The sequence below is a fragment of the Camarhynchus parvulus genome, chromosome 12 (genome assembly GCF_901933205.1).
Source record: "Camarhynchus parvulus chromosome 12, STF_HiC, whole genome shotgun sequence".
NCBI lineage: Eukaryota > Metazoa > Chordata > Aves > Passeriformes > Thraupidae > Camarhynchus > Camarhynchus parvulus.
This window is the reverse complement of record NC_044582.1, coordinates 15,373,623-15,639,277: the sequence shown is the minus strand read 5'-3', so window position 1 is coordinate 15,639,277 and position 265,655 is coordinate 15,373,623. Positions and strand designations below refer to the sequence as shown.

Here is a 265,655-nt window from a genome sequence, read left to right as displayed (position 1 = left end):
GAAATTTAAGTCTCAGATTATTATGCAGCTGCCAAACTCCAAGCAATGACTTAATAGCAAGTGTAATTACTTTAATGAATCAGATACAACAAATTGGATAATGCCCTGAAGAATGTTCTTTTGAGCCCACATTGGCAGATGGCTGGGACGGCTCGACAGAGGAGTAGGCTTGCTAACAGTGCTTTGGGGATAAAAAAAAAAAGAGGCAACCAACAAACAATTAAAAACAACTTAGAATAAACCCACTGCTAGCTACATTTACAGCCTGAGCCTCTGTGGGTTAGGGGGTGTTGCTGAGGAGCTGTGTTTTCACAAGTGAGGAATCACTCCATGATTTGATGAAGGCAGTAAACAGCAGGACTCATCTCTTTGCAATGATTTTGTTTCTATTTTTCCAGGTGTAAAAATGAGATATTCTTTTCTGCTGTTCAAAATGTACAGCTTATGAGCCTTCAGCTCCGCTTTAATTATAGCACTAGTTCTAAAGAGCAAAGATCTCTTATTCAAATACATATCTCAGGCAATGCTGCTTCACTTGAGTTACCACAGCTTCAGCAGGAGCTGTGTGTGCAGCTCCCAGGGAGAAAGGAATTTGGTTTACTTCTCATCAGACCATGAATCTTTTGTTTCTGTCTTGCAGCCTCTGTGCAATGTAAAGTTTTATCTGGTGCTCAGATCGAGGCAATTTCTCATTGCACCTGGGCTAGCTGGGACCTTGACACTGCTTTGCTGAGTCATACAAAGCATTCTATTCATAATAGAAGTCATCTGTGTTTATAATATCATTTTAGAGTTCATCTTTCAGGGTGAAAGAACAATACTTCCACTGTGCTTAAGCAGGATACTAATCCGTAAGCATGCCCCAATATTGTGCCAATATTGCAATTAAATTGCTATAAAGAAAATTAAATTAACCCCAAAATACACAACAGGTAAAATTTAAGATTGAGTGACTATTGTGTTGCTGCAGGGTTCAGATTTCTATAGTTACTCTCTATAGCTGGAATTCTGTACAGCTCTGTTGATTGCTTTCCAGTTATGAATGTCACACTGCTTTAGGGAGGTGAGCAAGAACAATTATCCAGTTTAGCAGTGAAAAACAAAACACGGAAGGGTCACTTGTCAAACATCAAATCAGTGGCAGAACATGAACGTCAATCTAGTGTTCACATCATGGGCATAACCCTACTAAGACTCTTACTAGGAAGTATTTCTGTAGGACAATGGCCTAGAAGCAAGTCCCAAACACTCCCTAGGAGGTGAAGTCAGGTTTCATTAGGGATAGCCTTGTATTCAGATCTTGGGCTTACAGGGAATGCTCAGCTTGGTTTTCTATTGCTTGAAAGCAAGTCCTTGCCAAATCCTTTCCAGAGCTGGAAATTAACCCAGCAATAAAGGCAGTCTCAGTGTTTATGTGACACTTCTGTCTCATTTTTCACCCAAACTAACACAACTCCCTCAAAGGCCACGAGCACTTGTGTCTGGGCTCCCCAGTGCCATGTAGACACTGGGTCAGCATTGTTCAGATATTCTTCAAATATGGATCTAATTTTGCTAAAGTCATTAAAATGTGTTCAGCTTATTGGGCAAATTCTCCTTTTCAGAGTGGATTCTCATCAAGGCTGAGAAAGCAGCACAAAGATTTGGGAGACTGAAGGACTTTGGTTGTGCAGCTCCTGAGAAAGATTTATCAGGAAACACAGCTCTCTCTCTTTCTGAACCAACATTTCCTGTGATTTCAGCAATGCTTTTCAGATACCATGGGGTACAAAATTTAATGTGCAGCAAGCACATCGAGCAGAGCTGCCACTTCTCTCCCCCCCATTACTCTTTGCAATTCCCTTATTTGTAACATACTCACTTAGAATTCTCATCATTTGTATTTTTCTTCTTATTCTAGCCTACAAGTACCATTTAAAATGATTCTCCCATCAGTAATGTTACTCCAATCACAGTCTGGGGATCTCTAGTTGACAGCAGGGAGCAACAACATAGATTGATATCTCTATAAGTAGGCAAAAAATTGACACACAACTCAGCAGAGTTCCCAGTTTGCAAGAATTCCCCCGCATCAACTATTTGTGCATTCATGTGAAGAGGAAAGGAAGCAGTCAATGCTGCTATTCAAAATAAAAAATAAGCAGACATGTGATTTAATGTTGAAGAAAGTTCCCAGACTTTTGCATTCATACTCTGCATTGTACACTGTGAAATTCGTGAAGAGAATGCAATTTACCCCTGCAGACTAAAAGACAAGAAGTTGTTATCATTCTTTATCTCCCTACAAGGAAGAAGACTTGGTAAAAGCTTTCAGTATTGAGTATGAAAGAAAGGGGGCATTTAAGTGAGAGCTTCCAGTAGCCATGGAGAGATTCTGTAGAGTCTCACAGGAACATCCCTGTCCCATTTCTTTGCTCCACCAAGCACATATAATGCCAGTTAAAATCTCCCATCTCCAATATCTCTTTTCTTGTCCCAGTTCCTTTTTCTCCAGCCACACTGGGACCCCCAGCCTGTCACCCATCTCTTTCCTTCTCCAGCTGCCATCCCATCTCTCTGCCCAGGCAAGACACATTTTCCTGCTTTTGGACTTCAGCTCTCTCTACCTCCCAGTGATACCCACACACTTTTATTTAATCACAGTTTCTGCCTACCCTGAGTGCTGTTTGAGCCTTTTCTCCAATAAGGTGCAGTTTTCACCCTTTCTGCTTTTAAATCAAGGGTTTCCTTTTCCCCACTCAGGAAAACAAATCGAACAATCTCCTCTCAGCTCCCTACAGATGGGACCTCAGAAGTGTAACAGACAGGAAATCCTGCTTCCATTCAGGGTGGAAAATGCCTGAGAGGGATGAAACTCATGGACATTTTACTGCTGCTTTGCTGTGCATATACTACATAGAGTTTTGCAAAGAATTATCATTTCGCCAGATTGTCACAAGAGCAGGACATGACATATCTCTGACATACATGAAAACCAGCAGCCACATACAGCAAAATAATTTTTCCAAGCTTTGTAAGTTTTCAGGCAGGGCTTTGCTAGACAGCCAGAAACAACCAGATGTTTTGAGAAGGAATCCAAAAAATCGTTTTATGAGGGAAAACAACAGGCCAGCTACCCCATGTCTCAGCAGGACAGCCCTGCTCTCCACAGCCTGCCCCACACAAGATGCTATTGCCAGGTCTAATAATTTCCCTGCAAAATTTGCATTTGCTTATCTTAGAAAAAAGTTTAGAGTTCTCAGATTGAAAATGGGCCCCCTTGTTACATGAATACACCAGGAGAAATAAGGAGAGTTTATATCTTAAAATGTAGTTTCTAAGAATGTGTCATCAGTTTGGAACAAAGTCTGAAACCCCGTCAGTCCCAGGGTGGTTTTATCAGCAGAACTGAAGGAGATTAATTCTGCAGCTGGGGCTCCCGAATGAATTATGTTACTCTAATGAATCATTCACTGATTCCTAGTCCTCCCTTTCTTCATCTCTGCCATATTTGGATAGGTAACAGAAGAATTCAAGGGGGAACTGGACAATCTCTCTTGTTCAATATCCTTGTTTTGATTTTCACATGTTCCTCTTTCCAGATGCTAACTCATGACACTGGTTAGCAACAGCAGTGGTGGCACAAACAGAAGCTGGAAGAGCAATGTCATTCTGACTTGGCTTTAGGGCGAAAAAAAAAAAAAGCCTAGACTGGGATTAAGTCATTCCCTTTGGTTCTTCATCAAAAGAATTGCCTTCATGATTTCCACGCCAGAGACTGAGCCTGGTGCTCGAGGCAGATGTTCCTGGGTTCAAACAGAGGGTGTGGGGGGGTCACAGCTGCCTCTGCAGAGACAAATGGTCAGTCCTGCATGGTTTGGGGAGGTATTCAGGGACAAGACTTGCAGGATGGAGAGGACAGTCTGGGGACTCGTGCCTTCCGTCCCTGACCTGGAGAGCAGGATCTGACCAGCTCTGAGCTGGGCTTCCAGCCAGTTACACCCAGTCAACTCGGAAGTGGTGACTGTGCATTTGCAAGGGGAGAAGCAGAGGTTGGCCTTTTCTTTGAATGAAAGCTGAGGTTCTCCTGGGCTAGAACAGCTCTAAGAACTACTGCCTTGAGAATGACAAATCCAAGGCCAAGAACAGGGTCAGAAGAGCTGGCAGCAGGCTGCGTGTCATCAATTACTCCTGGGGACCAGTTTTTCCTCCAGTGGGAAATCATTTGAGTCTTGCTTCTCAAGGCTCATCCTGCTGAGCTCTTGTGAACAAGGAAGGGGGCAGAAGCAGCCAGAGCTGGACCCCAGCAGCTATCCCAGACACAGACACAGCCATGGACAGGCTGGCAGCAAGGGCTGGAAACTCAGTAAACCTCTGTGGAATAAAGTTTGTGAGGCCAAACCTCATGTGGCCAACAGGCATTGCAAATCCAGTTAATTAAACTGGTGCAAAGGCCAGAGCAGACGTAGATAAACCAGGTTAAACTCTCACTTATGCTGATTTAATGTAATTCAGTACAGCATCAGTGGTAGTTAAACTGATTAGAGAGTTAACTGGTTTAAATGCATTTGCCCTAAGTACTGGCACTGGTTTAACTGGACTGCTTTAAAGTGAAAAGCAAACTGTAGACCTCTGCCAAACTTCCCCTGTTGTATTTAAACCAGTACAACCTGTAGAGACATGTGAGAAGCTGCTTTTAACCAGGAGCAAAGAGCACTGAGAACAGGGGACTTGGCCCAGCAGCCCTGGTCTCTGGTGCCTTATTCTCCTCAGCTTTCCTGAGAAACGGAGCCATCTTCACATCAACAACACTCAGGTCTAAATTTGCTTCCCAAAAATCCTATTATAAAAGGTGAGACTAAAATCACAGCCCGTTTTTAAAATACACAGTCTCATCAATTTAGAGGGAAGGTGTTTGTTTCCTTTCCCACTGTCTAATAATAGTTTTGAATGGAAAAAAAAGTAAAGATTTTTCAGTGAAAACTTTCTCAGGCTTTCTGTTTCTATACAATCCCATGAATGATTCCTGTGCTTTATGTGTCTTTTGAGATATTTCATTACAAGCACTATCTGAAGAGAACAAGACTTTTTTAACATTAGAAATATGAATATTGGTAGTCACAATGAGATCAAATACCAAGATTTTCACATTTCTGCTTTCCAAGAGGCCTTTACACACACATCATGAAACATAAACCCTCCTCAAATGTCTTCAATTACTCACTCACCTGAAATCAGAATATCAAATATTATTCTAATTAATACTAAAATATTCTCCACCTGAAGTCAGAATCATTTTTTTCCCTCATCTACTATATTTCTACATTTCTATGTCACCACCTAAAGAGTTTGTCTTCAAACAAAAATTAAGCAGCAAGAGAATAACAAATCCAAAGCAAAATAAAAAAGTCCTCAGTACATAAAGCCTGCTGAGACTTGTGGGGTTTTTGAAGCAGAGGATTTAAAGGATAAAGGCCAATTTGCTGAATTTTTTGTGCTACTTTTCATCCTCTTGGATGTACAAAAAGCATGCCTTCAGCTAGCAAGACAGTGAGGCAAGTATTTTAAATCCATATTATACAGAGGTAATTGGCAGCATCAAGGGCCAAAACTATGGATAGTTGAGATCAAAACTGCCCATATATATAAAAAAAAAGCTTCCCAAAACTCTTCTTGAGTGATCATAAAATGCTTTGCTCAGAATGTGTGCCTACTTCAGATCCCCACAGGGATGTAATACTTTTTTTCCCTTATTGTCTCAGCAGGCTGCCATTTGATCTGAACAGGCTTTGTGAGGCCATGCCATTGCCTCCATCCACCTGGAAAGGATAATTTGCCAGAGGATTCTTTTTTCTTTAACGAGGCTTCATAAAGGAAAGGGCAGTTAAAGGCCTGTGAGCCCAACCCAACATGCTGAATGTGAATCCATGTCCCGCTTGTGAAGAAAGGCCACTCAGCCACAAAGAAGGGATGTCCCTTCTCTTAGTGCAAATCCAGGGAGGAGTTTAAATGTTTACTTCAAGAAGCAAAAAAAAGAGGCAGCTTGCCCAGTAAAATGCCTTTGTGGTTTTGGCCCTCTGTTTGCATCCCTCCATCAACTGTTCCCCCTTAGTTCTGTGTTCATCCAACACTCACATTCCCATCAGCGCCAGCCTGTGAGGAGGATGGGGAAAATGCTCTGGGAGGAGCATCAGTGTCCCCAAACACACATCCCAGCCATGTGCAGTGCATGGCCCCAGCAGTGCAGTTTGAACCACCCACTGCTTCTTTTCATTTTGCCAGGCCTTTGGGAAGCACCAATGCTCCTTTCTGTATGGGGAGAGCTGATATAGAATAGCAGAGCCTGGACCAAACTGTACAGAGCTCAGTGACTCCATGAGCAGACACAGGGCTCAGCCTTCCACAGCCTGCCAATGATGCAGTGCCTGAGAGCTGGGTGCTCAAACTGCTTCAGATGGCCTCAATTATCTGGCAGAGCAGCTTCCATGGATATGGCTGAAGTGAGCTGACTGCTCTCCAAGGAGCTGGTCAGTCACAAAGCCACACCTGGAACTGATGTTGTCTGCTTCCCAGCAGTTAGTGCCATTACTGGGGTAAAATGAAGTAGAAAGCACACTGTACAGCTCTAGGGGAATGGAGGAAACTCTCTAGTGATATCCATGGAAAGTCACTGCACAGCAGGCCTTGAGGAGAAGTTATTGCAGCACAAAGGCCTTGCTCAGCAGCCAGTCAAGGGTTGAGTCTAGAGTAGCCAAAGTTACCTGAAATCCACCTTCTCTTGCTCATCTGGGCTGCCCTTGCTACAGACCTGGTTGCCTGTGGCATCCAAGCAGTGCAGAGCAGCCTTGAGTATCCAGGAACCTCACACCCCTATCTGCACCCACTAATTAGTCTGATTGTTGTCAGAACCTCCGGAAATCTTTTACATTTCAATAAAGGCAAAGAGGAGGCTCCATGTTGTGGCTCACAGATGCTCTGATACACACCAGTGGGAGTTCCTGTATCAGTTAGGCCTGATCCCTATCATGGGAGAGGTGTTTCTGAAGCAGATTGTTCTGTCTGGAGCTGATAAAGCCTATCTCACTTAATTTTCCCCAGCAGTGGCTGGATTTACTGGATATGAGGTGTATTGGGGGCTACAAGCACAGGAGGATCAGAGCACCTGGAGAAGATGCTGTCCAAGCCCAGGAACTCAAGTCCTGCTTCTTATAAAGAGCTAAATTTTGCCCTGTTCATGCCAGGTGATTACAAGGCACCTCAATACCTGTCTAGCCTTTCATGGAAAATCATCTTCCTCCCCATAAAGAAGGGTTTTTAACCAGCTGCATTTTCCATCCACTGCAAGTGCAAAAAACACCACTCAAGCCACTGCGATGTCCTTGCTGAGGACAGCCTTGGTGGATTTTACTGATATATAATCAAATACGTGGTTGAAACCAACTCTCATGACCCCCCTCCAGAGCAATGCACCCAAGGTCAGATATCACCTCTGGAATAAGGGTTTCTTTGGGAAAAGATGCTTCTGTTTGAGGCATGAAAGCCCTCAGGTCTCTACTACCAGACAAACCATGGAGCAAGAAGGACACACTCCCCTGTCCCTGCCCTGGTGTGAGCATCAGAAAGTCAGGGCTGCTGAATGCTGTTGCGACAGGCCAAGGAAAGGCCACCTATTGGTGACACTAACTTGTCTCAGGCAGAAAATACATACATTATTTATCATTTCTACACATTATTAGCAGAAGCAGCGCAAGGTGCAGTCACTGGCACTTTCCTGTATCCTAAGTGTTCATCAACCTTTCCTTGATGTTAGCAAGTCTATTAATAAAGTGTTGCAGGCAATCAGAACTGCTCCACCAGCCTGGGAGGGGGAGTGTTGGTGACACTGTGTTCCAGCTGAAAGTCATGTAAAATCCTCTATACCTTTTTCTGAAAGACACCATCATCAGCAGCAAATGTAAATGTGCAATCACAGCACCTTGTAATTAATGGGAAGTCACAGGCCCTGTTAGCACTGCAGCTCCTCTTCCACTGCTGGTGAGTGAGCAGGATTCTTGCGCAGCTTGGGCATCACCAGTAAAATTCAACACATCCAAATGTAATGAAACAAGATGTCACCATGTGCTGACCTTCCCAGGTGTGCTGTGTCCCCTTCCCAGGTTTGCTGTGTGGCTCAGCTGAAGCCACCCTGTCCCTCAGCTCCCTGGGTGATAGAGAGGGCTCTGCCCTGGACCTCAGCAGCAGGGTGATGCCTTTGCTGACTGCAGACACATCTGAAACCCCACGTCAGCACTCTGGGGAGATGCTGTCTGAGCTCATTGCAGTGTTAATACTGGAAAGATCATGTAGGCCTCATTAAGAAATAGTTTTATTCTTGAGTCTGTCTTGTTTTTTAAAGCACCCAGGAGACAACAGAACCACCACATTTCCTCTTACACTCAATTTTCTGATCGGGGCCCTGGAGTACTTACTGCCAGATGTTGCCCTGTTCTCATACAATGCATGTGACACAGGCATCGATGCCAGCAGCTACGTTTGCCTGTGATATCAGTGCACACAGCAGCCAGGAGAACATTCTGGGGCAGCTAACAGGGCCATACATGCAAGATCATATATTTTAGATACAGTGTTTTGGTCCTAAAGATGCCTTGCCTAAACCACCAAACATCAAGCTGCCTCTGCTCAGCATCACACCACCCCCATGTTTATTCTTTGTCATCATTCTTGCCCATGCATCATGCTGTTGGTGACACCTAGGTGTATTATTTTAAGTGAAAAACTAAGTGTGGAAAACAACAAATATCTATTTCATTTATCCAAATTCTGGCCAGGATTTCTATAAGATTTTCTAGAAAATTGCATTATTATTGTGAAGAGAGAAGTATGTTAATGCCGTGCCATTGCATATATTTACGGTTTCTCCTACACTCAGCGTGAAGAAATAATTCACCACAAGAAATGACATCCTGTTCCCATTCCAGCTTTGCCCACATCCTCAGATTTCCATGCAGCTGCAGCACAAGAGATCAGAAACAAGAGACACCCAGAGGACAAGAAGTGCTTCACCTGCTGACAGGTCTGGGTGTGCACCCATAGCTTCCCATGCTCCTGACTCGTTTGGTTGTCCCTTCCTTTGCTATGTCAATAAAGCCAAGGAAAAACCCACCTGAAAAACACTTCAGCAGCACAACCAGCTGCTGTCTGGCTTTAGACCCACCAAAAGCTTGCAGGGAGCCTTCCAGTGCCAAACCAGAACACAGCAGCAAAGGAAATACGAGGAGTCTTCAAAGACTCTCATCTGGGAGACAAAAGGATCTCCTGGTGTGATGTCAATGGGTTGAAGATGCTAAGCAAAGAGCTGGTCCTAAGACCTCACTGTGCTCCCTTGGTCAGAGAAAACCCTGTGTCTCTTCTCTGCTAGAAAGAGGACATGAAAAATGAGAAGGAAGCAGAGGGGAATTCCAGAGAACTGAGTCGGGGAGCAGAGAAAAAACTGTTGCATGTCTGGCATGCACCTGACTGACATTTCACTCTTAAAAATGCTCCCAGTAGATAAATTCAGATAAAGGGGCAGAAGTCTTATGATTCAAACACGTGTTGAATAAGAAACCACATAAATGAAAATATCAAGGATTCACTGACTGATGAAGCAATGGGCTCTATTCTGTAAACATATTTTCAAAGGAAAATCATGTGCCTTGTGTAAAAAAAAAGTTACTTTCTTTTGGCAAAGCCCTATGAAAGTTCAGTGAGCCACATCCAGTTACTCTCAGTGGGATCTGAAGCTTGCTTTGGGCTGCTTTAATATCTTAAGGATCTATTTATTCTAGCAATGTTGTCATATTCTGTCCATGGAGTGTCACCTTGTGACACAGCAGGACACCAGGGGCTCCTGGGCAGAATTGTGGGGTGGCTGGACCATGTGCCACCAGGGAAGCTCTGAATCTGGGTCCTGCTGGCTCTGAGCTGCAGTCAGAAAGTCAGGCAGGAAAGTCCTTCCAAACACTTGCTCACTCACCAAAATTAGGTCACTAAGGGGGAAGAGATGTCCCTGAAGACTGTAACAGTGAGAAACTTCCTACGTGAATTACGTGGGACTGGCAGCCTCTACGAATGCCACTCAAAGCACCCTCCCACCTCCAGGAGTCTATGGAGAGGGCATAGGCAATGGGATTTTTCCATTCTCTGAACAAGGTTTTTCCTTTCGCCCATTCCCAGCTCCTCTGAAACGCTTCAGAGTGGGATTTATTGAAATACCTGTGGACTGAGAGCCAGAGGAGCCCAAAATCTGTGGTGTTGGGATGTGCCTCGAGTTGAGAGCTGCCATACTTGGCAGCCCAACATCTCTGCCCTGGAGGCCATGGAGGTGCATGGATCATTCTGCACAATGGGTCCAAGATGTCAAGCAACTCTTTTGTGATGGCTTTTCTACACAGTCAACACAGGAAGCTACAAATACACTCCTTAGAATCATCCATAAAGTGGCAAAACTAAGCACTGCAACGTGCTTGACAACTTTTGCCAACTTCAAGCTGGTTGCCATGCTCTGAGCTGCCAGTATGGGCACTCTAAAGCAGGAATTCAGGTACCATGAGGTCTATAAACCCTATTTTTTACGCACATTGCTTCTCCTAGCTTCTAAGCTCAGTCAACGGAACCCAGAAAAAGACAGGAAAGAAATCAGTTCAGAATAGAGGAGAAGAAACCTTCCCAACTAAAATCACTGAAAAGCCTTTGTTTTCTGGCTCTGCAGAAATGCCAACACAACCTTGAGGGCACTTATCTGGAATTTGGCATTAGTGTGCATGCATTCCTGGAGCTGCAAACCAGAGGCCCCTGAAGAGCTGTGTACACCCCATCACACACGTACAGCTGTTTACTCATGTTGAGTACTGGTGCCTGCCATGAGTAGTCCTGTTGTAACCAGTGACTGCTTCCTCAGAGTGGTACTGCTGAGCATGAATACGAGCACCATGGCTTGAGAGAGGGTGAAGGTGTGCAATGAAAGCTGGTTGACATCACTGAGAGCAACCAGCTTGTTCTCGCTGTGGGGCTAATGAGGATATCCCAGTCACTCTCAGGACACCATTTTATTCTTGTTCAAGGACACCACTCTCCTTGAAGGGTCTTAAAACCCATGGGAGGCTTCCTGCAGCAAGGACCATCACTCCACAATCTGCATGTACAGACATTTTAAACCTCTTTTCCCTACAGGTGTAATCCCAAACAGTCCAAAACACAGAGGCACTGGAGCACATCAGCTGACTAAAATCAAAAGTGCTGTATCTCAACCATCTGTTAAAAAATGTGGGACCATTGACTCATTAGTTTCATCTAACTCTACCAGCACAATAAAAAACCACATGCCTTCTGGAGAACAATATCAACATGTGTGGGAGGCTATCATCTCTGCAACACAGGGTGGGATGTTGTAGTTAAGAACAACTCTCTGAACTCTGTCAGGTCAGAGCTGCAGTAGATTGGCAGCATTGCCACAGCTTTATTGGGGTCTGGATCAGTCTCTTCCCTGGAAATGGGATTTGGGTCCTCTCTTTGACTGGGGATCTGGTGGTACAAAGCCAGGTGGGAGTTTGTCTGCTTTTACCACTCTGTTTTAGAGCAGTTCTTAAGCAATTCATTTTCAAGCTGAAATTACTCAAAACTAGCAGAAAGAAGATGTAAGCAGCAACCTCTCCCACCCCCCTGTTGGGCTGTCCCTGTCTCATCTGGCAAGTCCCGATTATCTGGGATTGCAGTAATTCTGGAGGATTACTCACAGGCCGACCACAGCCACTTGCAACAACTTTTCCAGACAAGGAGGAGTGAAAGCTGGTGAATATGAGTTTAGCAGAGTGTGCCTCAGTTCAGGGGAGCTGCTGAAGAAAACATAAATAATGAGGGAAATCAGCCCTCGGCCGAGTTCAACCTTTGCAAGTTGAAGTCTCCTGCTCATGAGCTCACCATGCTCTGTTGAGCAAGTGGAGGGGAAACATTTTCTCTCTCCAGCGTGACTTGAAGAAAGGAAGTTGTGTGGGCAGAGGCACTGAGGTGACTCTAAATACAGTGATGGCTCCTTCCCAGGCACTCAGGCTTGGGAGCAATTGCTTTCTTCCACTTGGGGAAATTTCAGTGGCAAGATGTATGGAGGGAAATATTCAATACCTCCTGCTCTGGAGACATTTATTTCTACAGCCAATTATGACTCCAGCCATGAAGTTTTTATTGCTACCTCTCATGCAGATTATTTATTGTAACTTCCTTTTTTGAGTAGGCTGTTTATTTTTAAGCAAGTGCTGTTACATTTTTCACTAGATTACTAATAGCCACGTGCTCTGGCTGCTGAAGCTGAATAAGCTGATGTAACTGTAGGTCAGGATCTTAGATCCTTCCTTAGCCTGTCCCCAAAATAAATATAGAGCATGAACTTGGGGCTTTCTCTAAGAGGCCTGTGCACCTTCCACTTGGAGGATAAGGTAGAGCCCTGCTTCCAGCACAGCCATCAGGGGTGGGATGTGATGGGTGGGACTGAGATTGAAGTAGAACTTTTACCTACCATCAACAGGGCTTTGCAAAGTACAGGGTTAAGGCAAAACTTGGCATTTAACATTAATTTTGTGCTAGCCTCTTATTTATGATGCAGCTCTTTAAGCTAACAGTAATTTAGGAAATTCTCATCCCAGCTTTGGACTCTGCTTTCCAAAGCCCCAGCAGAAGGCTGACTGCACTCTAGCTCAGGCAGTGGCACGATATTTTGGTGAGCATCCAGGCACTCTCCTGGTATTGGGGTGCTTTGGGGGTTCCTTGGTGTCACACAAGACCATCTCAAAACCCCTCCTCACCAATGCCCTCCACCCACCAGAATTTTTTATCCTGCCGGGAGTTTCTGACACAATTTTTGGGTTTTGCTGGGGTTTTTTTTGTTTTGTTTGTGTGTCTAGAAATGAGGAAATAAAATTGCTCTGTGTTTCCTGAACATGCCTTCCTCTCATGAGAGGAGCTTACTGGAAACACACATTCCTGGATAGGCCAAACAGCCCTGGGCTGCCCTTGCTGGGTGCAGAACAAGCCTTGCTGGAAAACAGATGCAACAGCCAGGCTGTTTGGGGTGTCTCCTTACACTCCTCTGTGCTTTGCTCTTGGGCATTGAGCAAGATGGAGCAAGGCCAAGGGCCCCAGAGCATCCCCAGCCTCAGAGTCAGACATCCTGCCATGCCCAGGGGAGCTCCTCAAAATCCTTCATCTGCTCATCAGTCTGACAAGGACCTGGTATTGGGCACCTCCACTCCTCCCAGAGACAAGATTTCAAGGACACAATATAGAGCTACAAGCAGTTTTTAGGTTATTCATGTTTACAGGTCCCTGAGGTAAAATGCCCCTGTTCAACACTATTTCCACAGTATCTCCAGTTGCTGAGATCAACTCAAGATGTGCCACCCACATTTTCAGGTGATTGCTGCATCTGTCTGGCACCTCCTATACGTCTGTTGAAAAATAAATTTGTTCTCTACTGTTCCGAGTGAAGATTTACTGGGATGAGTACACTCTGAATTACCCTGCAGCTGAAGTTTTGGGATGGGCTTCGAAACCAATATGCTTTGGATCAAGCCTTCAGCACATTGCTCAATTTTCCATTCTTTGCAGGAAAACAGTTTACCAATTATAGGGTGGAAAAGGGCAGCAGAGAGGTTTCCAAACAGCTCTCACAGCAGTGTCAGTCCTCTCATTTAATGACCTCACCAAGTGCCACTACTGTCCCAAAACTGCTGCGTCCTATAGCTCTCAGATACAGAGGTCACAGCTCAACTTCCTCCTTTTCTGCGATTAAATCAGAGGTTTTGACCAACTTCTATAATTAGGGAAGGCTTACTTCCCCTGACTCCTTTCCATCTGAAATGCCTCAAAGGCTCTGTGCAAACTTGACATTTCTTATTTTAGCAAGGCAGGTTTACATCGGGGTTCGTGTTTCTCTTGGAGCACCAGCTGAGCCCATTGCTGTTCACTGGGCAACTTCAGCCCAATGTTTGTGCGATTTGCAGCGCGGTCTGCAGTCAGCATCGGAGCCCTGAAATCCACATTTAATTCCCACTCCTGCCGTTCTGGCCGTCTGCAGCAGATGGTGCTGCTGACTCGCCGGGAGCCAGCATTGCCACCATCCTGCCCGGAGATCCAGTCCTGCTGGGGAAAGGGCCCAGAGCACACCCTTCCCACCCTTCTCTGTGCTTGTCACCCTCCAAAGGCTGTCCAGCACTTGCTACACCCTTACCAGTCTCCAACTAGAAAGCAGGCTGGGCACAGGTAAGTTTTAGGATAAGTCAATGAAAACAGGTGCAACCTTTTATTTGCTGATGTGTATAATCAGTTTTGGGAGTGAAAAAGAATTCTTACACAGATATAAGTACACCTAGGATCTCACCCTAAATAAAAGAATTACTTTTGTTCTAACTACAATTCCCAGTCAGAGATTTTGCCCAAAATTCATTAGGGCACCCCCTTTCTCCCCAGTGAAAGCAGGGATTGAGGTCTTTCAGGAATGCTGCAAGAGAAGCTCATTTTCTGTTTGACACTTCCTGAGCTGAAGCCCTGTCCCTTAGGAGGGGATGGGCTGGGTATCCATAATGTCCTGGTTTGGGCTGGGAGAGAGTTAATGCTCCTCAAAGTAATTGGTACAGTGCTGTGTTTTGGATTTAGGGTGAGAACAACATTGGTAACACACTAAGCATTGGTTTAGTGTTTAGGTTTCAGATGAGCAGGGCTGACACAGTGTCAGGGACTTTTCAGCTTCCCGTGCTTTGCCAGTGAGCAGGAACACAAAGAGCAGGGGGCAGCTGACTCAAAGAGTCCAAAGGGATGCTTCACACCAGACAATGTCACACTCAGGACACAAACTAGGAGCCACAGATCACTGCTCAGCAATGGGCTGGGTATTGGCCAGTGGGTGGTGAGCAACTGTAGTTTGAGTGATTGAATTTTATTCCTCTCTCTCCTTTTCATTACTATTATTATTAGAAATATTATTAATATTATTGGCCTGCTCCATCACCCCAAGATCAGACCATGTCCTGGGGCAGCTGCAGCCTCCACACAGTTGACAATAGCTTATTTTTCCAAGCTCAAACAGAAATACCCAAAGTGGCTCTATGATTTTTCACCAAATCAATATCTGAGAGCATGAATTCCTCACCACATAAAGCAACATATCAGCTCTAAATAATAAATGAGGTAGAAGTGTACAGCTGGTTTAGAAAGACCAAAGAGACCAAGCATTACATCATTTCCTGTCTGTTGCTAAATTCATAAAAAGCCTTACCTTACAACCAATCAGCAAATCCCACTTTTCTGTGGTGTAACTCCAGACTCAGGATGGCTGTCTCATGTCCTCAGAGATCTGCAGGAAATATATGAAATATGTTCTTTTAAACTAGCCAGCTTCAGTACTCCAGCAACCAAGTCTCACCCCAGCCTGGTCCCCTCCTCCAAACTCTCTGGCACAAGGTTAATTTGGGCAATGTAATTATATGTGTGTATATATGTATAATCACCATCACATATGGCATCATCTGGTGACACAACACAGCATAGCTGAGGCATCTCTGCCACCCCACCAGCACCAAACTGCATCTTACAGGCTATATCTGTTCCCTGGAAATCTGGATAACTTAGGAACCGTATTTCTGAGCTCCTGCCTCTCTGCCGAGGGTGTGCTGCCCCAAAAGAGCAGGGGATGGGCAGTAGATACAGAAATGCTGTGCCTGGTCCAGCTGATAGAAGCTGGGCCAGATCTGTAGGGTTTCCCAGCAGCCTGCTGGGAAAACTTGAGGGTGAAATAATTCAATGGCCCCAAGCTGCTGTCCTGGCAGCTGGGGTGGGGAGGGAAATATCCCCCAAAGCCACTCTTCAGCCATCCTTTCCTTCTAGAACTGAAGATGCTGTTTTCACATATCGACTCTGAAATACGGAGGAGCCACAGGCAGGAAAAGTAACTGTGAGGCCTCTGTGAGTGTTATTTGAGAGCAGTGAGTTCAATATTTAAAGCATCCCTGGCTGCAGGTGCAGCACACTGCAGTTATCAACATTTCCCATGTTAGACAGAGAGCTGGTGCTGACCCCAAGGCTTAAATTAGTAACAAGATTACTCAGAGAAAAGTAATGTTCTGAAAACCTTTATGGGACAAGGAAATATGCCAAAAGTAAGCTTGGCCAGTGTACTTAATAGATAGAAACCAAATTGTTTCTTTTTGAGAACTTAATTAAATTTCCCATGAATTCATTTGTAATAACAGTAATAAGCACCATATATGGAATTCTTCAATGAGCCCTTAGCAAGGTAATTTCCTGAATGTAGCTTATATCTTTGTAATGTTCAAAGCCATCTAGGCTCTAAAGTACAGCTGGTGTGCATTATTCCATCCTGAGTAGGAGGGCGTGGATGGAATGGGCAAAATAAATTACTTTGGTGCTTTGACACCGAGTTTTATTGCCTGTAGAATGATGCTGGATCATATTCAGAGAAGCATCAAGCAGAGAGTTATCATGATTTCTCTTTCTGCTTAACAAAGAAGCTTTGGGGAGGGCAGTGCACATGCCTTGCACACTCCAACACTCTCCTTCGGGGCTCCCTGGCCCTCAGCCAGGGCAAAGCCGCCTGAAATCAAACAGGACAAGCTGGAAGCTCTCCTGGGCTCTACAGCCTTTCTGCTAAGTCACAAGAGAGGGAAGTCAGAAGGGGAAGAGCCTTCTTCCCATCAAGGGAGTCACACACCCAATTTACAACCCCACCTCTTCTTGGGCCTTTTTCTGTGCTTCACGTGCACAAACATGGTAAAAGATCATAAGCTAAGCGTCAAAGGAGAAAAGGTCATTGCTGACCAAGGCTGATGGCTGAGAGCAAGTCTCCTTCTTTAATCCTGAGGATAGAAGGAGCTTTCACCACCAGCTCCATGTGTGTGCTCTCAGAGCCCAAGTGCTAATTACAGCAGCTGTAATTAAAACTTGGCCAAGATTTCTAAAATCTTAACCTCCCTACCATTGATTTTGGACGGCATTTGGTGAATATTCCAGTCCTAAGAGAGGTAGGGTACGTCACAGTACAGACACCAGGGGGTATCTTGGGACACAAAGCTGAGAACAAGTGGGTGCCAACAGCCATGGCACAGCAGGGATGCAGCTGCTCTTTGGAAGTACCACAGGAATGCTGGGGAGGAGCAAGAGGAGGGCCCAGAGAAGAAAATCCCAGAATGGACATAAGCTGGGGAAGGTGCTGGTGTTCCCCCTCCCAGCTCAGGCAGGGCAGGGCACTGTAGCTAACACAGAAACAGAGCTCCTGCTCAGAGCCCACAGCAGCTCAGGGATAAAACAAAACACACTTAAGTCATTGGACTCATGCTCATAGATTTCAACGAGCTCCAAGTGTCAAGAAATCCTTCCAGGGACTAATCCTGTGCTCAACAATGCCAGCTACCAGAGTTCCCACACCTCAGAAGAAAGTGATGTTATATTTTCCATCATTAATATATAACAACAAACCCTCTGCTCGCTGGGAAGCTTCCTAAGCTCCCACAACAGTGGGAGTGACTCGGCTCAACAGCTACAGGCCTGGCAGCACAGCCACTTCATCCATAATCTCCTTTGCACAGCTAAGCCAACACTCCTCATGTGGTAACACAGCTGCCCCACGGGTTGACTTACAGGTCAAAAGGGGGATCCCAGCTGGAGCTTCTCTCTTCCTCCTGACTCATCTGCTCCTCCTGAGGAGCAAGGCAGGATGCTGAGACCTCCAGGGGTGTTTATGCTACAGGAAACTGCAGCTCTGCAGTGAACCCCTCCCAAGCACTGTCAGACAGCCCAGGGAGAGCTCTGCCCCCTCCTGCCTGCCTAAATACCCTGCCAGGGAGAACACTCAGCTTCTTCTCATTAACTCTATCATCATTCCAATAGATGTAATATGTCCCAGCTTTCCAGAGATATCATGGCCTTGATTATCCCACCTGCTCCAGCAGTATTATTCTGCTCTGAGAAGCCCAGGGAGAGCCCTGTGATGATGGTGTGGATCTACTGCATCCCAATATCCTCCTCACTTCACTGGCAGTTTTGCTCTTCGTGTGAATTTTGTTATAATTTTACGAGTTTTATTGCTGCCCTACTCTTTCATGGACATTTACTCAAGAGTCTTTAAAGTTTCCTTTACCTACAGGCAACGTGCCCACAGTGATCACCCCTGGTTTTACTTGACACCTGCACTGGGGTCAGAGCAGCCAAGGGTCTTACCAGTGCCAGGTTCAGAGCAGAGTGGGATTCACTGAGGTTCATCAGCAAATGTAAATGACTGGCAAACTCAGTGTAAAGAATTCCCCGATGGAACAAGAGCCTCGAGCCCTGTCCTTGTGTCAGGGAAAAGCCCTGTTGGTCCTTGCTCCATCTTCCTCATCCTCCACAGCTCCCGGCCCGTCCCTGTCCTGCTGGGATGTCCTGTGTGTCCTCTGGGTGATCTCCTGACTTTCAGTGGTCAGGGAGAGCTGAGCAGACCCACTGCCTGTCTCACATTCCTCTCATTCATCCAAGCCCCATATCCATCAGACCTCCTGACACCTTTGGCAAGCCCTTCTCAAACACAAACCACCTCAAGGCCTCCTTGCTGAAGCATTTCCATGTTTCCTAGATCATCTAGGTAAAGCTGGGGGAGATCTTCCACACTGGGAAGCTCTGCTCTGGACTGGTTTCTTTCATCCCTCCCTGCACATTCCCAAGGAGTGGCAGCTGAAAAGAGCCAGCCTTGAGAGAGCTGCCCTTGCTCCAGGGACAATATTCTGTTACACTGAGCACATCCAGGCTCTGAAGAGAAATAATTCATGGATTATTGCTTTGCTTTTTTAAGCAAGAAAGAGCCAATAAATGCATGACGTTTAATGGTCAAGAAAATGACCTAAACAAAATTGCTGTAGGATATTGTGGAAGCCCAACCTCCTCGTGCCCATTTGTTCTTAGAAAGCAGCGCACTGAACTGAGCAACCACAAAATGAGCAGGAGCTGAGCAAAGACTCTGTGCAAAAGGGACCCTTTGCATTTGACATGCTCTGTCAGATTGAATTTTAATTACAGCTCCCCTCTGGAGCTGGCACAGGAGGGGAATGCTAATGACAAAGGGAGAGGGAAGGGAGCAGCAGTGGCAAACACCAGCCCTGCACTTCATAAGGTACCTGATGGCAAGGAGAGGCAGCCTGGATGTAGACAAGTATAAATCCTGATGGTTTGTTTTCCCATTTAGGTTCTACTATTTTGGCCCAAGTGTGGGCTACTGCTTGGACTAAAACTCATTTAAGTATTAATTTAATGTATTAAACCATTGCAAGGTGCAGCCTGTTTGTGACAAGATTGAAGGAAATCAGGTTTAGTTGAACAAATACAACCTCAGATCACTCTCCCAATGATCAGCAAGCCATCACTTATGAATTATTATAATCTAGTGACACTACTTGCTGAGTGCTGTGTCTCTCAGGATCCTGGCTTTTGAGTTTTTATAGAAACACCTTTGGCAAATATCACTTGAAAAATGTGTCACCATAGTGGGTCTGTAGCTCCAGTAATTCTGGCCATGGTCATGTGCAGGCTCCTTGCATGGAATCAACATTATACACACACTCAGTGCTCTAAAACAACCACAGGCAGCATCAGCAACATCCCTCCTGTTCTCTGCCTGGAGAGAGGAAACCCCTCAATCACATGGGGATCACTGAATGTGTGACAAGTATTAGCTCACAGAATATTTGGGATGCTGACACATATCTCAGCAAAACCTGATCAGGACATGGGCTCCATGTAAAGATTCAGCTAAGGACAGAGTCGATTTGGAGCACAAAACCCACTTCCAAAAGCTGTATATAGATATTTAGAGGCTACTCAGGATATTACAACTCCTTGAGGTCTAGCTGCAGTCAGGGATACCCTATCCAGCTGGGCATTTCAGATCTCTTCTTGCTTCTTCCTTAAAAAAAAAAAAGAAAGAAACAAAATTTATATTTCTCAAAATGGTCAAAGCACTTCTTTATTTTATTTTATTTTATTGCATTGCATTGCATTGCATTGCATTGCATTGCATTGCATTGCATTGCATTTTTAAAATTAATTTATTTTATTTTATTTTATTTTATTTTATTTTATTTTATTTTATTTTATTTTTTCCTGCTATTCAAACAGCAGCCAGCTATCACAGAAATGCAAAGTCTGCTTCTCAGAGTGAATGGCTGATCTACATAGATTGTGTGACAATCATAAAATCCTTAGGGATCAGAACAAAGGCTTTCACAAGCTTTTGTTGTAAGAGCTCGATCTATTCCTGAGGGGAAATTCTGTGTTCTGTTGCTGTCTGCTTGCACAATAGAAAGATGTTTTCCCTGCATTATTGGGGTTAGTAATGCAATGTTTGCTATTCCATCACTGGATGCTCCTGCCAAAAGAATTTGTATTACCTCTCATGCTACTGATAACGTGGAGTTGCTTGAGAAAAACTAATTCACCCAGAGGAATAAATCAGGCAGGAATTTCATAAAATTAAAATACCATTTAAAGCTACAAATTACCTGTGACCTGCAAGATTTGTTGCTGTGCTCCGTTCTTAGTTTCTATAGTTTATTTTCTATAGTTTTTATCATTTATTCCCACCTTACTTTTCTGTCTCTCCATTATCCTATTCTGCAAGTAATAATTAATTCATTTAGGATTTCCCAGTGGATAAAAGTGGCTGGTTTATGCCATCCAGCAGTGATACAAGATAAGGTAGGATCTGTACCTTCTACATTGCAGCAACATTTTTAACCACAGCCAGAGCTTCCTTCACTTTGGCATCAAAGGTACAAAATCATTTCTTCAGTAACATTTCTTTTTGCTTTTGCCAGAACAAGATGATCCCAACAAAAGAGAAACAGAGGAATGAGCAGCCTTATTCCTGAAGCGTCTAGGAATTCAGGGTGGACAACTAAATCACTTATTCACCCTAAAATCTTATAATTTCTACATTTCTTTCACAAAAATGCTCAGTTATAATGTATTGCAAGATTAGGGGGTTATGGTTTGCCTGAGAAAGTCTAATACAATCTGAGGGGTTGATCCAGTCCTTAAATACATTAGCAGACAGGTTTCACAGAGCAAGAAGAAGGTTGGGTTTTTTTTTAAGTAATAAATCATTTATTTCTCCTTCACTTACATTTTGGAGGATGGTTTTCAACACTCTGCTATGAAAGTAGAAGAGCTCCTGGTGTAGTTCAAAGTGTGGCTGCATTGATGTAAAGGCCTCTGGGCCAGCTGGGAATGTCTCTGCATTACAGGAGTAATTTTCAAAGAGATTTTAAGCAAAGAATACTCATCCTCCTGGATATTTTTATACAGATATGTGCCATATTAATGTCTATTTACTTTCCCCAAGCTGCACACTCAGCAGTGTGGCCCCAGGCCAGCCCCTGGCTCCAGGCAGGCTGAGACACTCTGGCTCACACCAGGATTTCACGAGAACTCTGCTCCTCCCAGGTGACCCAGGGAGGGAGGAAGCCCCAGTGGATGGAGCCACATCCCCTCAAAATGGCAAAGTCACAAAAGGGGAACTCTCCAGCTGGGTCTGATGCTATTTTCTCCTCCTGTATTTCAAGTATATCTGAGCAGGATGGGGGCTGAGCATCCACCAGCCATCAGTGGAAGAGGGAAAATCAGCCTTTAAGTCAGCACAATTCCCATCAGGCAAACTCCTAATTCTCCCCTAATTGAGCCTGGCAGCTGAAGCTGGATGAAAACCACGTTGTGTTCCATCCAGCCTTTCAAGGGGTCTCTGCTAAATCAGAAAGAAGTACTTTAATCTGTGCTAGGAGAGATTTTAAACACAAAACTGTGCCTGGAAAGTCAAATCCTTTATGCATCCCTCAGGCACATGAAAAGATCTCCCCCAGCAGAGCAGGGGAGAGCTGAAATCTCCTATAGCAACTGGCCACTAGCAACAGGAACAAACAGTCTCTTGTCCCATTATTTCAACTTTCTGCATTATTCTGTGAGAATAATTCCCAAAACCTAAATAAACCCAAGCAGAGATGGTGGGAGGCTGATGGTGCACCAGGTTCAGATTCTGCATCCTGCAGGATTCAAGTCAGAGGCAGAGATCATGGGTTTGGTGCCTCAGTTTCCCTTCCCCCCAAGAGGAACAGCTTTGTTTCCCTTCTCACTCCCACATGGGATGCCAAAGTCCAGGAAAGTGGATGAGCCAGAGGGCCCCACACGAGTCAAAATTATTGCTTGTACATATTTGTGCTGCATTTGCAAGAAATCCTCTTGGCTTAAGCAGGAATAAAAAGTTGGACGGATATTTCCTGGCATCTTGAGCAAATGGACTTAATATTCCAGTTGTTTTTTATGTTTTGAAATTAAAAAAAAAAAAAAAAGATTGTTTCCACTAAAAGGGGCTGACCAAGGCAGGCAGCTTCCCAAGATGAGGATTTTTTGAGCATTATGTGAGAGATAACAGAGGTCCTGCTGCACTGGAGCTGGTGCTGGAGACCTGTGTGAACACAAAGCAGATGAGCATTTCTGCAGCCAGGAATGGCCAACTCCTCTCAGTCCACACCTTCCTGAGGATTTCCAGTGAGGGGAATTATCATTTAAAGTTCACATATTAAAGCAAAAACCTCCCCCTACCCTCAAACCTTCTCCATTTAGTGCATTTTTCCTCCTGTTTGGATTTTCTGCTTGGGTTTTTCCCCCTGGTGCTGCTTAGAGCAGAGAGGATCCATGTTCCTGTGCTCCCACCCTCCTTCTGGCCAAGGAGGAGGCTTGAAAATCCTCACAAAGCGCTCAAAAAAATTTATTGCTTTTGTGCAATAAAAATATTACAGCAGGAGCAGATAACCTTTTTCCTTGGTGCACATCACACACCACCTCTGGCAACATCATGAGCTGCTGCTTGCAGTGCAGGTTTCCTCTACAAGAATAATGGAATTCTGCCACTCAGTGCCTGGAGGGGAATGGACTGTCCTCCTTAATAGAAATTAGATCTGTGCAGCCCTTGAAACACCTGGCTTGGTTTGCACTCAAATGCCACCAATATATTCACATTTAATTGGGTAACTGTCAACACAACTGTCAAAATGGCTTGCTATGAGAAACAAGGGCAATTTACTTAAAAATTAACTACTCAATTGGTTTTCATTTAAAAAGCAATGCTCTGACTCCAGTGACAAGCTTGCTCATTTTTCATCAGTGTTTTATGCAGGATCCCACCACACGTTACCATTTTCTCTCCCCACAGCAAAGCCCAGGGAACAAAAAGTGCTCTTCTATGCCAGCCTTTTGTAAGTCAGACTTGTGCAAAACACAGAAAGCCAGAATAATGTAGATGTGATAAATAATGCATGGCCAAAGTGATCATACATAATCTGTGGGGCTGGGAGCTGTGCAGCTCTTCACTGTGCTCCTCTGTTTTTGGCGGTTTCCTTTGACGAGGTTAAAAATAATCTTGTAGTCCCAAAATATACATTTCCTTCCCATCAATTCCTCCTCCTGTGCTCTCAGTGGGTGCTGAGGGCTGGCTGTGAGTGTGGATCCATTTATTCTGCTCTCAGGAGAAAAGCAGGATGCTGACAGCCCCAGCCCTGCTGAAGGCCATGGGATGCACAGCCAGGCCATGGGATGGCTTTGATCCCGCACCCAACACACTCAGCCACCTTCATGCAGCTCGTGATCTGACCCCAGGATGGCCTTGCAGGCCAGAGAATACAATATCCCACTAAAACCATGCTTTTGGGGCTGAAGGGTGAGGGATGCAACGTTTGGGTATCTGGATAATGGAATCCTACTGTTAAGAAAGAGCAAGCATGGGGAAGGAGCCCATAGGCTTTTCTTGGGGGAAGCAGAGGGAGTGGGAAATAGTATTTTGAAATGAAAAGTGAAAATTGTTTCAACTAAAACAATTCAATTTGAAAATCCAGCTGCAGGAAGCCTAATGAAAAATCCAAGTTCACAGGAGAGTGAAGCCAGGTGGTGTTCAGGCTACATCAGGCTTATCACAGCGTTTTAGAATCAAATACTTTGATTTTTTTTTTTTTTTGCACAAATATTATGGAGAAATGTCTGTGTGGTTTTTTGCTGTACCATCTGGTGCAGCCCAAGAGGATTCTTTGAGGTGATGGAGCTGAAGACAACAGGCTAACACACACCTTTTTCCTACAGTGCTGTTCAAAAGCAGAGCCCCAAATACACCAACCGCTTGCCCCAGCAGCCTTGTTGTTCTCAAAAAACAATTTAAGCACATTATAGCCTCATCAGTGCCTTCTGAGATAGGCCCCATCTTTCTCTATGTAATACATCAGAGCAGAAAACAATTATAATAGAGAATCTAACACATGCTGTCACAGCTGGAGGCCAAGCTGTGCCTCACACGTGAGGTCTATTGCTAAGCTTTCTTAGGATGCACAACTTGATATGTAAAAAAACATGTTAACATATTGGGGGAAAGGAAAAAAAAAGTCAGTGCTCTTCCTCGAGGATGAAAAGAAAAAATGCACAGAGTGCAGAAAAAAATTACTTCAAGCAAGTGACCTGACCTCAGAAGAATTCAGGTACTTGTGTTTGAAAACACAGGAGGAAATCTGATCAAAAGAAGAATGGGATTATTGTAATTTGATGGTAACCTGAAGGCTGGCCCCAGCCCATCTCTGTCTGAAGCCAGTGCAGAGCTGGCAGTTTCATCAAGGCAGTGACAGCTCCATGAATTCCAGGGAAGGGCTGGTAGCCAGGGCTGGGCTGGAGCTGAGGAGAGGCACAGGTCTGAGCTGGAAGGTGCTCCTGGGACAGGCACAGGGCACACAGCACTGCCTGCTCCAGCTGCTCCTTTGCCTCCTTTGCCTGTTTATCAGCACTCCACCACTCGATCAGAACAGGCTCTCAGCCCCAGGCATCGAAGGAGCCAAGCTCCCAGCCGGGGCTGCTGTGGGAAGGAGGGAACCTTCCTGTGGCTGCCTCATGGAATTCCTGTCACTGCTGCTCAGCTCACCAAGAAAATTGGACCAGGCTTGTTTTACCAAATCCAGTTCAAGGTTAAATGCTGCACTGACTGCAGTCCCATGTGCATCTCCCACATTTTCATCTGGAGGGATGCTGGACCAAGGCACCTGCCAGTGAAACCCCCTCAGTGCTGGCTGGGACTGGCTCTTGTCCACTCCTGTGTGAAGTTGCTCTCAGTGGCTTCTCAACACAGCTACAAGGAGATCACACCAGGACAACACACTGTTCTGTAAGAAAGGAGAATAATGAATACATGAAATAAAAAGACCCTTTATTTCATCACAAATAACTATTTGTTTATTTCATTAAAATATTCATAAATAAATATTTTAAAGTAAATAAAATTCATAAATACATATTTATTTATTTTATTCCAAATAACTATTTCCCACAACTGATTACATTCGTTTTGACCCTTACATAAAACAGGGCTCCTAACCTTCAGTTTGCTTAAAATAAAGAGATAGGCAAGAAAAAAAGTTGAAGAAGACAGCAAAATTGATATTTTGACTATGATGAAATCAGGTTTTGAGAAAATATCCCTGAAGAGTGCTGAGAGAAAAGCATTGCATTATTTTGATCAAAAGGAAAAAAGATTCTGGAGTCCAGGACCATTTACAACTTAGTGTTGGAACTCAGACATGTTTTTAACGACACCTTTTTCAAAGCAGCCCATTGATTTATGGTTTTGAATAAACTAAGAGCTAAGACCTGAATTTCAGGTAAGATTTTACAGTCTTAAATCAGCAAAACCAATAAAGCAGTGACCAGACCATTCTCCCTGCTCTGATTACCTGCTCTGAGACACATCTGTAGCACTTACCTGGCCTGCAGTGATGCCTTCAGAATGAATGTGTGGAAAGGATTTGAAGGATTATTTGGAGTTCAGTGTTATGTACAAACTGAGGCCAGGAAATGCAGATAAATCATAGAGAAAACAATGACGTTCCTTCAGGAGTGTTCCTATCACTCATTCTTTGATTTAATTATTTGCCTGATTCCAGAACACAACCCAGAAACCACTTCTGATGTGAGCTGTTCCCTAAGCAGCAGGAATTGGGCATGATTTTGATGTATTGATTAAACTGCCACTGAATGATTTGAGATGAAGATTGAATACACTGAAGGTAATAAGATATGATTGAAGCTGAGCCCTTCCATGGATTAGAAAGGACAGCTTTTTCTGCCACACTGCTCCCGTTTATCAGAACAGCAATAATGTTTATTACTTTAAGAGTTACAGCTGGCTGGTTAGATTTAGACAAAACTGGAGCTACATAGGCTCAGCAAACCCCTTTACTCTGAGACATTTAAAGCTGCTGGGCAAGGCAAAGTGTATGAAAACTGCAAGAAAGAAAATCAGCTACTGAGATAACTCTGAAACTGCAGACACCAGGTCCTTTCTTCACCAGATAATCCCACACTGGGGTACACGTCCCTCAGATTCACCTGCCAGTCCTTCAGTCTCATCTGCCACCTTTGCACCCATGCACAGGGAGCATCTTCACAGCATTGGACAGAGAAGTCCCAGTTCCCTCAAAACTTGCATTTCCAAGGGCCAGAGAGGGATGGAGCCCTATAGAGGGCCAGAGACGGGTGGAGGTTTGTGTCTCTAAAGTATCTGACAGTTAATATTTACAGAAAGAGTCATGAGCTGCAAGCAAGGCTCATTTTTTTCCTCTGAAAATGTGAGGGGAGTTATCTGAGAATATGCTGGGTTTAAATTTCCTGTGCTCTTTTTCTTCCTCCTGTGAAGTCTTCCTGACAGCCTTACCTCTCTGATTTCAGCAGATCCCCACAACCCCAATTCTGAGCACTCCTTCAACTAATTACACAGCTCCTCTCTCAATAATGTAATCTCCTTTAATAATTTATGAAATATGTTTGAGTCATCAGACCAAAGAGGTCATACAAAGATAGCGACTGTGAAATGGAAAATGTGTTGCTCAGTTGCTTAATGAATTGCAGATGCATGCTCATAACTTGGAAAAACTCAAGTACATCACATTTTGGGGGACACTAAAGCCTTGAAGTGGATTATGGATTTATGACCATGAGCAAAGCTACAGCATAAAAAAATATTGTCATTACCTAAATATGCAAATATTCCAAGTATTCAGTATGCAAGAGGAAATGTCTGCTCTTACAAGCTATTTGCAAACTAATGAAAATGAACTTTTCTGCATTATATGATCATGGAGCATGTAAAGAGTAATTTGTACTTCAATGGGGGTACTGTGGATTTCTGATCTCAGGGTCTGTTTTATCAGCCCTGCCAGGGCTCAGCAGCCCTGTGTGATTTGCAGAGCCCATGTTTAGTCCCACCCCGAGCTGTGCTGCCCCTGGCAAAGAGATAAATGAATATATGAAGATTTCTGGAGGAAGGCTGCATTTTTAGTCAGTCCCAAGGGAATTTTAAAGGTAGCATTCCCTTCCCTAGCTGAACTGTCTGCATTGATGAGCTGTCCCTATTTTGTAGCTGGTCTGCAGGGTAAAGCTGTGGCTTTGAAGTCTGTCTGTCCCTGAGGATGCTGAACACACACCTTGTGTGTCTGTGCTGTCCAGCACGGCCAGCCAAGGACAGGGGTGTGAACCAGGAGGTTCTCAGCTTGTTCAGCTCCAGCCACACACCCTTGTTAGCCGTGCCAGGTGATCAGGCAGCAAATCTGGCTTCATCACAGTCCTGTTCTGCCCACTGGAGAGTGAAGGGAAAAGCATGGCCCCCGTGCTGGGATTTGAGGATGAGCAGTTCCATGGAGGGCTGAACCTGCTGGGTGCCCTCCCAGGGACAGAGCTTCCATCCCTCTGGATGAACAAGCCTTTAAGGACACCAACTTCACATTATGGAGCATCAAAACTAAACCACATCTGTGTTACAGGGCTGTGATTTGTTTAAATTTCTCACCAAAGCATTACACCATCAAAGTCACAAACACAGAAAGCCCCATCTGCCGAGGCACTTGGGTGTGTGGAAGGGAGACAGCCACCAACAGGCTCAGGTGGTCACTGATAAACCATCCTTGACTTTTGGGGAGAAATCACAGGTTTTCCCCTGTGTTACTCTTTGCCACAAGCAAAACCCACTCCCTGTTTGCACCAGTGAAGGAATTTCTGCCTCTTAAACCTGCGCAGGGACCTAACAGAGAAAACACAAGAAGGGCAGCACAGGTTTGTGCCATCTTCACCAGCTTTGGTGTCCACAAAAACCACAGTGGCCTGTGCTGGGGACGAGCATCCTGGCAGGAGCAGCTCTGCCCTGTAAGACAGAGGCTGGATCATTTGGGATGAGCATTTGCCACGCACCCACAGACCCCACTCAGAGCTCCTCAGAGCTCCCCAGGCAATGCTGTCTGGCTCCCCAGCTGTTAATTACTCAGTCTACTGTTAATTAGCTGTCTGCAGCCGGTCCTGTGACAGCCTGGGAGCCTCTCCCCATGGGCTTTGTTCCCCAGCTCCCCCTCCCCAGCTCGCAGCCAGAACATTTCATTTTAGTCACGGTGCCAGAGGCCAGGCCCCGCAGGACCTTTGAAATTAAACGCTGCATGAAGTACAGTGTGGAGAAGAGGGAGGAGAAAGGGGCAATTTCAGCTCCTCAAGCATGCAAGTCGAGAGCTTTTGTGATGCCTCTCAAAGTATTTTTTTTCAACCAGCCACAAATCATGTCCTTGGCTGTCCAAGGGAACCTGTCTCTATGATGGAAATTTCCACACTTGCCTTGCTTTCTCTCTTTCCCTTTATTGCTGTTTTGCTGCTTTCACAACATTGTAAACAATTGAACTTTTACAGAAAGAAAGGGGTTTTTTTGGTTGCAGAAAAAGAAATTCATCCCTGATTTGGTAAGTTTAGAAACACAACATCCAGAGTAAAATCTCTTCTTGATATTTGCAGTTACCGGGAAGCAAAAGTTCTTCAGTCAAAGACTTGGTGATTGAAGACTCATCACATGCTTTTCAGTAAAAGAGGTTCATCACAGGACACATTTCCTAGAGGCATTAAGTCTGAATTATATTTCTTTTGTTAGGATATTAAACAAAAATAAGTGGTTTGGAATTTCAGCTAACAGCTGTGAAATAGTCTGAGAAAAAAAAAATACACAGGAATAATTTATTCATCCCTTTCCACCTGCAAATTGCCTGACAACAGGTTGAGTTCTTACCCAAATGTAATGGTGATTGTTAAAACATTACAAAATTATTTTCACAAATGTTTCTGGCTTGGTAATTTCCTGGTGACCCAGTCACTGTAGACATTTGACATTTGAAATTCAAATTCCAAGCCCTTCTGAGGGGATTCACAGATGGCAGGAGCAGAGCTGTGCTCCGCTGGCTGAGCACACCTCGTGTTCCTGCTGCAGTTGTCCTGATGGAACCCTAACCATTCCAAAGGAATCCAGCTGATGCTGCAGGCATGTACACTGCTGTCCCTCCCCAAATTGGGCACTTCTGCTCCTAAATGATTCTACATTTTATGACTTTTGTTCCTATGAAGCCTAAAGGAACTCCTTTTACAATAACTTTTCTTTTGCCCTCTCCCAGATTTTCCATCAGTGCCTCTTAAAGCAAAGCAGGTCCACAGTGATTCTTGTGCCCTCCACACGCCAGAGCTCCTTGTCCCCTGTCTGACAAAGATACTGAATGTACCTGCTTCCCCATGTGTGTAGGCTGGAGTCTTTAGGTGTGTGTACAGTCTGTGTCAGGTTCAGAAACTCACTGATCCAAATGTGTGGTGTTTGGACGGCTGGGAATTGCAGGGGCAATCCCTGCCCCATGAGAAATGGCACAGAGAGGATTTTTAGGGCTCCTCTGGATGAGAAACAACAGCATACCCAAACATCCTGCTTCCCTTTGCATTGTAGGGGCAGAAGATCTTTTAGCCAGCTCCTAAATCACCACTTTTGAGGCAGCCCAAAGGCTGCTGATGCACCCTGAGGTGCTGTGTGGGGGTCCCAGTTGTTGGGTTTCTCTGGGTCTGGATTGAAGGCACTTGAGACAGTAATTAATGTTTGGACTCAAGTGTTTATTATTTCTTATCTGTAGAACAGTCTCACTGCTGTGAGTTCAGCAGCTTTTCATTAGAAGGCACAAAATGGCCAACAATCTCTTGTTACAAGGTCTTTTAAGACTAAACTATCCAATTAGGAACTGACACCTGGATTATTTTCCTTTTTAACCCAATAAGTGACCCCAAAGAGCTGCAATGGGGACTTTTCTGCCCAATTACAAAATGCCCCCCAATCCCATGGAGAAGGAGGAAGAAGAAGCATGAAGAAGAAACCCAGGACAACACCCTGTGCCCTCCATCTTGCTTCCATCCACAGCACACTAAAAATCCCAAAACCTCAATTTCTCACCAAGTGATACACCCACACTGCTCTCTATAATCTATTTCACACTTTTGTGGATTCCAGTCTATCTTGAAGTTCTGGAAACTTTCTCCATGAATGAGGGTCACAGTCAGGGCTCCCCTGGGATCAGGGCACCCCAGAGCAGACAGAGGAATATTCCCAGTGCCCTTGGTTTCCAGAGTGCTGTGTTAGCAGCCACAGCCTCCCAGGAGCTGGGTCACGAGCAGGGGGACCTTGGCGGGCTGCAGAGGTGACCTGGCAGTGAATCAGAGACATTCCCTGGTGACAAACGTGAGGATGTAAAACACCTTTACTGTCTGCAGAGCCAAGTGAGAGGGGAGAGCAGGGACTCATATCTCTGCAGCTGTGTGCTAAATGAATTACAGGAGAGAGTGAGGGAATAACACTGGAATTAAAAGGCTTTAAGATAAGATGGAAAGTGGCAGCTGAGCCAGGAAGGCAGGATGGAAGTGGAAGGGTGTTTACATCAGCCAGCAAAGCTTGGGGGATGCTGAGAGCAGGAGGGCTCCTCAATGCCATGAAAAACTGCTCTGTGGAGGAAAGATAGCAGCACAGCAGAGGCCATACTGGGGGGAATGCTTTCCAAGGAGGTGTGGGAAGAAACACAGAGATGTTTCTCTGTTATAAGGTAACCTAACTCCAATGCTTTTAGTGGAGTTGTGCTGTAAGATTCAGCCTGCTGCCACTGGGCTGGTGCCAGTGCTGGTGCAGGAGGAGGGAGATGCTGCAGCTCAGTTCCCAGCACAGGCAGGGACACCAGCAGCTTTGGTCTGACTAGTTTGGCTCAAACTTTGGAAGGTATGGAAATACCAACCTGCTTCAATCTCAGTAATGCATGGAATTATTAGCACAGCTGGATGGCACAAGTGTCCTGGCAGCTCCCTCAGCAGGCATTGAGGGTGCCTGGCCTGCCTGACATCCGCCCCAGAGACGATTTAAATAAGTTAATGGATTGAACTGGATTGGGCTGATCCCTTTATATCGGCATTGTGGGCCATCAGCTGTCAACAAAGGAAAATCTTAACAACGTATTTAAGGTGCTTTGATTTTGTGGGTAGAGCTGGCAACAGCACTAAGAAAACACCTTCTGTCACAAAATTAGAAAATTGTGCCCCAGGAAACAAAATGCTCAAAGGCCATAACAACCATTCCAACCCCTCAAATAAATAAGTGCTAAGCCCAAACTGGAGAGGTTGTAATGGTTGTTTGCACTTAGCACTTATTTATTTCAGGAGTGAGGGGAGAGGCGAGAGGTAAGAGGGCAAAACTAATGAGAAAAGGGTATTGCATGGGTTAATCTTGCAGGGAGGGGCAAGGGGATGGTAGAGGAGATGCCCAGTCCTGGCAGGAATTGAGAGTGGACATCCCCTGGGACCAGGGGTTAAGGCAGGAGCGGGTGCAGGGACCTGCACTGACATCTGAACACAGCATGAAAAATCACCTCTTGCAGAACCGCTTGGCAAGGGGCTGGGGGAGCTCAGCTGTGCGAGCCAATGTGAGCTCCATCAGTCTGTAAGAAATGGAGAGATAAATCCACACAATAAAACACGGTGCAGAAAACCTGGGGGCTCCTGGGGCATCGGATCATTTGGCATTCTGGGCTCTGCTGGCACTCCTGGAGCCACTGAGGGTGTGCAATACAAGCAGCTGTGGGGAGTGGCTGGGAATGGGAAATCCTGAATGACCAGATGAATATATCCCACATTAAACCTTTCTATGTTGCCTGAAATGAGGCGAGTTTTCCCTGCATGGAATTATTTACAGCACTGCTGTGCCATTTGACAGCATTGTTTCCGCTCTGCTGGTCCCTGTCAGAATGCCCCAGGAGCATCTGAAACATAAAAACAAGGAGCACCCTCATCTCCCAGCAAACACAGACAGAGCTGGCCTGTGGTAGGACAGGAAATTAAAAAATTCACTTTGTCATCTTCCAAGTGTGACACGACCTCTGCATCATGGGAAGAAATCTACCCCATAAGGTTAAATCACTGCTTATCTACTTAATGTCAATCAGACATTAAGCAGATTGACTGGGAGAGTCGATTTATTTATTTTTAAATGAGAACCCAAACAACTTAATACTCCTTCTTGACTTAATCTGCTGGTGGGCTGGGTATCCAATTTATTGTGTTTGTTTGTTTATGCCTCTCTTGGTCTGTTGGTTCCTGTGGGAGAGGATGTTCTGTAACTGGGCATGGATGAAACCCACCCAGAGATTACCCTTGCTCTGTAGCCCTCTGCATTGGCTGCCCTGATTTTAGCAGCAATTTTTAAACACAGGCTCCTGTGGATTATCCCCTTGCTCTGGTGAATACAAATCAAGTTGCAGTTAAGATCAAGATACAACAATTTCCATATCTGGAGAGTGAACAATTATTAATGGGAAAGAAGTAGCCAAGTGGCACACAGGTGAAGAACACTGGATTTGGGAACCTTTTATAGAAAGCAGGAAATGTAGGTCTAAGATGGCATGAACTAAACACAACCCAACCTGTTCTGATGCTTTCACATGAAATTGTCCTTTTCTAAACTGTAACATGTTAAGTACACCTAAGAATTAAAGCTGATTTAATACAACTGTAGCCCTGAAATGAAGGACAGTGAGTCACCACCTCCCTTTTAGTCCTTTGATCCAGGTGCCTTCCACGCTGGGTGCAGATAAAGGAGGTTAAAGTGGAAGCAGCAAAGAACTGATGACAATTTAATTGCTGTGGTGATTACCAGGTGGTAATTAAAGGCTTGCTGCTGTGAGATCCTGTGTACCTTCTCAGACAAATTTTCTACTGATAGCAGATAAAGTTTTCTGAATTTGCAGGGTGGGATTTACAAAATTTACAATTTGCAGGTGTAGGAGCCCAGGTAACTCAAGTTTTAATGAGGCAGATGCTTGTGGATAATTTCTGGATGCCCTGACATGTTGCGGTCTAATCACAGATTTTGTTTGTTTACACGGTATAAGGTGTACAGGTGTAAATGCAGACATAAAAATCTATCAAAACCAGTCTTCTGTGCTAACTTGCACAAGCCAGAAAACAACAAAACCTTCCCTCTGGCTTTATGCGCTGTTCTCAATTGCAAGAAGAGAAGAAAAGAAGGCTGACTGACTCAAGTGGCCTCACTGTGATGCCTCCCAGCTCTGTGAAGCACTTGCAGTGCCCTCAAGTCAGAGGTTAAGAATCAGAGCTGACTTTAAGGTTTTTGCCTGATGCAGTCTCCTGCCCTTCCCATACACAGACACCTTCTGTATTGTCTAAATCCTCCCTGCCAAGCACTTTTCTGACCTCTTCTATCAACCTGCTGGACCTGGGTATGCCTACACTATCATGAAGCGGAGATGAGTATGTACAGAAAGTGCAGACTTTATTCCTGCTGTGGAAGGCTTCAAAATCCCCTTAGGAAGTGATACAGAACTGGTTTAAAGGGTCTCTGGCAGGGCTCTGATCAGCCTTAACCTCCCTGAGCAGCCCCACCCAGCGCTCCACCCATCCCCATGGGCCAGGAGCCCATTTAAGCTCAGCCGGGGGTGTTCAGGTTTCCTCTTCAGTCATGTTGGAGGAGCACAGCTGTGCCTGGAGTCTGCCACAGGGAGCCAGCTCCCTGTTTGACCATGGTTCCAAATCCTCTGTGAATCTGCTGCCTGAGCTCTGGTTGTGGCCCTGCCTTGCTCAGGTACCCGAGGGCAGAGCCCTGGCTGCTCCTGCTCCTGTGGTGTAATGCTCTGCACCAGCCTCAGGGACCTGCTGGCCCTCTCTGCTCCCTGATGTTCTCTCTGCCAAAGGTAAGACCACCTGTACCATGTTCTTCCACGGCACCGCTTTCCTAGTTTATTCTTTAGCCTCTGTAGAGTGTTTTTGCCACCACTGCAGTGCAGAAATGAAATTTTGACTGTGTCTTCCTGATGCAGTGTCTGGAGACATCAAGGAGCTCAGCTTCTTTGGCAAGCCTTGGTTTTTTGTTGAGGTTGTGTGAGTTACATGGGTGGGATTTGATTCAGAGGGTAAACATGCTACTGAAGTGTGATTATGGGAGATTTACCATGGTTTTTTTGGGTTTGTTTGGTTTTTTTGGGGGGGTTATGGGAGCTTTACCATAGTAATTTTTACTGGGTTTTTTTGGGGAGTTATGGGAGCTTTACCATAGTCATTTTTACTGGTGTTTTTTTTGTTTTGGGGGGTGTTATGGGAGCTTTACTATAGTCATTTTTACTGGTTTGGTGGGGTTTTTTGTTATTTATGGGTGCTTTACCATAGTCATTTTTACTAGGGTTTTTTTAGGGCTGTAGGAGCTTTACCATAGTCATTTTTACTGGGGGTTTTTCTTGGTTTATGGGAGCTTTACTACAGTAATTTTACTGGGGTTTTTTGGCATTATGGGAGCTTTACCATAGTAATTTTTACTCGGTTTTTTTACACTTTATGTATGGCTTTGTCTTCATGGAGCTACACGACAGAGCCAGAGGATCACAGCTGAGCTGCATGATGGCCATGTCTGTGGGCTCTGTCCCTTGATAGGTGGAGAGGCTGAGACTGTGTGTGAGTGTAATTGTATAGCTCACTCATTCACCAGAAGTCATTTCAGAGTAGCCCTGAAGAGCACTCTGGAGGCTGGGAGAGCTGATGGAAGGTCAGCAAGTTCATTTTCAATGGGTCACAGTCTGAGCTAGGTTGCATTACTGAAGAGACAGAGCGAATCTCATGGGCTCAGTGTCATTATTTCTCCTTGACACCACCATAACAAAACCCTTTGGAGCAGTTTCAGCTCTTATGATCAAATAAACAGGATCCAACAAGCAGGACTCTGTTTGTCAGAATTATGTCCATTGACCTCTGGTAATATTTTTAGCTGGTTAAATGCCTCTAGTGTTAGGCTGTTCTCCATCTTAATGTGTCTTCCTAGACTGGCTGGTGGAAAGGCAAAACAAAAGCCCTCACATAAACCCTCCATGTAGCCATCAAGATGTGTCTGACACCCAGCAGAGTGGCTGTGCTTCTGGTTTTTTATTTTATTTTATGGCTGGCAAACGTGCCTGGAGATACAAGTTCAAATGTCCCTTCTGTAGAAGCCTTAAGCTCTGTCTCTGATATATGAAAGCCAAAATAAGGGTAAAACAATTCTTTTCTTGAAGCATCAGGAAAAAAACCTGACAGCACTTCCCTGGTGATCAAACAAAACCACAGGACAATAAAGTGGTGGAGAACAGGGCTGTGCACATTTAAACATTCTGTAGGAAGAGAAGTTGAGGTGAAATGAGGGCATAAACAGCATTTTGGAAGCATCCTTTCTGCCCTGCATCCCAGAACCAGCTCTGGGCCTGTGTGTGGTGGCTGTCCCTGCATCCTGCCCATCCTGGAGAGCTGAGCCCCAGCACAGCAGTGCTTCAGGACTGATGAAGAGCCCACCAGACCCTCCTTTATGAGCCTCCTCTGCTGCTGTAGCCCATGCGGAGGGTGACTGGTATTTGGGTCTCAGGTGATGTTCACAATATGAAGCTTAGCAAGGACTGAAAAGGAAACTAAGTGAAGTCCTGGAGGTGTTTTGGGCTGGAGACACACAGAGGGGATCTGTGTGGGAGGATGGATTTGTGAGGAGGAGTGGGACTCAGGGAGTGCAGCTTTTTGGCTCCTCAGACTGTTCCCCTTTCTTAGCCCTGGCTATTTCCATTTATAAAAAATATGGGAAGCTGCTAATACTAATGTATAATGTTAGTAATGTGCTTCTGGGTCTCCTGAGGAAAAAATGAGTAGTGCTTTTTTTTTTTTAAATACATGGTGATGTCTCTAGATCCCCTTGGCACTAGACGGCCAGATTTTAAACTGTTTGGATATGGAATGAATTGGGAATTGTTTTTAAATTTTTAAAGGATTCTTTAAAAAGTTTTTTTAAAGATTTTTTCCCAGATTTTTTAAAAAAACTAATGAATACTTCAAATCATTCTGAATGCACAAGTTTATCAGTGTAAAATCTTTCTACCATTTAGAAATAAATACACAGAGCTGCAGAGGAATGCTCAGCAGCAGAATCTCAGAAACTGCTGGATGGATGGGAGTGCAGGGTGGCTGGACTGAAGGGCTGTAAGGAGCCACTTTGTGTTTCTTTCCCTTTGGTAACCTGCCTTTAATTCTTTGGGAACTGGAATAGGTTTGCTGAATAATGAAGTGGGAGAAATGCAAGAAAAGCCCAGCAGATTGTGCTGTCAGCCACCAGAAAAAGCACCATTTCTGTCAGAACAGTTTTAGTGATGACAGGAGCAGCACCCATGACTCCAGTGAGGGTATTACTGCTGAACATGGGATGGAGGTCTCTGAGAGCATGTGTAGGACCTGGCTGTGTTTCTTGTCCTTTTCCCCTGCTGAACTGCCTTTCCTTGAGAAGCACTGGAGAAATTAGGAGCCTAGAAATCTAAACTTTGGAAAAATATTTGTCTCTTTCTGCGGAGCTTGTCTGCAGTGTCTGAGCTCAGCTCAATTCTGTGCGTAGGAGACAGGATCTCATTTGCAATACAAACAGACAAAATGGGGAGATGGAACAGGTTATGGAGAGCTCAAAGAATGGAGGTGCAGGGTGATGGCGTGGGTAAAGCTCAGGCTCAGTTAATTTCTATAGAATCACAGAAAGGTTTGGTTGGAATGGAGCTGAAAGATCCACTCATTCCCCCACCTGCCCTGGGCAGGGACACCTTTCTCGAGACCAGGATGCTCAGAGCTCCATCCAGCCTGCTCTTGACATTTTAGGTCCTTAATTTTAGACCCTTAAAGTTGGGTAGAGGCCAGAAAAGACCATCACCAGTCTCTCTGTAACATGGGAGACTAAAACTGGCAGTGGGACCTCGGGTGTGTCAGACTTGCCGGAGAGAGCAAATTACCAGGACTAATGGTGTTTACAGTCATTACCAATTCTAATTGCCTTTATAGTATTTGAGAAGAATATCTGTGAACAGAGCCACATTTAAATGAAAAAGAAGGATTGTGCAGCAGTATTTAAGAGGTTTACTGTTGGACATAATTAATTAAACATGTAATAGGGTTGCTAATGTATTTAATACCTTAGAATGACATCAATGTACCTAAATTTAAGGCAAAGGATAACTCAAAAATTAATTTAATATATTGAATTTATAATAATTTAATATATGTGAGTTTGACCAAGGAGTTTTTTAAAGCACCAAAAGGAAACAATCAGGAAAATGTGGTTAATTATTGTGGACAATACACAAAAACCTACACCTGAAAACAGAGCAGGAGTTGTATAATGGTGCAGACATAGAGGAAGACACTTCAGCTGTGCCAGGCTCTGTAAACCTGGCTGGTGCAAATATCAGGAGTGCACTGGTGCCCCAGTGAAGGCTGAGATTAAGCATCTCACAAATGTGTTTGCTGAATTTGGACCTTGGACTTGAATCAGGACATCTGAAGTTGGCTTTACAAAGAGCTTCTCAGGACTTGGAGCTGCTGGTGTATTTTTATAACACCACTTTGTGTGCTTTGGCAGTTAAGGTAAATGACATCATTTTACTCTATCTTTCTGCATTTTGTTTACCTCATTTCCTGTTCCAAAAATACACAAATTTGACTACTCCGTGATACGAATCTGAAAACAGAGAAAAGCCAGCAACCCCTTGTCTCCTACAATGTTCACTTAAACCACATCACACCCCACAAACAGATTCTGCTTGCAGAAGGTCGTGATGAGGAACAGACCCAAGGATATTTTGGAGAGGCAGAGGAAATCCCCTCCCATCCTTCCTGCTTTCCTTTAATCTCCTTTTGTTCTGGAGGGAGGGTTTGCTCAGGAGTGACCAGGCTGTCATCCTCACTGAGCTCTGTACAGCCACCTGAAGCTCTGGCTCCAGTCCTGGGGGCAGACCAATGGGAAAGTGAAATGTGTAAAACTAACACTTCACTGACCAGCTCAGCAGACCTGTTCTGAAAGGCAGGGTGGAAAAAACCTTATAACTGGAAAAATGTCTTTGATTAGGGCATCCAAATTTTTAATTAGGTTTGAACAGCTTTTAGTATCTTCACATTCTGGTTTAGGTTTGTAATACAGCAGGTGGCTTGTGGCATTCCTGGAGCTCCTGTGAGGTGGCTGTGGGAATTTGGAGTTGAGCACAGTCTACCTTGAATTGTTTCTAACATGTTTTGTGCCCAAACTGTAAAGGTTTATGAATGTATTTGAAATGCCACCACTTGGATCCCATATCCCATCCAAGCTGTTTGCTCTCATCCTCTTCTGGAGGTTTGTGCTCCACCTCAGCACAGCTCCAGCACATGAGTGCTCATCTTGGTGTTATAAAATCAGCCAGCTTAGCTCTGAAATCAGCAATAAAAGCATTTGGAGCTAAGCAGGATGATTTTGTCTGCGAGTATATTCTGCTTTTTCAGTTGGGCTGCAAAGAGGGGCCTCCAGTCATGGCAAGTGGTTTATTGCTGGAGTGATTATCATCTTCTTCCAGCTCCAGAGGAACCTGAAAGATTATTTTTGGTGTCAGCAAACAGTAATTCTTCCTCCTACATCCTCCAAAAACTGGGTACCTGCTGGTTGAATGTTGGCTGTGCAGAGGCCATGAAATACAGCAAGTTTGTGCCTCACCATTCCTCGAGTGATTCCTCACTTTAGGATCTGTGTATGTCAGTGCCAGGCTACATAAACAGCTTGTCTTTACTTTTTTGTCTCCCAGAAGAATGCTGTGATGGGTTGGACTAGCTGTTCATTTAGCCTGGCATTGCACTGTTCATCCTAAATAATAAATGATACCCACTCTGGCAGTTTGTACAGATTAGCAGCAGTGGAGGATCTCAGCAGAGAGGCAAAGTACCTTTTAAAACATTCATATTCCTTCCTTGCTGTAAAGGGATTCTGGAAAGAGGTATGGGCAGAGCTGGCTCTGCCTTTCACATAAGGAAGGTAGCATGAATTCAGCCATTTTTCCCAATCTGACTCATGTCCACAGCCTTTAGAGATTTACTTAGGGAGTTGATATCCAAAAAAAAAATGTTTCAGGGCTAGGAATGCAGGGATTCTGTTTCAGACTGCAAACCCTCAGGAAACAGACACATACATGTGTTGACTAATTGTGCTGCACAGCATCCAGTCTCTGGAGTTTTGAACTCTGTAAATAGCTGTTGGACAAGGAAGGCAAAAAGGACTTTGTTGCTGAGTCTTACTTTGAGTTCTGCTCCCCATTACGGACCAGAAGTGGAATTTCTCACCAGACCTGAGGCATCTGTTGTGAGCTGTGGTCTGAGCTGGCTGGGTTGAGAGTAGAAGAAATTCTCTGTGCCTTGCTGTGAGACCCCAGGAAAACCCCATCTTCAGGTTTCTCTCTCTCAGTCCTTCATGTCTCTCCTCTCTGCTCCTGAGGGCAAGAGCTGTTGTGGGTTTGTCAGACACCTCCCACAGTGAGATCTTGGTGTGGGTTGGTGTCTCAGGGTCAAGTGCAAAGCCAGCAGAGGTCACTCAGCTGGAGAATTTTGCCCTGCATTCCTTCATCAATCACACTGGAAGGTCTCCTCTGCTGTTGAGCACTGCTATCACTCATTTTCTGCAGGTACTTTGTTCAGGTGCTGCAGCAGTATTTTCTACAAGCTCTTGATTTTATTATAATGCAGCTATAAACCAGATAAAGAGCGTTTATTTCAGCCACTATAAATATTGGCTGACCTTTTCTGCTCAGAGGAAGCTTGCTCCTCTGCCTCTAGATTTTGATTTAGGATTATTTGTGGAGGGCAAATGGATGCATACATCACATCAAAATATCTGTCAGTGTAATTTCCCCTAATGAAGTATTAGATGCAGGAAGGAGGGGATGGCTGAGGTAGTGGGCAGTGATTTCTTGTGATATAGAACAATCTTTTTAGGGATATTGCATAGTAGTTTTTCATCTTCTGCAGTACAGAGCCCACTGGGAGTTGGTGGTTGATGGTAGCTGGAAATCAGATAGAGATGAGACTACTGATACAGAGGTATACATAGCTAAAATAATCTGTTTGGTATTTCTAGGGAGAAGATAAACTTTCTATCACATGAATGTGCAGGAAACTTGTAGTAAAACAGACAGAAGGGAGCTGCAATGTGCAGAAAATACAGGAGAAAGCTGTCTGTGGTGATATACAGTACCTGATGACCTAAAGCTGTTCTTGCATTGCTCTTGCCTTATGCCGGTTTGGAGCAGAAGAGCCAAACGTTGTCACCTTCCTGGCAGTGAGAAACACCTGGGATCACTTCTCAGTGCCCAAACCACAACCCCAGGGGAGCTTAAGGGGAGGAAACCCCCAGAAAAGTCAGCAGCAAAACCCAGGCATTGGGGCCCTGGGGTGCTGGCAGTGATGAGGGAGGGAGAGGCAAGAGAACGAGCATCATTAGCATGATTGATGCAGAGGGTAGCAGCAGAGCACGGAGAGATCATTGCTGTAAAATGGCATGGGGGAGACACAGCCAGGGAATGCTGTGCCGTGGAGATGGAGATGAATGCAAAATACCTTCGAGAGTCAAGCTGTGTTTATTGCTCTGCTTTCAGAAAAGCACCAGGTAGTCTGGCACTGCAGTCTGTAGATGTGATAAATAGGAAGACCCTGTGTTTCTGGGCTAATAACAATTATTTGATATAATTCGATTGCCATGAAAAAAAAATTCTCGTTTTCCTAGGAGGCTATTGTAAGCCTCTTAATTTTGGTCAAATGAATGAACAAAGACTTGTGTGATTTCTCCAAGAACAGTAGAATACTCATTCATTGCAAAATGTTAGAGTGAATTTCTTTGCTACACAAGTGCTGTTTTAGCTGCAGTGATTTGTTTTGTGGCATATACAGAACTCGCTGTGCTGCTGTTTATTGCAAACGGCGAGCCTGGTTTATAGCACGGCTTGCCAGCACCTCCAGTCGATCCGACACCCCCCAAACAATAGCCAGGCTGCGATTCATTACTTTAGGCAGCTCATTTCCATATGGTAATTAGGAGCCCGTTTGTAACATACCAGCATGGGTATTCCTGAACTCATCTTATTGTTCTGCTTCACATCGCGAGGATGACAAAGGCTCCTTACGAGCAGAGGTAGCCGCGTTTAGGCAAATCCAGCCCTTTAGCACTGCCCTGGAGAAACCACCATCCATCACCTCGGAGGACATGACACACGGCTTGTGTCGGTATTGTGGCTTGCGGCTGGGAGCACAACAAAGGCAGGGGAGGATCCACGGCGGCTCGGGGGGAGCTTTCCCAGGGAATTGCCGCTGCTGACCACTCGTGTTTGCGGCGAGCGGGGCTGCACCATCCCTCCCCGTGCGGGCTCCTGCTGAAGTTGAGGACCGGGATGCTCTAACTTGTGTCCCCTCTGCTGTCCCCTGCGCTGGGCGGAGGCGGCTGCGGCGCTCCGAGGGGTGAGAGCGGGGGGCACAGGGCCACCCGGCGGGCGGGCAGCGCTGCCCTGCCCGGGGCGGAGCTGCCCCTGCCCTGCCCTGCCCGGGGGGCAGCGGGGCCGGCGCTAAGCCCTGCCCCGCCGGGCGGGCGCTGCGGGTGGATGCGCGGGCAGCGGCGGCGGGGCCGGGCTGGGCTCGGCCGGCAGCCCCCGCCCGGGCTGCCCGCAGCGAGGAGCCCCCGCCAAGGTAAGGCCGGGAAGGGCGGTGCAGGAATACCCATGCAGGAATACCCATGCCGGCATTGTTCTCCGAGCGGGATGCGGGTCCGGCGGGGAGGGATGGATGGATGGATGGATGGGGAGCGATGTGTCAGGGTCTCAGCATCCCCGTGCGGACCGCCCGGTTCAAGTTCGGGCTCTGGAGGAGCTCGGCACCGCCAGGGAAAGCCAAGCCCGAGTCTCTAGGGGAGGGTGGAATTCCCCACAGGATGCTGTGATGGGCTGAGAATCGCCGAGGGGAGCTGCTCTCGCTGAGGCGATGACCGGCGCTTGGCTGTGGGGGCTGAGAGCATCCCCAGCCTCTCTCACTGTGCCAGGCAGCACAGACACAGCGGTCTGGACATCTGCCCCTTCATTGCTCTGGAGAAAGGAGTCGAGCGGCGCCGGGCTCAGCACAGGGTCCGCCAGGGATGCGGGCAGGCAGTCGGACAGAAATCGCTGCCTGCGGGACGAGGAAGCCTTTCCTCTGCCTTTGTCACACTTGTTTCCCTGCCCGGCTTGGCCTCGCGTTCTCCCTCTTGCCCAGAACAGCCCCTTTCCCAGTATTGTTCTCCGTGTGCTTCCTCTCGCCTCCTTCTTCCGCCCGCGGGTTCTCTGCAGACCCGATACCCTGACAGGCATCTTCCCTCTCCCCTACGGCATTTAAAGTCCAGATCTACCTACTTTGAGAAAATTATCTTTTTTTTTTTCCTTGAGTGTTTAAATTTGACTTGCATTCCATGGATTTGAGCTAAATTGAAATTAACTCCCCTTAGGTCCTGCTGCATAACAAGGATGAGATTTCTGGCTGCCTGGCACTTGATATCAGTTTCAATTATACTGAGCACTGTGTGCTTTCAGGACTGGGCTTTCTAACCTATCATTGCTGTGATATAGAATAAGGTAATACTTTACCTCTGACCTCACTGCTGCCTTTTTTTATATAGATGGGACTAGGTGGGTCCTTAGCTAAATGAGCACAGCCCTGCTGAATGCAGCTGAAAACTGGAAATGTTGAACACATCACTCTTGGAAACAAGTTTGAGAGTGCCAGGGGGTGAGATGCAGGGAGAGAGCAGGTTAGGAGCTTGTTAGAACAGCATATCCAACAGGGTCCAGCCCTCACCTTCTGTGCTGTGCTGGTTTTCAGGCACAGATCCATAGGAAAGTATTTGTGTCTCTGCTGGAGCAGGGCAGAGCACAGCTGCTGCCAGGGGGGCTGTTGATTTTTCCTTTAGGGGATTGTGTTCTTTAAGCACTGCCTTTATTTAGAGTTTTGCCTAATGGGAAGCAAAGAGCAGCTGAGCTCATTCTTGTAACTTTTGCTGGACTCCCAATAGCTGCAGAGAAGTAGTGAAGGCTTTAATCAATTTTTACTTGGCTATAACTTGGGAAATCTTTGAGCAGCCTCAGGGGCACTGGCTGGAGAGCTGGGGAGGACTGCAGTGCTTTAGTTATGCCTGCCTCATACAGAGGTAGGAAGATATGTTTAGAAAAATGTATGTATTTTCATTTTTTAAAAATTACTTTCTTGGAGCTGCCCCTTTTCCTCCTTTTGAAGAGCTTATTTGCAGAAGTTACCAGCGCTTGCCTTGGAAAGATTTATCTTTCCTGCCACAGCATGGACTTCAAGGATTGGTCTGTTTTACAGGGAGATTCATCTTGCTGATTCCCTTGGACTTGCATGGGTGCAGCCACATCAAACTTGATCCTTTTAGTTTGATTCTGCTGTACTGAGCATGTGAAAACCTTTGTTAAGAGTTTGCTTCTCAGCCCATTAGAAAGATGCATGTCATAGTCCAAAGAAGTTGTACAGAAACCTTTCCATGTGTTAACAAGCCCTGGCATTCCATAATCATGAAAACACGACAGGAGTGAACGGATTACTGAGGTCTGAGATGCAGGTGACCATTTTTCCTGTGGTTTCCTGTGGGAATGCTGGGGTTGTGCTCTCTGAAGCTGGGTGTTTTCTGGGCAGTGAGATGAAATTGCTGTAGAGATCCCCAGAGTAAAGGTTGTAAATGCATCTCAGCTACAGAAATCTAGAGGGCTCTTTCCCAGGCTTTGTGCTACAACATAAAAAACCAGAACTCCACACACCACCTATGACTGATTTTTCAATGTGTGTTATCTGGCTCAGTCTTGTGACCGTGTGGAAGTGAAGTGTGGTGTGAGGAGACTCCTGTGAGTGTGGCTTTGTCACCACTGTGGGACTCTGCTGATGTGGCCATGGCTGGGCATTCTTGGTTTAGGCAATTCTGCTCGTAGTTTCTGGTAATTAAAGCAACAGAAGGTAAAAAAGGAGGCCCACTGCAGGGCTCACATGATTCTGAAAAGGCTCTTGCATATTTTCTGTTTCCTATTTTCTTCCTCCAATGCTTCTTAGCATTGAGTGAATGGCAGGGAGGAGGGAGGGAAGGACCTGGATAAATGGAGTATTCTGGGATCCATGAACTCTGTTCGTGCCTGTTGCACCTTCCCAGGGAAGTGGTGGGCCAATGTGTCAAATCCATTTGCAAGCAGTAGTGTAAATTAAAGCTGGGGGATAAGCAGGTTAGAAGGTTAATGAGATGTCTGAACTTAATTGATTTTCCATACAAATTGGCTATAATGTCTTTTGTTTGCTTTTTTTCCCCTCCCAGGATGCTGTGTTACAGCAGTTACAGGAATATGAAGAGTAGCAAAAAGGGAGGGGGGAGTCGTGGCTGTTTGGAAACCAAGGAAACCTTGGTTGTACTCCCCAGAGTGGGCTGATGTGTGATTTTGGGCACAGGAAGGTGGCTCTGAATTAGCACCCTGCACTCCTGTGTCTTCTGGGATTGGGCACCATGGGCTTGGTGATCACTGAGCCTTGCACAGCAGAGTGCCCTGGCTGAGGGGCAGAGCTGCTCAATCCCAGGGCTCAGAGAACACTTGTATTTAGATATGGTGTTGCACAGGCCAGCCTGGGAAAACCAGTAGGAGAGGAGTTATGATTTGTGTTAAATGATTCCTGGAGCCATAATTCGTGTTAAATGATTTCTGGGTCCTGAGGTTGTCAGGTGGCATCTCCAGGAGGGTGGCACCACTTTCTATAAGCCTGGCCTGGCTGTGATATCCAGAGGAACAAAGCTGAAGGGGATGTTGACTTTATTCATCTGACTTAACAATGAGATCATGCTCAGGCCACTAATTTTTGGACTTTTCTGTGTAGATTTTCATTCCTATTTGAGTTAGTGGTTGGAGCCAGTCCAGTTCCATGGGTGAGAGGGGCTGAGATCCTTCCTGCTCCCTTGGCTCCTGGACAGGGCGGGTGCTGCCCAGAGCCCCCTGCACTCTGTGCTGGTTTCAGGGACAGGTCCAGCTCAGGAGCAGCACCAGGCTCTGTCTGAGGTCTGAGCTGGGTGGCACAGCCAGCCCAGAGGAGTGGCTCACCAGGACAGGAGCCAGCTTTGGTCACCCCTTCCAGGGGTGCCATGGACAAGGAAAGGCATTGTGTGTTTTGTTGTGTGACAATACAATTCACAGCTCTTCTTGAGTTTGTTTGCTGTGAGAACCATGTGGTTAAATCACATTTCAGACCTTTTCCTCTTGGATTATATACCAAAACATAACGAATAAAATAGCAAATTCTCTAAGGGGCTAATACTGTGTTTTGACTCCTGTTGTGTTTATTTCAAACTGGATTATCACAGTGGAACAGTTTTAGTGCTTAACGTGGAAACTGATTGCAGAGTGACTGTGAAGAGTTGCCTGCAGACAGCAGCTTTCAAAAAACAGCTGTATTTTGATTTAAGGGTTTCTGAGCAGCTGAGGACAGCTGCAGAGCACACCCCACTGCAAGGGAGATAAAGGAAGATCAAGGTTTTTAGACCACCATATCATCACTAGGAGGATTCCTGATGGGAGGCTTGGGCTTGGCACCTTGACATTTGTAATCAGGCTTCAGATAAACCAGCACATGCCATATGCTGCAAGATTGGGCAATACTTAAAACTATTTGCTGAGAATGACTCAGTCAAGAGTGGAGGGCAGGAAATAGGTCACTGGACATCCTTTACATCCTTATCTTGTGTATGTCACCAGTAGTGACAATGTGTGACAGTGCTTGCTTGTAGGAACAACTCCTTGGCCAGTTTGGAGCTGCATATCTTATTTTTTGAACAGGCTGAGCAATTTGCCTCCAATGTAATGTTGAAAACCCAGGGGCAAAGCTGCTATTGTTTGGTTGCAGCCATTTCAAAGCACTAAGCTTTCTTCTTGCCCCAAGTCATAATGCATCAGCAATGGTTAACAGTTCTGTGCTTAAATGATATAGGTTAGAGAAAGGAGGGATTTTTGTTTTCTTTGGCTATTTAAAGCAACACACCAAACATTTAAACCATAATTCCTTCAGAATTCTAGTAATTTTTGAAAAACATAGAGTGCGCATTGAATACATGCAAACTGTAATTTGGGTCCTTTGTTTTCTGTGTAGACTATTTACAGGGCAGTGTCAGGAAAGGAAATTCTTTCATGTGATGGCCTCTTTGCTGAGAGCCTAAACTCTCAGTAGGTCAGCTGTCTGTAGAGCTGACAAGAACTACAGATTCTCTGCAGTTGTCAAAACTTCAGTGCAGGAGAAGGGGGATGCTGAAAGGGTAGAAGAAAATACAGTTCTACTGGGGTTATCTGTCAATTTAACAAGCTATTATAGAAACTATTGTCCCAGAGTGTTTGCCAAGATGCCCCAGAATCAAATGTATGAAGGCCTGAACCAGCCAGGTCCTTCATTCCTCTGCTAGGACAGGAGTGATCACTGCTACACTCCTCAAGTTTGAAGTTGAACTTTTTCAGACCCTTTAAGTATGTGTTGGGGTGGTGTGGTGGAGTTATTGAGCCAAAATAATAATTTCAGCTGTTACTTGTTGGCCTTGGAGAATGCAGGTGATCAATTACTGCAGTTCTTGATCAGCAGTGATCAGTCCCAGTGGTCACAGCCGGGGCAGGCTCTGCTGTGTGGCCGTGCCTTCCGTGGGAGATGGGCATGTAAAACCCTTTAATATATGTAAGAAATGTAGCCCTACAGTTTTTCTCATGCTAATGTCTGAGCTATCTTTAGTTCCTTTGAAAGAGAGTTCCATAGGCTGGTTAATCTCCCTGTATATAAATCTCTTTCATACAATTAATCCTTTATTTTTTTCAGATCCCAGTGTAGCGGAGAGATGGTTTAGAAACAAATCCATTTACCTTGTGTTGCATTGGAAACAAACCCAGTGTACTTGAGAGCAGAAACAAAGCACCTACACAGACACATTTTTCTGCATGGTCTTGGTTATTATTGCTGTGTGGTGTCAGAATAAAAGATCTCATAGAACATTTCTGTCTGCAAAGAACTTCCCAAAAAAGAGATTGCTTTCAGGGCTTTCAGTCCTGAAAATTCCTATGGAGAATCAAGAAACAAAAAGAGCAAAATTGACAAAATCTTCACCCTCATGAAGTGAATGGAAATCTTAAAACCAGAATTTGGCCTGGAGTTTTAAAGAAGTACCTCACTGGAATACTATATTTAATGTGCTTTTGGAGATATGAAATTGCAGTTTTACTGAAATACCATTTGCCAGGTGTTCCAGCTTTATGAATAAATGATCTGGCTGATTTCCCCCCCTCTTTGAAGTGAAGGATAAGATTAAGAAACAGATGCCTGGAATATCCAATTATTTTTAACTAGTATGTTAAACAGATCAGCAGAAGTTGGACATCCCTTCTCTTCTTTCCCAGCCAGTCCTAGAAGCACTTGGAGAGGCATTAGAAGTATTTGGGGACAGAGACCACTTTGTCTAGTTTAGAAAGAAGCCTGAAAGTAATAAAAATATTCAGTGGATATTTTTGGGGGGGTGTTTTCACTGTAGTCAGCCTGTCTTGGCCCTGAGGATGCGACACACAACACAAGAGCAGGAGTTGTTGCTTTGTAGTCAGAACCTGTGGGATAATTTTGCCTGGTCATGCTCATTGCACTCTGTGCTTGGGTTCAATGTAAGGGTGATAGCTATCGTGGGTGGATGCTTTGGAACAGAAGGAAAACTCAGGTTGGAACGATGGAGAAGGGTCTAGACAAACAGGAGGAAAGGAGAGGAGAGCAGCTGGGTGTAGCATTCACATTCTCTGAAAAAATCCCTTTGTCCAGGATTTTTCTCCTGGGAAGCTGAGAAGCCTCAGAGAAAAGGAAAACCATTCTTATTTCATTTGCTTCTCCTGTGTTGTGCTCCTTTGGATTGTTTACAGATGGTTTACCCACAGGTGATTGTTTCCTTGGTTTCTGGTGTGAATTGTTTTGACTCATTAGCCAACTGGGGCCAAGCTGTGTCAAGACTGGAAAAAGTCATGAGTTTTCATTATTATCTTTTTAGCACTGAGTAAGTATCTTGTCTGTATTTCTTTAGTACAGTTTAGTATAATATTCTTTAATACAATATAGTATTATAAAGTAATAAATTAGCCTTCTGAGAACATGGGGTCAGGTACATCATTCCTGCCTTTGTTGGGGCATTTCCCTGCAAATACAGTAGCCAGGCAGAGTCATTGTTATGGACTGGGCATGGCACAGAAGGAGGCTGCCCTCCGAAATGCAGCCTTGGGCTGAGACCACAGCACGCTGAGGGGTTTTGTGTGACAGAATTCCTCTGGAGGCCTTGCACTGCTGGATGTGTAGGTTATGGGAACACAGGTCCTGCATCCGTCTCCACAGTCCTGCTTGGATGTTATGGAAAGCAGATGAACACATCTGGTAGCTGTTGTGCAAGGGGCTGGGTCCAACCAGGGAAGAAAGCCGTTCTTGTAAAGTGTCTTATATCTCAAAAGAGGGGGAGAAAAAAGTAGGGGTGTGCATGTTTAAGATTAAACATTGACATGCTCTATCATGGTGTTTGTTTCTGAAGGTGATAATGATGGAAAAATGTGTGTCTGGAGTTTAGGAGAATCTCCAGGCTGTCTCTAGTGCATGGAGAGTGCTTCCTACTTTCTTCTCACACTTTATCCCTACTCTGTCTTAGTTTAGACTTCTGCTCCTCGTTTAGAAAACAAACTGCAAACCCCTCTGGATTGCAGATCCAGCAATTTAAGCATATTTAACTCCCCAGACACCGAGTTCCCTCTTGTGCATAATACCAAGGAAGTGTCTTTGTTTGCAGGAATGCTGCCTGACAGCAGGGCCTGGCTAAAAGCAAATTTTAAATGACCAAAATCTTAATAAACTCTCTCAGTAACATGACTACACCACACAGGATAGCTGCACATGGAGCAGAACTGAGAAGCGTGGGAACTGGGATGTGCTGCAGTAGGAATCCTTCTAATGGGGACCATATTCCTCAATTTTATGGTAAAATAGACCAAGTGTTTCAAATTGCTTGTTTCTCCTCCACTGTCAAAAAAGCTTAGCAGAGAGCTCACAGAATCTAACATTTTAGCAGCTCAAACACAACTGGCATTGATTGTAAGCATCCTTGTTAGTGGGTTGGAGAGATGTGTATGTATTGTGTAGCTAATGCAGATTCTGAATGCCTGGACTTGGTTCATCCTCCTTGCTTCCAAAAAAAATTTTTTTAAACCAAGGCAACAGAATTTCTTCTAACTTTGCTGTTGTATCAAACACCTTGAAAATCAGTTGCATCTTTTTCTGACTTAATGGTCTGTACTGTTGTGCAGAAGAGAAAGTTTGGAGAAGTAACATTTCCTAAACCCCTCTCCAGCCCCACCTGATTTTCTTACATGGGAGGCAGAAATGGGAAGCTCCAAGGAGGTGTCTGCTTGGCAGCCTTGAGGCTGATGCATTATCTGGCACAGAGTTATGTGCTTATCTGTCAGTATTTCCCAGTGCTGACCATGTGAGCCTGCCTCTCTTGGCAGCAGCAGAACTCCTTTGCTGTGTTTTTGCCTTCACTGCACTCACAAGAAAATCACTGTGAGTATCTGCTGGAAATGAGAGAGGAGTCATCTAATGATGGGTTTCCATGAATCACAGGGTGAAATGAAGTTGAGGTGTAATTATGTTGTGCTAGTTTGGGGCATTCAGGAGACACCAGGAAACTTGGGCAGCTGTTCCTGTAGGTAATGGCATGAACCTGATAAACTGAACAAGCCTTGACTCTGGTGTGTTTATGCCTTAGATGATCCCTGATTGTCACTGGGGAAGGAGAGGACACCATGGTCTTCTTCGAGTCAGCCTGACAGTGCAGGGAGGGAGGAGAGGAGGGTGTGCATGCTGGGAGTTACTGGGATGATAGAAGAGCTTGCTTCTCCTGTGCAACCCTTGCTCTCACCTTTAAGAGTTTTAGTGATCACTACTTTAGTACCACACTCAGGAGTGTTGGTGCTGGATGCACTAGGAGTGATCTTTAGGGACAGAGATTTCTTGATTGTCCATCCCTAGTCAAGGGAGGATGTGGGTCAAAGCCACATGGTGGGTTTGGAAGGGAGAAGGGTCTTTGCTGTGTGTGTATAAATCCATCTTTAACCCTGTCTTGGAGTACATTGAAGGTTTCTTGCTGTCTGGAGTTAACTTGGCTGCAGACTTGGTTCTTTCCACTTTAGACACAGGGGAGCTGGTGTTTAGACTAATTTTAACCTCCTCATTTTCAGCCTGAACTTCTTTTTTCTACCCAGTGTGTGCAGCTTTGGTGCTTAATGACAGAAAGTTCTGTTAGCAGTGCATTAACATCTTGTCTTTCAGTAGTTACACCCTGTCAGAGCATCACATGCCTGTTGGGGCAAGCTACACCTCTTCTCCCTGCCTGAGAAATCCCTTTCCCTGCTCCAAACTCCTCCATAATACTCGATTGGAGCCTGGGCTTTGCAGCAGCTGAGACACAAATGTTTATTCAGATAGATTTGAGTGTGTCATCCTTGCTCTCCTCTCCAGCAGAGCTGTGTGGGATGTCAGTGGCACCAGGAGTCAGACTCCAGCTTGCTGTAGCAGTTGTTGTCTCCAGCTCTGCTGTTGGAGCACAGAGTGGCAGGCTGTGCTGTGTGCCAGACTGTGTGTCTGCCACTTCCTCTGCACAGCTCTGCTTGTTTGGCTTTGTTTTTGCATACTGGTGGTGCTCTGTAGCCCTGGCCTCCTAAAATAAATTGTGGTGGAAGGAAAAAAAAAAAGAAAGAAGACAACAAAACCCAATGGAGTGAGAAGAGCCATGGGTGGGACTGAGCTGGGGAGGGCAGGCAGAGGAGGGAGCAAAGCAGGCAGGGTTCAGTGGGGAGCAGCAGGGTGGAAATGCTCCAGGGAATGAAGTGCCTGGCCCTGCACCCTCAGGAACTCACCCAGGGAGCCCAGGTGAGTGAGAGGTAACCTGAGATTCCAGTCTGGCCATTGCTGTGCTGAGTGGATGCAGTCCTGCTGCAGGCTTGGGGAGAAGAGAGGTGTTTGCTTTTATGGCTGTTTGTATCAGCAAAGAAAGATGTGTCATTCCTTGCCCTTACTTGTGCAGAAACAGGAGGATGAGCTTGGGAGATGTGCTCTGTTCCCTCAGCTGTGGAAGCTGCAGGGAGAGATGTGGCTGCCCAGGGTGGGAGGCTGCAGCCTGGGACTGGGCTCCTGAGAGTTTACCAGCACAACTCCTGCATGAGGAGTCTTCCAGAGATGTGCCTTACAAAGGTTGCAGGCTCAAACCTCTGCTTTGAGGTGCCAGAAGTTGCATTTAATTTTTTTTTAATGTGTCAATAATTTCTAAGTTGCCCTCCAGCCTTTTAAATCTTGGATGCTTGGAGTCCCTGACTAACTGAGGTGTGTGGCCTAGCCAGGTGTGTTGTAACAGCTAATCTTAAACGTTTAACAGTGGCCATACTTTACTCAGTGGTGGAGCAGGTAAGTGCCCTCAATGCACAGCAGGGAGGTGGGAGGAAGGTCAGAGACTACAGCCTGACCCAGCTGTGCTGTCCCCACAGCTGCCCAGCTGCAGAGCAGTGGAATCTGGCCCAGATTTTAGGTATGAGCTCCCCTTTACCCACATGGGTTTGTATCCTCAGGCTGCCGAGTGGGGCTGTGCAGAATTGCCAGGAGTCAAGAGGAAATGGCCAATAAGCTATTTGCAAAAATGTAGATCCCGGTTGCTTTCTCACAGGATTAGTCTTGAAATCGGGAGGAGATGTAGCCCAAGGTGTGAACTCCAGTCGTTCCCATTTAGAACCCCTGGTGGGTCTGACAGCATCTGCTGGAGGTGCCACTGCCTGTGCTGGGGGGATGTTCCTGCAGCAGCCTGTTCACCCTACTGAAAGAAACAGTCAAATAGGTTGTTTTACACAATTAACTGGGGAGAATAAGGTGAAAATGGGATATTTGTTTCCTCTGAGCATCCTACAGGACAGCAGGGCATAGGGTGTATTTTACACCTATGTGTGCTTGTGCAGTATTTGGTACTAAAGGGCTGTCAGTGCTGCTGCACCAGAGTGCCAAGATCATCCTGTGGTTAAAATGGATTTTCCTGGCTGTTTATCACTTGTGCCTGTCACCTCCCTCTGCAAAACTTGTCAGGGTAAAAGCACCACTCTGGGTACCATGTGAAGCAGTGCTGAGCCTCAGGAGGTGCCAGGTCTGTGCTGCAGGTTGGTGCTGTGTGAGAGCTCTGGATGGAGGGGAGGGGGGGTCTCAGCCCGGCATCATCTCCAGCTGTTCCACCCAGTGCTTCCCAGTCCTGGAGCCAGCAAACCACAGGGCCTCTCCCAAGCCTGGGGAGGGGGTTCAGGGCTGCTGCACCTCCCAGAGCAGCCAGGAGTGGAAATTCCTGTTGTAGAGAAAAAGATGTCTGATAACACTCTAGGTACTGCTCTGCCCAAAGCAGCTGTTAATGCTTTTGGAAAAGAATGAAAGGTTTGGGAGGAGGAGGAGGAGGTGGTGTCTGATGAGGAAGTTGGTAGTAGATGAATGATAATGCCTGTGTGTAGTCTGCTTTCTTCCTCTGGGGCTAGAACAGGTGGAAGATTTGCTTTCAGCAGCAGTGCCCATCACCTCAGGCTGGAGAGACTTTTCATGTCCCATTCAGTCTCTGACAGCCCTGGCTCTTGGCAGGTTTTGTCTGGGTTCTGGAGCTCTCAGGGTCAGTCCTGATGCTGGTTATCATATTGATTTAGAATCATTTACTCCCCCGAAAAAAAAAAGGAAAGGCCTTTGTAATTAGCTCATCTTAATTCTGGGGTGTTCTTTTTGTATCCTGAGAAACTCTGCAAGTTTGCAAGCCTTACCTTGGATTGTGAAATGTCAGAGGTGGTCCCAAGGCTTCTGACTTTGAATTCAGAGGTTAATTCTGCATGGAATATGAAAGATATTTGTGCATAGGGAGCAAAATCATGGAAAATTAAAAACAAAGCAAAACCTTTTTGAGGAGTTGAAAAGATCTGCTTGAAATGTTCCCTTAGTTTTGCGGTCTCTTACGTGAGCAGGTTCTTGTAGCTTGTGTAGTAACTCAGAGTAAGTGAGTTTAAGGGCTGCAGTTCTGAGTCGAGGGGCTCTTCACAGCACAGGCTGGGGCTGCAGATGAACATCAAAGAAAGAGGGGTTTGCACAGGGCAGTGCAGAAAACCCACGACAAAAGTTGGATGGGGCAGAGCTGCAGGCAGGAGAGCTCCTTGGTATGGGGTGAGGAGTGATAGCACAGGGAGCTGAGGAAGCAGGTCCAAGCCAGCTGTGGTGGAGAATTTGTAGATAAAAATCCCTGCCAGGCCCCAGGATGGCCTGAAAAAAACCCCATGGTTTTGGCTTGGAAAGCCAGCAGGGTGTTCAGGGCAGAGCAGAGGCTTTGAGGCGGATTAATCTTGGCCCAGCCACACTGATCCAAGGGGGGAATTTTTGTAGTGTTAATGCAATTCCTCAACATTAGCATCTCTGTCCTAATGAGTGTCTTGGGCTGTAAGAAATATATTTGTATTTGTAACAGTGTCCATGTGTCACTTAGCTTCTGGGCTATGGTGACTTTCTTTTGGTTGAAACTGGGATTTTTTTGTGCCTAAGCAGGATGTTGGGTAATGCATAACACCTTACCCTGGTGGAAGGAAGGATTCCAAGGGATTTATTGATGGTGCTTTGTGCCCTTCTCAAGGACAAAAGGTTTTCAAAGTTTTGCATTTGCCTTTTCACTGGGCAATTATTTCAAGCCAGCAATTTCTCTGCAGCTGTGACACCCATGTCCAAAGGGAGGATGGGGAAAGACAGGAAGAAAAATTTAATTAAATTCAAATTCACCACTCTCCAGTAGATTCTCAGGACTAATATGACACTAATACAACATTAGCAATGGCTTCATTACCACAAACCATTGCTTTTTTTCATGCAGGATACTTTTTTTTTTACCTGTAAGAACCTTCTGGCATGGTTACAACTCCCCTTTTGTCTAAATAATACAGTTTAGAGCAACCATTTACTGGGATAAATGTGTTCACTGGGGGAGATTAATGATATTGATTAACAGAGCACAAAATCAGTTGTGTCTTTGGCTTTGGTGAAAACCAGCAGCAAGGCCATAGCTGTGCTTCCAGACATGAGAATCCAAACTGTTTGTGGGAGCTGGGCAGGAATGTGCTGCTGGTATTTACCCCAGTTTTGAAGAAGACACTTAGCAGAGCAATGTGCTCTGCATGCTCACCATTCCTCTGGGAAACTCTGCATTTAAAGGAAACCTCAAGCAAATAGTTGGAAGTCCAGGAGGGCTTCAGAGGAACAGCACATCCTCCAGATTTTAGGGAGGGCAACTCATCCTCACACATTCAGTTGTGCCTTGCAAGCTCTGTCCCAGCTCATGCTGCTACCTGGGTGGTTACAGTAATCCTCTTTATTTCATTTTAATGTCTGTGTGAGTACCTGATACTCAGAATGGGATTAGGAGAGGCGAATTGCTGCTGAATTGGTAATAACAGAAAGCAAACCTGTCTGACAGCACCTGCCCTGTGATCTTCAGAGAGCAGGTAAAAGGAGCCTTAATTAACTTTTTGCCGGGGTGGGGTGGTGTTTTTGAGAGGAATTCATTTGAGAAAGTTACAGCATGAATTATTGTTGCCCGAGTTAGAACAGCCTAATGAATTGCCAGAAATTATCCCCTAGCCTATAGGGAATGCTGTGTTTGAGGAAAAAAAGCTGTGAGGATTGCTCCGGGCTGAAGGGAGGGAGCTGACTCAGAGAAACTTGTTAAAGGTAAAACAAGAGTGTGGTGATTCTCAGCTGTTGTCAAAACATTTCCAGAAGCTCTTTGCCCTGCTCCTGTTGGGTTTTTCTCCTGCTGTCTCCAGGAATCCCCTCCAAGCTGGTCAGAGGCTCTGGTGCAGGCAGGATGTGCCTGTCATGGTGGTACAGGTCCCAGGCCAGTTGCTCCACAAATATTTTATATTACTTGTGTCCTGGATTGCTGCACATCCCTTATTAACAGCTAGCTGGGTGATAGAAAGTGGGAAGCTGTTATAAAGCAGTGGATAATTCCTTAGTTTGGCACTAAATTGACTTTCTTCCCAAGATAAAGCCTTGACAGAGGGTTCTGTTGGTGCTGGAGAACCCAAATGGGGCTTTCCCTCTGTCAGGGCTGTGCTCAGCTTCAGTCCCTGCTCCAGGGCTGTGGATGGATGTGTCCCCTCAGCTGCTGCTCAGAGGGGTGAGCACACTGCCACCAGGGGATTTATGGTGAATATTAATGCATATAATCCAGCAGCTTGCTGGGAACAGGAGTGGGGTGGCTGGAGGGCAAGTGTGGGAGAGCCAAGATCCCTTGTTGAGAAGGATCTGGGCGGCTTTACCTGTGGGACAGAGCCAGGTGGAGAAACTCCTTCCAAAGGAATTGCTGTCCCAAAGCAAAGTACTCCTCTTCCCAGACAATAAAACCACAGGGGTTGTTTGAATGGGAGTAACAAGCGCCTTTAACTGGGTACAGTTGCCTGGGAGGGTTAACAGCTTTGTGATGTTTGTGATTTAGTGCCCCTGTGCTGCTGTTCACTACCATGAAATTCTTGTATTAAATGCCCTTTCAGCTTTGCCCCTGTGAAGGTGATGAAAGCTTTACACAAAATGTAAAGTCTCGAGTGAAGCCTGTAGGAATTATCTGAATAAATTGGTTTGTTTAATATCCATCTCCTGGCAGCACCAGCTCCTTCATGAGCTGATTTTCAAAAGTTCTGTGTGTTGGGATGGTTTTTCCCAAGAAGTTTTTTCTCATCTTGGTTTGAAACTGGCTTGTGTCCAGAAGTATCCAAGTGGCTTTGAGTCCTGGTAAAACTCCAGTTTATTCAGACCTTGCTCTGGAAAAGGCCAAATGTTGTCATGCCTTTATGCTTTGGAGGTGCAAGAATTTAATCATCTGTGTGTTTGGCTTGCTGGAGGAACAATCTGAATTGCTGAATTCAGGCAGGGGAGAAAAAAAATAGCTGTAACATAAACCAAACAGTATTTCTAAAGGCATGATGTCTTGACTGAATGGTTTTAATCAGCATAATTTGAATACTCTGTCATTGCTTAGCAAACAAAGCCCAAGTTGGCTCACAGAGCTATTGAACAACTAAAGCAGGCAATATCCCTGCCAGGGCATTCTTATCTTCCACTTTGATTCCTGTCTGTGCACACAAGAAGGATGAAATTGGTGCATGCACAGGAGGTGAGGGGAGCTCTCTGCATGAGCAGGGGGTGCTCATTTGGGATGCCTGCCCAGAAAGCAGCTGCCTGTCTGTGGAAGGGTTTGAGGCTCCACTTCTGGAAAATAGCCTTGGGCACCTTCTCGTTTTTGCTGTGCAGGTTATTTGGGTTTTATGCTGTGAGCAGGGAGTGAGCAGTCTGGTTTAAAACAACAGCTGGGCAGAAAGGTGCATCTTAAAGACCCAAGTTAAAAAGGAAAAGTTCTGCCATCAAGCTGGCTGTGTATGAGATGCGTGCAGTGCACACAACTTCTGCCCCTTGTTCTGAAGGGTGTTTCTGGGTAAAAACCTGTTTTCTGTGTCTGGCTGAAAGCCTGGGCTGCCCACATGGGCACTGCCAGGCAGTGCTGCCCCTGAGCTCACTCTTTCTGCAGCTCTCCTGCTTGCGAAGGATTAGATGGGAGCTGGCAAATCCTGGAGGTGTTTCCAGGAGTTTGGGCACGTGGCCTCCTCCATGGCTCTGAGCTGGCAGGCAAGCCTTGGCTTGCTTCTCCTGGGGGATCCCAGCACTCCTGAGGTGCTGGCAGCTCTTACCTGGCCTGGGGAGAAGGTGGCCATGGGATGGGTGCAGCTCCCAGATCAGCGTGTGGTAAAGCAGGAGGTTTGGGTGAATTGGTGCTGCATGAAATGAATGCAAATAGAGAAGGAGATGGAGGAGGAGGAATCCCCGTGGCTGTGGGGAGCTGACAGGCAGATACTTGTCCAGTGCTGCTCTGTAGCTGCAGACCTACTGATCTCAGTCCTCTCCTTCCACAAGGGGTGTAAATGCAGGCCCTGAGCCAGGATTTAACCTGAACTTTCTAACAATACCTCTCACTGCCTCACTTTAAAAGCAATTTCTCCTTTCTGCTGTTGGTGTGTCCCAGGTGAAGGTGCCCAGCTCACATGGGTGTGCAGGGATAACTGCACAGCTGCTCTCCAGGAACTCCCATAAATCCAGCTCTTTTTGCAGGTGGTTGTGCTGGTGGCACAGCCTGGTGTGTAGGGAGACTGTCATCTTCTGATGTCCCTGTATTTCTGAAAACTGACCACTAAATTCCTTGTGGTGTTCAATGGGGTGTTAATTCTCGAGGCTTTCCAGGCACATCGATGCTGTTGCGCAGGGATGTGTGCCAAGGTGTTCTCATTCAAGCTGTCTCTGAAATCTGACACTCTTTGGAGCTATCTGGCTTTCAGGGTTGCTCTGAACCAATGAACCTGGGCTGCTATTGAAATAAAAAGGTTGCTTCATCCAGAGATGTCTCTTAAAGAAAAAAAAAAAATCCAAACCAGCACCAAAATAAGCCCAGAACAAGTAATGCTGCTGCTTTGGGGGAGGAGAAATATGACAGAGCAGTGTCTGTGCCTTTGCTAAATTATACAGGGAGCAGGAAAACTGCTGTTTGCTGATGCTTCTCTGAGTTACAGCCACATTATCCTGGTGCTGCTGGGCATGGCGAGTGCAGCTCTGGGGATACAGATTCCTTAATGGCTCTGCTGTTCTGCAGTGATCCACTCTCTGGAAATCTTCCCCTTTATTTCACTTGCTGCATACAATCTCTGCTCTCAAGCCAACTTTCCCCTGCTTGTTTAAGGCTCTCTGTTTTGGAAACTGTCACAAGGTATTTTCAGATTAATCTTTCTCTCTTCTCCCCCTGCAGCCTCCTCATCCTCATCATGATGTGCTCTCTGGCTCTCTTTATGGCTGTTTTGCTTCCTACATTACTGAGACAAAGGAAAACCCACCTTCTGTAGGCTGGCTCCAGGCCAAGCCTGCCTTGCTTCAATTTAGTGTGGGCACTTGCCAGGAAGGAATCCCAAGTCAGAGTGTTTGAATTACCATGCTGCTGGCAGTGGCTGTAAAGGGAGGAGTGAGAAGGCACACAAAATGAGTTGATATTTTCATGTCTAGCTGTGTATTTACAGGATGTGAAACTTTATAGCCATGCAGTGGGAACCAGCAGGGGTATGTAAGATAGATTCTGCTGGCAGGCAAGAGCAGCAAGCACTGGTTTTCCCAAAAGGGTTTTGTTTTATAAGCATGTTTGTGGCACATGTTCTGCCCATGTCAGTGGATATGAAGAGCAGTGACATCTTGGCCCAGCAGCAGTGTCTCCATATTGCAGGGCATGTCCAAAAAAGCATTTCACAGGCTTTTCCTTCATTTAGGGTAGGGTAAGGAATAGAAGCAGCAGAGAAATGTTGCAGCTGTGTGTTTTGTTGAGTGGCTAGATGCGGGTTTGGGGACAGAAAGCTCATTAATGCTCTGATTTGTTGGTAATGGGGGTCCTTTGCTTGCACAGTAGGTAGGTCACTGTGGTAGGAAATGAGGAATATGATGGTGCTGTAGAAAATACAAATTGTATTTCTTGTTTTTATGGCGTCTTCTGATGTCTGTGGCCCTCTGCCTTGGGGATTTAACATTTCAGGACAGTCCCTTTTTCCTGGGGGTGTGTGCCAGGCCCATGTGGATGAGCAACCTGCCAGGCACCAGGTGCTGGCCACTCCTGCTCCCACAGGAGCTCCTGGGGACAGTGGGAATCCCCCCTGCTTTGGGCAGTTTGTGACATTCACCTGCTGCTGCACCTCCTCTCCAGCTCCTTGTGGCAGTGCTGCTTTCCTGCCCCTGATTTGCAAAGGGGTGAGTTTTTGTTTTCCCCTCCAAAGAGACCTCAGGAGGACTGGTTTGCCTGGGCTATCCCTGAAACATCCCTTGTTGAAAAGACACTGCCATGGGTGTTGCACCTCCCGCCACAACAACAGCTCCACGCGGTCGCTATAGGACACGAAAGAACACAAGTGCACACCACTGTTCTCAAGGTGAAGAAAAGAAGGAAGTTTATTTTCTGACTCCAACATTTATAGTTTTCTAAAAGTGACAGTGGATTGGAGGGTGACAGTGCCACCTCTCCAATGACACTGGACAAACCAACAGTCTGTCAACTTTCTCTTCCTCCATAAAGGAAAACAGTGGGGAACAAGTGTCACTAGGGTGACAGTGTGCCACCAAGGCCAGCAAGTGCCATTTCCTGCAGGATCCCTGCTCCTGGATCCCTGCAAGTGCCATTTCCTGCAGGATCCCTGCTCCTGGATCCCTGCAAGTGCCATTTCCTGCAGGATCCCTGCTCCTGATCCCTGCTTGCCTCAGCAGCAGCACAGGGAGCGAGCGCTGCCTCGCTCTTTGTTCCTGGGTTATTGGACCTGTCTGACAGCAGGGCTGGGATTTGCTCTGCCAGGATTTCTTCTGTCTGTTTAATAGGTGCTTGTGGCATCTAATAACCAAGCCCAGAATGAATTGCATGGGAAGGTGAGGCTGCAGGCAGGAGGTACATGAGCTTTCAGGGATCCCTGTCCCTGGGGACGTGTGTTCCTGAGTGCTGGGCTTGTTGATGGCACAACAGAGATGTAATTACAGGTCTGTTCTCTGTCACAGCTGTGTTGTCCTCTTGTACAGACCAGGCATAAATCTGGGGTTCCCAAGGGAAAATCTGAGTAATTATGTGTGTGTGTGTATTTTAGTGTTACCCATGTAAGCTAAAAGGAAGAATCTCCCACTTTCTGCTACCACATGTCAAGCTTTTCTTTTTCCCCCTGCTCCTTTGCCAGTAGATGTGGATTTTTTATATTTTAAATTACTCTTTCATCTCTACAGTTTGATATTCTGTATTTCTAAACTTTAAGAGGCTGCCTTTTTCTGAGTCAAACCAGCAGGATTTGTACTTTTTGCTCGTTGCATCTGCATGTCTCAGAAGTCAGCAAGTTATCTGATACCTTTTTTTCCCAAAAGGGTATTTTTCAAAAAAGGTCATGTAACAAAATTTCCTGCAGTAAAGATGGTTTTAAATAGAAGCCCCACTTGGAGCTACTGAACCTCAAAGCATAATGCCACCAAAGACTCTAAAATAAGGAGGTGGGGTGGGGTGTAAATCTCCATGGTAAATCACATAAAGCCAGAGTCCCTTGAGTATCTCTAATGCTATGTGATGGATGAGAATTTCCCAAAATAGACATTTGGATTTTTTTCCCTTTTGAAAGGACTTTGTCTCACCGTGCAATTGCTGACAGTGATGCATGAAAGCAATACAGGGAGTGAGCTCTTCTCTGGGTTCTCTTCCTCTGGCAGAGGAATGGGATAAACCCTGTGTTGGATTCACATGCCCTATTTCTCACTGGGGCAAACATTTAAAACGTTTGGGAGGGAGTATTGAGCTGACTGCAGCTATCTGGCTGTGCAGAGTACCTGGTTTGATTTCTGTCCCACTCAGGACAGAAAACGGAGATTGAGCTCAGAGCATCCCCTTCCCAAAGACTGCTCACAGGAGCATTGTACTGCAGTTCTATTTGTGTTACTCTAAATTGTGGCATACAGTTAAAAGCAAGAAATTAAAGCTACATTTAAATTTCTTTCTTTACATTTCTTTCTTTTCATTTCTTTACATTTCTTTCTTTTCATTTCTTTACGTTTCTTTCTTTTCATTTCTTTATACGTTCTCTCTTTTTCCTGTGCCTTTACTTTACAAGCTTTGCAGAGCCTTTGAGCTGTGTGGTTGGAAGTGCAGCAACATCAGGTCAGGCATCCCTGGGGATGGGGGAATTGCTTTTGGTCACCCAGCAAAGAATGTGTTAAAAATACCAGGATAGGCAGGACAGCAGCCAAGGCAAAGCACGATGGCTGGGTGCCTGCTAATGGCAAATAAACAGCTTGAACTCTGTGTCAAGTCCTAGAGAGGTTAAAGTGCCCAGTTTTTTAAGCTGTTCAACAAAGCCCTACTTGAGACAGCCCCTTGTCACAGTGTGTACCCTGAATTAGTGTCCCTTGGCTGTAAATGGTGTGGGAGTGTAAATTGAGGACTTGAGCCACCACAGTGTGAAAAATTAAAGTCATGGTCACTGACTGGAAAGTGGCCAGACAGGGGAGTGTGGGCCACAGCCTGGAGAACTCCAGATGGGGAGAACCAAAGCTGGCTGTCACCCATCAAACTTAGTTCAGAATCCAGACCCCGATTCCATTGAAATTAAAAGGGAGAAGCTTTTGTTCCTTACAAAAAACAGGGAAAACTTCTTACTGTGGTGAGAGGAGCCTCGGGTGTGTAGGTGTTGTTTACATAATGCACCATATCAGGGTATCTGCTAAATCCAAAGTGGCATCCTCAGCTGCAGTCAGCCACCTTCTTTTCTGCTATAAATAATGAATCTATTTTTTGCTGCAAAAGTAGTCCCATTGGGGAAAACTGATCAAGGCCATTTGCAGGGTTTTGGAGCTTTTAATGTGTTTTCCAGCTGGGATGCTTTGTCTGCTGTGCTGGTCCTCAAGCTGAGCTGCTCTCAGTTGGTGTGACCCAGCCTCAGTGCAGTGTAGTCACCCTGTAAAGTTTGAGGGGCTTGGTTTGTGTCATATCTTGGGCTAAGGACTGGAGAAATCTGTGAGCAACTTCCCACCCATTGCTGCCAGCAGTAATCTGAAACACCCTCCCTTTGCCTGTGTCAGGTATGTTTTACTCTTTTAGGCTTGAATGGATCATTATCTTCTTGTAGTTTGATCTGTGAGGATTCACTGATTGTTTGTAAAGCAGTCTCTGATCTATTACTGAGATGAAATCATGTTTTCTTATAGCTGTGAAAATGCAACTCATATCGAGTTTTAAAGCAATAAGGCTTCTGTCAGGCAAGCTTTTCCTGACTCTGTTCTGAGGATAAATTACTTTTTAGGAGCATTCTGTTACACGGGGTCGTGTGGGTGGGAAGACTCACAACTCCGGTGCTACATCAGTCTGAGAAATTAGAGGTGCAGCAATTTTAAACAGTTCTTGCAGGGAAGGAGTGATGTTAGCTGGTGGCTCTTGCTGAAGGGCAGTTTGAGACCCTTTAGATGTCATTTAAGTGCCAGGTTTCATGTGAAAGGGTAGCAGGGGAGGGGAGGAGGTTGGGGCTGCAGCAAGAGGTGCTTCAACCTGGCAGTAGGTGAAGATTGCCTTGGAGCATTTTACTGATACTGCTGGAGACAGCAAAGCATGGCTTGAATGATCAGAAGCTCAACTGGCAAATTCAAATGAAAGGGAACTGTTTCTATTGGGTGTTGTGAACAACCTCAGCCAATAAATAATGGCTTTGTGGTCACAGAATGGTTTGGGTTGGAAGGAACATTAAGGTTCCAATGGACAGGGACGCCTTCCACTGTCCCAGGCTGCTCCAAGCCCTGTCCAGCCTGGCCTTGGGCACTGCCAGGGATCCCCACAGCTGCTCTGGACACTGTGCCAGGGCCTCAGCACCCTCACAGGGAAGAATTTCTTCTCCATATCCCCTCCAGCCCTGCCCTGTGTAAGTCAGAAGCCATTCCCTCCTGTCCTGTGCATCCCCTGCCCGGGAGGCTGCAGAGCAGTGCCATGTACTGTGCTTGCTCATGTTGGGGGTGCCATCACTTGTCCTGCTTTTCTCTTTTTCATTTGCTCTCCCACTCCAGCTCTGGGCTTTAAATACCTGCAACTGGAAAGGGATGGATTCTGATTAAAATAAACATGATACAGCAGTTAAGCATGTGATTATAGAATCTGCTCCCACCATTGGTAGGTGGGTTTAGACAAAAATGAGGGTGGGTAAAAGTGGAACCAATTTGTATTTTTAAAAAAAGTTCTCTTCAGGGCAGTAAATCAGTTTGTCACGTTTCTAAGTGCTTTGATTCAAGCAAAAGTTTCATTTTGGTGCCCTAAAATCAAAACAAAGCCAAAAATCACAAAACTGAATTAATTATCTTTGAGTTAAATCTTGCAAGTAATACTGTATAAACACTTGGATCCAAGGGGGATTACAGACAAATACTGAGCTGATGGAACAGTTTAGGGATGTTCTGAATTGCAAACCAGGCATTTAGAAAGCATTTCTGGAGCTGCACCCCTGGGCTGGGAGAGCATGGAGGGCAGGATGAGGCAGCTTAGGGCAAACAGCTGAGAAGAAATTGGACTTGGTTGAGCCTGGAGAGCCTGAATGAGAGAAAAGAGAATGGCTGAATGTCTCTGTAAGTCAGGCTTTACTCCCTGCTCCATTCTCAGGTGCTGCCAGTGATGTTTGCAGTGCCCCATTTGCTCAGGGGGGTTTGGGGTGTTTCTCCAGGAGCTGTGGCTGAGGGTGGGTGGAAGCTCTGCCTGCTCCTGGCACCAGTGATCTTGAGCAAACTTCTTTGTCCATGGATCTGTTTGCTCATCTGGGAAATGAGCATCAGCCACAGCAGGGAACTCAGATCAACTGATCATCAGGTGCTTGGGATGGAATTTACTTTGGATCATTCTTGAAATAGAGTGGGGTGTGAGATTCTGTGTTACTGTGGTGTGGCACGAATCACCTCACTGTGACAGCAGGGGAGGGGAAGGTGTTTTTTGTGATGAAGGAGAATAATTAGTGTATTGCATAGTTTTTAATGCTGTATCAGGACAGGTATCAAGTGTCAGATAGTTTCTTGTTCAAGACAAATGAGTTCTTTATCCTCTGTCTGTAATAAGACTACACATGATTAAATAATGGTTTCATTTCCCAAAGAACAGTTGATGAATCTAAAGTCTCTATCTTCCCTGTACAGGCACCTACACTGATTTAGTATTTGTTATAGAAATAATTTGAAATGCTACTTTGTTTTCTCAGCATTTTGGAGTCTTTCCTCTGTTTGAAATGCTTTGACTTCTCTGTTCTCATTTTTACCTGCTGTAACTAATGGTGCACACTCTCCCTGCACATTTCATTTTCGTGGATGATTTATTTACCAGTGACACTGCAGAGCCCTTGACATAGTAATTGCAATGATGTGATCATCCAAACATCAAAGGCAGGAGCCCCTGGTTTCTCATCTCCCTCATGCTGCTGCAGTCCTCCCACCTCTCCCTTTGTGCTCCCTCTTTGTTGCTTTAATCCTTTAGGAGAAGGAAAGAATTATGTCATAATTGGATGAGAACTGGGGAGTGCTGGAGCGGGTTTCTGTACGTGCCTGCCTCCCTGGCTGGCTTTGCTCAGAGGAGCCAAAATGCGCTTTGGGCTTTGCTGTCCCCGTGTCCCCTGCCTGAGCCAGCTTTAACTGCTGTGTCCCAGCAGAGATGGGCTGTGCACAGCTCAGGCCTCTCTGTCCTTGTCACCTCTGCTCTGTGGAGCCTGTCCCAGGCAGACGTGATGCTCTCCCTGGCTGTCACTGACTCTTCAGAGCAGTCCCAGTTCACTCCAGTGTGTGCAGTGATTGCTGCAAACCAGAACCTGAGTGTGCTGGATAACACAGCATCCTAGAAATGTTTCCTTTCCTATTTGCTCTCTTCTATCAAATAAGGAAATACATCTTGCAAGGAAGATGCTGGCAGGATGAAGCAGAATCAGAACAGGTTTCATTCAGCAGGAAGGAATTTTAATTTTAACTTTGAGGCTCTTTGGTCTGATTGGGGTTGAGGAGCTCATCTCTCCTACCAGTTGCTGTGGGGCTGGGCAGATGTTGCAGATGTTCAAAGAGAGAACTTTGCAATGCCAGTTCCCTCCCAGCTCTGCAGCCCCACTGCAGCTCCTGAGCTCAGTGGGAACCTGGGATGCTGCTGTCTGGAGAACAGGCTCCCCAGGAGCTGGGTTCTGGAAGAGGCCCCTCAGCAGGGAGCTAAATGTTAATGTGGGGGATTAAAGACTGCTTGGAAGGTGAAAGTCTGGCAGCAGTGTCTAAGTGCTAAATCACTGCTCAAGGCATGCTGGTTTCACCAATTCAGGCTGAGACCATTAATTAACTTGTTCTGTGAGTGTGCACATCTCATTTAAGCAGCTTTCTATTATTTGGGAGGAGTACAGAAGGGGAGAAAGTACTAGGAAATACATGATATTTCTTCATCTTTTGAAAAGCAGCTGGAAGCTCCAGTTCCTGCTGAGAGCAGAGTGGGGTGAATTCCCACTCCCAAGATAATGTACTCTGGGATTTGGAGGGACCAGCTGACCCAAGGCAATGCACTTAGCCCTTGGCACAAATTCTCTCTCTTCCCAGACTGCAGGAGCCAAGGCTGCTGCTGCTCCATTACATGCTAATAGTCTGAGAAATAAAATACAATTATTAGTTGAATTGTAAAATGGACCTAGAGCCTGAATCAGAAATTGCTTTCCAACAGCAACTGGAGCATACAGTAACAAAACAAAACCAAAAGAAAAAGAGGCAAAAGAAGGATTGCCGCAGGGTTTATTTATTTTATATGCTTAAGGACAGTGCAGTGGACTGTTTGGTAGAGGGGATGCAGCTCTGGATGAGGCTGGGATGTAGCTGTGCTCCAAGCTCTGGAAATGGCTTTTTGTGTGCATCCAGGTCTGTGCTTCACTTCCCTTATAATCAAGGAGTGGGGTCTGTGAGAAGATGGCAAAATCTATCAAGTTTAATGTGGTCTTCTGCATTGAAGAATCACTGTGTTCAGCCCAATACATGTCAAGTCCAGCACTCCAGCACTGCCATCCTGGAGCAGAATGGATTCTCTTGTCTGAATCTGGCTGTTGAGTGCTTCAAAACACCCAGCAAGTCCTGGGGCTGCATTGGGAGGTCTTATGGGCAAAGCTCCCCTCTCCCAGGGGATGACAGGAAGATGAGATGGGATGGGATGGAAGCAGGTCCAACATGGAAAAAGCCTGGGGCTTTCCTAAGTGCTGGTAGCTTTGCTGCAAATTTGGCTGTGGGTTATGTCCTTTTGTCTCTTAGTGAAGGTGGTGGGACACAGGGAGCAGCCAGCCTCTAATTGTTCCCCCGCAACAAGGAAGATTCTATTGGGAGACAACTGCCCCCAGTCTCTCCCAAAAGAAACCAGGCCAGGAGTGTTGAAGCTTGTCTGCAGAGCTGCAGGTCAGCATGGGCTCTGCTCTTCCCAGCATGGAATGCACAGTGGGGTGTGGAGGGGAGAGCATGTTTGGTTGTGAGGGTTTTGTTTATGCCAGAAGCTTGGCTGGGTGAAGGCAGATGGAAGTAATTTTCAGGGACAGGAGCCAGCTGACTGTTGCATCTTGATTCAGAACATCTATGGGCGAGCCAGTCCTTGGAGGAAGCTTTTACCCTAACCCCTGTCATTTAGTGGTTGTTCTGTGCCCTCAGAATGAGCTTTTCTGCTCCCTTACTCTCTGCCCATGGTGTTTTTAGATGCTGCTGCAACTCCAGCCCTTCCTGGTAATCACAGAATGACAGATCACAGATGATGGGGAATGATGATTTCCATGATGTTTGCAGCTCTTAAAGGGTTGTGGCCCTTTGCTTTTGATTTCTTTTCTTAAATCCTAAAGTCCAGACTCCTGGAGTGTTGATTCTGCAATAGCTGCTCTCCCTTTGGTTGGTGTGTGAATCTCAGGGCCGCTGAGGAGATGCTGGGAACAGGAACCTCAGAAGGCAGATGGAAAGAAGCCCAGATGATGATAACTGTATAATGCATTTCTCACTGCTTTATGCTGTCTTATCCCAGACAAAGCTTTATCTTTCATCCCATAATTATGTGATTCCCTGTAGGCAGCTTAAAGTGAGCTTTCCAAAGGTCGATAATTTTATCTATTAGATGCCTCCTATGATCTCTAAGTGCAGACATGGGTACTTGAAGGAAGGTTTCCAGGGCAAATTCCTGTAGTTTCAGTGAACTTCACTACGAGACTCAATTGCTTTGAGCCTGTTTAGCAGGATTGTCCACATTTGCATTTGTGATATGGTTGAGTAATTCACTGCTGGAGGGGGTTGCTTCCTCTGCCACCTTCCCTTTCAGCTTAAGCTTTGAATGCATTCCTCCAAGATCCTTTTCTTTTACCATACCTGTCCCAGAAAATGAGCAGAACCAACAGCTGGCATTTTTTGATATTTTGAACTTAATGGGCATTTAAAACAGGTCCAATATTTTTGGTTGTCATTTTCTTCTAGGTTGCATTATGTGTTATGGTTCATACTAAAGGAAAATAAATTTTCATAGGTGGTGAAGGTAATAGATGTTTTCCAGGCTGAATTGAGCTGCAGCTGTGTAGGACAACACTTGCAAAGAGTGGCTCAGCAATGTGATTCAGGGGCAGAGATCATTCAGAGCAGTGATTACAGAAGCCACATCCATTCATCCCTCAGTGCTGCCCATGCTGGTACGTGGCCTTTCCCTAAGGAAAGGGGAAAAGAGCAAACCTGTGAGCTGCAGGCTAAAGCAAACAGATAAGAAGCTTTGAAAACAGATGGGACTGTTGTGAATCCAATCCTGCAAGGGGGAGTGGAAGGCATTGGGGGCTGATATGCAAGGGGGATGACTCAGTGCTGTTGTCATCCAGGTCTCCTTCTTGCAGAATTAGTGATTATTGCCTGAGAACATCATTTATCAGAACCCAAACTGGAGACAGAAGTCTCTAACCTGAGACCCCTTGGCACAGGGTCATTTCTCCAGCAAGGTGCCCCTGACTCTGGCTCCAGGGCTCTGGCAGGGGAGCCCTCAGTGCTGCAAAGGGTCCTGCAGGCTCTCAGGGCTGGGCATTCACCAGCCCTGCTCCTTGGAAAATCACAAGCACCAGGAACCCTGTGGGATTGCATCAGGGATTCGTTTGGCTGCTGCGGAGATGAAGTGAAATTGTTGGATTCGTGTTTGGAGGGGAAAGTGCCTCTAATCCTGAAGTGCCTGATGCTGTGGGAGCCTGGGTGTGGAGTGTGCTGCCGGCTGAACCTCTGCACTCCTCTCAAAATGTTTTCCTTCCTTTTGCCCCAGTAACTGCGGGTTTGGGTGTGGTACCCTGCAGAGTGGCCCCTCATAGGGTACATGTGGATGAGGGACTCTACTGCCGTCTTCTCACAGTCCTGGTCGTGTCTGATGGGCTTTTAGGAACAGCTTCTCGTTTCTGAGTCTTTGCTAGATCTAATCTTTAGTACAGCCTCAGCTTTTACTTAACTACAGCACATGCTAACCAGTGCTTTGGTTAGAGTGCTTCTGGATGCAGAAATGTCAGAAAATTTCTTTTAAAATCGCCCCTACCAAAACCCCAAAAGAAATCACCCAACCCCTGCCCCTGGAGGTGTCACAGACCAGAAGAAATGAACCAACCTCCCCATTGCTGCACAGGTGCCTGGTGAGGAGGCACCACCTGGAGAATGTAACAGCCCCTGGCACACAGAGCAGTCACAGCTCTGCAGGGACAGGGATTCTTCCTCTCCTGGGGTAACATGGCCCAGGCTCCCAGCTGTGCTGTGTACCAAAACAGCCTCTTGAGAAATTGTGCTCAGCAGCTCCAGCCAAGCCCCTCCGTGCCTTGTGGGGCACTGCAGATTAGTGCTGGGGCAACATTGGGCTCTTCCCACAATCTCAGCCCTTTAATTAAAGCAACACGGAACAAAACAGGGAGAATTAGTTAAAAATAACAACTCTCAGAAGCACAGCTTGTCTTTTTGTTAGGCTTGTCCTCACTTTCTCTGCTGCTCTGATAAGGAGGATGTTCTCCCTCTGGGGTGGAGGGAATAAACTGGGATGGAACTCATTTGTTGGGGCATTATCTGTTAATTAATTTTGAACACTAATCCTGTTCCCCATACACTGTTTCTTTTTCTCTTGGTTTTAGAACGTAGAGCACAGTTCTGTTCAAGGAGAGGAGGGGCAGCTTTGCTGTATTACAGGAGGGGGCACCTTGTCTTGTCCCCTTGTCCCCAGGGCTGGGGGGGGGTTTCCCTAGCCCTGTGCTGCTGCTCACCTTTGGGAAGGTGGGAGCTTTCCCAGGAGCCCACCCAGAACAGGGAGAACTTAAAATTCACCTCAAAGGATGCCCTGAGCCTCTCCTGGTGTGAGTCCCCCCAGGGCAGGGTGGAGGGGCTTGTCACCCTGGTTTTTTAAGATTTTCTAGGCCTTCTGATGTTGACATTCTTGTGGTGAACTTTCTCAGAAACTTTCTGTAAATAACTGATTGTTTTGTCTCCCTTTATGGAGGAGGAGAAAATTGATGGACTGTTGGTTTGACCAGTGTCATTGGAGAGGTGGCACTGTCACTTCCAATCCGCTGTCACTTTTGGAAAACTATAAATGTTGGAGTCAGAAAATAACCTCTTTTTTCTTCCTTCACCTTGAGAATGGTGGTGTGCTTGTGTTCTTTCGTGTCCAATAGTGACAGGGGCTGATCCAGTGAATCCCAGTGGAGCTGGCACTGCTGGGTGGGGATTTCCCCCCCCAGTGGGTCAGGAGCCCCCTGCCAGTGCCAGCAGTGCCTGTGCTCCTGCACTGGGCAGGAAGGCACTGCCAGAAAATTATTTGAGTTGAGGAAAAAGAAAATTATACATAATCTTTTTTTTTTTTTCCTATACATTTCTCTTTTTAGAATAATCTGAAAGAATATTTGAGCCTCTGGACAATATGAGCTGGTTTCCTTTTTGAACCCAGTCTTCTGATGGAAGACATTCTGGTTTTAAGTGGTCTCTTTAATCTGATGGGAAGTTTGCCATTCAAACAGGGGGAAATGTGGGCTCTCTTTAATCTTTTTTGATTAAGTGATAATATTTTTTTTCCTATTCTTTTTAGTCCTTTCTCTGGCTCAGCAGTTACTCCTGGCTGCCCTTGCATCCTGCTCATTTAGCTTTGCCTAGTCTTTCAAAATCAATATGTGCTGCTAAATTACTGGAGTTGGAGAACAAATTAAAAAAAAATAAATCCAATATGAGGTTTTGGCATGTAAGGCTTTATAAAGTCCTAGGATGGTCTTTAATACAAGCCATCTTGTTTTCTCATTTCTGGTGTATACATAAGAGTCCATAAGTGAAAATCCCTGTTCAAGGAAAGGGGTAATAATATTCAGCAGTCCTGGAGAAGGGCTGGTTCTTCATTCTGTCCAAGTTTCTAAGCTGCTGCAGGTGTCTCAGGCAGTGACTTCATGTGCTGCCCTGCAGATCCTTTCCCACTTTGTAGTAACAGAGTGAAGGGTGACCTCTGTCCTGGCATCTTGCTTGGAGTTCAGGTGGATTAAGGGACAGACTGGACAAAATGTGTATGAAACAAATTCCAGCTTGCCAGTGTGCTCTTAGAATACACAGGGCAGGAAAACATTAATTACATGCTGGCTATGGGCAAGACTGATTTCTCACAGGAGAATTCTTGGATATGGTTTGTTGCACTCCCTAAAGCAAGGACACATTTGGGATCTGGAATTGGGACCACGGTGGCCTTGAAGAGCTGAGAACAACTTACAAGGAGGAAAATTGTCCTTTTCTTAAAAAAAAAGTTGTTTTTAGCAGTATATCTTTAATTATGTTCCTTTCTAGCCCAAGACCAATTTTCTTCTAAGAGAGATCAATTTACGAAGACTTTTATCTCTAATAGAACTGAATTTGGTTGGTTAAAACGTGGAGCAGAACTGACTGAAGGGCAGGCCCTGCTGAGATGGGGTCACCCATGGGGCTGTGCTGGGTTCTGGCCCCTCCAGAACCCCCTGTTGGCACTGGAGGGGCCGACCCAGCCTGGGAAGGCTCCAGGAAGTTTTGGCTCAGATTGCTGATCAGGAAAGGGTCCCCTGGGAATATCTGATCTGTTCAGCTATTGTTCTAAGCAAACCAGTCGCAGTGGAGGTTATTAAATCCTGGTAAGAACTTACACTGTCTGCCTTAAATCCCTATTCCCATGGTATTTCCATCTAGGACGAGGTATTGTTGCCATACAAAGGCAATTACACCCTGGTAAGCATTTACTGTGAGCACCTAAAATGCAGAGCAGCTCTCCCAGCTCTGGGGTTTGATCTCACTGTTTCTGGCATGAAGGAATTCAGCTGCTGAGGTCCTGGGTATTCCCATGGGAAAGGGGAACTTTCCTGTGCCGCTGTTTGTTCATTGATTTATATTTGTCTGGTGTATATCAAACAAAATTAGGGCCTGGATTTTTGTTTGTTTGGATGTTTTCTTTGGGTTTTTTTTGGGTTTTTATTGTGTTTTTGGTTGTTGTTGTTGTTTTTGGGGGGTGTGTGTGTATTGCTGGGATTCTTAATGAATTTGTGTTTCCCCTCTGTAGGTAGCCAAATAACTCTCTGCCTCTTTCTCCTGGCGTTGTGGAGACAAATTCAGAGGTTCTGCTGAAAAACCTGTATTGTTCAGTAAATATTAGCACTTTCATGGGGAAAACCATCAAAAGCTGGGTTTAATACTGGAGCTGGTGAGAGGATTTGAGCAGCCAGGGCGCTGGGGGCAAGGGATGTGCCTCTGAGAGTCCCTGTCAGAGCCACACCACAGGCACAGAACAGTTAGTAAAGTATTTTATTAACAGTTAATAAAGTATTTTATTAACAGTTAATAAAGTATTTAATTAACTGGCCCTCAGTATTTATTATAAATGAAATATATTTATTCCTCCCTCATCCCACTGTCCCTCCTGAAATCGCTCAGTGCCTTTGTGCTGAGCTCTCGGAGCTGCAGAGGTTTGGTGCTGGCTGCCCTCTAGTGAGGCACTGCCCAGCAGGAATAAATGAATAAATCAATAAATGAATGAATAAATGCAGAGATCCCTGCCCGGCCATCCTGCTCTCCATCCGCGGCATCCCCGAGTTCTTGATCCATTTCTAGAACCTCAGCCTGGTCCTGCTCTGCCTTCCCGGTGGGAATCTGCTCTCAGCCCATTAGTGGGTGTTAAATAAGAGGGGAAAATTCGATTTTCCTCAAGAGCATCACTGCAGGGGGTGCAGGGTGTCTGTGGGGATATGGTATACATATAATAAAATGTAATAAAGTTGTGGGGAGCCTTTGGACGGCTGGGGCAGTGTGTGCCCTGTGCTGGGAGCCCCCTGTTCTGTCGGTGTGCTGGCATCCCTCTGTGCCAGCCACACCACTGGGAAAGGTTTTGCTTGTGTCCATAGGGCTGAAATACCTCGGGATGGGCTTTTTTAAAAATCCTGTATTTCTCTGGCTGTTTGTACATTGTAGTAATCGTGGTGTGGGGAGGGTGCAGTCCCGCCATCATCATGATCATTGTGATCACTGGGTTAAAAATGCAGTTTTTGAGGGGAGGCTGGCAACCCTGGAGTCCTTGGGGGCAGCTCCCCTAGGCTTGAGTTTTATGTGTGAGGGCCCCCAAAACTGTAATCCATGCATGCTGCAGCTGCTGAGGAGAAAAGCCGGGCAGAGCAGGAGATTTTGGCAGTGCTGGGTGTTTTTAATGCTGGAGCTGCCCTCTGTAAGAGCAGGTGTGTGGATGCAGGAGGGGAGCCCAGCAGAATTCACCCAGGAGGGGAATTGGACAGATTCCTTGTGTAAAGGCAGGCTTCAAACACTCACCAGAGCCCTGGGCCATGGAGAGACCGGTCCTGCTGCTGCTTTTTGGGGATACCCAAGGGCTGCAGGAAGGGAGATTGGGTAAACAGGGTTAGAAGAGCTTAGTCAGGATGTGTTTGTTTAAAGGATCTGCTTCGGCCTGACTTGTAATTTGGTAACAAGTGTGTTTCTGCTCCTTGGAAACATTTAATTCATTAGCCTAATGGAGGGGAGGATTATGCAGAGGTGAACCTAAAAGATGCTAAGCAAGGAGGGGTTTGCATTGGGCTGAGCCAAGGCCTTCAGCAGGAGTGGCTGCTGGGCTGGGGGACACGGGAATGTCACCATGGAGCTGTGCTGTGCTGTGCCAGGGTCTTGGCTGTGTCCCTGGTGTTTTGTGTAATCCCTGTCTGCTGTTGCAGGCTGGGACATGGAGGCTGCTCTGTGTGACTGTGGGTAAAAATCTGGAAAAATGTTTCCATTTAGGATGCGTGAGATTTTTGCAAGGGAAAATAGATATTCTGCCTTGTAGTGTCCCATCAAGACACCGCAAAAATAGTGAAAGAATGAAAAGGATGAAATCCATACATGGTGTATAAAACTGAGGATGGAGAACTGTGAGGATAAATTGATTTGGTTTCTCCCAGCAGAGCAGCCCAGCAACAGCCCAGAAGTGCACTCTGGCACAGATGCTTTAAATCCTGAATGTCAGAATCTCCAAGTGGAGCTTTCTGGATGCTGTGGGCAGGGCAGTGGCTCCTTTGGGGGTGCTGATTTTGCACACTCCTCTGGGATGATCAGTGATGAAGCAGGTGAATCTCTCCCCAAAAAGGGCTCTACCAGAGGGCTGAAATGCAGCAAAGCACAGGCACTAACAGTGCTGCAGTGATGAAAAATGAGGTGTCCAGTGACTTCTCCCTTGGAAATAATTTTTTTGGGAGAAATGAGAAAAAGCATCCCAAGATCTGAGCTCGTTGGGGCTCTCTTGAAGAACTGAAGTGAGATTTTGTTTCTGATGGCATCAAGGGGGAATCCCCCAGCCACAGGTGGGCCAGTGGCTCCTGTGGCAGGCTGGCTTGGCTGGAATCAGCCTTTCCCTTGGCTCTCTGCTGGCTCAGAGCTGTTCTGGTGCATTTGTGTGGTGCATCCCTTAGGCAACAAAGCAGCTGCTGAAACCTGCAGCCATGGGAGTTCAGATATTCAAGGTACAAGGAGAGTAGAACAGGTTGTACTTCCAGATCAGCTGGACCTTTTTGAAGCATTGATGGATCCTCTGCTTTCCTTCCATGGGAGATGAGGGCAGGTTGTTTGTGAAGTGATGCTATTGTCTTGATTTCTTACAGCCTGGGACATAGATGGGGCTGGAGGGAAGAGAAGTGGAAACAAGACTCCCCATTCCTGACTGAACAATAAAATTAGGGCTGTAGAAGAGGAGGTGCTTATATGTAAAACAAAATCTGGGAGGAGAAAGGATTTGTTTTGCTACAACTTTGGCATTGAAATTCTAGATCTTGTTTTGGCCTTATTTCAGTCGTCAGATAACCTCTTTGAAAGTAATTAGGTGAAAGTCTTAAATCCTACAAAACCACTTGATTTTTTTTGGGTTTGATTTTTGGGGTTGTTTTTTTTGGTTTTTTTTGTTTTTTTGTTCCCAAGCTGGGGCAGGAGTTGAACACATGACTTCCACACCTCCCGTGCCGAGCTGGCCCTGAGCAGAGGCAGCAACAGGCTGAACCAGTTTGCTCCTTGCTTTGTGTGCTGACAGGCGCTCTCCTGCAGGAATTCCCCTGCCTGCAGCCACCGGCTCGGTGCCCTGGTGCGTGCCCAGAGCCTCTGGCCAGCGACAGCCACCCGGGCAAGGCTGTGCAGAAGAGCCAGCACGAGGTGGGGGCACTGACAGGAGCATCAGGACACGGATCCGGGAGTTTTATGGCGTGTGGCAGACGGTGAGGAGTGCAAGCAGCTTTTCCTTCCAGGAGGTGCCTGACTCCTGAGGCTCAGGTGAGAGCAGCTTCTTTGAGCTGATGTTAATTGAACCTGGGGGTTGTTACCGCCGTAGGAGTTGGGGGGATGCGGCTGGTGGAGGTGCTCCTGGAGCTTGGGGCAGAAGGGACAGAGCATGAAGGGTGTTCAGAGGGTTCTCCCGGGTTTATTTTGGGTGTTGCTCTTGGCAGACCTGCTCCTGGTGATGCTGGGCTGGCTGGTGGCTCAGCTGGCCATGTGGACACGATGTTGCCCATGGGTTTGAGGGGACGGAGGCTCCCAGCGCCAGGACACTTTGTGCTGCTCCGGCTGCCGAGGGCTCTGCTCCCCTTGCTGAGCACAGAGCCCCACCAGCTGCTCTGCAGGGAGAACAGCAGCGATTTGGGTCCACTTGGAGCTTGGGCTCTGCTCTGTTGCCTGCCGGTCTGTCCAGCAGCAGCTCAGGGGAGCTGCAGATGGGCTCTGCACCCCCAGCACCGGGGCTTGGCACCCCCTGAGCTCCCCCTGGGGACTGTCACCCTTGGGGTCAGCTCTGTGCTGGGCTCCCTGGTGCTGTGGTCGCTGTTTGAGATGTGAAACCCTGGCACACAGCAGACTGGGAGCTGCCTGAGTGACATCTGAGGCTTTCACAAGCACTTGTGTACAAGTCCCTTGAATTTCAATCTAAAGATGTGGAACTCTTGGCTGCTTTTCTCCTTCTCCTTAATCATAGTGGAAAATTTGCAGCAACCCCCGGAATATTTAGAAGAGAAACTGCTGATGTAAATGTGCTCTGGCACAAGGCACAAACAGCTGGAAAATGTGCCTTCCCCTGCAATATGTTAAGGATGTGTAGCACCATCAAGGGCTATTCACTGGAGCTGGCTCTGTGAGCCTGTGACAGAAAATAAATGTTCTGTCCCCACCTTGCAGTGGGTTGTGTCCCCACTGGGCAGTGGGCAGGTGACAGATCCCTTTCTCTTGTGACAGATGCTCTGCCCAACAGCTCAGCTCTGCCTTGGGAGGGCTGTGGGAGTAAATCCCGGCAATGGAAGCTGGCAGCAAGCAGATTGGGAAACAGATGGTGCTGTGCTGCAATTTTACCTGCTGTAGGGCCAGTGCATCACTCAGCAATATAGAAGCAGGAGTTGCAGTCCCGTGGCTGCTGTGCTCTTGGTAGGGGGAGGAATTATTTGATTTAACATTCAGCACCAGGGGAAGGGGGAAAGGATGTTAAGTGGAACTCTTTTTATATTTTCTTTAACTCCCTGAGGATTTGAAAATGTAGCACCAGCTAGATTTGTTTTTGAAGCCCAGAATTTATTTTCCCCTCCTGTGTGAATGTTAGCTGTGTGCTGAAGGAGCTTGCTGTCTGTGCAGAAGGGACAGACATCCATCCCCATGTCCCTGCCAAGGCCATGGAGTGCCTGGGGAGGGTGGCAAGGACAGGGCTGTGATGGGGGGGACAGTCCCCTCTGCCTGTGCCCCCAAGGAGCAATGACACTGTCTCTGCAGGCAGCCCGTGGGACATTTGAGCCCCTTTCAGCCTTCAGCTGTGCTTTCCCCTCTGAAACACCAGTCCTGGAGTTGTTCCCACCCAAAAGCTCCTACCTGCCTTGAGGAACAGGTATATGGGGAGGAGGGAATGAAACTGGGAGTAGGGGTGCAGTCAGAAGTAGCTGGAAGTTCTCCTTCCTCCTGATGTGGAACTGTAGGGAGAGGAGGACCAGGTGGGCTGGATGTGCCCTGTCCCCCTCCAGCCACGTGCTCAGGATGGGAGGTGGGTTTCTGGGAGCATCCTCCAGCACCAGCTGGGCAGGACAGAGTGACCTGCTCAGACAGGCAGGCCAAGGGCCCTCTGTGCTCCCATTTTGCCCATTAATGTCAATGAGAACAGCAGACTTTAAAAAAAAAAGTCAGTTTGATCCTCTGACCTCTGCAAGGGCCTAATATAAGCACCCCAGCTCCACTTCCAAGCATCCTCTTCCTGCTCCAAATGGCTTCCTTTTTCCTTGGCTAAGGTCTCATGTCCTCTCCAAGGAGGAAGGGGAAAGCACATTATAATTCTGCAGTCTTGGCAAGTGAGGAATCACACCCATGCAAACAAATAGCCGCTAATTAGGGCCATGAAAAGCTGATTGAATCACAGCTCTGATAATGGCAAGGGCAGTTTTCAAGTCTGCTTTACATCCCAAGGGGGCAGGGGGAGGGAAGCAAAGGGATTTCTTCTTTTAGGAAGCCATTTTAGCCCCTCTTATCCATTAATTTAAAAATTTCTCTGCCAACAGGTACTACTCAGTGCTCAGTTTGCATTGTTTCCATTGGAAGTGAGGGGGGAACTGAAGTTATTGCCTGGGATAATTGTTAACAAATGCAGAATTCTCATTTGTGCCCGTTAGAGCAGGAATAACTTCAAAAGTGTATGAATGGTCTCAGATTGACCCCCATTGGGGAGTTCATGCTGTTGCAGGATGGCCAAAGAGAGATTAGGGAACTGTGGGGAGCCTGGTTGGGCTAAAGCCCCACTCTCAGCAAGTCTGCTCTGCTTCCCTTTTTGCCAAGGTGATGAGGAGGGAAAAGCTAAAAGGAGTTAAAAACCAGAAGAAAACACTGGATCTGAAGTATATTGAGTTGTAACAGCCTGTTTTGTCAACAGTCCTTTGGCAAAATGGGAGAATGGGCTTTACAATTGCCTCTCCCCTTCTGTTCTCCCCAGTGAGCTACAAAATGAGTGACTGAGCTGTGGGCTGAGATGACACCCCTGCCTCTGCACCCTTTCCTCACCCTCCATAAGTGCTGGGATAAGTAAAAAACCCAGTTTTTCCTGTGGTTTTGGCCATGGCCACCAGCTGTGGGGACAGAGGTTGTTGGGGCTGTGAGGAGGGGGGGGCGTGGGACAGGGCGCCCACTCTCCACCCTTTTTCCTGCACAGTGAGCTCTGTGTGGTCCCTGGCGGGAGGGCTCTGGTTTTTTTTGCAGTGAGTGTGTGCCCCTGAGCTGTGGGACAGGGCTTTGTGCCCACTCCTCACCCTGTTTCCTGCACAGTGAGCTCTGTGTGTGCCCTCCCCTGGCAGGGACAGGGCTCCGTGCCCACTCCTCACCCTGTTTCCTGCAGGGTGAGGTCCTGCTGACCTCAAAGGGCTGCCACAGCCCCCATGGCCACCCCAGCTGTCCCCTCAGCCTTTCCCTCCCTCTTCCTCTCTCATTGTTTGTGTTTCTGACATTTCCCCACGTCACTGCTCCCACCCTGCAGCGTCTGGTAGCGCCGCTGGCATCAGGCCTTTCTCTTGGGGATTCCCTCATAAAAAAGAGGGAAAAATTGCATCAGGACTTGAGGCTTTCAAAGGAGGTTTGCTCAGTCTAAGCTTGACCTGTCTTGGTGAGAAGAACTTGGAATTTCTGTAGCATCAGTGCAGAATTCTTGTCCAACTCCTGAAAGCTCCTGGGCAAACATGAGGGTGGCAGCTGGGGGGGGACTGAGCTGTGGTGGCTCCAGAAGGAACTTTGAAGCACAGAAGCAGAATTCAGGTTTTTGGTGCAGATCTTGTGGGCCACAGGGACATCAGCAAGGGATTCATGACCTGTATGAGTTCCTGGGGCTGTGTAGAAAAAAAGTAATTATATAAGTATATTTAATATATACCTATATTAAATAAGTGTATTTAATATAAGGGTGGCTTGAATAGCTTGGGTGGCTTGAATAGCTGTTGACTGCAGAATGCCTGCTGGGGCTGAGGAGAGCAGAACAACAGTGGCAGGAGGAGCTGCAGGAGGTGAAGAGTCCCCACTGGGGTCAGTGTGTTTGTTGGTGGGGCAGCTCATGGGGCTCCCAAGGCATGCCCAGCCTCCCCAGGAGCCTATTGAGGGCAGCTGGAGGCTTTCCACTGCTCTCAATGGGCTTTGGATCGAGCCCATGGCATGCTGCTTGTTTGTTTTGGATGCCTTGTGAGGGTGAAAACATCCTTTCAATGGCTGCTCTTTCTCCTTCTCCTTTGCATCAGCTGCTCCTTGCACCCCACAGCCACGGAGTGACCCCTCTTTGGGAAAATGCCATGAGCTGCTCAGCTTGTTTCCTTCTCCACAGCCAAATTCAGCCACCCTAAAGCCAGGCTCACCTTCGAGAGATGTTTTACACCAGAGCTCATCTGGTCTCACAACAAAACATCTCAACCTGCCTCCTTTCAAATTTTAGATGGTTATTGCCCATTTATTTGTCCAGAGCTGGCAAATGAGCACTGTACAGGTACTTTGTTAATAAAATGAGGCGCTAATTGTTGTAGCAATACATGAGACATTGTGAAATGTTGTTTTTGTGTTTCCTAGCTCTGGATTGCAGCAGACCTGTGTTCACAGAAAACATCAGTCCATAGCACCAAAAGTGTGCTGGCAATTTATTACATGGACTTACAGTACTAATTTATTTTTGCATCTTCTATTAACAAGTGCTCTCTCTTTCCCCTGGTTAGTGGTTCTCCCCTGGCTGGGAAAATGCACAGCTCTGCCTCAAAGGATCTGAGCTGACCTCACCTAGAGCAGGTGCAACAAGATCTGTTGTCTTCAGGTTGTGGAGGCTCAAATCCCAGATAAAAATGTCCACAGGACCGTTCTCTTGGGCATGCTGGAGTGGTGGGGCTGGGGCCTGGGGGAGCTGAAGTGGATGTCGCTGTAGGACACGAAAGAACACGAGCGCGCACTGCTGCTCTCAAGGCGAGGGAAAAAGGGAACTTTATTTTCTAACTCCAACATTTATAGTTTTCTAAAAGTGACAGTGGATTGGAGGGTGACAGTGCCACCTCTCCAGTGACACTGGACAAACCAACAGTCCATCAAATTTCTCCTCTTCCATAAAGGAATGCAAAACGATGAGTTATTTACAGAAAGTGTGTGAGAAAGTTCGCTACAAGAATGTCAACATCAGAAGGCTTAGAAAATCTTAAAAAACCAGGGCGACAAAGTGAGTGCTGGTGCCGTTGGGAGAGCATCACCTGTGCTGCTGCCCTCATCCCTGCCAGCCAGCAGCCCTGGGATGGGCTACTTTAAATAAGGATTTTGATGGTATCAGCATTGGTGCTCTGCTGTGCCAGATGCCGAATGGACACAGAAGTGAATCCTGCTCTGCTGGGTTTGTGGCCTGGAACTGGAGATGGGATGAAGAAGCACAAAGGCATCCAAGATGTTGTCTTGGTTCGTGTCTGATGGAGTGCAGTGATCTGAGCTCTGTCATCTGCTACATGGGGAAGGGCAAGTCCTTTCCTGGGTGCACCTTCCCTGGGCTAGGCATGACCCATAAAGTCTGATCAAGGGCAGAGCATTGCTCTGAGTCATGATTTTTCTGGAGGCTACAGCATCCTGAGTTACTCATCCTAAGAGAATGAATGCACTGAGGATATAATTACAAGAGTTGGATATCACTTATTGTCACTCTTTAAAAGATTCTTGTCAGGAAGCTGGTAGGTTTGGGCTCTTATTTTTGCCTCTGTGTCCATATATATCATGCAGAATGCTGAAACTTTACTAGTTTCATTTATGCTTCCTCTTACAGAGCTGTAGATCTCTGCCCAGTATTTAGGTTGTGCACTAATTCTGCCCCATTTGCCACAGATTAACGAGGCTATAAAATAATCATAAAGCTGGGGCAGCCCTGCTTTTCCACGCTCCTCACGTACTTCTATCTGCTGTGAAATACTTCATCCAGCAGTAATTACCTGGCTTCTCCAAGCTCCCTTTAATGCTCAAAATGAAGGAGACGCTGCTGCCCCATGTTTGTCTGGGACATTAGCAGGGCAGTGGCAGCATCCCAGGTGGTGCCTGGGGGAAGCTGGGCAGGTGTGGCACCTCTTGGGGAGCACGGTGTCCCCCTGAGTGACCAGAGCTGGGGAGGAGCCCCTCCTGCAGCCAGGGGCAAACCGGTGGGGCTGGATGTGTCACCTGCCTGGAACCCTGCAGACTTGGGACCTGCCACGTCTCTGATAAGACCCTGAAGCACTTCATGGCTCCAGTGAGGTGATGGGCAGAGGAGTGTCCAGCCACAGAGAGGGACCTGGCACTGCTCCAGCTGCTGCAGCAGGGCTGGCTGGGAGGTGAAGGGACTGGGCTGACTCACCTGAATAACTGGGCACAGGAGGTAGGTATTTTGTCAGCATGGTGTGCGAGTGCACAGAAGATGTTACAGTTTTGCCTCCAAAACTAGGATGCTGCAAGTATTTTGTGCACTTTGTTACTCCCCCCTGACAGTTTGGGGGAGGTAGAGGTACAAGACTACTGAGATTGGAGGTGCAGAGGGCGTTTGTCTCTTTCTATAATTTATTTTCATGGGGTGTGATAACTGCTTGCCCTTTGCTCTGCAGGGTCTCAGTCCCTCTTTGGAGGCTCCTGTCCCCTCTCAGGCTTGGGGACCATCTCTGAGGGCTGGCATTGGGGTAGGAGGCACAGCACAGCCTGCATGGGAGTGAGAGTGACCTGCTGCTGGGCTGGGACCTAGTTAGGAAACAGTGAGGTGAGATCAGCACCTTCTGGTAGGTGAAATCAGCAGCTTGGAGAGGAATTGCTTTTCCTGCCTCAGCTTGCAAAGGCAGCCACAGTCTCTCCCCCCTGTGCTGTCACTTCCCCTGGATGCTTCCCAGGAGGACAGCCCTGGGCTGGGGGTGGGGGTGTCCTCCCTCTCACAGGGGCTGGTGGGGCTGAATCATTTCCTCTGGCAGCTCTGTCTCCGGGAGGCTCTGGGTGAAGCCCTCTCTGTTGGTGGTGCCAATCTCTGCAGCTCTGAGGATGCTCCACGTTTCCACCCTGTGCCATTTGATCTCTGGTTTCCTCCAGATGTGACCTGGGAGTAGAACCAAGAGCAGGATGGTTTCCCATGTCACTGGTGATGACTGTCCCCTCCTGAAGGAGCTTTCCTTGAGAAGGAAGCCCTTCCCACCAAGCAGAGAACAAGAGGGTGGTTTTCCAGGCTCCTGCCCCATCCTGGAGCAGGGCAGGCAGTGTCACATCCTGAGCTGTGTCCCTGGGCAGGTCTTTGTGCCCACAGAGGTGCAGACAGTGCTGCTGGTGGCTGGGTAGGTGTCAGCCTCCCTGCTGGTCCCCATCCTGCTCTGCTGGCCATCACCATGCAGCTGAGAAAGGACAGAAACCTGTATTTAGAAAGCATTCACAGGCTCTGTTGTTGTGTGATAGGGACAAACCCGCTTTCAACTGGAGATCAAACTCTCTTCTCCCATTTCCTCATCCTTCTTTCCCCACAGGTCTGGTGCTTCTCCCTGCTAGCTCTCTTTTTGTTACAAACTGACTTTGAGGCTGTAAAGTTCTCCCACCTTAGAAATAAAAATTTAAAATTTTAAATTACAAAAATTTAAATTTCTAAACATGCAAATACAATTTGTGTGTAGGTGTGTTAATAGTGACCTGCATTAAGGTCCTGCTCCCTGCTGCCAGATGTCACGTAGCCTCCTCGAGCATCCCCACCTGATGTGGGGTGTTTGGACACGTGAGGTTTCACTGCAGCCAGTGGAGCTGTGCTAAATTACAGCCCTGCTGCACTGGCCACAGGGTATGGAGGGACTGGGCTTGTGATCTGAGAACTGGGTGATGTTGTTCTGCTGGTGATAGCGTGGCAGTGCAAGGTGATAAACCCCGACTCGTGAAACTGGAGCATCTGCTGCTTGTTTTGAACCTGACCTGATTTTGTAGTTCTGGGTATGGCAGGTATGAAATTTGCTGTTTGAGGAATCAGACAGCAGCTGCTTAATCATTTATAAAGTTAAAAGACTGTGGCGCTTCATTTCTGATGTGAAGTGCTAATTAGTTTACTGTGGAATCCAGACTGCAGGAAATTTGTGTTTCTGGCACAGTGGCTGTTCATCTTTAAAAATGTTTTCATCACGGTGTTGTGTTTATATTATTAGTGTAGAGCAACATAGTGCAGCCCAGGCTCTGTGAGAGGAGGGAAAACAGCAGCACCTCCTTGAGAAATATGTAAGGCTGCTGTTAAATAAGCTTCTCAGAGGCTGTGCCTCACCCAGAGAGGAGAGCATTAGGCATCAGCCTCCCTCTGGAGCTGTGGATCATTTTGGGTGTAGTTGTGGCTTTCGGCTACATCAGGCCCTTGACACAGGTGCAGTTCAGTGGGCAAAAGCTGGGAATTGAAATTCCTGCTGTAGAAGCTGATAAATAAATAGCTGCACTGGATGCTGTTGTTAGCCTTAAAGAAATGTAGCATGACCCTTTCATTCTTTCTAAATTAAATTTTGATAATGTGAATGGCAGCAAATATTTATTTGTGGATGCGTAGACTTAGTTTCTGAGAGGTCCCCAAATTGGTGCTATACAAAGGATTAAGTAGGTTAGTTACAGGCACGTTATGATTAATTCTTTTTGATAATCTCAAGGAACAAAATTGGTTTGCAAACACTTTTACCAGAAGTTGAATCTTCCATCAGAAGCTCTCGATCAGGGCAGGCTGGGTTACAGATTTAGCCTGTGCACTGGTGCTGCTGCTTAAGCATCTTATGTACTGAGAGGTTGGAACATCAAAGAGAAGGTGCCCAATGTCTGCATTTCACTTTATATTTAAGTTGGTAATTAAGGGCCAGAGTGTAGCAAAACCGATTTTTGAAAAGTCACTTCATCTTTATTTGGGGTTAATTGCATTAATGCTTGCAGCTTGACAGGCTTGGTTCATGACAGGAATTTAAAAAATAAACCTGTAGGGGATATGCAGCCTTCAGCATTGTCTGAAAGTCCTAATTCCCAAGTAATCCTGTTGTTCATGCTCATGAAACCGCCTACAAAACAGCACCTTTGAGCAGCGCTTAAGTTTATTTTTAAAGGCAGTGTAATTGTGTGCTGTGCTGTTGGCTTCTAACTTGAGCAAAATGGGAAGATTTTCATGCAGATCTGCACAGAGATTTGTACAGAAAGGAGAAGCACGTGTGGGTGACGCAGAATGAAGTGGGGCTGCAGCTGGTTCTGATGGGAATTCTGAGGATGAGGAGGTTTTTGGGTTTTAGCACAAATCTCAGTGATGCTTCTCATTGCCCTGAGCCCACCCAGGGGGTCAGGGCTTCAGGGCTGGAGCCCTTGGAGTGGAGGAACAGCAGATGTCAATAGTGGTGTGTGCCATGAAACAGAATTGTCTCTCATTACTTTCTGAGGGCTTCTTGTGGGGTTTTTTTTGTTTGTTTTCTTTGTGTTCCCTGAACTTTACTGCTCACTCTACGGAATGTTACAAATATTGGCTGCAATCAGGGGTAATCAGTATGAGTGCAGAGTATGGATTAGAGTATGTTTTAAAGCTCTGGTCAGGGCAGACATCTGTGAGCCTGCAGAATTAGACATTTTATGCATCTGCACAATAACTCACCTTTTTCGTTGGAAGGTTCAGAGACTGAGAATGATCAAAGCTTTAATTTCATTTGCTATCACCAGGGACTTTGTGTGTGTGTGTGTGTCCTTTCCTGTATGCCTAATCAAAAGTCCTGTCTAGGAGCAATTCTGCATTGTAGATTTAAAAGCAGATTGATGCTCGTGTCCTCTGGCCTCACAGGCAGATGAATTCTTTATTCATCTTTATTCTGAACTTCATATGAGCAACTTTGAAAAGAGGAGCAGCAATTCAGTTAAGCCTCATTCCATTAATTTTGGCATAGAAGATAACATGCAAGGAAGCCTGAGAATCCACTTGGGATCATCTTTTCCTATTATGCTGGTAGCAAACCTTTGTTCTTTTTATTACTCATTATTCTGGATCTGCAGTCAATAATGTGAGGAGAAGCATGAGTTCTGCCACACATCAAGTTTTCTGTTGCCTTTTCAAGTCACATTCTCCTTAGATCATCGTTGTGTAGGCTTATTCCTTATCAGCAGTGAATGCTGTGTTGTTCATATGACTGCACATCAAACAGATCTGCAGTAGCTGTCTCTGGTGCTCCCCTGACAGTGGTACATGGATATACAAAGATATCTTCTGAGAGCTCTCTCCCCTTCCTTCTCCTCACAGAATAGAAATCTGGATGGTACAGCCTTTGGAAACCACCTGGGTGTTTATCCTGCTGCCTTTCCCTTGCTGAATTTTGTTTTCTGTTCTGACTCTAAGGAGCCTGGGAATTATTTAGGTATTTCAAACTAACCCGCATGCTGTCAGGTTCTTAGAGTGGAAGTCAATAAAAGACTAAGACTGATGTAAATGGATAATTCATCAGCTGCATATAACTCCACCCAAATGATCCTGAATTGCATGTAGCTGCTCTTTGCATCACAAACTTCCTTTGCTTTTTATTTCTGTGTGTGTTTAACACTGTCCAGGTTCAAGGGACAGTGCACCCCTGTACTTGGTCAGCTGGGAAGGGGAACTCCAGGTGGGACTTAATTCTTGTTTTATCACCTAGGGATGAAAAAATGGGTGAAGTTTCTGTTCATGAGACTGGACTTGAAGTCCATGTGCCCTAAATCAGGGTGGAGAGAAGGTTCTTGCCTTGCTCCAGCCTGGCCATGGAGCTGTAATTTTGCTGTAGGAGCATAAAGCCTGCACAAGGTGATGGGAATATTGATGGGAAAAGGAGCTGGGCAGTGCCCAAACATGCAAAGAAACCCAAAACCAAAAAACATAGCACAAATCTGCCGTGTTCTGTTGAAAGAGAAAATCATCATCCTTATTTTTCAATCCAGTTAGGTAATGGGAGAGAAAAGGCAAAACAAAAAGGCACTGAGGGCAGCAGGCACAGCACAAAACAACGTAAACTTTTCCTAGTGGGTTGGTTGGATTTTCCTGGCACAGGACAGTTCCCTGCGCTGCTTCTTTAGCTACAAAGGTCCTTTTCTTTTCTTTTAGAAATGGCACTTGAAAACTGGATTTTTTTTTTATCTCTGTGTTTAAATTTGGATATGACTTGACCACAGTGAACGGATGCCATTGGAGATTTTCCTGGCTGATTCCTCTCCAGAGCAGCGTTCTGAGAGGGAATGGCAATTCCCTGCTGCCCAGCCTGGCACTGCTGCTGGCTCAGGTTGTTGGAATAACCCCATGGGTGTTTGTCACCACTCTCTCCCAGTGGAAGAGGGAAACCTTTTCTGTTTGGTACCTGTGGATTGCTGTCAAAGTCCTCCAAACACAGTGGTGGGCAGCACAGGAGGAGGAGGAGGAAGATTTTTTTTGTGGCTACAGGCTCTAAGTAATTCCAGGGGGTGATAAAACCTGTGGAGTGGGAATATGGATGCTGGATTTCAATGCAGAAACCAAATATTTGTTTATCTCTTGTTACAAGCAGCCATGTCCTCCCCTGCTTGGGCTCACTTTGCAGCAGCTTCTTTACCCATTTGAAATGTGGTTGTTGTTTTCCCAGTGTGAAAGCAAGGCTTGGAGTGACCAGAACCCCCTGGCAACAGCACAGCCAAGGGACACCAGCACCAAGAGCAGCAGGGCTGCTTTCACTGTGTCATGCATGAAGGGGAAGAGGGAGATCGTGGAGACACAGGTCCAAAGCCCGTCTCAAACAGGCAGGCAGGCATCTGCCTGCAGAATTACATCACCCAGCTGCCACGGCAGCGCTCACGGTGTGTGAGCTCCTGCAGCTGGGAGCAGGCTGATGAATAAGGGATGCGATGGGGTTTGTGAATGCTTCCACTCTGCCGGGGGCACACAGGTGTGTTCCTCCCGTGAGGATATTTGGGATGGGCAGGCAGTGCCCTTGGGGAGGTTTGGTGGGATTTAGCTCTCCCACCCAGCCTGTGTGCCCGCTGTTCCTGCCCCTTTCCATTCATTGCACTGCACAAGAGTTTTCACTTACAGGTCAGCCTTGCTGATGATTTTAGCCAAAAATCCTTTCCTTGAATCGTTTCTTCAACAAGGTGCTGATGGTAGCACACAGCTTCTGTCCCAAAAATCTTAGAAAGTGTCAAATCCTTTGAGGAGGGGTTTAAAAAGATTAATCATCCTTTGTCTTCACCTTCCCTTAGCTTGTAATAGGGAAGAGTGCTCAAATGGAAGGTTCGGCTTCGGAGCTTTAACACTTTAAGCCCCAGGAGGGCAGGGTGCTGTTTAATTTTAAACTGGCTCGAGGCAAGGCTGGAGTCTCTTGAGGGTGGTTATTGCAGTGTTTATTTGCTGCGGGCTGTTGTGAAGAGCTCGGCTACAATGCCCAGCTTTGTTTTTCTCGTGCAGTGAGTGCTGTGTTAATGGAGTTGGTTGAAGAGTAGAGTTTAATCATCTCTTCAGCACGTTTGGGGTGTTTTACCCATATGATGCAACAACCAGGGGGGAAGTGTTGAACAGAGGGATGGCTCTGTGCTGTGGTTAGAGCTGCAAGAGAAGTTGGTGCTAAATCTGTTTTACTGTGAGGCACTGGCACAAGTTGTGTTCAAAGCCAGCTTGGATGGGGCTCTGCGTAACCTGATCTAGTGGAATGTGTCCCTGCCCATAGCAGGAGGTTTGGGACAATATGAACTTTAAGGTCTCTTCCAAGCTATTCTATTTCTGCAGGACTGATTCGCCACCCTCCCCTCCTACCCCCCCTGCTTCCCTCCACTTGCTGGTTTCCAGAAGTGCCTTTTCCAAGTAGGATTTCTGCTGTATAATTTGAGCACGGGCTCATCCGCGAGAAAACGATGACAGCTTTGTTCCCTGTATAGCGGATAATGAGGTGTTGGAGGCAGATAGCTCGGGATTCGTGTGTGCAGCGCCTGCCCAGCTCACTGAAGTGCGGCAGCGCTCAGCGCCTTCCTCTCCTCCCGCAGCATCTAAATGGGCTTCTTGTCGGGGCGTATGGCAAAAAGGGTTAACATTTAATTAGAAAACACAGTGCTAGCTAGCGGAGCTTAACGGAGCTTTATATAAGCTGCTAAGGACAAGGCTGCTGTGTGAGCTGCTGGTCGCGCTGAGCTACTGCAGCCGCTGGCTGGGCGTCAGGAGCCGGGGCATGCCTGGGAATCTGCCCAGGAAGCGCCGTGAAAGAGGAGTTTGTTCGAAGGCTTGACCCTGGCTCTGCGCGGCAGAATAAAGCGGGGCAGCAGCCTCATGCCAGGCGTGTGAGGAGCGAGGCAGGCACAGCGCGCAGCGGAGGGACGGCCGATGGCTCCGGTGCTCATGTGCGGCGTGGAGGATGTGCTGTTCAGCGGCGGCCGCCTGCTCTGGACCGTGACCGTGGCAGCGCTGCGCCGCTGCTACTCGGCCCGGCTGCGGGCGTGCCGCCAGGCGCTGCGAGCCTGGTGCGGCCTCCGCGATGTCTACCAGGTAAAAAACAAACCCAGCTCAGCGTCCCGGCTTCTCCTTGCAGCAGCAGCGTCCCAGCACCTGCCCCCGTGCGTGTTCTCTCTGCGGGGTGGCTGCGATGGGCTGAGGAGCATCGAGGCGGCGCTGGGAAGGTGCTCAGAGGGCCCCGAACTGGCTCTGAGCTGGTCCCGGTGTTGCTTTCCAAGTGCCGGCTCTGTGCCTGCATTCAGGGATTGGGGGGGATGCTTTCTGTGCCAGGTGTGTTTTGTCTGTCAATCCACAAGTGTTTTGGCCAGCTGCCCCCCATATAACACCCCCTGGGAGCCCCTCTTGCTGCTGTCACCATCGTTGCCCTCGGGATTTTAGGGCAGAGCTCCGGGAGCTCCTCTCTGCCCGTGCCCTGTCCCATGGGAGACACTGGCTGTGGCTTTTTTTGCTGTGTTTGTGTCACTGAATAGCGGCAGCTTGTAACGTGATAGTCCTGTGCAAGGCAGAGGGATTGCTGCTTGGGAGGGATGCAGTGGGTCCTGGAATGGCAATTGGGGGAGCTCCCCTTAAACACAGCCCTGAACTTGCAGTCACTGTGGTGTCTAGTTGCAGTGAGGGTGGTGTCACTCTTTCTCCAGTCTGTTTTTGCTGGCTTTATTTATTTCTGCGTGTCTGTGTTTCTGTCTCGTATGTGAACTTGTGCTGCGTGCCTGCTCTCAGCCTCGCTCTGTGTGTTTCCTACACCAGGGTGAATGTTTCAAAGCAGCTTCTCCCCTCTCCCTGCTGTGTTGCAACACAGAGAATGGCACAGCTCATAGCAAACAGCTCTCCAGGGCCACCGGGATGCAACTTCCATGGGAAAGTCCTCGTGCTAAGAGGACATCTGTGCCTGTTTAATCCTAAGGTGATCTGCTGGTATTTAGCTTCAGGGAGGGCTCAGGAGTGGGAGAGCAGCTTTGCAGTGGTAAATGTACCAGTGCTTGAATGGATGGAAACGCTGTGAGGTGTGTCTGACACAGGTGTCACTGTGGATAGGGATCCATACAGGGAGCATGACTTGCTGGGGAATGCAGGAGTGAAGGTGTCATTGCTCTTCCTTTGCCCACCTTTACTGACCTGTAGGGATGTCATGGGATGCAGCCCTGACTCTCTTCTTCCTCTCTAGCTACACCTGTGCTGTGTGGGTGTTGTTTTCAGGGTCCATTCACATAAAGAGCATGCAGCTTAGACTGCCTTCCCTCCCCACTGCATCCCCATGGAGGTAAAACCCCATCCCTTCCAAGGGCTGGAATAAAAACTCAGTGAGGACCAGCTCAGACAACAGCTGTATTCAGCCTGTTCATCATACTCTGATGGCTGGCTTGAGGTGAAAAGAGATTTTTTCCATACAAAGTGTAGCTGTATCTCTGCCCAAACTTACTAGTGGCTGCTTTGTCTTTTCTTTATGAAAAGCATCACTGACATGTGCCAGTGGCTGAAAGTGGGAATGTGAAAATGGGTGAAAAGAGGAGATTGGGTCTTCTCTCATCCTGCCAGGCAGACCTTGAGCCAGGGAAGTGAACAGGGAGTGCCCCTTCCCCTCTGCCCACAACTTGTCCTGCTGGGGACAGGCAGGGACCTGTTGTTTCTCACCTGCTGCTCTGAGTCTTCCCTGGGGGGTGAAACCTGGCAGGAGCAAAGCAACGCTCACATTTTAACATCAGGAATTTGCCAGTGGTAATTTGGGGTGTATTAAAGTGAGATGGCTGAAGGAATGCCCTGCAGCCCTTCCTTGCTGGGTTGTGTAACGCTTTGCTTTTTGTGCTGAAGTCTTGGCTCTCAGCTGCTCAAGCCTCTGGCTGTGTCCAGTGAGTGCAGGACTGAGCACACAGTGCTAAAGGTCACCCAACTGCTCAGATATCAGAGCCTTGCAGGAATCAAATTGGTTTTCTTAGTTTTTTAAGCACTTCAAGCTATGGAAACAGCTAGAGACAGTGGCTGGGTGACCCCTGCATACAGGGAGGAGCTGTGAGCCACCCTGGGTTACATTGCTTCACCTCAGGCTCAGTGCAGCGACAGAAGCAGTGCAGAGCACTCCATGGGGCTGTTTCTCTGAGGAAGTGGATGTTGCAGTGTCTGTGGGACAGGGCTCTTATCTTGGGTGTGAGAGTTTGTGTCCCATCATTATCACAGCTCCTGCATTGTCTTGAGCAAATTGTTTTCCTCTGTTCCCCTGTTCTTTGTGGAAAGGGTATAGCAGCACTCCTACCTGCCAGGGATGCTGTTTGTCCTCTCAGATTTTCCCCCAGAAGTCCTGTAGTTATTGCAGCCACAAGAAAACACCTTTTAGCCCTGTGTTGCTATTAAAATTAACTCCTGCACAGGTGCTTAACATTTCCCACCTTGGCTTCATGGAGAACACCACATTTCTGTGGCTCCCTTGCATTCATATTCCAGATGTGAAAAATACCATGGGTTTCATATAGAGGTTTTTGTGGCTAAACATGGGCTTTTCCCCTCTCTGAGGGTTCCCTGGACTGTGCATGATGTGGCAGACCAGGACACCAGGCAGAGCTCAGTGCACTGAGCTGCATGCAAGGGACGAGCAGGGCAGGGTGAGGTGACAGGCACTTGTGCTGCTGATCAGCCCTGGAAGCCTCAGTTTGCTTTGAGCAGTATTTGAGGGTCACTTTTTGTTGGTTAGTGGCTATATTTGTGTGAGTTGGATGCTGCCAGTAAGTCTCTATTTAATCACCAGTACATCTTTGTGGAGAAAGGAAAACAAGTAGGATTCCTTCTCCTTGGGGTGCTGCCAGTGTTGTTGTGGTGAGGGGGATTTTTAGTCTTTTTAAAATACAAACTGCTTGGTAGCCTGGTGGGAGAGCTGAGCTCGAGCTGCAGCACAGAGAAGCCACAAACACCTCTGTGTGTCTGGGCAGGGTCCCAGCTGTGTTTGGGAGCTGGCAGGTGCAGAGGTGGTCACGGGGCAGGCTCAAATCCTCTCTGCCAGCATAAAGCCCTTACCTGCCTTAGCAGCTTTAAGCACAACTAAAACCCACCCCAACAAGCACAAACCAGCCTTTGCCAGTCACCTTCTCCTTAGCCTTTGTGTTTCTGGCACGTGGATGTGGGAAACCTTTTCCAAAGCTTTACCTGTTCTTTCACCTGGGCGCAGCGACTTCACCCCAGCCTAGGCACCTCCCAAAGCTGATCCTTGCTCCAGGATGCTTCCCATCATCTGTCCCACCTGCCAGGAGAGAGAGATGTCCTGCTTGCCCAGAGCCCATTCATCTGGAGGAGGTTGTGAGCCAAAGCACTGCTGGGGTTTCCTGTTTCACTCTGAAATAACCCCAAACCCCAGGAGGGGAGAGGCTGCACAGTGTGAGAGTTGATTCTCTGAGCCCTTGGGTTGTGTGCCAGGGAACACTGTCTTGTCCATGGCAGGGAGCATTTCAAGCCTGTCCTAGAAATAACAGATTTGCAGAGACAGCTGATGGAAAAGCTGGCACAGGTCATTTTTCTAACAGCAGCAAGTCAGTATGAATTATTTGGGCTGTTAGGGAAAATTCCTGGAGGAGAATTTGGCATAGAAACCTTTACTGAAAGGTTCCCATTTCCTACCAGAGAAAGGACCGAGGGCTGTATTTTCTTGTGGACCTCTGGCACATAGTGCTGTGACTTTGGGGGTCTCCCCAGAGCCCCTCATGATGCCTGAGATGGGACAACATGGCATTTCTAGGTGTCCTGATGCTATTCCCAAAGAAAGCTTTCTGCAGGACCCTCCACGTGCTGGGTTTATAGGCCACCTGTCTTGGATTTAATTCCAGGGCAGTAAAACAAAGTGAAATTTTTATATAAATGAGGTTAATAAGCAGCTGTAAGGCCAAAGACTTCTAGAATCAACATTTATCCTGTGTTTAGTTACCTACATTACCACTGGCCTGTTATTTATTGGGTTACAGACACAAAGTTTTCCTCTGAGATATCAATGCCAGTTGCCACCAGTACATCCCACAACACAGTGATTCCTCAGTGTGGTTAAACAGGAATGGGACATGGCATAAAAAAGTCTATTTAATGATGCAGCTAACTCTTATAAATAAAAAACTGATCAAGTGAAAGATTTAGGGTTAGGGTTGAATGTGTGTCAGTCAGTCTGCTCCACACAAAGTGGTAAAAAAGTTGGGAAAACTGTTCCCAAACTCTCGGCAGAATACAATGGCACATTGTGATTGATCTGCTGGATGTACAGCCAGATATGGGAGCATCTCTGTGATGAAGCAGTTTAGGTGTAACTGAAGTTACCAATTGCACAGTAATTACGGCATAACAGTGTAAACTTTTCATATGGGTCTTTTGGACAAAGTGCTTTTTAACCTCCGAAAGGTCATTTCCTCTGCATGAAGTGAAAAATGTTGCTGATGAAGCACAAGACATCAGCTTTGTCCGTGTGTCTGGCCCATGGTAGCCGGGGTGGGAGAGGAAGTGGCTGCCTTGTGTTTCCTCCAGTGCTAACGTAGTTGGTTTGGATAGTGAGCAGCATGCTTCCTCTGCTGCCACACCTTAACTTTCCATTATGAAAAGTGCTGACAACAAATTGAGATGCCTTTTTTCCTTTCTCTTTTCACAATGATGAAAAGCAGTGCTGGAGTGGTGAGGGAGAGCCCAAAGCTGGGGCTGTGCTCTCAGGGCAGGACTTTGTTCCACACCAGATAGATCCCAGGAGTGATGCTCAGCAGAAGCATCTCAGGTGTTCTTACAGGTCAGGGCTTCTCAAAGGGAGCTTGAAAACCTTTTTAGAGGACACTGAGTATGTGTCTGTGTTCCTTTAAAGATTTCAACTTGTGTACTGAGGGTTACTGGTTGCCCTGGAAAAGCTTTGCTCTGGCTGCTTTCGTCCAGCTGTTTTTCTTTTGGAAGGGATCTGATCTAATGCAGTGATGCTGCTCCTATGTCGCCTGCACTGCTGAAACTCCCATCATGTCCAAAGCTGGCATGGGGAGGTGTCCCCATGGCTGGGACTTTGGGGCACTGCCTCCTGACAGCTTAGAGTTAAACTTGGCTCTGCACACTCCAACAGCAGCTTTCCAGAGCTCTCTGCCAGATCCATTTCCATCTGAGCTCATGATACAGCGTTTTCTGTCCGGGACAGCTGATTCAAACAAAAATATGATTTCTTTTTTATGGCTTCTCCCTCTTCCCTCGCTGACAAACTTCACAACCAGACTGTGAACTTCATCTCATTTCCTTCGGGGTGTGATGGTGCCAGTTTCAAACAGTGCCTTCTATTCACAAACCACTTGGGCCTGTATAAATATTTTCCCCTGGATGTGACGCAGCTCGCAGAGAACGTTGGATTTCAAATGTCGCTGGCGCCGCTTCTCAGAGGCAGCAAGTCCTGCACAAAGGTGTCACTGTATGAGCTTGCCTGGATAAATCTCCATTCTGGCCCTTGCAGAGAGGCTGGCCAGCTTGCTCTGACTGGACACAAACTGTATGGAAAGGTAAATTAAAAGTGTTTCAGGCCCGTGCTGGTTTTTCCAAGCTTCATTTTCATCCTCCTGAGTGGTTTTCTCTGTCACCCCTTTAGCTGGCAGCACTTTGTGATCTTGGATGGACTGTCCATGTGCTTAAAATAACACTGTGCTATCTTTGTCCCCTCATTTTCTGAAAATCAGGCCACCCCTTGTACAGTCTGCATTGCCCTTAAAACCTCTGAGTCATAATTAGTGATTAGTAATTCTACTAATCTTCTGTACAGATGGAGGCCAGTTCATTCTCAGAGACTGCAAAGAGGATAAAGCTATCAGTGCTGGAATATATTAGCTTAAATACCCTCCCACACACAGATACACATGTACACTTTTCCCCACTAATTGATCTGTCACTCATTTCAACATGCAGCAGTGGTGTGTTGGGGAAGGAGTTGGGGAGAACAAGTGTCATCAAAAAGCTGAGAAAAGTTGGAATGTGCTGGATTTAGCCATTAAAAAATCACCTCTGACAGTCCAAGCAATGCTGGGATTAAGACTGTGATGTTTCTCTTGCTTTTCCAGCTGATGTGGGTGGGTGCTGCCCTGGGGATGGGTGCCCCAGTGTGCATCTCCCTTCTGGCCATCAGGCACAGGAGTGTGGTGCCAGCAGAGCTGGGAATGGGGCTGGAGAAATCACTGCACGTCCACCCATGGCACTGCTGGTGCTGTGCTGCTTCCTGAGCATCCTGGCTCCCCCTTTGCTTGGGCCACTGGTGGCTGGGCAGAGGGTGTGAGCTTTGGAGCAGGGTGGTGTTTGTTAAGCCATAGTGAAAGTGGCAGTAATTCCTCTCTTGTATCAAGCTCAGTGCATCTGTTCACCTTGCTGGGGGGGGGCTGGGGTGTGCTGCATTCCCTGTAGGGTCACCCTTCACTGAAGGGTTGTGGCACTGCTGTTCCCAAACCCAGCTCATTCCCACCTCAGAATTGCAGAATTTCCCTGTGCTCACCTCCCAACAGCTTCCTACCTCTTACAGGTGTAGTGTATTTCTTTTAAACTCTGAGTTTTCTCAGTTAAAAAAAGTTCTCTGTGCAGCTGAATTATGCAGCCTTGCTCTGTGTTTGTTTGGAAGCCATGGATCCTCCCAGGAGCTGTGCTCTCCCTCCTCCAGCTATTCCTGTCATTGTGGTTGTCCCAGCAGGGCAGAAGCTGGCACCACCCAGGTAACCTTCACATCATTTCTCTAAGGAAACATGACTCACTGTCTATTTTCCATCTTATTTTTGGGGCTTTGGAGTCTGTTTTGGAGACAAATGCAAGCCGGTTGCTCTGAAATCCCCTCCCAAAACTGTCTCGTAGGTTGCTGGTGCAATCTGGACCAGCTGGCTGGACCTGACCTGGCAGCCTCCTGCCTGATGTGGGGCCAGCTTATGGTTTTTTCATGAAACCTGTGATATTGAGCACAGAGTGGAAAGCTTTTGTAGTCTCATGACTGTGAGAATGTTGGCTTTTACAAAGTAACTTTGGGAAAAAAGACAACTCCTTTGTCTGCAGCTATTGAAGGGGTGGTTATTTGATCAAAGCTGGTTCTTCTGAATTCAACAAGGAGGGTGAGACACCTCTGGCACCTCACTGCATCCCAGTGTCTGGGGTAGCTGCCCCCTGGAGGAGGTGTCTGGATTGATGTTATTTAGGGAGAACATGAGAGAATGCTCTCCCAGCATTGTTGGGAAGGCTCTGTCCTTACACAGTGCTCTGCAGCTTCATGGAACCTGTTCTTGGCCTCAAACACCTGGCACAGAGCCTCCTGTTTGGGGGACTTCAGCTGGGCCAAGGGGCTTTAGGACCTCTGAGAAGAGGGAGCCACATCTCTGAGGTGTTGCTGTCCAAAGTTTGACCTGTTTTCATTCTGGGAAAAGCAAGGTAGTTTGTTCCAGGTGTTGAAATTTAATAGAAAAAAAATTAAATAGAACCCTGGATTTTTAAAGTTGGGTTGGGAGAGTCTTCATAGTTTGTCCTCTGTGTGCATAGTGACTGCTCAGTTGAGAGCATAAATAACTGAGTAAGAGCATTCAGATTTTTGAAGTAACTGCACGTGTAAATTTGAGACTTTGTGCCTCTTCTGTACCTGCCTGAAGGTCAGCTTGGAACTCTGGAAGTTGCAGCTTGCTGGATTTGGGTGCACAGCTCTTTGTTGTTCTGTTTTTTCCATTTTCAGTGAAAGCAGAGTCAGTTGTTTGAGTTTTCTTTGAGGAGAGCTGTTTTAGTGCCTGTGTGACACCTGTGCTCTGCCTGACACAGTTCCACAGTTTGTGCAGCCTGGTGGGTTGATGTGCCAGTGGGGAAGGAATCAGGGAATCAAAGCAGAACTCGGTGTTTGGCACACAGAGAACAGCAGGTAGGTGATTTACTCCTCTGCCAGCAGCAAGGTGCACTCCTGGGGAGCAGGAGCAAGTTCACATTGATGGCCAAGGCTGTGACATGGCCATCACAGCCATGATGTCCGTGCTCTCAGTTGGACATGAGAGCATGTTGCTGTCAGTTCCCTCCCCAGAGTGCAGCAGCCAGGTCAGAGCAGCAGACCTGTGCTTTGGGGAGCAGTTTGGGCAGTCCAGTGCAATGCTGTACCTGGGGGTGTCTGTTGCAGGGAGGGACAGTGCAGGTATCACTTCATGGATGGCGCGAGGGTGGCTGTGCTGAGCAGAAGGCTCTGGTTATCTCTGTCCCAGTATCCCTTCAGATGCTGCCACAGGGCTCAGCCTTGTTCCAAGGGGTTCAGACTGGGGGTGGCTTGAAGTTTTAGTGCCAAGTTTTTACACAAAGGCCCCTCCTGTCCCCGGATAGGAGGAGTGTGTGGGGTGGAGGAGCTGGGAGGGGTGATGGCAATTCCCAATAAGCACAGAGCTGCCAGCATGGGCACTCTGTGACACAGGGACTGTGATCCCACACCAAGGTGTCTCCCTGCCCCAGGACTGGCACCTGTGCTGTGCCTTTGGTCAGTAACTCCTGCTTGTTCATTCAGTTTTGTTTTATAATAAAGGGGTTAACATCACAGCCAGGGAAAAAAAAAAAAAAAAAAACCAGCCCACAATTGTAATGCTTTCCCATTTTTAACAATCCCATTTCAACCCCTTGTGTCCCCTGACTCACTCTGGAAGGGCTTTTGTTTCTGAGTCTGTAATCAAAGCAGCAAACACTAAGGTCACTTCCTTCAGACTGTATGGCAACGGAAGGAGTCCGGGATCGTGTCTCCCTTCTCCCCCCAGCTCAGATGCACAGAAAACATGAAGGCTTAGTGCATGCACACTGGGAGCACTCCTTGGGTTTCTCAAGTCCATTTAAACCAGCAGGCTGTGCAATGTGGAGGTAAGAGGCTGTATTTTAATTTCTGACGCTTAGCAGTGACAGATAACGTTATTTAGTGCTCCTGCAGTGTGTCCTGAGCTAAACATCGTGCAGAGCTCAGAGCTGTGAGCCCCAGAGAGCCAGGAAGCAGCACAGAGCAGAGAAAGTTTGCGGTGGGGTAGGTTGAAACCTTGCTGCTTGCTCTTCTCTTTGCCTTGGAGGGTCAGTCCATAAAAATCTCTTTGCGTCTTTGGCACTCCATTGAGGAGATAAGGGGCTGTTTGTTTATCCCAGCATTTACAGCTGCTTTTTCCTGCCTTTGTTGGAAATGCTGCCTTGGCTACTTCAGCAAAGGGCTGAATCCAAGCTGGAGTCTGTTAACTTAGCTGCAGCTGGAGCAGAGATCTCTAACTTCTGGTTAGAGAGAAACCTCTTTTCAGAGATTACCCTTATGGGCTGCCCTGAGATATGATTTAACCTGAACAAAGCACAGATTCATGAGTCCCGAGCAAAGGCAATCGGCGCCTGGTACAGTAACTCCTTTCAGCATGCAACTGTTAAATATCTCCTCAAAAGGTCCCCTCCTCTCTCACCCCCTAAAAATCCCTTGGGAAGAGTGGCCTGGAGATGCAGCAGTGCACACAGAGCTGGGGGTAACGGCTGCTGAGAAAGAGCCTTTGATCCAAGGCACTTGTTTTGCTTTAAAAGTGAAATGTGGAACCATCTGGATCAGCCCCCTGAGTGCCTGGCAAGCTGCTGGCACTGGCAATGTTGGCTCCTTGCCTCCACAGAAACGCTGCTCACTGCCTGCTCCAGCCCATACCCACTACTGTGACTTCTCTTGCTTTATTTATTTGCTCTCTGCAGGTTTTTTTAAGAGCTGCAGATGTAAAGGACTTGTGCTTTAGCCTTCTTTTTAAATTACTTTCATCTCCTCCTTACCTGATGTCAGTCCCAGGCTGGCATCTGGGTTCCTGAGGGGCTGTTGCCAAGCATGAGTGGCTGGAAAAGTCCAAAGGAGGGGATGCTGGGTGCAGGGACCTGGATGGGGCAGGAGAAGAAGAGTTTCCAGATGACTTTAGAGGATGAGGTGGTGCGTGGAGGGGGTGGTAGTTATTTGGTCAGGGCTTGCTCTGCATGTGTCTCCTGCTTTGGGAGCCTCCCCTCAAAAACCCAACTCGGGTGAGCAGGGATGTGCTGGAGGGGACAGAGGAGTGTCCTGTGAAAAGCCATCAGAAATGGGGGAGAGCTTCAGGGCTGGGCAGTGGCAAAAAGGCATCAAGAACAGTGCTGTGGGTCTCCAGGGATGTGAAACTACTCTATTTTTTCATTTTCTGTGGCTATTCTTGTAACAGGGAAGGCTGGGTTTGTTCTGTGGGTCAGGGATGGCTTCTGGGGTGAGGTGAAACTCGGGAGTTACCAGAAGCTCTGCACAGAATAAACCCTGAGATTCCTGTTGTGGAGACTTAAGCAAAGAAGCTGGAGCTTAGCTGCTCTGCCTCCTGGCTGAGGAGCAAAGGTCAGGACAGGTCACAGGAGGGCAGTGGCCCCTCCTGCCCCTCTGTGGGCTCTGCTTGTTCAGGGACAGGGGATGCTGCTGCCGCCAGGCAGAGCTCCCTCATGGGCAGCCCCTGCATTTGTTGTGTCAGGTAGCAGCAGGAAAGCACTCTGATCCCACAGGAGACCTTTTTCCCCTGAATTCCCAGGAGATGGCACAGGAACAAAGCACCCCAGTGGGCTGTGTGCAGTAATGGCCTGCCTGCAGTGTCTCAGCACTGCTGCTGGGAAGTGTGTCTCCAGCAGACACCAATTTACTGCCTGTGTGCTGCCAAGGAAAGCAGATGTTGGATTTCATTGACTTGATATTTGTGGCAGATTTCTTCTGATTGTTTCCTATTAATTTTCCAGATAGTTTTTTTAAATAGCATTAGTGTAGAGTTCTTTTCTCATTGTTGTTTTAAATACACTGCAGAGTGGCAGGAATGGAATATCAGCACCCCTGGAATGACTTGACCTGTTCAGTTTTCAGCTTGAGACACCTTTAAAGAGAATATCCATGCAATAAAGGTGCTGATGCTTCAAGAGGATAGCAGCCAACCTCTCCCCTCTGTCAGAGGGACTCAGCATCTGGGATAACACTGCCAGAGAGATCCTGTGGCCTTGGGCAGTGCCAGGAGAGGTGAAATTCTGCCTGGGTGCTGCTTGGCAGCTGGAAAGGCTGCAGAGCCAGACTTCAGCAGCAGTTCTTCCCTCTGCCTCCTGTGCACTCAAGTGCTTTCATCCTGTGCTGGGGCACAGTGAGCAGCCCCTGCACCCCCAGGTGGGATGGGGCAAAGGCAGGAACAGGAAAAAGCCATCAGGAAAGGCAGCCACACTGCAAGGTTTCCTCATGGGGAGGAGAGGGGTGAGTTATTTTGCATTGCACACTTCCTGGCTGGGAGCAAGAAGCGGCAATTCTGCTGCTTGTGTTTTGCTCTTGGCAAAGGGCTTTAACTCCTGGCTGGGTTACTGGATTTATAATTTTGAGGAAGATTGAATTAATTTGTTTCCTGGATTTTAATTGATCGCTGTTCTTTGGTTTTGGTCAGTTTTTGGGGGTCTTATTACAGCACGCTCATCATTATTTCTGATTTTGGGAGAGGAGGATGAGAGCCCCACGACCTGCTGTGGTGAGTGGGATGTTTCTGATAACCCCAAGAGACTGTGCCTGTCATCCTGTACAAGCCATCAAAGGGAATCAAAGAGTCCCTTGGATCTGCCATCCCCTGCAATGAGGAATAACAGAATAAATGGGGAAAGGAGGGTTGCATGGGAAGTCTGTTGGCACGTGGCCCTGCAAAGCCCTGGTGCCTGCAGCGAGGGAGAGCACTGAGGTTGTTCCTGTGCCAGACTTTTTCACTGGCTCAGCTGGTGGGGCTTACATGAAAGTCACTTGATGCTCTGCAGGAGCCAGTGTTTTCATCCTATCTCCAGCTCTCATGGCTATTTTAGGAAGGTGCCATGCAACCCAGGCAGCCTCTCAACCCCCTGTTCCAGGCACTGCTTTATCTCCAGCTCATTGCCAAACTTCAGCACAGCCAACATTTCCATGTAGAGCGTCATCAAAGGGGCTTCAAAGTGCAAAGCTTGCACTTTTCCCCAGCCTGTCTCATCTTAAAACATTTCTGTGCCTGCCATTCAGTTATGGCTTTAAGTGTCTGGCTGGTCCTGAGAAAGAGAATGTCCTGAGGCCTGGGAATGGCTCTGCACAGTCCCTGAGTGCTGTGGGTAAACATCTGCTGAGTGTGCAGAGCCCAGGTGGCCTCTGCAGCCCTTGGGAGGGATGGGGGTGGCACCTGGAGTCACCTGGTTGGTCCTGCAGGATGGTTTGCCAGAGCACAGAGGATGAAAGGTGCAGCCAGCCACTGTGCAGCATCACTGGCTGTTTAACATTAGGCAGATAGTGGCTTCTGTTAAAGGTTAATGGTGAGATAACAAATGATTTAAGGCAAAACCCTGACCCTACTAAAATTAATGGTAGAATTAATTGACTACACTGGAGACAGGACTTCAGCCAAAGGCTTCTTTATGGCTTGAAGATTAGGAAGGAGAGGCAGTATGTCTGGAGACATGGTCTGCCCCCATAAAGCTGGTGGGAGCTCTGCCTCTGCCCTGGAAGGGATCACTGCAGGTTTATTGTGTCTGTGTGAGCCAGGCTCTGGTGTTGTGGCAGGAACCCACGGGCTGGTGTGAGCAGAGACTGGGGAAACTGGAGTTTTGGAGCCAGAGCTGACCCACTGGGCACTGCAGGAGGTGTCAGTGAGGCCAGAGGGGAGGGCACTGCGCTGCTCTGAGGCTGGTGGGGAGGCACACAGTGGGGTGGGATGTGCCAGTGGCTTGGGGCAATGCTTCCCTTCCTCAGATCTTCCCTCGTGGGAGAGTGGAGCATTTCCAATCCTCCTCCATCAGTTTCACCCTGAGCACCTCCCGCCATGGGACACTGAGTGGTGGCCCCCACACAGGTCAGGGCAGACCTGTGGGCTGCAGACAGGCTCCCCAGAATGTGCATCATGGTGTTTTTGGAGATCTGTGCAGATTGTTTGAAAAGCTTCCACAGCGATGCTGGTATAGCCCCAAAGTTCTGTCTGTTATTTTCCTGCTTATTCCTTCAAGCTCTGAGTGACTCCAAGTGCTGGAACATGATGAAGCTCTGCTCTCCCCACAGACACACCAGGAAACTCTGAGGTCATTCCAACCATTATAACTTTTTCCCTCTTCCCCCCAGCTGCATGCAGGCCCCTTCCTTCCAGAAGGACAGGCAAAGGCTTTTATTTTCCTGAGATGTGCCTGGCTGGGGCAGCTCCTTATGGCAAGACATTACTTGCGTGTGATTCACATTTTGATCAGGCTGTGCACGTTCAGGGCCAGACATCAGCTGGCTGGTTGTACCAAAGTCAATGAAGCAGTGCTGATGTGAGGAGCTGATCCTAAATGCCTTCAGAATCAAAAGAAAAATCCTCCTCAATGCCAATGAAAACCTGAAGTGTGGGGGCTTTAGTATTAAGCTTTGAAATCTCTTACAGGCTTATGAGTAACAGAAGAGAAATTTGGATTAAAAAAACAGAAGCTTTACAAGAAATTACTGGTGATGCTTTAATGGGTGGTAAAGTGCAGCTCAGGTAGGGATTTGGACATGGAATCCTTTAAAGATCCAGGCTGGTGCTGTAGGTTTGGGCACCTGGAAAGCAGAGCTGCTGCCTCTGTGCCAGTGCCAAAATCAAGATGGAAGCATTTTGGGATGCCCTCATGGCACAGGCCGTGTGAAGTCACTGTGCAAAGGGACAGCCCTACCTCCTGGCAGAGGGAATTTTGCTTTTTGTTGTCTCTGTTATTTTCTCTAGTGCTCTGACTGCCTGAGCCACTGTGGTGTGCCTGTTTCAGGAATAAATGAGCCAGTTTTTTATAATCTATGTACTAATGATGTGCCACAGTCCAATTTCTCACTTTTCAGACTGCAGGTTTAAGGCTGTGTGCTGGCCATTTATGTAGTGAAAATGGTTCCCCTTTCTCTCTCATCACTGGATGCATCAGCACAGGTGATTTTTCCCTGACTATAAAATAACTTCTGGAGCTGTTCATCTGCCAGTGAAGTTTAATTTCAAATAGTTACCCTGCCAGGAGCTCATGGAAATAACATGCACTGTTCAGTGCACCTGGGACCAAATCCCTGGTGTCACCTGGGATGTTTCCAGGAGCACCCAGGCCTGAACAAAGGGGTTTATCCTGGGAGGAAGGCAAGAGGAGAACTGGGGGGAGAGTCCAAAAGACTTCTCATGGAAATCAGAGCATGAGAGGTGTGAAGCCCTGCTGGATGTGGGTGGTTTTAAAGCTCTGCTGATGGATATTTAGCTGGCTGCAGCCACCCTGTCCCTGGGCAGGTTGCACTTACTGTGTGTGCACACATGGGCTGCTGAGCCCAAACCATGGCACATCCCCAGGGAGAGCAGCTGGGATGCAGGACAGGGCTCTGAGCCTGTCACTGGCAGACACAGCTCCCAGTTTTGTCCTAATCATGTGCAGTTTACGTGTAAGCCTCTCCTCTTTGGCCAGAGAGTTTGTAGGGTTTGGGTTTTGTTGGCTCTGTTTCTTTTCTTTTTTTTCCCTTTATTTTCCTTCTCTAGACCTTAAACCAAAAAAAGGCTTAAAAATAGAAGTCAGTGCCAGATAGGCCAAGTGACTTCTTTGTAACTTGCTCAGTTCTGAGAGGGAGAAATCTGTCCTGGAGGGAATACAGCACATTGGGGTTTGCTCCTGACCCAGACCCTCCCTGATTCTCCATTCCTGAGCTTCCCTTCAGGAGATGTGTTATTCTGACAGCTTCTTTTTTTTTTTTTTTTTTTTTTTGGCTTACAGCTGTTTTTGGGGTTTTTTTTGGGATTTCCTGTTTACACTCTGTCTAATTACTCTTTTTCTTATTTTTTCCCTAACGGGATGACACACATGGATGTCTAAAAATATTGCATGTAACAACCAGCTTTGCATAAGGAGGATGTTTCTGTCCAAGAGAAATAGCATAAATATCCTGCATGTGCTTTTTTCCCAAATAAACATTCAGGCTTAGGATATTGTAGGGAATTGGTCTAAGTAGCCAAGAAGTAGGTTTTTTTCTCTGCTTTGCTGATTTTCTTTTTAAAGGATGGATGTTTTGGAAAATCTGCTTTGATGATTTTAGGTGGAGAATTTGTCATATTTTTTGGTGACAAAAAGAGAGGACAACGTGTTGTTTCCTCCCAGCTAATGAAACCTTTATGATAATGCTAATTTTCTACATAGAGCTACAATCTCACCATATGCTTTAATTTACACACATGAATATCCTGAGAATTGTTTGTTTCCCTTCATTATCTGCTTTTTTTACTGAAGATTTGGGTGAATCAGATTCTTGCGGACAGCCTGTAAATTAGGAGAGCTGCAGTTTTTTGATGTAACTGTATTTCTACAGTGGAAAGTGTTTGTCTCCTTTCAGTCCTCTCAGTTTTTGAGGTTTTGCTGCTTACTTGTGTACAGAGAATACAAGTGAATTTGGAATGCTGGATTTTTGTTGTTTCCCAGTCTCTCGGTATGGTTTTGCCAAAAATAGGGCTGTGTAATGTCTCTCTCCTAATTTCCTGTTGGGAATGAGATGAGACACAGAGATGCTTCATGAATTTTATGTTGCTACTTCTTTTACTGGATAACAGCTCAAATATTAGCAGGCTTTTAAAAATAACTGCTAAGATGACCAATTTGGGGGCATGTTGCAAAAATTGTTCATTTGTACAGACAATGCCAAATCAATGAGAATAAGCTGAAAGCAGATGTGTGTGTGTATAAATATCTCAAGACTGTTCACAGCAGCTCCTGACTGAGGCAGACAGCTGTGCTCATCTCGTGATGGATTGGTCCAACACATAGAAAATCAATTATATTGTTCACATTAGCAGGGTGTCCTGAATTAAAGAAAGAAAATGTATCAGTGGGGGCTCCAGGGCTTTGGGTTTTTGAGGAGCCTGGTGCCCTGGGAGCTGTGACACAGCACAAGTCCCTTCCCACAGCCTGAGGAACAGACCTGCAAGCGGATGTGCTGTGGGGAATAAATCAAATAAATCACCCCAGTGTCATTGGGGGAGTTAAAGAGGAGTCCTTTGGCTCCAGGAGCTCAGTGTCTCCAGCTGCTGAGCTGGAGGCACCTTTTCCCTGGCCAAAATCCATGGGTGAAAGTGATGGAAGCCTCTTCATGAAGCTCTCCAGCTTTTCTCCAGGCAAGAGGATGGCACCAGGTTATTGGTACCTGTGGCTGTGCTGTGGCATTGCTGTGCCACAGTCATGTCACACCTGGGGATTGACACTCCAGAGCCTGTGAGGTGAGCTTGCAGCTGCCACAGCTTCCAAAGCTGTTGGTTCCACCTCCTGTACAGAAAAGGGTTGTGAAATGTGAGTGCTGCCCTGTACCTCAGAGCCCTGTGTGCGCAGGGAGGCAGCTGGATGCGAGGAGAGAGTTGTCTCCTGGAGATGACCTCTCTGGTGGGCGACATTCCTGGTGTAGGATGGGCTTGTGCTTCCCTGTGGTCGCAATTTGGAGTGATTTTCTAATTGCAAGGATAGGGTGAGCCAAGTGACGTGCTCTCTGCCCCATCAGGAATGGGGTGGGGATGCTTGGAGTGAGCTCCTGCACAGCTGCAGGAACCAGGGTGCTGGGGCTGAGGCTTTGGGTGTGCAGGAGGAGGAGGAGGAGAAGGGCTCAGTCCCAAAGCCCTAACCAGGCTTTGTTTAGGGATTGGAGCCTGCAGATGCTGAGCTGATGGTCGCACCAGCAGATCTGTGCTCCTCGAGCAGGCTGTGGTGGCACACAGTGAGTACCCCTGTGTCTCACCCTGGCTGGGGGAGGTGTCTTAGCAGGAACGTGGCCCTCAGGTGTTCAGGAATGGGCTGGGGGGCAGCAGAGGGGTGCAGCAGCTCTTCTCAGAGCTACAGCCACAGGCTTTTCATGGCTCTGGACATCACTGTCCTGTGGCTGTGTGATTATGTCCCCAAGTGTTCCTGGGGTGCCACGAGCCCGTGGCCACAGAGCTCTGGGGGTGCAGGTGGGGGCTGCCAGGTTTGTCACAGCAAAGGCATTTCACAGTGCTTTGTCATGGGCACCTTGGCATCTTCTGCAACCTCTTCACTGAGCTTTCCAGCACTCTGGGAAGTGGATGGGTGATTTCTGAGGAAACATTCCTGGTGTCTCAGGTTTTAAATGTTTTCTGTGTGTATATTTGTAAATGAGACTTCTAAACTGTTTCTTTATGTTGTCTCATCAGTAAAATCAGGGATAATGATATCTTGCCTATCTTCAGGACTATTAGGAGTTTTATTTACTTTTAAGGTACTTTGCAGTTACCTTGGATAGCTGAATTGAAGCACAGATGATGCTTAGTGTTTATTTTGTATTTTAATCCTTCCAGATACCTACCTTTCTCCTCAGCACGAGGCTTTGTGGATGTGTTTGCTCTAACAGAAACCTTTTTTACTCAACAACAGACAACTGAGGCAATTAAAACAGTCAGAAGTGATTGATGTGATTTCACTGGGTGAAAACTGACGCAGCTCACAATTAAAAAATGGCAACCCACGTGCTATCTCAGAGCAACAGATGGGGAATGATTTAAAAACAGTATTGGATCCGACACTTCGCAGCAGGGGCAGATTGCTAACAGTGTGTCAGAGCCAGAAATCTGCTGCACCTTGAGGGGGTGCTGATGAAATGATTAATTGATGGTAATGGGCAACTTAGTTATGAGCCTGCCGTGTTAGCCCTTCAGCTCTGGGGAGCAAATGGAGCTGGGAGTGGATCATGATGGGTTTAAGGGCTCTGGGTGCTGAGTTTGGGCAGCAGGGAAATCTCAGGGAGATTTCAAGCTGGAGTTGGGGAGGTGCAGCTCTGCTTCCAGACCCAAGGGATGGATTGCTGGAGGTGGTGCCTTGCTGGGAGTGCAGGGCCTGGGGATGATGCTCTGCAGGGAGCAGCACCAGGGGATGCAGCTGTGAGATCACTGCTGGCTCTGGGGTGGAGCAGCCTTGTGCTCCGAGCTGCTGCTCACCGTGTGTCGCTGCTCATCTGGCACTTCTGCACAAATTCATGTTTGCAGCAGTAAGACAGGGAAAGGAAGGGATTTCTGTCCTCTAGACTCACTCTGCAAGCAGTCCTTGTACCAGTGTTGCTGTTTTGGTGGGCGGTGTGATGCTCAGCAGTGCCCAGGGTTTCCAATGCTGCTGCCCAGTTTTCCAGGACACTTCAGGGAGTTGTGCCTGCAGACACTCATCTCTGGCCTGCCTGCAGAGCTCCTCAGGAGGGCACTCCCTCCCGGCTTCTGGTCCAAATGAGCTCAGTGAGTGGAACAATGGAGCTTTGTTGGTGTGGGAGCTGGGGGCAGAGGGCTGGCTGGTGACAGAGGTGGCTGTGTCTCGGCAGCCCTGGTGTGCAGACGGGGGCAGAGCTGCGAGCTCTCTGCGGTTCCACTGTGATCACCCAGAAATTGTGTTTATTTTAAAGTCTCTGCCAGGCTCAGGTGTGATGGGGGGCAGGAGGTGATGAGAGGGGCTGATGGCACCACAGCTCAGCCCTGTTCTTGTCCCTATCCCTGCAGAGCCAGAGGGATGTGAAAGGGGAAACCACTGTGTGTTGCTGTTTAATCCCTCTGGGAGCCGCTGTCTAAGCAAACACCCCCGGCCTCTGCTCACAGCTCACAATTTATGGGAGCTGGAAGCTTGTGCTGTCAGGAAAATGAGCTACTTTGAGGCTGGGAGAACAAATATGAAAGCCAGGTTTCGTTCACCAGCTCTCACCCAGAGAGTGTTGCAAAGCTGGTCCTCGCTGGAGCTGCTGAAAGGCCCAGAATTAGAACAGATATTAAATAATGTAAGAGCTTTCATTGAAATGTATTAGATTTCAAAGGGCATAATGGGCAGCTATTTCTGAATTGCTCGCCTGCTAAAGAGAGGAAGAGACTTAGTTTGCAGGAGATAAATGTGACATAAAAGAGGTGGTTCAGATGCAGCATCAGAGGTTGCAAAGCTCATCCTGTTCTTAGTGATGCAGTTCACCTTCTTGATGTGTGCAGCTCCTATGTAAGAATCCCATGGAAGTGATGACTTCCAATAGCTGCTCAAGTGAAAGTGTTACTGTGCTGGTGGAGACTCCATCTTTTCTAGAGAGGTCAGTGGACTAGATCTGGGCTGGCCCATCTGCAGGGAGGGTTGGATGGATCTGGGTTTCCTGGGTCCCTGTCATCTCCTCACCAGAGCAAATGCCCAAGGCTGTGGCACTGGCCGGGCTGGTTCATCCTCACATGTAATTCTCACAGCATTTATGGGTTTTTAAATCTGATCCCGAGTGCTGCTAAGCACCCTTAATTCCAGCATGGAGTTGACAGGAACTGCGAGCGCTGAGGCAGCTCCCAGATGGAGTCCTTGGAGAAGGACTCAGCTCGGGTACAGAGTCAATTCCCTTACCCATCAAAATCAGACACTTGCTTCACCCTGCCCTTGTCCCCAAGCCTCCCGTGCTCTGGTGCAAGCCAGGAATGCTGCCCTTGCTGACAGGGCTGTGCTGCTGTCTTTGCAGATGACCGAGGGCCGGCACTGCCAGGTGCATCTCCTCGATGACAGGAACTTGGAGCTGCTGGTTCAGGTACTGACCTCGCTCTTTGGGCAGCCAGGGCCAGGCTTCTCTGCTTGTTTTCTTTTGGGGGCTGAAGTGAGGGTTGAAGACAAGTTATATTAGAAGAACTCAGAGAGTGGAATAGGTGTGCTGAGGCAATGTGCTTTTCCTGACACCTGGATTAGCTGAAGGATTTCCCCACCATCGGTTCTGCATTCACTTTTTGCTTTCACCAAAATTCCTACAGGATATTAAACACACCCCTTGTGGTGGTGTTTTTTGTCATTTAGATGGGAAGAAAACTCTGTGGTTTTGAGGATGTTTTTTTCCCATAACAGAACTCAAAGCACGAGATCCTCCACTACACAATATTTTCTTAATTGCAAAACCCTTCCTGCCATAAGTGCAGGAAAGCCTGGATGCTGCCTTCTCCCCCAGAAAGAGGAAAGCAGCACTCAGTCTGTGCCCTTCAGCTTAATGTCATGGATTAAGCACAGAATTGCCTCTCCATGCTCCACACATCCCACACAGCTCCACTGAGACACCCTGAGTCTGATACATCACTTCTGTATTCACTTGTACAACAGGGTTTTAGCATGGCCATGTGCACTCAAATGTCAGTATTTGCACAGAAAATTTTCTTTTTTATTAAAAGCCTGGACTGAGAGGAATAAAATTAATTTTATTCTTTCAACAGCCCAAACTTTTGTCTCGGGAGTTACTGGATCTGGTGGCCTCACACTTCAACCTGAAAGAAAAGGAATATTTTGGGATAACATTTATCGATGACACGTGAGTGTGTTTATTTATTTAAACAGCTGTGTCATTATTGCAGTGTGAAACCTTATCTCTGCTACCGTGGCAGCTTGGCATGATGGAAAAATGACTTTTTATTTCAAAGAAGAAAGTTTCCTACCTTGTGCTTTTGTGCTGCTTGGCTGGGGAAAGGGGAAGGCACAAAATAGAAAATATTTGGAAAATATCTTCTGGGCCCAAACCAGAGAATCCTTGTAAAATATTTTCCTGATGATTTCACATTTCATATTTGTCTCACACAGTGAAAATCTGATTCAGTGATAATTTCCCATGTGAGCACCCTCAGCTTTCTTCCTCTGTACTTCTAGTAACAACAAAAATGTTTTGCATTTATTTCCAAAATGAATTGCTTTGCACCTGCATCTCAAATATATTATTGAGCCTTTTAAGCCCAAATTTCCTGAGCAGGGGAGGGGTGAGGTCAGTCCTGCCCAGGAACCGCTTTGCTGTCTCTGAGCCTGGCTGTGATGCTGTGGGAGATGTGTTCATGGCATTAACCCAGAGTCAGCTGGGTTCATTACCTGCAGTCTCACCTGGTGCTCAGGCTCATCTCTCAGCAGGGCACTGAAATGCTTCCCCACATCTGCTGGCAGTGTCTTTAGAGGAGTTACCTTCAGCTCCCCCAAAAAGCTGGAGCAGAGGTGCTTAGGGCAGTGGGGACGTGGAGCTGTGCACTAAAACAGCTCCTAAATGAACCTTTTGTCTAATGGGAATAACATTGCTTCCTGCTGCTCTCCATTGCCACTTTTTATGCAGCCCTGGATGGAAGCTTTCACCTACAGATCCCATCAGAGCCGTGTTTGGGGCCACCCTGCTGAGGCACATCCCACGTGCAGGTCCTGGGACACCCCTGGAGCTGCTCCCTCTGGGGCCCTGACCCCAGCACTCTCTTATTTTTACCAGCCACTCACATCTGGGGCTATCCCTGGAATATTTTTGCCACATCCTTGTCCTTTCACTTGCTGGAAAATACTTCCCCCAGCTCTTCTGTAAATCCCTTGAGGATACTGTTTGTACTTGGCTCGTTTTTCCCCCCCCCCAGAAGAGCTGCCATGAAATTCTTCTGGATGTTTTTGGTTACTGGCACCGAGTCACGGTGAGGTTTAAAGTGCTGCCAGGGGATTATCTGAAAGCTGTTGGCTTCCCCAGAAGCTCCAGTGGGATTCCAGGGCCTGCCTTGGTGTATGCACAGGGCTGGGTGCTTGGAGGGAGTGTGTGGCCTCTGGAGGGCACCCATGGCTCAGCCTTGCAGGGTTAAGGGTTAGGTAAAAAGGAAATCATTCCATGAGATGTTTGCCTGCCTTGGGGCTGTCTTGAACTTTTTAAAGTAACACTTGGAGTAACTGGGGGCAGTGAAAAGAACCAATTTCTGTATTTTCCATCCCAGTTTTTAACCCTCTCCCCAACCTGTTTCCATAGAGGTCAGAGTGTCTGGCTGCAGCTGGATCACCGTGTCCTGGACCATGACTTGCCCAAGAAACCAGGGCCAGCTACTTTGTACTTTGCCGTTAGGTGAGTAATTGTTTCCACCAAGCAAACATTACCACTTGGGTTTATTTATCACCAGGGGGTTTTGTTTAAAGGAACTGATTACAGATTTGATAAAGGAAATAAATGTCAAAGCAATGTGTTATTTTTAGAAGGAGATTAGGCCCCGGCTAAGTGCTGCTCTCTTTTGTATGTAACTATGAAATAAAGTAGGTTGGAACCTGCTACTTTTTAAACTCTTATTGGGACATGATTCCTAGGGTGGGTTTGGGTTTTGTTTTTTGTTTAAAACCTCGTATTTTAAATATCTTCTTTACCTGACTTTTCTTTGAGTGTGCTAAATGTCAATACAGTTTATTCAAACAATTTTACTTACTTTTTTCCTTCTGTTTACTTAAAGGCTGTCTGTACTTTAAAGGAATTGCTAATGGCTGTTTTGCTCACAGCTTAACCAGTCCCCAGGAAAGAATAAAATCCCTGCCAAAATGATGATTTTGGCCAATGTAATTGCATTACTTTAGGGCTGTTGCTGGCAAAGCTCTGCTGGTTAAGGGCCTGAAAAAATCCCACATCCTACGAAACAGAGCTGTGCTGGCAGAAGAGATCAAGCATCATTTCTTAATATTGCTGGAGTCTTTGTTTTCCTTGCAGTCTGTGAGGGAACGTGAGAGCAGACTGACCTCATTTGCTTTTCAGATCTGGGTAAATTTATGCCTGGTGTGCTTAATTATTTGAAGCACTTCCAAAGCGGAGCCTCTTGTGTAGCTGGGTCAGTTGGCACTGGTGCCTCCCCGTGTCCCCCACTGGTCACCAGGGGAATGGGACAAACAAGTGGCACTTTGTTCTGCCTGAATACGTGCTGGGGTGTGATGGTGTCCAGAGCTCCTCTTCCACACTTTGCAGAAAGAAAAAGCTCCATTTATAAAGGGGTGATGGGCTCTTCACTGTGATTACAGTGTTTAATCAGGATCTGGGAGGCCAAAACCTGTGGCTGCCCAAGAAAGCTGTGAAGGCAATCCTATAACTTGAGCATTCTTTTGGTTGGAATTTGTGCTGTTTGCTCATGGTGTTCATTTTGGCCCTGTCTGTTGCAAGATGGTTCTCAACAGGACAGGGGGTGCAGAGACTTGGGCAGGAGTTAATGTGTGAGGAGTGGGCTTGGAAAGATCAATTTTCAGAAGGGAATTTTAAGCTTGACCACTCTGGGGTAATGAGATCCAAAACAGGTAACCAAGGAGGGGGGCAGTGAGATGCAGAGCAGGAGGAGGAAGATACAGAAATAATCAGCACTACAGAAACTGCCTGATCCATAGAAAATAGATATTCCAGCAGAAAAGCCACTTCAAAACCTGCAGTTTCCAGTTGCATTACTGGAAATGGAGGACTCTCCAGATAGCTGGTTTTTCTTCATCTCTTCTCATCCCTGAGCTTTTGCTGTTCAATAAGGAAACGTGATAATCCTTTGAGAATTTATTGCCAGCTGGCATAAACTCAGTCCAGTCACAGAGGTTTTTGGATGGTACACTCAGCTGAAGGGCTCTGTGATGCAGATTGAGGACTTTCAGAAATGTCATTTTAGTTTCAAGGATGCTGACAGCACTGGAAGTAGAAGCAGAATGTGCCCTTTATGGTGCTCCCAAATGTGCCTGCCATACCCTGAACATCCTTATCTCTGTGGTCCAGTGTTCCCCATCTGTACTGAGGTGATGAGAAGGTGCAGCTTGTACCAGGGAGGAAATGGAGCTGGGGTTGGGGCAGTGCCCCCCTGTGCCCTCACCCTAAATCTATAGATCCCACAGCTTCCTGCTTTGTACAGAGTGACTGGGAGCTGCCTCCCTTCAGAACCAGGGCTGTCCTGCTCCTGAGCCACACCTGACCCTGGCTGAAAGAAACTGGAAGTGCAAATGAGGTCATTAGCTGAGGAAAATCACTTCATGGTGCAGGGAAGGCTTCAGCAGGCTGAGGAAGGTCCACTCTGGGAAGGGCTGGTCTGGCAGGAGGATGGGAAAGGATGAAGAGTGTGGGTCCTGCCCTCTGCTCTGCATTTCTGAAGAGAAACACTCAAGGGTATTTAAAGTAAAATTTAGCAAAGCTGTTGGGGAAAAAAATATATCAGGTGAGATCAAGAGAGGGTGGAAATACCTGTGGCTGGTAGAGTTCATGGGGAAAGGTGAGTCATGGAAATGTAGAACAGCTTTTCAGATGTCTGGGGCAGGCTGCTGGGCTGCCCCTTGGCCAGGCTGCATGCCTGTGAAATGGGTAAATCATCTGCAGAGGCGTTCTGGAGAGTGCTTTAAAATTAATTCAGTGGAACACGCTGCAGGAATGTGAAATATTAAAGCAATTACTATTTAATGTCTCACTTTTCTGAAGTCACAGCATAAACACTGCAGACATTCCTGAACACCTGTGGCAGGTCCCAGCTTCACTGCTCCCTAGCACGTGCTCTGTGCTGCTGCTGGGGGCTTGTTCAAATGTCCTGCAAATCATCCATGCCAAGATCATCAGTCAGAATTCAGGGGATGGAGCTTGTCAGGAGCCTCAAGAGCAGCCTGGGGCTGTGGGAGAGATTGGTCTGGCTCTGATTGCCCTGAATCCAGCCCTCCTTCTCTCCAGGGCAGGACATGGGGAAGCCCTGGGGTGATCTGCATTGCTGAGGCACTGGTGGTCCAGGTCTTTGCTTGGCTGGAAAAAAGTTGTGTCTCCTGCCTAGCATTTAGTGGGAGCATCTGGAGCTGGAGTGAAGTTAAGGGTTCTTACTGACATCTCTGCTCTCCTGGAAGGAAGGTGGTCCTGCAGGGCTGCCAGACACCCCTGTCCTCCAGCAGAGTGCTGGACTGACTTCCCCACCATGTTTGGAGTGGCTTTTTCCACTGCTGTGGCTTTACCTGCAGAGGAGAGTTGGGCTTTGCTCCTGTAGCATTCAGGGTTTTCATCTAATTTGAAAAGTCATCAGATATCCAGGATCTATTGAACCAGGAGTCCCTGTCCCCTGTGTGCTGTCAGGCTGTGATTTCTGCTTGTTCCCTCCTAAAAGGCAGGAAATTAAGTGCAGTAGCTCATAGTTCCTCTGTGCTATTTTATTGCTGGAGAACAAAACACTGAGGAAATAAAATGACTTGGGAGGAAGATGAAACCTATTCAAGAGAGTCACTCATGGTTTTTTGGTTCTTTTTTTTAATTTTCAGGTTCTACATTGAAAGCATTTCCTTTCTCAAGGACAAAACTACAGTGGAGCTGTTTTTTCTGAATGCCAAGTCCTGTGTACACCAGGTAAGACTTGGAGTTTCTTGTGCATCTCTCTTCTATTGCTCCTTTGCCACATGCTCAGTCCTGAGAACTTGGTAGGAGTTGTGTCTGATTTCTAGAACTAATTGAAGTATTAAGATCTCAGCATGCTGACTCTCTCCTTGCCTTGAATGCTGATGCTTCGTGCACATGAATGAGGCTGATGATGGTTTCCCAGCCCTGCTGTGTGCTCAGTGCTCTGCAATGAGTCTGAAATGCTCAAAAGCTTTTAAGTTACTTGAAATCTGGGCTGTAACTTCCCAGGTAGGCTCTGCTCAGTGGCACATCCTCCTACACTCTGCATAGCAAACACTCAATGCAGGTGTCTCTTTACTGACTTTGAATCAAACTTGCCTTAGGAAGAAAAGGCCTGTGAGGAAGGTCCTGTGTTGTGGATTTGGTCCCATATTCCTTTATTTCCTGCATTAATTCAGTGAGATAGTAAAGTAACAGTAAATAGTAATAGCAAATCCTATAAAGTAGCAATCACAACCAGTTGTTGGAATATTTTCTGTATTTACTGTCTGATTGAAAAGCTTCCACTGTTTTCTTAAAATACTCAAATTAGTAAAATACATGTTTTTAAAAGGCACATCGGGATGTGATAATGAAAATCTTAAAGAATAAGGTTGATTTGCTGCAGGTACATCTTGCTCTGGAATAAGAGTGGTGTGGCAGGCAGCTTTGCCATGCCCCTACATGCAGCTGCAGTTCAGTGAACTTTACTCTGATGCTTCTGGGATTTTCCAGTTAATGTCAAACTCTGATGCCTTTTGTTTTCACTCATGGTTCAATCAGTCTGAGAGGGTCACTTGGTTCTTACAACCTTTCCTTGGGACACAATCCTGTATCACTGACTGGTGGTGGAGCTCAGTGTAGCCAGCCAAAGCTGTCACCTTCAATATGCTTCAGATTCTGGAGGATTCTTATTCAGGATCCAGTGTTCATTGTTTTATGAAAGAATATAGAAACCTGAAAGTGGTGATGGTAGAGCTGTGCTTTGTACAGGAATTGCTTTCTGGAAGAGTGAAGGAAATTGATGCATTTCTACAACATGCTGAAGTTGGAAAGATGCTCAAAGAACTTGGGGCCTCACTGGTTATGGTTGTTAAAAAGCAAGTCTCCATTTGACATATCTGCCAGTTAATATGAAGGGTCTTGGCAGCTTGTAGCCATCCTTAAATTGCTCCTCAATTGGAGCAGTTTAACAAATAATTTTGGAATTGGAAAATGGGTCTGGTTTTGGGATGAAATGTGGAAAATGCCACTGCTGTTGGAACAAGACCTACCCAATATTAACATGTTTGGTGCCAGTAGATGTGTTTATGTGTATATATAAAGCATATCAGAAAGCAAAGGAGAAGAGAAGCATAAAAAAGAAGTTTGAAGGCAGGCTGGCTCTTTTGTTTTTCCCTGTGCTTTGCAAGGTATGTGCTCTAATTGTAGCACCCCAAAGTGTGGCATCCCTGTTCCTGCAAGCAAAACTGCCAGGAGCAGGGGGTGTCTGTTGTGTCCAGTTTCTGTGGGCAGCAGAGGGATGAGGATGAGGAGCATCGCTTCCTCCTGAGAGGAGATCTCTGGGAAGCACGAGGTGATTCAGCACACAGAGAAAGTGGGGAGGTCTGGCTCTGCCTGCAGCCCTCTCTGTGCTGGCACAGCCCAGCTCAAGCCTGTGGCTCCTTCAGCAGGAGCCAGTTCATCTACTCTCAAGTAGCTTTTAACCTTCCAATTAAGTCTTGTAAATATATTCTGTTCTATGTGACAAACTTCGGGTCAGTCTCCAGGTAATCATGAAGGGCACGTGGGGCCAACCCTCATCCTGAGCCCCTGGGATGGGGCAGGAGGATGCACAAAGGTTGCTCAGATGTGCTCCCACAGCCTGTCCTCTCCCCTGGTGCTGCTGGCTCCTCTGTGGGGCAGGGAAGGAGCCAGGGGATGTCTGAATAGCAGCATCCTCAGCTCCATGAGGGAAGTGGCTGGTGTTCACTGATGACAGCCAGGAATGTTCCCTGGCATTTCTCAGTCCTTAATCCACCTCCAGGAGGTTAGCCTGCCTCAGCTTGGCTTTTTGGTTTTCCCTTTTTTTTTCCCTTTCCTTTCCTTGTTGTATTCTTGGAGTGAGGAAACCCCAGTGTGTGAAAAGCAGGAGTCCACACCCAGCCCTGTGTGCCCAGGAGAGCTCCCAGTGCCCAGGCAGTGCCAGAGATGCCCTGCCAGGGCAATATCCTAACCTGGATCTCTGCACAAAGCCTGTGCTCTGTGTGGGCCAGGAATGTGGTTTGGGATAGGTGCTGCAATACCTGGGCTGTGCTAAGCCCTGTGTGGATAAGATTGCTTCAAAGTCAGTTGTGTTTCTTTGCTTTCACAAAGGTGTTTCCAAAGTTTTCACTGCAGCTTTTCCCCATAGGGGAAACCCAAATCCAGGGTGGTGCAAATGCCTGATGCTTGAGTGCTCCTGTGACATTCCTGAGCACTGGCATGTGTTGACAGCACAGCAGAGTGTGGGTACCTGTGCTCCCTTGGCTTCTGTCTTTGGAGGACAGGGATGTTTTTCTGAGCAGGGAGGGGGTGATGCTGCCCTGTGTGTGCCACGGGCATGCCAGTGCTCCTGCTGGCACGTGGGACACACCAGGAGAGCCTGGCAAAGGCTTGGGCAGGCACAGCCAGCACAATGGCAAAGCTCTGTGCCAGCCCTTCCTGTGCAGGGGATTGGCTTGCAAGGGGCAGAGGCTGCAGCAGAAATGTATTTACAGTGTTCTTTGAGATGTCTGTGTGTGAAATCCTGTAAGGGGCTGTTTCTAATCAAAGAGAATGGAATCCCCCTAAGGAAGTCCAGCACCTCTGGGGTCAGGCTGGAGCTGCTGGCAGTGTGTGCTGGCCAAATTGTACCAGGTGAATAAAAATTTAGGGTAAACACTATAGCATGTTATAGTCTTAGTTACATAATATATTACAAAATATGTTCATGAGTAATAAATAATGAAATCAAAACCTGCATGACAGCTCTGGAAAAGGGTGAAGGCTTGCTTGGTGTTCTGCAGTGCACAGCCATGATTCTCTTCCTCACCTTTCAACCCCACATTCCTTCTTGCAAATCTCTCTGCTCCTTTCTGCAGATCAGGTACTGCTTCACCCTGCCAGGACTTGGAGGAATCTGGGCCTTGTGCATTTTGCAATCTCTGTAGACATTTTGGCAAGGAAGGGACAAGATAGACAATAAAATCTCAGCTGCCAAAAATGTATTTCTTTCTACTCCCCACCCACTCCCCCACCTCTGTGCTCCTCTGTACAGTCAAAGCTGCTTTGTGCCTCTGGCACGTGCCGGGTTCGTGCATCCTCTGTGACCTGTGCTGTTCTCTGTGCAGCCTCCTCTGCCTCTGAGCTGCTGGGGAGCTGGGGGAGACCCCTCTGCCTGAGGCACAAGAGGGCTGAGACCTCATTTTTACTTTTGTGAAGCCCCTTTTGCATGTGAACAGAATACAACATGTGCTGTTGCACTCGGTGCCCCCTCACTGCGCAAACCTTGGCATCCAGCTGAGACAGCAAATGCTGCCAGAGCTCTCACCCTGCCCTCCTGCCATGCCAAGCTGCCCATTTTCCCCCTGGTCTGGTCCCTCTTAGTGCTGTGTGGTCCCAGCAGCTGCTCTGCAGCATCCACGCTCTTGGAGCTTGGAGAAGTCACATCCATTGCCAGGAACAGCTTGGACCACCGAGCAGGAGGTGGGAGCTGATGATAATTAAATATCCAGGTCTGTGGAAGTGCTTTCCAGTCACTTGGTTAAAAACTCGTTTATCCACATGTCTTTTGGGAGAATGCAAAGGCTGGAGTTGCTTTGTGTGCATCTGGGCTCTCTTTTCCAGGGCTTTGAGTATCGCTGCCTGAGAACCTTCAGTGGTGACAACTTCAGTTTAAAAGCCTTCTCACCCACCATTGACTTCAAGAAGCTGGGTTAAGATTTATAGCTGTCTGAAACCTGCTGTACAGCTGGAATTTAGGAGAGTGGCAGCCTGGTGCCGTGGGTATCTGGAATGGCTGTGTTTGCACAGGGGGCTCTGTAACGTGTTCAGTGTGTTATTGCACAGCCCATGACCATAGCTGGGATGCTTGCAGGGAGGTGGGTCAGAACTGGTCACGCACATGCTGAGGATAAATTTGGAAAGATAAATTAGTCTTTTCTTCTTTTGAAACAGCCAAGTTTGGAAAAATAACACCCTACTTGGCTAGCAAAGCACTGTCAAGTTTATTATGCATTAGGGCTAACCTCCATATAGCTCTGCAGTTGTATGGTTGAGTCTTTGCCAGGCCTTAAAATATGTTCTGTAAACTAAGATCTTGGTCAAGTTGGCTGTGTTCCCCATTTCCTCTGTATCTCTGGGTGTTGGGGGGTTTATTTAAATTCCCATTTGTTTCAAGGACTTGTAAGAATTGCTTTAAAAAAGGGAAAAGTTAAAGGAAATGTAAGTTTTCAGAGGAGTCTGTGATAGCTCCATGAACAGCAATGCTTGTGAGCACTTGGCAGCCTGGAGACCAGTGCTTACCAAGAAGAGCTGCTGAAACAGACCCCTGGTGTGAGCATAAAGTCTGGCTGGTTCCCAGCTCCTGGGGAGCAGAGTGGTCATACATCAGAGAGCTCTCGAAAGTTTTATAATGGATATTTCCTAATTCTCCCCCACCTCCAGGGAGAGGGGAACGTTCCCATGTAGCCTTGTAACACAGTGTAGTCTGATCCTAGCCAAGGCCATTAAACACCCTCTGTCCCTTGCCTGAGTTGGCTGTTCTGCTCCCAAAGACAGCACATGTAAAGCCCAGGTTGAGGCTCAGCAGGAGCAGTTGGCTTTTTGCTCCTCCAGGGCTGTTCTCTCCTGTGGATTCTGCCATGGCAGCCACCTCCATGGCCCAGCCTTCATGTCAGCAGATGAGGAGGATGGAGCCTGTGAATAAAATGCAGGAGGGGGAGGCAGGACCCCACACTGATGTAGCTTGGCAGATCTCCATGGGGGCCCCACTCTGTACCCCCAGAGGCCTCACCTGGGGCTGTGCTGGTGGCTTTGGGGAGAGGCTTGGCCATGGTGTGGGGACAGTCCAGGGCCTCCTGAGAGTGCTGAGGTCAATCCAAGTGCTGCTGTAAAGGGTGCCCCAGGGACCTGTGGGGCTTTTGGGAGGTGCAGGTTGTGTCCCAGCTGGGCTGGCCCATTGCATATGGAAATTCAGTTGATTTGCAGCCAGAGTTCTGTTCCTCACATCTCTGGATGTAGTCACCTCCTCCTGGGACTGACAACTGGGTTAATTGCCATGAAGAGTCCTGTGCCTTTGATGTCCTGGCCACAGAGCAAAGGTGCTGTGACAGCTCAGCCGGTTCTGTTGTTGTGTGTGTCGATATCTCACCGTGATGGTGGGGTAGGAAAGCAAAAGGCTGTGATTATATGTTAAGGCTGATGACACTTGCTATGTACCCTGGTTTGCAAACCAGGGAAGTCTTCATGCTTTTCCCCATTCTCTGCTTTTACTCTTGTATTAATGAGAAGAAAGCCACAGTAAATGTGTTCCTGTTGCACTGTGCAGGTGAGTCCTGGAATAGCTGCTCCTGTCCCTGGAGTTTCATCTCACTGTTGGCTGAGGCCCAAAAGGCAGAGGGAAATGGATGAGAGTGGCTGGCAGAGACAGCAAAATAAAGGGTGTCACAGGGAAACCTGAAGCTGTCCCTTACCACTAACAGCTTTTATTTTTGAGCTGGGTTGGCCTCAGCCCCTGAGGTGGGAAGCAGCAGGTCTGGCCAGGGAGGAGCTGCATCAGCCTGTGCACATGCACTGAGCTGTGCTTGGTCTCAGCCTGTGCTCCCTTGTGCTTGGTGTGAGGGGCTGTGGGGTTCCATCTATGAAATAGAAGATACCATGGACCATCTCAATGCTGTGAAGCAGCTGTGAGGCTTTCTGAGCCACCCAGGCTGCAGGGCCCTGTGGGGGAAATGCAGCACAAGTGGAAATCTGAAGTGTTTCTCCGAGGAAGGTCAGGAGGAGCAGACTGCCATTTGCTCCTCTAGCAGCTCGTATTCTGCTGCTTTTGTGCTTTGCTTTACCTCCCTGAGGTGCTGGAGGCAGACACTTGCTTTGCTGTGCTTTTTCTCAGCTCAGTGTGTGTCCTTGGGAGCTGAGGCCCCGCTCAGGTGCTCAGCAAAGCCTGGAGCAGCTGATGCAGGAGGGAGTGCGATGGTGCCCCCAGTGCCCTGCAGGGCAGTGAGAACAGCAGGTGACAGCACCAGGGCTCGCATGTAGGTGTGCATGCTGGTAATTGGGACAGGCAGCTGAAAGCTGGCGTTATCCATGTGCTGCCAGTGTTTGTGCAGTAATTAATTCCCCAGCACAGCCACCCCGGCCGGGCGAGTGACAGGATCTGCCTGACCCAGTTCCTCCTGCGCAGCCTGTGTGGTGGAACAGGTTGTGGCCAACACCCACTGCCCTCCCCAGCCTGGCAAAAAAAGCCTTAAAAGCACTGAAAAGCTGCTCAGCTTCCTGCACTGCTGGGCCGTGCCAGCCCATCTCTCTGGCTGCCAGGACACAGAGCAGGGATCCTGCATCCCTGGTGGGAATCACCTCATTGCAGGATAAGGGCACAGGGGTGCTGCCACTGCTTTGTTCACTTGTGCTGGGTCCACACCCAGCTAATTGCCTGCCTTGGTCTGGGTCCTTTCTTTCCCTCTGACTAATTGCACCCTTCTTTCAGCTTTTTTTTAAAGCGCCTTTCGGTAATCACTGCTAATTATATTCAGTCTTGTGGCTGTCTCGAGGCTATTCAATCATGGTGTGTGCATTTTTGGGGTGTCTTTGGCTAACACGAATTTTTAAGGAATTAGTTTGAGGGAACAAGCATGTTGGTATCTCAACTCTCAGATCTGCAGGTGAAATGATTTTGCTGTCAGCTTTTATCCTCTGGAGGTTACATGTGGTTTGAACAAACCATGTCCATTTCCACTTCTTGCTCTAAAGAGTTAAACATGACAGTTCCTGTGTGTGCTTATTTTTTTAAATCTGCTTTAATCTGAGTTTGCAGCCTAAAGATTTGCTTAACACAGTTAATGCTCATCTGACTATCATCACTCTTGATCTGAGTTTTCATCAGGATTTCAGACTTGTATCTCTATGGCAGTAAATTCTAGTGTTGTTGCTGTGTCTAATGAGGGTTCAGTGTTCTATTCATGACCAAGTTTGTGATTTTTATCACATTCTAAGTCTATGTCTGTGTAGCAAGAGCTCCTGTCTGAACTGGGGGCTAAATTCTGCCCATGGGCACTGAAGGTTGAGTTGGTCTTAACCAGATGCTGAGATAGTGACCTACTCCTGCTCTACAGTAATTGCCAACCAGTTTGGACACCTGCTGCAGCCTTTTATTACTCCGATGTTTATCAGGATGACAAAAGCCACCACCTGAATCCGCTGGACCGAGTTCAGTGTTTAGATAAGCCAGTGGTCTCCTGGCTGAATCTGTCTCACTGGTTAAAATGATCAGCCCCTGTGCAAACTCTAATTGAAAAATATCAGTTTCATCCCCTCCCTGGAGCTGCAGTCACCAGTCTGTTTAAGCTCATTTACATCCCAAGTGTAGAAGAGTCAGATTCCATTATCTGAATGACATACATCTGCTTAACCTCGTGCTGCTGACCTTGTTCCCACTTGGATAAATTTAGGAAAACCTTCCACCTTCATCTTCAACATGTGGCTGTGGGAGCACTGGCTGCCTTGGCTCTCAGGGCCCCTCACTTGCTCACTGAAGTCTCTGCTGGAATTACCCTGGCAATGGCAGGCAATGCAAATTAATCTTCTTACAGTCATTTTCCTCATCTATTTTTGAAATTTGACCTTGCTGATAAAGCGATACTAAGACTGAAACCCCCATCTGCCAACCTCCAGGCTGAAGGATGATTATAAAATCAAAATATTGCCTGAGTGAGGAGAGTCATGGTCCTGCACTTCAGAACAGCACATATCACTGTCTGGGTTTGTGTCAAGCCAAGGGCTGTCCAAACTCCATGACAGCCCAGGGCAGAGCTGGATTACGTTACAGCAATGGCCAATTGGCGAGCCAGATGGCAAATAATGTTACATTATGATGAAGAAGTACTTTCAGGCTCAGAGGGAATTGTCCAAGACGCTGTCCCTAGGAGAGCATTAGTCTGTCAAACACAGGCTGAGCTGGGCTTTGGCATCCTTTGCTTCAAATCCTTGCTCTGCTGCTAAGCTACTGCAGCACTTCAGGGCCGTCCCTTCACTTCCCTGCACCTTCTTTTCTGTGATTATTAATCCCTTTAAAGGTGGATTGTTCTTTGGGTTGGTTGGGTTTTTTTTGCTTTTTTCTCCTGAGCCTTGCTTAGAGTGGCCCCAGTCTCCTGCCACTGTTACTGTGTGGTGGCAGTAACTGTGTGGGCAATAACTTGGGCTGGGTCACCCTGTTCTGAGGTTTGCAGCAGCTGGAGAGCCACGATGGCAGCCCTGCTCCTGGGGTGATCTGTTTGTCCCCTTTGCTTGGTCAAGACACCTGCAACATCTTCAAGAGGCCAAGTTAGGGAGGACCCTCTTACCTCTTCACTCTTTTACCGCTTCTAAGCAGATTTGAAACTGAGACCACTGGCACAGCAAATGCCTCACTCTGAAAGCAAAGGCTGAAACTTCCTCACCTGGAGAAGCCAGTCCCCCTTCATGATCTCTTTGGTCTCCTAAAACCCTAAGTGGAGTGGTTTGTGGCATCACTGTTAACACTTGTGGCCATGCCATGGCAGCCACTAAAGTGACCAGAGTTTCTTGAGGCCAGTGCCTAGGAAAAGGCAAATAAACACAGAAGAGCAGCCTCATAATTACTCTTGCTAATTAGTTAATGGCTGTGAGGTGCTTTGAAGATGAAAAGCGAGGAGGTGCTTGGTTATTATGGCCCAAACACCCCTGTAAGGCCAGCAGCAGCTCCTGCTGTGGGTCAGCAGAGACTCTGCTGCAGCAGCTCATCGAGTGCTGCTGAGCTTATCTGGGAGCCAGCAGTAAATCAAGAGGGCTTTGGAGAGTTAAATCTCCTTGAGTTTCTTGTAGGCTTAAAAAGCAATGAGCCCCATGTAGCTGACTCTGCCTTGGGGCAGGGCAATGCTCTTGGTGAGCTTTTAAAGCCCCTTCTGTCCGTGTTTTCCCTGATTTTGTGACCCAGGGCAGCTTTGCTGAGCCAGATCTCACCTTTCCTGCTGAGCTGAGGTTCCCTGTGATGGCATTTTCTCATATCTGAGTTCTTTGTCTGCTGGTGAAGGACACCATGGTGCTGAGGTGACCTGATCTCCTGTAATCCTCTCACCACCACAGCTGGCATCAGAGGTTGCTTGGGCAGATGCAATTTAAGCTTTCAGAAAGCCAGCTCAGATGTGCATGACAAAGACTAACCTGATACAGACCTGGAAGTAACAAAGTGCCTTAAAATTGCACCTATGTGAAGAGTTTTTGGGCTGCAATCTTGCCTCTTTTCTTAAACACCAACATGAAAGAGATCTGAAGGAAGGATGCACTTCAAGCTATTTTTTTTTCTCTGAACTTGTGATGCGCCCCTCCTCTTCTCCTAATAAAATATGTCTGGGAATGCTTTGGGGGCTGCTCCTGCATAGCTGGTGCCACACCTGTTGGGAAGGGGAAATTCCTCTTGGTCTGCCTGTCAGAGAAGCCTGGGGGAGTGCTGCTGCTGGAATGTTTTATTGACAAAGCTGGCAAAAACACTTCCTTTCCATGAAAATTGAATTATTTGTTTGTTCAACTTTTGAATTTAGTCTCTGTGGGCCAGACCTGCAGCTGTGGTAAATTAGCTCAGCTCCAGATGTGCCCTAATATATTTTGAGATGTCATTTCCCTGTATCTGTATGTGATTCTGTAGATCTTGCTGCTGCCCTGGTTTTGGCATTATTTCAGTTTTTGGTCTGCTTTGTCTCCTCATGCAGCCAACAGATCCTGGGGGCTAAGGATGTGTTGGGATCTCAGTGACATGAGGCAGGTATCATGTCCACTACCTGCATTTGCAGAAGGTCACTAAGAAAAATCTGTGTTCCTGGGCTGCTCCATAGGCTCAGTTTTGTGCTTTGCCCACTGTTTGCAGGATGCATGAGGAGCAAAGAGTGCAACTCTCAGTGCATCTCCTTTGCTCTTCCAGTGTCACTGCTGGTCCCTGAGTAAAATCAGGGCCAGGGGTTTTCCTGGTAAGAAACTAATCTGGAAAGTTTGTGTTTAATCTTTAAGCAGGAGGAAAAAAAAAAAAGATCCTTGTGTATTTTTGATGCTTTGGCACCTGTGGAGTTTCTGACTGCATAGAGCTGTTAGGACAGGGCTGGTTTTGGGGTGGGCTCAAGGCACAGGAGATTTCCAGCATGGGGTCCATGCAGTTTTTCTGAACATTGCTCTAGAGCTCCAGTGGAGTTGGAGGAAACAAAAGCTGTAGGATGCAGAGTAAGCAGGACAAAGAACCCAGTGATGCTGTCCTTGTGATTAATCAGTATGGCTGGTTTAGCAACAGGGGGCTGTGTACCACAATCACAACATGGAATGGCCCTAAAACTGTAAGCAATAAAACTCTTTATGGAGAGATGGATGTAGTTCCTTGGTTTTCTCTTGGCTGGGCCAGGGCTATGCCAGTGAATAGATGCACCCAAATGAGTGGAGAGCACAGAAGTGAGCTGGGAAATAAATACTTTTCTTGCAGATGGTGTCAGGGGTTTAGATCTTGTCAAATACTGCTGTTTGTGGAGCTGATAGGTGCTCATGGGTGCCATCCAGCCATGTACCTGCCATGCCCCATCCCTGCAAGTGTTCAGTGCCAGGGCATGGAGTAACCTGGTCTGGTGGAAGGTGCCCCTGCCCGGGGCGGCGGGCTCGGGATGAGATGGTCCTTAAGGTCCCAAACCCAGCCAGTGTGTGATTCCATAGATTCCATGACATCCAGTCTCTGATGCTGTGACCCTCTCCCTGAGGATGAGGTGCGCATTCAAATCCTTCGGTTGCTGCATGGCAGGTTTGGGCTGGCAGCGTGCGGGGACCGCTCCCGGGGCAGCATCCCGTGAAATGCAGCAGCAGCCGCGTTCGTACGGAGGGCAGGGCTGGGGGAGGCCGGGCTGTGTGTGCGATGGGGACACGGGGCGGGAGCGCCGCTCCGGCAGCGCCGCCTCTGCCGAGCCCCCTCCCTCCCTCCGGCCCGCTCACGCTCTGCTCTCTCCGGCACAGGGACACATCGAGGTGGACAGCGAGACCGTCTTCAAGTTGGCCGCCCTGGTGCTCCAGGTGAGTGTCTCCCCCGGCTCGGTTTATTCCTTTCCCGGAGTTTTTCCTCCCCCGCTCCTTACGGAGCCCCCGCAGGGTTGTTTGTGGTCTCCGCGGCAGAGGAAGCTGGAACACATAGCAGTTCTTTTTGAAATATTTGTTTGAGGAGTTTTAAATGGAAAGAGTAAAAGCTAATCAAGGGAAGTCATTTATCTGGGCAGGTTTCCATTCAATTTATCACTTAGCCCTAATTTAAATGCATTCCAGAGATCTGAGAAGAAAAGTGTAAATATTGTAGCTAAATCAGCTATATTATGCCTGTGAATCTTCTTTTTGGAGCATATGGTTTTAATACCTCTGTTATGTTAAAATATACAGTGTCAGTTTTCCCTCTCATTAATCTAGTTTTGTTCCACTGAGATTTAAACTCCAGTTATTTACCCCTTTCTATGAAATTAAATTCTACCTTTCAAAAATTGGGGTTTTTCCCCCATTGCATTGTCACTGACAAAGTGCCACAGCAAAGCTGCAGCAGCAGCAGCTTGATCTGCCTGAACAGTTGTTTTCATCTCGAGTGAGCACAATTCCTCCCAACTGCTGAGCTGACTGTACAGCCAACCTCTGCCTGGATGGGAGAGGAGGGAGAATTGTATTTCACTTCTTGTGCACTAAAAACGACATTTGATTTGCAATGTGAGACTCATCCCCGTTTTGGAAGCAGTTTTATTTGTGCTGTGGGTGGATTCTCTACAGCTGGGAGCACGAGGGGCCAAGTCCAGCTCTTGAGCACATGCAGGGCTCCGTGTTTTGCAGGGAGTGTGGTGGGGTCAGGATCTGCCTGCAGAGCTGTGGGAGTGGGGAAGTGAACAATGCTGGGAAAACCGAGGGTTTTGAAGAGATCATGTTTTAATTCTGTCACTGTTTTTCAATTGTAGGAAGCTAAAGGGGACTATTCCAGGTAATAACATTTTCCTTTCTAATACTGGTGTGCTTGATGGATGTGTTTTTCTGTGTTGGCATTGTATTGCAAACAATCACAAATGGGGGTAAAGTCCAGCTGTGAGCAGTGCCCGAAGAAAGTGAAATGTGCTGCTGGGCTGGATAAAATCTGAGTCTGCAGGGTGAGTAATGCCTTTTGTGAGCAAGCTCTGAGTCAAAACAGTGTTTGAGGCCACCACGCTGTGCTCCCCTCCCAAGTGTGGGTGCTGCAGTGGGAGAAGGGGAAGCTCCCACACTTCCCTGCTGGGAAAACCTGTGCTTTGCCAAACTTTTGCCAAGAAAACCATTGCCTGTGCTTCTGCTGGCCTGTGTTTGGGTCCATGTGGGTGACCTTGCCCACAGCCCTGCCTGTGCAGGGGCACAGCTGCCCTGGGATCAATGAGCCGTGTTCTCCTGCAGCTGCCCCGGGGCCTCTCCCTCCCCACACTTGACCCAACACTTGTGTTCTGGCTGATGTGCGACCCCCTTGCTCTGCTTGAGCTGTTTAAAGCTTCATCATCAGGTCTGCCTTCCCCTTGGAGGTGCTGATTGTGATAAGGGGCTGCGGGGAGCAGGTGGGGTCACCTGGACCTGCTGGAGCCACAGGGAAAGACCTTCCATTAGAAACAGCTCACTGAGCAAATAGAGATCCAGAAGATTGGCTTTGGTCACGTTAATATTTTACTGCTTGCTGAGTTTCCATATGGGGGGAGAGGTGTGTTTTACACTTTAGCTACAACAGCTTTGGAGAGTGCTCAGTACAGACCTCGTTGTGTGCCCAAATGCAGGGAGCAAGTCACGTTTGAGTGCCAGAGTGACTCTGCTTTCCCTTGAGGGGGCAGTTGTCAAGTAAATGCCAGTGCCAGTCCCTAGACCCCTTCCCTTCAAAGGCCTGTCTGTTCTCTGCCAGAGGACACGCTCTGTGAAGTCCATCAAACCTCCTCCTGTTTGTTGGCATGCTGTCACACCTGCAGGGACAAAAAGGTGGTTTTGGTCAGCTGGGTGGGCTGGCTCTGCAGACCATTTCTGTTCCTGTTCATGCTGTGGACCTGCTCTGTGACACCCAGTATACTGCTTACACCTGCAGTGTGCTGCATTTTTCTCCAGAAAGACCCCTTATCTTGCTTGATCTCTACAGGGACGCCCTAAGCTTAGCTCAGTTAGGCACAGATAACCAGAAAATCACTGCTGACTCCACAATAAGTAACTTGTTAAGCTGTAGCAACTGGTGGCACAATTTTCTCGATTCTCAAGAACAGGGGTTGATGTTAAAAACCACCTTGGTGGTGAAAAGCTTCCCTTATGTGGTTTAAACTTAACACAGCCTCCTTATCATTTGCCATAAATAGGTTTGTAAGTGTGGCTTCACGAGCCCAGGAACTGTGGCTGTGGCTGTTTTCCATGCTTCCCTGGACATGTTGCAAGGAGTGGATTGCCCGTGGTTACCTTCAGAAGTATTTAAAGAAAATTGTAGGGAAGAGCACTCTGCTACAAGAGTGATTTCCAAATGCAGCTAAGAGTTGCATGGAAATAGCTGCAGCAATTGTTCCCTCTATTAAACTGAGCATATGTTGTGCCCCCGTGGCAAATGAACACAGCCAGCTGTCCCAGGCCCAGTGAGCACACCAGGAGTGAAGGAATTCCGTGTCACATATCACAAGTGGTCCTTTGGACCAGTGCTGATAAAGCACTGGCTTAATTACCAGCATATCTTAACGAGGATGCCGAAGGACTGGCCTCTGCTGCACAGCTTGCTGTGCTGCACAGACTGTGTCCCTGTGCAGTGCCTTGAGTTTAGAGTGTTCTCTGCTCGCTGTCATTTGGACATTCTGCTTTGAATCACCTTTTGGAATGTGGCTCTTGCGCCACCTCCATGAGAATGTGCAGGTTGATTTTTTTGGTACTGGATTAGTGCTGAATGAACGCGGGTAAATACAGGAATTGCCTGAAGTCCTGGAGATTAGCTCTGGGGAAGTGAGGATTGGGCCAGTCCAGGCAATGCTGGGGATCTCTTCCTGTCTGATTTTTTCACACGCATCCCATAGGGAGCTTTTCCATGGGGACACATCCTGTGGTGGGGTCACCATGTGGCATTCCCCTGACGTCAGCTCCGTACCAGGCCCTGAACACCGTGTTTCTCTCCTGTGGTTCTACAGGAACCTCTTTCCCAATCCACTGCTCAAATTCCCAGATAACACCCTGATGGCAGGGAGCAGCAGCCTGCTGAGAAACACCCTCCCCTGCCCCATGCTGAGTGGGCGAGCACATTCCTTGGAAATCTGTTTCTTTTCAGTGAGCAAACCTGACACGTGGGCGCTTGGAGAAAGTAAAAAAACTTTTGATTTCCACACCACCAAGGTCACTCTGGAGGGGCTTCACAGTCTGCTAGCCCTGGCAGCATTGGAATAGCAGGAACTTTGGGGTTTGGTCTTTGCAGGTGCTTTGCAGGACTCGAAGGTCCTGAGCTGGGCTCTCACAGGACAGGGGTTTCACAGAATCGTGGAACGGTTTGGGTTGGAAGGGATCTTAAAGATCATTTAGTTTGTGCCTTATTATTTGGGGAGAGACTATGTAAGATGAACCACCCCAATCCCACTTTGAGAGGACCCTGGTTTTGAAGACATCTTTATAAAACTTAAGTGCATGCTTCAAAATTGCACCCCCAGCATGTCCTGATTTGGACAACTCTGGATTCTTGAAGGCAGCCACAACTGGCTTTGGGACACAGGAGGAATGAGGAGCAGAGGTGGCAGCAGGCCACCATGTACCCATTTCCTTTTCCTGTTTACCCAACTGGTGATCCCAGCCGAGATAATTCCCTGCTGTGTGTGATGAAGAGGATGTCACAGGGATGCTTAGTGAGTTATCCCTCTCCCCCCTACCTGGGATGGTGTCAGGGCTGCCCTGGGCAGAGCAGGACAGTGCTGCAGCTCTGCTGTCCCCAGGAAGGGCTGGGATGCTGCAGATTGCTGCCCCTCTGCCTCCCTGTGCAGCGCTGGGCACGCTTTGCTCAAGAGGAAGGATGTAACACTGGCTCTTGTTTGCTTTTCACGACTCATGCATGGCTTCCACTTGACTGCTCCTGTGTTTCAGCTGAGTTCCCAACACTTTTTACCCAGCTCCTGCTGCAATAGGAACCCCAAGCAAGCATTAGTCATTGATTGGAGTTTTGAAACTCTGCGTGAGTTAATTGCGTTTCTCCACTCTCCTATTTGCAAAAGAAACAGAAAAATCTGCAAGCCTGGTTTTATGAAATCTTGGGTTTTAAACTCTATGCAAAGGTTTTAGAAAGATAATGTGATTCAAATTGCAGCTTCTGGCATGGCTCAGTTTTGGGGGGAAAATGTACATATTCTGTTTATTTTAGGAATTCTATTTGAATTTTAAAGAGACAATGTTTTGGCAGTCTGTTAATTATTCATCTTGTAGATATACAACATATAAAGCCTGGCCTCCTTGGGAAATAAATTATTTCACTGTATTTAGTTTACAAATTAAGCATCTGCCCTCAAAAGTGCTGTAAAATATTATATAGTTTTATTTTCCTTTGTAGCTGGATGAGAGAGACAGTTTATAACTGAGAAGTCTTAAATGCTGTCCTGGCACTGGAAAAATGTTTATCAAAATCAGATTAGCTACAGGAACTATATAAGGAAAGCAACTTGGGGAAAAAAAGTTTATTTTCTTACTGGTAATCTTGGACTGCATTTTCCCCAGTACCATTTCCAGGACTGAAACCCAGCCCTGCTCCCTGGAAGTTAATTAAATTGCTGGAGGAGGACTTCTATTTTCTTTAAATAGCTGACACATTCGTTTTTGATTCTGGCCTGTGGGCTGCAAAGATAACTCCCGACTGGTATAACATAACACAGACAAAATAATGAATTCCTGATAGCTGACATGTGCGAGGCACCGGGGTTTATCGTTGTGGGGGTGATAAAGGCAGTTTGGAAAAGGGAAAGGTTTGGGTGAGAGATAGCCCTGCAACTGAGGCTATGGAGTAATTGGTTCAGAAAGTCCTGAGTGTTAAAATCCTACTTGGAAAAAAAGTGAAGTTCTTGATCGAGGTGCAGAAATTAGTATTAACAATTTGCTCTTAATTAAGAGTGCTCAGAGTGAGATTTTTGGGTAGTGTTTCGTTGGGAAGCTGAATATTTTGCCAGGTGAACTGGAAGATCTCTTGGTAGAAAAGAACGTGGGAAAGATAACGTGGGCAGTACTAGAAAATAGCTGTTGGAAAGAAGTTAATCATTGTCTGATAGCAAAGCACCTGCTCACTCTACCGCTAACCCCAAGATTAAGGTCCCCTCAGGAACAGGACACACCTGAGGTCTGTTGGAGGTGGCTTGTCCAGCCTGTTTCTGGGAGTTTTGCCGGGTTTATGTGACCAAAATTCCAGGTGTGGCCAGGCCCAGGACTGGGGTTGGAGCAGGAGGACAAGTCTGTGGATGAGTTACCAGGGCACATCTCGTCTGGCCAGAGCCCAGTCTGGGTCCTGTTTCAGCCCCAGCCATTTCCTCACACCTATGTCAGTGGGTGGCACAAAAGAGCTGGTGGGTCACCAGAGGATTCACTCTCAGAACACCCATCTGGTGCCTGTAGCAGCACTGTAGTTCAGTTTCTGATGTTCTTTTCCATGCAAATGCACTTTTTAAATGCCCGTGCACCGATATCCTGAGCCTTTTTGCAGGCTGTGTCTGCCTGGCTGTAAATCAGTGCTCAGCCCTGGCGCTGCCTTGTGCCCCTTGTGCTCCTGGCCCTTGTTTGCCAAGTGACTCATTGTGTGCTTTGCCTTTCAGCTGTGACTCCCAGCACTTTTTCTTTAAATACCTGCTGAGGCACTGGCTCTGAACCATTAACTCTCTCTCGGTCAAACCCAGCTGTGTGCTTTCCTCAGCTCCCTCTTTTTCATTAAACAGCTGATTTACGACAAGATGACCAAAGATCTGCTTACTCAGAGCCTGTTAGTTGAGGGGGTTGATTATTTATTTTGCTTTATTCGGGAGCATCTGATGAACCAAGGCAGTAAATGAGCAAGTTTAGGGAAAGTCATGTTTCATATCTATTTCATACAATGATGATGATGATCACTCTACTGACAGGTATCAAATACCCACTTTCCCGAGAGTTTAATTGAATTTTATACCCTCTTCAAAGAAAGCTGGTTGAAGACTGCAGTAATTTTTCTCTAGCAGGGTGAAAATTGTGCTTTCCTTGGTGAATCCATGCAGGTCTGCCATGAAGAAGAGGAGCTGAGGGAAGGCAGCAGGCAGAGGGGAGCCAGGCAGGGAATTGCTAACCTCCATCTCCCTGAACACTAAGGCAGCAATTATTAAATGAAAACATTGTTTTCTCCTGGTGTTTTATTTTTCATGCAAACCAGGTGCAAATACAAAGAAAAAGTACTTAAGATGCCATTTCTTGTATAGACTTCTCATAGCAACAGGGTTTTTTCCACTGGTGCTACTTGTAGATTCATCCAGTTCAAGGCAGACTAAAGCATATGCAGTCTGCAATGATGTCATTGTAATGGTTTTTTACAATTTCCCATTTTAAAGCAGTTCTGTAAGGACTCTCAGGGAATCCGTATAGAATGCTTATTATGGAGCAGATTAATTAGGTGGAAGCACTGTGGATGGAAATGAGCAAAAAGGATTAGATGAAGAGGCCAAAAAAAAGGATGTTTGCAGTAATTTAATAACCTGATCTCATGGGATTTACTACTTGTATATAGCAATGTAACTCTTAATATTCACACATAATTATGGCAGTTTGGTAAGGAACAGTAATTTTTAGATTTCGTGTGTGTGATGTTTGTACAGTTTCCATAGGGGCAGAAAAGGGGTTACTGTGTTTTGTCCTCTTTAATAGTCCCTCCACAGTACTTTCTTTTCTTTGGTTTTTTTTTTTTTTTTTTTTAATTATTTCTAACTCGGAGAGCAGAGCTAGAGTGGGTACAGCCCAGCCACCTAGAGAGGTCTTTTGTGTGTGCTCTGCATGCAAAACAGATGAGAGGCAAGGCAAGCAAGGTGCAAGGAAATTCAACATCCCCCAGCTTGTCCCCCATGCAGGGGAGCAGCTGTCACATGGGGCAGCATCATGACATCCCCAGCCATAGGTAAGAGATGCTTCTCCCTTGTCCTAGAATTTCCCTAAAGTACAAGTTCAATATTAAAACACGTGGCCTTTCCTATTGTAAAAATCACATTCCATGGTGGAAAAATCATATTTCACCTCCATTTTTGTCTAATATCTAAAAAACTTTGTGAGGTCTACAGGGATTTTTTTTTTCCAGTCTTGCACTCAGCTGTGAGCAGGAGTTTGGGTTCTGGTCTGAGTCCGAACAACATCCTCACTCTAGAAAAGCAGCAGTAAATCTTTTGCTTTTCCTTCCCATAGTGGCTGAGATCTATCACATGAGGTGCGTTTTGTGCTTTGAGGAAACGGAGCGACAGCTTTTCAACGTCAGCTGTTTTTTGCTTTTGCAGATTTGTCAGGTCTTTATCATTATTTGGACACTTTATTTTTCTTGTGGTTCCATGTATCTCCATATATCAGCCAGGCTGTGATAACAAGCTTTAAACTTTGCTACTGTACTCAGACATGCTAAAAACCCACAGCTAATATGGCTAAGCTGACTTTTGTGTGAACAGGAAGAAAGTGTGAATGTTAGAAATAACAGTCTGCTTTGTGAGGAAGGGCTCGGGATCCTTCAAGCATTGTATCAATTGTGAATATCCATCTTTTGCTTGGCAGTAAATCCCCAGGTAAAGCTGAGCCATTCTGCTTTTGTCTGGTCTGTTAGAGGAGCCTGCTAACATGTGCTGTTTAAAGAGCAAGCAGCTCTTTAAACATGGATATGTCACAGCAGATCTGTGGGATGGGATCCACCACCCATTGTAGGTGGCTGGTCCAAGGACCAAATGGGTTTGTCTTCAGAATATTCAGGTTTCACATCAAGAACTGCAAAATAAGACCTGAGGATTTAGGGCAGCTGCAGGTCACAGATTTTCTCTAGCCATGAAGAGCTGCTTCCTTGGCACCCTGTTCCTTGTCTGCAAAGGGGAAGTTGTAGCATTGTCTCACCTGCCAAGGTGGCTCTGGGAGCAGCTCATGTTCCTGTTTGTGTGCTCACCATGTCCTCATATGGAGAGGTGTGTGCATTCAACAAATGGGGAGAAATGTTGCATTTTCCTTGGTGCTCCTGGCCCATCTTTCAAAAACCAGTGTTTGGGGTCACCAAACCCCTGCAGATCAGGAGGTGCTGCTGCTCTGCCCAAGAGTTGGGCAGTGCTTGGGAAGCAGAGAAATTGGGCTCAGGAAACAGGACTGGAGCTCAAGGTCAGGCCTGGCAGTCCGAGGCTCTGGTCCCAATATGGGGAATGGTCGTCCAGTCCCAGCCACACTTTGTGTTTGGTGCAGCTCCTCCTTGAGCTGTGAAACTAAAGCTGTTGCAGCTGCACAAGGTGGGAACCCCCAGCACAGCCTAAATGTCCAGCAAGCTGGGGTTGAAAAAGCCATTTGCACTGCTTATCAGGGTCCTTCTCACAGATGGGCTTGGAAGGCTCTTAAATGCCCCTTCAAATACCTCTCTGAGCAGGCGGCTGCTATCTGCTGTTCAAGTGGCAGCCTCTGCGCCCTGCCCCAGCTGAGCTCCTGCTGGCTGCAGGGAAGGTCAGGCTCTGGCAGTCCTGTACCAATGGGAGCCCCTCGTTCACGGCCTTTCCACATCCTGGGCTCCCCTCAATAGAAAAATAACTTTCTTGAGTGGGCCAGCAGACCATGAACTGAAAGGTTGGGAAATGATGGGAAACGTCTGGCATTTGTCACAAAAGAGGATTTGTCGGAGAGCGCATTTCAAAATCCTGCTGCCAAGATCCTGCTGCTCTGGCATACTCAAAAGCTGCTAAATCCATCGTGTTTCCCTGCACCTCCCCTGCTCTCTCTCTTCCTTCCCCCCTCTTTTTTCTCCTGCACTTTTAACCCTGCTCATTTTTTCCCCTCCACTGCCTCACTGCTTGCTCCTCACACCTGTTTCTCGTGGTCCCTCAAAGGGCAGAGCAGCCTCCACTGGGGCCTGGGGTTGCCTTGCTCTTTGTTTTACAGCAAACCCAAAGCCTACAGAGCAGGCACCTGTTGCGGAAGCAGCCCAGCTACAAAGGGATGGTCCGGGTTGCTGGTTCTCATCTCTGAGTGTAAGGGATGGGAGCACCTTGGAGAACTTGGTGGCATTTCTCTGAGTCTGGTCGCTTGAGAAAGTCACTAGGACCAGGCTGGGGTGTGGGCAGCAGCACAGGATGTTCTTGTACAATTTGGTGCAAAGCAATCTGGTGGTCATTCTCAAGAAACAGGGCTGTTACTGACATCAGCTGAGTAATCTGACCCTCTGAAACCCTTGATTGTCAAGCTTTCAAGCATCTGCTCTAATTTTGTGCTGTTTTGGAGTATTTCTTTTGCTAGCTCTAAATATCTTGAAGAGAGTGAGGTGACAAGTCCTAATGGAAATACTTTCAATAATCTTCATGATGTAGGGTAATAGTGTATCATACTTTTGCTGTGCAGCTGCACATTTCCCTGAATCTCATATGTAATTCTCAAATTTGCTGATACTTAGGTGTCCATGAAATTATTTCAGGTTATTTTTGAGGGATGATTAACATTTTCTTTAGGCAAGGCCACTCTAAATTCTGCCTGTGCTATGCCTAAAATTCATTTCAAGATTTAACTGAACTTAAGATAACGACCTTTAGGAGAACCTGGGAGTGACTTATTCCAATGATCCTGTAGCAGCACGAGAAAGTATTTGTGTAAGGTCAAGGAACTGCAAGAATAAAGTTGCTATACAGTGCACTTTCCCTAGTGATAAATTTGTACCTTATAACATGTTATAAACACAATTCAGCAGAGGCAGACACACCTGCCCTTGCTTTAGTCAATTAAGAGTTGTCTGAAGCCCTGTCCTCATCGAGTTGTTCATATTTACAAAGAACCTGTGGGCTGATAAGCTTCTATGCTGTAGTCCAATATATGGCTTTTGCTGCTGGGTGTGTTGCTTGCTCTTCACGTTTTGTTACTCTCATTAACCACATCTTACTCCATCTAAGCTCTTACCTGCTTAGCAAGGGGCATAAGCTGGTTTTTGACAGTGGGTGCAGGGAAGCCCAGAGCACCTTTTGACAAATGGTCCTAATTAGCACAGTTCTGTAAATCTTTGCCTGGCAGGGAGTGTTGTATCATTCCATTACAAGCTGTCAAGGTGCACTTTCTGGGGGCATAAATGTGTAACTCTTTTTAAATTTTCAGTAATGTGCTCTAGGCAGAGCATGCCACGATGGTCTGGCTTGGTTCCTTCATGGATTTCTGGTGGGGATTTTAGCAAGATGCCCGAAATCTCACTGTAACATCAGCAGGGTGTAGAAAGCTCCTGAGATTGGTCTGGTTTTGCTGTTGGAGTTTCACGTGGGAAGTCCTGTTGATAGTATGGTACATGATTAAATACTTTTAATCATGTTACCTGGTTGTTTTAGAGTCAAGCTCCCTCTCCATAGAGCTAGCACTGACGAGCAGGGCGTGCTGGGGACACATCTTGCCCAATGTTTGATCATGTTGGGACAGAGAATTAATTATGGGCAGTACCAGGAGTGCAAGTTGAGGTTCAGTGTGAGTAGGCTCTGATGCAGATTTTCATTATTTCCATTTGCATTGCCCACATTGATTCAAGTTCTGCTTTGTATTTGCCAGAGAGAAAACTCCTTTTTAGAGGGTGGAATAGGAAGGAAAGGGTCTGTCTGCTGCTTTTGTTTAATTCTTCTCCATAGTGGAAAAATACTCGAGTTGAGAGTGTCCTATATTCTCCTCCTGGGGAATAAACAAACCTTTTGCCAAAAAATGTTCAGTCCCATTGACTCTGGGCAGTTTATATATTGAAATAATGCCAAAAACCACCAGTCCAGAAACCCCCTCTGTAGCAGGGGTCAGATTAAAGGCAAGTTGGGCCTCCCTGTCCCGACAGCCACGTCCTCTCCTCCTGGTGGGAACCCACCATGGACGTGCCAGATACAGCCCTGGATGTTTGGCTGGCAGATAATGGGGATGGTGGGACATCTGGAGCCGGGGCTGTCTGCCCTGGGATTGCTGTATCATCTCGTGGTCCTTGTGAAACCAAACAGGAACAGGTCATAATTCAAACCGCCGCTCCTGCTATCGGGAGTTGTCACCTCTGGGGAGCAGCTGGGTCTCAGAGGGCTTGGGAAAGTGATCCTGAAGGTCAAGGGGAGACTTGCTTGGTGCAGATGAAGTGATAATGGACTCTGTGGAAGGAGGGGGAGGACCATTTGAGGCTTTTATTATCCCTGAAGCCGTGAATCATCCCGAGCGAGCGCTAATCCTGGGGCGTGCAGTCAGCAGATCCAGGCTGCTGCGTGCCAGCCTGCACTGTCTGAAGGCATCCAGCCTGCAAGGAGCTGTGCCCTGTCTCTCCCAGGTCTTTTACATTTTTCTAGGATTGTTTCATGCTTGATCTTACAATTATGCAGGGGGAAAAAAAAAATCCTCCTGTTGCTTCTCAGAGAGTTTCAGCCCTTATAAGTCCATTTGGATGGACTTCTCCCAGTGCTTGTGGATGGGATGGTGTCTGAACCTCAGGGTGTGAGGTTGGGTCCTGTGAGGAAGACAGGTCCTAGGAGCCAATTTGCCTCATAAAATCAGTGTTATTGCAAGAAATTGGATGGGTTTGTAGGTTGGCAGAAGAAGAGAGGAGGCCCAGCTCTGCTGTGAGCTGTCCCAGCCCCATGGCCTCTGCCTGCTGACAATGTGCAGCAGGGCTGTGGTTCTGGGTCAGTGCTGCAGGGATGTGTCCCCTGTGATGGCACCGACGTGGTGACAGCCCTTTGATCACCGTGTGTCCCAGCTCAGAGCCCACAGGCCCTGCTTGGAGGCAGCTTTGCTGGCTGGCCCTCAAAATTGAAATTCAGTGGTAGACATTTTCATATTGATGAGCTGCTACTCATCACTCCGGCTTAACTAGCACCCTCGTTTTGGCATTGATGAGGATAAAGTTGCTACTTAGCCAGATCTAGAAAGGCAATGGGCCCAAAACCCAAACAGAGAGGCAAGAGGCCCAAGAACCAAACAGGAAGGCGAGTGGTGCTGTTGGGGGCCACAAATGTTGCAGAAGGTGGCCTTTCAGAGCATGGGGAGATGCAGCTGCCAGGATTTGTGGCATTTCTGCAGACTCTCAGTGATGGGGAGGCTCCTGGCCCTGTAATGGTTGAGGAAGGAGAGTTTGGGACCTCTCCACCCGTGTGTAGTGGTGACAGCTGGGTGGCAGCTGTCCCTTGCTCTGCCCTGGCTTCCCAGCATCAGCCTCCTTATTTCCTCAGCCCTTAAAACCAGGTTACTAAATAAGGGTTTAATGACCACCCATTAAACCTCTGATTATGAATACAAGGCTGAGAATCTACATTTACAGAAACAGCCCTTTTGTTTGGTAAAAATGAGCTATTTTGTTAGTACTTCCTTCCAAAACCTCTCCCACTTCACTGTAATTCCCTGCCAACTCTGCCTGCTAGAGCAGCCATTGCAGTGATAAATTAGGTTTAAAAATAGGAGGAAAATTGTGGTTTAATTATCAATTATCCTGTGAGTCCATGATTGAAGTTGGACAGGACCTTGGAGGACCGAACCTTCCAGCTTTAAGAGGGAGTTCAGGCCATGTTGTATTTTTTCGTTGTTGTTTTTTATTTTGGGGTTTTTTTGGGTTGTGGGTTGTTGTTTTTTGTGTGTGTGAGTGTGTTTTTCAGGTTTTTTTGTTTGGTCTGATTTGGAGTTTTTGTTGGGTTTTTTGGTGTGTGTTTTTTGGGGGGTTTTTTTTTTTTTTTTTTTATTCTTTGCTGTCTTTTCTGAGGCCTCAGAAGAGCGTGCTCTGTGTCTGCATTTCCATGTGACCCTACAAACCCCTGGTAATCTACCTTCTCTCTTCAAGCCGAGATGTCCTGCAGCCTTTTGATCCCATCAAAATAAGCCTGCAAGGGGTGAATAAAACTCAGTTTTGTGAGCATTGGCCGTATTTGAGCGCTGGAAGGAGAGATCCTGATTTCCTACCCAGCTGTCCCTGTTTGTGGCACTTGGGCGCTGGCCAGCTTGCAAAGAAAAATGGATATTCCTGGCAGAAGAGTGCAGCAAGCAGCACTCCTCGGTGCTAATTGAGCCCTTCTTGGCAGCCTCATCAAAGACGTTGAAGAATAAATAGGCTGTTGATTGAACTGTTTCCTTGTCCCCAGAGGTGGTCCCCCTTACTCAGGGCTGATGCTCATTGTCAGGGCTGGGGAAGAGCCTTGCAGAACCATTAGCCTGTGCTCCCAAGGAACGAAAAAAACAAAACAAAAAAACCTTTCATCTCCTGCATTTTCCGTGTGCCATGGATGGAGTTGTGGGAGGGGAGGGTTGCTGTGTCCTCCATGTGCCGAGCTCCATCCTCAGTGCCCATGGCACAGGGGGACGTAGCTCTGGGGAAAGCTCTGACAGTTCAGTCTGATGAGAAGAGAGGTTGGGAGCAGAAAAACGCCTTCAAGGAAAGCCTGGGCAAAGCTGAGGCAGATGCTGATGGACGTGACTGGTGCATTCTTTGCATAGAGAAGTCGTGTTGGTGCTTGCTGGTGCTGAAGGCATGCAGAAATCCTGCCCAAAAGGGGCGTGCAGGTTTCAGCTGATTAACTAATGGACCATGTGAGGAGAAAATATGAACCATTTTACTGATGCCTGTAAATAGGTTTTAAAATATTCTGCCGGGGTTTTGTTGTGACAAATTGCATTCACATACTTCAGCCTCCCTGCATTTCATTTCAGGTTAGGCTTAGAGTCCAGAATATTTGAACTTTCTGTACAATGGGCAGTCCAGGAGAACTATTTTCACTGAAAATGTATGAACTGAAACCCTTTGTTTTGAATCAGATCACTGTTAAACTTGTGTGATTTAACAAATACCACACTGCTTCATGAAATGCATTGTTAAAGACAGAGCAAAACTTAGCACTACAAGCCTTACTTTTGGGCTTTCCTGCAGCTGTTTCAGGGCTCATTCTGCACACAGCAAATAGAGTGAGGGTGTGCAAGATAAATATTGATACGGTGGTGGCCTGAGCATCACGTGTGTGTATAATGAGCATGACACCATATCCATCACTGTCATGTGAGAGGACATCTAGAGTTACGTTGCTATGACAGCCTGACATGGGGCAGCACTCCACGTTTGTGAGCAGCAAATACAGCCCTTCCTTCTGCCCAGACTAATGAGTCCATCTCTGATTCACTGGCACTGACTCTGAGCCATTTTTGCTTTTTCAGTGATGAGAACACTAGAAAAGACTTGAAGACACTGCCTGTCTTTCCTACCAAGACACTGCAGGAGCATCCATCACTTGCTTACTGGTGAGCTGTTAATTTAAAATGTTAATCATTGCTGTGAATGATAACAACAAGATCACTTTTAAGCAGTTTGCAAACTCCTCTAAAAGTTTTCAGCCCAGGACATGGAGCTGATTGCTCATGTTCAAGCATTTCCAGTTTTTAGAAGATTATAAATTATGCAAGATCTGATGGAAATTCCTCCTGAAAAGTTTGCTCAAATTAAATTGCTGTGTCAGGAACTGCTGGGTCAGAGTATGTGGGGATGCTGCAATAGAAGGAGCAGAAGTCTGAGCTCCAGCCAGGCCTGGGTTTGCAGAGAGCACCTCAGTCTTCATCTGTCACACAGTGGAGCCTTTGTGGTGGGTGACCTTTGCTGGCTGCCAGCTGCCCACCCAGCTCCTCTCGACAGGACAGGGGAAGAAAATAATCTAGAAAGGCTGGAAAGAGAAGGACAGTTCCAGTTCTGGGGCTTGAATTTGCTGTAAAAGGAACACGGCGTTTAGGATGAATCAGTGATATTGTTTCCTTGGAATTTATGCCCTTTGTGCGAATTCAACCTCCTCATTTGTTTTGGTTTTTTAGGCTTGATGTGTACGTGATGGATTTTCAAGTATACCATGCTTGCTTATTATTTGTTTGTCTCTGAATGAATACTGCTGGGTTTTTCTTTGCTTTCAAGTGTCTGACACAGAAATGCATATTTTATTTCACATTCCTCCGAAAGAAAATGTTGAAATGTGTAACAGGAAAAATGCAAAAAGGTCACTGCTGACAAATGTGTGGTTTTCTTCACCTATGAAATGTCAGGGGGAGAAAATAGACGGGAATGAAAACAGCTCTGGTTGAACTTCTTCTGTGTTACATATGGAGCATTAACCAGCCTTTGAAGTTTGGGTCCTTTAGAACATTAAGATGAATTTCCACAATTAGCACCATTCTTCTGCAGCAGCATCTGCAGCAGAACAGGCTGATCTGAAATGGTTTGTTAATTAGTCTGGAAGGCAGGATGTGATGGTGGGGATCAGCCAGGCAGCTCCACGCTGCCTAATGAAGGGTGGGAAAGAAATCTGCAAGAACCAGAATGTAAACTAGAGCAAGAAACGTGCAGGGGGATCCTTCTCTGTATGCTGAGCAGGTGGCTAAGCTTCGGCAGATGCCTTCACACATGAACAAAGTCACTGAGCCTCTAAATTGGGTTTTGTGCTTGGTTTGCAGTGAGGACAGAGTAATTGAGCATTATACACAAATTAAAGGTCTGACCAGAGGACAAGCCATTGTTCAGTGAGTATGACACTTGTTAATTTGTGAAGATGATATTTTTACTTTTCTCCTGTTCTTTTTTGGTTGTGAAATGGCAAGGCAGACTCTTTGGGTCATTATTGCCTGCAAATGATGTCGTTTGTATCTGTCAGATTCTCTTTTTATTGAGTTATATTGCAAAGTGGAATTATTTGAAGTCTCACATTTCACAGGCTTGCAGTTCAGCATTTGTGTAGTCATTTGGGTTGCTCAAATACAAAAGAAATTGTTTGGATCTTACTTTATTGGAAGACTCTCCTCCATACATTGCCTGCCATCAATTAATTTTCACTCCAAACTCTTAAGGGTGCATATTACCCTAAGTCCTGTAAGAAATTCTGAAATGTTCGGAATTTGGCTTTCAAAACATCAAGGTCTTCCAAGCTGCCCACTGAGCCTGTGGAATTGTATTTTTCATTTACCATTAATATTTACTGTTCTTCCTACAAGCAGATGCAGTAGGATGTGTTATGAGATGTTTGAGATGATGGCCATGACTACACAGTGCAGACTCCTTGCAGCTTTTCTCACATACCTCAAAGCCTGTAAATCTTTCTCAATCATTTGTGGTCCTTTTTTCAGTAGAAACAAGGGAAAATGGTCTGTTCAGTGGTTTTCTGAGTTGCCTCATGAAACAGTTGTACAATGGCATAAACATATTCATTTGGAGCCTGTCCTTTGTAACCAGAGCTTCATAATGGAATAATTATAGGCAGGTCTTTACTGCCAACTTTTCCCAAAAGGCTCACATGTTCAGTTCAGAATTTTTGCTTTCAGTTCTGTGACCTCCTGATAAAAGATTGAATTTTCTGTTGTATGAGAAATTTTCCTTTTGCTTTAGCTGGGCCAAAATACCCCATCTTTCCCCAAGCCAAGATACTAAGTTTTTTTCTGAAAATCTGGGCCTTCAGCTATTAAGGCCTTCAAAATATGCAGATGATAAATGACGTGTCCTGGATGTATGTGTGAAAAAAATATGTTAATAGATATTACTTCCTCCAGAGAAAATAATCTGATATGCTATAAATCTGTCTGCAGGTACATGAAAGTGGTAGAAGCCTTGCCAACATATGGAGTTCATTACTATGGAGTAAAGGTCAGTAACTGACTACAGATAATGTGATTGCTGAGCTTATTATGAGGGATTGCATTCCTAAAGGAGCAGTTGCATGATTCAGTGCCCTTCTATCAGTATGGAACCCCACATTTTTCAGCCTCTGTAATTTTCCCCCCTTCAATGTACTTTAAAAATTGTTTCCAGACAGCAGAAAGGAATCTTTGTAAAACCTTATGTAATCCTATCAGGAGCTAAATTCCTATCATCTTAATTAAACTGGATATCACTTCTAGACTTGAAGCAGTTAATAGTTTCCCCAGAGACATTAATCAAGATTAGAAAAATAGAATGTGGAAAAGACTCCTCCTAAGTGGCAGGTGATTAGTGGTGCGTGCTTGGAGTGGGGAAATGCTGAGAAATGCTTTTGAAGAGTGATGGAAATACACCATTTATTCCCACTTGTAGAGCAGAGCCGGGGCCAAAGTGCTTTTTGCAGAAGAGCTCAGCAGAGATGATGTCTCCTTGCTTTTGAGTCATGGCCATGACTGTGGTACCTGAGAAGCCGATGTTTTGTGCTGGTGTCTCCTGTGGCTGTCCATGCCTGAATTTAGTGGTAGTAGCAGTCATTGGCCACAGTTTTTTTCTGTCGCCTGTCCTTCCCCTTCACAGCCACTCCTCCAGCAGTGACACCCTGTTGTTCCAGCAGCACTCTTGCTTTTCTGCCCACGTTGCACAGCCACCACCTGGGTTTGTGCCTCTGGGAGAAAGTTTCCACCTTCACCCCAGCAATCCACTTCACCTCAATTTGTTTGCCAGAAAATCCTTGTTCTGTACCTACTTGTGCTTGTCACAGAGTGAAAAGGGCTGTAATCTTGGAATTGCCTCACTCTTAAGTAGCTCTTGGTTGACGTAGACGTCCCATTTTTCAGGATAAACAAGGAATCCCGTGGTGGCTTGGAATAAGTTACAAAGGAATCGGCCAGTACGACTTACAAGACAAAGTTAAGCCCAGAAAAGTAAGTTCTTTTGCATTTTGTGATTTTTTTTGTGGGGGGGGGACATGGTATGATGTTGCATGTCAGGATATACTCTTTTAAGCTGTTGCTTATTAGACTGGTGGGCAAAAGACCAAAGGCTGGAGGCAGAAGGAGATTTCTGCTGGCACTGAGGCAGTAAATCTCTGCCTCTCCTAGATAGTGGAAACTCCCTTTGGGAGCTTTGGCTCGTGTGTTTTGAGTTTGGTGGTCTCAGGATGGGGATTTTGGCAGCCCCCAGGGATAACTACAGAAATATGAAGCAGTTGTGTTTCTGCAAGGCCTTGTACTCGGGCAGTGTTTTCACTTCACTTTTGTAGGTGTTTTTTTTTTTTGTGTGCATGAAACATAAAAGGCTCCACTGATACAGGCAGAATACGAGAGGAACTGTGTGAAATTGAAGGCTTGTTGAAGTGTGTGCTTCCATAAATTCTAAGGGGAAATTGAGAATAAATGCCAAGAACTGGAGTTGATTCTTCTCCAACCCACTGTTTCCCACTGTGTCTTCACTGAAACATCTAAGCCATGAGGGGATGGAGACCTGGGAGTTTGCTGTTCTTTCCCCAGGAATGATCTGGGCAGGAGTTCACATGAAGTTGTGCTCCCCGCCAGGGAATTTTTACATTTGCAAAATGATATTGTTTAGTGTATTGGTGCCAAAAAGCACAGCTTAACAAAACTTCCTTGTTAAAGAGTAATCCCCCCTTCAAGCTTCCAACTTGATCTTCTCTTTTTGCAGAGCAGGCTATGACTTGGTTTCTTTTGGTGTATTTATGTACCTCTGTGTCCAAGGGTGATCTCTCGTGTCCTTCCTTTGCTTTGTTTAGTAAAATACAGAGTTTTATCCCATGTGTCTCTTCCCATGCCTGCACTAAAAGACACAGGAGGAACCCTCTGTAAATCAAGTCAACTTGATGAAGCTATTGAATGTCAAAGGGGAGCATCAAGGAGGTCCTCTTGCCCTTAAGCACTTCCCTGATTTTAGGCAACATCCATAAGATTTTCCAGGCAGGAAAAGATCATTATGCAGCCAAGATGTCCAGCTGTGACCAGCAATGCTCTCCAAGAAAATGGAGCCTGCCTGGCTGAAAGCATTGCTTCGCCAAGCATTTTTTATGCTTGTGGGATTTCAGTTTACATTATCAACCAGGCAGATTAAGAAAATTTTTTAAGGTCAGCAGGGCCCAGATACCAAGTCACACCCTGCTACAGTTAGTTACGAGGCGTTGTCTTTGAATGCAGCAGGGGTTGTGTTTAAGAAAAATAAAATAAAAACCAGAGGTCATCTCTGCAGTGGAAGCATGACAATGGAAATGAGAATAGTTGTTGGCTTCACTGAAATTATAATTATACAACAGAGGATAGAGACTGAAAGGGAAGGTGAGAGAGAGGAGCCTAAATGCAGGTGGAAGGTTTAATTACAGTAAGCTCATTGAAACTGTGGGGATGGATATGGCTGTAGTATCCTTAAGGATTTTCCTGGTGTCAGTGGAAAGGGACAAAAATTATGTACGCCACAGCTTGTCCTGAGCCATGATTGCCTTTAACAAGTGGGTAAATACACAAACAGTTTCTTTATATGAAAAATGTTTCAGGGTTTGAAATAGCACTTTGGGTAAGTGATTGGGATCAGATCACTTTTGGGAGGAAAAGCAGACATCAGATCTGGAGGGGCACCCACACCCAGACTTGGGTTTGGAGTTAAAATGCTGAGATACTGCTGCTTATTTCAGTGTAGCTACAGCCCTGCTGCCTGTGATGCAGCAAGTAGAAGTTCCTTTTAATCAGTGTTGTTGTTTGTTCATATTTATGAATGTATCAGAATTTATTTCAGAGAGAGAAGAGTATGGACAGCTTGCCTGAATCTCCCAGGAGTCTCTCTGGAGCAGCAGGAAGGAGGGGAATAGGCATGTGAACTATTCTTGTCTTTTGGAGCAGCAGTGCTAGTTTTGCTGGATTTAGCAGAATTTTCCTGTTTTGCTTTTTGGGAAGGGAGCCAAACTCACAACTGCCGTGTGCTGGTGTTACCCAGCTGTTTATACCATGGATCAAAACTGCTGTTGTGTTTATCCCCAGCCATCTGGGAAAGAGCATCCTCATTGTGCTCTGCTTCTCGAGTTGGTGATGTTTAAATATACATGCAGCTGATAGATAAATAGAGAATAAAGAGATGGAAAGGCTGAGTCCAAGTCTAATGAAAACCAAGCTGGCCTTCCTGAATTTTAAAGCTACAGGGGATCTCTGAGTGTGCAAACCTCTCTGACACTGGTTGTGGTGGGAAAGCTGCAGCATTTTGGATGGGAGGCTTTTAACAGGAATTGGTGCCTGTGCCACAGTGAATTCACAGCAGGGGGATTTATTCTGCTCCCCTTGTCTTTTCTGCAGCGCTGTCAGGTGTGCTTGCTTCACCATAGAATCACAGAGCCAACACCATCTTTAGAATAAAATTTTACTATTAGTAAAAGAAATAAAATCTACATTAGTTGCACCCATTAATGGAGGATCAGTTAAATCCAAAGAAATATAACCACCCTCTTAAAAAAGTGAAATCTTTTGGCTTTATCCAAGTAGGTCTTCAGGCCAAGACACCTAAATCCGAGCCTTGGAGCACAGTGGTTTTCCCAAGATTTTGTTATTGGATCAACACCAGTGCATGGAGTCCAAGGCTGAGAGCTCCTCACAGGAAGGAACTTGCAGGAGAGGCCTGGGTGAAGCAATCCCCAGATCCCTATCAGCCAGCCCTGCCAGGGCTGAGGGGAGCCCAGTGTGTGACTCGGGGCTGGACCTGGAGAACCTGCCCTGGCTGTCTGTCTGTCTGTGCAGGGCTGGCTGGGGAGGTTTGGCTCCAGCTATTAATATTTTGCTGGTTGACCCGAGATGGTTTGGACAAGGGAGTTTTGTTGCTCCAAGTCACTCCTGGGAGCTCGTGTTGCTTCAGGAGCAGTTTCTAGAACAGCCCAAGTGTTCCCCATCACCCAGGAGTGCCAGCTGAGGCACTGAGAGAAGCACTGTGCTCCAGCTCTGTAACAGACTGAAAAGGGAAAATTATTTTCTGTGTCATTTATGAAAATTGTCTTTGTAGATAAAAGCAGTGTCTCCACACTGGCTGGAGGTTATACTGAGCTCACTTGATTATCATCCTGAAGTCACACAGGGCATTAAAACAGACTGGATTTGGCAACTCTTGTTCAGATTTGAGCTCAGACCTGGGATTAGCTCTGCAGTCCTGCTGCTTTGCAAACATATTCTCTTTCAGTTGCAGTTAGTATTGAGAGTCACCTCCTGCTTGGAGAAGTGCCTCTGCTTGCTGTGAGGTGGCATGCCAAGATCCTGTCCCCAGCATCCTCTGAATCAATTAGTTAAAAGTATAAAACAGGTCCCAGGACTTTGTTTGTCATTTCAAGGCAGAATAGATCTCCCTTTATCTCTACCCCATTCTTCTCACTGGTGAGATAAACAATGTAAGTCTTGTTAATGGAGGGTGTATTAAGGCATGAGTTGTGTTTATTCTGCGTTCAGCCAATATGTGAGGATCCTCTGAGGGCTGGAGAAGGCAGCTTGCTGGCTCTCTGACTTGTTCTCCCACTTCATTGTGTTTCTGTGGGCGACTCCCTCGTGATAAATTAACTCTGTTATCTGAAGAGAAGAACTAATCTTGCTGTGGTATTGTTTCAAATGTCCAAGAATATAATTTCTACTGCTTGATGTCTTGACTGCATTGTGTTCTCAGAAGTGTTTTTGTTAGCATATACTCGTTTTGAAATGGGGAATGTTTATCACAGGACGGTGTGGGCTGGAAAGAACATGAAAGATCATCTCATTTCAATCCCCCTGCCATGGCAGGGACACCTTCCACTACCTCAGGGTGCTCCAAGCCCCATCCAGCCTGGCCTTGGACACTCCCAGGGATCCAGGGGCAGCCACATCTTCTCTGGGTACCTTGTGCCAGGGCCTCATCACCTTCACAATATCCCTGCCTGGATTTAATACTTTCAGGGCTTTGGCTTTCCAAACCAGACCCCTGGCTGCTCAGACAATTTCTCTGTATTTCTCCCACCCTCTTTGCGGGTCTTTTTGTGGCTGAGTTTGTCCAGGAGCTCTTTGTTCATCCTTGCCAGCGTCCTGACACTTTTCCGTGACTTTCTCTTTGTTGGGATGTATTGCTCCTGAGCTGTGAGGAGCAGGTATTATGATACTTCTTTTTTAAGTCAGTGTGTGCTAAGAGTTGAAGCTGAAAGTTTTCCCTTGCAGAACATTTACTTCATGTAAATTTGCTGTCCTGCTTTGCTGAATAGTTCAGAACACAGCAGCATCGGAACAGCCTTCTCAGCAGGCTGCTCTAATTAGGCAGAGATTTCTTTTATGGTGTTTATTTCTCACCAAGCCATTGATTTAGATAGAAGATACTAAGCTCACATAATTACTTAAAAAAACCAGAGTTTTTATGAGGCTGCTCTGAAATTCAGATCTTTCCAGATGTGCAAAAAGTTGCTTGAACATCCCCTGCTGCAAAACACAAATGTTTTGGGGTATTTTGATGTTGAGACATCTCTCAGTCTTATGATGCCAGTGCTAGAGAGGACCAGGCATAAAAACATCATAAGGTTTTAAAAAAAAATTTGTGATTGAAAAGGTTTTTAGAGGACTGGTTTAATATTTAAGGGATGAAGGATGCCTGCAGGTGAGCTCTGCCGAGTTATGCTGGCGCAGGTGGGAGCTGCCTGCCTCCTTCCCTCAGAAGTTGCTGCAGGTGGGGTAGTTTGGCTCTGCTGCCATCTCCTCAGGTGCCTCCCTCCACAGCAGCAGCGAAGCACAGGATTCCAGCTGAAGGCAGGGTGCCAGACAGCTGAGTGCAGCGGAGGGGCTGAAACACAGCCTGCTCCCAGCGCCGCTGCCAGGGTGGTAATTTCCCTCATCGGGTGGGGTGCATTCCTGTGGGCAGAAATCTTTTATGTTTCCTTGCTCTGAATTGCCAGATTTGTCTGCAGATGGCTGTTCCCAGCCCGTTCCTGAGGTGCTGGGCCTCCTTGCAGGCACTGCACGTACCACGAGGTGCTTTGGAAGTGCTTCCCGAGGGAAAGGCTGCTGCAGACACTGTGGCATGGCTTGCACTTCGTGCTGACCTTACCCAAAGACACTTTGGGTGGAAAGCCTGAGATTTGGGTCATTTAGCTCTTGGTCAGAATTTGTCACTAACCTTGGGGACAATTCTGGCACAGGGGGCTGGTGCAGCAGCTTGTGGCCGCACAGCCCCTGCACTCAGCTGCTCTCCACATTTACACCTCGTTGCAAAAAGAAACTTTGTAAAAAAACTACTAAAATATTATTTTTTAAGCAAAATCCATCAGGCTCACAGCAATACTGAGCCAGGAGCCTGAGCAGCTCTCCTGAGCAGCTCCTTGGGCAGGGTCTCTGCCGGCTCCTGCCTGAGATCCTGACAGGGCCTTTTTTCTGAGCCAGTTTGCTCCTGCTGTCAGGCCGGGACAAACCCGCATTTTATTCAAAACTGGATGCAAGATGAGCCAGGTGAAAAACCAGCTGCTGCTTTTAAGGTGTTTCAGCACTTAGGCATGTCTCCTTGGGCTGCCTTAACTATTATGGTTCTTTTTGTGCAGGAAGGACAGTGATTCCTTTTTGTTCAGTGCTCCCTGGTATCTGGTGTTGAATCACAGCAGAAATACAGGGAAGCCTAAACTCGTGGGCTGGAAAAGCAGCAGCTGGGTGGTAGGAGTCTGGCTGGTGCACAGAGGTGCCTGGGTAATGAGATGTGATCAGAGCTGCACCTCCGCCTTCTACCAAAAAAAAAAAAAAATCAGAAAAACAACCTTGACCAGGCCAAGTTCTACTCAAGAGTCAGACAGGCACCCCTGGGATGCTCAGTAGTTTTCAGGAGCATTTAAGGATCTGACAACCTACATGGATGGGGAAGGCTATTAAGAAAACATTAATTAGCTCAGGTGGACGTAATCATCTGGTTAAAGGGAACATACATTGCAAAACTTCCACAAAAACATTTTAATTATTCCTAATTGTTCTTCCAGCCCTCAAAAACCAGTTCCAGATTTCCAGATTTTTTTTACCACTCTTTTGTCTTTAAATATATGCATTTAGTTTAGGTAAGATTGAAATTAGGAATTATTTAGGAACATGTCTGTACAGGATAAAGAGTATTTGAAGGGAGCAGGATATCTCTAGAGCAGCGACTGTTTCCTGCGTGTTGCCTTTTGACCACGAGTTAGAAAAATTTCAGTTGAAGAAAGTTTATTACTTTATTGCTTTGTCCTTGTTTGTACTGAGTCCGTTTTTTCCCTCTTCGTGAATACAAGTGTGTTAGGCAGGAAAGTGTAATACTTTCATTCAGGATTATTTTTATTTGCATCTTCAAATAATAATATTTATTAATGGCTCACAACTTACTCTGAAGCCGTTCATTTAATCACCAGCCTTTTTTTACAAGGACCTGAGTTAGGAGGGTTTGTCAGATGAGGTGATAGCTAAGGAGCTTATATTGTTCTTAAGTGAGATAGTCTGAGGACAAGGCACTTTTTCAGTGCTCAAGAGCAAAGATGTGTCTTGGGTACAGTTCCCATCTCTGGGATGGGAGCAGCAGAGGGGGGAGCTGCAGTTATCCCAGACTTTGTGCGAGGAGGCAGAGATGTCTTTGTGCTGAATGTACCCAGCTGCGAATGCTTGGGGCGCCCGTCAGCTCCTTTTGGGCTGGGATGGATCTCACAGGGTGGGGAGGAAATGGAGCAAAGCTCTACCCACATCCTGAGGCAGTTCCATGCAGGTTTTCTTAAAAATGCAAACGCTTTTTTTTTTTTTCCTTTTCTCGGCACTGGAAGTGATCCCGGTGTCAGATTTGCACAGACCCCCGTGTCCCTCTGTCAGGGCAGGGGGCTCCTCCAGGTGCTGGGGCTGCTGCATTTTGCCCTCCTGCCAAACGCGACCCTCCTCACCTTGGGACAGGTGCTCCGTTTTCCCGCAACCCTTAGGAATGTCGAGCGCATCCGGAGAGGGGAAAACCCCAAAGGAAGTGATAAAGGGGACGGGGAATCATCGCCAGCCACGATAAGAGGCGCAGCGAGGCAGTTTTTTTTCTCCAGAGGTCATGTTTGAAGCACGCCCATGGTTTTTACGAGCGTGGGAGCGGGCGGCCGGGATGATGCTGCTGGTCGAACCTGCTGCTGCCGCTGGGTGTGAGTCAGGCTGGCGGGGCCGGGACACGGCACCGCGGGGACCCCGGGCAGCCCCCGCGGCCCCGGCCCCCACAGGCACCCGGGGGGGGCTCCCAGGGGTGCAGCCCCTCGGTGGAACCCTCACTGTTCGCTCCCTGTTGGGTTTTCCCTGTGTCTGGGGAACGGGGCGTGGGAGGCGCGGAGCGGGTGGGCGGTGATGTCAGGCGTGTGTCAGCGCTGGGAGGCGAGGCTGCCGCAGCAGAGCGGCGGGACGGAGGGACAGACCGAGGGACAGCGCGGCTGTGCCCTGCCCATGCCAGCCCTGACACTGCCCGGCGGGGCCGGGCAGCCGGGATCGGGATCAGGATCGGGATCGGGGCTGCGGGCAGGTGAGTGCGGCGTGCGGGGAGCAGCCGGGGCTGTGCCGGGATCCCGGCGGGGATCGATCGCTGCCGGAGCACCCACGGGCACCTATTGCTCAATGTCCTGGCAGTCTGCTTGGGTTGTTTCCTTTCGCGTTTTTGTAAATGTATTTATTTTCAAAGTTCACGCGGAGTTGTAAAGAGGCGTTTCTGACAGCGCTGTGGCTGGGCAGGAGGGCTGTGAGACGAACATAAACTTACTCAAGCTGCAGAGGGAAACTTCCACACTCGTCGAGAAAATAATTATTAATTCTAGTAAATTGCATTTCCACTTGGCTTCACTTTTTCTATGGCAGGTTCTAATAGTGAGTTGTATTCCTATGGAAGTTTTAATTAAACAGAGGGAAAGGCTGCTGAAATAGCTACTTTTCCCCTGAAACACAAATGTGCTGGGCTATGTTTCATTGTGTTATAAATGTTTCAGATGCATCACAGCCTGATAGGTCATTTTTTACAAAACCTGAAGTGTTTCTGTACTGGGAGGTAGCCTGGAATGTCAGGTTTTGGCAAGGCCAGCGGGAATGTTGTGTGTCCTGGGGGTTTCTGGTGTGGTGGCTGCACCCTTGGAGGCTTTGGAAAAGCTCTAGTGGGGGAAGGAGGGAGTTGCTCTGAGGGCCTGGGTGCCTTGGTTGGATCCCTGGTGTCCAGGGCTGACACAGAACCCTGTCCCTGCCTGCCCAGCTGGGTGGAAGCACCCCCAGTATCTCCGTGTGGGCTGCAGCTCTGTGAGCAGCTGATGTAAATTCCAGCCTGCTGCTGCACCTGTGTGGCCCTGCATGGTCAGGGGGGCATCCCTGGGGACACCATGTGGGTCCCCATGTACATCCGGGCACCCTGGCACTGCTGGAGAAGGGGGCAGGAGGTGGTGCTGGGCTGAGAAGATGCTCATCCCCAGGGGGATCAGCAGGGCTGATGCTGCTGCGAAAGGAGAGCGAATCCAGATGAAATTCTGATCCCACGAGTGCAGCTGCCAAGCCCCAACTGACTTTGATCTCTTCTCCCAGCTGGCACTTTGCTGGAAATATGTGGGTTTCTAGCACGAGGATGTGCTGGGGGTGGCTTCCTCCTGTAGCTGCTGTTCTGTACATGCTGTACTTCTGCTCCAGAATGTCACGCTGGATGTCTCACACAGTGTCTTCACAAGAGAAAGGTCTTGGTTTTTCCAAGCTGCTGCCATTCCCTGGGGATGTTCTGACTAGGGAAGTAGACCGTAGTTGTCTATACAATTACTTTGTAAAGAGATTTTTGCGTTTAATCAGAGAGAAAATTACTTTAGCTGCCCTGCCAAGATCTCTGGGAACTTGTAGCAGTGAAATTAAATGTGCTATTGATGGAGGCAGATGTTGTCGCTGGCAAAATCCTCAATTTGCAACACATTGTCTGTAAGAGTGTGAAATTACTGAGGGGGCATCCTATACTTATGTGCTTCTTTTAATTGATGTTATGAATGTAGTTACTGCTCAGTCCATGCCATAGCTGAGGATACACAGGAATTGTAATTTGCTGAAATGATATCACCTTGGGGTGAGCGGTTTGGGGATTTAGTGACCATGTTCTGCTTCTCTCTCCCAATTCTCCCAGCTCTTTCAATGGAAACAGCTGGAAAATCTGTATTTCCGTGAGAAGAAGTTTGCTGTGGAGGTGCACGATCCCCGCAGGTGAGGCTGAGGAGGTTCTGCCATCGGGGTTAATCTTTGCCCACAGTGGGAGCTCATCCCCACTGTTGGTGGATGGGGTGGGAGGTGCCCCAGAGCTAACCCCTGAGTTTATTCTGGGCTTTGAGACTGATCCAGTGTTTGGTGGGACAGACTGGGGCTGTCACAGCTCTGGGTGTCCTCTCAGATTCCCTGTGTGTCCATTCAGGGAGTTCTTGGAGTGGGGGAGAACTATTTGTCATGGCCAAATCTGCAGCAGCACTGGGTGATGGGATGAAGGAAATCTGAGTTTTTGCATCCCTAAAATAAGGGCTGAGCCTCACCTGGTTAAGAGAGAGGCATTGTGGACTTTAAACCTCAAAGACCTGTCTTGAAATTGCATTTCTTTTCACCTCCTCAGAATTTCAGTGTCAAGAAGGACCTTTGGTCAGAGTGGGCTGGTGGTGCAGACCTGGTATGCAAACACTTCCCTGATCAAGTCCATCTGGGTGATGGCAATCAGTCAGCACCAGTTTTACTTGGACAGGAAGCAAAGCAAAGTAAGTTATGAGGCATTTTACTGCAAGCATGGGTTTCAACACCTTCCAGCATGTGTTTTTCCACGGATGAACGACTCTCCAGAGAAAAACTACAAATTGTTTTTGTCAGCTTTTTGAGCAGTCTCTTAGTGGTGGTATTGGTATAAGATGCATTTTAGCCTGCCTGCAGTTAAGGCCTATGGAAGTGTAATCATGGAAGAGGGAATTCCCATGTCTGGGTGTCTAATCTGCCTTTTCTTTTGTCTCCTTTCCTCTGTTTGTTTTGAAAGCTGCAGAGATTTTGAGCTGGGAGATGGTTCAGGTTTTGGGGGAGAGGGGAAGGGAATGTCAAACAGCCCTTGAATGCCACAAGCACCTGTGTGATGCTGTTGCTTCAGCCCTTAATTTTGTGGGAGATGATGTGTGAAATGTCATCTTCTGTGATGTGTTCTGAAGTTAATTAGAGGTAACTCAGTGAGGCTGTTGGGTTTTTTTTTAACTCCTTCAGGCAAAAATTCCGTCAGCCAGAAGTTTGGATGATATCGCCATGGATCTGACAGAGATGGGAACTCCAAAAGTGTCCAAGCTGGTGACTTTGGAGGCCAAGAACCAGCTTATTATGGCCAGCAATGGCAGTTTGATCTCATCAGGTAATACTGCCCATAAATGTGAAGTAGCCAGGTTTAATGGGGCTTGTTTGTTAAAAGGGAAATGAGACTACCAGACAATTAAAATGGCCTTTACGTGGAAATCCTCTGATAACAGAGTGTGTTTTCCAGGCTCTCAGGATTCAGAGGTCAGTGAAGAACAAAAGAAGGAGAAAATTATGGAACTAAAGAAGAAAGAGAAACTCCTTCAGGAAAAACTGCTTCAGAAAGTTGAGGAGCTGAAGAAAATCTGCCTGCGAGAGGCGGTGAGAACTGTACCTCACCCTGGGCTCGGGCAGGTGGGAGCCCTTTCCTCCCAACTGGGCCTTACCTGGAGCCCTCTGTGTTGTTCCCCAGGAGCTGACAGGCAAGATGCCCAAGGAGTATCCCCTGGGTGCTGGGGAGGAGCCTCCCCAGGTGAGGAGGCGCGTTGGCACGGCGTTCAAGCTGGATGACAACCTGCTCCCCAGCGAGGAGGTGAGCACGGCTGCTTGTTTGCACACAGGGCTGGGCTGCCCAGACCAGTGGCCAAAGCCACTTGTGGATAATCCACCTCTTCCCTGGAGGTTTTAAGAGGAGGCAGCTGGGGCAGTTGTTTGTCTGGAGTGGGAAATTTTGGTGGGTTCTGCCCTTCTTTCAGCCATGCTTTGAACTGACCAGGAAATTGGCTGTTGCTAAAGGCCTTAAGTTCACCCAGCCTGAATCCCTGCATGAATTTTAATGGATATTTTGCTGCTAATTAGAGAAGATCAGGTGCATAATGCCATTTGGCAGCTCGTGGCTTTTCTGGAGCATTGACTTGTGTCATGTTGGGATGGTGTTTGAACCCAGAACATGGCAGGGGTGTGCTCTATCCCCCTTGCCAAATCTGTGAGCATAGTTTTGTGACAGGTGACAGGAGGAGGAGTTTTACCTGTGGCTTAATGAAGGTTCCACCTGAGTAAAACCTCCCTGCATTGCTCAAGAAGCTAAAATGAACTTTGCTGGCAGGGACTGGCTCGAGTGATAGGGTAATTCAGATGTTTGCAGTTTCTGGATACACTCCATTCCTCCTCATTCCTTGTGAGATTTGTTAACAAGCTGTATCATCCAAGTAAGTAGTGTTGGGCACTTGGCACCTGTCTTTCAGCAGAAACTCACTGCCCTGCCTCTCAGGGCTGGTGTTCTCCTTGTCTGCAGCAAAGTGATTTTGTGGACTGCTTAAATGCTATTAAACCAAAATCCTGCTGACCAGATTTAATAACGTGTTGCTTAGCACTTCAGCAGTGCCTTTCATCTGAGCTTCTCAAAGTAGTTTACAAACAATTAATTAAAGCCTGAAACTCCCTCTTACGTAGGTATGGTGATACCAATTTCCATTTTTATATTCTCTGAAGTAGGGAGAGATTTTGAATGATGTTTTCCAGGTTGGACTCATAGCAGGAGGTTTAGCAGCCTAAACCTGAATTTAAGAGTATGTGTTGTGTCACATGGGCTTCAGAACTTTGGACCTTGTCCAAGAGATCTCAAAATTGTACTCCAGTCAGAAATAAGATATCAGACTTTCACATGCTGAGATTGTCTTGTGTATAAACTTTGGTATTTCTGCATTTTGTGCTCAAAATTTCACTTAATCACCACAAAAATAGATATTTTTATTAATGACTTTCATTGATAATTTCTCTCTGGAGTAGAAGCAAATAACTTCTCTCATGAATTTGCAGGATCCTACTTTGCAGGACCTGGAGAGCAATTTTATCATACACCAAAAGCTGGTGGAAGCTGCAAAGAAACTTGCCAGTGAGCCAGACCTCTGCAAAAACGTGAAGAAGAAAAGAAAGCAAGAGTATGCTGATGCTGTAAAAAAGCTGCAAGAGATAGAAAACTCCATAAATGAATATAGAATCAAATGTGGCAAAAAACCAACCCAGAAATCAACTCTGGCTCTACCAGGTGAGAGAATTCCCCATGTTCTGATGCAAACAGGAGGGAAAAGGAGCAATTTGGCTTACTTAGAAACTTTGTGTACATCTCTTCTGTATGGTTTTTATTTTCTCCAAGGCAGTTAAATAAGGAAAAGATGAAACTGCTGCATCTGATACACTCAGTGCACTGGTGTAGGCTGGGGGCAGAGTAGCCAGTTTTAGGAGCAAGCACAAGCATGTTCCAGCACCAGGTATGGGCTGAAGGTGCTGTGCACAGAAAGGCTGGCAGCAACACCTTGGGTGAAGCTTTTCTGATGCCTGAGTTCCTGGTGTGATGAGTGCAGTTGTACATCTGAGCTGCCACATGGAACATGTCCCCCACCCCTCCTGTGGTGCTGCAGTTCCAGCAGAAGCAGAGCAGGCAGGGTGTTCTGCAGGATGGAGGACATTGCTTCTTGATTTAAAATTCCTCATTTCCCAGAAGTCATAAGTGAACTTCAAGAGCTTATGAATGCAATTAGTAGCAAACAGATTTTTTTTACTAAATCCATTTGCCACTGATGAGCACAGTGAAAGCAGATACTCCTGGCCCCTCCATTCTTAGTGTGTTTCTCCTAAGGGAAGTGAGATTCTTGCTGCTTTGTAGGATAATGTATGAAAACCTGTTGGAATCCAAGCCAGTTGAAGGAGTTTTGGATCCTTACCCCTGACACACCACGGCATCACTGGGCTATCCATCATCACAAATGATTATTCTGAAAGGCTGATGATCAGCATTTAATGTGGCCCAGCTTGTTCCTGATTGACAGAGGGGAGGGAGACATCTGTTTCCAGTCTCTTGCTCACCAGTGTGGATACTGATTGTGGAAGGTCCTGTATTACCTGGGGCACCTGGTGTGTGGTAATGACCAGGAAGGCTGGTGAGCAGAGAGATCCATCCATTGTTGTTGTTGTTGGGTGCCATTGTTGTTGTTGGCAGTGTTTTTCTCTCTTGTCCAAGCCAGCAATAAGCAGCTGCATTCCCTTCCAGTGCCAGGCTCTCAGCCTGCAGTGTGTATTTGTTTACCTGAAGCAGAGCTGTGCCCTGCTTCAGTCATTGATTTTGTGTGTAACCTTGTCGCCATCAGCAGCAGTGCTCTGGAGCTCCAGGTCTGGGTTTCAGGAGGCTGGGCAGTGATGAGTCACTCGAGTCTGTGAGTTCAGGGAATTACTTGTTGGAAGTAATCTGTTAAATAGTCCCACTGATTGATTGAACCAAGCCATAGCTGTTTCCATCCCAGCCCCAGGGATAGGAGGTAAAGGACATACTGGACTGCATTCTGTGTTCCACTTTCTCTTCCCTTTCCTCCCTCTCTAGCCCAGAGTTTCTTCCTCCTTTGCAGGGAGCTGCACAGACCTGGGCTTTCAGTTCAGATATGTCACCATATCTGAATATGTCAGCATTGCACACCCACCCCCCCCTGCATCCAGCACTGTAGCTTTAGGCTGGCTTTTTTCTTTTCCTCGGCAGGCTTTGTTCCTCCCCACTCTGGGCCCAGTTCCATGTTTTACCACCCTGTGGTCAAATCCACATTAATCAGCTCCCCTGGAGCTGTTTCCCAGTGTCAGGTTGCAAGCAGAGCTGCAGCCCATCCTCGGTGGTCTGACAAGTCCCCCCAGGGCAGGGGCCAGTCCTGATTTTTGCTGTTTTTGAACAGCTGCTCTCTTTAGTGCATTCTTGTAACCAGAGCTTTCCTGGCAGCAAACTGTGACAGCAGGAGCAGTGCACATTGCCCGTGCTCGTGGTGGCTGGGGGCACAAGCAGGTGTCATGCACAAAGTGGCTGCCACTCTCTTTTTTTATTGCTTCCTTTCTCTCATTCTTGAAGGTTCATGGAGGTTTGGTACCCCACCAGTAACATCTTGCCAGAACCAGCCTAGGGATTGAGCTGTCCGTGGGTTAATTATCTCTAGTTCAGGCTCATTTCTCTGCTGCTGGTGGTCTGCCTCAAACCTGAGTGAAGACAGGCTGTTTCTCATTGTGTAGCATCAAGGTGAGACAGTGAAGTGCTGTGAATAAACAACAAAATGTAAAAGAAACAAAAAATTAGTGCGCCCATGGGAGCAGTTCCTGTTTTCTGTGTTGATGGAATTTGCAATACCTTGATAGAAATCAGTGGAATTACTCTGGATTGATCTTACTTAATTGAAACAGGATCTGTGTGCTGATGAAACATTCAAAAGTGAGTGCCAAATTTTAAAAGGCTTTTTGTACCTACCTGGTGGGGTTTCAGGTGTACCTAGAGGAGATTAGCTGCTAACAGCCAAGATCTACATGTCTGTGTAGGCTCCTGACTCCTACTGAAGCACCAAAACACCTTGTGAGATCTCTTGGAAGTGGGGTGGAAAACACCTTTGTAAATCTTGGCCTGATTCCTGCTGCAGATTAAAAAAAGAAAAAAAAAATCTCCTTTGATAATTACCTGGGTCGTTTGCTGAACTGCAGTGAGCACACAGAGTGATGATGCACCAGGACTGTCTTTAGGCTAAAGAATAAGGATTGCAGTGTTACAAGTATCAGCTGGCTCTGGAACTCTAGAAAATAACTGTATTAAGATATTTGTAAGTGGATGTTGGCTCTTTTGTGCTTAAAGTGTTTGTTTCTATTCACAGATGATATAATTCCATCTGAGAGCAGCTCCCTGTCAGACACAACCACCTATGATGATGGTATGATGTTTACTCTTTCTTTTCCCCAATAAGTTTGTCCATTCAGAGATATTTCTTTGACTTAATGTCCTTTAGCATGTCCCATCCCTGAAAATGTTCAAGGCCAGGCTGGACAGGGCTTTGAGCAAAACCTTTTAGAAGAATGTGTCCCTGCCCATGGCAGGGAGTTGGAATGAAGTGAGCTTTAAGGTCCCTTCCAGTAAAAGTCATTATATTATTCTGTAATTTTGGCGGCTTTTGATGATAAATTACTTTATAGCAGAGGAAAAAATAGCTACTCAGGAATGTCCTTCCTCTTAATGGGTTAGTTTCTGAAAGGTTCTGCTCTATGAGCTGGCCTGAGTCATCTTTAGAGAAGGAAGTTGGTTTTAACATGACCAACCTGCGAGCAGAGGACACTGTGAGTGTCAAATACATTGTCCCTAGGGCCTGGCCTAGAACTGAAGGACTTACAAATTGGGAGAATTAGCCCAGCCCTTCTGCCCTCACAGCTACCATAAAACTTGGGAAAAGGTGCAATAGTCACAGATACTAACGCTCTATTTACGTTTATCTGTTCCCTAGTGAGCTTGCATCTTGCATGGGTTGGTGTTTGCTCAGCTTACTCATTTCACACACACACCCACAGGCACACTCACACCCTGTTCCACAAGGTGGAAGGGACTTGGCCTGCCTCTCCCTTAAACTGGATAATCATCATTTGGGGACAAACATGATCTAAATTATTACTCACTTTTCGGTTTGGGCCTGATTCTGATCTCACTTTGTCCCAGTTTTAGACTTGTACAAACCAGGTGGTGCCGTAAAATGAATTTACACCTGATTCCTGCTTGTACAAGTAGAAGTGGAGCCAGGCTTGTGAAGGTGTTCTCTGTGATGCTCATCCTGCATTTATATGTATTAGTTGGAGTTTCCTGTTGGCTCTGTCGGGACCTGGTTGTGCCCTAAGCAAAGTGAGAACAAGGATCAAACCAGCATCTTCCCAATTGCCTTCAGCCAAATGTGTCTGTCAGTTGTCTTTGCTCATTCAGTCGCTTTTGAAGTCAGTCTCTTTTAGGTTGTGTTTCAAAACTAATTCCTAAAATGTCATTTTCAAGAGCTGGAAGGTGAGGGAGAGGAGCTGGCCTTTGCAGAGGCTGAGCTTGTCTGCTTGGCTCTGGAAAGGATTGCTCTGCAAGCAGGTGTTTTCCCAGGAAGTTCCAGTCTGTGATCTGGCACAGCCCCAAGCTGGGTGTAGTCTCCATAGGAGGTGGTGATGCTGGGATCTGTAGGAGCTCCACAATGTCCTGTGTGTGTGGAGAGAGCTCAGTGCAGGCAGGAAATCTTTTCTAGATCCACAGCTCGTGTCATTGTCTCTGTACTGCAAAGTGCTTCTCCTTAGGGGCCACAGATTTGCACACAGGGCAGGAATATCAGGGATTTTGCTCTAACAAAGTGCATATTCCTTTCCAACAGTCAGTGAATCACTTCCTGCAGCAGCACAGAGACCCAGCTCTGCACAGCTTTCTCCAAGACTTCCCCCACCAAAGTCCCTTGGCGTGGAGAGAATTCATCTCAGGAAGTCATCCATAAACGAGCAGCTTTTGGAAAGCAGACACTCCAGGTAGGCAAATCTCACTGCTGCTGCGCTCTGCACCTGCTGCCATGAGCTGCATCCTGTCCCTGCTGAGCGTTCCAGCAGAGCCCACTGCCTCCTTGCTCTTCTGGGATTACAGGGTTTGGGATGGGAGTATCTCAAACCAAAGAGTAGTGTAATTTTTGTGGAGATGTTTGAGATGGGTGAGAAATGTAATAGCAGGGGCTGCATTTAAGGAGTTGCTTGTGCTGTCATTCTTTGTGTCATTTTCTGGGGTTTTTTCAGTGTTCATTTAACAACTTGTCATTTTCCTGATGACTGTGCTTAGTGGATTCAGGCAGCACCAAACCCTAGCCATCCCCCCTGATGGTATCAGTATTTCAGCAGGTACATTATCAAAGCAGACATAATTCACGTGAGGCCTGATGGAGAATTCTCTGTTTACAAGCCGAGTTCCTGGGATTCAGACAGCTCCCTCATCATTAGTGTCAGCTGTGTCTCCAGCCCAAATCTATGGGATTTGAGCACTTTATGAGCTGGAGCACATCAAGAGCAGTAGGTTTGCAGGTGACTGTGTCATCATGTCAGATCTGGTGCTAGCAGCTGTACCCAGTGTAAGGATTCCCACTGACCCTGAGATTTCTTGGACTGTCTTGGGAGAGCAGGCTGTTAAAGACACACTTAAAAACGTTTTAGAGTTTTGAGCAAGGCCATGTCTTGCTTTTTTTCTCATCTGTCCCTCAAGACTGGTGGAACACTCCTACGCATGAAGTTCAGAAGTCAAATTATAGCCATATGTACCCATGTGCTTCATTTGAAAGCCTCATTTGTTTGCTTCTCTGTTACCTGCTCTGTCTCTCCTTGATGGTTCTATCCTTTGGCACCAGCTCGTCCTGCTGCTCATCCTGTGAACACCTCCCTTTAACTGCAGGAAGGGATTGAATTTTCCTTCCTATTTAACAACTCTATTCCTCACACATCCACTTATGTTTGTTCCACTGTCGCTATAGGACACGAAAAAACACAAGCGCACACCGCTGCTCTCAGGGTGAAGAAAAAGGAAAGTTTATTTTCTGACTCCCAACATTTATAGTTTTCCAAAAGTGACAGTGGATTGGAGGTGACAATGCCACCTCTCCAATAGCACTGGACAAACCAACAGTCCATCAAATTTCTCCTCCTCCATAAAAGAATGCAAAACAATGAGCTATTTACAGAAAGCGTGTGAGAAAGTTCGTTACAAGAATGTCAACATCAGAAGGCTTAGAAAATCCTAAAAAATCAGGGCAACATTCCACCCTTCCTTTTGCTTCTCCAAGACTTCAGGTGCCCGTAGTGGGTGTGCTGTGACTTGTGCTGGGATGTTTAACCTCACTGTGCCTGTCTCCCTTGCTGCAGGGAGGCGCTCTCGACGCACAGCAGCCCGTTCCGCGCGCTGGAGCGGCCGGCGCCGCCGCAGGGCGGCAGGAGCATGCCCACCACCCCCGTGCTCACCCGCAACGCCTACAGCAGCAGCCACCTGCAGTAAGAGACCTCTGCTTTGGGTGCCACACCTACTTGGGGAAGCGCAAGAGTGAAAGGAAATGGTGTTAAGAGGGCAGAGGGTTGTTGGCTGTGTGGTTTTCCCACAGCAGGGTATCATAGTTTCAGCAGGTGCTTTGTCAGAGCAGGCATAATTCGTGTGAGGCCTGATGGAGAATTCTCTGTTTACAAGCTGAGTTACTGGGATTCAGACAGCTCCCTCATCATTAGTGTCAGCTGTGTGTCCAGCCCAAGTCCGTGGGATTTGAGCATTTCATGAGCTAGAACAGCTCCCTGGAGCACATCAAGAGCAGTAGGTTTGCAGGTGATTGTGTGGTCATGTCGTGTGTGATCATGTCAGATCTGGTGATAGCAGCTGTACCCAGTGTAGAGATTCCCACTGCTTTCAGAATGTTGTTTAGAGATACTACTTTGGGAAGCCAATCCACAGTGGAGAAGGAGAGATGCTAAGAATCTTAGAATGTTAGCTCAAGGTTTGTTTGGTGGGGTAATGCAGCCTTGCAGAGAGATCCAAAGGATACCCATCTTCCCATGTTCTGCTCCAAGCTCATTACATGTCTAGGCTTTTCCTTTTAGAAAGAAATGGAGATGGAGAGTTCTGATGTTTACATGATGTTTACTGATGGAGAGTTCTCTGTTTACAAGCAGAGTTACTGGGATTCAGACAGCTTCCATCATTAGTGTTGACTGTGTGTATCTATGGTATTTGGACGCTTTATGAGCTAGAACAGCTCTGTGGAGCATATCAATAGCAGTAGGTTTGCAGGTGATTGAGGGAGCCCTCCCGTAAATCATTACCAAATGTGTGTTTGTGACCTTAGCTCAGTGTGTCCCTGTCACAGATTAACCTTGCTCAACCTGACAGATTATTATAAGGCAGATCTCCTGCTGTTGCAGCCAATACAAAATTCAGCCAAACTGAGTTCTGTGCGTTGCAAATACTCTGTGTGGAAGCATAAGGCAGGATTTGCGTTGTGCTTGGGCTGGGGAGGCAGCCGACCTGTCCTTGCATGCTCTGTGTGTTTATTTGTGTGAGACTTGCCTTTAACCAGCCAACATCTGCGTTGCTCTAGGCCAGATGTTTCCCCACGCCACTGCCGGCAGCGCAGCGGGAGCCTGGAGTCCCAGACCCACCTGCTGTCCGAGGCTCCTGCTGACAAGCCAGCCTTCTCCCTCTGCAAGTCCCAGCGGAGCAGCAGCACAGAGATCCTGGACGATGGATCATCCTACACCAGCCAGTCCAGTGCAGAGTATTACTGCGTGACACCCACTCCCAACCCCTACTACACCACTCAGACCCTCGACAACAGGACCAGGGGCCGGAGGCGCTCGAAGAAACACAACATTTCCGCCGCGAGTTCAGGGAGCATGCCAAACCTGGCACACAAGGACGCCCGCAGCGCTGTCTTCCACAAAAACCAGGAGCAGCCTTCCTCTAACTACTACATTCCTGGGTACTCCCCGTACACTGAGCCTGACGTTTATTACAACGGGGGGTACGTTTATGAGAGTGACACGGAGGGGCAGTACAGTGTGAACCCCTCGTACCGCTCGTCGGCGCACTACGGCTACGAGCGGTACCGGGAATTCCGCTCCTACCACGAGGACGAGGTGGACAGAGTCCCACACAACCCCTACGCCACCCTCAGGCTCCCCAGGAAGCAGGTGGCTAAAACGGAGCACATAACCAAAAACATTCACAAGGCCTTAGTAGCAGAGCATCTCCGGGGCTGGTACCAGCGTGCCTCCAGCCAGAAGGAGCAGGGTCACAGCCTGCAGGCGGGCTTTGAGTCTGACAGAGGATCTCAGAGGAGTTTGGGCTTTGCTGCTCTGCAGACGCCGTGCTCGCCCAGCAGTCGGGTGTCGTCTTTCTCTTCGGGTAATGTCTGATTTCATCTGTGCCCAGTGTTTTTGTAAGTCCCCGCTGTGCTGTCAGCTCTGCCCCCCTGTCACTGCCTCAGTGAAGTCAGCAGAGCTCTGTCCTGAAAGGTGCATGAGGAGCCAAGTAGGATCTTGTTCTGTTCTTGGAAGGAAAGCCTTGCTTGTTACCTTCTCCTCAGGGTAAATCGGCCTTTTGCTCTTTGTGTAAGCACAGTAACCCAGAGAAGGACAAAGAGCATTTGAGTTTGACAGGTATATTTAGCAACTAGAAGCAGTATACAAAGCTTCATTTCATGTAAATGCAGTGGCTGTGATGGCTTCCAAAATACAGTCCAGTGAGCACCACTGAATGTGTCAAAAAGCACTTTAGGAGCTCCAGAATACCACCTTTACAGGGCTTGTAAATCATATTTTGTGTTTGCATTGTCTTCCTGTGTCCTGCAAAACCCCACAGAGATTACTGATGAGAATTGTCTTGTTTGCCTCAGCTGATTTAGCTGAGGAAAGGTGTGATTTGTTGTAATCCTTTTTTGATTCCAGCATCTTCTACAAACACTGCTGGGAACTGGAGAACCCCCCTTGCACTGGGACTTTCAGACTACGATACGTTGTCTCATTCCTCCTACGCCAGCTGTTATGGGAATGTTTATGGCAACCTTCCTTTGCAGAGCAGGTGAGTAGAATGTATGAAGATTTTCCTGCCCTTCCTCCTGCATGTCGCTGGCTCTTAAATCTTCTGAGCAGATCAGTTTGATTTCAAAGAGCCAGGATGAAGAGTATCTATAAAATTGGTGTTGTGAGGGCAGTTTTCTGTGTGGAGCAGATGAGCTGTACCACCACTAACTGTACCCCAGCAGTGAAAGAAGTGGGGAGCGGTCACAGTGATGGATGAACTCGGTCACAGTGAAGGATGAACTCGTTGGTTGCACAACCTTTTCCTGTGGCTGGCACAGGACAATCAAACATCCTGCCCTCCCTGGTAGCTGTGATGCTCTGGGCAGTGTTGCAGGCAGAGCTCACAGTGAGCCCAGTCCCTCTGGTGGGGGGGACTCTCCTGAACCCCATCAGCAATTTCCCAGGACACAGTCTTGTTGGGTTCCTGAAGCTTTACTGCGTGTGTTGATAAACTTTAGGGAAAACAAGGAGAGGAAACACCTCTCCAGCCTCATTTCTGAGGGGGTGCCACCTCTGCCAAGTGCATCTCCCTTGGCAGAGCTGAACCTGGGAGCCGTGGGGATGTGCTGCTGTTTGCAGACACCCCCTGCTTGTGGGGGCTCTCCCAGGGCTGCAGAGAACCCAGGCTCTGCTTGGTCCTTGCAGGAAATCCTGCAGCTCTGGCTGCTTCTGCCTGGCATTTTGGATGTGTCCCCCCCACTGCAGAGCACTTGGCTGTGAGGACAGAAAGCTCCTGCCCTGGGGAATGACTCTGCCCCCACAAATGCCATCACATTGAAATACACTTATGCTCAGTGTAATAAGTACCCCACGTGTGCCTCCTGCTTTGTGGGTTGCAGTTTATGCTTGCTGCCAGACCGACTTGTGTGAAAATACTGAATTTTTAATTCTGTTTGTTTTAAAATAAATGAAAGTGTAAGGGAATACATAAAAGCTGCTGCTAGATCCTTTTTTTTTTTCTAAGCAAAGTGCTATGGGCTGTTTTACTGAAGTGATTTAAAATATCTATGGCAACAGTGTTTAAAAATACTGTTTCTACTAATTTTTTAATTTCTCATAATTGAGCTTTGAAAATTCTGCTTGTATTAGCAGCTTTATCTAAATGAGGTTCATTAGCTATTAATTTTCCACATTCTTAATCACTTGTCTGATTGTTCATCTGCTGTATTTTCTACTTTAATGTGATCATGGCAAACAAGCAATCAGTACACCCAGCAAAGCAATCAGTACACCCAACAGTCTTGACAGAGCTCAAGGCCAGGTTGGATGGGGCTCAGAGCAATGTGGTGTAGTGGGAAGGTGTCCTGCCCAGGGCAGGGATGTTGGAACAAGGTGGGCTTTAAAATGCCTCCAAGCCAAACCAATCTGTGATACTATGACAGTTTTGAGCAGCTGGGATTACTCTTGCAGACAACTTCACTGATTACAGCACAAAAACCAGGTTCGTGCTTGGAGGCAAACTCAAAATAACCAGCGTAACCTTGAGCCCAAGGGAGGTGCATGAATTCAAGGGCCTGGGGAGAACCCTCAGCTGACCCTGGTGCCGTGTCTGTGTTGCAGGACCTACGTGGAGCCCAGCCAGCTGGGAGGGGACGAGGAGGATGGCGTGGAGGCAGAGCTGCCCAGCAGTGAGCAGAGGCTGTTCTGGCACGAGGACTCCAAGCCCGGGACGCTGGTGTAGCCCCCGTGCAGCCCCTCACTCCCTCCTACCCCTGCGTGCCTTGCACAGAACTCCGGGGCCAGCCTCGGGTGGAACTTGCAAAAGGAACAAAAAGAGGAAGCAGGCTGTTTGTTCTGCTGGGAAAGGTGGAATTCAGCATTCAGAGGGACTGTAGCAAACTGACAAAGTCTTACCACGAATGGCGTCTCCTTGTGAATCCGTACAGCCCAGGGCAAGCCACAGTTCATCTACGAGTGGATGCAGCACTTGGTTGAAGTATTTATATTTAGCAAGCACTTTTTGGGAAGATTGGAAGGTGTTGAAGGCAAACCTCAGAGAAAAAAAAATAAAAATGTGAAAAGGAGACTCTTATGGAAAAACCAGGAATTATAAGAGCACAAGTCTGATGTCTGAAAGAAGAAGAAAAAATGAAAATTTATTCTGCCATGGCTTATGAGGACCTGGAAGAGGTTTCATAGGCTTATGAAGGATAGATCGTGTGTGTGAGTGAGGCAAAGGATGACTGAATCAGTATTGGAACATTACTTGAAGGAAGGCTGGAGCTTTTTTATTATGGAGGTTTGAGTGAGTCTGTCCAGTTTTTGGGGTGTTGTTAAGAGTGTTTGTTAGCACCACAAGCAAGTTCTGGAAAGAAAAAAATTTGCTGACACATATATTGTGTAAAACTAATAGCTAGTTGTGGATTTGGAAACAGAAGCCGTGAACTTTGAATTCTCTTTTCCGTGATAAAACAGAATTAATAACGGCCCATTTAATGACCTTTCCATGGTACAACTTCACTGTGTGGAGGAGTAGGCAAATTTTCACCGTGGCTGCACGGTGACCCCTGTTCAGCAGTGACAGTGACACATTGCTGTGCCACAGTGGGGAGCCCCAGGGAACAATTTGGTAGCAGTGGCCAGTATTTCAAGGTGGATGCAAACTCAAACAGCCAAGTGGGTGCCTTAAAATGAGGGGCATTAGGATTGTACCACAGATCACCTGAACTGCCAGGTGTGTTGCAGAGTCACTGAGTGGCAGAACAGCCTTTTCACAGAACCATTTGTGCGGGAAAAAAACACGTGACTGCAGTCTTGATTTAAGAGGGATAAACCTACCTCAGGTCATCCATCTGTAGGAACAAACTGGCACGGGGTTATCCTGCCTGATTCCTGATGACTCGTCTGCATATGGTAAAATCTCTGTCATTTCTCAGCTGTACTGTGCTTCAGGATTCCAGAAATGGTGCTCTTTTGTTCTTTTATACAGAAGATTAGTTACTCCTTGTTCATATTGTGAATAGAAAGGTTTCTGATAAACTTTTTTGACGTTTTTTACCAGTATTCCAGAGCATGTAATATATACAGAAGGACACACTTGTTAAGCTGGTACTTAGTTGTTTGTATTATTAGAGTCGCAATTTGGAATTAAACGAACAAAAACAAAATAAAAAATAACTTATTTCCTTGGTTTTGCATATTTGTATAGCCTTCTAGAAATGCGAGAGCTCTTTTTTGCTTATTCTTTTACTACTCCTGAATTTTTTAGACCTATTATTTTGTATAGGTCAATAAACTAAAAAGTGTGCTACCAAAACCACTTCAGCATTCCTCCTGTTTCTCCTTGAGTGCTTGGGGAAGTGCAGCGTGTGTTATTTCAGGGCTTTGAAGTAAATCAGTGTGGTCTGGTTTCTTTTGGCCTGTGGGGTGCAGAGGGTGAGTGGTCTCATCTGAAGGAAGGCTGGCCCCAGGCAGGTCAGAGATCCCAAAACATCAGAATATCAGGTCAGAATTTCTGCTTCTCCATCAGCTGTACTGAGGGGGCCAAGCTGGGCTCTCTCAGCATCCCTCCAGTGATACAGAGACAGAGGTGTCCTTGTGTTGTTGAAAATGCTTCTTGCTCATCTGTCCTTGCACTTAGGAATTGCCACAGCCTTTCCCATTTGGAACATGGCTTTTAGGGTTTGTGTTGCTCGAGTGCTGGGTCCTCTTTGGAGTTTGTGCCCCCTGAGACACCCACCTGTCTGTAAGAGTGGCTTAGGTTTCAGATGTACAACTGCTTCTGCAGCCTGGTCACCCAGTAGCTGAGGTTATTCAGTTTTACTCTCTTCTCTTCAGAGCTGTCATTCCCTACTTTTTGAGGTGTCCATAAACTTCACAACCACCACTGAATTTTATTCTTTTTTCCAGGTTACTGGTGAAAATAGGTGTTTAAAAAAACCCTGCAGGTGTGCCCATTAAAATTACCCCCATGGCACTGTATTTTGCATTTCTCCAAGCAGCATTTGAGGTTTGTTTGCTGGCAAGTTCTTCATGCACTGACTGCTCCCTGCTGCTACAAACCACCAGTGCTTTGAGCAGGAGGCTGAGTGGTCCCAAGTCTCCAGTTCTTTACCCAGAGCTCATGGAATTGGCACTACCAAAGCTTTTCCTACAAAAAGGAAATGAGATGTGTAACAAGGCTTGTTCCCCATTTAAAGCTTTGTTTGCAATCCTTTGTTTTAATGCTGTACCCACAGAGTTCTGTGTTGGCTTTTCTGACAGCATTCAGGATTTAGCCAGCCCAACACATCCGTGTTGGCACCAGGCTGGCACTCAGCCTGGCTTGCTGGGACAGAACCAGGATGATTTTGGGTGCAGTTGTTGAGAAGATGGGGATTCAAGGTGGGTTTGGGTTGAGGATGGTCTGCTATATTTGGGGGTATTGTGTATAAAACCTCTAGGGCCAGAGTTCAGAGCCTGGTTGCAGTTTCCAGTTAGCAAGAGCCGAGCAGAGGAGCTGGAAGTGGAACAGGAGTGGTGGAGCTGTGGCTCTCAAGCCCCTCTTGTCATTCTCCACATGCCTGGCTCTGCAAGGGTTTTGTTTTTAGGACCTTCTATGAAGGGTGGAAATACAAAGTGAAGAAGGAGGCCCAGAAGAGAATAAGAATATCCAGCTTTTCTCAGATGTTGCTTAGGGTCAGTCTTGGGTGGCACAGGGAGGGGAAGGGAGACCATGATGTCTCTGTGGCATCTCCTGCCTATCAAGGGAGCTGCTGCTGTACCCAGTTGTTGCCAGTTGTTCCCCAGGACCTTTAACTTTGCCCTTTGCAGATTCCCAGCTTGCTTTGTTGTGTTTCTGGAGTGATGTTTTGATGCAGATGCACAACTGTTCACAGAAACAACTGCAGCTGAGGAGGTAATAAAGTCGTACTTGTAATCATTATCTTATTTGTTCACAGCTGAAATACAAATTGCCTGTGCTTTGTTTGAATTCCTATCTCATCTGTGTGTAGCTGTTTAACCACAGCATGCCTCACCAGGATAACTGAGGACATCTAGTGCCTGACAGCAGAGTTAAGAGAGGAGCATTCCTGCCTCTTGTGCTCCTCTGGAATCCTCCCTGACCCTTCCAGTATGAAGAAATATCAGAAATTCTTATTTGGTAATATCAGAACAAAGCCAGGAGGTGAAAAAGGTGAAAAACCAGACCCAGAGGCTTTAATTCTACAAACATCTCTCTCTTCAGAAGGTAGATGCTGCTGATGGGAGTGTGGAGGGGAAATAAGACCCCACTTAAATCTGTGTGTAGTGGAATGGTTTTGAGTGCTTTGAGTTAAAAAGAAGACCCAGTCCTTGCCAGGAATCCTTAAAAAGGAATTTGGGCACTGAGCTAAAATAAGCCATGCCTGATATTTTTAATTACTGTCTGCTTCTTCTGTGCTGTTTTGAACAAAAACACTGAGATAAGGGAGGACAAGCACTGATGGGAGTTACCACAAGCCCTGTGGGAGGCTGGTGTTGGACATTCCTCCAGTGCAGGGACCAGGAGGGATGAGGCTCAAGCCAGGAGACCCTTCTCCAACATAGAAAAATCTTTTTGCCATTACTAATCTTTAAAATTCACCTGACTATACTCACATGAAACTTTCTGGCCAAGGTGGCTCAGTGTGTGGCTCTTGCAGGTTTCTGCTGGCTTCTCCTTTATGATCTCAGACTTGCTCAGCTGAAGTGTGAAGAAGGCAGCAGCAATATTTGTAGCTCCTGGGTGGGTGAGAAGCCTCCACCACGACCCAGCCCGCCCCAAAACGTGTGTAGGAAATCCTGTAAACACTGAAGGTTTGCTCCATCTTCTGGGCTTTGGGATCATTGCAGGAGAGCTGCTCCTCAGCCCGGGGAGAAGCTCCCTGTGCTTGCCTGGCACTGTCTGGGTATGTTTGCTCTACTCCTAGGAAGGTTTCTGCATTCTACACTGTTCTTCCATCTCCTTTGTACTTTTCTGACATATTTAATACATTTCCAAGGTATAAAACTGACAGTCTCAGCTACAGCAGGGCCTCACCTGCTGAGTAGTGAAATCTCTCTCAGTGAAATATCTCCCAGGGCAGGATTTATCATCAGAGTTTTTTACCCTGTGTTCTGCTGGAGCAAATGAAGCCTGAGGTGACATTTCCTCCTTGGAAAAGGGGCAGTGTGAGTTGTGATCAGTGCTGGTGGCCCAGGAGGACACAGAGGTCAGGGCCTCAGCGACACAGAAGCAAGACTCCTGACAAGCAGCAGCTCCTTGCCATCCATCCACCTTGGTTATCCCTGCCTGTCCCCTATGATGAAGGGAATCACCATAAATCCTTCAGCGAACCGAGGGATGTTCTGCCTCCCTGGACACCTCCTGCCCTGTTCCAGCCCAGCAGGAAGGAGTCTCAGTTTCTATTTAATCATTAGAGTGCCACCAAAGAGCTGCAGATGGAGAGGAGTTTGCGGCCAGCCAGGGCTCAGCTGGAGTAACTCTAGAAGAAATCCTTGCACCTGCTGCTGCCTGAGGTTAGGGAAGGACGTGCCCCATGTGTGCAGAATGAGATGCCCACGTGGCCTTTGCAGCATCCCTGCCTGTGGGCAGGTTTTGATGGCAGGAGGGCACAAGGTGTGGGGCTGTGATAGGTTTGGATGCTGTAAAAGATACACCCTGTTTCAGTGTGAAGGGTGACATTGTTTTCTAGGATGACTGTTTGTCATCTGAATTCAGTGTTTCATATAAATGTGGAGGTGATTGCTCCTTGCAAAGGTTTCATTGTTGCTTCTTGAAGAATCCTTGACATTGTGTTACTGCAGTTCTGATTTAATAGTGCTGCCAGGCAACATTGGGAGTGAAAATACAGATTTGGCCTAAAAAGAGAGGGTACCTTTTAGCATTTAATTTTAGCCACTGCTTTTAGCATGAGGCTTTTGTCACTCCTGGGTTCGGTTTTTTGTGGGTTGGTTGTTTGTTTGTTTTTGGTTTTGTTTTTTGCCCTGCAAACCCAGAGCACAGATAAATTGTGGGAATAAAGGTTGAGTTAGCAGTAAATAATTGCTGAATTGCACGTGCTGTCACAGACAGGTTCTTGCACAGTTCTCAGGGAGATGAATGTCTTCTCTCAAGGTCTGAGCTTGCATTTCTGATGCAAGTATTGAATCTCTGAGCCTGTTTTGCACCAAGATTTGGAATAGCAAGCCCTCTGTTAATAGCAGTAAACATTTGGGTGAATGCCCTGTGTAATGCCCATGGGTGGTGTGAGGTTCAGCACCGTGTTTGCCTCGTGCCCAGGCCAGCTGTGCCCATCAGACAGGAGCCAGTGCTGCCCCAGGCTCTCTGTCCCCAGGCAGTCCCTGGTGCAGGGCTCAGTGTCCCCTTGTGGTGGCCATGACCAGCCTCAGCTCTGTCCCAGAGCAGGCAAGGCCACACTGAGGCAGCTCAGGGCACCTTCTGGGGTTGCCCATGGGTGAAACCCCCAGGTAGAGCTGTAGCTCAGTCCCTGAAGTCGTGGTCAGGTAACAAACATCATGAATTGCCTGCTCCTCATAAAATAACAAAATTACTCATGGTCTCTCACAGACCTGGTTTTATTCACCACAGGCTGGTTTTCTACTCCTTTTGGCAGCTGTTAGCACTGTGCTTTGGGAAGAAGAGGTAACAAAGCACCACCCAGGGGTGAAAACATTCAGGTATTTACAAGTGCTTCACCAAGGTCACATAAAGAACAATCTGGGAAAGGAAAATACCAAGTTAGCAGAAACAAATGCTGAGTGTTTCAGCATCTTGCCCATATTTGTGCTATAAATGATAACTGGGAGCAGAAACTCCCTCCTGCAGCCACAGAACTGCTCTGTGTAACAGAACGTGGGGCAGAGCAGCCCCCCTGGCTGTGCTGGAGGTGCTGCTCCAGCCTCTTTAGAATGTGGTCAGTAAAACAATGCTGGGAGATGGCAGGGGAGGTGCAGTGCTGTTCAGTGGCAAGCAAGCCCAGAAAGCCAGTCTTTGGGGGTCACATTTGGAACAGGTTTTGGCTCTGAATGGGGCAAAGGTTTGTCCTGGGTCAGCCCAGGCTGCCAGGAGCAGCTCAGCTGCCTTTTGTGTCATCTCCAGACCGCCACCAGCAAAATCTCAGTGTTCATATGCAGGGCTGTCTCCTACCCCAAAATCATGGGGATTTCGATATTTTTAAATGTTTTTAAACAGTTGAATTTATTTAGAAATCCATTTGCTGATTATTTAATGCTTTTTGATACAAACCAGGCATGCACATCTGACTTGCCAATGCATTTCCCTACAGGATTGCTTTGGACAGGCCGCTGTGTGTGGTCAGTGCCCTTCCCCAGGCTGAAATGCTCTGTCCTTGCTTTCTGTCATGACCAAAGTCTTCTTCATGCTCTCCTTTTCTCCCTACTCTTGTTAATGTTTTCTTTTCCCTGTAATCAAGAAGGTGGATGATGACAGAGGTTGTTTCCTACTGCACAAGTACTGTAGCTGCTCTCAGATTTCTGTAAAAATGGAAACTAAAATAAATAAATCAACAAGCTCTTTTTGAGGGGGGGGGTGGCAAATTAGAAGCATCCAGGTCCCACTGAAACAGGAGATGCAGCTCTGCTTGTTTCTCTGGAGGCAGAGGAAATCACAGACATCAACACAGTGATGATGGGAGAGATCATGGGAGATGATGAGAGATCTCAGCACAGTGACATGTGGTTGGTTGAGCTGGGACAGCAGTGGAGGGCTCATATCCCCATCCCTCTGCTCCCTCCTGCCCTGACCCAGCCTGCTGTGCCTGCTGCTTCTCACAGGGTTTGGCTTTGCAGCTCCCTGTCAAACGACTTGGGCAAATACTTCCAAAGTCAGGTGTCCTTACGCTATTTAAGCAACAAACTTAATCTGATATATTTATATCTGGAAGAGTTTGGAGGTGTGGTGGGTGATTTTTTTTCCCCTTGGTGTTTTTCCCACAGGGTGTCTCTCTATGACTGCTCCCATGGCTCAGTGGTTGTTATTGTTCAGATCCCATCATCTGACCCTTTATAATCCCTGGATTGGGTTACACTGCATTGCTGGACATGCTTGCTGTATGCTACTGATTGTCAATTTTAGACTCTCCCATCAGCCTGAGAGTTTCTTAAAAGTAATGCAAGGTTATGTTACATGGGCACATTCCCTGACTCCTTCCAGTGGCACTTGGAAATGCCATGGATTGGTAATAGAGGGGAGTGAATGTGGGGGGATTTATAACAAAAAAAAAATGAAAGCCAGCATCATAGAAATTGCTCTCCAATATCTGGCCACAGCATGTGTCCCATCAATTACCTTAAAAATAGAACAGTTTTAGGCACTTGAAACATGGGCTGCCTCCTGTCAAGTGGTGACACAGCAGTCAGGCCTTGCTGATATTCAAACGAAGAACTTGACAACCTTTTGGCCCTCATGAGGGATAGGTTGGAATTTTTGAAGAGGATATTTAAATGAGGAAAAAATCAATGAGGTGAAGCAATCCTGCAGGAGAGGCTCCTGGTCTCATTCCAGAGTTCATCCATATGTGAGTACCTGCCTTACAAACCATGAGCAGTGAGTCAGAATGGTTCATGACCAAGGGGCAGACCTCATCCTTTGTATGAAGTGCTTTTGTTTAATGCTTGTTGGGTACCTGCTTAGTGTGAGTTTTGAGCTGCTATTACCTGTAGGAATTGCTCTGTGATTGCTGCACAATCACAGGTGGTTTTCAAACACCTGATAGAGTTCTCAGTACCCCTGTTTTCCTTCTCTTGTCTTCTGCTGGGGCTTTGAGTGCAGCTCTGGTGCAGCACAGCTCTATCCTGTGGTAGCAGTGCCGCAGCTTGTTAGCCCAGGGATTCCGGAGCAAGTGTCAAATTGGTGTGGAAATAGCAAGTGTCACCAGTGGAAGTGGTTTTCCTGCCTTAATGAAGGTTGAGAAATGTGTGATTGTTTTGGAAAGCTCTGAGGGGAGCACCAACAAATGTCTTTGGGAAGGAGGTGAGAGTTTAGACTTGGAAAAGCGTTTTAGACCCACTGTGAGCGTGTCCTCACCTCCAGGGTGTTGTTTGTTGCTCTAATGTGCTGTTACCAGAACACCAAAACACTAAGCAGTGTGTTAGGAAAGGAAGTGCATCCTGGAAACATAATTTATGGAGGAGAGACCTAAAGTAGGCAAAATATGATACCCACCTTGGAAATCTGTGGGATTAGCACCCATGTCACCAGGAGAGGTGTCACCAGGCAGCCCCTTGCTCTGCATCTGATGGGGAAGGCATCACTCCCAGTCTAGAGTTTCCTAATGGTGGTACTGACAAGTGATATATTTCTGCTTAAGAGAAAAAAAGTGGTTTTCAAACACCTGATAGTGTTCTCAGTACCCCTGTTTTCCTTCTCAAGAGGACTTCATGGGTTTGACCCTGCTTAACTTGGATGCTCTGACAAGACCATGGCCCAAGATGGCCTGGCTGAAGATCACGGAAACCCAAGAAGGTGGCATGGGGCTTTATTTACAGGCAAGAAATTAGCAAGTGAGAAGCAAGCACTGAACAGACAGCTTCTGGGGCCCAAGCTGCATGGTTTGGGAGAGCAGCATGCAGGCTACTGAGGGGCACTGATTTATTTGAGAACACCAGGAAACCATTTATGGGTTCTATTATGGGCAGCAATCACTGGGGGTTAGAGCTGCTGGAGCAGATAGATTGATGTGTGGGTCTGTTGTCGTGCTTGCCACTGCATAAAATACAACAAGGATAAGGAGATCCCTGAAATACCAAAGGGGCAAATGGAGCCATTGCATTCTTGGCTTGGGCTTTTATTATCTTTTCTTTTGCCACTTACACTGTTCTTAAATTTTTGCCCTCTTCCCTGCTGTGTAACAGCATGAATCAAATGAGGACCTTTGGGTAATGGACTTTTAATAGAGGTTAACAGGGCTTAGAGCTCCATGTTTCGTGTTACAAAACACAGCAGAGAGACACCATCATCATCAGAGCCTATTTTGCTGCTGGCAGATTCCAGCAGAGCATGGCTGAGACTGTGATGAGAAATATGGCTTAAAAATTGGCAGGGCATGGTTTCAGAGCCTCTCCCCCGTGGTTTTGCTCCTATGGAAGCTGCATTTGCAAGGTGAGGATTTGATTTGATACCCCTGCAAACAAAATTTGAAATTATGAGAGGAAATCTTCCTAATCTAATGAACAGCCCAATCTGTGAGTAGCAAAATGAGCCACCCTTGCTACTCTACTGTTACAAAGAAACCATGCACACGGTGATGTTGGAAGTTTGCTGTGTGAATTCAGCAGCCTATAAAATATTCTGAAGAAAGAAGGAGGGACTTGGATGAAATGGACACCTAACAAAAAAGGAGTTTAGGGAGTCACATCAGGTCTACAAATATAACAAAGAAAATCTTTGTAGCTGCTTATTAATTCTGAAAAAAAAATGTAAAAAGTAGGAGAAGGATGATCTGGAGATGAACTGTCAGCCAAGAAGAGCTGATGGTGCAAATGGTGCTCATGGCAGGGCCAGGCCAGTGAAGAAGCAGGCAGTGGCGTTGCCCAGGGATGGGAGCAGGGATGTGCCATGGGAAATGCTTCCCTGGGAGCACTCAGCCTGCTTCAAGGGGCTGGTGCCTGTCCTTGCATGGACCTCTGTCCCCAGGCACATGGTGCATGGTGTACCAGCTCTACCTGCCTTTTCCCACCTTGGAGGAGTTTCCCCAGACCAGGATGTGAGGTTTGGGAGAGGTCACCAGCAGAGGGTGGCTGCACTCGCACCAAACCTCCTGTGACAGCCAGGGCTTAGACCCGGCCGAAGGCAGTGCAGGGCCTATGGTCTCTGGTCCTTTTGAGATAGATTGGAGATGTTATGGACACAGAGACCTTGCTGATTCTTCCCAGAGGCCGGATTTCACCTGCACATCTCACAGGTGCCACTGATGTCCCTTCATCCTGCTCTGGCGATTCCAGGGTGACGCCCTGAGCGGGGCAGTGTCCCAGGAATCCTCTGGAACACGTCTGTCTTCTGCCTCCCTCAGCGGGGGACACACCAGCTGCACTGAAATGTCAGAAGGGTTTGCACAGCTGACAGGTTGCTGAAAATGGAGCATCGCCATAAATTCTCTTTAGCCAGCCAAGTGCAGCTTAATATAGACTTAGCCGCACAGGCTGTGCCCCGCACTGAGCCCAGGAGCTGCCACAGCTCAGGACCAAAACATGAACTGGTCATTTTAACCAGATCAACTACTGCCAGTGAGGGGGGAAAAAAAGAAAATCCTTTGAAATTTATCTTTCTCTTTAGGTTTAAAAAGTATTAGAGGAAGGAAGGAAGAATGAACATGTCTGAACTTGGCCAAAACTCTGACGAAGACGTGTGCCCTGAGGACATTGATGAAGATGAAATCCTGGCTAACCTGTCCCCTGAAGAGCTGAAGGAGCTGCAGAGTGAGATGGAAGTCATGGCCCCAGACCCTGAAATCCCGACTGGAATGATACAGAGGGATCAGACAGAGAAACCCCCCACGGGCAGCTTCGACCACAGGTCCCTGGTTGACTACCTGTACTGGCAGAAGGCATCCAGACGCATGCTCGAGGATGAGAGAGTTCCTGTCACCCTCCTGCCCTCCGAGGTAACAAGCAAAAATCACAAATATTCATTATGCATCAGCAGTGGGATCTGTTTTATAGCTTTAATACCTTAACCTGCCTCTGCTTCTGTCCCTTACGTAAGGTAGAGTACAAACAAATGTAGATTAATCCTAAAAGCCTCATCAGTGATAGAATCCAGCTTGGACTGATGTCAGGGTTAGTAATTTTTTAATTGCTTTTCCCAAATATTTACTTAAGCTTTTTAGTAGAAAAAATTCCTAATTCTGATTTGAGTAAAGCAAATCGCTGAGAAACTGTCACAAGATCAGTTTGGAGGATGTAGCTCTAATTAGTTTGATTTTGCATATGGAAGAACACCATGTTGCTTTTCCATGGAAGATTATATTAATCATACAAATTAAATTATTAATTGACAGAATTTAATGACATACTGGAGAAAAATCCCAAACCACTGCATTTTAACAGGGTGAAATATTAACAACCAAGCATGCAAACTCTTGAACTAGTTCAACCATACTCAATACAATGCTTAAATTTATTTGACTATCCCCATGACTTTGAAATAAAGTTAAGGTCATACTTAGATATCTTTCAGGATGAGGGCTACACTTAAAAACAGGTTAATAGAATTGAAACTTGGCCAGATGAAACACATCCATACTTGAATGTGAAGTTCACTGGAAGTGAATTTAAGGTAACTGATTTATTTTACTTTTGTTTTAAATATCAGTGGTTTGCTAATACACACCAGTGTGGCACATCCCAGACTTCTCAGGGCAGGTTTCATGGGCTGCCTTTGGAGACTATGGGAAATCTGTGGGATTTTTTTTCTCCTCCTGCAACACTCTTACACTCAAAGAAACAATTTTGTAAACATTTCAGAGGTTAAATCTGAAACCTGGGTGTGGAGCTGGCTGCTGCATTCACAGCTGGTCCATCAATCCCCATCCCAAACCCATTCACCACCACAGCCCCAAGGGCAGAAGTGTCTGGGACCATTTTGTCTGACTTTGGGTGCAGCACAAGCCATGGCACTGTCCTACCTGAAGAGTGCAAATCTTAGGGAAATAGCTTGATTTTATTAGTGCTTTATTAGCTTTTCTCTGTGATGGAGGAACTGCTTGCAAAAAGATGCTTGACAAAGAAAAATCTCAGCAAGGAGTGCCTCTGGAATGGGTAGATGTTTGCAACTAATTTATTTGGATGGCAGAAGCCTCACTGCCCTGCAACTGCTTTGTGCAGGGGCTGGTTTCTTATCTCTGGACTCCAAACTGAGCTAATGTTTTATCTTCAGTGAGGTGCTACCTTAGGTGTGATGCTCTGGGACTGCCAGGGCAGGTGGCCTTGTTGTCCCTTGCGCTGGATGATTCCACAGTGGTCACAATGTGCCCTCTTCACTCCTCCTTGGGCTGAGCAAACCAGCAGGGGGTCACCCTGATGTCCAGTGCTTTGTGGCATACAAAGGAAACGTTCTTGCCAAAGAAATTATAAAGATTACACTAAATCCAGAAAGAGACTTTGGATCAGAAACTCTTAACCCCCAGAAAGCTTCAAAGACCATCTTAACATATCATTAAGTCTGTTCAGGATTTAATTGTTAGAACTTAATTTAGTAGGCAAAGATGAGAAACTGGTTTGCAGCCCCTTTAGGAACAAGTTGTTCCTGTGTTCCCAAGCAAGCTGGTCCAGCCTGAATTTACAGCAGTGACATTTTTGAGGATTATTCTCTATTGTATGGGCAAAGAGGGATCTAAATCCAGCTGCTATGTGTTTATTTGAGCAGAAAGTTATCGTAACAAAGATGTTTTGCAACTATTTCAGCTATGAGGTTTTGTCTTCCTCAGAAAAGTGCTGTGGAGGAGATGGAAGGAGAGGCTGGCAGCGGTGGAGAGGTGGCTGGAGGGAGGATGCCAGGAACAGAGGGAAAAGAGAGACATTACCAAAATGAGCACGTGTCTGAGTCAAGAACACAACTTGGGGACAAAATGAAAGATAGAAGTGACAAGGAGAGAGTGGTGGAGGAGGATGAGAAAGAAGAAGCAGAGGAGGAAGAGGAAGATGACGAAGAGGAAGAAGAAGAAGAAAATGAGACTGAATTGGAAACAAAGGAAAATTACACCAATGAGAGCAGTCACATCAACCAGATAAGTCAAGAGCCAGGTACAGAACCAGGAGAAATCAAAGAAAAGCCTAAGGAAAATGCAAAGAAAATATCAAAATTGAACATCCCCCAGAAGTTAGCGCTGGATACCAGCTTCATGAAGATAAGTGCCAGACCCTCAGGAAATCAAACCAATTTAGAGGACAGTTTGGAGAAAGTCCGAAAAAACAACCCAGACGTGAAGGAGCTCAACCTGAACAACATAGAAAACGTCCCCAAGGAAATGCTGATCGATTTTGTCAACGCCATGAAAAAGAACAAGAACATAAAAACGTTCAGCCTGGCCAACGTGGGGGCCGACGACAACGTGGCGTTCGCGCTGGCCAACATGCTGAGGGAGAACAGGAGCATCACCACCCTGAACATTGATTCCAACTTCATCTCTGGCAAAGGCATCGTGGCCATCATGCGCTGCCTGCAGTACAACGAGACGCTGACCGAGCTCCGCTTCCACAACCAGCGCGGCCTGCTGGGCCACCAGGCAGAGATGGAGATTGCCAGGCTGCTGAAAGCCAACAACACCCTCCTCAAAATGGGCTATCACTTTGAGCTGCCAGGGCCCAGGATGGTGGTGACCAACCTGCTCAGCAGGAACCTGGACAAGCAGAGGCAAAAGAGGCAAGAGGGGCAAAGGCAGCAGCAGATGAAGGAGCAGAAGGAATTGATAGCGATGCTGGAGAATGGACTTGGGTTGCCTCCTGGGATGTGGGAAATGCTGGGGGTACCGCTGTCCCAGCTGAGGATGCAGGAGCCCCCACAAGCCCCCAAACCCCCTGTCCCTGCAGCTGTGTCACTGAACAAAAGGCAGGAGAACATGAGGCCACCGGCACCCGAGCAGCCGTGCAGGGAGAAGCCCATCAGCTTCAAAGTGGTCAAGCTGAAGAAGACTCAGCGCAAACCCCCCGTGCCAGAGTATGTGGAGCCTGCTGAGAAAACCAACCTCAAAGATGTCATCAAAACACTCAAACCAGTTCCCAGGAGAAGACCCCCTCCCCTGGTGGAAATAACCCCGAGAGATCAGCTCCTCAACGACATCCGCCAGAGCAACGTCGCCTACCTCAGGCCCGTAAGTGCAGAGTGGTGCCCCTGAGGGGGGAAAAGGCACTCACCCGCTGTGCTCTGAGCCCTGGCTGGAAATGCTGGGCTTTGGCAGGGCTGACAAATGCACCTGCACATGGCATTGTCACCCTTTTGTGTCAGGCTGCCACTCCTGGTATGGGGGGTTGTTTTCCAGCAGCACAGAGGTATGGCTTGCTCAGGGAACTCACACCAAGGCTGCAGCCTTGTGCATCCCTGGCTGCATCCACAGGGTAAAAGAAAGGAAATTCACCCAGGAGGTGAACAAACCCACAGAAACTCAACCTTACTATACTCTTAACAGTGTATTAGTTATGACAGGCCTGTGCTATTATAAGACTGTTGTTTCAGGAGTGCAACAGGTATTATTTTTCACATTTCGTCCCCCACAAACCCCAGGTTTCTCTCCTCAATAGCGGTGTTTTTCCTTAGCTCTCACTTTACACAAGAGAGCACTGTCACTTGGCACACACTGAAATCCAGCCTGGACTCACACTCTGCAGCCCTGCTCCTGCCTGCCTCACCCAGTACCAAGGAGTGTATTATTTTAGTGGTCCTTTGCTGCTCATTCTTCTGTTTGTCCTTATGAAGATCAATTGCAAAATTACAGCGCTAACAGGAAAAAAAGAAATTAGATCCACCAGCAGTGAAGGTGGAACAAGGTTGTGGGAAGAAAGTAGTGGTACTGTAGGGGGTTTTTTATATTTGTTTTCAAGTAAAACTTTGCCACTGAAAATTGGCTCAGTGGTCAACTCAAGTGAGCTCAAGATCATTCTGACCTTAGAATGCCAGTCCAAAACTGAAAACTGCCTCTTGGGGATGGTCCTACTTGGGTACCAAATTCATGGTCTTCTCAAAATGCTGGCCACCAGATTTAACCTCTTGCTCTCCTGACTTGTTATATTCCCTTGCATTGATTCAAGAATTCCTAAAAGCTGACTGATGCATTTGTAGCTTGATGCCTGTTTGTGTTGCCAAGGCTCAAGGAAGAGGACAGAAAATCCCTTGTAGTTAAAAATAGTCAAGTAGTATTTTGTAATTATAATTTCTTTCAATATTGACATTTTAATATAGTGGGCCTAATTTTTCATTCATTTATACCTACAAAGAAATAATAATTTTCTCAGTAATTCCAGACAGAGTAGTTTGTTCTGATATTTTGGCAGGTGCAGGTTCTGCAGTGACCTCAGATTCTGGTCTGGGATTACCCTGAACACTCTGTCCCGTAGGCAAGGTTTGGGGTTCTGAGTTTCTGCTGGCAAGTCCAACTTGGTTGCAGCCAAGGCCTCTCCCCAGAGCATTTCTGGCCTTTCTAGGCCAGTCTAGGGTTTGCATCTTGGTTCCACATCCCAGACAACAGGACCTGCTTGTGGACAGCTCACAGATTGTGCTGGTGAGGCTGGTCCTTCAGGGCTGTGGGAGCTGCTGCCTGCCCAGCTCTCAGGAGGCTGGAGGACAATGGAGCTCATTCTCTGCCAGGCACAGCCCTTGTTTTGGACAGCAATGGCTGAGAAACCTGGGTGCTGCCATGTGCCAGGGGTGATACTGAACCCCAGCCATTCCCCCAAAATGATCAGGAGGATTTTATCCATCAGAGCTGTGGGGTTAGAGAGATCAATTCATGGTGCATCCTAAATATGCCAGATAACAATTGCAATCTCAGCCCATGGAAAGATGAAACAATGGACACATTCTGGGAGCTTGGGGTGGTTTCTTCTGGTGGAGTGTTTGGGGATTTTTTGGGTTGGCTTTTTTTTGGCCTCTGTCATCAGACTACTTGGCTTGGATTTGGGGCATAGGGTGTTATTCTGCCCATCCTCCACGATCTTGGTAACTCCTTTTTGCCTCAATTCCCTCAGCTTCGTTTCTGAAATGGAGTTTTGCTGCTTGAGCTGAGCCACGTTTTTGTTCTCCCTGTGGTGAGACTCAAGGCCTTCAAATTGATTTCCTGGACCTTAAGCATTGCAAACATCCAGTGGGGCATTCCAAACAAAAGAGAGCTCCCAACCAGAGCTCCTTGGAGTTCCCAGCTGTTATATTTTAGTTTCTGGGGGTTTGTATTAGACTAAACTGGCCTGGTAAATAAGGCTGAGAAATTTCCTCCTCCTAATACTTCACGTCCTTGTCCAGGTGCCGTTGCCAAAGCAGCTGGAGTGAGAGACCAGACTGACCTGAAGAAAACAACTTGGAATAGGGACTACTCAAGTTTTGCTTACAACTGTTTCAGCAGATGTTTTCTGCAGAACCCAGGCGGTGTATTCAACTCTTTGGGAACAAAGCTTGTGATACACACTTGTGTAAGTGTGCTGAAAACGGCTGGCATGGGGAAAGTCAGTGCTAAGTGTTTCCATCAGGTATCAAACAATCCCGCTGCCATCTGTCTGCCAAGTGGATTTGAGGCTTCAGATTGTTGTGGGAGTATTTTCTCAGAGGCATCAATAACCTTGTCTTTCTAGTTTGTCAGCAAACTATTTTGCTTCCACGTTGTCCTTCTGCTGCCAGATTCTGCAGGAACACGCTGTGCTTTATCTTATCTTTCTTTTCACACACTTGCTACTTTATTACTCTCTCGTCCATGAGAAATGTATTTGGTTTCTATGTATACAGCTTCATTTTTTAGGCTAAGGAAACAGAAATGAAATAAAGCTCTCTCTGTAAGAAGTGTGCAGCACTTCCATTGCTAACAAAGCACTCACAGAACGACTGCTCTGGTACAACAAACACCTTCCAAGCTCCCTCTATTTCAGAACAATGTCTAGTGGGTATTTACCTGATCAGCATTTAAAAGATGATGCCATGCTCTGCTTTGAGAACTGTGATGTTCATTCCCTGTGATTCACTACTCTTACTGCAATCCTTAATTGCAGCCACCTTGGAGAGCACTGAAATGCCATTTTAGGTCTCTCTCCACGCTGTTTTTGTGGCAGGAGGATGAGCCTCACCACTATTCCAGGGGTTTAAGAAACTCCTAATTCCTCCTAGTATGATGTATGAATAGCATGTCACATCCTGGCAGGGCTGGATTTGAAGGGGTAAAACCTGTATATACACAACTCAGTTTTCCCCTAATGTTTTTGTGATTTTTTTTTCTCCTTCCTCTTTATGATCACATTAAGTTCTTCTGCTACCTTTCTTGTACAGCAGCTACAGGTAAGTCACACTCTTGTGAAATACACCCATGGGAGACCAATTGTTTTAGGGACTATTTTGTTTTTTAAAGGTAAAAGGCACAGGGAAAGAACAAAGGCTTTCCCTGTGCTAAAATGCACCTTCCTGTGGCTGCTTGGTCCAAAGGCACAGCTTTGTAGCTCCTGGCAGGATTTCCTTCAAGTGAGTTCGTCTCTGAGTGGTAACTCTTAGCAATCTTCCCCTGGCAGCTAAATCCCAGTCCCTCCCTGCTCCCCCTTCCCACATTTATTTTATTAGTCCTGTAGTATCAGCAATGTCCAAGACCTCTTGAATCCAAGGTAGTCTCTACTGTCACTTGTTCAAATTTTCACTTGTTCTTGTCCTTTTGGTACCTATCACCTGATCTCTTTCCAATCTCCACCTTTCAAACTTGTAAAGCTCCTTCTCAGTTCTGCTTCTGTTTGCAAATGTAAAAATGTAATGGCCCAAACTTGGGAAGGCTGGTTTCTGTATTGCCTGAGAGAGAGCAAGTAGCTTTAAAGCATCACATAACAGGGAAGTGACATGAAAAAGGAAAGCAATTTTCATTGCAGCCCTCTCTTTTTGTAAAGAAGAAGAGCAGGAAAGGAAGAAGCTTGGTACTTCCAACCAAGCCCTTGGTACTTCCAACCAGAGCACAGCAGCAGGTGACAAATGCACCAAGTAACTGCCCAGGAAAGCTGCTGGAGCACACTGCTCTCCAGAGTGGCTTCAAGGCCAGGCTGGTGCAGCTCAGACTGCAGCAGTTGGGACAGGGAAGCACAAAGGAATATATAATACAGTGCTTTACAATCTCCAACAGAAGCTGCCAGGCACCAATTACTGCTACACCCAGAAGCTGCCAAAAAAGAATTTCCAGGGTGAATAGAGCATGACCTGTGAAACTCTGCTCTGATCCACGTTCTCCCACTGAGTAGGCTCTCAGTGATCACAGGAGGAGGGAGGCACACACAGACATCACACCATTAGCTTGACTGCAGCAGAGCTGGCGCTAGTACTGCTCAAGGCACAGCTCTCAGTAATCCTAGAGGCAAAAATCCCTCTCAGGTAATTAACAGGAATTGGAATCCCAGTTAAGTAGAGTTGAGTTATGTAAGAGACCAAAGCTGCATGAAGAAATACAGTAAGTATTCCACCTCTGTAGAGCAGCTGTTTTAAGGATGCAAGAGCAAGGCTGGAACATTTCAGCTCAGAGGTCCCTTGGGCCTTGACAAAGCTGACACAGAGCAGTCAGAGCCAGCAGCTTAATCCCCAGCATGGGCTTGTGGCACAAGCCACAGGGTGACAGCAGATCTCCCACCACCCCAACCACAGACACAGGCACAAGGTCGAGTTTCCAACCATTAGAATTTATTTTTCTTCATAACTGTGCAGTTTTTAAAATGCTACTGTAATGATGAAGTCATAGGCTACTATGTTCTTTAGGTGTGGAAACAGTTTTTGAAAACAAAGACCATGCGCTACAAGTGAGGAACAGGCCATTGACTCTTCAGCTGGAATATACAGACATTTTTGATAAATACTGATCACCTTAACACTTAAATGGAATGACATGTTCAGAGTTCTACACAGTTCACTATGAAAACAGCATGGCAAGTTACATAAAAGCTTCAACTTCAAGGATCCTTGCTTTTTTGTTAAATTAATTACTTGGTTAGAAAAGAGAAATGCAAGAATATTTGAAATGGAGTCTCACCTGGACAACTTTCCCCCCCTGTTGTTGGTAAGCTCCTGTTATCAAGATGATTCCATCAGAGCTGGCAGTTAAATTGTGTGTATATATAAAAGAATCCCCCACACCGCTTTCAACATCAGGAGTTTTAACAGGCAAATATCTTCATGAATTTGAATGGGTTTTCAAAAATTTTATCTTGACATTTATTGCTTTTACTTGTAAACCTGAAATCCAGTTTATTCCTTTGAGGAGTGTTGGAAGTACAGAGTCAACAGATGCATGTTTGACCTGTATCTTTGCATTCTGGGTGAGAAGAAAGAAAAAGATGACCCACGCTCAAGAACGCACATACACCTCCATCTACAAACAGCTTGTGCAGACTAAAGCAGGTAAGTCCTAAAGTAGCAGTATTTAAAAACATCCATGGGGTAGAAACTCAGCTCATCCAACCTATCTCTTTTTTTCCCATGCTTGGCCAGGGTTTAGCTGGTACACAGGGAAGTTTGGCTCTCCTACAGAGGGAGCAGCTCTATGGATGAGGATTTTGGAGAGCCTGAAGGTAAATGTTACTGGGACTGGCAAGCAGTGCCATGTATTCATGCTTACAGCTATTTAGACTTTTTCAGGGCTGCTAAAGGAGGGCTGTGAGGTGAGGACAGGAACCCAGACTGGGTACAAGCACTGCAGAGTTTTACCATGTGCCAGTTAAGCTGGTAATGTGGTCTCTGTAATACAGAGCACTCAAGGGAGGGATTTGGAGGATGCAAGAGATACATTGGAGGATGCTTGTGATACATTCCAGCTCATCTGAGCATCACCAGCCTCAAAGGTGCTACCCAGCATGACCTGCATATATTTTATAAACTGCAATATTTTAGAACTGACATGAAAGGGATGCTGCTTTAATAGACCAATTTGCTACAAGACAGTTTGAGAGACTGCATTCCCTAGGTTTCTACCTCTTCCTCCTCTACCCCCAGAAGAAGAGACAAGCAAACATGGTTAAGTTAGTATGTATTTGTGTAAACACCAGAACATTTTGCTATACAATAGAAAAAAAGTTGCTGTTTGTATGTTCTTAGAGGAGCCCTGAAGACCTTGGAATACCTGTATCCTGCAACTATTAACCTGTACCACATGCATTTCCTGTTTTGTACATAAACTGAAAGCAAGCTTGAACAATAGTAAATAGCAACTACACTCCTGCAACAGGCAGAAATGCCACGTTGCAGCTGCTTACTCCTTCACTTTAGATATGTAGTCAGCCAGTTTGTTGATACTATCCTCTTGCTGTTCTAGAGCATCCAGAATGAAGCCCATCGGGGTCTTCTTCAAGCCTATCCCCTCCATCTTGTTCTGCAGCTTGTTCTGTATGTTCCTGAGCCTCAGGGAAGCATGGACAAACATCACTGCATGACAAAAACACCCTCATTAATTGCTAATGCCCAAGGAATGCATAGTTCTTGCAGCACTTAAGACACATCCCAGAACCGTGACATCACTGGAAGAAGATGATGTATCAATGACTGCTGAAGTAACCACAGGTATCCATTTAATAATAACATTAAAGATGGCTTGTGCTGCTTTGTATCCCCTCCCCCAGTTCTGCTTTGGGACCACTTAAACACAGATAGCAAAGTTAACAGCTGACAGACTCTGCAGACTTGTTTGAGAAAGCTCAGGTCACACACCTCCAGCCCCCCAGAGAAGAGAACAAATACTTACAGAGGAGAGGAAGCGTGATCCCAAACATGAACACCATGACATCTCCCAGGTAGGAGATCAGGAAGTAGCTAGATAGCATGATGGCCAGGACAAACGTGGTTGGGTACTGCTTCTTCAGCTTGCGGAGGACATCCTTGTTGTGTGACATCCACACAAAGCCCAGGAAAACCAGCACCACCACAGTGCCACCAATGAGCATGTTCAGGGGACTCAGAAACCTGGAGAGAAGAGGAACAACAACCAAAGAGTTCAGTTTCAGAACCTTCATGACTTGTGTGTCCATAGAGGATCAGCCTGCTCACTGGCAATGTTACCACTGGGAGGTAAGGCATTGAAAAGGAAGTTGCTGTTGTGAAGATCTTCACCAAGGTCTTTAGCAGGAGCTAAATAAAGCAAAAAGTACAACTGAAGAAGAAACCCTTAGAGTTGAATTTGGATAATCTTTGTCTTTATGTTCTCTTCCTGAGCTTAGCTCAGGATGATGAGTTTCTGCAGCACATCATCATAGAAGCACTGCCCACCAGGACCCCTCCTACCTCTGCAATCAACTCATTTGATATCACACCCAGAGTCAGCATATCCAGACAGCAGATGGAGACAACACTGACTGATCTTCTCCCTTCACATGACCAAAACCAAGGTTAGGCCTTCAGATGAACTAGCTCTTCATTATATCTTGTCTAGGTTTGCAAAATGGGAAAGGTAGAACACTGAGTAAGGGAAGTTACTTCACTACTTCTCATTTCTGAATAAACCTTCTCATTGGTTTACATTCAAACAAAAGAATTGTATGAACCTGTAAAAGTAGCTCGCCACAGTTAGCACAACAGATGGAAGCCCAGTCCCAAGCAAGCATGCCTGAGAGTCAGAAGGAACTGGAGTATGTGATAAAGGTCTTACAGGAAGAAGAGCCAGGCCTGGCAAGACAGTCACTGCTGAGGTTTGTGTTCTGTTATTGTTATTAGAGTTTCCAAGCAAACCAAGCCATGGAGTGGATCAGCTCTGGACTATAAACAGCAAGTCCCTTTTTGGATGAAGGCAGAAACGTCACCTGCTCAAACCACTTCCCCAGGTATTTAGAGCTTGTTCAGAATCAAGTGTTCGGCAATGACTTTGCTGAGCTTGTTTCTGTACTCACCCAGAGTCCAGGCTCAGGTATTTCAGTTAAGTAGTATTAAGTTATGTGAATTCGTGTGCATTCTGATTTTCTGGCTTTGACGTGCACTGATCTGATTACACAGCAGCTGAGGCCTCCGGGCTGTAGCAGCTATGGCAGCAGCATGACAGCGCCCAATAAAGCAAGACATGCCCAAGGTTTACTCTTGCAGACTTTGCAGCTCATCCTGCTGCTCCGAAGCTACTGTGCCCAGTGACTCACCACTCCTCCCCACTGCCAAGGACGATGTTATGGTTTGTGGTCTGTGCTTCACATCCGGCCCAGGCAGAATAAATCTGCTGCTGGTACTGCCAACACTCTACCTGCAGTGCTAGGGAGCATTTTCCTGGAGCAGGAAGAACCCCCAAGAATTATTTCACGGCAAGGAATGGCTCTTGATTCTTCAAGTCAGTTGTGCCAACAGGGGATGGGACAGCTGGACAGAAAAAGATTAAAATTCAGAGTAGTTCCCCACCTGCTTCTGCTACTCATGCTGTAAAGCCAATCGGGCTTTTTGGAAGCGGTGAGAGGCCAGACTTGCTTGTTGCATTTGAGTCACTCCCTGTAGCCAGCCAGATTATATTTAGCTCTGAATTGTCAATCTAAAGTTTCCAGGCTGGAAAAAGTGAACAGCATTGCTCTGGAAAGAAATCAGTTTCATCTGTGCTCCTTTGCAGCAGGAGGAGGGTGACTCATGACTGGACCACACTGGTGCCTGGGTTATATATGTACCACTGGACATGTGAGATTCTTAAAGCAGGATTCACCTCCACACCTCAGCTGTCTTGGAGCAGAAATGGCCAAACTTACACAACTAACAGCGATCTTTTTTTTTTTTGTTGTTGCTAAAAATCCATGGACACGATAATCCTGGAAGCAACAAAGATCTAGGTAGAGCTCCACTCTACACTTTCCATGTGCTTGGAAAATACTCTCAAGGCCTTATCACCTCTACAGTTCCTGTTACTCTTATTACAACTTCAGAAACTTGTGGTGAAGAACCATTCGTCCATATTTATGAGGAAGAGACAAAGACTTCTCTGCTCTACATTTCTTTCTGGTATTACACAGGTTCTGTGTAACTGCCTGGCTGTAAGGGATATGAAGAGGGGTGAGGGGAGACTGCGTTCAGAAGATCCCTCTTTTCTGAGGAGAGTGATTTGAATCACATGTTTTCTGAAGTGGGCTGCATTCCAACATGTACAAGGGAACAGTGAACAGAAGTATCAAGTGAAGGCATTCAGAGCCACATGAACACAGATGGGGATCACAGTTGCCACTGAAAACCAGCATTCACATTATCAGCCATGTGTCCATAGACTTCACTACTGCTGATTACACTGCTGGATAGGGTGTCATATGCCAAAGCCACCCTTTACTGCTTGACTCACCCACAGCATAATTTACAGCACTAAGATTATCCTAGAAATTCATATATAGAAAATTCTTCTACAACAATGGCAGTATTAAGGAAGGCAGAACACCATTGTCCAGTTTCACTCAGATCTGTTGGCACGCTGTTCTCAATAGCACAATAGCTAAAAACTAAAAAGGAAAAAACAGGGATATGTAATTTTAGAACAACAGAGACTGGGGAAAAAGAGAGCTATGTAATAGCTCTAGAAGTCACCTTACTGTTGAACCACCAACACTGATATTGGCCTTACTTATACAGAGGTCAGAACACAAGAGGACAAATTTGTGCTCAGGCAAGGAGGCTGGAAGTCTTTCAGAGATGCAGAGGAAAGGTAAGTGACCAGCCATTAAGTATGTTACAAGATACTTTCTAAATATAATTCCCTTTAGCAGGGATTTATGAGACCTCAAATACCTAAAAATGTAATGCACAGAACTACCAGCATGGCAAGGTTAAGGTGACTTGAGTTTATACTGCTCAGAGGACTTAGGGGAAGAAAAACTCTTTTAGGCTGGACATAAAACCCACTAACTTCTCTGACTCTGAAAGCAGAAAGTGTGGCAGAACTAACAGCATTTGGGGGTGCCAACAGCCCAGAGCACCCCAGCTGGATCATCTCCTTTGTCTTCTGTGGTGACAAGGTACAACCCTGTGACCTCCAGTACAGCTGGGACAAGGTGACAAGGAAAAGCCATCACCCAGATTCAGTTTCCTGCTGCCCTGCACATACCAGGCTTCCTTCAGCATCCACCTAGATACAAAGTAGAGACAGGGAAAACAAACACATGAAAAGAAACATCCTGGATGGCTGCAGGGACAGGGGCATTGTCCTGTGTTCAGTAGGACCACAGAACGCTTTGTACTGGTAGAAGCAGCCTCAGGAGAGCAGGGATGCTGGGGGTGCACTTGTGTGGGAAGAAGTACTGGCAGCTACCCCTGGCCAGCAGAAACAGATGAAGATGAAATATTTTCTTTTTTTTGAACTAGATTCATATCTCTAGGCACTGCCCTACATGTATCACAAAACAGGTCAGAATTCTCACACAGGAGCAGGAAACCACAAAAAGCTCTGCTTTCAGTGAGTTATCACATCCCCTCTTCTTGTCAGGTTGTTTCATACCTGCACACTTGTGCACAGCTTACAGCAGGAGAGGGGGAGGACATACAGCTGTAGCACAGGGAAAAAACAGCTTGGCAAGGCACATTCTTTGTGTAAGGCAAGTAGCCTCCAGCAGCACAAGCCCAGAAATAGGATAGGCCACATAAAAAGCAAAAGCAAGATAGCTCCATCCTCATATCATCTCCATTTTAGATGACTGTCTTGGGGTGATTATTCAGCAGTTGCTGTCACATCTGTTTCTTTCACATGTGACCAGGCAAGTCTGAACAAAGGCGCTGAGTAGGAGACTGGCAGTCATTGAGAACATTTTTTAATTTAGAGCAGCTCAGTTAGGCTGAAATAAGCATGAAAATTCCTTCTTGGAAGGCTTTTTGCTCCACCATGGCCCAAGCAGTGAGCAGGTCAGAGTATTAAAATGTGCTCACTTTAACTAAAATAACTGAAAGATGTTAATTTAAATAACTTGAAAGATGAGGTTCTGCCTCCTCTCTCCCCATACTGTGAGCTTCACTGAGGTTATACAGCTGTAACTACAGGTAGCACACACAACTATAAATAGCACATTGTCTCGAGGGATAGTCCTCAGCATCCATGGATTTAGCAATGCTTCTGTACCTACTGTTGCTCACTCGCATGGCTTTGAGAACAGGAGACAGATTCCTGCCTGCAGAACTGCCAGACCTTTATGAAGTTATGCACCAATATTATTATGCAACATGATGTAAAATTATGTGTTTTGCTCAGTCAGTCTTTCATCAAGCATGAGAGAAACAAAACATTTTGCTGCCCCAGAGTCTTTGTTCCAGAAAAGGGAATCCCTACAAGTACATCAGCTAAGGGAGTAATCTGGGGAAGAAACATGGAAAAAAAAAAAATGACACAGTTGTTGACTGCTGGGGTTGTACAGATGGGCAGGAGATGTTTTGAAGAAGTGGCAAAGGAAAGAAACATCAAACCTCAGGCTGCAGGGAGAATATTATTCCAAGACAGAATGAGCACTCTGATGCAGCATTCCAAAATTCAGCACGCTTTTTAAAAACTGTCAGATTTTGAAGCTAATTTTTAGCAAGTACATGGCAACAAAAGCCGAGATGAAATTACATGAATTTAAAGTAGTTAAGTTTGAACTACATGATAAGAGAGGCCTTGTTGGAGTAGGTGGAAGAACAGACAAATTTCACTTATTAACTAAATTGACTGTTTGAGGGAAGTTGCAAGATGTGGGAGGCATTGAAGGCCCGATTTTAATAAAAATTCATACAGGACTCACAATGACAGGGCCCTAGCTCAGGGTAAGAACAGGGAGTCCAGTTCTTCTATAACTAGGAGAAAGGGCAGAATTTTGTCAAAAGCTTGTTTTTTATCAGCAGTCTACTGCAACAGAGTTGTAGGGGAAAAAATAGAAAAAAGCAGACAAGTCCAGAGTCCTTCTTAAAGGAATTTGCAGGGAGGGAGTGTGGCTGCTACCACCAGCCTGTATTTGTGGAGTGGCACTAATTCACAACGTTTAGTTTCTTGTTCACTGGTTTATTATTTTCTACCCACTCCTGTAGGCTGCAAGTAAAATCTGCATTACTGCAAAGCACAACCTAATTTACAAGTAACAGTAGCTGCAGGAGAAGGCAAATGGAGGGAGAAAGGCAGGGACATGATGCAGAAAAGATCATTACAATTCCACTGTGCTCATGGTAAGGTTATTCCACACCTTGTGGAGAGAAGGTAAAAGGCTGGAGAGGTCAGCTTTGTTGTAGGAAGGGCAGTAAACTAAAGCTGTGGCACAAAGTATTTCCAGTATCAAGAAAGCTCTGGGCGACAATTTTTGTGTTAGCCCAGCACAACCACAGTACTGCAACAGCTGAAAATATCATCTTTGCATTTCAAGTCTGTCTATATAATTAGATGGTTTATGAGCAGGTAGAGTTGGTCATAGGTTAAGTTTAGTTTTGATCACAGGAAGACCACTTCATTGGTGGTTCCAATAATCCTGCCCTTAGGCCTGGACACAGCCCTGGAGTTCCTAAAAAGCCATGATTCATCATTTATCAGGGGTTCCTGCCCATTACAGAATGAAGTGAAAGACAACTTAGTCATCAATTTAAATTTATCAGGAGAACTTTCTTTACTTTTCTTCCAAAGCCACAGTCTGGCTAATTGAAAAGTATTTTTATTAAAAGAAATGGATACTTTTTCTCTATTGAGGTGTTATCCCATTTCCTTTAGAATTATTCTCCCATCTAATTTGACTTCTATGTTAGAAGAATCAAGTTCATCATATACCAAAGACTCTTAAGACATGCAATAAAAAAAATATGTGAGATAAAGATCCTACTTCAGGTCTTGTTCACCCATAAGTTTTCAACGCAGAGGATTATAATTTAATATTAAGATATTATAATTGCAGTTCTGATATTAGTTTTCATCTTCTGTGGCTCTCTTCCTCCTCCACCTCCCACCTCAGCACATCAGTAGGAAATGACTGGGAGACAAATCTCCCTTGATCTGAAGAAACGCAATCAGAGTTCAAAAGTAGGAATTTAGGAGGGTGAATAAAAGCTGCTGCCATCCCTGTTTTACAGGGCGATACCCTGTTTGGAGATACCAAAATCATTTACAGTATTTTCCCTCTTCTTGGGCAGAAGAGCTGTCCCCCTGCTTTCCAGGGACTCTGTGATTTCTCTGTTCATTGAGAGCTGGCTACAGCATCATGCTGCTAATGAGGGTAATGAACACACAAGTCTAGAATGAAGTGTCAGAAGAACAGCAAGACCATGGAAGTCTCATTTTGCCAGCCTAGTAGTCTGTAAGATCACTGTGACATTTCAAAATAGAGAAGAACAAGGCCTATGCCACTATACTGAACCTAAAACCATCATATGCATCAAGAAGAAAATGCAGGCTTCTGAGCCTATCCTTCCACAGAGCACAGGTCAAAGTCCCCTGTCAGCCAGAGAATCTTTATCAATTTAGATGCTGGGTCAACAGCTTCAGAAGCCCTGACAGGATGCAGAATGCTTACCCCCCCCCCCGCCAAAAAAAAAAAAAAAATTGATTTAGGGGAATCACTTTAAGCCTCTGCAACATAAGAGATAAGATGTACTTCAGCCAAAGCCACTCTGGCCTGGTGGCTGGGCAGTTCTCCAACTTAAGCATTTGTGCGTTGCTTGTTGAGAAGAGTGGAGTATTTCAGTTTCCATATTAAAAGCTTAATCATCATTTCTGCTGCATGTCTTGCTTAAGAGCTTTCTGACCAAAGATCCTAGAGCAGTACCTGAAATAGAGTCATATAGCCTTTGATTCAGAAGGTGATTATAAGGTTATTTCCTTATTCCCTTTAGGAATGCTGGGTGTGACACAACAGCAGATGGTCCTACCTCCAAGGTCTGAATCCTGCCCACCAGAACGAAATGAAGGGGTACCTTGTTTATTTTATAGCGAAGTTTTTGGGAATGAGTTAGTTCAGAAATAAGAATGGCTTGCCCTGAACATTACTTTAGAACAGCAACAGAGAGCAGAATTTATCGATGCATTTTTTTGAATTCAAATCTGAGCGTGTGTCAGCCTGAGCAGCCCCGGTGGGCAGGTTCAGGAGGAAGCACAGCTCGCTGCGCAGGATGCGGCTCGGCGAGCAGCGACATCCCGCACCCCGAGCATCGCTGCCTTCCGCCGGGCGCGGTGCCCGCAGCCCCAGCCTCGGGCACCGGCTGGAGGAGCTGCCCGTGGGAAAGGGAGATAACAACACACACGGAGCCCGCAGGCCGGGCACACCCCACCAACACACCACAAACCCCACTGCCACCGAGTGCCGAGGGAGGCTGTAAACCAGGCCTCTGCATTTTTAAACGACACAGGGGTTTAAGGAGGGGCGGGAAGGGGAAAGGGGAGTGGAAGAAGGTAAGGGGAAAAGGAGAAAGGAGGAAAGGAAAAGGCAGCTCCCGCGCCCCTGTACTCTCACATCCCGCCCGGGCCCTTTCCCGTGGCACCGGGCCGGGTCGCAGAGCCCCCGCCCGGGGACCGGGGACCGCGGCCACCGCACCGCCCGCCCCGGCCCTGCGGCCGCACCGCGAGGCCGCGCACTGACCCCACGATGGAGACGAGCGCGGCGGCCACCATCAGGTAGTTGGTCTGGTAGTAGAGCAGGTTGCTGACCACGCGGTTGTTCCATTTCGAGATGTCCTTGAGGTCGGGCAGGGCGAAGCGGTCCGAGCCGGGGAAGAAATCGTCCCAGGCCCGCAGCGGGGCCACCTGCACCTCCATGGCCGCCGCCGCCGCCGCGCAGGCTCGGGAGCGCCGGGCACCGCCCCGGGGCGGCTCCGGCACCGACAGCGACGGCGGTACCGGGGCGGCACCGGCACCGACAGCGGCCCCGCTGCGCTCCGGCCCCGCCGCTCCGCGCTGCTGAACCCGCGAGCGAACGAGCAGCAGCACAAGCGACGGGCGTGTGTCACCGCCCAGGGCTGGCAGCTGACAGGGGCTGCTGTCAATAATCGCTGTAAATTCATTGTTCCTTCAGCGAGTGGTGATGCACGTAGGGCATTCACGTGGCGAAGCCACTTGGCATCGTCTGTGAAACAAGGGATGAGTGGGGAGGGCACCACGAGAAGTGCCAGCCCCAGCCAAGGAGGCATTGCGGGGTGTCTGTCCCATGGCAGGGGGGCTCCGCTAGTGGGGTTGATGTCTTCAACCTGAATTTTCTGTCTTCACGCTGAATTTTCTCACCTTTTGCAAAGTAACTGATGCCGCCTGATAATTTCTACAATAGAATTTGCCTAATGAAAAAAAGAACTTTGGGTTTCAGGAATTGCGTCAGATTACATCACTTAAATAAATATGTATGAGGAGGGCGGAGAATATGTAGTATGTGGGCGGGTTCATGTAAATTTTGCTATATAATAGATAGAACTTTTTACCCCTTGGGGTGTTTGATTTGTGTTAACTTCCGCCTGTGCAGGTTAAACAATGTCTCCTTTCTAAACCAGACTCTGTTTAGAGAGCTCCTAAAATGGGCAACAGGGTGACCGTGCCTTTAGGGGGAAAAGTTGGTGCCAGCAGCTGTGATGTTTTGACCCCATGTCCATGTTGGAACACTTGTGTTTTCAGGCTTTCACACTTCAGCCACCATGGCTCGAGCACGGGCTGTTTGTGCATCACACAGCACCCAGGGTTTGCTGTGCTACTGCGCATCAAAATCCTTCTCCAAATGTAAGCAGGCTGGCTGGGACTTGCTTCTCACTGCTCCATCCCTGAAGGATTTACATCCCTGAAGTTTGGAAGCCCAAGACTTGAGCACAGCCCAAGTTAGTCCTGCTCATCAGCTTCCTGGCCTGCACTCCTTCAGGTTTATTCATGGTCCCTGCCCAGGGAATGCTAATAAGACAAAAGCCATTGTGGCAGGCAGCAACCAGCCCAGTGATCACATTTGGGTTCCAGCCTTCCTGAAGGCTTTAAGGCACCATGATCTCCACACTTTGTCCCCGAGGATGCCCTCCATGGCTCCCAGGAAGTTCTGAGTCTGGAGGAGGCCAGAGCAGCTCTGCTATGAGGAAAGGCTGAGGGAACAGGGATGGCTCAGCCTGGGGAAGAGGAGGCTCTGGGGTGACCTAATTGTGGCCTTCCAGTACCTGAAGGGAGGCTATTTACAAGGGCCTGGAGTGATAGGACAAAGGGGAATGGCTTCAAACTGATGGACAGTGGGTTTAGATTAAATACTAGGAAGAAATGCTTCCCTCTGAGGGTGGTGAGGCCCTGGCACAGGTTACCCAGAGAAGCTGTGGCTGTTCCATCCCTGGAAGTGTTCAAGGCCAGGCTGGACAAGGCTTGGAGCAACCTGGGGTAGCGGAAGGTGTCCCTGCCATGGCAGGGGTGAAACTGGATGGGCTCTGAGGTCCCTTTGAAGCCAAACCACTCCAGGACTCTGTGACCATCAGAGAGGCGGGCGCAGGGAGATCCCTCGGGTGCGGGCAGCCAGGACGGGAGGGAGCCTCTGTGTCAGGGATCGGGGGTGTCCCCGCCGTGTGTCCGTGCCGGTTATCGCCACTATCGGCACTGTCGCCGCTATCGCCGCTGCCCGGGCCGCGCTCAGCCCGCCGCGCCCGGGCCCGCCCCGCCGCTCGCGGGGCACTGTGGGAAGCAGAGGGAACTATGGCGGATGGTGAGGAACCGTAAGTGCCCTGTATGTGTGTGCTCGGCCGGCCCTGCCCCGGGCCCGGGGTCCCCTCTCCCTCCTCCCCGGTCTCTGTAGCGCGATACTGACCCTTCTTTTATTCTCTCTCTTTTAGGGAGAAGAAAAGAAGGAGGCTAGAGGAGCTGCTGGCGGATGGGTTAGTGCGGGGCTGCGGGCGAGCGGGGCAGGGGCAGCGCTTGCTGGGGCGGGGGTAGGTGAGGGCGAGCCGCAGCCCCGCAGGAGCTGAGGGCTGGGAGGAGGCTGCGGGGCCCGCGGGGGAGGAGGGAGCCCCAGGGGAGCTGCCGTAGGTGGGGCAGGGCCCTTGAGCAGCCCGGGCTGAGGGAGAGGAAGCCCCCGGGGAGAGGAGCGGGGCGGGAGTGGCGGGCTCGCAGCTTGGCATGGTGTGCTGAAGAGCTTGGTGACGAGACGGGGAAAAGCTGCCTTGCCGGTCAGGGACCTGAGAGGGCCTCTAGGCTAGAAGCAGGTGACTTAAGTTTTTGGCTGAAAATTAAAAATCCAGACTGCAGAACAGTTTGTCTCTGCTTATTAAAACTCTTAAAAATCTACGCACCTGCCTTAAAGGCCGTGGAAACGAATGCTGAGAAATGCTGAACATCATCTGCTTCCATCCCTTAACTATTCCATTCCATTGTGTCCCCGTACCCTGGGTCACCAGGCAGGCCTGCCTGGGCTCTGGCAGTGCATGTGTGTGGGGATGGGGCCACAGCATCCCCGGGGCATGTGGGGTGGGAGGGCTGCATGCCAAGTCCCCCAAAAGCATGGAGCTTTGGAGATGTGAAGGTGGCAGGGAAAAAAGTCTGAGCTTAAAGCGATATAAGGACTGTGGTGCTCTGATATTTCCAACAAAATTTAAAATGAAAATAACTCAGTGAAACAAATAAGAATGTTGTTGAGCTCTTATACCTGGTTGTGCTGTAACAGCACAAAAAATAAACACTTGAGAAAATTTCTGTGAAATCAAACATAAAATATCAGGTTGAGTTACAGATGTTTCTCAGATCTCCACAATGTCCAACCCTCTAAAAAATGAACTGTAGTCTAACTGTGAAAGTGAAACTAGATCTTAGCATTTTTATCAATTAGGAAGAAAAATACACATCTAAACAGAAATATATATCTAAACAGAAAAGTGCTACTGTTTAATAGCTGTTTATAGGGACTATATAAAAGAATTTTAAAAATTGTTCTTAATGTCACCAAACACAGCTTCTACACTCATTTCCAGAAATGCTAAAAACTGTAATATCCACAGAAGCAGTTTTTGTGATGTCTCTTGACCCATTTTATTTGCTTAAGTCAGTGCTTAATGCACCTCCTGAAATCTGTTGTACAGCAGATGAGTTCTGCAGAGGGGGTGTTTTGTTTGTTTACACCATTTCCCATTATGTGAAATATGTGTATTTTCACATTATTGTGAAAACTAGAGGAGATATGAAAGTGCATCTGAGGTCGAAAGACCCTTATGAATTCAAGTAATTTTTGTAGGTTTTACTTAACTGCTCATATAGTAACTTCCCTCAGCAGTTAATGAGGAGACTTCAGTCTGCAATCAAATTATCCTAGAATCCTGGAGTGGTTTGGGTTGGAAGGGACCTTAAAGATCATTTTGTTCCAACCCACTGCCATGGGCAGGGACATCACAGGTGAATTACAATTTATTTATTCCTGCAGTTTAGGGAAGTTTTTCCCTGTTGCTGAAAATCTTTTGCAAAATCCATTGCCTGTCAGTTCACTTACTATTGGCATACTGTGTTGTCCAAGTTCTGAATTCTGTGAAGATAAAGGAATTCACTCCAGATGTTTTCACCACATTTACCTTTGATTTTGAGATGAGTTCTGAGAAAGTTATAATAAATTCTAAACATTACCCAAGAGTTATTAGACAAGTGCTTTTTATAGTGCTTCATATGAGAAATCAGGTAACACTTTATCAGTGGTGACACATCCTTTGCTACTCAGTATTTTATAACAAGCTTAGTTTTATATTAACATAGAACATAATCATATTTATTGAGTTTCACTTCCCTATTTATTTAATAGGGAAGTAGGTGTTGATCTTATAGTAGAGCAATACTTGAGAGCTGATTTTGAACTATTCCTGTAAGTCTCTTAAAATTTAAATCTATACTTCTATACTATTAAAAGTGGCCTGCTAAAGGAGAAAAGGGTATTGGAGTATTTGATGTAAAATTCTGCCTTGAAAATTTAAAGGAAGATAAGTGGAAACATTCCTTTTTTTTTTCAAGTGAGACTGTTACTGCAGACAGGCTTGAGGATGCCTGAAAAATAGGACACTTCTAATTCCATGCTACCACTTGAGGGTGAAGAACATTCAAGATTCATGTCTTTAAAAAATATTTGTCTAAATAAACTGCCCTGAAGATTCAGAGGATGATGTTGGGGCACGTTACTGTAATTTATTCAGTCTCACAATTGCAGTTACAGACTGATACGTCTGTCAGAAAAAGATACAAGACTTGACTGATGAAAAAACAATCAATCTCAAAATCGAAAGGAGCAAGCTCTTTTTCTGTGTCCTCTTCAAATTTGAGGGAAATAAAAGTAGTAAGACTGGGCCCTTTTTTAAACTGCAGGTCAACTTTTACTAGTAACAGTTAAATCAGTGGGTTTATTGAAATGCCTGGGTTGTTTTTCCCATCTGTGCATATTTATATTATTGCTTTCTAGTTCCACAAATAAAACCCACTCATGCAAGTGCTCATGTGCATAACTTACAGGCATAAAGAATATGCAGATGCATCTGTACAAATGATCAATAATTGAGGTGTTCTTTGCATAGAAAGTTGGAGGTGTGGCTTTTCCTGTGTGATGTTGCAGCTGAATTTACTGTGTTCTGTGCAGAATGGCTGTTGATGGTGGGTGTGGGGACTCTGGAGACTGGGAAGGTCGCTGGAACCATGTAAAGAAGTTCCTCGAGCGATCTGGACCATTCACACATCCCGATTTCGAGCCAGGCACTCAAGTGAGAAAGACTTAATTTCAATCAAATATCTGTAGAGTGTGTTGCAAATTAATGTAAACAGGTTCATTAATTGACCACCAGCAATGTTTGAGTACTAAAGCTGCATGAAAAGCTTCTGTTTTAATCAATTGAACATTATAGTCCTAGGAGATAATGTTGTGTTCTTTTTATAAATTTGTATTTTTAAGTTGTACACTGTCAACTTCAAGCTTGCTGTCATCATATATAAATATATAGCAATGTATGAATTATGCTGGTTTTGGGTTTCACATGAAAAATAGCAGCATTTAAATCTCCATTTATAAGTAATTTGATACAGTGAGGAATCAAATGTACTTAAAGAAGAAATTAGTGTTAATATGAATACTTTGACAACTGAATAAGGTGTGTAGTAGGGTAGACTGTTTTAAATATTTCTTCTGCTTTTCTTCTTTCGTTGTACATTTTGTTTCAGAGCTTTTGGTTGAAAGTATTTTCCTGTTACCTTTTTAAAGTACTGTTCCATTATTTACTAGTTGGAGACTGGGGTGAAGTGGAGCAGTTCACAGAAAGCAGTTACATACTTAACATTTTCAATTCTTTCTGTCCAGCAATGTTGTCTGTTTAGATTTATTTTGTATAATGTATATGTGAAATATCTGAAGAAGGAAAGCATTATCACCTTAAACCAAATAATAATAAGAGTGGACCTTGCTTTTTTCATGGTCAAAAGTAATATAAAAGTAATATACTGATATCAGCAAAGATCTGGATTCTCTCTAAGTGGGGATACAGGAACTGCAGGAACTCAACAACTGATTAAAGTCCAATATATAATTACTCCTGCAAATGCAAAACTGCTTTATCTGTAACTCACTAGGCACTGAAAATTTATGGTAACATATTTGTAAGGGTTATGAAGTAAAGCACAAATTGTATTAATTTTTTGTTTTATGTTTTCTGCAGGCCCTTGATTTTTTGTTAAGCACATGTAAAGTGCTAGTTATTGGAGCAGGAGGATTAGGATGTGAACTCCTGAAAAACCTGGTAATTATTGTGTTTTAACCCTTTTCTTTGAATCTTCTCTGTTTCTTTTTCTTTTTTCTTTGACAAAACTGTCTTTTTTAATTAGCTAATTTTGCAGTTCTGGTTGTAAATAGCTACTGGAATTTCAAGTTCTAATCAACATGTGTAAAATACATGTGGATACAGACAATAAAGATGAATAATGCACTTGAAAGGTGGTATTTTCATATGTTGCCTGTTATTTATTCAGCTATTTCAGAGCTTGTCAGACCCACAATACAGTTTTAAGGCAATTTTACTGTAAAGTTATTTGCCAGATGTAGTGATGGCCTGCATGCAAGGGGAGATGAGGCAGAACTTCTGTCAGAAGTTCAGTGTGTTCTTAGATGGGGAGGTGATTTTTGTGTTTGCCATCTCCTTCAGCACTGAGTGCCACAGGAATGCTGCCTTGTTTTGAACTGTGATGTCTGGGTCAATATGCCTGACTCATTTATGCCATTTATGTGAAAATGGTTAATGTCCCAAACCTCAACAGGAATTTTTTAAAAGCCTTTTAAAGGGATTAAACTGTTTTTCCTATTCCTGCCAAGCATGGAAGTGCTTATAGTATTTGTTTAAATTCTGTGCTTTTTTCCCCCAATGGACCCTTTTGATTTACTCCAGCCATGAAGGAATACTGCAGTTTCCCCTTATAGATCAGCCTACTGTTGGCTTCCCTGTGTTAGCATTAGGTAGGCCAAAGCAATATTGCCTTCAGGAGAGGATTGTCTTTGATTTTGGAATGTTTTTAATTCCATCTGTCTGAATACCAGCATTAGCAGCCCAACAAAACCCCTTTGAACCAAGAATGACCATGTACCTGTCTGCACAGGCAATGAGGAGCAAATACATTTGTTCCTCCAAAGGTTGTTGTTTTGGCGTGTGGAGTGAATTCTGGAGCTTTGTGAACATTTAGTTTCCTGTTAAATGAAGCTGACCTTCTCTTTTCCCAGGCACTGTCTGGCTTCAGACAGATCCATGTTATTGACATGGATACTATAGACGTTTCTAACCTTAATCGACAGTTTTTGTTTCGGTGAGTGGTATTTTACATTTTCACAGTTTAACTTCTGGTTTTTTTTAATGTACCTAAGTAAAACATGTTTATATATTCATTATTTTGGTTGGACAAGAGGTCATTAAAGATTACTGGACCTTCATGTCACAATAGTACTCAGAATTAACTAAAGATTGCGTATGATTTCTTCTTATTTTGGGCTTTGTGGCATGAAGAAAATCAATCTATGTTCGTTGACATTCCAGTACAGCTAATGACTATTGGAAAAGGTGATACCAAGGAATAAATGCACACAGATTGAGATCTCAGATTTTCTGGTACCTTTTTTCATCCAAGTACAGTGAGCAATCATTGGATGTTTTTGGTGCTGATAACCATAGTTAATTCTATGACTCTCACATGTGATGCTTTACACGGATCATGGAATGGTTAGGATTGAATGCCTTAATATTATCCAATTAAATAAATTGTCCTGAAGTAACAATTAGCCACTCAGTTTGGTATTGAAATGTATATAGATTGGAAAGACAAAATGTGCTAAAATCAAGCTTTTGGCATTGCTTGGGTTTTTCCCAGAGCGAAGGATGTGGGGCGGCCAAAAGCAGAAGTTGCAGCAGAATTCCTGAACAGCCGCATTCCCAACTGTGCTGTGGTACCGTATCCTTTCACAGAGAAGCCTGAAGGCTTCAGTATCTTAGAAAACTCTGTGGGTGGTAAGAGTATCTGAAGTATTTTGCTGCCATCCTGTTTCTCATACAATAAAAGACATTCATTCAGCTGGTGAGTTGAGAATACTTTCTCCGTGCCATTAACATACAGGGAATCTGCATGGAAAGGCTCAGAAATTATTTTGTATTTTTCCACTGAGTCTTTTTATTCAAGTGCAATATTGTAATTTTCACTGAGATACTGGAATTATTCACCAGAGAGTTTTGAGTAAGCATTAGGTAGGAGGCATTAGTTTATAAGCACAGAGCAGCACTTACTGATAAAGGACTTTGTGAGAGCACATATTTTGAGCTTCCTGAATATTTCACCTGCTGAACTTTGCTGTTTAGGACTATTCCATTGTGCCCTTTACTAGTTTTGTGAGATGTTACAGCTTCAGCTGTGGGAATTTAATCTCGGATCACATAGTTTTTTAGAAGGTGTTGTATAGAATTACAGTAATAAATTAGATAATATTTTGGCTTTAGGTTAGCAAATAGAAAACAATAAACTTAACTATGAATATATTCCTTTACTGGGTTTGCATTCAGATATTTTAAAAAGATTCAAGACATGGATGAAAGCTTCTATCGACGTAAGTGGCATTTGTTCTCCTGACAAACACCCATTGGTGCTTTTACACCCTGGCAGATGTTGCTGCTCACTGCTTTTCCTGGTACTTTGCTTGCTAATTATTTTAGTCTTCCACAGTATACTGGAAGTAGAAGTAACACATAGACAAAATTTAAATGCACCTGTGATACAGGCAGTCTAGGGAAGATAGCTAAGCCACTCTCACTGTCCCTGTTATGGACAGAATACTTTGCTTATCTTAGGAAGTCTGCATTCATGTAGATTTTGAATAATGTTTTTTTCTCCCTAGAGTTTCATATTATTGTTTGTGGGCTGGACTCTATAATTGCAAGAAGATGGATAAATGGCATGCTGGTAAAGTTTTCAGTCTTCTTAATGCCTGATTATTGCTTGAGTTTAGATGACTAAAATGAAAAATACTTGCATAGAATGTGTCATGAAAATGAATGAGGGCTGTTGAAACCCACAGCTTTCTGTATACCTGTTTTTGTTTTCTTTCTGTGAGCAGGATGAAATGCAGGCTGTCTTACCTGCCCTTTTCTTGAGAGTGTTAGCCAACATCTGTGCAGTGCCCTACAGGGATAATTTCATAGTTAGGTTACACTGCTTGTGGCCTTCTACAGTCAGCTTTTGAAAATCAAGACAGAAAGCTCCAGAGCTGTTCTGGATGCTCCCATTGTGATTTTTTTCTTCATTACCCAAACAATATTTATTGTGCTGCAACTTGTAAAAGCCATTATTTGGAGCTGCACTGTTACAGAATTCAGTGACCAGAAAACTGGTAATTTTATCATTGTGAATTTGTTTGTAAAACAATGATCTGGAGTATCTACCTGTATTAAAATGAAAAAGACAAAAGCAAAACAACAAGTCGAGAATCAAACCTTCAACCAAACCTTCAGCCATTTGTTCTGATGAACTATAAGAACATATATAGCAAATAATAGCATTTATCAGGGGAGTAAGAGGAGGAGGTAGAGGGTGAAGGTGGTTGATAAAGTCTTGTGCACTGACAAATAAGTAGTGTTTTATAAACTCTTAAAATAAACTGTACATTAAGCACTCAATAGTTGGGTGTACCTTTAAGAATAACATTTTAGGATTTTTTTTTCTTCCTGCAACTTGTTTAAAAACCCAAACCAAACAAAAACCAACCCCCCACCCCCTTTATTTGTTAGATGTCATTTTTGCATTATGAAGATGGTGTCCTGGATCCAAGTTCCATCATACCCCTGATAGATGGAGGGACAGAAGGTTTCAAAGGCAATGTCCGTGTGATCATTCCTGGGATGACAGCGTGTGTTGAATGCACGCTTGCACTTTACCCACCACAGGTAATTCCCCCATGAAATTGCCATCTCTTCATATTCCTCTGATTTGCTGGTTTCTTTTCTTAGTACTACACCTAATGTATCATGGTTTCTTCTGGTTTTCCTCCCCTGCCCAACCAGGTCAATTTTCCCATGTGCACCATTGCATCCATGCCCAGACTGCCAGAGCATTGCATTGAGTATGTCAGGATATTGCAGTGGCCAAAGGAACAGCCTTTTGGAGGTAATTAATTTATTGTAATGTTGCTAAATGAACATTTCTCCTTTTAATTAACTTGAGTTGGGTGTATACTTTTAATAAAACAATCCTGCCTTTTAAACTTGTGTGGTGTATTGCCATATTGAATCCAAGCCTTCTCTGAGCTGGAGATGGATTTTCTCTTCTTGAACTCACTCTCCAGTACCATATTTGCTCATGTTTCTCACACTGCACAGTGTCTTTCCTGAATTGAAATGTAACCTGTTACAGCTCTATAAATTGTGCAGTGATGATAGTTTGTGTATAGGATGTGTTAAAACTAAAGATGTTTGTAAAAATAATACTTTGGTTATTTAAAATGTCAAGTTTCAATAGCTTAATGGGGTATTCATTTTAAATTAAAACAGGGATTTTTTTAGACCAAAAGAATGCTGTGTTTCAGAAGAACTTTTATAATTGCAATTTATCTGTAAATTCTTTACTGTAGAAGGTATTGCATTGGATGGAGATGACCCTGAACATATACAGTGGATTTACCAGAAGTCTTTAGAAAGAGCATCACAATTTAATATTAAAGGTGTTACCTACAGACTCACCCAAGGTAAGGGGATGGTATTACACCAAGTTGTGGCATTTGCACCTAGGCTGGATTGGCATTCTTTGTATTTGTTATGACTAAGGTGGCAGCTCTGCAGGGATAGTTCTCCTCACCCTTAAAACAGAAACAAGCTGCTTGTTTTCTGTGCCAGCACAAATATTTTTATGACAAATCAGATGTTCAGGCGTTCATGATGAATCAGAGGAACTTATCTGGGATAAAGCTGAACATTCTTTCTGCTATTTTATTTTTAACTTGGAGCAGCTCCACAGTTTACATTACATGGTGACCACTCTTGCTGGTTCAAAGAGTAAAAACAAAGGGACTTGATTGTCTTTTTTAGCAACATTTTGTGCCACTTCAGGCTGGTTAAGTCTATGGCATCTGTTTCTTTTTGCTGTCCCTGCCTCTGTTCACATGCAAGTGCAGTATGCTGACACTCATTTCATCAGCATTTCAAACACTAACCAAATAGAAAACTCAGCTATCTTTCCTTTGTGCATTTCCCAGTTTAACAGGAAAAGAACAGTTTTAATTTTCCCTGCTAAATGCAGAATACTTGCTTTCAGAGTTTGTTCAGTAGTTCTCTTTGCTTGATACCTGCTTTTTTTCAATGTGCTTGATCCATTCCTAAAACAAAAAAGTGCCCAAGTACTGCAGCAGCATGCCATTATACATGCTTGTTACAGAAATTCCTGGACACTTGAAAGTACCTTTGGACCCACCCTTTGAAATTATTCTGTCTAAAAGTAGTCTCTCAATAGAGTTTGTTAGAAAACCCAGAGCTGTATGTTTTGTTTTTACAGGGGTGATTAAACGAATTATTCCAGCAGTAGCTTCTACAAATGCAGTAATTGCAGGTATGCTGTAAGAACTCATTTCACTTCTACTTTACTGACTTGAGAATTTTGTGGGACAGAAATTTGGAATTGAGAACCTGGAGAGGATAATAGTAAATTTTAAATGTGTCTGGTTTATTCTTACAGTCGTATTTCTGTTTTCTGTAGAGAAACTGTATGTCACTGGATAAATGTTATCACTCTGGGAGAGAGCAAAAGCATTTAAGACTGGGGAGAAAAATTGAAAAACACAGTACATAGGCTTGGCATAGATTAGTGCATTAGCCAGAGCACGGTGGTGTTAATGCACAGAACTACCAGCAGCCTTCAGATGTTTATTTTTCTCTTTATAGATTGTTATACTTGATTGTTTTTGTCACTTTTTGTCCAGCTGTGTGATGTCTGCATGTCTGGTAGAGCTAGGTGAAGAAATTATTTTTTCTCATTCCAGCTGTTTGCGCCACAGAAGTTTTTAAGATAGCCACAAGGTATTTAATTTCTTATTAATTACAGACATGATTTCTAGCAGAATGTCATGTATCAACACTGACATATTTGTCATTACAGTGCATATGTTCCTCTTAACAACTACTTGGTGTTCAATGATGTGGATGGATTATATACATACAGTTTTGAAGCTGAAAGAAAGGTTAGTGCCATCAAAGGCTTGAAGGAGTATTTCCTTGATTTGTATTTATGCACTTTGTGTGTATTTCTGAGCCTCAGTATTGAATCTATTGGCCCCTAGCACTGAATAATAATATCTCTGAAGTTTTAAAAGTGGAAACTGCAGTGTTACTGGTCTGCTATTTCTGCAGAGTAGAGCTATAAAATAAGATACTCAAACCTAAGATAACTCATGGGCAGATCTTCTCAAAAAGAGGTTATGGCAAAAATTGATCTGAAAGTTTGTGGTATTGGATTTTATGTCAGATGAAATTTGTCATTCATAAATACTTAGGTGCTGTTGGGAACCAATCAGTGACAGACTTCAGAAGGAAATGGGTTTTGTCATTAATATTTACAACTATTAATATTTTTAGAGCTAAAATTTCAAAAAAACCACAACACACACACTTTTGAGACCTTACTAGCAGCATTTCTAAAATCATCTTTAACATAATGTGTGTTCTTGTGCTGTTTTGTGGTAGGAGAACTGTCCAGCCTGCAGCCAGCTTCCCCAAAACATAGAGATTTCCCCATCAGCTAAATTGCAGGAGATCCTGGATTACTTAACAAATAATGCTTCATTGTAAGTTGGAACCATTCTGAGTAATTTGATAATTTGTTGGTTTATTTCTTGTAAAAGGTAATTTTAAAATGTGTTTTTAACCTGATTTCCTGGTTTTGTTTTGTTTGTTTTGTTCTGTTTGTTTGTTTTTAAATGTTTTATATATAGGCAGATGAAATCTCCTGCAATCACAGCAACTATGTATGGGGGAAATAAAACACTTTATTTACAGGTAATCTGAACATACATAATTTATCTTAATATTCTGAATTTGCTTTAATTTACTGAATTTGAAAAAAAAAATTGTCTTTTTTTTTTATTTTGCAGACAGTAGCTTCAATTGAAGAACGAACAAGGCCAAATCTTTCCAAGACACTAAAAGGTATCCTGGAGCTGTCAGGTGTTGATTTTCAAGTTACAGAAAGTCAGTTTCACCCCTGTGTGTGGATATTTAGCTTTATCTTGCATTATGCAGTAGAATTTGCTTCATTGTCTTTTTACTTTCAATACACATTGAATTTTAGTTTCACATTGCTCAGCTATAGTAATTGTTTAAAGGTGAAGTGCAGGCAGATGCACACAGAACATTGCAACAAAGCAACCAAATATCTGCTGTAAATTACACACTCTCCAGTAGAGTTTTATATATATTTCTCAACAAGGTCTGTTTCCTGATTAATATTAATTTAACCAGTGAGCTGTTTGCAGCTTTATTTAATCACATTTATGGTTTGTGGGGATAGCATTTCTCATTTTTTGGGGCTTCTTGAAAAGGCACTGCACATGGGTTTAATTAAATTAATTAAGCTTTTCTTTCTGTTTCAGAACTGGGGCTTGTGGATGGCCAGGAACTTGCAGTTGCTGATGTTACTACACCACAGACTATGTTGTTCAAACTTCACTTTACCACTTAATTTATTCATAAGCAAAGTGCAAATACAGCAAGATAAATCTGTGCCCACCTTATAAAACAAACATACTCTGTGGGTGTTAAGGCAGCCTGAAATGTTCCTGTTAGTGCCAGCATGGTTGAAGGTTAGGAAATCTAAATGAATCACCATATTTCAGAATTGTATGTAGAAGCCAATATTTGGTGGATTATATTTGTATAAATGCTTATTCATGTACAGACCTCTGATGTATAGAAATACACTTTTCCCAGGTTTTGTTGTCAAAATGTTCATGCTAATGTACTTTCAAACACGTGGAACTTTAAGGTGGCCAAAAGTCTTGTTTTCAGCATGTCTGCACACATAAATGCAAAGAAAAGATGTTTTTAAAAGGAGCCACAACATTCTGGTTATAAGTTTAGCACTCCTGAGACTTACTGAGTCACCTTAAACCAAAGGAGGCAGTAGATTAAAATGAGGATTTCCCTCTTATTTGTTATTGATTTGATCAATTTTATGGAAGGTGTTAAATATGGAAGAGATGGCTTTGTTTACAAAAAACACAAAAGGAGAAAATTATCAACTGTACATGAAAATACAGGTGTGTCTCTTCACTGTCCCCAAGCAGCCACCATGCACAGCATTGCAAAATTATGTTCAAATATCATTGGTGCTGTTAAAGTATTTATTAATAAAAAATTCAGAAAGACACCTGAGTTTGTGGCTTTTCTGTGGACATTCAAGAGCATTTATAACCTCCATTAAAAAATCTGGGGCATGATTTGGCTGCTTTAGTCAGAGACTTAAGGAGTGCCAGTGAATTCTAGTCTGATGTGTTAGCTGTGTTTGAAGTTCACAATTTTTAAACGATGAACTGCATAGTTTAAAAGGACAAGGATTAATGAGTACAAATGGAACGAGGCGAGAAATACAGGGATAGGACAAGGAGTAATGGGTACAAATTGAATGAGGGGAAATAGGGGAATAGGACAAGGAGTAATGGGTACAAATTGAACGAGGGGAAATAGGACAGGGAGAAATAGGTACAAATTGAAAAAGGGAAAATAGGGGAATAGGACAAGGAGGAATGGGTACAAATTGGAAAAGGGGAAATTTGGGCTAGATACTCGGAAGAAATTCTTTCCTGTGAGGGTTGTGAGGGCCTGGCACAGGGTGCCCAGAGAGGCTGTGGCTGCCCCACCCCTGGAAGTGCTCCAGGCCGGGTCATTTGGGGCTTGGAGCGGAAGGTGTCTGTACCATGGCAGGGACTGGAGCCGGACGGTGTTTAGGTCCCTTGCAGCCCTGAGCCTCAGCGTTGCCCCGCTCCGGAGGCGCTGTGAGGGCGGGCGCGGTGCCCCGGCCCCGCCTCCCGGACGCGCCGGGCCGGACGCGGCTGCGCCGGGCCCGGGTGCGACGTGGATCCGGCGGCGCCTGCGCGGGGCCCTCGCTCCGCTCCGCTCCGCTCCGCTCCCTCCCTCAGCGTCGCGCCCGGCCCGGCCCAGCCCAGCCCGCCGGCCCCGCCGGCAGCGGGGGCAGCCGCGGGGAACGGGCGCTGCGGAGCCGCCGAGGATGAGCTGGTTCAACGCCTCGCAGCTGTCCAGCTTCGCCAAGCAGGCGCTGTCGCAGGCGCAGAAGTCCATCGACCGGGTGCTGGACATCCAGGCCGAGGAGACCCCCTGGCCCGACGCCGTCATCCCCGACTACGGTGACGGTAAGGGCTCGGCCCGGCCGCCGTGCCGAGCCTCGCCCGCCTCCTCCGCTGTCTCTCCCTTACCCTGGGGAGGTTTAACCGCCCCCCCGTCCAACGACGCCCCGGTTTTTATAATTCAGAGCCCCCTGTGGTTTAATAATCCACGTTCCGCTCCCTCCCGTGCCGGGGGACACCGACACGGAGCCGGGGCAGGCTCAGCTCAGAGCCTGGCTGGTGTCACCAGTGTCCTGCTTTTATCGCATTGGGTAGCACTGAGCTTCATATCCCTGCTTCTCCAGGCGTTATTTATTTATATTTGTTTTCTGAGGGGCTAGTAATTGGTAAAACCTCAGTAATATTAAAGGGGAAATAATGATCTTTTCAGACGCTTGCGTGGATTCGGTCTTTGCAACAGGAGGGGCAGAGTAGAAGCTGAAAGTCTGGTCCATGTGAACCAAATGAAATTTCCACTTTTCGTGGCTTCCAGTTCATAATCCTGCAACATCTGTCGAAAGGAATGTGCTGGTGGAAAAGTTGTCATGGCTATGAGGAAGTGTTTCCCCTGTGTGTGTGCTAATGGAGAGCCTGAAGGAATGGTCAGCCCTAAGCTGCTGTTTGGAAGGGAGAGAGCAAAAAGGAGCCCTCATATTAGAAACTCCCCCCAAAATAATAATAAACATATGGGAAATGAAGTCATCTGGAATCAGTGTCATTTCTACAGCTATATCTAGAAAAACTATGTGTATTTGGAGGAGGAGGAGGAGTTTATTTCCAGGTGAAGCCATAGCAGAGTGAGATTTCTAAAAACTGAAAGCTGTAGGGACTGAAAATGTTTTCCAGGTTGGTTGCTCAGCAAAGGTCAGTTTGGGATGTCTTTGTCCCTTTGAGGGCTTGGCAGTCATGTAAGTAGTTTGGTGCCATCTTAAAATGCAGAAATTGTTTATAGAAAACTCTGTCATGCTTAATTTCTCAAAGCTTTAGTTTGTCTGACCATTTTTAAAATTTTATTTATATCATAGTATTTATGGTAGTTTGTAAGAAGAGCAGCAAAGATCAGACTGCATCTGGTTTTGAGGGAAAACCTTCTTAAGAGATGTCAAAATATGTTCTGAATGTTACAGTTAACTCAGAGCTTTTTCTGAAGCTGTTGAATCATGGACAAGGTAGCAATAAGTCAGATGCTTGTAATAAATCACATGTTTGTAGTATTTTGGGCAAGGAAAACAGTAATTATCTGGATTTGAGATTTGAGGCCAACAGCTATCAACTGTTCTGAAAGTAGAAGGCAGCTTTAAATATTGTAACTCAGTGTTTTTAATAGATGCTGCTGTATAGAGTGAGTTTGGTTTTAAATAGCCTGAAATAGTTATGTTACCCAGATTGTTTGTAGGTACAAAATTGAATGCTGTTTTTTGATTTCTCTTTCTTACTTCACATGCTTCTGAAATTTGATGCTGAAATTCTTATTCTTGCCGTTGACAAGTCCTGGAAAACCTGCAAGAAATACAATAATTGGAATTGTTGATGTGGTTTTAGGGCAGCTTCAGAACTGAACAATTCAGTATTTCTCTACAGAAGAGGAAAATTCTCAGCTGGGCTGCTGCTGATTTTTGTTGTCAGCTCCATGCTGATGCTTGGTATATGAGGAAAAATGAAGTCTTGTCAGAAACTGAAGGGCAGGAACCCTTCTCACAGTGTAAATGCTGCAAATACTTAAAGCTTTTCCCCTCTGTTTTCTGTAATGGTGTGTGAAGTGTTTATGTGTTACTTGCAGATAACTTTTAAGACCTTGTAATTTTTTCCTGCTTTTTAATCAGTATAATTCTCCTAACTACAGCTTTTCATGTTGTTTTGCCTGGACTCCTTTCACTGTAGGGAAGCAGGAGGCCACATTTGCTTTTGCCTCTGGCTTTCAAAGTAGGGTTTTTTTGCCTATCTCTCTTTTTTCCTTTTTTTTTTTAGGAACAAATTCTCTCAAAAGTGGAGGATGGGACACGTCTTCCTGGGGCTTGAACTCAACTACAGAACCCCAGAATCAGCCAGTATCACCCACAGCCATCACAAAGCCTGTGAGGAGGACGGTTGTGGATGAATCTGAAAACTTCTTCAGTGCCTTTCTCTCCCCAACAGATGTTCAGAGTATACAGAAAAACCCAGTCGTGTCCAAACCTCCAGCCAAATCACAGCGACCCAAAGAGGAGGTGAAAAGCACTTTAAAGGAGTCTCAACACTCCAGTCAGCTGGAAGGGCCAGTGGCAGCAGAGGCAGAGGTCAAGGATTCCTCTGGAGCTGTCCTGGACTTGAAAAGCCTTGATATTCCCAAGGAGAAATTAGAAGAGAATGCTGTGCTTCAGTCTGATGCCCAGCATGAAGCAAGCACAAACGAAGTTACTGACAAAAAGGTGTCTGCTCTAACTTTTGAGGAACCTGACGATTCTCCTACTGAAAAATCCAGTGTAGGAGGGGATGGAGCAGCAGGTGCGCCCGAGGGCACTTCTCAGCCCCTTAGAGCAGGCACGAAAGACCTGGGTTTGGAAGGGAAGGAGAGAAAGACTGAGGACAGACAAAGCAACACCCCATCACCTCCCATCAGCACCTTCTCCTCAGGCACTTCCACAACCAGTGATATTGAAGTTCTGGACCACGAAAGTGTGATAAGTGAGAGCTCAGTAAGTTCCAGACAAGAAGCTGCAGATTCCAAATCCAGCCTCCACCTCATGCAGACGTCATTCCAGCTCCTGTCCACGTCTGCCTGTGCGGATTATAATCGCTTAGATGACTTCCAGAAAATGACTGAGAGCTGTGGCTCCTCGGATGCTTTTGAAAGAATTGATTCATTCAGTGTGCAGTCCTTGGACAGCAGGAGTGTCAGTGAAATAAATTCAGATGATGAGTTATCAGGCAGGGCTTCTGCTTCAGCGTCTGTCACCGTCAGTCCTTCCGTGCCAAAGACAGAAACGGTTGACGCCCTGAAAAATAAATCTGAAAACTTGAATGATGCTCCTGTGCTACATGCTGAGGAAGCTGAGATGGAAGAGAGTGGCAGAAGTGCAACCCCTGTTAATTCTGAGCAGCCAGATGTTGTTTTGATTGCTGCTGTGCAAACTGTTGAAGAACAGGTTGTGAAGGAGGAGGCCGAGCCCCAGCAGGATGCTGGGGAACCATTGGTAGAAGAGGACACTGAAAAGCAAGAGCTTAAAAAGGTAACTAAAACATGTATTGCAAACACAGCTTTTAGTTGCAAATGAGACTCCTGACATTTCCTTACATTGTCCTGTATCTCTTATATCAGCTTATTTGAATGAATTAATCGATGCTGAACTATCTGACCCTGTAGAAAACTGTCCCTGATATCCTGCAGTGGAACAGTATTGGTAAAATTTCTGATCAGATACTTGTGGGTTTCACCTGACCCACCTGGTTGTCAATGATGTGAATTGTGAGTAGGGGTGGCAAACAGGAAGCCTAATAAGTCAAATGTGTTATTTTAGTTCTTTGGTGTTTACATTTGTATATTTTCTTGTGCTTTTGTTATCTATGTTCAACTTTCCAAAACTTGTTATTAAGAAATTGTTTTGAGGATATGAGCTAAGAACTTTTGACCTTGAGTGAAAGTTTACTTCCCTCATCTGAGGCTCTTCTGCTGCTTTGTGCTAATGTTTCACAGAGGGGACCTTCCTATAGAAATTATTCTGTAAAGAACATTAGGAGTCTTAATGCTTAATGTAAGCCATAGTTTTATAGATTATCAGCTCTAGTTAAAAATTTCATGTATAATTAAGCTGTATCAGAGTTGATGATTTTGTTGGGGAGCTTACTTGAGCTACATGTGCTGATTTAATAGGATTTCTACACCTGTAGAAAACAGTTGTCTTTCTGTTCAGGTGTGTGGCAGAAACATGAAAATCCTCACTGACTTCTACCCCAAATTCCTGAAACATTGATCAGTTCAATTTTAAATAGTCTTGTGAGGGAATAGGAGGGGGGAGAAGGGAAAGCCTGCCCCTCTTGTGTTTGAATTGTCCCATTAATCTGATCTGTATCTATAAAACCTTCTCCAGATGATTGATGCCCTAACTGAGAAGCTGGAGAAGAGGGAAATACAGTTATTAAGCACTAGTAAAGAGAGGGCTCGCTTGGAAGAAGCTTATGATAACCTCAAAGAGTAAGTATGAAAATACACCCAGTGCTGTAACTGTGACTTTGCTGTAATAAAATCTTAGACAATAGATAAAACAAGAAGCTTTATGACTGGAGCAAAGGTTACAAGGGATGTGCACTGTTTGGGAAAGGTGGCAATAGTGATGGCATGTGCTGTGATGGGATTTTTTAAAGACATGTTATTTCTTGGAGCCAAAATCTCTTTTGGGAGGGGCTGGAGAAAGATTTTTCAGGTAAGCAAGCAGTAAGAATGACAAATGTGGAGAATCAGTCTTGGTTGCTAATAAAGATCTTTATTGTAAGACCGGATTCAGCTATTAAGAGAGACTGACTTTCTTGATACAGGGGGAGGAACCTGATTTACTAGGTAAATAGTCAACTTTGTTGACTAAAATGTAGGCAGTGAAGGTATGGAAGAAGGGCTGGTTGTAGGAGAAAACCTGAAATTATTATTTAATTTGGTTGAAGTTAAAAGGGGAAAAAGTGGAAAGCTGTATTTACCAGCTCACTGATCAAGTATAGAGTTATAAAATTTACAGATATATGATGCTGTTTAATGACCAAATTGATCCTAACTTAAAAAATAGATTAATTAATTTACCCTTTGTATGATACAGAGTATGGTTAACTAAAAAGGACTTTTTCTAGGAGCAAAACATTTAAGATAAATCAAGCACTTAGTTGTTTTCATGGGTAAACTGCTGAATTGATAAAGATCTTTGCTTAGGACTTCTGATACAGATGTGAGGTTTTTTGACTTTAGCTTATCATGTGTAATACAAGTACTTCTTAAAAGCATTTAAGACAACTTGTTGCAAACTTTTTGGAGTGTCACATACCCATGCAATTGTTCTGAAATGTTCATTTTAAATGCAGTGAAATGTTTAGAATGAAAGAAGAGAGCAGCAGCCTTTCATCTCTTAAAGAGGAGTTTGCTCAGCGAATTGCAGATGCTGAGAAGAAGCTCCAACTAGCCTGCAAAGAGAGAGATGCAGCTAAAAAGGTGATTTGGCTTTTTTTATTAAATTAATATTTATTAGTTTATGACACAATTGAATTTCTTGAGGAAAAACAATATTAACCCAGGGAAAAGCATGAGCTGTTTCCAGCCATCCAGGTTGCTTGGTGTTCAAATCTGTGTTCTTGCATCCATGCTGTGAACCAGCTTGGGGAACTCATTTAATTGGGAAAAAAAAGAGATTTAATGTGCTCTCATTCACCTTGTACCAGATATGTATTTGCATTGGTGAGAGAGAATGGCCTGGGGATGTGAGGAAGGGGTAAAGAATGGGAATGGCTTCTTTAGAGGATTAGCTGGGAGGAAAATTAAGGGCTGATGGCAGATTGATTTGGAACAAGCAAAGAAATCTACAGCAGCAAAGTTTATGGGCTTTAAATGTTCTTGACCTGGTGTCACAGCATTTCATTTCTCTAGCTTAATGCAGAAAGGAAACTCAAATCTGACTGAAAACCAAATATTTTTCAGCTGTTTGTCACTGTGTTGACACAGCAGTGAGTTGAATTATAAAAATTATTCAGTAGCTACGTGTGAATAGGACAGGTTGATTTTTCTCTGTTGCAAAAGTTTCAAGAAAATTGAATGGATGGGGAAGTTAGAACAAATTGAACACAGGATTTACAGAGTTTCAATCCTTGGAGGTTTTTAAAACTTGCTGCAATAAGGCTCTGAGCAATCTGTTTTGATCAGATAATCTCCAGAGTTCCCTTCCAACCTAAATTGTTTTCCAAGCAAAGTCTTGTGAGAGGAAGGGCAGAAGGAAAAGGTGATCGGTATAACTCTGTGTTTTTCCCTCCATGTATTTTAATAAACAGTATTTTATCCTATTATTTAGGAAGTGAAGACTGTTAAAGAGGAATTGGCTACTAGACTTAATACCAATGAAACTGCTGAATTATTGAAAGAAAAAGAAGAGCAAATCAAAGGATTAATGGAGGAAGGTGAGAATTAACTTTTTTTTTGGGTAGTAAAAATGTGTAGAATAGTTTGAAATGTAGTGGCCTTGCACACAGGCCTTCTTTGTGTGGGTAAAAAGTGCTAAATTTGAAGCATGTTGGATGTTTCTGAATGTTTTAAGCATTTAGTGAATAGCAGAGAGTAACAGGAGGGGTCAGGCAGGTGCAGGTGGCTGGAGAGGTGATTCCTGCAAGATGCAGGAAAAGATGCTGAGAGATAAAACCAGCATGTGCAGAACAGCATTCCATGTTCCATTCAGAAGAAGTCTAATGAGGCATTGTCCATGGCATTTCTACAGTGTCTCCTTTAATACTTTTTAATTTTAGAATTGAAATATAGATACTAAATGAGAAGATATTTTTTTTTCTTACATGATGAGCTCACCTCACTTGCTTTATTTTCAAAGCCTTTTACATCCTATCCTCTCTCACTGTAGCTCAGTGTAGCAAGGGTATCTCAGGATAAGATATATTTAAATTTAAGAACTTGCATGAAAAATTATAAGTGTTTCCATATTTACTGAAGTATTATTTTCATGGGACTAAAGAGCAAATTTGGTGTGAATAGAGAGAATCCATAGAATATCACCAATATGCACTGGCTTCGTGTTCAATTTCTTCACAGGAGAAAAGCTTTCCAAGCAGCAGCTGCAGAATTCCAACATTATTAAGAAATTAAGAGCCAAAGAGAAAGAGAGAGAAAATATTAACACAAAACAGAGCAAAAAGATCAAGGAAATGGAAGAGGAGTTGCAGCATTTAAAACAGGTGAGATATTTGTTGATTTTTTTTTAAAGCTTTTTATATTATGTGCAAAATTGCCTTTTGGGAGGGCTCTTGATAAATTGACATTTTTTTATTTTCTGGAGACTTCTCTATTTCACAGAATCCCAGAATGGTTTGGGTTGGAAGGGACCCTAAAGCCCATCCAGTTCCATCCCCTGCCATGGGCAGGACACCTTCCACTATCCCAGGCTGCTCCAAGCCCCATCCAGCCTGGCCTTGGACACTGCCAGGGATGGGGTAGTCTCAGTTTCTCTGGGCAGCCTGAGCCAGGGTCTCACCATTTCACATTATTGGAGCACGGAGTTGTGATTTATGTGTGTATTCCTTGTAAAACTGCAGTGAGGGATCTTCTCAGCTGCAGATCCTCCGAGGGATCTTCTCAGTTTGCACTTGTATTGCTGTTACCATGTGAGCTGGAAAACCTGTACCACCAAAATTTGGACAGTAATTGAGTCAAGAACTGACAAATTTCAGACCCAGGATGTGGAGTTGTGTGAAGCTGTGGTGAAGAGCAGCTCCCTCCTCTGGGCAAGGCAGGGAAGCAAAACCTTTCTCTTTCTGCCAAGTGTTAGATGGGTTCAGCCACTTTTTTTTATCCCTAATTGGTTGCCACTGTTGTCACTGTCCTCAGGCAATGTTGTCAGCCCCATGTCCTGAGGTTTGTGTCACGTTTCTTGTGTGCACTGACAGGTGCTTGATGGTAAGGAAGACCTTGAGAAGCAGCATCGAGACAGCATTAAACAACTGAACAGTGTTGTGGAGAGACAAGAAAAGGACCTTACTAAACTTCAGGCAGAAGTGGAGGAACTTGAAGAAAGGAACAGGAGTGTGCAGGCAGCACTCGACAGTGCGTACAAGTAAGCAAAGCAATCACCCCTTCAGATTGTGGCTCTTTCTTGTGCAATGCTTGTGAAATATTTAAATGTAACAAAGTTACTTTCCAAGTTGCTCTTGGCATTTAAATGTACTGGGGTTTGTTTATTTCTTTGGTTCTTTCTCCTCAGGGAACTTGCAGATCTTCATAAAGCTAATGCTACAAAGGACAGTGAGGCTCAGGAAGCAGCCCTGAGTCGGGAGATGAAGGCCAAGGAAGAGCTTGGGTTAGCACTGGAAAAGGCCCAGGAGGAGGCTCGACAGCAGCAGGAAGCTTTGGCAATCCAGGTGGGTCTGAAATGCAGTAATAAACTCTGTAATTCAGCAGGTGACTGCACTGAGCTGCTGTGTACACCTGATGTAATGGACCTGGTGGAACTCGTTTTTGTGTACTTAGCAAATACACAGAGGATTTCTTCCCCATGGAACTTGTTCCATATTAAGGGGTGGTTGTGCTAACCTTTAAAATACTAATTTTATTTAGAAATACTTATAATTTTACTTGTCTAGATGAAATTACTTTGACAGACTCTATGTTAGGTTTGTGGTACTCTTAGCTGTTAGAATTTTTAGTGATAAATAAATCAGTGTAACTATTTCTGTGCGTGCAAAAATGAAGCCTTTACTTGTAAACAAACATATTACTGTTTGAAAATGGTGTGGCAAGGAATAGGTGATGATATAACTTTTGGCAAGAGTTTAGTAACAATTTCTTGTTTATTTAGGTGGCAGACCTGAGGCTGGCACTGCAACGTGCAGAGCAGCAGGCAGCAAGAAAAGAAGATTATTTACGGCAGGAAATTGGTGAACTACAACAGGTACTGTGACAAACAGATGATGCCCACTTGCATCTGCAAGGAGGACTTCTAAAAACCCAAAAATAAAATGCTACCATGACATGAGCAGCCTGAAAGAGAAGCTTTATTTTCCTTGTTACCTGCAGTGGTTGTCCTTTACAGAGGAGCAATAAAAATATTGATGGAAATGTTTTTTTAAGTCACATAGTGGAAAAAATTGTCTTAGTTTTTTATGATGCCTCTTAAATAGAATGCTGTCCTTTTTTAACACGAGACAAAATACAGGCATTAATTCTGTGATAGTTGTCTAAAATTGTTGGCAAATGCACTTCTGAATGACTCTTTATCTGCTTCTTAAGAAAATTTTTATTGCTCTTAAGGGCCAGAATATAGATGGTTGCCAAAACGTTTCAAATTATATCCAGAGCTCGGGAATTTCTGGGCCCTTGTTTTATTATGTTTCTAAAACTGTTTAACTTCTCTCTTGGAATATCACACTTTACTTTGAGTTTGAAGCACATGAACATTAGATTGTAAAGCAGTAATCTTAGAATGTAAAGCAGCTGCTATTTATTTAGATGAACTCTGTGTGAATCTTTCAATCCATCATATGATTTAAATTATATTGGATTTGTGATTTCAGAGACTTCAAGAAGCAGAGAGCAGGAACCAAGAGCTGAGCCAAAGTGTGACTTCTGCTACACGGCCCCTGCTGAGGCAGATAGAGAACCTGCAGGCCACACTGGGAGCACAGACCTCTGCTTGGGAGAAACTGGAGAAAAACCTTTCTGACAGGCTGGGTAAGATGGTTGAGCTTCTGCTGAGCTGGGAGGCTCTGGGTGAAGATGTGAGATGTGGGAAGGTAAATGTAAAGGGCTTAATTAACACTTGCCCAAAGTGTAGATGGTGGATCAGGAGTGATGAGCACCAAATGCTTTCCTGTAAGGAAATGGTCTGGGGGGGTTATGCCAAGGTTCTTGGACAGGTAATCCACTGTAAAACACTCTGTAACATAAGATTGTGAGGTGTACATGTCCTTACAGCATCTAAGGGCATTGAGACACTGAAGGTATTCCAGCCTGATGCTGAGATTCCCAATTGTAAAGTTTGGATCACTTACCTGACTAGGTGATGATATACATACTGTATCATCATATTATGATGCTATTGTATTGTATTATATTATAAATATATGTACATATATTGTATGATGATACATATCACTTACCTGCATAGGTGATGATACATATATTATTTGATACAGTAGTAACTTATTGTTTTAAATGAAAAAAGACATTAAAAGCCCAAAGGTGGACCCAAAGAAATTATTTCCTTTCTGGAAGCAATCTGTAGTTGTATATTGCATTCTGAAAGAGTCTGAAATCTGTTCATTCTGCATTGCTTTGATCCTCTGTGTGTGGAAAAGATTTAATTTCCTTTACAAAAGAAAACAAGATGTATTTTTTAAGAAAGACTAGTTGCATATTAAAAAAAATCTAAAATTCAATTTTGATATATAAGTGGCTGATATCTAGATATTTGATCAAAAAAGGTTAAATTCCATGTTTTTTCTTACTATTTAGGGGAGTCTCAAACTCTTCTAGCTGCAGCTGCTGAGAGAGAACGGGCTGCTACAGAGGAACTTCTTGCTAATAAAATTCAGATGTCTTCTTCTGAATCTCAAAATAGTCTCTTAAGGCAAGAAAATACCCGTCTTCAGGCTCAGCTGGAAGTGGAGAGAAACAAATTGAAGAAAATGGAAAATGAGAACAGCAGGTGAGTTTTGGTTAACAGCATTTCTTTTTAATGTAGTGAAATGGGGTGTTGATATGATTGCGCAACGTGTTGGCACAATGCTACAAAAATATTGATACTTTGTTTCATTTTTAAGATTACACTGTGTTACATTGATAACATTTTGTAGCCTTACAGCTGTGTTTGTTTTAAAGGTGCCTGAATCTACAGTGAATAGAATGGAGAATACTTATTTATTAACTATACCTCTTTCCTTTCTCCCTGTAGGTATGAGGTTGAACTAGAAGGGCTCAAAGATGAGTATGCAAAAACCTTGGAAGACGCAAAGAAAGAAAAGGTATTGCCTAGTTCAGCTTTAATCTCTGTTATGCTTCAAATCTGAGCTAGGAGATTAACAGTTTGTATTTCTCTTTGCAGGCACTGCTGGCTACTCAGTTAGAAATGGAGAAGATGAAGGTTGAACAGGAGAGGAAGAAGGCTGTTCTTGTCCAAGAAGCAGCAAAGGAGAAGGTGCCAAAACCTAACGTTTATAAGTTTTACTGATATTGTCTTTATTTTAGTAGACGTCTATACCTGAAACCTTTAGTGCCTGGCAGTATCTTTCCAGTGAAATAGGTGTTGTGTTAGACTCAGTGAAATAAGTTTTGAGTATGAGTCTATTTAACCTGAGGATTGTTGTCTCAATCCTCTGTGTTCTTTGAGCACTCTTGGGTCCTTTTTCTTCTGACGCTACTTGTTTCCTTTGCTCAGACTACCAGCATTGCTTCCACTGAATTCCTGTTTTGTTTCAGTGTGTAATGTTCCACATGCTTTCCAGCTGAAGTCACAAGTCACAGAACAATCCTCAATAGTCATTAAATTCATTACCACTAATTAGCAGTTAGTATTCAGTAAAACTATTTCTGTTGTTTGTTTGTTACTGTCTCCAGTCCTAAAATCTAAGTGCTTTCCCCTTCAGAGGTTAGCATGCTTGTAGATGATGACTGGAAAAAAGGGCCAGTCTGTTTTGAAATGGTACCAATAAATTATTAGCATGTGAAAAATCCTGGAATTTAATCCATATTTATTTAAAAAGAAGAAAAAGGTCTTTACATTCATTCTAAGAGATGTTCTTCTGCATGTGAGATTTTCATTCTGTGATACATTTGGATATACATAATGCCTCTGAGTCTCTCTTGAAAGAGAACCTTTTCTTGGTGTAATTTGCAGCTTCTGTCTTAATTTTCTGAAAGGTGCAAGATCTTGAAGATAGGCTGTGTAACAGCACAGAAGTTCTTTGCTGTTGAACTTTCATATGTTTTAGGTATGGGGCAAGTAGAAAATCTATCATATAGTGTTCTATGGTTGTTGGTGGAAAAAGGGAGGCTATTTATAGAATTTCTTTTAGCCTGTTGTGAAGGTTTTTTCTTTTTCCAACTGGTGATATTGGATGTCTTTGTTTTTAAGGACCGAAAGTCATTCACAGTTGAAACTGTATCAAGTACACCATCAATGTCCCGCTCCAGTTCCATAAGTGGGGCGGACATGGCAGGTCTTCAGACCTCTTTCCTCTCACAGGTAGGATAGATCACCTATAATGGCTTTTTTCTTCTTGACACACCACTTACTTTCCTCCTCAAGAACTTCTAGTAACAGAGAAAATGACTCTTCAAGAGTGTATTGGCCTTGGACAAGGTAACATCCTGTGCAGAAACATCTAAAATCTGCTTGCAAGATGTCTGTGACTGTAAAACATACAATTGATTTATTTTTACTTGCACTCCTGGTTTAGGGCACAGCTCTGCTCCCTGGGCAGCATCACTGACTGCTGTCCTCTGCTGCTGCTGCTCCTCCTCTGTCAGTCCAGTGTTAAATGGCACCTGTGGAAGTGTCAGGAGAACTTGCCAGTAGGGAGCTATCCCAAAATTGTACCTATTCACCTCCAGCTTTTGTTTTGAAAACAAGCTTTAAGCATTGAAATGCTTACCTAGCACAGTGTAATTTTAAAACTTAAATTGTGTCATATTTAGGAGAGGGAAGATTTCAAAATGGTCATGTTTTTGTCTAATTTTCAGCTTCTCTAACCTTCTGTTTGTAGGATGATCCTCATGATCACTCGTTTGGACCAATAACTACCAGTGGCAGCAATCTCTATGATGCAATAAGGATGGGATCAGGTTCAAGTGTAATTGAAAACCTTCAGTCACAGCTAAAACTAAGAGAAGGAGAGATTTCACATCTACAGGTATCTTTTCAGAAAGTCTGGTGTATGTTACAAGAATTCTGTGAACCAGCACAGCTCTGTAGGGATGAGCACAAGAAGAATTTGTTGCTTCCTTTTTTGTTTTGGCAAGGACCTATCCAGAAAACCTATCTGTCTGAAAAGTAGAATATCCAGAACAGAAAATTTGAGATTTGAAAAGAAAGTGAGAGTGGATCTGAGATGTGCTGTTACACAGTCTGGTTAAGAATAAGCCTTAATCACTTGTATTTTGATATGGTGTTTTATAACTACAGTGAATTCTTTCCTTCTCCTCCTTGTTATGTGTGTTTACCCTAGCTGGAAATTGGAAACCTGGAGAAAACTCGATCAATAATGGCAGAAGAGCTGGTTAAATTAACAAATCAAAATGATGAACTTGAAGAGAAAGTGAAGGAAATACCCAAATTACGCACACAGTTAAAGGTAAGTGCATTTCTGGTGTAAATCCATAGCAAAATGTAGATAATTGCATTTCTTTAGGAGTAGTCCTATCAGTTTAGGAATGTATTCAAATCTGTCTCTAAGCATAAGTGACTGAAGAGCCTGGTTTTTGGTGTGTTTTTTTTTTTAATTTTATATATAGTAGAATCTAAAAGTGCCCACTCCATAGTTAGGGAGTCACTTCAAAACAGTTGTTGGAAACGTGTGCTGTGCATAAGACTGTGTGCTAAACAAGGGAGAAACCATTTTTTGTTTCTATCATTTAGGAACTCATCTGGAACTGGATTTTTTAGTAGAGGAAGGTTTTTGATAAATAGCATGGGTTTATGAGGTTGATTCAGAAGCTGAATATATGTCCAGTAGAGATACATATATAGAAATAGGACCAAAAATTGGATGTTTAAGAATTTAAATTGAAATACTTGAGACATTTTGGAATAATTTTTGAATACAGAATGTTCAGTTTTCTCATGAAACATTTCCCAAGCTGGTCATTCCTGTAGTAAAACAGTGCAGTTTTCTAACTGTTTTTAATGCTTATAGCAACTGAACTTCAAGGTGTTTCAGAATGTCCTCTGAAGCCAGCACTAATTCTTTTTATGATCTTTGGAATATCTTCCTTTAACATCTAGAATATAAATCCAACTGTATTCAAAGCACAAAGTACTTTTGAAGTTTACTGAGTGCTTCACTGTGGTTACACTTTGATGAGGTGGTGCTGCCTTATTTCCCCTGGCAGTGTAAAACACTGTCCAGCAGCAGCTTGTTTGAAGCTGAGAATAAGAACCAGTGAGATAACTCTGTGTTAAAATCCTTACAGGATTTGGATCAGAGGTACAACACCATTCTCCAGATGTATGGGGAGAAGGCAGAGGAGGCTGAGGAGCTCCGGCTGGATCTGGAAGATGTGAAAAACATGTACAAGACTCAGATAGATGAACTTTTAAAACAAAGACAAAATTAATTCCTCGTGGAACTGTTAGCATTGTATGGTGACAGACTGTAAAGATAACTGTTTATGTAAATGCTGAATTTAAATGTCCTGTAAAAAACCCCTGTATTATAGAAAATGTGACTATATAATAGAGTTCATATGTTGACAGAAGAATCAATGCTTTAAGTGTTCTGTTCTGTCTGCAGTTAAATTATTTGTGCAATATTTAATTTTTTTTCTTCAGTCATCCCTTTATTTAAGTTTTTGCTAAATGGTGGGCCATTTTACATAAACAGCAGAAATTTTGATTGTTACCTTGTGACATAGCACTGGAAGGCATGAGTAGTACTAAAGCAGCCCTTGATTCATAATCTTTGTAAAACTGTGAAAATCACTTTAGAAGTCTGTCTCAAATGTTCATATGAGTTTTTCTAAAATCTCATCAGGTAATTTTTAATAACTAAGTAGCAGGGACTTGCTGTCTGAAGCATACCTGGGTGGATATTTTTATGACAGGAAAATCTTAGATTTGTGTTTACAGCATCTGAACATGTCAGGGTGATTATTCTTAGACAAATCAGATTAGTCTGACTTCTTTACACTAAGTCCTCTAAAGCAGAGTGTGAGACTCAGATGAGACTTCAAATTACAGCTTCATCTTGTATATTGTTTGTGTTCTCATGAGCAATCTGGAGACAGCAGCTCTGCTTGTAATGATAAATGTGTTCAACTTTTAACACCAGAAATCTCAGCTGTTAAATATCTGTTCTAGATTTAGTAGCTGATTTTTAGCAGTAGCTAGAACAGTTCAGAAAAATGCAGGAAACTGCTTTTTTAAAAATAAATTGCTGCAGATCTCATGGTTCCTTTTATATAAGTAGCAAGGGTTGGACTTTTTGTAACACTGAACCGTGGCTTAATAATAGAGCAAGTCTCCAGTGGCTGCAGAGTATTTCTCATGCCATTCCTTAAGCAAGGTATTGGCCAAACAGCACTCACATGACTTGGAGCTGAGCTGCATTTTTGGTAATGTCAGAGGAAATGTTTGGATGGGACCCTTGGGAATGCTGAGAAGGAGCTGTGTCTTCCTCTCTGCATTCCAGAGAGCAAATATTTTGCTGCATCTCAGAAGCTACTCGTGTGAAATACTGGGCAGTTGAAATTCTTTGCTTATCACACCAGTGCCTCTGTCGGGAGAGGTTTTTTTCCCAGACCAGTGCACGTTGTAATTTGGGAACTCTTCCTGCTTGGGTATTTGGTGGCCTGACACACAAAGGATGTGAAGGATGAGGAGTTGTTTCTGCAGAAATGCCTCTTGGTAATATGATTTTACTATGGGTGTTAAGGATTTATTCCTCACTGGGAGAACAGGATTTATCCTCACTGAAGTTACACAAGCAAGGGAATGTTCATGGAAAATCCTAGTCTGATTTGAGATTCAGGCAGTTACTCTGTGAGGACTTCATTAAAACCATAGAGCCAGAACACTTAAATTTGTTTTAACTCCCCATCTGTCATAGAAACTTCTAACTGCTTTAATAAAAATACTTTTTTCCCTTCCTTTTATTTTGTTTTTCACTGGGAGGTGGGAGGGAATTACCCTCTTGTCTTCATTTCAGTTTTGGAAACCATGGTGGTACGATTTTTCTTCTAAAAAACTCAGAATTTAATGCTTTGCCTTCATATTAAAGCATGGTTGGTTACTCTAAGTTTCTGGAAAACCCCAGACCAATCAAACCTAAGTAAAAATCAGTCCCTATTAAAACATTTGCTGGAATTTTACTCATTTAGAATTATGATGTACAAGGGTTAGTTGAGCCTTTTCTTAAGAAAACAGCTCTTTGTGATGGTCAAAGATTAGAAATTCTCTTTTGTCTACTACAGCGAATCAATAGCTTCCTGGTTTTCACATTATTTTATGACCTTGGCAGACAAATGCAGCAAAGAAAAATAAATTATCTTATAGTCCTGAAGGATTGACTGTTCTGAGAATGTCTTGGGCTATCTTGTTTACAAGAGCTTAGGTAAAAGGGGAATTTTAACATGCAATCAGCATTAACTGTTTTAGATGTAAAAACACAAAAGGTATTAGATTTTTAAATTTTACTAAAGTAGATGTAAATATTTGTATTGATTATTTTTGGATTATATATTCCCTTGTAGTGCAATCTTTAATATCACCTGAGAATCAGATGGCCTTCTGTGTCTTAATCATCAAAGCCTTAGAAAACAAAGTGGCTGTTGGAAGGTAACATAGACTTTAAAATATCCTGATTTGCTCATCTTTGATCTAACTGTATCTTTATTTTGAAGAAACATTAATGTCTGCTTGGCACACTTAATTCATTGCTCTTACTGAGACTGCCTAGAAGAGTAACATGCAAAATGAAAGGAATTAGGGTAGAATTCTAGTACTCACTTTTGTGTAAATTTATTAATTTAGAACGTTCCTTCTGAAAGCAACTAATTTAGCTCTCATTTTCACTGCATATGCAAGTATGAAGAAATGTTATTTCAGGGTTACTCAGTGTAGTGTTCAGAGGGAGCTGAATTGCTGATGGAGAGGCCTCCATGGATGTAGGTGGGTTTGGATGAGGAGTAGATTATTCTGGTACTCACTTCCTTTAGGAGCTCAAGAGCCCATGTTCAAAATCCCATGTCAAATTCTCATGAAAGAAGGGTTAGTTGGTTTTTTTTTCCTGCTACATGTTGTAATTTATGTGCTTACATTTTACTAAGGGCTATAATGATCCTTAATAAGAGGTGAAATGGTTATCACAGTGAAATTAAACCCCTTGGTTTCTAGTTGTAAAATATGTATAAACTGTAAAAAGCACGGGTCAGCATAAAATAAAATTTTCCGCTAACAGTGTGCTCTGGTTCTCTTTGAGAAAAGACTTAAAAATAATTCTGGGGAGGGTGGGTGGGTGTGAACCTGGTGCTGTGAAAGGAAAGTATTACTTAAGGTAGAAGATACCAGATATAGTTGGAATACAGGTACCGGTGCCAGTTGAAGTCTTGTGGTACCGTGGGTATTTATGTACGAGGGGCTGGTTTATTTCTAAATGCGCCGCAGCGATGGGGTTGTGGATAATGTGAAATTCAGACTAATTTCCTTTATTCAGGTACGCGGTGTCCCTGCGGGGTCAGCGCCTCTGCCCGCGTTCTCTCGCAGGTTTCCTGGCTCGGGCTGAGCGTTTGTTCCTCGTTTCCCACCTGGGAACGAGGGGAGAGGAGGTCTGGGCTGTGGGGAGGATTCAAAGCTCTCCAGTGTTGGCGCCTGTGCCTCCCCCGGCGCTTGTCACTGCGGGAATTGGGTCACAGCGGAGGAGGGTGCGGGGTGCCGGCACGGGCAGGAGCGCTGCCGTGTGTCAGGGACAGCGGGGCGGCACCGCGGAGCCTCTGCCCGCGCCCGCGGCCGTCCCGGCCCCGCTGCTGCCGGCCCGGGCTCGGGGGGACGCCGGCAACAATGGGGTGCCGGAGCCTGCGCTTCCTGCCGGGCCGCGGCAGGAAAAGGCCCTTTTCCTCCGCATCCTGCGCTCGCCGCTCGCGGGCCGGCAGCGCTTAATTTCCGGCAGCAGAAGGAAGGAGCGGCTGCTCCGCCGCTGCTCCCCGCGGGCAGGTGCCCTTCGCTGCGGGCCCCACCTGAGCTGAGCCGCGCCGGCCGAGCCCGACCCGCGCCCGGCGCTGCGCCTCCGCCCCGGCCCGGCGGCTCCTCCTTCTCCGCCTGCCTTCCTTCCCTGCCTCCTTCCCTGCCTCCCCTCCCTGCCTCCTTGCCCGGCTCCCGCCGCCCCGGGCGGGGCGGTCCCGGCGGTGCCGCCCGCTCCTCCCTCGCACCCGCACGGAGCCCGGCGGGGCCGCGCCGAGCGCTGCCCCCGGACATGAGGATTGAGACCGGCGGCGAGCGCCCAACAGGAGCAGCGGCCGGTCCCGTGGGCCGCGGGGCTCCTCGGGGCCGGCGGGGCTGAGACACGCCGTGAGATACGTGGTGAGATACGCGGTAAAACACACGGTAAAACACACGGTGCGATACGCGGCGCAATACGCGGTGAAACACGCGGTGAGATGCGATGCTGTGCCGGGGCAGGGGAGCGCAGGGCGGGGCGGCCGTGCCGGGTCCAGCGCGGGTGTGACAAGCGTGGGTCAGGCACCAGGTCCGAGCGGGCCGGGTCTGCGTCCGGTTCTGGGTCTGTCACAGAACCCAGCACGGCCTGGCACAGGATGCCGGGCACCTTCCCCACACCTTCCCCAAGCGACAGCGCCCAGGGGTGGGGAAGGGCCGCGTGTTTTGGGGCCGCCGCCGGGTTGGTGATGGGAGAGGTGATCCGTGTGAAATTGCCCGAGCCCCGGCTGGGTGCGGGGAAAGGGACCCGAGAGCCGGGTCAGCGCAATGCCCGCTGCTCTCCTTGCTGGGAACGTGTCCCTAGGAGCAGGACAGTGTCCCTAGGAGCAGGACAGTGTTCTGAGCAAATCTCCTTTTTCAGGACATACCTAACTCCACCTTCCTCCCCCACTCCAGGTTTCTGTACCTGGGAAAGCTGAAGCGGTTCCTCTCAAACCAAACAGGTAAAACTACTTGTATCGTAGGAATTTTGCTAAAGGCCTCAGTTGAAAGCAAGCATGCAAATTTTAGCAAATTACAACGCCAAAAAAGGTGGAGTTTAGATACAGGCCATACATTTCTTTTCCTCAGGAAGTTTAATGGTTCAAAGCAGGGGTGTTAGGTGAGGAGGTTGTATTAGCAGGAAGGAATGCAGTCAGCTTTAGGGCATACAGATGTGTGGGCCTGTGTGTGTACATGTGTATGTATATAAATACACTTCTATTATGTATAAAATTATATATAGAATATACTCAGTAGTCAAGTTTCTTTAACGTGATGTTAAGCACTAAAAACAGGCATCCTGTAAGACTTAGCTGTGACCCTCTATTTGTGTCTGCCTATTTTTCCCTCAGCCAATTATTAGTTCAAAATGGAGAATGTGTTTTTTTCATACTTATTTTAAAACTAAAAACCCTTCTTTTCTCACCCCTCCCCCCAGCTCTTGTACTTTTTTCCCCTTCTCACTGGATGTTACATGCTCTATACTTGGTTTCCACACTGAACTCTCAGGATCCCTTGGCATTTAGCTAAAGTAAACACACCCATTTTAGCTTGACTGGGAGTTTGTAGTGCATAATAACATTCAATGACTAATGATTCAAAGATAATCCTGAGGTTGAGCAGTCTGGCCTCTGAGTGAAAGTTTGGTCTTCACAGGAAAAAGAAACCACCCCAGAAATACAAGTACAAATCCTTAGACTGTATGTCTGGCTCTGACTGAATTTTGTCCTGTGTGCTTGAAATGCTGCAGATATGTTAATTCCTGTTTTGTTTTCTATTTTATTTATAAAGTACAGAACTCACAGGTTGCCATGTTTATGTTGCTTGTGTTTGGATTGCTACTGCAAGAAATCCTGGCTAATTCCCAAGCTGGAAATCCTACTGAATCCCCAAACATTCAGGAAGAGCCATTCTACAACTACAAAGCCATCAACTTGCCAGATGAGCACATCCCCTACTTTCTGCACAATAACCAGCATGTTGCTGACATCTGTAAGCAGGATCCTCTTTGCCCATATAAAGTAAGTTTGCTTTTTTTCCTGTTTGTTTGTTCAAATGTCCTGTTGGGGTGGTTTGTTGCAGCAGTTAAAGATGGTGGTTAATTGGTCTCCTTGCCAATTAGTCAGGGAAAGGATTTGTCTTAAAACCTATAAAAGACAAGAGTAACATTGATGTGCATGTGTGTCCACTTTGGAGCCTCTGCTGTGCATGAGGAATCTGGGTGTTGTTTCTCAAACTCTGTTTGAAAACAGACCAAACCAAAAGCCTTTTATGCAAGATTTATGAGCAAGATGTCATTTAAAAGCTGACAACTTACTTAAGTCATTTCCCACTTTCCTGTTGCAAAACCTGATTCAGTCATTCTGTGTTGCAGAAACACTTGAAGAAACTAAAATCCTGCTGGGGTTATGAGAAATCTTGCAGATCAGAGAACAGGTTCAGTTACCCAGTGTGTGATTATGTTGAAACTGGGTGGTAAGTTTAATTTGAAATGTCTACTGTACATTATGGTAAAAAAATAGTGTAGTGCTCACTTTGATATAGCAGTGAAGCAAGCATTATTGTAATATTTAAAGTGTGATATATATAATCTGTGTATTTATGCATAATGAGCCTTTCAACATTATTTAAAAAATTTAACTTTTTAAGGAAGAAAATACTGCTAGAAATGCTTCCTGCCAGAATGTTTTCATTATTCTGATGTAGCCTTGAATTCAGAGTCCTAAAATAGCTGTATTTCCTTTCTTAGCTTTAAAAACAGAGGAAAAAATGTAGAAAAAAATGTGTACCCTTTTAGGGGAGAATAGCTTTAAATTAAATTGTCATTGATGTTTTCACTTACATGCAGCTGATAAGTGCTTCCTGTTTTGGCATCTTAAATGCCAATAAAATAACTGTCTGGTTCCTCTGTTCCACTTTCAGTGGAAAAATGTGATCTGTTGAAGTTATTACTAGAATTGAGCAACAGAACCTTGATTTGTTTCCTCTTTCCTTCACACACCAGGGCAAGTGACATTGAGACAGCCCAGCAGATATTCTGGAAACAAGCAGACTTTGGGTATGTTCAAGAGAGGCTCAGTGAAGTGAAAACCCATTGCAAGCCTGCAGCAAGAGTAGGTATTTCTGACAGATCTGATGCTTCGCACTTGTTTTCAAAAATAATTTTTGTTGTTGACAGGATTCTGCTTGTTCTTAACAGGGGGATTCATCTCTGACCTGCTCCCAGTACCTTCAGCATTGCAGAGCAACAAACCTGTACATCGATTTACGAGCTGTGAAGAGAAACCACGACAGGTCTCTGATTTGCCTGGGTTATAGCAAAAATGAGATGGCAGGGAAAAGGATTTGAGAATTGGTTTAACAAAGCTGGATTGCTTGTTGCTAGGGCTTTTACTTTTTTCACTTTTTACTGCCAGCAGTTTCAGTGCTGATCAGAGGCTTGTTGCTGAAGCCCTGTAAAGGTTTGCCCCTCTTCATTGCTGGCTGCTGCTGGTGGTGTAAAAACCCCAAGTTCTCACTTTTATGGAATAATGATGGGTGATGGAAATCCTCCCTGGTGGAAGAAAGACCTTTCTGTGTCTTCAGTCATGTCCTTCCTTGATCAGATGATGTGCAAAATACAATTGCTTTTGTCAGAGGAACCAAGACATTTCCTGTGCCCTTATAGCAGATCCAGGAGCTGCATTTTTAGATACTGAGTGACTGAGGAGAGATCTGAACCTGGATCTTCCACATCTCAAGTTAAAAAGCTACATATTGGAAACTGGATGAAAAAACCATGCCAGTGATGCTGGCATGACCCTCTGACTTGTCTTTGAAGTCAGTGTCTTGGTCTGGTTCATGACTGAGACTGATCTTACCCTTCAGAATGGGTTTTGCCATCATCACAGCCTGCCCTGAAAGCTAATTTAGACAGTGCTTTTAGCTGGCAACGTATTTTCAGGAAGTTTGTTCCTACATCTCACTCTTCATATGTCATGTAAGATCCTTGGGTAGCAAAGTGGGTTGTGAATCTGAGGTAAATTTTAGTAAGAAATTGTTAGAAACAAACAAGAACTCCAACCAGTGATTGTCCTGTCATAACAGTGAAGCATCACTGTCATGAAACAAAATTTGATTAAATTACTCATGTGGGTATGTGAAAATGTGTAAATAATTCTTAATAACATTCTGGGTGGATTAGTGCTGCTTTCTAAGATGATGCCTACACCTTCAAGGACACCACTATGGTTATTTGGGGTTGTGAGAAATTCTTGATTTAGACTGAGGAAAATACTCAAGGTTTAAATACATGTGAAGTGCCTTGCTGAACTGAGACTAAGTAGCACTGGCTTGAGTGTGTAATTGAGATTGCAGGGCACTCTTGCAGAAAAGCTGATAGACTTTTTCTAATTTGCTTTAGATTCAAAGAAGACTTTTTCCAGAAGGGAGAAATTGGTGGTCACTGTACCCTTGATGTTCAAGCATTTCTGGCTGAAGGTCAACGCAAGAGCCCTCTGCAGTCTTGGTAAGAATCTCTTGTCAGGGCTGCTTCCAAGTTTATTTGCTAATTATTTTTTATTTTTGTCATTGGCATTACCAGCTGTGTGTAGGGGATTTCATACTGAGGAAAGACTTGCTCCTTTTGGGGTCAGTTTGAGAGCTGACATTAGAAACCTCTGGCAATTACATCTCTGCAGACAGTCTGAGCCACACCGTGTGTAATTGTGTCCTGCCTCACTTGCAGCAGCAAAAGATGTGAAAACACCTTGCAATTGGAAGCTGTAACCTTCAGGTGTTTTCTGGGCCAGGTGCTGGTGCTGTGCCTGATCTGGGTGTGGAAGGGGAGATTGTTTTCTGCTGAGATGCCCAAGGCTGGCCCTTGTGTGTGGGTTCCCCTCCCCTTGGTGAGGGTGATGTGGATGTGCTGGGGTTCCCACAGCCCTTGGTGAGGGTGATGTGGATGTGCTGGGGTTCCCAGGGAGCCTGGCTGGGAGTGTGAGGTGGGCTGAGTCCACAGGCTGAGTAGGAGGTGCAGAGCATCACAGTTTGCATGTTAGCACTTCAAAGCTGAACCTTTGCCAGTTAATTGATGAAGGAACTGGAGCCATTAAGGTCCCTATAATAATTCATTCTTATGCTTTGCTTTTATTTTCTTTTTCTTCCCCCATTTTTCATTGATGTTTAATTTAAGTCAAGAACTGCTGCAGAGGAGGAAGACTTTTCTCCTCTACCTGCTATTGTCATCACAGCTGCTCATCCTTGTTTAGATGCAGGAACAATAAATACTGCCTCTACATTCATTATTCCAACCAAAGCATGGAAATCTCACTGAAGTGTCTCTGGCAAGGCAGATCAAGTTGGGTGAAGCCACAGATCCAGGTTCTGAGGCTCTTTGTTACATCCCTGCTGCCTTGATTTGGAGATCAAAGGTGCTGCTCACTCCTGAGATCAAAGGCAGTGTTTAACCTCTAGAAGCCCTGAAGAACATTCCATTATAATTTCAAATAATTTTAATTGTCAGACTCCATCAGTTTTCAGCAGTCCTGTTAACTGAAATGGACTGGAAGGACAGTTGCTAAATCTGAGACATAGGAAGTACATTGGTTTAAGTGTGTTGATGTCAAAGCATATTCTGTGTGATTGAATCTTTCTAGGTTTGCAGAACTCCAGACATTCACTGCATTAGACTTCAGGCCTCTAGAAGATGGGAAGTGTGACATTGTTATTGAAAAGCCAACATACTTCATGAAATTAGATGCAGGTAATTGGTATCTTTATTTTTTTTTTTTGTTTCTCCTCTGTTTCATGGGCATTTTTGTGCACCAAGAATAGACAAGAGAGGACCTGAGGGATGACCTGGGCTTTGGCTGGTGTGAAAGTGCAGGTTTGTCCTGTGGTCTCAGAGCTTCCCTCAGCCCCACTAAAGCAGAACCAGAGCTGTCCTAAGGCCACTTCCCATGTTTCCCTGTGCCTGACTGGGCTGTGTTAAAGCAGGAGATCATTTCACATCCTTCAGAAAGCAGCTGCAGACTCTAAAGAGAAATAGCACATGAAGCTCATCTTATTCTTTCTTTTGGCCACTCTTCTAACTCTGTTTTTTTTTTTTAAACCCACATTTTACCTCAGATTTCTTTCCTTGATTCCTTCCTTTTAGACATTCTTTTTTAGGATTCTTCTGACTCCTTGAATCCTCCTAATACAGATGTCCTGTATTAGGAGGATCCAAGGAGTCAGAAGCAGAGGAAGCTAATATAAAATGCAGGATGCTAACCAGGAAAAATGCATAAACCAATAAAAGTGGAGCAAGTAATGCAGTGTTTTGCTAACAATTCTTTCTTTTCCAGGTGTTAATATGTACCATCACTTCTGTGATTTTGTCAATCTTTACATTACCCAGCATATCAATAATTCCTTCAGTACTGATGTCAACATAGTCATGTGGGACACTGTAAGTCTGCTCTGCCTTTTAACATGTTTGTGATGGGTTGTATTTCTGCTTTATAGAGGCTATGAAGGGTTTGGTAGCCAATCCTCAGCTCTCTTGTGGCCACAGCCATGTGGCACTGATAAATTTCTGGATCCTTTTAATGTAGGTGCATTAGAGAATAGTTAGAGAACAGATTTTCTATGATAAACCATGTGCTGTTGGAATGCTCATCTTTGCTAGCACATAGTTATGCCTTTTTTTTTGGTGTGGCCTCAAAAATAATCTGATCAGTATTTCTGATCTGTAGAATTTGAAGTTTTAACTGGTTTTTTGTGGGTTTTTTCTCTTGGAATATTGAAGTAGATTTGCTCAAATGTTTGTTCTATATTTAAAAAAAATGCAGTCTTGCATGTTTGTAAATCAGTAATGTGCAGCCTCTAGCAAAGAAAACAGCTAAATGAAATCCTTATATATATTAAAACAGAGTTTAATATTTAATTTCTTTAAGTAGCCTTCTTGCAGTTACTTCCCTCAGTCACCTCTCACATTGCCATGATAACATAAAACAAGTTTTTAAGTGGGGCTGTTTCTGCTGTACTGCTGAGTTGAAACCATTACTGTGTTTGAGTATTATTTGTTTTATTGGACAATATTTAAGTTGTGTAGGAGGGTATTAAACTAAACAAAAAACAACGGGGCAATTTGTAATATGCCAGATAAAGTGCATAATTAGGTCCAGAAATAACAGTTCTTGAATATGTCACTGTCCCACACCTGTTTTGTGATCATAAATTGCTGAGTTTTCTCTCTGAGCATTTAGTGCTAGGACAACTAAACTTCAATAGAGAACTGCAAATATCCCCTGCTTGCTGTTTAATGAGAAACCTGTTTGGCTAGAAGAAACTATTTTTTCCCTATCTCTATTGTATTTTAAAGCTAAAATCAGTGCCATCTGTCAGATGAGTGAGCTCTCTAGGTGTTGCACAGGACCTGTTAATCCGGCTCTGATGGTTTTCTGAAAAGATCAGGTGTCAGACAGCATTGCAAATTACTTTGAAAAGCAACTCTTTGTCTTATATGGCAGAATCAAATAACTCTTTCAGATGTACCATTCAAAGCAGTGACACACTATTATCAATTTAAATGAGCATCACCTACTCAGGCAGCTGGAGATCATTGCTATGTAAAACCAGGTGATGGCACCAGTCAACTGCTGATGAACTGTCTGTGCTCATCAAAAGGTGGACTTGAGCTTATTATTCATTCTCTTTTTTTTTTTTTTACTTGATGTAATTAGATTTGGCCATACTTCCTACCTACTGTTCTTGTTAAAGAGCAATGCCCTTAGTAGGTTAAACAAAGCAGAAAATGAGTAGGAATTCCACTGGGTGTTGGTGTGCAGATCACTGTGAATGCAGGGAAGAAATGTTTATAAAGCATTTTTAAGGAGAGCAGAGAGGGTTAGAAAGTGGTGCTTTCATCAGTTCTCCACTTCTAATCTGGGAGAGCAGTTCTTGTAATACATGGCCAGAAGGGAGTCTGGATTGTAAGATTTATTAATGCCTAATGGCAGAGCATGAGGAAGGCCTCTTGAACCAAAGGAAATCTGGTGCCCTTTAGATTCTTTTACATCTCACCAGATATCTCTTCTCTCCTGCTATCATTTGTAGTCCTAGTTTCAAATTTCATATTTAGAATGTTTCTACACAACTTTCCAAGCAGCCTGAGCTAGCCCCAGAGCTGAAAAGAAGCTTTAGTGAGAACCTGCACCAGGGCCACTGAGGGCACATTTAATTGCATTCCAAGAGCCAGAGGTGGTGACTCGGCCCTGGGATGGGCAGCAAAGGTGACAGATGGAAGGCAGGAGCCCCTGCTGATGGCTCTTCAAAAGCTCCCCACAGAATGAAAGTTTTTTACTGCTCTGTACAGAAACCCCCAGGTGTTTGTTCCATCAAATCAGATCGTTGCCTTCAGTTTGTCATACATGTGCCACATGCAAGTGACAATCCCAAAACAGGCAAATGCAAAACAAGCTTGTTGTGACTTGTTACCTCAACTTCGGTGCTGCACTTGAGTTCCCAGGTGGTTTTTGTTTGGTTTTTTTTTTTTTTTTTTTTTAAATCTCAGGAGTTGAGATTCAGGCCTCCTACCATCCCTGTGTTTGTGTTACCTCAAATTTAACTTGTGTTCTGTTGTCTCTGGGAAAAGTAATTCTCACTCCTAACTCAGAAATTATAATCTGCTACTGAAGAAATTGTCTAGTTTGCTACTTTGTAGAAGTTTTTATTAAAAATTAACCACCTGGGAGGTAATTTGAGTTACCTGCCAGTGCAAACACAGAGTTTGGTGCTGTGTAATGTCTGTGTTCTGTGCTAGGCTGCCTTGGGTCCTGTGGTGGTGTTGCACATATTAACTGTATTAAAACTCATATACAGGGCCTGTAAATCATGAAGAGAGGTTCCAATGTGCATTTTTGTAGTTGTTGTACCTTTGGTTTTTCTGCTTTCCTCCTAGAGTTCATATGGCTACGGTGACCTGTTCAGTGAGACATGGAAGGCGTTTACTGACTATGAAATAATTCACTTGAAAACTTTTGACTCTAAAAGGGTATGGAATTCTCTATTTTGTTTTAATTCATGGTCACTAGGGAGCAAATATGACAATTTCTCAAGCTTCTTGCAGTAATGGGTGCTCCAGAGGAAAGCATTAATACTTTACCATTCATGTTTAATTTGAGTCATATGAGTATTCTACCTTAGAAATAAGAGACAGAACTGTAACTTGATTCTGTGATGTGTCTATCCTTTATATAGATGGACCTAACTTTTGTGTCCTCAGAGGTGGTATTTATGAATGGGTTTTGCTTCTGCAGGACTCTCATTTGAAGTTAAGGGTTTTCAAATGGTCTTTCTGAGCTGTTTCTTTCCCCTTGTAACTCTTGGCATTCCTGCTGCTTATAATTAAAAAAAAAAAAAATTACACCAAAAAAAATTGCATCTATTTAGAGCTCATTTCAGCCTCCTCAATCTAATCTAAACTCCCTAACTGGTTTCCCTCTCTTTAGTCCATGTTTGTTCTGCCTGGGGGCGTTTTCATCACCTCTTCCCACACTTGCTCGTCCCAGAGGAGAGCTCCTTTGGGATCTTTGTTCTGTTCCTTGGCACAGCCGAGGAAGCCGGGCTGTCCTTGGCAGGAGCAGTAATTGCTGCCTCGTTAGGAGCAGGGCTGGCAGGGAATGGGCTGGGGAGGAGCAGTGGGGTGTAACTCCTCGTGATCCCCTTCCAGGTGTGCTTTAAGGAAGCCGTGTTCTCTCTGCTGCCTCGGATGCGCTATGGATTGTTCTATAACACCCCTCTGGTGAGTGCCTTTATCCATCCATCCATCCATCCATCCATCCATCCATCCATCCATCCATCCATCCATCCATCCATCCATCCATCCCCACCTGGAGAGCAGAATCTGAGCTGGGGAATCCCTCCACTGTGATGAAATACACTGCAGTGAAGGTTCCAACTCCAAACAGGAATGATCTTCCCTAAAGATTGGGATTTTAAAGTTATTCCAGCTGGTTGTGTGCAGTCTCCTGTGTCACAGCTCATGAGGTGCAAATTTTCCCCTTTAATGGGTGGGCACTGTGAACTAACTGGTATTTTTGCAGAGCACAAGAGCTTAAACACAGTCAGAGTTCCCTGAGGGTATTAGCTCTCACACTCAGGCTCTAGCACTAGAGCTATATTTCCTTCTAAATGAAAGTGCCACTTGTGCTGCAGTGAATAGCACAGTGCATGATACTGGGCTTTTGTTCCACAAGATTGTTAAAAACCTGATCACAGAGCTCAGTTTTCTGAGTGAAATAACCCAGCATATTAACAGTTCCTTTTTAAATTTCAGATCTCTGGCTGTCACGGCACGGGGCTGTTCAGAGCCTTTTCTCAGCATGTGCTACACAGATTAAATATCACCCAGGAAGGACCCAAGGTGTGACAACTGCATAAAGCAGCTGCAGGATGGAGCTGGTGGTTCTTGCCAGAGAACAGCAGTAGCAAACTGAACCCAGTGGGGAGTGGGGGTGTACCTGTGTACTTTTTGTCCTTTCCTGTGATGTTTAGGGCTTGGGTTTTCCCTGTTAAGGCCTTCAGAGAACATTTGTGTATGTTTGTGGAAGTTGCCCTTATGTCTTATTTCTGTAAGACAGATTTTAGAGCATTCTCCTTCCAACCTTAGGGTCTCATCCCTGTGTCCATTCTCTGTGCTGGAGCCCTTTGTGTCCTTCCTAGCTGAGTCAGACACGAGTTCCATGTGGCAGCAGTGGGGATCCTGCAGAGCAGAGCAGAGCTTGCCCTTTAGCAACCCCCTTGGACACTGCTGAGCTGGGATCAGAGCTGGAAACAGAGGAACCTGCTCCTTCCATGCTTGCCCAGCACCATCTGGCTGCTCTGGGCTTCTCTGCTGCTCACACTGATGGTTTCTGCACTTTGCCTTGGTGGCCAGGGCAGCTCTGGGCTAGTTGAAGTGTCTGCTGGAGAGAGGCCCACAAATTATTGCTGAGGGGCACATTCAGAGCTCTGCACAGGCATTTGGTTATGCTTCTCCTGCTGACACTAATGGGAGCCATGCAGTTAAATCTCTTTATTTCACTTGGAACGCTCGCTCCTGTGAGTCCAATTAATTAAAAGAGGTAAAAGGAGGAGCTGTTATAGGAGTAAAATATTTTTTTTCCCAAGGAACTTGTGCACAAGCCATCCAGAAAGCTGCTTTCAAAAATTGCCAGATAATGTGTAATACAAAGGCTCTTTTGTACTGAATAAAAGAAATCTTTGAGAAACTATTTAGTTCTTGGTTAATAATCCAAATTTCACAAAGTTTTTGATGCTTTGAATCTGTCAGAAAATACGATGTGCATTTTAAGGTGGTTACATCATTTATTACATGTGGAAGGAGCATATTTAGTTGCTCAAATAATTGCCAGAAGTAATAATGGAAGAGTTTGGGATTGTTTTTCTTGTGAGGGCTGTCTCTTAGCTAATACACCGCTGCTTCTTTCTTTTTAGGATGGGAAAATTCGAGTCACCATCCTCGCCCGCAGCACAGATTACCGGAAAATATTAAACCAGAATGAGGTGTGGTCCTTTGTATCTTTAAAAAATATTTATTAGAAGTTAAATTTTGCTTATTGGGTTGATGGTTTTTTCAGGTACAGCCAAGACATCTATTTTCTGGCAAATCTTGGTCAAATATGTCCAATGTTTATATTAATTTGTTCTGAAATGTCTTCTAGGCAGTCTCCATTTCTGTACCCCAGACACTGACCCTTGCTGCCCTTTCTAAATATCCAGTGGAAGACCACAAATGTAATACTAAAAGTATTTCCTCTGAGCAAACAGACACTGCAGATCTTCTGATAAAATGAAATTATTTCACTTTCAAATTATTCCTTTTATTTATAGCATCTCCAGTGTTGAAGTCTAACAAAACCCTTTGTAATGCCTGCAGATTGAAAAGCACAAGCCTTTGTTTGTGCGCTCAGAACATAATGAATTTTCATATTGATTTATGTTTTTGAATCATGCAACTTATGGACTTGTGTAAAAGCTTCTTTCATGGTAAAATGATGTTATTTAATGTTTTAGTACCTGCTTTCATTCTTTACTGTTAGAGCCTGACAAAAATGAATTTGGATTATCATCCCCACCTTATGTAGGGAGAAACTGAGGCTGGTGTGATGCAGCAGCTCAGTGGCAGAGCAGACAGAGCAAAGGATTTGTGCTTTTTCTGCTGGGCTGTCCTCAACTGATGCCTCCACTGCTGCTCATGGTTTCTGATGTTCTGGTAAAATGGCAAAGACAGAAGTTGGTTTTATCTTCACCAGGTCAGGAGTGCAAGGGAGCAATTAACTGAAGGAGGACACCAAATCCTTGTCTTTTTATTATTCTCCCCAGCTTGTGAATGCTTTGAAAACAGTGTCAACGCTGGAGGTCAAGGTGGTGGACTACAAGTACAAGTGAGTTGGTGGAGGAGGCTCCTGCTGCCTGTGGCTGCTGCCAGCTGTGTCTGTCCCCAGGGCTAACCTGGCAAAATCCCAAGACTGGGAAGGAAAAATGCTTTTGGGTGAGGTGGTGGAGCACAGCCATCCCATAATGCACTAGTTAGGGCTAGTAGGCTCAGGTTAAAGCTGAATGAACGAGGCTGGAAATCCCTTTTGTTCCCTCTCCCAAGGCCAGCTGTGTTCCCATCACCTTTTTGCATTTTACTCTGCAATAACTGTGTGAGCAGGGGTTTCTCTTCTATGATGTCAGTGTCTTATTTTATATGAGCCTTAGCTTGGTAATCAATAATAACTCTGATTATTTGCTGCTCTGGTGGCCCCTGAGGACACCACCTGAGGTGAGTTTGTGGTGCCAGGTGTAGCAGGCACTGTGCCTGGAAGAAATGGACTGAAGGAGAAGTGCCCAAACAATGAATGCCTGTCCCAGATGGCAGCAGCTCCACCTGGAGCTGTCCTGAATCATGCAGGAAGAGTGAGAAACAAGCAGCACTGAGACATTCTCACCAAACAGAGACAGTGGGAGAGTGTTCATTTGTGTATTTTACATTACCCCGAGTGCAGTTCAGAAAGAGGTGTTTTATGCTGGGTTTTTAGGTTTTGTTTGGGGTATTTTGTTGTGAGTTTTGGTTTGTTTTTTTTTTAAGTGATGCATTTTTTTAAAAGGCAAGTAAAAAGAAAAACCCTTAAACTTACAAAAACTTTAAGTTGACCAAAGTATTTTTGAAACAAATTCTTGTGAAGTTTTGAAACCTGCCTGCATTTCTTTTACTTCCATTCTGAGTTACTGCTGGCTGCAGCACTTGTGATCCTTAGTGTTGTTCCTTATAAAATCAGTTCTCTCTTCCAGTATTCCCTTTTAGCCAATTTTGTGCTCTCCCCATGTTCTGCTGGGGTGGATAGAGCTGCCACATCATCTTTTCTTTTTTTTTTTTTAACCACTTTTATTGTGTTGTCTGCAGGGAGCTTGAATTTTCGGAGCAATTGAGAATTACCCACAACTCTGATATTTTCATTGGGATACATGGAGCTGGCCTGACCCACCTGCTCTTTCTGCCAGACTGGGCTGTTGTCTTTGAGCTGTAAGTCTGTCTGTCCTTCCCTTGCACACACAACTGCTCCTGTTTGTTGCTGTGTGTTAATGAAGCCTCTCCCTTCCTGGTATTTGACCATCAGTGTTTGTCTTGCAGCCTTGTTTAGATTTCATATTTGGCAGCCTCTTCTCCTGGGGATCAAAACAGAGAAAGCTTTCATTATAAAATACAGTGTAATTATATCATACAGGCTTAGCCTGTGATTTCTTAATCTTCCATGGCATAAATATAATGGGAAAATGGCAAACAGTGAGAAAACCTCATTGCTCAGGCTCTGCCTGGTCAGTCTGAGATCTAAGGATGTTTTAGTGGTGAACTGATTATGTGCATGTCCCAGGCTATTATTGATATGAATTGATTATGTGCTAGCACCCCCAAGGAGGTTTTCATTATTCTCCTTTTTCTGCTCAGGACATGAGCACCAGCTTTCTGGCCAAGGTCAGTTTTGTGTTGTTGTGTTTTGCCTACATTTCTCTTTTAAATGCTTCCTTTTAAAACATATTTTGTCACAAAGTAGGGGTGTCAGCAGACACTCCAATCTACAGAACAAAGCAGAAATCCAGGATGCTTCTTAGAAGGGCTCTGAATTCTCCATCCTGGGAAATTCTGCTGTGGGAAGGCTGCAGATCTGGTGTTTTGCAGCATAGGCTTGGCTCAAAAATGTTTTGTCCAGTCTCCAAATAAGCTCAGAAACTCAGGAGTTGTTTTTCTCTTGTCCAAGAGCTGCTGCAGCTGGACAGGGACATGTCTGACGTGCAGATGTGCCTCAAGCTGCCTCCAAGGCCACATCTGGAGAGCAGAAGGCAGCCCTGGCTGTTGTTTCTGAATTTGTCCGTGGTTTTGGTGCCTTCAACTGGACAACAGACATTTCAATTTTTTCCTGTTTCACCCTGGTATCTTCAGCATAACCTCTGTAGGTAAATAAGTTTTTTCTGCCTGTCCCTAGATACAATTGTGAAGATGAACGTTGTTACCTGGATTTGGCAAGGCTGAGGGGCATTCATTACATCACCTGGAGGAAAAGGAATAAAGTATTCCCTCAGGATCAGGTAATGGTGGCTGCAGTGGAAGGGTGACTTCACAGCTATCCTGCTTTACCTACCTGTATTCTGGTATTTGAAATATGATATTCATTCTTTAGGCCAAATTAACTTCCCTGGTCAGATTAAGAAATCATTTGATATTAATGGTTGAGGGAAGAAGAGAAATGAAATTAATTGGCCATGAACCATTCATAGCATGGCTGTTATGCGGTTCCTTTGCTGATTCTTTTGCTTCAGAGCAGATCAGTGGATCAGAAATAATAAATTAAAATGGCAGATCCTCGATTTTTTTCTTGCTTTTTTGAATGGAAGATGTATTGATCTTTTCTGTCTAAAAGTCCTCATCTTGTTTTTCTAGGGACACCACCCAACACTGGGAGAACATCCAAAATTTACAAACTACTCCTTTGATGTGGAAGAATTTATGTATTTGGTGCTTCTGGCTGCAAATCATGTTTCACAGCATTCAAAGTGGCCATTTAGGGTAAAACATGATGAATTCTAAATTAGACTTCTGTTTGAAATATTGTTTTTAATTAATCACAGAATGGCCTGGGTTGGAAGGGATTTTAAAGCCCATCTCATTCCATCCCCTGCCATGGGCAGGGACACCTTCCACTGTCCCAGGCTGCTCCAAGCCCCATCCAGCCTGACCTTGGGCACTGCCAGGGATCCAGGGGCAGCCACAGCTTCTCTGGGCACCTGTGCCAGGGTCTCACCACCCTCACAGCAAAGGATTTATCCCTTGTATCCAATCTAAACCCACTCCCTGTCAGTTTGAAGCCATTTCCCCCTGTCCTGTCTCTACATGCCCATAAAAAAAAATAAATTTCCCCGTGTGAGGGAAAGAACCCATTGTTCATTGTCAGACAACTTCTTAGCATCATACCTCTACTTTATAATTCCTTTCTAATCTGGGAGGTTTTGATATGTAAAAGCTATTTTTCAGACTATTTCTGGTTTTTGCACTGTATTTCTACATTCCAGATTCTGAAATGCTCTTTATACCAAGATATGTCCACCCATTTCATGTAAGGTTTTCTGGGGTAGGTCCAGGGTCAGCAGACACTGCAAGCTTCTGCTTTAAATTTAGGAACATTTTCACAGTAGAGAGCACAGTCTTATGATTTTGCATTTAAATATAAACTTTGACTCTTGTCCCTGTAGTTATAAATGCTTCAATGCAAGACGTCTGCACAGTAGGCTCAGTCAGTTCTCTGTCTCAGAGCAGGTAAATATTTTCCTAAGTGAGTACTTAAAAGTTCAGGTGATCTGGGTATTTCCTACTTTTTCACAAAAACCAGCACTCTGCACTGGAAAACTTGAGCAAATTGGAATAAAACTTGATTTTTTTGAGGATTCTAAAGGGAATGGCCTTCTAGTTTTTTTAACAACAAATGATAAAATGTGTAGAGTGTCTTTCAGCTGCAGCTGAAAGGAGAGGAACTGATGAGGAACCTTGTTCTTGGAGTCACTAAAAGCCTAATTTTTAATATTCTTGTTTCCTCAAAATGTTGAAGAGTTAATCCAGAAAACTTTTTAAATGAAATCTTTCCAAAGCCAGTAGCACAGTTCACTGTTTTCAGTGAAGGGAATATTAAACCAAAGCTGAGTTCTTTTTGAGATTCCCCCTGGAGCTGAGATGTTCTAGAGGGGAAAATAGCAGTTCTTTTGTCTTAAGTGGGGCCAGAAGGATGTCTAGAAGAATTGAGTTCAGTGAGATAAAACCCTAGAGTTCTGTGTTAAACTGTGGATTTCTGGGGAATGTATCCCCATGCTGGACTTGCAGTTCATTCACACATTTCAGGTGGCTCGGGCAGGCACACATTTGTATGGAAAAGCAGGAGAGTTCTGGTAAATACAAACATTTCAGTGCTCTAATGGTAGATGGTATTGACTTCCCTTCCCCAGCAATTTCACAGAGTGTGGGTGCATTTACTGCCCTGTCTGTGCTGCTAGGGATGAGTTACTGTAAGCACAATTTTCACATGGATCTCTCAGACCTGAATCGGTGCATGGGGAAGCTGGGTAGAGCTGAGACCTTCATGTATTTTGTGTATGTGGTGCAATTCTTCCTGGAGAGTGTTGTTTTACTGAGGGGAAAAAACTGTTTCACTTTAAAGGACCATAGAAGCAAAATTGCACTTCTTAATATGAGGTGGGGGGAAAAAATCCCTTGAGCAATACCATCTCCTGTATTTGTATGTGTCTGTTGGGGTTTTTACCTTGTGGGATTTGTGTAAAACTTAAGCCAGTAAAATGTCTGTGTTTGAATGAAACCAAGTCAAAGGAAAGATGACATTTAATTATGAACTGTGCATATAATTTTTTTAATAAAAAGCTTTTTAAATTTAAAAAAAAAGTGTAAAATTTCTGGTAGTTTGCCAGGTTTTAGAGGCAAATGTTTTAAATACTATTAATTGTATGGAGCCACATGTCTCTGCTTTCTCCTGCCATGACAAGCTGATGTTCTGGGGTCCAAAGTGACATTCAGGTTTATTTACTTAAGAATCATTGAGAGGTGATGGTGCCATCCTGCACTGCTGGCTTTAGTGCTGGGCATTTGAAGCTTGGTTTGTGAAAATCTTTGTATATATTTAACTTCCTGTGGTGCAGGTGATGCTGCTGAAGGCAGTGGGTGAGTGCTGGAGTCTGCACAGGAGCAGCTAATGAGGAGCTGCTCTTTCAAGTCATCACTAAAACAAATGGTTGAACATATGTGTGGAGGAGAGGCTGCAGGGACTTCATCCAAGGGCAAAATATCCTGCCAGCATTCACCAGTTTCAGCAAATTTGAGTGCAGGGTCAACAGTTGATGGCCAACATGTTATTCAGCCTTTATGGTTTAATATTGCCAGGATGAAAAGACTGTTTGTGTTGATTAACTTTTCAAATAGCACAAAATTTTCTTGGCAGCAGAAGGAGGGTTGGTTGGATTTTTGGGTTTTGCCAATAAATCCTGAGGGAGCTTGGACAACAGCAGAAATCTGGATTGTGGCTTGAAGAGCATCTGGACCATCTTGGGTCTGTCTGGAAGTTGGAATTTGAGGGAATCCATGAGCCTTCAGGTAGGATATAGCTCTGGGTTAAGTTTTCCTAACAGACCATGGGACTCTTGTTCCTTGCTACTTCTGATTTTTTTTTTTAATTTTTTTTTTTGGTCTCTCCAGTTTACCTAAGTTTAGAGTCTAAGGGGCAGCTTGGCATCAGTGTGATGAATTCAGTTTTGGGACTTTGTGTAATGTTGCAAGTCCTGGATGCTTTTGGGATTGCCTGTGTTTCCTGTACAATGTAAACCAAGAGCTGGATTTGGAATAAAAGATAATTTATGGATGCATGTAGTTTCTTTCCTTTTTACTTTAGAATTTGTCAGATGTAATTTCAGTTTCTTTCTTTGGAGAGTTCTGTGGAAGTTCACCAGTGGGTAAGTGTGAGAAATGGCTTGTGATGGGGAGGTGGCAAGTCAGCATTATTAATCTTAAAGGGTCTGATTATAAATATTAAGGCAATACATTTTTAAAAGCCATTAAGTAATAATGGAATTGTTTAATTCTTGCTGTTAATCTTACCAGTACCATTAATGAGATAGCTCAGGCTTTAGCATATCTCTTAATCCTAATTTTTTTTTAAGGAGAAAAACTGAAGAAAATGTTCTCCTTGAGAGCTTTTTGTGCTCAGAAGGGTAAAATGTTTGACTTCAACACTGAATAATTGTTTCAATTTGCAGTGTTTGCCTTAAGTTGAGCTCTTACTTCCCCTCCTCTGAACACACGTTTCTCATGGATTGGGCTTTTTGCCTGAAATAAATGAACTGCCATAGAATCCCCTCTGGCTTTGGCTCTGACATGCCCACAGAAGGCTGGGGTTTGTTGCTCAGCCTTGAACTCTCCTCATTCTTCCATTTCAGGTCCTCACCTCAGGCCTGGGTGTGAGGGTGCTACTGATGCCTTAGGATTTCAGCTTTGGTATTTTTCAAATCCTGTACTGCATTAGTGTATAACTCTGAACTCCATATAGAGTGTTAACTGCTGTCTTCAAATTTTGGTCAGATGAAACAATCCCTCTAGGCCTGAAACTCAAGGACACCCAAAAGTGAATTGGGGAGGAGTAAACTGGGGAGTAAAATATGTAAATGGACCAAACTAATAATTGTCTGAAGAACCATCCATCTTGGCTGTAGCCCCTCTTGGAGGCTTTGGACTGCCCAAGGTGCAGCTATTGAAGGCCTTTAGTAATTACCTGCTTTTATTCCCTTAATCTTGTCTGGCCTCTGCTCCAGGGCGCCACTTGTCTCAGGTTGCAAATGCAAGGTGTGGCTGGGGGTGTGTGTTGGTGTGTGCTCTATTATCTATTGTCTGTTAGAGGTGGGGCAGTTATCTGCTGCTAATGGGACACCTGTAAAAACCAGGTGGGCACTTTTTAAAATCTCTCCCACACCCACTCCTACCTCCAGGAGATCTCTGCTGTCCATGGCCAGTGAGTGTCCCTGCATGGCTGATCCAATTCCAGCATCCCATGGGGAGATGCTCCGCCCAGGGGAGGTGCCAAGCATTCCTACCTGGATACAATCTGAGGTTTGGAACAGTTTAACAGCCTTATCCCACTGCATTGCCAGAGGGAGCCCAGGCCCATCTGCAGCAGCCCTGGAGCTGCAGAGGAAAACTCCCCCCTTGTGCAGGATCCCTGCTCCAGCAGCAGCACAGCTGGCACTGCAGGAAGGGCTGAGCCCCCATGGGATGGGGCTGTGCCACCCCCTGACACACAGGGGGCCAGGGCATGTGTCTGACTCTGGCAGAGGTTTTTTTGTTGCTGTTTGTGCTATTACATTTGTATTTTTAATTTTCCTAGTAAAGAACTCTTATTCCTATTCCCATATCTTTGCCTAAGAGCCCCTAAATGGCAAAATGATAATAATATTATAATAATGAATTATAGTAATTAAAATTATAGTAATTTGGAGGGAGGGGGTTTACGTTTTACATTTCAAGAGAGGCTCCTGCCTTCCTTAGCAGACACCTGGCTTTTCAGACCAAGAGACCACCCCAAGCCCTGCTCAGAAGGGTCAGGTCCCTCCTGAGTCAGTGCCAGGGCTCAGCCCAGCCCAGCTGCCCCACCCAAACCCTGCAGTTTGAACTGTGCCAACTGCACAGCTGAAAGCAGCATTCTGTGTTTGAGGCGAGAGAGAGGATGAGAGAGGAACAAGTGTAAGGTTTCAGATGGGTAAAACAGGCAGAGAGTCATTCTCAAGCTTGGAGCTCAGGAGCCTTCTGGGAATGTGGTTATAAATCAAGCGAAATGTGTGGAAACCTTGTTGGGACAGAGCCAAAAATAAGGGAGTGAAAATATTCATGTCACAAACTGCAGGGGGGTGCAGGAGGGGGAAAGAAAAGGTCCTGAACTCCCTTGAATCTGAGCCAGGAGAGGGGAGCAGCATCCCTGACCAGGGGGGCTGTGGGGAGAAGGGACAGGGCTGGAAAACTGGGTGGTGACCTGGGATTTGTGCTGGAGAGATGAAGGAAAGGGCAGGGGAGGATGGAAGAGGATGTTGCCAGGCTTGGGTAGAGCTGACAGCACATCCACAAGTGTAATTTTTTACTGGCTGCTGTCCTCTCTTGGAACACTGAAATATTTTTATAATATGAGAATATAATATAGCTAAAGTACAAAAATAACCTTTGTATATAAATATAATATAATGAATAATATATAGATATATATGATATGACATTAAGTATTTGTTGTTACCATTATCTTTTGGATAGGTTAATAAAGCTCGAATAACAAATTATCTTTTAATTTCTTTTATGTTTTCTTGATTTCCCTTCCCTTTCCAATCATTCCATGGCAAATCAAAAAGGAGGAGAAGTAGAAAAAAGAAAGTAAATTGCACTATTACTGAGAAAAAATTTGTTTTGAATATGTATAACTTCTACAGTGGCATTGTTCTTTTGACTTGGGTTTTTTTTTCAAATCAGACCTTGTTTTGGCCTTTAGAAAAGTACTTATTAATGTAGTACACAAAGTGCAGAGATCTTTTGAGTAGTGGGTGAGAAATCAATTCTCTGGAGCTCAGCTCCCCCATCACCGGGGAACAAAAGAGTGTCAGAAATGTTAATTTTGGTTGCCAGGTGTTTGAGGGTTGGGTTTGCTGAAAACTGAACAAAAGATGACGTTCAACCAGGATTTTAAAAGAGAAAGTTGAGAATGCATCAGTTATTTTCCAGATCGAGCTGATAATAAAGTCGAGGTTGGATAGAAACAGTCTCAGTGAAGAAAACATGCAGAAAAACCCCGAAATTTTACCAATTCAGTCATCACTGGTAAAGCTGATGGAGATGGAGAAAAGGAGGCTCAGGGGGAACCTTCTGGTTCTGCACAGCTCCCTGACACGAGGGTCAGGCTCTGCTCCCAGGGGACAGCAGCAGAGGGAACAGCTTTAAGTTGTGCCAGTGGAGGGTTAGAATGGATATTAGGGAAAATTTCTTCACCAAAAGTTGTCAGATGTTGGAAGGGGCTGTTCAGGGAAGTGATGGAGTCCCCATCCCTGGGGGCTGGACAGACACACAGGTGAGGCACAAGGGCTCGGTTGTGGTCCTGGCAATGCTGGGGTACAGGCTGGACTCGATGTAAAAGCTCTTTTCTGGCTTGCAGACTGCACAGTTCCGCGCTGATCATCCCCATTTCAAAGCTGAAATCTGCTGGCTCTGCCCATATTCTCCCTGGCACTGCTGGGGCTGTGTTGGTGTCTCAGTGCTTGCGCAAGGTCACCCTGGCCCCAGAGCCAGGCTGGCAGGGGACAGCCTCACCTCGGGGGTCCCTGCAGGCTGGAAATGCCCCTTGCCTTGCAGGGACACCCTGTCCCAGTGCATTCTTATTCCCAGGTAGGGCAGGAGAGCTTTCTGCACCTATTGTAGCAGAGTGCAGTAGGTGTCACTAGAGCCCTTCCCAACGCTCAAAGGGAATCTCATTTCACATGCAGAACCTGCTCACCGACGACAAAGCAACTGATCCTGCAGTCATGGTTTTGTTTTTCCTCCTTCCTGTTTGTAGAAGCAAAAAATTAATCCATGGGGATTTTAGCTTTTAGCCTAGGATGATTCAGATTCCATAATATTGGGGTATTTTTCTTCAGTTTTTCTTTTCTTTAGTTGGTGTCGGAAAATTATTTTCTGGTAATCTTTTGTAACAAAATCCTGCTCCATGTTTTGTTCCAAAACCACTTTGTGGCAGACTGTCACCTTTTAGTAATTAATGCAATTCCTGTTTTGCTGCAAAGTCTTGATTTTCACTCATGCAGCACATCACCCAGCCGTGCAATATATCCTGCACCTTCCACTGCCTAATCACTTCCCCAGTGCAGTTCCCTAGGAAGGGTGGTTGTGTGCACATGCACCTGGTGTCATGGAAATATGGGCCACAGACACTTGAAAAATAGTGGCAAAATACTGAAAAATGATGGAGTAGTTATTCTGTTTATTTTTAAAAAGCAGCCACCACGAAGACAGTTGTTTTTAAAGAAAAATATTTGAGCTTTGCAGATTGCCCCCTTTCCAGATTTATCCCCCAGCTCGTCACTAAAGATGGGATTGGTTGACTTTTCTTTGCAGCTCTGGGAAGCTTTGAGCTGACAGAGGGCTCTGGCTGCCCAGGGGAGGGCTGTGGTGTCCAGCATTATCCCTTTGCCTTGGCTAAAGCCAGGGGAGATGATTTGTCTGCCTGACATCTGATCCACAGCTTTCAGCAGCTGAGCAAAATAAAAACGAGCTGTGAACGTTAATGCAGGGTAGGAATTGTTTGTGTTGCCTTGCAAGAAGGGTGGAAAGCAGGTGAGGTTTATAACATGATGGAAGCACTGAAACAAGGCTGATGTGATGCAAGCTGTCCCTCGTCAGCTTTGGGGGCTGAGTCATATGTGAGGAAACACCTAAACTCTCATTTTGCTTTCACTGATGCACTGCTGGGTTAATGGTTGGACTCAATGATGTAAAAGGTCCTTTCTAACCTGAAGAACTCCATGCTGACTAACACCAGTTCAGAACTGTCTGCTGGGCAGATCCTGTGGGAAGGCTGCCATGGACAACGAAGGTCAGTAAATGACTGTACAATTCATCATCTCTCAGCCATTCTCCATAGATCTGTGTCAGGTGAGGATCATGGACAGACCCTGAACGTGCAGTGAAGTGCGGGCAGCTCTGCCTGTTTGGCATTTGATTTGTTGTGCATCTTGCAGGTAATTAAAATCCTCATCATGTTCACGTGTCAGGTGTAGGAACCTGGCCCTTGGGACAGGCAGGAGGGGACTGTGAGGGACAGGGAGGGCCGGCTGTGCTGCTCAGGAAGGGACTGAGGGGGCTGTGAGGCATAGGGAGGGCTGGCTGTGCTGCTCAGGGCTCTGGGAGGAGCCTGGCACAGTGAGAGGGCAGTGGTGACCACGGTGGCCATCACTCATTACCCATCCAGGGCTGTGCACAGCAGTCAGCACCAGGGGTGTGTTGTGAGCTGACAGCTCCCAATTGTTTCCTCACCAATTACTGCACCCAGGCCTCGGTAGCACAATGAAATGTGCCTCCTACCCATCACTTCATCTCTGTCACACTGCCTGGGTGTTCTTAGTTTGTTATGACTGGGAGAACTTCAGCGGTGTCAGAAAAATAAGCAAGCCTGTCTCTGGTGTGAAAGGCTTAAAGACAGCGTGGATGCTGTTAAATGGAAATGCCTCAGTCCAGATGAAAATGTACATGGAAAGAAAACCTCACAGACCAGCTGAGCCCGCTCAGCTCTGTCTCCATTTGGGACCCAGTGGGGGATGAAAAGAGTGGTTTCTTTTGCTTGACATCTTTATACTTAGTAAAGTATTCAGCCTTTCTTATAATTTATTCATTGTGGTCTAGCATAGTCTAAAATATCAGCCCTTCCCTCTCTGTCCTTTTACATAGGCATTTTTGATGCCTCTTAATTCATTATTTAAGTAGCCTGCGTTCTGCTTTACAAAAACACCCTCCTCCCTGGTACCTTCATGCTATCAGTTATTTGTGGATCCCTGTCAGCAGCTTTCCAGCAGGGAAAGGGAAGGGGCAGGGTGAGATGCTGATCCCCCAGCCCTCATCTCCTGCACCTGTCACTGTCACATTTTCTGGAAAAATCCCTTCACTCAGGGTTTTGCTGCTGGGAAGCTGAGAAGCCTCAGAGAAAAAAGGGAAACAATAATTATCTGATTTGCTTCTCCTGTGTTTTGCTGCTATGGAATGTGGTTGGAGATTGTTTATCCAACTGGTGCGTACTTCATGGGTTTCATGTGAATTGTTTTGACTCAATGGCCAATCACAGCCAAGCTGTGTCAAGACTCTGGAAGGAGTCACGAGTTTTCATTATTATTTTCTAGCCTTCTGTAAGTATCCTTTCTCTATTCTTTAGTATAGTTCAGTGTAGTATTCTTAAATTAATTATAATATCATAAAACAATAAATTAGCCTTCTAAGAACCTAGAGTCAGATTCATCATTCCTTCCTTAGTCTGGGAACCCTGCAAATACAAGAGAACCTATCCCAGCTCCCCTGCCTGGGGAGGAGCAGGGAGAGGGGCTGGGCAGTGAAATGAGCAGAGCAGCCAGAGCTGGAGTGCTGCAGCTCCAGCAAAGCCCGAGGATGTGCTGAAGTGATGCCCCATGTGCTGTTTTGAGACCTCAGAGTTCCCCTGGAAGGGAAAGTGCCTCAGTGGCACTTTAGGGAGGGTTCCACCACTTTTGGTATGGTGGACCCCCTGCTCCTGCTGGTGCCTGGCGTTCCCCTCCTGGGACTCTTTGAAAATCCATTTGTGCAGCACATCCCACCCTGCAGAAGTGTCTGGTGAGAGCCAGGGGACCCCTTGGATGGAGGTGCACCTGGAGTGCCAAGTATTCCCTGTCTTGTCACTAATTACAAAGTTGGATAGCTGTCAGCAGGAACATTTGCAGCTGAAAAACGAGTCTGTGCATTGTGAGGGTTGTGAAAAAAGTGGCTTCGATTGGTAATTGCTCTGCCATATGCCCCCAATCTGGTTTGACCCTGCCAATGTGTGACCCCAGATCATGGGTAATGCCTGCATGCTGCCAAATGTGTGATCCCCCAGATTCCTGGGTAATGCCTGCATCCTGCCAAATGTGTGATCCCCCAGATTCCTGGGTAATGCCTGCACCCTGCCAAATGTGTGATCCCCCAGATTCCTTGGGTAATGCCTGCATGCTGCCAAATGTGTGATCCCCCAATTCCTGTAATTACCTTGTGGATCCCCAATTCCTGGGCATGCCGCACCCTGCCAAATGTGTGATCCCCCAAATTCCTTGGGTAATGCCTGCACCCTGCCAAATGTGTGATCCCCCCAATTCCTTGGGTAATGCCTGCACCCTGCCAAATGTGTGATCCCCCCAGATTCCTTGGGTAATGCCTGCACCCTGCCAAATGTGTGATCCCCCAAATTCCTTGGGTAATGCCTGCATGCTGCCAAATGTGTCACCCCCAGATTCCTTGGGTAACTGCCTGCATCCTGCCAAATGTGTCACCCCCAGATTCCTTGGGTAATGCCTGCATCCTGCCAAATGTGTGATCCCCCCAAATTCCTTGGGCAACTGCCTGCATCCTGCCAAATGTGTCACCCCCAGATTCCTTGGGTAATGCCTGCATCCCAAATGGAGGCTCCAGAAGGTGTCGTGTTCCTGGCACTTCCCCGAGCAAAAGAAAACTGGGTAGATAGTTCAGTTCAGAGTATTACAACACTCCCTTAAGAAAAAAGAAATAAAGGTTAAGTAAATTGAGAGGAACAAAGATGTTCCAAACCTCCTTCTTATGGCCTTGGTTGCAAAAATGCCCATGGAATTATCTATTCCATGTTTTTAGCATTCCAGCCAAAGAAAAAGTTGGGAAAATTTGACCTGTTAGTGCATGCTTCAAAGAAAACACTTTCAAATTCTGTGTGATAAATCAAGCTTTACTTACTTAATAGCCACAATGTTTTCTTTTTTGAGTCAGGAACTCAGGAGAGAGTCCAGGACTAAAAAACCAGAACTGACGGCTTTCTGGCCATTTAATGTAAGTTCCATTTTATTTGAAAGCGTTTGATCAGATTTGAAAGCATTTAATATCAGCCGTGTGCAATGCCATCAGCTGAAGATGCTGCTGTCACTTTGGGGACAGCAGGAGGAGGCACAATCCCTGCAAGGCAGGAGCTTGTGTTCAGCAGGAGGGACTTGGCTGAGGACATCCCACATCCCACTGACTCAGTGCTTGGCTAAACACTTCTACCTCATGTTTCTCAAATAATAAACAATTTTGCTTATTTCTGTGGCTTTGGGGGTTTGCCCCCTCCTGACAAAACAGTGTTTGCTTGTTCCCATATTTACTTTCTCCCAGCTCTCCAATATCATATTTACACAGTCAATACTCTTCTGCTGGCCGATTATTTTTAATAGAGCGCTTTATTAACGTGTCTTTCAGGAGAATATTTGCACTGCAATGCACATCAGAGCACTGCTGGGTGAGAAGGGCTTCTCCTTCTCCAATGCACCAGTACAGTGATTGCCTTACCAAATTTTGTGCTTGGAACATTTAGGTGAAGGAGGATAAAAGGAACTGCAGATCCTTGTGCAAATCCCACCGTGGGCAAGGTCTTGCTGGACACTGACATGTTGTGAAGTAAGTACAGCACATTCCATGCAGCTTTTTGTCCCCCAGAATATCTTTCCATCACTTTTAAATTCCTGACACCCAAATGATTTTTAAAATTGTTTTTATTATTTTCCTTTTCCTCATTACTGAGAAGAAATCCCAAGTTTCTCTCCTTTGAGGGCAAGTCTCAATTAACCTCCAGTATATTCTGTTACTTTTGGAGTTAACCAGACCCCAACTGCTTCTTTTTGGTGTTATTTTTTGGTTATTCTTTGGACTTTTGCCCTCAATCTGAGATGGAGGGTTGTGGCTGGCACTGCCCACACAGAAACCCACAGCTCATCCCTCCAGGGACTGCAGTGGCACTGAGGTTGCATGAGAGGAAGAGTCTGATGGCACTGGGGATGGGGACACTTCTGCTCACCACAGAGAAAACTTTAGGCAGGTCTGCTGTAAGCAGCTCCATTTAATTTTGTTCTTTTTCACCATTAATTATCACTAGAAACAGTGAATTAAAATCCTCATGTAGGAAGAGTAGGGCTGCTCTGGGTGTGTTTATTTTTCTATATGTCTGCTCATGCAGATTTCCTGGCCCCCTGCAATTTTCCTAGCTTCTCTCTGCTATTTGACATTTATTCTTTGCGTACTTTTCCATCTCATTAATTTATTAAACATCAACGGTGATGCAGTTCTTTGATCCACTTAAAAATTAACCACCTACGCCTGTCTCCTAACCAGTTCTTGAGCCATGGCAATATTTCCTCTCTTCTGGATATTTTGACTCATCAACAGACCCTTGCCAGTGCCTGTGCCTGAGATGATTTTAAAGATCATGTGATTTTTTTTTTGAGTTTTCTATATTATTTTCAGATATGTGCAGTTTTGCTCTGTAGAAATGTGTTGTTCAGCAAGGTGTGTGTAACTTTTGCTGACTTCCCAAAATAATCAGCTTTTTTGGCAAGGAGAAAAAAATCGTGGCTGGGAAATGGATTTGTCTTGAGCATTTCTCAAAGAAGGGGGTTAATGGGAAAGGATCTCTGCACTAGCAGCTCTGTTGCTGTCTCCTTGCAGAGCTTTTGGGTGAAACCATCTGGCCCTGAGAATCTGCACTTTCTCTGTGCTGCTGACTCAGGTGATGCTGCACCCCTCCTCTGCCAGGAGTTCCTGGGTGTCCCTCATGCCAAACCCATTAGCTCAGTATCCTCCTTTACAGGGCTGCTTGATTCCTGTCCACATTCCTGAATCTTTTATTTTTGATGCCTTCTTTCCTCATACAGGAGGTAAAATACATCCCTGCAATGTACCAGAGCCCCTAAAACCTAATGGTGTAGTCAGAGTTCACTGCTGAACTTTGGTCCCCAGAAGGTGGGAGCTTCCCTCCTTGGAAGGAGCCCTTCCAAAAGCTGCCTCTGAGTTGCTAAGAAACAGCTTGTCACTGTGGCACGGGCTGTAGGCAGTTCTGTACAGGTAATTAGAAGTCACTCCTGCTTTATTATTAACTATTTGTTGACTTTTTTTCCCTTTTAAGTAATTTTCCTGCCCATCCCTAGAGTGTTCAGCACTCCTGGTACATCTGCATCAATTATGCATGGTCTGTGTGATTTTTCTTCCTGTGGAAAGTTGGCTTGCAGAGGCTTTTTGTGATGCTCTAGCCATGACCTAACCCTCCTTTGCTGAATAATTCCTACCAAGACAACACAGTTTCCCTGCTGTGTTTTCCACGCTGCTGTGTCTCAGCAAGGCAAATAAATCAGGCTGTCTCCCACCACCAGGCAGCCTTGTTTGCTCAATTTTGCTGTTCCATTTCTTGCTTTATTGAATAAGCATGTATTTATGTACCTTGTGTCCTTTCTCTGCCTGCCCATTTTTTATTGAACTCCTCTATCGGCCGCACGGGTTGGATTTTCCTGACAGAGTTTTGGATCTTAAAATGCTATTTCTTCAGACCAGCTGTCACTTCTGTCCTAACCTTGTCCCATGAGGTCTCTGTGCACTGCTTACGTGTCTAGCTCTGCCTGCCCCTTCACCTTCTCCTCAGCTCTTTTAGTTTTAATACCTTGTACATGAAATCTGGTTGGGACTTCCCCCCCTCCTCTTTAATTAGGGCGACTCTCCAAAAACCAGCACCCCTACAATGAGAACCCCTTCACGTTCTCCATGACTCCTCTTTGTGCTGGTACAGCACCAAGCTTGTGTCTCTCCAGGTATCAGCAGGGAGATGCTGCTGCACCAGCCCCAGCCTTAAATCTCCTTCCCAGTGATGGAAGCAGTCTCCAGGCAGACTCAGGGGTTTGTTTTAGTTCCCCTCAGCCTGCACTGGAGCCCTGGTGTGTGGCTCTGGGGCAGCTCACAGCCCCAGGGAGCCTCAAGCTCCCCTTGGCTGCAGTCAGTGCCTGGGGCAGCTGGGGAGAGATGTGGGAGAGCAACCCCACGGTGGGGATGTGCTCCCAGCCCACACTCTGTCATCCCCCACCTGAAGAGTTCAGGCTGTTGCACTGGAGAGGGAGGTTTTTGTGCTGAATCACCCCTTTGGGAACGAGCCACTCGGCAGGATTTCCTCCCACCCCAAATCCCCATTTCTCTCTGGAGAGTGCTATGGGGCTTTGGGGATGTGGGGGAACAGAAAAACCTTTTCCCTAATGGCTCATATTGCTGCTTAGTGACCACCTGCCAAATCCAATGCTGGGAGATGCTGAGATCTGTGGGGTTGGGAGTCGGTGCCTAATGAAGGCACGTCAGGCTGGGAATGAGGTTTTTATGCCCTGCACAGAGAACTCCAGGATGTTATTTATAGCTGCTCACTTGCACCACAAGCACCTGTAGAGACTTTATTCTCCAGCCCCTCAGTGGAATCACAGATGACAGAAAGAGCTGAAGATGTAATGACCCTTGAAGTAGGAGAAATTATTTACCAAACCGTAGATAAGACGACAGATCTCTCCTGCACTGTGTTTAGGGCATCCAATCTATTGCAGATGTTACCATAGTCATGCTGTTTAATTTAAAATTGCCCTGCCTTCCTTGTGTCTCAAATTCTTTTCTTGGGAAACTAAATCCTTTCATAACTTAAATGCAGCAGAGGAGATGAAAGCAGCAGGTCTGGGGATGTATATGGCCATTCCAAGGCAGCTCTAGGTAATTGTTTTTTAAATGGACATGCTTGCTCTATTTTTTTTTTTGGCCTGGCTCATCCTGGTTTTGTTGTTTGTGATATGTCTTCTGACATATGCTCCTTGTCTAGCAATGAAAAGCTACCAAGATTAGAAACCTTGGTTAATTTATAACTGGCATAGGAAGAGCTCATTTTACTGACTTTGCGACCCCCATAGCAGTTATAATGCTGGGATTAAAAAGGAGTGGTTACTATTGGTTTCCTGGAATAATTTTCTTTGTGCATGGGTCAAAATAATAAGGATTAACAAAATCATTAGATATTGGAGACAATAGCTCAATCTGCCTGCCTTTAGCTTTTAAAATCTGTCCCTTAGCAGGTGACTCTGATATAGAAGACTTGCCACTCTCTTGACCTGAACATGGTCCCTACTCCCAAAAAACTTGTTCACTACAGACCAATTCCTCACTACCAAATACCCAATGGGTCTTTCTCCACTGAAATCAGACAAGGATCCCAGCTTCATCTTCATTTGAGGGAGTCTGACTTACATTTGCAAGACATAATAAGGTTGGTCCTTATTTCCCAGGTGTGTTTTCAGCTGCAGTGTCAAGCAGCAAGTTGTGTAAATCTCTCCAGTGTGAGCTTTGCTAATCATTTATCAACCACGTGTGAGCAGTAATTTTAGTTTTCCCCCTACTGAGACAAGGTTTTGGGAACACTCAATGGATGTCCAACACATGCAGGTGGAGATAACCCTGGGGATTAATCTCACCCATGGCTTTATCAGCGAGACCCATGGGACAAGAGAGGCCTTTTACCCACAGCTCCTGGATTGTTCTTCCTGGTGGTGCTGCAATCAAAGATGTCAAGGAAAATGATCTACAGGCAGTAGCTTGATTATATTTGTCCTGAGATACTTCTGCTCTAAAGGATTTTCAAGTTTTAATCAGTCTGCATTAACTGTGGTGCTCTTGTAGTTGATCATGGAAAGAAAGCAACTGTTGATTGCACTAAAAGCATTAAGTGACCTCTGCTAATTAAAAGATAATGTCAGTGCAACTGAGTGGAGTGCCTGGGTCTTTAGCCTTTTAGATAGACACTAAATGAAAATCAAAGAGTTTGGAGGAAATATTTGTGGTAAAGTTAAGAGTCTTGTTTGTGGAAATAGCAGGTCATGTTTCATAAAAGTTATTTAATCCATTAATGACACCTAATATGCCATAGAACCAGCGATCTGCTGAAAAGAACAAGCTCCCTCCCCAGTTGCGGGATGTCTTTACTTTGCCTTAACTGGAGCATTTTGCTTGGGAAGCCTATGATATAGTGAATCCCCCTGTTGTCCATAAATAAACCAAATGCTTTTTCTCACTAATTCAGGCCACTTTTTAAATGACCCAGACATTCAGCGTTAAGTTCTGTGCTCAGTAACAGTGTAGTCAGTGTCTACAAATGCAGCCTTGCCTTTTTTTCATTAATCTCAGTGCCTGGGAGAGAAAACAAAACAGGTGGAATAACAATGTACAAGCACATCCCTTGTTCCTGGATATGATCACTGGTAAATATTAACTTCTGCTTTCTATGTTTGTATAGATGCAGATTGGAAGCCCTTTGGACAGAGAAGCAATGGCACAAACTCTCTGTGAAATCACATGGAGATGCTGTTGTGTCCTCCAAGGAGCACCAGTGGCCAGAGAGCTTCTGGAGGAGGTGCCAAAGCAGTTGGTGCAAATGTGGGATAATTTCTCAGGTTCACGCCTCACTCTGACTCCTTCCTCTGTGAGAAGAAACAGAAAGAAGGAAAGTAAAAATACATTTTTTTTTTTTTATCATGTGGAAGAAGTTCAATCCCAGATGGGAGCAGAGAAGGAAACATAATGGTTCACATTGTGGTGATGAGAATGAGGTTGACTCAGTGCATAAAGCAGAGAGGCTCATGGGGAGGAGAGGGGAGGCGTCTGCATCTCCTCAGACTGAAAGCAATGTTCTGGAAGCTGAAGGTAATTCTTCCCAGGCATTTGTAACCGAGCTTCACAGCTGCCACCCTGCATTGGATCACTGGCAGCAGCCCTGGCTGGGGCGGCTGCAGGGTGAGGAGCAGCCCAGCTCTGAGCTGAGCTCTGTCCAAAGGGCTCCACCCAAAGGGTCTTCCCAGGCACGAGGTACCTGATTTGCCACCATCCCAAAAGCTACAGGATTAACTGGGCTCAGCCTCCAGGGTATCAAGATTAGAGGGGAATTTTCAGGCAGAAAATACTGATTTTTCTCAGTGCCAGCCACCCACCTCACAAAATATATTGTTCATCTGAAGGGAAATGTAAACGTAGGTCTTTGACACAAATAACCCCTTTAAAGAAGCCTTCCTCCATCCCCCACCCCCACTGGCAATAGAAAGTTACATTTACTTACGTGAAACCTGAAAAAAATTTAACTTTGAAAACTTCCAACTTTGAAAAAATGCCCTTTCTGTGCCCTTTGCACTGAACTTTGTGGAATCCACCCTTTGTTGTACTGAGGTCTCAGCAGTGCCTGATGCCTCATTTCTCTCTTTTCTGTTTTACAATTAACAATTATTTTCAGTGTTCTTTTAACAGCAATATGTACACCTGAAGATATTTTAAAGAAACTACTTTAAAAGGTCATAAAAAATAAAACAAATACTTGGCATCGAGATTCTTGGAGTGCATGATGAATATTTTAACAGTAAAAAAATCTAGCCAGAGAGAAATGAAAGGATTTAGTGCTCTAAATAAAACTCTTTGTGGGTTTTAATGTGCAAAAATGGACAACAATGGCTTTAAAGCCTCTCCACAAATACTTGCATCTCTGCCCTGGTATACTCTGTGTGTGTTATATCCTCAGCCAGTAATGGTCTGTTGTGTCTTTTTAGGTGCTGAGGGAAGGCATTACACCAGTTTTCTCCTCTAGGACTTTGCATAATAACCTTTAGGCTTTGAGCAGAGAGTTTGGACCCTTGGGAGGACAGTTGTGGATGTAAAGCTCAGGTTTTGTGTCCTGTGATGGAAAGTGGAAACCAGAGAGAGGGGAGGGAGGGGATATTTGGGAGGTGATCATTGCCCACAGAGGGGCTCAGCCAGCACAGAGTGGGGAAAGCTCTGTGCTCACATAATTCTGATTGTCTTGTGACTGCAGTGAGGTTTCAGCCCAACAGGAGATAAGGATTGGTTGTGTCTCTGCTTAATGTTTCCATTTCTTTCCCTCCCTCACGCACATCCCCACACAGCTTGAAGAGAGAAGCTTTCTGTAATATCAGCTGTGACAGAGCTGGAGCATTACTCGAGTTTTTATTTGTGTAATTGATCAATTCACTAGCTAAGAAAGCCTTTATTAATATTTTTTTAATTAACCAAATGTATTAGTGTCCATGAAACATGTATTTCTGTAATTATATCTGTAAAATAATATCTTTAGCCTGAGCAGGAGCCCTTCAGTCCTGCTGTAAGGTTGCCTTTCTGCAAACCCTCCTGCTTATCAAATCTTATGTATTTTCTTCCTTGCTGTTATAGAAACTCCTATTGCTAAATGTAGTGAAGGCAATTGCTAAAGTGATGGTGCCAGTATAAATTATTAAAATTACATGGAGTAATAAAAATGTGTTGTGTATAAAAAGATAGAGAATGAGGCAGTAGGACTCAAGCTTTCAAGTTACTTCAGAAAATTCTCTGTATCTATAATCTGGACAAGTGGTACAGTAACTGCAGCTGGATTTTGTCTTTACATTTTTTCTAAAGCAGAATGTTTGGATGCCATACTTTTCAGGCTTCCAGCTTTCCTTGAAGAAAATGAGATGGTCTGAAGAAAAGAGGTCTGCTCTCAGGTTTTTGATAATTTTTGGAAGCATCTTAGGTAGGAACATTAAAAACATAATGTCCAAAATCACAAGTTACTTCTGAAAATCTATGTGGTTTGTTTATAACAATTGATAAAATTTGATTGTGTGAAGATCACTTTGTGTCAAATATATGAATTCATTAATTTAGTACATAATGTCTGTTTTCTTGTTATCAAAACAGAGAAGTTCTGGAGAAACATGAGGAACCCATTCTCCCCTTCATTATAAATGAATAAAAATCATCCTCCTGAGATTTTCTTTCTTGCAGCAGGCACTCAGAGAATGGACATGGAAAGTGCCATGGAAAGCAGGAAAGAGACACTGAACAGCACAGATGCAAGGTTAGTGTTATACTAAAAAAAGGAGTTCAGTGCATAATCTCAGCCCTTGATGGAGAAGATATAGTGAAATGTTGACTTTAATTGCCATGGGACATAGATTAGCAGATGGTCCCATGGATAGGCTGCTCTCCATGTCTATAAATAGCATAAGTTAATTTATGCAAGATCTTTGCTTTTACAGCTATCTCCCAATGTGTCAATATCTCATTGGCAAGGAAGCATCCAGCCCTGGAGATGGAATGGGGTCCTGTTTCCAGCCCTGCTATCCTGTGATTATGTTACAGCAAAAACCCACCTGGTCAAGTAACTCCTGATTGAACAGACAGGCTGTGACAGTCTGATCCGAGCACTCCTTCATTTCAAAAATAACTATCAGGTTATCTGCAAGTCAGCTGGAATGATGGCTGGGAGCACTGAGGGAGGCAGCAGCTCAGGAAGCTTCTCCTGCTTCCCTCTCAGGCTGCTGGTGGTGTTTTGCTTTGCAATCTCACCCACCTTCAGCTTCCACCTCCCACTGCTGGGTGAGTTACTCTGCTTGAGCTCTCTCTGCCACAGTCACAGGTGAGTGCTGAAAAGGTTTTGGGACCTGCCATGGCTGTGTGCAGCCAGCATCCTTCAGCCTGGCCCCTCTGTACCAAGTTTGGCCTCGCTGCACTGCAGACCCCTGGTGCTACAGCTGCCTCTCAGCTCCTTAGCACTGGAGCTCCCTTTTCTCCTTTCTGGGCTTTCCCAGGCCTCTCATTCTGTGTCTCTCTGCCCAGTTTCTGTCATGGAAACCTCTCTTTTTGGTTCACAGCTTTGGCTTCTCTGTCATTCAGGAAGCCTCGTGTTTGGAACTGTCATGGAGTAATTTGGTACCAGAATCTCATGGATATTTCTGCTTCTGGGCTTGTTAAGCCATTTGCGCCTTCTCCAAAGAACTCCTAGAATCCCCCACTTTTATGCTCTTTGTCCATCATTGTGCAGAAGCCAGCATTACAAATCAGGGTCCAAGCAATCTTTTTGTCCAGTCCTCCCTTGCTACTCCAATGAGTTAAAGAGGTACCAGTAAATACAAAATAAGCAAAGAATTTTCTAAGCCACCCAAGTACAGGCAGTGTTTTGAGAATTTTCTAAGCCACCTAAGTACAGGCAGTATTTTAAGCCCTTTAAGCACTTTCTTTTCCCAACAGTGTCATGGTATCTCTAAGCCCCACAGAAGGGCTGAGCCCTCCCCCTTCACCACCTGGACAGGTAAATGAAGATGTAACAGACAACCTACAGTGACTGACTTTGTGCCATTTTGAGCCTGATATCCACCAAAATCAGCCACCAGAAATTTGTATCGATAGATCAAGGTCCACAACCTGCTCCATGATAAATCTGAACACCCTTTGGTACAGTAGGGATATTCTGGATTTACCTACATGTAATTTAGAGCAGATTTTGGACCCTGCCCACGAGCATTATGCCTTTCCCTGCAGGAAGGAAGATTGATTCTGACCTTACTTAAACTAAGCAGCTTTAATCATTTGGTATAGAAACACCAAGACTGGGCTGGGGGCTGGGGACACAGACATGGGAATCCTATAATCTTTGGTTAAGTTGTAATGAAATTGTCCAGGATGAGAAGGAAACAGATGGATTCTGATTAATTTCTCACAAGTGTAGACCTCAGCATCCGATGTAACATATGTGGTGAGCAAATGTCACTCATGCCTCCAAAGTGCAGAAAAAATCACTATTGTCAGGATATATTCATTGGCATATTGGCTGCTGAACTCCCAAGGGTGCAAGGATGCTGTGCATTACATTTAGTCCTGAATTAAATATTCAGAGGCAGAGATACCTAACCCTTTCCTGTATGCCTCACTGGTTATCACAGTTGAGCTTAATGAATTGAAAGAGGGAGGGGAAGGGAGATTTCCCCCCCCCTTTGTAAATCATTATTTACTGTGGAAGGAATATCAAGATGGGTTGGTATTTCTGCTTTAGAGTGTTCAGCTGACTACCAATGGAGCCTGAGTTAGGGAAAATAATGCAGCTTTGAGCTGTAAATGAGCAACTACACGACTTTCATCTGGTATTGATAGAAATCAGAGGCCAGCTCTGTGTTTGTGGAGTTGTTCTGGGTGTTGTCACTTCTATAATCTATTCCATGTAATTGCATATTTAAAGAAAACGTAGTTCATTTATTGATTGCCACTATATTGTTTCAGGCAGGTAAGATAAGAGGCCAGAGCTGCTTTCTCTTGTCTCCACGCAGTCTTAGGGAGTGGAAGGAGCAATGCATGTGAGTAAAGCGAGGCCCCATCTGTGCTGAGGAAAGAGATTCATTACAGCTGACTTGTCCTGTCAGAATTACTGCCCCAGACTGTTTCTGGGAAAAGGATGTCACTAAGATATCTGTTAGAGTATTTCAACCACAAACTTGAGGAACGAATGTTGAGCACTGGGGCTCCTCTGTGGCTCAGGCTCTGCCCTTGGCTGCAGCTCCCCACTTCCAGTCCCTCCCTCTGCAAAATCTAGCAGCGTGCCTAACCGTGTCTTCTCTTCTAAAAATTAATTCCTCATTAGAAAAATGAGGGAAAATGCATATTTTGCTCTCTAACTCCCTGTATGTTGAAATCTAATGTCTGCCTTAACATTTCCCTCTCCACCTTTGGCAAACACTGCTCCACTGACATTATGAGCTGGTTTGTTTGTCTTAATGATCTCCTATTTAACAAGTGAGTGTGCATCTTTTTTGTTGGAGAAGCTGAATAATCTCACAAAGAGCTTTATTTCTGATTGAGGAGGATGTGGCTGATGAGGCTGGGGAAATCTTGAGACAGCCACATCAGCTGCTGTCACACACTGGTTGAAATTGGCCCTTCTCATGCAGCCTTTTGTTTTTTCCTCAATGGAAGATGCAGCAAAGCTCAGTAATAGCTGGAACTACACTAGACAGCCCCCATCTGCTGAGTCAGAACTTTCATTTTGAGACCCCTAGTTTTGGAAAACTTGACCTGAGGTTCTTTTTTCCCTTTCTCACTGTTCAAAGTGTGACCTGTGCTGGACTCTGGGCTCCTCTGGCCTTGTGGAGCACAGCAGTTTCTGGTTTGACTCCATTGCTCATTAGAGACAGCTCATTGTCTCTATGCTTAAACCTTTGAAAATTCTAATGAGACAGACTGATTTCTCAGGAAGCTGATATGCAATTCACTGTTGGTTTTGCTAAAATTCCTGATTTTTTTTTCTTTTCTGGGTTGTTTCCAAGGTTTTTTTCCTGTCATTGCCTTAATTATGTACCAAAAGGAGGCAACAATTTGTGCATCTGCAAAGCTTGTGAACACAGTGCACTTCTTTGTCAGATGGAAACTCTAGTTTTCATTTTTTCTGTCTTTTTTTTTCCATGGTGCCTGACAATGCATCACTTACAGTTCCCTCCTTTAAGCTGGAGTCAGTGCAATGAGTCTAAGTTTGATAATTGCTTATTGCATTCAGACTGCACAAGGCAAAATCACTTAAATCCTCCAAAGTCACTGCACAAGACTAAACTGCCTCATTTTTCCTTGTTTTCTTACATGGCACTGGAATTCCTTACAAATGTTACAGTCTGCTTTGCTGTCCTGGTAGACCAGGAGCTGTGCTGGGACTCCTTGGCCCATAAAAGTGACATTGCAAAGCTACATTAGGACTTTCTGACCCAGCTTGTGTTGTGTGGAAACCTCAGAGTCTCCTGATGCCACCCCGGTTAAATAAATGGTTTGCTGGACAAACCTACCCACTGCTTTGCTTGGCAGAGGTTTTTGTGGATGACCAGGCAAGCCTGAAGCCATGGGAAGAGGTGAAGGAGCCAAGGAGAGTGGTGGGAGATGCATTTGTAGGGCAGATAAAATGGTGGGTGCAGAGATTTATGTTAATTAATTGCAAAGCTGCAGAGGAAAGGAATTTAGAACCAACACAGAATTATCTTGTGACCAAAAATATTTCCCTAAATCAGATAAGTGAGAATCTACTCACTCAAGTGAAGCCATTTTCCAGGAGCAGAGATGAGGAAGGGACCTGAGTGCACGTTGCCTTTGTCTCTCCAACTGAGGCATCACACATGAAAGTCCCAATTGCTGCTTCCTGTGCACAGCAAAGCAGTAGAGATATAAAATTGGGGCATAATGATGAATGAAACTGTGGGATGTGTCTTGATTATCCCAGGTTTCTAATGTATAATTGAATTATTTTCTTAAGTGTATTTCAAGCCCTTTGATTTCTGGCCTCTGTTTTTAATTACTCAGCCCCCTCTTGCCCTTGTGCATTATTATGCTGCTCATTAGCATTCAGTGAGACTACAGAAGTTTGACTTCTGAATAAAGTAGCGTACAAAAGAGAAGGGATGCTTTTTATCTTTCCACTTAATAATTTAAATGGAACCCTTTTCTTTAATCAATGTTTTATAGTACAATAGTTGTTTGTTTAAACTGTGCTTTGCTTAATTTTGCAAACAAAAAAGAGAGGCAGGATAAACATGTTTAGAAATAATAAGCTTTGTAACCATTTTAATCTTCAGAAGACTTAAAATATCTCCAGCACTTCTAATGTCGGTTCATTTCAACAAGGCAGGAACGTGGGCCCTGAATGTCACTGGATCATTTATGCAGTGCTAAGAAGCACCAGCCTATTTTTTTTTATTTGAGGGAAGCAGAAAACCTTGCTAATTACAAAACTGAAAGCTACTCAGCAGCGTTAATATTGTTGGCATGGCCGCCAGCTGTGATGATTAGGATGTGTGACAGAGGGAGAGATAATTTGATCACAGGCCTGGGCACCAGAAGCTCCTGTGTCCTGCTCCTTCCCTGTGCACCTGCAAAGGCAAGGAAAATACAGGGGGAGATTCAGTCCAGCCCCACAGAGCCAAGATTTGTGGGAGGGCCCTGCAGGGCACAGGGGATGCCAAAATTTTGGGTGTAACTCCAGGGTGAGGGAGGGGATGGGAGCTGCAGCCTGGACATTGACACGCCAGAGGAAATAGCTGTCTGGGGGGTAGTCATTTATTACTAATTGGGTAGTAATTAATAATCAGGTGTGGAGGCTCTGCATGTATGGAGCTTGTTCTGTGTCACCAGCAAAACGTGGCTTTGGGTGGGATCAGACAAAAACTGGAGCCTGAGCTGTGGCAAGGTCAGGGGGACCCTCAGAACACAACATGAAAGGGATGGACTAAAGCCTCTGTCCCTGTGCCCTCCTCCTATGCAAAACAGGAATTGATCAGGGATATGTTGGGGATTTAGAGATATCTGGGGGCCGCTTTAGAGACATTAAAACTAGTGAGCACAATATCTGCATTTCAAAGTACTCTTTGGACCTCTTAATTCGTTTTGACAGCAACCCAGTGCTAGAAATGGGGCTGTCTGTGCTGCCTGGATGGGAAAACTGAGGCTAAGAGATGGGATGGAATTATGAGCACAGGGCAGCACCAAGCCAGGGAGAGCTGTGAACTGCTGTCTCCTGTGGCTCAGCAGCCCAGTAAAGCACCCACAGCTGGTAAACTGCTCCATCCACATATCAGGGGGTTGTTGATCCTACATAATCCCTGTCTGATGTCCTGACCAGCCTACTTTCAACAAACTGCACCCCAGACTGCAAGATGAGACCTTTTTCCTGCTAATTTGTGTCTCCTGTCCTCTAAACCTTTCCATTTCCCATCAGTACATCCAGTTCCTTCCTTTTTACCCACATCTACATCTCACATTTCTTTATGCAACCTTGGAGCTCCTTCCTGCTTCTGCTTTTTCTCTCTCCCCTTTTCTAGGCTCCCTAGAGGTCTGGAGGGGTGTTAAGTGTCAGGAACAGTAGGCAAGAAGGTGGCAGGTAAAGAAGCTCCTCAGGTAAGGATTGAGATGGAGAGATGTGGGCTTGCTCCCTCCTATTTTGACTATATTGCAAGTCCTGCTGATTAAAAGAGCACAGCTGAATTGTGCTAACATGAGATGAGGGAGAGCTAAGGCTGGGGATTTGGACCCTTTCTTTCAGGCTAAGTGAATTTTTCCAGGATGTGAGAGTCTGCTTCTGGATTATTAATTTTCTGTGAACGGTGGTGTGGAAGCTGCTGGGATTTTTACTGCTTTTCACATGTGGACTAGAGAACTTGCACAAAGACAACTCGAAAGGCAATTAACCATTCCACAACAGTAGCCAAGGAGGGTTTTCCTGGGATAAAAGTAGCTTGCTCTGCTCCACAAGGCATTTTTTTTTCAGTGATTCTTCCAATTAAAGGATTGTTTGTCCAGGAGGATGACGATTTGTATCACAACAGGATTTAGGTAATAGAGCCGAGATCAACCTACTGTTGCACTGAGCCCTGTGGTTACCTGCGGTGAGACACTGCCCTCTCTCACAGAAACGAGACTCCATTCTACACATATTTAAATGCTGACAGCCCCCGAAGCATTTATTTGGACGTCACTGTTTAGGTGAGCAGCAGAGCCACGGGAGGATCTGGGGGTGTAAAGTGGGGGGATAAAGGTTGTGCAGAGCCA

The 265,655-nt window shown here is 45.5% G+C and overlaps 6 protein-coding genes across 21 annotated transcripts; 5 read left to right on the top strand and 1 right to left on the bottom strand.

Moving 5' to 3' along the window:
- The first annotated feature begins 41,380 nt into the window (after positions 1-41,380).
- Positions 41,381-165,835, top strand: FRMD4B (FERM domain containing 4B). 7 transcript variants are annotated; one of them, XM_030956392.1, is made up of 24 exons: positions 41,933-41,970; positions 74,548-74,769; positions 107,340-107,405; positions 108,073-108,167; positions 109,611-109,703; positions 112,868-112,952; positions 124,197-124,253; positions 125,168-125,190; positions 138,555-138,638; positions 139,833-139,898; positions 140,955-141,012; positions 141,903-141,989; positions 151,189-151,265; positions 151,663-151,801; positions 152,289-152,430; positions 152,560-152,693; positions 152,785-152,904; positions 154,131-154,359; positions 156,983-157,039; positions 158,495-158,642; positions 160,014-160,139; positions 161,231-162,036; positions 162,579-162,711; positions 164,274-165,835. In XM_030956392.1, exons 3-24 carry the CDS (start codon positions 107,340-107,342, stop codon positions 164,392-164,394), a joined length of 2,946 nt encoding a protein of 981 aa, XP_030812252.1. In that variant the 5' UTR covers positions 41,933-41,970; positions 74,548-74,769; the 3' UTR covers positions 164,395-165,835. The 7 variants fall into 7 exon arrangements, with proteins under 7 accessions (XP_030812254.1, XP_030812249.1, XP_030812253.1 ...); XM_030956394.1 differs by lacking the exons at positions 41,933-41,970; positions 74,548-74,769 and adding an exon at positions 41,381-41,422; XM_030956389.1 differs by lacking the exons at positions 41,933-41,970; positions 74,548-74,769 and adding an exon at positions 41,383-41,745.
- Positions 165,836-174,721: 8,886 nt separating this feature from the next.
- LMOD3 (leiomodin 3) lies at positions 174,722-181,138 on the top strand. The gene is made up of 3 exons (XM_030956782.1): positions 174,722-175,276; positions 177,101-178,483; positions 180,625-181,138. The coding sequence occupies exons 1-3, from the start codon at positions 174,980-174,982 to the stop codon at positions 180,649-180,651; spliced, it is 1,707 nt and encodes a 568-aa protein (XP_030812642.1). The 5' UTR covers positions 174,722-174,979; the 3' UTR covers positions 180,652-181,138.
- Positions 181,139-182,995: 1,857 nt separating this feature from the next.
- ARL6IP5 (ADP ribosylation factor like GTPase 6 interacting protein 5) lies at positions 182,996-193,189 on the bottom strand. Its single transcript, XM_030956796.1, has 3 exons — positions 192,834-193,189; positions 185,063-185,280; positions 182,996-184,746 (listed from the first exon to the last, which is right to left on the bottom strand). Exons 1-3 carry the CDS (start codon positions 193,007-193,009, stop codon positions 184,574-184,576), a joined length of 567 nt encoding a protein of 188 aa, XP_030812656.1. The 5' UTR covers positions 193,010-193,189; the 3' UTR covers positions 182,996-184,573.
- Positions 193,190-194,864: 1,675 nt separating this feature from the next.
- Positions 194,865-207,080, top strand: UBA3 (ubiquitin like modifier activating enzyme 3). Of its 4 annotated transcripts, none has more exons than XM_030956831.1 (18): positions 194,868-194,924; positions 195,031-195,072; positions 197,799-197,919; positions 198,865-198,945; positions 199,917-199,999; positions 200,558-200,638; positions 201,241-201,284; positions 201,573-201,637; positions 202,462-202,617; positions 202,735-202,837; positions 203,301-203,414; positions 204,218-204,271; positions 204,702-204,738; positions 204,818-204,899; positions 205,402-205,502; positions 205,650-205,713; positions 205,809-205,863; positions 206,307-207,080. In XM_030956831.1, the coding sequence occupies exons 3-18, from the start codon at positions 197,800-197,802 to the stop codon at positions 206,393-206,395; spliced, it is 1,329 nt and encodes a 442-aa protein (XP_030812691.1). In that variant the 5' UTR covers positions 194,868-194,924; positions 195,031-195,072; position 197,799; the 3' UTR covers positions 206,396-207,080. The 4 variants fall into 4 exon arrangements, with proteins under 4 accessions (XP_030812690.1, XP_030812691.1, XP_030812693.1 ...); XM_030956833.1 differs by having other exon boundaries at positions 194,870-194,913; XM_030956832.1 differs by having other exon boundaries at positions 194,885-194,903.
- Positions 207,081-207,797: 717 nt separating this feature from the next.
- TMF1 (TATA element modulatory factor 1) lies at positions 207,798-224,882 on the top strand. The gene is made up of 17 exons (XM_030956849.1): positions 207,798-208,082; positions 210,024-211,264; positions 212,123-212,226; positions 213,099-213,225; positions 214,076-214,181; positions 214,822-214,964; positions 215,673-215,839; positions 215,987-216,143; positions 216,581-216,673; positions 217,296-217,452; positions 218,236-218,428; positions 218,675-218,744; positions 218,825-218,917; positions 219,854-219,964; positions 220,485-220,631; positions 220,947-221,072; positions 221,911-224,882. The coding sequence occupies exons 1-17, from the start codon at positions 207,941-207,943 to the stop codon at positions 222,052-222,054; spliced, it is 3,321 nt and encodes a 1,106-aa protein (XP_030812709.1). The 5' UTR covers positions 207,798-207,940; the 3' UTR covers positions 222,055-224,882.
- Positions 224,883-225,608: 726 nt separating this feature from the next.
- Positions 225,609-243,663, top strand: EOGT (EGF domain specific O-linked N-acetylglucosamine transferase). 7 transcript variants are annotated; one of them, XM_030956965.1, is made up of 17 exons: positions 225,609-226,012; positions 226,544-226,590; positions 227,425-227,649; positions 228,003-228,103; positions 228,633-228,741; positions 228,828-228,922; positions 230,031-230,135; positions 231,265-231,371; positions 231,955-232,058; positions 234,552-234,644; positions 235,323-235,394; positions 235,929-236,015; positions 237,089-237,157; positions 237,977-238,038; positions 239,043-239,162; positions 240,121-240,223; positions 240,576-243,663. In XM_030956965.1, exons 3-17 carry the CDS (start codon positions 227,440-227,442, stop codon positions 240,720-240,722), a joined length of 1,584 nt encoding a protein of 527 aa, XP_030812825.1. In that variant the 5' UTR covers positions 225,609-226,012; positions 226,544-226,590; positions 227,425-227,439; the 3' UTR covers positions 240,723-243,663. The 7 variants fall into 7 exon arrangements, with proteins under 7 accessions (XP_030812825.1, XP_030812824.1, XP_030812830.1 ...); XM_030956964.1 differs by having other exon boundaries at positions 227,420-227,649; XM_030956970.1 differs by having other exon boundaries at positions 226,509-226,590.
- Positions 243,664-265,655: the final 21,992 nt, after the last annotated feature.

Bases quoted from the DNA above. Each gene is read 5' to 3' on its own strand.
- FRMD4B (XM_030956388.1), top strand. From the start codon at position 87,791: ATGGCTCCGGTGCTCATGTGCGGCGTGGAGGATGTGCTGTTCAGCGGC. The intron at 151,802-152,288 runs GTAAGTTATGAG...TAACTCCTTCAG, and splicing joins TGGACAGGAAGCAAAGCAAA to GCAAAAATTCCGTCAGCCAG. The intron at 158,643-160,013 runs GTAGGCAAATCT...CCCTTGCTGCAG, and splicing joins TTGGAAAGCAGACACTCCAG to GGAGGCGCTCTCGACGCACA.
- LMOD3 (XM_030956782.1), top strand. From the start codon at position 174,980: ATGAACATGTCTGAACTTGGCCAAAACTCTGACGAAGACGTGTGCCCT. The intron at 175,277-177,100 runs GTAACAAGCAAA...TGTCTTCCTCAG, and splicing joins TCACCCTCCTGCCCTCCGAG to AAAAGTGCTGTGGAGGAGAT. The intron at 178,484-180,624 runs GTAAGTGCAGAG...GTCCTTGTCCAG, and splicing joins ACGTCGCCTACCTCAGGCCC to GTGCCGTTGCCAAAGCAGCT.
- ARL6IP5 (XM_030956796.1), bottom strand. From the start codon at position 193,009: ATGGAGGTGCAGGTGGCCCCGCTGCGGGCCTGGGACGATTTCTTCCCC. The intron at 185,281-192,833 runs GTCAGTGCGCGG...TCTTCTCTCCAG, and splicing joins GCGCTCGTCTCCATCGTGGG to GTTTCTGAGTCCCCTGAACA. The intron at 184,747-185,062 runs GTAAGTATTTGT...TTTGTCATGCAG, and splicing joins GATCACGCTTCCTCTCCTCT to TGATGTTTGTCCATGCTTCC.
- UBA3 (XM_030956833.1), top strand. From the start codon at position 194,894: ATGGCGGATGGTGAGGAACC. The intron at 195,073-197,798 runs GTTAGTGCGGGG...TGTTCTGTGCAG, and splicing joins GAGGAGCTGCTGGCGGATGG to AATGGCTGTTGATGGTGGGT. The intron at 204,900-205,401 runs GTTAGTGCCATC...GTTTTGTGGTAG, and splicing joins GTTTTGAAGCTGAAAGAAAG to GAGAACTGTCCAGCCTGCAG.
- TMF1 (XM_030956849.1), top strand. From the start codon at position 207,941: ATGAGCTGGTTCAACGCCTCGCAGCTGTCCAGCTTCGCCAAGCAGGCG. The intron at 213,226-214,075 runs GTGATTTGGCTT...CCTATTATTTAG, and splicing joins AGAGAGATGCAGCTAAAAAG to GAAGTGAAGACTGTTAAAGA. The intron at 219,965-220,484 runs GTAGGATAGATC...TTCTGTTTGTAG, and splicing joins AGACCTCTTTCCTCTCACAG to GATGATCCTCATGATCACTC.
- EOGT (XM_030956965.1), top strand. From the start codon at position 227,440: ATGTTTATGTTGCTTGTGTTTGGATTGCTACTGCAAGAAATCCTGGCT. The intron at 235,395-235,928 runs GTGAGTGCCTTT...TTTAAATTTCAG, and splicing joins TGTTCTATAACACCCCTCTG to ATCTCTGGCTGTCACGGCAC. The intron at 237,158-237,976 runs GTGTGGTCCTTT...TATTCTCCCCAG, and splicing joins AAATATTAAACCAGAATGAG to CTTGTGAATGCTTTGAAAAC.